General features: G+C 45.1%; 4 protein-coding genes, 1 long non-coding RNA gene and 4 other non-coding genes across 16 annotated transcripts in view; 8 read left to right on the top strand and 1 right to left on the bottom strand.

Annotated features, from left to right (window-relative positions):
• CSE1L (chromosome segregation 1 like) overlaps window positions 1-24,107 on the top strand; it is a 26,666-nt gene extending 2,559 nt beyond the window's left edge. For both annotated transcript variants that reach the window (XM_063350449.1, XM_063350448.1), the window contains exons 2-25: window positions 403-498; window positions 1,056-1,198; window positions 3,785-3,886; window positions 4,332-4,477; window positions 4,783-4,873; window positions 5,150-5,257; window positions 6,145-6,237; window positions 7,546-7,713; window positions 7,810-7,939; window positions 8,646-8,711; window positions 10,561-10,763; window positions 12,108-12,192; window positions 12,957-13,018; window positions 13,767-13,903; window positions 14,066-14,169; window positions 14,750-14,847; window positions 15,485-15,635; window positions 16,162-16,370; window positions 17,122-17,219; window positions 17,427-17,512; window positions 18,589-18,670; window positions 19,114-19,260; window positions 20,051-20,282; window positions 20,958-24,107. In XM_063350449.1, coding sequence (XP_063206519.1) covers window positions 414-498; window positions 1,056-1,198; window positions 3,785-3,886; window positions 4,332-4,477; window positions 4,783-4,873; window positions 5,150-5,257; window positions 6,145-6,237; window positions 7,546-7,713; window positions 7,810-7,939; window positions 8,646-8,711; window positions 10,561-10,763; window positions 12,108-12,192; window positions 12,957-13,018; window positions 13,767-13,903; window positions 14,066-14,169; window positions 14,750-14,847; window positions 15,485-15,635; window positions 16,162-16,370; window positions 17,122-17,219; window positions 17,427-17,512; window positions 18,589-18,670; window positions 19,114-19,260; window positions 20,051-20,282; window positions 20,958-21,047 — 2,916 coding nt within the window. In that variant the 5' untranslated portion in view covers window positions 403-413 and the 3' untranslated portion in view covers window positions 21,048-24,107. The remainder of the gene's footprint in view (window positions 1-402; window positions 499-1,055; window positions 1,199-3,784; window positions 3,887-4,331; window positions 4,478-4,782; window positions 4,874-5,149; window positions 5,258-6,144; window positions 6,238-7,545; window positions 7,714-7,809; window positions 7,940-8,645; window positions 8,712-10,560; window positions 10,764-12,107; window positions 12,193-12,956; window positions 13,019-13,766; window positions 13,904-14,065; window positions 14,170-14,749; window positions 14,848-15,484; window positions 15,636-16,161; window positions 16,371-17,121; window positions 17,220-17,426; window positions 17,513-18,588; window positions 18,671-19,113; window positions 19,261-20,050; window positions 20,283-20,957) is intronic.
• Window positions 24,108-28,628: 4,521 nt separating this feature from the next.
• STAU1 (staufen double-stranded RNA binding protein 1) lies at window positions 28,629-65,661 on the top strand. 3 transcript variants are annotated; one of them, XM_063349750.1, is made up of 15 exons: window positions 28,630-28,809; window positions 39,339-39,615; window positions 40,455-40,579; window positions 42,395-42,551; window positions 43,937-44,078; window positions 44,811-44,976; window positions 50,675-50,773; window positions 52,126-52,338; window positions 52,894-53,037; window positions 53,882-54,028; window positions 54,825-54,897; window positions 56,925-57,244; window positions 57,994-58,116; window positions 59,634-59,719; window positions 60,353-65,660. In XM_063349750.1, the coding sequence occupies exons 2-15, from the start codon at window positions 39,423-39,425 to the stop codon at window positions 60,438-60,440; spliced, it is 2,076 nt and encodes a 691-aa protein (XP_063205820.1). In that variant the 5' UTR covers window positions 28,630-28,809; window positions 39,339-39,422; the 3' UTR covers window positions 60,441-65,660. The 3 variants fall into 3 exon arrangements, with proteins under 3 accessions (XP_063205821.1, XP_063205820.1, XP_063205819.1); XM_063349749.1 differs by having other exon boundaries at window positions 52,108-52,338; XM_063349751.1 differs by lacking the exon at window positions 50,675-50,773 and having other exon boundaries at window positions 28,629-28,809; window positions 60,353-65,661.
• Window positions 65,662-71,601: 5,940 nt separating this feature from the next.
• On the top strand, window positions 71,602-107,115 carry LOC134522451 (somatomedin-B and thrombospondin type-1 domain-containing protein-like). Of its 5 annotated transcripts, none has more exons than XM_063350132.1 (10): window positions 71,602-71,887; window positions 72,321-72,427; window positions 73,419-73,555; window positions 74,326-74,462; window positions 75,028-75,164; window positions 93,639-95,035; window positions 98,451-98,645; window positions 99,513-99,591; window positions 101,266-101,442; window positions 106,199-107,115. In XM_063350132.1, the coding sequence occupies exons 6-10, from the start codon at window positions 94,816-94,818 to the stop codon at window positions 106,314-106,316; spliced, it is 789 nt and encodes a 262-aa protein (XP_063206202.1). In that variant the 5' UTR covers window positions 71,602-71,887; window positions 72,321-72,427; window positions 73,419-73,555; window positions 74,326-74,462; window positions 75,028-75,164; window positions 93,639-94,815; the 3' UTR covers window positions 106,317-107,115. The 5 variants fall into 5 exon arrangements, with proteins under 5 accessions (XP_063206202.1, XP_063206201.1, XP_063206203.1 ...); XM_063350131.1 differs by adding an exon at window positions 75,408-75,453 and having other exon boundaries at window positions 71,880-72,427; XM_063350133.1 differs by lacking the exon at window positions 73,419-73,555 and having other exon boundaries at window positions 71,880-72,427.
• On the top strand, window positions 72,161-72,246 carry LOC134522668 (small nucleolar SNORD12/SNORD106). The gene has a single exon (XR_010073096.1). It is a non-coding gene; the product is annotated as a small nucleolar SNORD12/SNORD106 (small nucleolar RNA).
• LOC134522670 (small nucleolar SNORD12/SNORD106) lies at window positions 73,256-73,346 on the top strand. Its single transcript, XR_010073098.1, has one exon. It is a non-coding gene; the product is annotated as a small nucleolar SNORD12/SNORD106 (small nucleolar RNA).
• LOC134522669 (small nucleolar SNORD12/SNORD106) lies at window positions 74,163-74,253 on the top strand. Its single transcript, XR_010073097.1, has one exon. It is a non-coding gene; the product is annotated as a small nucleolar SNORD12/SNORD106 (small nucleolar RNA).
• LOC134522667 (small nucleolar SNORD12/SNORD106) lies at window positions 74,865-74,955 on the top strand. Its single transcript, XR_010073095.1, has one exon. It is a non-coding gene; the product is annotated as a small nucleolar SNORD12/SNORD106 (small nucleolar RNA).
• Window positions 107,116-109,617: 2,502 nt separating the features above from the next.
• On the top strand, window positions 109,618-113,204 carry LOC134522420 (uncharacterized). Its single transcript, XR_010073053.1, has 3 exons — window positions 109,618-110,425; window positions 111,684-112,049; window positions 112,840-113,204. It is a non-coding gene; the product is annotated as an uncharacterized LOC134522420 (long non-coding RNA).
• A 19,534-nt stretch (window positions 113,205-132,738) lies between these two features.
• On the bottom strand, window positions 132,739-262,783 carry KCNB1 (potassium voltage-gated channel subfamily B member 1). Its single transcript, XM_063350221.1, has 3 exons — window positions 262,400-262,783; window positions 260,584-261,250; window positions 132,739-139,524 (listed from the first exon to the last, which is right to left on the bottom strand). The coding sequence occupies exons 2-3, from the start codon at window positions 261,148-261,150 to the stop codon at window positions 137,503-137,505; spliced, it is 2,589 nt and encodes an 862-aa protein (XP_063206291.1). The 5' UTR covers window positions 261,151-261,250; window positions 262,400-262,783; the 3' UTR covers window positions 132,739-137,502.
• Window positions 262,784-286,427: the final 23,644 nt, after the last annotated feature.

Here is a 286,427-nt window from a genome sequence, read left to right as displayed (position 1 = left end):
AGAACTATTCAGCTTTTTCAACCAGGAGCAGATTTCTGGGTCTGACACTAGTTCTTGAAGGCAAAATCAAACTCCTATTGTCCTGAAAGGGCAAGAGACCATCTTTTGGCTATACCTGGTTCATGATTTGCTGGATGTGTGATCCTGTTCTAAAAGTTTGGATTCAATAAACTGGACAATAGTGGTTACATGTAGTTGAAGAAATTGAATGTTCTCTGTTTTGTGCTTGGTGCATGCTACCTGTTGTTTTATTGGATCAGACTTATGATAAGACCATGATTTATGAGGTATAGTCAAAAAGAGCTGATATGTGTCTTCTGTGGAATCTAATTTCACATGTGTGTAGCTTATAGGATAGATTTTCTGATCTGTATTTATAACAAAACTACTTGTGGCTTTTAGGTTCTGCCAAAATGGAGCTGAGTGATGCCAATTTACAGACTTTAACTGAGTATCTAAAGAAAACACTAGATCCAGATCCTGCTATAAGGCGTCCTGGTAAGTGAATCTTAGGAGTGACCAAAAAAGTTTAGTTTCTTTTTGGCCCTTCTGTCTATATATAGCAAACTCCAGTGGATGTTTCTGCAAAGAGGTTATTGCATAAGTTCTCAGTATCCTTTTAAAACAAAAAAAAGCCCAAAAAACTAATGAGGGATGGATGTAAATATAAATTTAATTTAGTTGCTTTTTGTAATTTTATTTTCCTGTATTATTCTTTTTTTTTTTTTTTTGTACTGTTGTTATTTACGACAGTGCTGCTGCTCACAATAAACCAGGATTTACTTCTGTCATGTTATGGCTTTTCAAAATGGTGAAGAGGCAATATTTCTACATCCTGCTTTGAATCGAGAGCTTTTGTTAATAGCAGAAGCATTAAAGAGCTTAGTTGTAAAGAAGCTACAGTACCTTTTGTCAGACTTCTGTGTTTCTGTTCTTGTGAAATTCTGGGGAAATGTTCAAGTGTTGATTATTTTAGACAGACACTTGAAGAATCATAGGACTCCCATTAGAAAAATCAGTTCAGCTTTTGCTAACCTTAGTATATTCTCTTACAGCGGAAAAGTTTCTTGAGTCAGTGGAAGGAAGCCAGAATTATCCGTTGTTACTCTTAACGCTATTGGAGAAATCACAGGAAAACGTCATCAAAGTTTGCGCATCTGTAACGTTCAAGAATTATATTAAAAGGAACTGGAGAATTGTAGGTATCCTAGTGAGTAGTTATGCTAAGATTTGATAATCCTTTTGAGGTACAATAAGATATTTTGCAGTAACCTTGAAGAATGCGTGTATGTCTGTGAAAGAAAGTAGATCATTCAGAGAAGAAACACAAGGTGTAACTTACTGCTGAGGGACTGATACCTGGACCATTGGAGTCCGTTCTATTAAAAAAAAGCCAGAGCTGGGTGATAAAATGATGAACGAATAATTTTCTGTAATATTATACACATATTTTGCAGAAGCACAATATTTTAAAGCTCATTTAACTAATAGTAACATTATTTAAACAAAAGTAATTGTGAATTACTTTTCTTTAAATAATGTTACTATTAGTTAAGCATGAGCTGGCCAATTTCACCAGTATCTATTATCATAGTGTTACAAACATTTCAAGCCAACACTGCAGCTGAAAGTGATGACGCTAACTTCCCTTTCATGTCAGTGCTTCTGGGGCAAAGAATAGTGTGGGACAGTTTATTTTGGTGGTCTTGCCAGTTTAGCACTTAAAAAGTATTTGTAGGCATAAAATAGAAGTATTGCCATTTAATCCCATTTTATCTTTGTTTTGAAGAGGTCAGAAACATTTCAGAGCTTTCAGCATTCATGAAATTTAATTTATGGTATAAAATACTTGAAAGCTCAACTCCTTCAGCAATTTTCATTTATACTGTTTATACTTTGTCTGGCTGATAGTACTGTTTGTATCTGAAAATTATCAATTATATAATGTTGCTTTACTACAGGGAAACTGGTCAGTATTTCACATTGTATCTTAGCTGGTACCTATTTACAAATTTGCATGTGATTTTTTCCCCCCTCCCCCCCCAATACTAATATTAAGAAACTATAGCAGTCCTGTATGTTTAATCAGATTGGTGCATTCAGTCTGGCGTGAAATTTCTCAAACTTTGTTTCTGTAATACTGTATTCTCAATCACTTCTCCCAAATTGCATCTTTATTGTAAGTAGAAATAATGTTCTGTTATGGAAAAAATTCTAAGTAGCTTCCTTTTTATGGATTGCTGATGTAATTCAGGATGAGATTTTGTTTTGGAGTAGGTGGAGATGCTATGCAGTAAGTGCATCCAGAGGACTGTTATGATTGCTGTGTGGCTTCAAGCACATTGTTTTGTCCAAAATGGAAACTTTCATTTCAAGAGCAGCTCTATGAACATAAAATGCAGCCTTAAGGCTAGTTTACCTAGGTCACATGGTTTAATTTAGCAACCTTGGGTTTGCCTGATACTAGGCTAGTGGAAGTAAAAGGGTTTTGCCTGTTCAAGGACTTGGATTTGGTAGAGCTTGGAGAGCCAGGTGTACAGGGCACTTCTAGACAGAGGGAAGAGTCTGCTTTTTAAATTTATTTTTAAAGTATGTACAAAGTACTCATCTATGTGCTGCCTCTCATGTCTTGCCTTGTAAAAAGGTCTCATTTCTTTGAAAAAACTTAAAAATAACTCCATAGTAGGAGTTGCTGTTGCTGATCTCTCCTCCACCTCTGTCCTCATCTATCTAAATGTGTAGCGGTAAGTCTTGCCTCCCTACTTGGAACTTGCTTAGTACAGTTATTGCTGCCTTTCACATCATATGAACTTGTAAAGCTCAGGTTTTAGAGGTCATCTTCTTTTTGTTTGTTTTTAATATAAATATAATGATTCTATACATTCTTCTGATTCAGTGCAATGTGATAGAAGTGGAAAAGTTCTTTGTGACTTATTTTTAGCTATAAACAAGCAGTTACAAAAATAAGTCTTGAAATTTTGAAATTAATAAACCTTTTTTTAAGTTTATGTGAAGATGATGAAAGGGAGGTAAGAGGGAGGGTAGTAATGCCATCTGGCTTAAGTATTTTAAGATCATTGAATTACTTTCTGGAGGTGCTTGCCTCTTCTGAATTGCTGGATGATTTCTAGGTTTCTTAACTTTGGTGCTGTCATCACAGATAATGTGACTATCACTGCCGTGGCTAATTGGTGACAAGCCTCCTTATTTTTTTTATTTCTTTACTAGAAATTTCGTAATTTACTACCACTTGGCACTATTGACTGACTGGACTTTGAACTGATTGATATTTTGAACTGATTAGATAACTCTTAAAGTCAATGTTATGGTTTTGCTGGTGTAACCTGCACCCATCTTCATGTACGGTTTCTAGAAAGTATGGCCTGAGGCAGCTTGCACAAAACAAATCTTTGACGTTGGCAGAAGTGAGGACAGAGATGTGGTTTGGTGTGGTGGAAGAGGACGCTATTGGTTAAACTTAGGTTTGCTATTGGCATATGCACCCACCCTTTTTATGGCTGAATTGCTGATTTGGAAAGTCACTGAGAAGGAGAAAACTAGTTCAAGGTTTTACAGAAAGACGGAATTTCTTTCAGCTTTTTTCAGGTACTACTGTCACAGTTTCGTTGTAGGCAATATCTTTAACAGATCTCTTTCTTAGTTTCTTTAACTATGTAATAGTTACATAAATCAGCATAAGCAATTGGTTTCTGAAATGCTGGTACTTGCTTGTTGCCTAGTGTATACTGATACGTCTGTGACTTAATTATTGTTTTAATTTTAGGTTGAGGATGAACCGAACAAAATATGTGAATCAGACAGGATAGCCATTAAAGCCAACATAGTGCCCTTGATGCTTAGCAGCCCAGAACAAATTCAAAAGCAGGTAATATGTCAATTCCTGGTTATGTCCATGAGACTTTTGGAATATTCTAAGTGTGTCTAGAAGCTTTGATTATTGGCAGAGCTCACTTTCCTTACCAATGCGGTCATCCCAATGCAAGTAACTTGGAGTATATTGTCACAGCTACTTCTGCCTACTTTATTTTTTTTTTTAAAGGCGCTTATTGTATAATCTTATAGCTAAGTTCTAGCATTAGACAGTTAAATATAGTAATTCCAGAAAGTGAGACTCCGTGTACACATTGGATTTAAAGTGAGATTTATTTATTTGTGGTGAAAACTAGTTGATATTTAACCTGATGATTTTTGAATCTGACAAGAATAATAAGCATTTTTCTTAGATATTTGCAACATCTGGTGTGACTGATGTGTTTTTTGTAGTGAGGAGCCTGCTATTATATTATGTAATGGTTACGTTTCCTTTACAGTTAAGTGATGCTATTAGTATTATTGGTCGGGAAGACTTTCCTCAGAAATGGCCAGACTTACTGACAGAAATGGTGAATCGTTTTCAAAGTGGAGATTTCCATGTCATTAATGGGGTTCTTCGCACTGCTCACTCTTTATTTAAAAGGTATTGGAGATAAGGGCGTTAGTATATGTATTGTAAAGTTCTGTTCAACTCTAAATTTTTACTGTTAGACTTATTTTGTAGATTTACAAAGTCTACAGTTGTGGCTTATACTTACGCTTACTGATTTTTTACTAAGAACTTAAGTGTTTGTCAAGTTGTACACCTTGCATGGTATTATGTTAATATATATTAGTATGAACTATTTTGTTTATCGTTTACTTGACAGTATTTGTTTCAAGGTTGAGCACAAAAAAACAATTATATGGAAGACTGTATTTTATTTTTTTTTGTATTTCACTTGTCAGGTACCGCCATGAATTTAAGTCAAATGAATTATGGACAGAGATCAAACTTGTCCTTGATGCCTTTGCTTTGCCCTTGACAAATCTCTTTAAGGTATTTCTTTTTGAATCATTTCTAAAACGAGTTTAGCATTCTGAAATGCTTGTTGTGAAAGCCTGCAAAATGAAAACTTAAGAATGGTTGCTTTGAAACTGTTAATGAGGTTCAAACTGAAGTCATGAAGCGAGACTTGAGAGGATTGATGAGGAGAAAAAAAGAACTGTTTTCTGTTTGTTTGGTTTTGGTTTTTGTTGTTGTTTTTTTTAAAATACCTCTTGTCAATGTGGTTTGTGTGTGTGCTACTTGACTGAATCTTATGTCTTTTTCTAGGCAACTATTGAACTTTGCAGCACTCATGCAAATGATGCTAGTGCTTTGAAGGTTCTCTTTTCTTCTCTCATTCTAATTGCGAAGCTGTTCTACAGTTTAAATTTTCAGGTGAACCTCCTTGTTCTTCTAATAGTTTTGCTTTGATCTCCCAAAGCTGTTATGCTCTTATTTATAGGATCCATTTGAGGCAGCCTTTAAGGCCATGCTTTATCAGAAAAATAAAAGTTGACAGTCTGCATCAACACTGGAGTAAAGGAACAGTGAGGATGGGGTTAACTAACATGTTAGCTTGGCCCTATCTAAACAAAAGTTCAAGAGAGTCTAACCTCTTGTCATAGCAAGGAGGCTTGTATGGGTAGCTCTCTAAGCATGAGCTGTGAAAGACAGAAGTCAAATGCCTGAGTTTGTGCTCACTGTGCACGAACTCAGTCACATAGAAAAAAGTCAGTTAAAACTAGTAGCTCTGTAGCACTACGGTGGCAAGTAATTCTGGTAGCAGTATGGAGTATTTTTATTCTGAAATCAGATCTAAATTTCTAACACTATTAAATAAATGCACTATCTGAAAAATGGTAAAAAGATACTTTGCTGAGGTGACATATGTTTTGTGTCTCCACACGAACATAAGTCTGAAGTGTGATGATCATGTCTCGATTGCTTGGGCTGTTCTTCCATACTGGGAAAAAGGTCAAGCTGGAGTTAAAAGGGAGGCTTATGCTGTCTTATTCTGAGAGTAAGAGGCAATAAGGTTCTTTCTTTATAAAACTCTATAGGTTGTAACTAACTAGTATGTTTGGAAATAGTGTATTCCAAAGCCTTTGGCAGGTTTTCGTTTGGGAGGAGGAGGGGGTAGTGTTTAATTTTGAAGATTGTTTTCCACACTTTATTGTCCCTCAGTAGATTATAAGGTGCATACATACTACTTACAATGTAGATATGTTATCTAAGCATTGCAATCAGAAATTAAAATGTAGATTTATGCTTTTCCTTCACAGGATCTTCCCGAGTTTTTTGAAGATAACATGGAAACATGGATGACAAATTTTCATAGTCTTTTAACTTTAGATAATAAACTTTTGCAGACTGATGTAAGTACTGCATAAACCTCCTGGTTTGCCTCTGTAGTGGAGAGGGTTGGCTGAGAACTTAGGTCTAACTCTGAACAATGCAGTCTTTTCTTTGTTGGCTAAACAAAGGAATAGAACGACTGTAAGGAAATGGGGTTTAAGAGAAGTTGCCCTGTTGCCTAAGAAATTTGAGGTCCAGTTCTTAAGTTGTATCTCGGATACAGGTATACCCTGTGCACAGCTGTGCACACAAATGGAATTACAGCTAATCATCAATGAGCAGATTCTTTCGAGGACACCTGCTGAAGTAACCAGACTGTTAGAGTCACAGTGCTGTTTTCTGTACCTTTCAGCAGGTTCATGCACTATATTTTAGGAAACAGGATATCTTAAAGAACTTGAAACAGTTGAACAAAAAAGGAATAACCCCCCTAAGTACTTTAGTTTAGCGTTTGCTATCTTTCTCTGATTATAAGAATTAGTAGTTTCACAGGTGAAAGAAGATACCACGTCACCAGAGCTCAAATTAATTTTGTGCATGCTTTCTGCACGTCAAATGCTGATGTCCTCCAGATACAATACAATAGTTTGCCACATGATGGAGCCAAAGCAACTCTATAAATTTCTTTACAATACATAAGGAGGCATATTCAGTTTATCCCGTGCTATAGTTTCACGGTTGTTTTAAGCTAACACTACTGCTAAAAGAAGCTTTGATGCTCTTTTCTCTTCTCTTGCATTTGTGGGCTATTGCCCAGTACAGACCTTTATGCAGCTGTGTGTCAGGTACTGACATGCGTTAAAACTGAAAGGTGGGGATTGGCAGAGGGAGACAGAACTGGGGTGGTGTTTGGTGGTTGGTTTTTTTTTTTTTTTTTTAAGTGCAGCTCAATTTCCCAATTCACTTTGCTTTGTGGCTCCACAAGCGTCTGTGCTGGTATGGGGAAGGGGAGGGAACTACTTTTACAACTATTCCAATTTAAAGTAGCAAGATACGATGTCTCTTAAGCATATTTTTTCAACGCCTTATATTGTCTTTTTCCTATGATGTTTGTAAATTAATTTCATGTCAAACTTTATTGGGTCTAAATGGTTTAAAGTGCATAGTACTTTCAATTGAAATGTAGGTGTGATTTATGAATTGCAGTGCAGTTCCAGTTCAAATCAGCAAAATACAGTAATACTAAGGATGTGAGAGGGATTTCTTTCACCACTTTAGAACATGGTAAAATAAAAGTGTAAATATTTCCTTCAAATATGTTGATACTTTTAATATTTAAGTGGTGTTGAAGTTTGGATGTTTAAGTTATTAGTTTTCTTTTATGTGAGGATGAAGAGGAAGCTGGATTACTGGAGCTCTTAAAATCACAAATTTGTGATAATGCTGCTTTATATGCTCAAAAGTATGATGAAGAATTCCAGCCCTACCTGCCACGTTTTGTAACGGCAATCTGGAATTTGTTAGTCACAACAGGCCAGGAAGTGAAATATGACTTGGTAAGTTGTTATAAACTGATCTTGTCACATTTAATAATGAATTAGAAATTGGTCAATCATGCTAAAAATGTGTGTGTTCTGTTTGTGTTGTTCTAGCTGGTTAGTAATGCAATCCAGTTTCTCGCCTCAGTTTGTGAGAGACCACATTACAAGCATCTGTTTGAAGACCAGAATACGTTGACAAGCATCTGTGAAAAAGTTATTGTTCCCAATATGGAATTTAGAGGTAACTTCTTGAGACTTACATTTTCAAAGACACAATAAAATCTAACTAATTATAATGGTACGTGGCTTTGCAGGACTAAGAATTGCGGATTACCTCTTGTATATTTTAGTACTAGATTCAAAACCAAGTTTCTACAACAGACTGCTGCCCTATGGGCTTTGTAGAATTGTATGAATATATCTAATAATTTTTCTGTCTTACTGGGATCTCAAATTGAAAAGTATAGGAAGTCTAGGTCATGTGCCACCAATAACTTCATGATTAAAGTGAGTTTCAGAATAATTGAGGGAGTCTAAATAGGCATGGATATCAGGCCTATTCAATTGTAATTGTCTATTTCTCCATGTTTTGATGGGCTTGTATTGATCTTACTATCTAAAACGCAGTGAAGATGTATTGCAGTGATGAGAAGCCTCCAGGTGACTCTGGAAGCCTCTTTAAATACACTTAGATGAGTATGTCCTATCTTTTTTTCTTTCTTTTTTTTTTTTTAAATCAAGAATACATCAGCTCATGAATATTAAAGATTAATTTGTGGGTCAGCAGTAAGCTAAACAAGCTAGTCTGGCTGGATATTTCTGATTAATTTATATGAATGTTATAGACAGTACTTGGAAAAAATAGCAAGTTGATAATAACACACCTTTTTAGCATAAAAACCGCAGACCCCTCAGTATTTAAAGTTCTGTGTATTTCATATTTTCAGCGGCTGATGAAGAAGCATTTGAAGATAATTCTGAAGAATATATAAGAAGGGATTTGGAAGGATCTGGTAATCCACAGATTTATACTAAGAATACTTGGTCTTTAAATATAGCTCTAAAGAGCTGAAGCAATTTACTGAAGCTTTCATAACTTTATTTTTAAATTGGGAAGGCTCCCCCCCAAGAGAGTTTATGCAGTTTTTGATCAAGTTTACTGTCATGATGTGCCCATCGCAATGTCTTTTTGTTTTGAACAATGTTTTTAATAGGGTTTTTTCCTTAATTGGATTGGTATGTCTCCTGCACGGCACATGCTCTCATTTCAGCAAATATAGCCTGTAAGTCAATGCTGAATAGTGGCCACAGTCGTGTATTTAGTTCCTATGTGTAGAGTTTTAAATAACATGGAGAGACTGTGCCTGTATTTAGTAGTCTGTCGTGTTAAAACTGAAATTCTGACCGGTGTTGCATACAAATCTGTGATGAAGCCAGCTGGACACCAGCCAGCCCTTGTACGCTGGCACTGTGTTCAGGCCAATACAGTAACCGTCCTGAAAACACAGTGCTGTGCTAACAGAGATACTTGATTTTTCTGGTTGTAGCTCTCTGGTCTTCAGCTGGGTCAGAGCACAGATGAGCCAAATCTAGATCTGTAGGACAATTCTGTATATGCTGTTCCATGCCACTAACAGTTTGCTCGCTGACACTTTTAGATTAATGACACTTCATAATAGATTTAAGAAATTACTGTACACTTGCAGTGGAGGACAAAAATTGGAGGAAAGTGTTTTTGAACTTTTTTCAAGCAAATGTTTTATCATTCTTACCCAGGATTGGCTGCATTCTAGGTATTTGTGAAGCTTTTATTTGTTAGCTACTCCTGCTTTTAAGAGAATTGAGGCAAGAAGTATTTGTGTTCTTCAGAGATTATTTCCTCTATTGCATTTAAATTGACTTGCTTTATTTTCCTTCCTTTACTTCTGTTAGTATATTGTATTAAAGGCCAGCTGACTTTTTTTTTCCTTTCTTGAAACAATGAATTTTTATAGATTATTTTTTTTTTTTCCAAAAATGTATTGATGCAGTGTGGCGGGCCAGCAGCTTCACACAACACATCATCTTGCTCTCTCTCTCCACCCTACTGCAATGGTATGAGGGAGAGTAAAAGTGAGAAGACTTGTAGATAGAGATAAAAACAGCTTAAGTGAAAGAAAGAGGAGGGGAAAAAAGAAGGGAGGGGGGCAGGGGGGAGTACTCGATGACTCACCATCTCCCACGAGTAGACTGATGCCCAGCCTGTCCATGAGCAATGGCTACCTCCCGAAAGCCCTCTGCCTTCAGTTTTTTTTGCCAAGCATGATGTCACATGGCATGGAATATCCCTTTGGTTGGTTTGGATCAGCTGTGCAGGTTGTGTCCCCTCCCAGCTTCTTGCCCACCCCTAGCCTACTTGCTCTGAAGAAAAAAGAGAAAGCCATGACACTGTGCAAGCACTCTTAAGCAACAGCCAAAACACTGGGGTGTTATCAACAGTTTTAGTCACCAGTACAAAATACAGCACCATATGGGCTGCTGTGAAGAAAATTAACTCCATCCCAGCCAGATTCAGGTGCATAATTGTCAACATAGTGAAAAGCCTCCCCCTGCGTGTTTGCTGAAACTTTCTTTAGATGGCAGTAAAACCTGTGAATGCTCCTGCAGTATTGGTAGCTGTCCACTCCTCTTTTTATTGTACAAATAGTCCCTATTATGACAGTAAGTAAAAGACTTAAACACGTTCGTACACATCAGTGTGGAAGAGTGAAGGTGTGGCTGTAACTTGAGAAGCTGTATACTATTAGGATATTAATTTGATGTTTATTAATATGAAAAACTGTATACTTTCTCATATCCAAAGAATCTTTGGTTCTTGTGCAGATATTGACACCAGGCGCAGAGCAGCTTGTGATCTAGTCAGAGGCTTGTGCAAATTTTTTGAAGGACCTGTGACAGGGATTTTTTCTGGATATGTTAATTCTATGCTGCAAGAATATGCAAAGAATCCATCTGTTAACTGGAAGCACAAGGATGCAGCTATTTACCTTGTTACGTCTTTGGCATCCAAAGCTCAAACACAGAAGGTACTTTTACATCCTATTCACTTTAATCCATATGCATTCAAACATTATAGTGTATATGAGGACTGCAGTTCATTTTATGCTGTTTCAGAATGGGAGTAACTGTATTTGTAGTAGTTTAATGTTGTCCATTACATAATCCTATCACAGTTGGTAATTTGGTGGTATTTGATCTTCAGGTAGATTGGGCAAAGTCGAACAACATTTTGCGACCATTTGTCAAGTCTTACTAGCATGTGTGAAGCAGCCATACAAAGAAACAAAATCCGCTTGGGTCTAGAACCTCTGGGCTTTTAAATGGTACTGACCCAGAGTTTGTAAGCCATGGAAGGCCAAATTTAGTTGCACGGATCAGAAGTGTTTTAAGCAGACTAGGAGGAATCTTAAGTGACTGTTGCAGTTCTTGTAATTATATTTCCCAATGTTTCCTGTTATTTGTGTGTTTATGATTTGGAAATGGTATGTGAATGATGGCTGGAAATGGATACCCTTACTTGTTTGGGAGAAAGCAACTAATAGGCTGGATACATTGAAAAGCCACACCTGAGCTGAACTGTATTTGGAAACAGTAGCGTCGTATCAAATGTCCTATAGAACAGATTTTAATATACTAATACATACTTTAAATGCTATTACAGTTCAAATCTCAGTGGCTTTACAAGACAGATTTGAGGTCAACACAGTAAAACATGTTGTACAACATCTTTATGCACTTTTGTTGAAGGTTCTGAGTCTTTTCCTAAAAGTCTAGTTATATACTACTGCACAGCAATTGCCAACAGTAGTGAACCACAGTCTTCTAGCAGTTAGAAAACTGTTAAGTTGTACATGTTTCTTCTGTGCTATTTAGTGGCAAATATAGGATAATATCACTTAGAACACTTCACTGAAAAATACCCATCTGAAAATCCTGGTTTAAAAATTAGTTGCATTTTTCGTAAGAGAAAACTAAGTAGTCATTATTTTGCTGCTCTAATTCAGAATTGGAGTTTGAGTCCTAAACTTTTCCTTTTTAAAAGGCTTATCACAAAAAAAGTATCAAGTTAGTAAGATGCTGATATTTTCTATCTGAAATTTTTGTTGATTATTACTGTGTTATGTGCTATTATTCCTCAACTCAGAGCCGGTAACTTTGAACCTCAGTAGTGCTACAGCTGAAACCTACATGCTAAAAATATTAAGAAAAAGAAATTGGATGGTTCTCTACTGAAGATGCAGTTTCAACAATCTCATCACGTTCATGAACGCTTTAGATTCCTTTTATTAAAAGCACATAAAAATGAGTAAGAAAACTAGCTGAATGTCAGCATCTAAAAATAGAGTTGGTTTGGTTTTTGTTTTTTCTAGCATGGAATAACACAAGCCAATGAACTCGTTAATCTGACAGAATTCTTTGTGAATCACATTCAACCTGACTTAAAGTCTGCCAGTGGTAAGTTAAGTTAATGTTAATTTTGTTATGGCATTTTCTGTCATATATCTACAACCTTGACAGTGGCTATTGTTTCTTAAGGCTCAAGCACTCATGTATCAGCATAGTCTCTGAGACAGAAGATTGTTAACGCCTGGCACACAGGAATTCAAATTTGTTTGGCTGGCAATGAGTGAGCTTTTAAAGAAAGGTGGATTACCAGATGCTATCTGCAAGATCAGAGCATGTACACACATGGTTACTATCAGCTACGTGCTTAAACTTGTTGAATCAAAGTAATTTGATTTCTGTATTTGAGACCTTATGGCAAACTTCCATGCTGTAGAAAACCCTGAGAAGTTAAAATACTAAAGGCTAGGTCATAGCCTGTATCAGCCCATATTGATGAGATTACGGCTGTCTAGATTTAAGCCACACAATTTATGTTATGCTTCGGCAGTTATCTCAGTATGTTTGGAATGTAGTGGGTTGTCTTGGAATATGTAGTAGAGGCTGTTAAAATCAGAGCCAAAAGGGGAAATTTCATGTGAAAGAGTTGGACTGTATACTTAATAGTACTGGGGTGTGATTTGTACCCAAAACTGATATTCTGTCTAGCAGTGCCCATACAGAAATGCAGAAACTAAGCAATGTAGAAAAACACTGTATGTATTATTTTTGAGGGGAAAAATCATGACTTAATGTCACCTCTAAATATAGTATATGTTCAGTAATTACATTTATATGAAAATTATCGATAAAATTTGCGTATTTTTCTATTGCAGTGAATGAATTCCCTGTGCTAAAAGCAGATGGTATCAAATATATCATGATTTTTAGAAACCAAGTAAGTTTTTTCTTTTGTGGTAAAAACATATTGTAGTTTGTTACTTTATACTTGCCAAGCCTAATTTATCTTACTTGGCCATATGTTAACTCAACAGGTGTTTGATAGTCATGTATGACACTTCATGCTGAATTTTTAGTTTTGAAATAAGTGATATTGTTATAAATATCCAATTAACATGTAGTCTATATGCTATCCATATGCTGTTGGAGCACTGAATGTCTTAGCGTGCTTAATTCTGTGACATACTCAGACTTTTTCAAGTGAATGTTAGTCTAAATAAACTTGATTGCTCGTATTGTTGAAGTGGTTGTTAAGAGTACAGCAACTTTGTCCTTTGCCTCTTCTGATTTGAGATGCAATAAGAAAATATTTGAGTGCTATTTCTAAATTTTAGATTACCTTTATTAATCTCTTATGAAATACTTCTGATTTAATTTTTGAAGCTTGATTTTTTTTTTTTTTAGTTGCCAGTTAAGACAAAGTAAAATGGAAAAATAAATATACATTGGGAATATATGCACTTACTGATAATGAAACGTAACGTTGATGTATGGGGGAAGCAATGACAGAAATAATATCTCTTGGTTGTCAAGGTGTGATATAGCAACTGGAGGAGCCTTCTAAGATTTCTTCCTCTGCCAAGCTCTCATTTTGTAGCTGATGAGCTTAAAGTGGTTATGCTCTAGTGTTGAACCATCTGTATTTTTATGTAACATATGTATAATTTGTTGCTATATTTTTGTAGGTACCTAAAGAACAACTGTTGGTATCTATTCCTCTCTTAATCAATCATCTTCAAGCAGAAAGTATTGTAGTCCATACTTACGCAGCCCATGCTCTTGAAAGACTGTTTACCATGAGGGGGACAAATAATACTACCCTGTAAGTTTTCAGGCAGAAATAAATGCATTGCTACATAGATTTTGTCCATTAAGGATGAGAAATATATGTAGGGGATCTTTTATTTTTTTAGTATTACAATATTGTAAAATGCTTGAAGTTTGACTGTCTTTCATCATTAAAGAGCTGTGTTTTACTTAACAGCATTACAGCTGCAGAAATGGCACCATTTGTAGAAGTGCTATTAACAAACCTTTTTAAAGCACTGACACTTCCTGGCTCATCTGAAAATGAATACATCATGAAAGGTAAATGCTTTATGAGTTCTGTAATATATGAGTAACTTTGTTGACTTGAGAGAAAGGCTTATAGGTACAGGCTACTGACATTTTTATCTGAAAAAACTCATTTATGCAAACATGCTAAAGAGGTATGCTCAGCCTGCAGTTATTTACCAGGCTGTATTAAGGCATCTTTGACTAAATGTATGGTACCAAAGAGAAACACTAAACATAATGGTATTATGACAAATTATTTCTTAAATGGTAGTTCATGTAGTCAGGACAGCTACTTGAGCAGTGTCAGTAGGAGATCTGAGTGGGTTATGGCTAATAGTTTGCCAAGATTTGAGACTGGCCCAAGATAAACGGTGGTCTTTGCAAAGTTGTTTAATCTGCTGTGCTCCATCTATAGAATGGGGATAACGAGGCTTTGCTTTATCCTTTGTCATGATTATAGATTGATTGCTCTTGCAGCAGGTGCTCTTTCTTACTGTACCTAATTCCTTGGGATCCGATTTAATAGTGAAAGGTAAAGGATTTAGGCATATGATGGGTGACAGAAGTGTATGTTTTTCTCCAGAAGATAATACTTTCAATTTATTTGCAGCCATCATGAGGAGTTTTTCTCTGCTACAGGAATCCATAATTCCATACATCCCTTCTGTCATCACACAGCTTACACAGAAACTGCTGGCTGTCAGTAAGGTAAAGACTATCTGAGCAAAATGTTCACTTTTTACCTTTTAGAGCAGTCTCTAAAGATTTTTTTATCCCTTGTTCTTTGTATTCTGTTAGAATATTGTAAATTATTCAATATTTTCTGAGTAACATAAGTTAAAAGAGCCTTCGAGTGAAGTACTGTCTTCCTTAAAATTCTTGTAGATTTTTGTTCAGGCTGGGCTAATATTCTTGAACATTAACATTAGAGAATCCTTTAGAATAACTTCATCAACTATACAAAAAACTTCTACTATGTATAGTTTAAACTTAGCTGCGGAATATAAGAAGTGTTCAATAAAGAATTGACTAGGCACTTAGAGGATCGAAAAATAACTTTTTTCCAGCTTTTGTTTTGTCATACTTTAACTACTTACCAGTTTATGTAGAGATTCGGAAAAACACTCATCTTTAACATATTCATAAAAAACACACGTCCTTTATGCTTTAAAGGTTTTTATGTTTGCTTTTATCAATGGAATTATTTTCATTAGCGTATTAATAAGTCATAAGTATCCTTATTCCTAATTGCTACTTTAGACTTCAGTTGAAATAAAAATATATCTGTGTTGCTACATAAGTTGCTTGGCTGCAAGTTTGGGTTGATTTATCTGTTTGTTTTTAGAATCCAAGCAAACCTCACTTTAACCATTACATGTTCGAATCAATATGCTTGTCGATAAGGATAACATGCAAAGCAAACCCTGATGCAGTTGGAAGCTTTGAAGAGGCTTTGTTTATGGTGTTCACTGAGATACTACAGAACGATGTGCAAGGTAAATTAATATCAGTAAGTGCTTGTGCTCCCTCTCTGCTATAATTGGTTGCTATGATTTACCTCATGGCAGTTTTTCTGTGACACAGGAAATCCAAGTGAGAACACAGCGTGTTCACAGTCCTTATAAACACTTTTAGGAAGCATCTGGATTGTTCCATAGGGTACATCGACTGTATTAACTTTTAAAACAAAATGTATTTTAAAATACCTAACAATCACTACCCCAAAGCCTCTTATTATTCTTCTTCATTATATTGCATTGTTTCTAGTAGTTTGTTTTCCATGTTCTGAAACCTTAACAAATAGAGGAAATAGATTTTTTAAATTTTTTTTAATATATACAGTGCTTGCAAATTTTTGGAATAATTGAATTTGGGAAGTGATACATTTCTCCATGGTTTTATTTGTTGAAATCCTTGTGTTAATATCATAAAATTAAAGGTTCAATCAATAGATATATAGTTCTTATGAATTGACAGTGACCATATTTGCTGCATTTGTAAATGTCATCGTTTCTTTTCCAGAGTTCATTCCATATGTGTTTCAAGTGATGTCCCTACTTCTGGAAATGCATAAAAATGAAATCCCATCATCCTATATGGCATTGTTTCCTCATCTACTTCAGCCAGTATTATGGGAAAGGACAGGAAACATTCCTCCTTTGGTCCGACTCCTGCAGGCTTATTTAGAGCGGGGTGCCAATACGATAGCAAGTGCTGCTGCTGACAAAATTGTAAGTTGGATTGCTTTAGTCACAGTGTATGACTCTAGACATGTTGATTTAAGATTAAAATTATAAGGAACTTTTTCCTGTAGCGAATAGTTGGATTTGTGCTGAATTTGTGTTTGTACTTGAAATTAATGGTGTTTACGCAGAAAGACAAAAAAATACTGTGAAGGGCAGGCTTTTTGGATGCTTTTCCATTATGTGGATAAGAGAAATCCTAGACTGTCATGCTTTTGTCAATTAAGATGTAAAATTCCCGTGCTTAGTTTTTTGCAGACAGGTAAGTTTCCACAGTTTCCCTGGCTCATTTGCCTCATGTTGAACACTGTGAATCAGGAAAACTCAAAGGTTCTATTCAGAACAGTCTTCAGATGAGTGAGGAGAAACCAAAATGTGGGGGGATCTGAGGATTAGTGAGTTCAGTGGGAGATTTATTCTGCATACTTAGCTTTTGTTATTTCTGCTGCGTGATCTGCTAGAGTCAGACTTGATTAGACAGTGCCATTGATGAAGCAGACATGCATGTTCAAATTGGATTTGGTGTTCATTTGATCAAGGTTAATCTTAATGCTCAAAGGAGCATCACTTGGGCCCGACAGAAATCTGTCTTCCTTGTCCTTAACTGCGGAAACAGAATCCCGTTTTAGGTTCTGAAAGCTTTTTCTTTGGTGTACGTCTTAGATGGTAAGGGCCAACTTTCTGGTAGGTCACATATAGAGAACTGTTGTATAGAGTTTTATATTTGCTTTGCTTACAGCCCGGATTGTTAGGTGTGTTCCAGAAGTTGATTGCCTCTAAAGCTAATGACCATCAAGGATTCTATCTTCTGAACAGTATTATAGAGCATATGCCTCCGTGAGTATGACTTGAAATTACATTAAAAACTATTTTCTGTAGATTTTAATATTTGGTGTGTTTGTACATTTCATAGTTATTGTTTAAAAACTGAAAATGTCACGTTTATCATTAAAATAGATTTGAACAATTTTATACATGTTTTCTGTGAAGTGACATTAATAAAATCCCAGTATGGATTGAATAACTATTCTTTTAAATTTCCAGTGAGTCAGTTGACCAGTACAGGAAACAGATCTTCATTCTACTATTCCAAAGACTTCAAAATTCCAAAACAACTAAATTTATTAAAAGTAAGTTCCTTGCTATATAAAAAGCTTCAGCAGTGGTGGTGCCAACGGTTAGAACATGCGGCTATGCTGAATAAGCATCCTGCCATGTCCTGTGATTAGGCGGATGAAGGGATACTAGTGACTCTTAACACTAGTGACTTGCTTTGAATTATTTGTGTAATCAAGGTTGTCGCAGCAGGTGACACTTATTTCATGAAAACTGAAGGAATGGAACTAAAATAAGGGAAGAGACTTGTGTATTCCTCTTTCTTACTCTGTGTGATATCATTAATTATCTGAAAGTGTCTCCATTTAATCCTCAACTAATACCAGCAAATTCATATGCTCACAGAACACAGTAATACTGACCACAGTTTCTTTTGTTACATACAGTTGTGTGTTATTACTCTTAAATATTCCATGCATTTGTGTCATTCTGCCTTGATATCACTTACGTTATTGATAAGGTTTTATGTTAAACAAGCAAAGCTGTGACAAATTATTGAAATACATATTCTGGTTATTCCTTCTGTAACAGGAAGATTATTGTCATACTGATTAAATTAATGATACTAAAACTACACAAAGTATGCAATGTGTATTACTTAATCCTATAAAGTCTGATTAATGACACCCGATAGGAGCAAGAATGATAGGATTTCTTATAATGGTGGTGTTTTTAATGCATTGCGTCTGTGCTCTGGGGCAAAGGCCATGCAAATGGGTTCCCAACTGATCTGAAAAACTGCATTGCATGAAGTTTTCGGCTAAAAGCATTGAAGAGTTATTTTGGTCCTTGATCTGAAAAATTTGCAAATAGTTCTTCTAATGCTTTATAACTGCTATAAGGGGGGAAAAGGGCCAAACCTTTACTTGGTGGTTTTATCACCATGTTTTAGTGTGCTGCGGGACATGAAAAGATCAGCAGTTTTTAGTCAAACTTCAAGGCAGCAAAATGATGTACTTCACTAAAACTGAACCTTTATAAAGATTGCCTTCTCTGTCCCCTTGAAAATCTTGTTAGACTGCATTTTGCTGCTGACTCTAAAGCTATTCTTTTTCATTCATGTTGAGTTTTGACTTTTTTCTTGTTACAGGTTTCCTAGTCTTCATTAACTTGTACTGCATAAAATATGGTGCATTAGGTCTGCAGGAAATATTTGACAGCATACAGCCAAAGTTAGTATGATTAATTTTTTTTATTTAAGACTGCTGTGTAATTGTTGCCTTTTAAAATAGGAAATAGTTGTCGTCTTTACCTAAAATTGCAAGCTGCATTTGTCACTAATTTGACTAGCAGAATGTTTCTTCTATTGTGGTTAATTTATCTGTCTAGCAATTTTTTTTTTTTTTCTGATTTGCTGCCTACAGTTCCTTGTTGATAGTTCAAGATACTAATCTCCTAAGCAGATCATAAAAAGGAAAGAGTGATGTTTTTATTCTCCCGTTGTGGAAAGCTCGTACACTTAAATTTCTACCAGGCATCTACGGCAATGGGGCAGCATCATGAGAAATTTTCTGTTTTTTTCTTTTTCTGAGTGCTTCATATTGTTTCTGGTTTTCTTTTGTTACCGCGAGGCTGATAAGGCTTTCTAATACTTTTTCTTTAAATGTCATAATAGGATGTTTGGAATGGTTTTGGAGAAAATTATAATTCCTGAAATCCAGAAAGTGTCTGGACAAGTTGAAAAGAAAATCTGTGCTGTTGGCATTACGAAAATATTAACAGAATGTCCTCCTATGATGGACACTGAGTACACCAAGCTGTGGTATGTAGAACACTTCTTCAAAGTTCTGCTAGTGAGGCTATTTGATTTTTTTGAAAATGTGAGCTATCATCAAAATATATTCTTCAAATAAACTTTGTTGGGATTTCTTTGGGCCTGCTATTGTTATGAGGCTGAGTTTCAGGCTTTTCATACCACGTTCTCTTCTCAACAAATAAAATTGTATTTTTCAAAGCAGATGCCAGAACTGGTTTGAGATTTTTGTGATGGAGATAGCATTGACTGGGCTAGCTAGGACTGCATTTAAGAAAATATAGGCCTTTCTTGTTGCTTGTAGTCTTTCTGAAAAGCTAGGCCCAGTTTTGACTTTTAAATGTTCAGGACATTTAAAAGTCAGTACACCTGAGCATGACAGTAGAATTTTGGGGGAAGCTATCTGGGAAGACGGTAAGCCAGTCTAGGATGTCAGGCAGCCTGATTTTAATGACAATAACTGGATCCCTGAACTAGAACTTTTCCTTTTTTCTTTTTTTTTTTAACATACTTAGCAAAAAGGTATAATCTGGAAAAGAGTTGCTTTTCTTAGGTATGATTCATTAAGAATTTGACCTGATAAAAAATAAACACATTGTTCATGCTTTTAATATGAGCATCTACTACACAGACCCACAATTCTTCAGCTTAGATTGGCCACTTACATTTCAGTAGCTAAGCAAGTACCTGCAAGGGCTAAATTGTAAGGGTTCTGAGTAATTTGAACATTCTTGTGAAATACACCCTGTTCTACTGTATTTTAAGCACTCCAATTTTATCCTCCCCTCTTTCCATGCAGGACGCCTTTGTTGCAGGCCCTCATTGGCCTCTTTGAACTGCCTGAGGATGACACTATCCCTGATGAAGAACACTTCATTGACATAGAAGATACTCCAGGATATCAGACTGCATTCTCTCAGCTGGCCTTTGCTGGAAAAAAAGAACACGATCCTGTAGGTCAAATGGTGAACAATCCTAGAATCCATCTGGCACAGTCTCTTCACAAACTGTCTACAGCGTGCCCAGGCCGGGTAGGTGGCTCTTATACATGGCATGCCAATGCGAAATTCTGCAGAGAAGAAATGCTTTTTTGGTAATGGGTCTCTTTTGCTAATGTTTGATAATCAGCAAAATTAAGTACGTCATAACCAGAATGCTAGGTATTGCTCTCTTTTATTCTTTAATGGAATATAGCTTTTATAAGGTTTTTTCCCTAGTAACCTTAGAAAGGCTGTATTTTCACATTATTTAGTTTAGCAATAAGCTCAAGTATTCCAGTTCTTAAATGAAAATTTATCCACTTGTAGGTATATAACTAATACTTTTCTCCGTTTCAATTGTATGTACTCAGGAAATTACAGGCAACTCATGTTAAATATAAACAAGTTAATTTTACAGTTAACTCTTTTAACCCACAGCATCTTTGTTTTGTTCCAGATTTTGGTAAGTAAAGATTGCCTGAGAGATCTGATGATTGCTGCATTCAAATTTCTGCTTTAATAACTCAAGTTTTTCTTTCTTCTTTCATATTTGATTCAGATAAGTAGAACGTAAAACTGTCAGCGTCAGAAATTGTAATTCCAGCAACTGCTGCTCTCAGGATGTCATTTGACTTTGTACCATATGTTGACACAGTGATTAACAGGATATAACAGTAGCTTAATGTATACACACATTGACACTTCTGCTCTGTCGTGTGTTTTAAGGTTCCGTCAATGCTGAGTACTAGTCTGAATGCAGAAGCGTTGCAGTATCTCCAAGGATACCTCCAAGCTGCAAGTGTGACGCTGCTCTGAATTGCATATATTCCACAAGCAAGATCAAAAAGTCAAAAGCGGTTTTGTTATACAGAAGGTTGACAGTGACTTTCTTTATAGCAGAGCTCAGACAAAATTAAAAATGCTACTTGAAAACTTATTGCAGAATCCATCTTGTAAAAGATAAATGTGGCTTTAAGCAGAAACTGAAAGAATTTGGTGGTTTGTGTACTCATAGATAAAAGGTGGCTAACTTCCATTCCCAGTTCAATTTCAAAGGGAATAGTCATAGCAGTTTGTTATGGGATTTATTTGAGATCTGCATCTGCAGTGTTTGGATAACATTTTGAAATGTACGGAGAGCACTGGCTGTAGAAACTCACTTCCGTCACTAAAATTCCTTTTCATTTTGATGTTGTCCTTTGTATTTCTTTTGTCTTTCCTTAAACTTTATCTAAATTGTGAATAAATAAGAAGTACTTGTTTAAAATGCCTGTCACTGTGCGCTTACTGTTTTAGAAGAATGTAGTTGGTTTAAAAAAAATATAATGTTTTAAACTTAGGATAGAATATAAAATAGTGGGACTGTGAGGATTTTTCTTTATCTTAAGTAACAGTTTAAATATATTGTAGGAACATACAGAGCAAATCTAAAACTTTGGCAGAAGATCCAAAGCTATTATCACTCTTGATATTCATCAACAGGTGCACCCCTTCTCTTTGTACAAGATATGTCAGTATATTGCAGTAAAAGCAATTAATATACCCTCTTAGAGTGGGTATCGGTCTCCCAGTGGATTTTTAGTGATGTACTAAAACTAAAGGAGTCATCTTAGAGTTAAACTTAACTCGGATGTTCTCCCTGTCTCCTCATAAATATACTGATTAGGTTTGGTAGCCTTGAATTCTAAGTGCATCAGTTTACGTTGCAGTTAAGGCTGTTTAAGTGACTAGTGGAATGCCTGGGCCTTACTGTGTTCTCAAATGGCCTGGGCACCAAAATACTAGACCATAGGCTTTTAGAGCACTGGTACTTCAGGGATATAAATAAATCTAATTATAGAGACTGGAAAACTCCTGAGCAAGAGTGAAGTCTCAGACTTATGTGATACTAAGCAATGTCATACATGACAGATCTATTTTTTTTTTAGTTACTTGTCCACAGAAATTCTGCAGATGACTTGAATCAGGACTGGTTTTTTGTAGTTAGAATACCTGTTGAAGCTGGGCCTTGTATCAAGAAAGTTACTGAATTTACTGAGGGTGAAACATAGGGCAGAATCAAATGTCTTTCAGTTCTTTCTTAGTGTCTGTGGCTGCCATGTGAGAGTGCGTGCTGGCCATTTCTCTGAAAATATAAAGAAATGAGTTGCTTGTTAGACAATGGATTTAAACTAAGTGCCTAAAAATGTATTAAATGAGTCAGCATCAACAGGTTTTCTTGAATCTGGTTTGCAGTGCAGTGTCAGACCTTCTGTTCATAGGTATGAGGTGAAAGCAGTTCTCAAGAGTGAAATAATACAGTGTTGATAATGCAAAGCATCTGCCTTAATGCTGATGAGAGAGACTGATGTGTGTTACAAGTTTGCCGAAGCGCCTTGCAGAACGAATTTCAATAGACAGGCTGAAACCACATGGGAGATGTGACGTTTGCAAGGAACTGAATGCCTACCTCGAATGTCAATGTTAATTGAGCCGTGGTCATTCAAAACCTGCAAGCCCAAAGGATCCTCTGAGCTCTGTCCGCTCTGCAGCTTTGTCTTTTTTCCTTGGGTAATAGGGAGAACAAATCTACAGAGAACTTGCAGACCTTCTTACCCTGTCAGCCTCAAAGAACAAAAATTAAATCGGTACTGGTGGTCATGTTCAGTATTTTGACATGCTCCCTTTGCATCTCTTGGAGTAGACAGGCTGTGCATGTATGCTACATAACCTTGTGCCGAAGTGGGGCTCTCCAGCACTATGCAATATTAAGGGGCTCGTTGTATTAGACTGTCGTAGTTCTACAGTTCTAAGCAAGATTTCTTTAGGTTGCTGCGATGCGTAAGTGAACAGACATTTCTTATCTTGCCAGTACCAACCCTAGGTGGAACTGGACAGAATGTACAGCAACAAGCCAGAAACTTTTTGAGAGGTAGCCAAAGAAAAATTGGCTCTTCTGAATGGAAAATTATCAGTGAATCTTAATGTTCACTATCTTGCACTTCCCCCAACGTGTGACCTTTTGTTGTTGGACAGATGTTCCGTGTGAATAAGTGCCTAAGTGACTTCAACAAATACTAGTGGCATACTTGTCCTTTAGTTCACTCTGAGTTGAGTAACTCAGACTTTGTAGACATGGCTGTGCCTGTGGCACTGTTAGTGACATGTTATTTAGCGCTGATGTATTCTGCAGACTTCGTAAGGCATGCAAGTGTTTATAGACAGCACTTACCCTTTCAGGGAAATGAACTTTTCAAGTGTAGTGCAGGCAAGTGGATGCATCTCTGCTTCCCGGTACAGGCAAATGTTATTGGCAATGCCCTCGACCTTCACTCAGGTGGAGACCTGGTTGCTACTTCTGACACCTCCCATTCTCAAGACTTGGGAGGCAACACAATGTTCCAACTACATTTGTCTGTTAAGTTTAGTGGAAACTGATGCAAGCAATGTCGTAACAGTTTTTGCAAGATTGTTAAACTTCTCTGGGCCGCCCTTGGGTGTATTCCTTGTTAAACAGTTGGGCAAATACCAGTTTCTTCAGAAGCCCAGGCTGGAAACAGCTGGTATCAATGGAGCTTCTGAGGACTTGGGAGCATCTAATTCAATGTTAGACAATTAACTCCTGGTCCTCTTCCGAAACACTTCTGAAAATAAGTAGCCAGTTCTCCCTTGCAATTGACAATGGGAGAAGATTATTCAAGTTCAAGGGGCAAAAGATTACTTGCTCCATTTTCAGTATGAAATAGGTAAAGGGACACCTGTTTGGGGATCTTTTGACACCACAGAACTCTAATCTGTCCTTTTTTGGAGCCCACTGACTTGTAGTTTTCAACTTCCAAATAATGTTCTGAGGCTTTTGTAGGAGAAGAAATACCTTTTGTTGGTTTAAGGGGGGGGGGGGGGGAAAGAAAAAATTAAAAAAGCAAAATCAACCCACCCTCAAGACCGATACGTGTTCTTGTTTTCTTGGGTAGCGAACAGGCCGTGATACTACCAGCATTCCTGCAATGTTGGCAGCACATACTAAAGCAAAGTTCTAACTCCCTTTTCTTGATATAAGTATGTGCTAAGATAAGAGTCATCCTCTCAGTGAGCCAGACGTTTCATTCCAAAATTCTCTGGTGAGGCCAGAGCATATTCTTTCTCTCAGCTGACTTCTGCTTTCAGAAAACTTGTTTTTCCTCAGGCTCTCGGTAGCTTGCTTGAATGGCCTTCCATCAGGCTGCGTTCCTTTGATTGTTGCATGGACTTTTTACTCGTTCCATGACCTTAACATTGTCCAGAAAGGGTAGGCCAGAGCAGAGCTGTCACAGCGTGTCTGCACTGTCGCCAGCACCAGTTTTAACCATAAGGCATTGTGTGAGATTCCGGCTCGAAGCTGGTCACAGCCATCTATTTGTTTACAGTTCTTCACCCTTTTCTGAAGTTCGCTCATTCTTGTACAGAAAAGGTTTTTCATTCAGTGAGCTTCTCTTCATCAGTCCTGAGACGGCGTGCTTCAAGCTGTCAAAAATGCTGGCGAATCTCTTCGAAAACATTTTGACAAAATGTTGGAAGAAGTTTGCAGCGCGGCATCTATGTACCTCGCTCGAGTAGATAGCAGAAGCAGCTGGGCTGCAGCAGTGTGGAGGTTCAGGCATCCAGCTCCATTTGGTGGAGTAAATTGTCTCGTCTGACAAAGAGCTGCCTCCGCCGGGCTGCCTGCGGCCGGTCCCGCAGGGTGAGTTTGGATGCAGCTCCAGAATGGCTTGGTGGTTTCCTTGTCCCAAAGCTCCCCATATCAAACTGATTTTTGTCTTAAAACGGCTTAATCCTTTCTTCACAGGAGCAATAGTATCTCTTAATACCTGCTACCTGCTTTGTGGATTCCATCAACAAAAAAAAAAGCCAAGAGAAGGGTCATGCACATTCTTTTAGCCCTCAGCAGAAGTATTACAAAGGCATTTTCTCCTGTTTTAAGCATTTGCTTTTAAAATTATGAGGATGTTAACTGATAAAGGTACGCTCCAGGCATGACTTCTCTCTGAAAATTTAAATCCAGCTAGCTAGCTATCAGAAAGCAGGATAAATGCTTTATTTCCTCTTAGCTTTCTACCCTTACTTATTTAAATGCAGTCATTATTGCCATTAGTATAATGTAGAGGAAAGGCGAGGTGTTCTGGGGGAATATGGGCTATAATAGCAGGTACCGGCCAGCACGTGAAAAGCTCAGTGGCTTCTGTTGACAGCTGGTTGCAAAATGACTGTAGGCTTTAAAATTTTTATCTCAAAGTAATAATCTTCTAATTCGCACAAGGTCAAAGCTTATGCTGGACTTACTGTATTGTATTCAAGATGAGAATAGAACAAAATACTTTATTATTAAGGTAATAAATCTTAAGGGAAAGTAAAAGATATTTTGTTACAAATGAGTAACATGTCAGAAAAGCAGCATAAAGGGGTTTTAGCACAGCTAGTTCGTATATTTAGCTTCCTAGTAAAAAGTTTTCATTTTCTAAAGCTGTGAAGAGAAATTCACACTCTGTTTTTGTGCCTGATGTAAAGGGGTATTTTGAAGTAGGTATTTAACAAAGAAAATATATTAATAACAAATATCAGATTTCTACATGAACATCTGAAAATACTGTAATTACAGTACTGCTTTCTTCATGAAAGAGAATGAAAGTTTCAAATATTTTGCAAATCATTAGCTAGAAATATGTCTCTGTCCTTGTTTGAACTGATGCATAAAGAAGAGTGGAATCGTCTTTTGTAATGTTTTTGAACAATTATTAATCATACACATACTAGAGGAGTAAATATCCTTCAGCTGAAAGGACAAACGTGTTGGATGTTTGAGGTGGGGCGCCAAGTGTTCCTCGGACTTTCGAATTACGTATGGATTTGCTTAAATTAGGTTCAACTTCATAATCTGGCTGCAGATACTTTTTGTCCCAATCGTGCAGATTTTACACTTATCCAGGCATTCACAATTTTCTGGGAAAAGGTACCATAAAACTGAATCTTTAATGTAACTCAATCTGGGGAAAATAAAAAAAAAAGCTAGCTTTTAATTCCTTGTCTCCACCTCACTCTCTACAGGAAACCTGCACAGATGTTGTTTCTGTTCTAGAGGGTATGAAGCCTTAGAGTAATGATTACACAACAGTTGGAATTTCATTTCCTTCTGAAATATAACTGTTGCTGGCTTGGAATGATTAAAGCATCTAACAGCACATATTATTATGCAACAGACCACAAGAACATATGAATAGGTGTTTAAGTGTGATATGGGATATATATCTATCTATACTTATATACTGGAGAATGTCTTTTAAATGCTATATTGTCGATTGATTTTAAGTGTATGATGTATTTTCTTTATGGTATCTTTGGAATCCATATCAGTATTAAATACAGCAATGGATATGGAGCTTTAGGTATACTGGGTTTTATTTCTAATTTGTTTTTGCTGAAACGTTGTAGTTGTGATTCTCCCGACTAAATATGAAGGCTTTTGCATTTACTGTAGAATTAAGTTCCATGTATTTGGTTAGTAAATGTTGTGGGCTGGATGCCACGTTTTTTTGCTGAACAATGGCAGTAATTACTGACTTGCAATTTAATGATGCCGTTGGGTTTAAATGCAATCTTGTAACTTAAAGTGTATTTTTACCTATTAAGAAAGATAAAATATTTCTAAAACAAAATGTTCTCATAGTATCTTTTTCTGGCAGAATGGATTGACCTATTCTAGCGCAACTGAGGACTGTTTAATACTGGACTGCAATTCTTGCTGGCTTCTTTGCTAGTGCAGATTTGTTAGAAAAAGCAGTCATATTGCTTTAAGAAATCATACAGGTTAGGAAAAGCGTCTTTAAAATACTTAATGATACTTAACTTTAAAAAAAATTAATGATGGCATTTATTTAAACCTTGTAGGGCATTTTGATTGCTACAGTGACCCGGGCAGGAAAGCTTGTGCTGTGTCAGAAGTTGACCGGACAGCTGCGTGCTACTGCTAACCTCGTTAGCACTCTTCTTTCAAGAGCTACAGTATCTGAAGCAACAGAACAGTATTTAAAGGCTCAATTTGTCTGACAAATCTAAAATTATTAGAAATCATAGACTTTAGTAGTGGCATGCTGGAATTTTTGCTTTCTTAATGCAAAATAAATACATTCCCATCTTGGTTTTGACTTAGCTAATGTACATGGATTCACTCCAGGCAGTAATTTCAAGAGTCCAGCAGAAACAATCACAAAGTGAGAGCCATGGGTAAGGTAGCGGCAGTTAATTATTGACAGTTGTGGAGGAGGCTTTGGGAAATGGGGGGATGGCTGCAAAGAGGGCAAATTAAAGCTGTGCATAGGAACTAAACAGATTTAGCTTACACGCCTTTTACATATACTCTTTAGATTCCAACGCAGAGCTTGAATTTAAGCGTACCCCAGTTAGCTGCCACGTTAAATAACGGCAGTTGTGTGCAGCTCTACACACAAATTGTGCAATTTTTTCCTGGGCAGTATCTGTTCAAAGGATTTTGCATGTATGTAGTTACTGGTTTATCTTAGGTTCAGCATGACTTTTCCTTCCCATCCACATGTTTTGAAATTTGAGATTATTTTTTTTTAAATACTTGTCCCTAGATGTGTTGGCTGACACTACCTGTTCTTTTCTTATTTGAAAACACCTTTACGCTGATGTTTAACCTGAATGCAGATTCGCCCTCGTTTCCTTTCTCTAAAGGCAGACCAGGCTTCCCCAGGCAACTTCTCTGTTTCTTTCCTTTCAGATTTTTCTCTTTCCCAGAAGTGCAGGGAGCAAAGTAAAAAAAGGGTATTTTATGCGCGTGTCTTTGCTTTATCCGAACAGCAACGAAGCACAAAGCGGGGCGGGCGGCCGCCGGGAGGGGCTCCATCCCCGCGGCCGCTTGGGCACCCACCCTCTGCCCGGGGGCTGCGGCCTGGCCGGTCCCGCCGGCCCCTCGCCGCGCTGCAGCCGCCTCGTACGTGGCCGCTGTCCCCGGCCCGGCCCGCGGGCCCTCACGACGCCCCTCCGCCAGGGCCCTCGGATCGCCCTCGCCCGCTGAGCGAACGGGGCTGCCGGGCCCCGGAGCGGGAGGGGGCCGGGCCCCGGGGGAAGGCGGCCGGGAGCGACCCCGGTGGCGGCGGCAGCCCGGCCCGCTCCTCCCTCCTCCGGTGCCGCCATGTTGTCCGGCTCCGCCGCGCGGAGCACGCCGGGAGCTGTAGTCCCCCGGCCCCGAGGAGGCAGCGGCTCTTTCCCTGGGCACGCCGGGACTCGTAGTCGCCGACAAGAAGGAGGTGCTCCCAGCCGGTCCTCGCGCCCATTGGCTGACAGCGCGGAGGGGGGCGGTGTCCGCGGGGGCTCGGCCGCTCTCGATTGGTTACACGCCTGCCCCGCCTCCCGGCGCGGTGCCGTCACTTCCTCCCCGGCCGGAGCTGGCCCCGCTCATTCTCTTTAGTGTTTGCCCTGTGCCCGCCGCCTCCCTCCGCCGCCGCGGTCGCCCCCCGGCCCCCCCCGAGACCCGGCCCATGGACTGAGCCGCCCGCTGGCCCGCACCACCAGCCGGCCCGGGAGCCGCAGCCCAGGCAGCCAGGTGAGGGGGGAGGCGGCCCGGGCTCCCCCCGGCGCCGAGGCAGCGGGGCGGGGGGTGGCGGCGGCGGCGGGGCCTAGCGGGGGCCGCGCCGGCGGGGCCGTGGGGAGGGGGCAGCCCCCGCGGCGGGCGGGCCCGCCCCCCCCCCGCTCCTCTCTGCTCCCGCCCCCCGCTCCGCCGCGTCCCCTCCGCCCCGCCCGGGGCTTTGCCCGGCTGCCGGGGGCGGCCGCGGGCCGGGTGGGCAGCCCCCGGCCCCACCGCGGGGGGGCGTGGGGCAGGGGGCGGCGGGCGAGCCGCGGGGCCGGCCCCGCTGAGCCCGGATGGGGCCCGCTGGCGGGGTCAGCGCCGGCCCCCGCCCGGCCGCGGCGGCCCCGAGCCCGTGGGGCGAGCGGTGGGGGCGGCAGGCGGCTCGGCCGGTCCCTGGGAGGGCAGTGACAGCGGCGGGGCTGGGGTCCCTGCGCGCTGCGAGACGGGGCAGCGGCAGCGCCGGGCACCCCCAGCGCGCCGGGCGGGTGATGTTGGCGATCCTTCTCCCAAAATCCCCCTTTCGGCTTGGAGGGTGACAGTGGTGACTCCGGGCCCCCCCCAGGAGCAGGGGCTGGCGGCAGCAGATCTGGCTTAGGCTCTCCGAAGCCCTTGGAGAAAGTGGCTGCGGCCATCCCACTGCTCCAGGTTGCCCAGAGCCGGTGACAACAGTCACGGACTTCTGCAAAGTCTCAGGGGCGAATGATCTTGGTATCAAAACTCCCGAGACTGAGCTAGACTTGTCTGACTGTTCAGATAAAAGGTGTAGATATGGTGACAACAGCAGGAGACGCCCCCAGCCTTCCCCGCGTACGGATTACAGTGCAAACACCGAGACAGCTGGCATTAGCAGCATTAGCTTTCCTTCTGAACACGGGCATCATCACACTTTCTCCTCGTTGCCCACTGCGTTTGGGAGCCATCGCTGCCCCAGCCTCACTTCCTTTCACTGTGTCTTGATCACAACACTAAGTTTTTCAGGAGATGTAACAGCAACAAGTTCCTTTTGAGTCTTTACACCACTTCTAGAGGTTCTACAGGGTTTGAATTATTTGGGTTGTCCATCGAGGTCGTACTACAGCCAGTAATGTTGATGGCCATTTTTCTGATTTATTCATCTGCTGGGTATTTTTGCCATTCCTTTTCTGGCAAGTTTAAGGCAAACCTGGGAGGAAGATCATTTGGAATGTAAATGGAGGCTAGGTGTAAATATAGCAGTGAAATAAAATATCTGAATGAAGTCCTTTGTCTGCTTCTGGAACAGTATGTTTATAAAATGTTCTTCCTTCTAACTAGAACGTGCAAGGGTACTACATAGTTCCCTTGTGCAAACTGGCAGAAATGTATTTTTTTTAAATACTAGTGAACATTAAAACTTGAGTTTTAATGGTGCAGCTCTAGGTATGATGTAATAAACTGGTCTCAGATTTTTCTGTTGATCATCTCAGGTGTGCAATGAATTTGTATGTTCAAATTTTTACAGAGATATTAACTGGATGTCTGTCACATCTTGATGAAAATTTAAAGAGCAGATGAGATGAATTTTTTACTGTATTTTCTATTTTCTGATGTTGTATCAGAATCTCATTTTAAAATTCTCCTTAAAGGATGTATGCAAGATACAATTCTTTTTTTTTTATTATAATTTTAAGCAGCCACTCTTTCTTTCTTTGAGATTTTTCATAACATTAATAATTTTTTCACTATCAGTACCATCAGTGAAAGTATTAAGTATTTTGTGGCACGATTGAAGTATTCATGGGTTGACATAAATTTAGGGTGATGTAACTGTACAAAGTCCAAACAAAATTGAAAACTGTTCTGTGCCTTTCAGATCTGACTGAAAAGCAGCAGCTTTATTCTGAGGACATATGAAATTTCAAAAAAAAATTTTTTTTAATGGCTTTGTCTAGGATCCTTGCTGAGGGGTTGATTGTTTTATTAGAGTTCTTGAAGATGCAACTGGAACAATAGAGGAGACCTGTGCATTGATTACTGTGTTAACTAATCAGTATCAGTGGGCGGTTTTGACCTGTTCTACTGCAGGAAAAAAAAAATTCATTAAATATTTTGTCACAGTACTAACTAATTCAGCTAGAAGTAAGTGTTTAAGCATTTATCTTTATTCATGATTGACTTCCCACTTGCTGGTTTATTATTTTGCATTATGTTTGGAACGGTCTGGTTTATGTGTGCATCTGCTGGTTCCCTCTTTTCCTTCAGATTTTACTTTCAAATTTTAGCTTTTCATCACCTGTTCTCTTATTAATAATCCATGTCTTAGCTCCCGAACTAATTTGCTTAATATTTAGCGTTTCTGCCCTTGAAAATTCATCTTACCCATACTCAAAAAGAGCATCATTTCCTACAGTGAATGTTGCCTTTGAGCTGTACCTCATCTTGCCCAGATATTATAAAGATTTATCTAAGGAGGAAACATTGTTCAGCTAGCATTTTACATTTTGTGTAAATAGCCTGAAGTCTGTAAAATTTGTAGTCTTTTTTTTTAATCTTGATAGTAAATATTGAATATTTCCAATTGTAAAGAGTTAGGTGTTGTTATTAAACACTGTTTCACTGTTGCTTTAGAATTTTATGTTATATATTATAAAGCTACCACTGATGCAGGTTTTTCAAAGGTATATTGGGAAGCAACCATCTCAACAAACCTAGAACTTGTGGGAATTTGTCCTTCATGCTCCAAAATGGTCGGGTGTTGGACAAAAGAGACTCAACCACCACATTTGAGTTATTTAAAACTCCTTTTAAAAGAGGGAGGAGAGGGGGAATCTTTCTAACCAGTATTTTATGTAGGTAATGAATGCACCGTAATATTCCCCAGTCCGCAAACAAGAGGCGAAAGTGGTGGTGTTCAGTGGCGGTGTTGTCTGTCTTGGATGTGAGGGTGACTTCTGCCTTGAGCAGGGCAGGGTTCCTGCTGCTCGGGAGGAGCTCAGCAGACGGCTCCTGCCCGTTGGATCAGCGCTGCTGCATGCAATGCCGCGGTTTTGCCCAGGTGCGGGTTGGGTGACATTGAGCAGCAATAGAGCTACGGGCATGTAAAAATACAGGTGACAAAGGAGTTTGTGGGTAAATGGTGCGCTTTCTGCAGTTCATTTGGTTGTTTCAGTTCTGCCTAACCCCCAGCTCGGATACCCGCGTCCGTTTGCAGGGATAGGACGTGGGGTTTGTGTTCTAGTTGCCCATCTGTGAAATGGGGATAAATGAACTTTCCTGCTTCGAGAACAGGGTTCGGTGTTGATAAGGAACAATGAATCTTCCTTGCTGTCTGACTGAAGTGTCGGTAACTGTTCAGGTGCACGATGTTATGAAGCATCCGCTTTTCAGGAAGAAATTAATGCTTAATTTAAAATTTCATTTCCTATACCTAAAACTTTTTCTTGGATATTGATTATGACATGATTTTTAGTTGGTGATGTCAAGAAGTCCTTGTAATTTGAATCGTGATGGGTTTATCTGCTATCTGTTCTGTTTCTCATTCTCCTCTGTTCTCGTTCCATACAAAGCCCTCCCTGCCCGGTGCTGGGTCGTGAATGAATGCACAGGAAGTTTTAACGGGGTACACATGCAAGTTCCTAACAATTAGCATAATGAGAATGTCATAATTTCCAGCCTTCTGACTGTGTGTGTCCTAAGGAATAGGACACCTTTCCATATTCTGGTCCTGGCAACGAATAAAACCTATTTCTTTGAGGATTTAGTCTCTCTTGTGGTTCATTGTCAGAGTTCAGAGCAAGTCTGCAGTAGGACCCACGTGAGATCCCCCTTTTTGCCAAACCTGTTGTTTAACAACAAGGCCGTTGTCTTCCTCTGATAAGATAGTTACAGTCAGGTACGCCGAAGTGTTGGCTATCATGGGAATGCGGGCTGGGGGGGACTCGAGGGGGTGAAGTAGTCCGTCCCTCCGTGGTGTCAGCTATGCTACTCTCATTCTCAATGGGTGTTTATCAATTACTTGAAGTTTGCCAACGGTGAAGTCGCCTCTGTCACCCAAAGCAGTATAGTTCATTGCAGCCATTACTATCAGAAAGCATTTTCTTGATACACTTTTAAGCCTCTTGCCTCTAGTTCTGTCACTTTTAGCACGAAGGACAGATTATTCTTTTCCACTCCAAAAACCTTTGATGACTTGAAGACTGCTGGTTGCCAGGCCTCAGCCAACCCTCTCCTCTTCAGCAAGACCAAATCCTTTAGTGTTTTTCTTACAGGTTACAGTTTTCTAAAGCGAGTGTTTTGTGCTTTTCCTACTTTGTTTTTTGCTGACTGGGTCCACATCTGTCTTGAAGCGTGGTACCTGTGTGTGGATGCAGGGCACCCGCTGAGGGCTCGGTAACACTGAATCCAGAGCAGAAGGACCACTGCCAATATCTCTCAGGCTATTTTTCCATTTTCCCTCTCAGTGTGGTGATTGCTTTTTCTAAAAGAGCCTGTCAGCATTGGCTTGTGTTGGGTAATGATGTTGTGTTGGTTGTAACTCTTCTCTCGCTCTGCCGGTGTCAGTTGGTGGTTTTTCTGTCCTGTGTTTGGTCGGCAGACGGTGGCTGCCCAGAACCTCGCACTTGTTCCTGCTGAGATCAACTGATTCGTTTTTGAGCCGGGTTAGAAAACCAGAGATGGCTGGAGAAAACTCAGTTGCCTTTGTACAACTTGGTTTTGATCCCGCTTGGGAATATTATCCATTTCCTTGGTTTTCAGGTGCTTAGTTAAGCCTCCTGAAAAACTTCTAGATGAAAAGTTGAACTGATAGGACCGTAATCCTCTCATCTCCCTCCTTCACTCTCCAGTGAAAAAAATAGGCACGATATCTGCCTTTTTCAGGCTCTGTGTCCTCGTCTGTTCCGCAGGACTCTTTCAGGATAACTGGTTATGGTTCTAAGATTCGTTGTAGGGTTTTGAAATGGCTGGCTGAAGTAAATTCAAGAGCTTGTTTATCTACATCCTCTTCTAACCTCAATCAAGATTGAGATCTTACCCGTTTTGTTGCTGGTAGTAAAGTTGCTAGCATCTGCGCACAGTTGGCTTTAGTCATGGAAAAGAAGGATTAAACACTTTGCGCTATATTTGTAAGCAGAATAAAATACGTTTGGATTTCCATTTAGAGCAGCCCATGCAGTGACAGGTTTCATATTCAGTACCAAAACAATTTTATTCTAAAATGGTTTTAGCTAGGCTGATATTTTTATATGCCTATTTATGAGTGAAATCATTAGACTGGAGATGTAGCCAAAAGGTAAAATCTGTATCAGATTTTTGCAGTTAATAGCTGCCAGAGATTCTCGGGTTAGTGGCTTGCTTTTGCTTTGGCTTTGTGAATTAAAGCCTGGGTCTAATTTCAGTAGCTGATCTCCAGGGCTGTTAGGAAGAAGGTTAACTTCTACGCAACTGGAAGCCTTACTACACAAAGCAAATTTGCAAGTGGCTCTGATAATCCTGCAAAGAAGCACTGTTGCGAGATTCCACTGCTCCTGTATGAAAAGTCACTTGGGTTTGGGGAAGGAGCAAGGAAAGACGACTGTTGGATCAGGTTGGAATTTCTGCTTGGAAAAACGTAGCTCTGTTGAGCAGTCTGTCAGTGAGAACGTCATGGTCATGCAAATTCTTGTCACCCAAACGCACGAGGCAAACTCAACGTAGTGGTGAGACATTTACTACAGGAGATCTTTTTGTAGCTTTAGGAAGCAAAATGCTAACTCTCTGCTTTTCGTTTTAGGCATTTTCCATCATAAATGTCCTATTCAGAACTAAATCCAAACCTTCGTTTTCTGGATCTCCTAAAGGTACAGGAAACTTACTTAAAACATTGACGTTTCTTGCCTTTTATTTGCATCATATTAAAGAAACCACAAGTTGTGGTAAAACGTGATTATCCACAGGAAGTGTCTGTTTTTTGTTTGATCCTCTGGCTTCTATCTGCAACGCCTTTGAGAATTACAACACAAAAAAGCCCCAAGAGAACTTTTATCTGAAAATGCTACATTCTTTCTTTTATATAGGAAGATTTTAATTTATTTTTGGCTGAGTGGACTGAGACTATGTTCACATCTTTGTGCATTTCTTTGCTTGCCTTTTCATTACCTTAGTGACTTCTGAACTTTGTGGTTTAATGTATTCAAAATTTCTGGGAATATTCCAAGCGCTGATGCGCCAAAAGAAGATAAAAATCTAAAAACTGGAGTGGGGAGCGGTGCTCTGTCATCTGAAAATCCATCTCTCTAAGTTTCTTATTGTCCGTAGGTCATTGAATTGTTTGATGGCGGCCATTACCATCATAAGGATAATATTCCAGCGCAACACTGTCTCAATGAAATTTAAAATATTGATGTCTGAGTTAGCAAAAAGTAAGCGTGGAAGGGTGGGAAAGGAGCAAGCTGTGTGATCAGCTGCTGGCTGAGATGGTATGAGCAAGACATTTGTTTGTTCACCTATTTTTTGATGTTTGAGTGGTTTTAAGTTCTGGTAATGCCTAGAGTATTGTATAGGGGTCAGTTATTTGTGCTTGTATTTGTCTTGAAAAGTTTGAAGTAGCTAACCCCTGATTATGTGGAAAAATCCCCTGAAATACTGGCATCTCTGGTTCTCTATCCACTGAAACAGCCTTTATAAGTCATTAGCCTCAACTTTCTGGATTAGGGTGCTTTTTCTTGTTAGGATTTTGTAAGGCAGTTGTAGGGTAAGGGCAGATTGCTTTGTAAAAGCACTGTAAACCCTTTTATGGGCCCCAAATAACCTATAATTAAATGTGCAATGATGGACAGTGAGTTCTTATACCCTAGTGAAATACTTCACACAAATCAACTACAGTATCATAAACTTCACAGGTAGCTGAAAAAAATACAAACAAAATACCAGTTTGTTTTGTCAGGCTGTTCTTTGAAGTCGCTTGCCAAAGTGCGAGGTAAATGTTTTTAAAAAGAAAATACAATATATATTTGCATATATAAACTTGTAACATATAATCTTGTAAGTTACTATGTAGTGCCTAAAATTGTCAGAAATTTGTAAAGTGGAATTTCAACAATTCAGAAGATGTTTTTAATGCCTGCTTTGCTTCAGTTCTGCCTGAATTCAATCTAATGAACTCTGCAATAGTCCTGAATTGGTGATAACTCACAGGACGTAGATTCAAGTTTTGATCTGAATGTAAAAACATATGAGATTGGTGTACTGGTGAAGGAGAGAGAAACATGATGATGATGACATAGCGATTTATGTAGAAATGACATAGTAATTTATGTAGAAACAAGCATTGTATTCACTTAGGTTAAAAATGATATATTTAATTGGAAAAGTTTTATTTCCATTGCAGTTCAGTTCTCTCCTTGATAATAAATTTCAGTTCAGCTGTGGTGCAAGACTGGCGTGCCCAGGTACTCAGCTGCTTGAATGTCTTTGGGATGAACCTTGAGCAGCGGTGTGTTCTACAGGTTTCACATTTCTATTTCAAGTAAAAATATAGCTTATTAATTCCTTCACATTTCTTTTTGGTTAAGCATTGCAGCTTTTCATTCCTTCCCCTTTAGAAACAGTCCTGGAAAGGAGCACTCACACCATCCTGTTGAGTACATCTTTCTTGCTAAATTAATGGCTCCAGAGGCCATTTGTATGGTAATTTTGGTCATCAAATCACTGCTACCTTATAATCGCAAAGCGTTTCTCCAAAGAAGGGTGTGTGGGATTGTTACCACCTTACATAAGCATAAAGTGAGCTGTGCTTAAACTCTGAATCCTTGGTTTCTTGTGAGGCTGGAAGTCTTTTGCATTCCCAGAAGGTCCAGGGGGGGCTGAACTCTTCTGTTTGCTGAAAGGCTGGGGGAGTGCGCGTGGTGAATTCCAGCCAGGTGTGCTTCACACACTTTCCTAGGTCCTTGCGAGTCGGTTTAGATGGGTCTGAGCAGCCAGACCTCCAAAGAAGCTGGGCAACTGGGCTCCGTGCTGAGAATAAGCAGGTTATAAGCTGTGGATGTGCCTGCAGCAATTTTTTTGTCTGGTTGTCGAACGTGCACAGCCGAAGTCTATTCGAAATTGGATCAGTTTCCAAAACCTTATTGTTTCAAGCACTAGGATGTGACCTCAGGTCTCCACAGATTTTTGTGAATAATGGCTGAATTGTCTGTCCTGAATATTATTCTAAGCAGAGGTGTTTGAAGAAAAGCTTTTTCAGGCTGAAGACTGATGGCTGTAACTCTTGGTGGAGAGAGAGCTGGGTAGAGAGCAGTCTGAGCTGCTCCGCTGGGAGGTTCTCTAGTAATCTGCCGTAAATATAGAAAGTGAACTAATTATATCCTTGTCAGGGACTTCCCTTCTTGGGGAAAAAAAAAATTACTAGGGATTGGTATACTGTTCTTCTCTGTGTTGTATGACTAGAAAACCACTTTAACGTATGTAATTTGGAGCTGAAATTCCCTGTTCCCTGAAACCAGGTGACGGCAAATCAATGAAGGATAGTGCCTTGCTTTCAGAGCAAAGTACGTGTAGGTGGAGTTCTCTGAAAAGGATTTCAGACTTCCTTTCCAGCATGAATCTGAAAGATCCTGATGTTACTGACTTAAAATTAAAAACTTTTGTTGGTGTCGTCTTCTCAAAATGTGTGGATTAGAAACTGTTTAACTTCAATTACTTTGAAGGGCATTGCACTTCAGCAGGAAAGGAGAATTAGCTTTTTTTATTGCACTGCAAGACTTCATAGTCTCTTCCAGGCAATTATTATTGCTGTATTATGTTTGAAAATTTTCAGTGTTTCTGGTGATGCTCCTGGGAATGAAACTTAGTGGTTATAAAATTATTACCCTGGAGTCTTATTCTACATACTTTTCATCTTTGTCTTAGAACTTCATGGAGTTCCTTTAGATAGACTCCCTAATAGCATTTTCACGGTTACAGTGCACCCAATGTGTAACTTCTGCAAATTTAGTAGTCAAATATAGGATTTGTTTTGAGAGTATAACCTACATATAGGTCATCTGAACTAGTTTTGCTCTCTAGTAAAAAGCGAAGTTATTCAACCGGTAGTATGATAAGCCTGACATGTTTATGATGTTTTTTCAAAGTGAGAATATTCCAGATGGTGGATTTGTTGGTGTATCTGTTGTTTCCCAGTAGCTTCTTTCCTCTTATGTAATAAATAAATAAGTAAATAGATCTTTGTATCCATTAACATATTCACCTAGGTTCTCCTCTTAGGCTTGTTTTGTCAGTAACTAGCTAAAAACTTCACTCTGACTCATTGCTGCTCCTCCTACATTTGGAAGTCCATTCACAGGTTCAGAATTTGAAGCTTACAGAGCACTAGTGGAGTTGTGTTGCTACTAATAGCTCCCTGGTGGTATCTGGAGCAGTGATTTCTCCTTGTCATCCGTAAATTATGAAAGAATAAACCTTTGTTTGCTGCCCTAATAAAAGCTATAGGTGCCCCGTGTATGTGTGCATGTGTGTGTGCCTTTGTGTGTAAAATGTATTTACTTGGCTGTAAATTTTATTTTTAATAAATAAATTGATACGTGGATCGTAAGCAGATATGGGCAGCTGAGCTCTGGCAGCAATGATAGCCTTCAAACTGGCAACCTGTTAGTATATATTTAGGTTTAACTGTCTGAGCATGAAGATAGTGTTGCATCCACGTGTAAGAGAAATCTAATATTAATTTGTCGGTGGAGGAAAGACCTGTCAGAGTGTTTCACATGGACTGGTGCAAGTTCATCACTTGGAGGTGTTTTTGCTTAAATGAGCATGGGTGCCTGTGAGCACTTTCAACACTTGTTTACAGTGTTGCAAGGCCAAATAGCTCTAAATTGATGCTTGAACTCTGACTGAGACACGTTCTGACATAAATAGAGGTAACCTTCAAAATATATGTCGCTTATGAAGTTTATGAACTCTTACACCTTCACTTCTCCCAGTCACAGCTACTTCGGCATTTTCTGCTGGACACTAGTTGTGACACTCATAAATGGCTGGGCGTTCTCCTCGCTGGCCTGGGGGACAAAGTATATGATTATAATAAAGGATGCATGCTCTGAATAGCTGTTTTGTAAAGACTGCATTTATTGCTTGCCCTTCCAAGTTAAAAACTTTAACTTCAAATGGTAGAATGCATGAAATGTAATCTGTTCATGAAAGTTGCTCTTTGTTTAGTATATAAGCAGTGGCTATCAGTTTCAGTAACTGGATTTGCATTGTAAGTGGATTCAGTGATGGGGAAAACAGATGGATAGTTATCTTAAATGAACAAGCATAAATAAAGCTTCTGTACTACTCTTTTATAAGTGAAAGAAATGTGAAATTTAGATGTTAGGGCTTATAGATTGAAATATGTTGTTAAAACTGGATGTGTAAGTGATTTATTGCATACAGAATGGAAACAATGGATGCTTGATTGAACGCTTTTTCCCCTTTTCCCCTTTTTGTTGATGAAGAAATAATGTCAATAGATTGTTAGTTAGAGAATGCTAAATATTTACTATAATTCTTTTTTCATCTTTACCTTTTAGGTCAGCAATTTGGCTTCATCACACTGAGTTTGCCTGCATTCAGAGCTGTTTACCTACAGTAATTCGCTCTGGTTGGAAGTGAACATGTCTCAAGTTCAAATTCAGAATCCTTCTGCTGCCCTTGCAGGGAGCCAAATATTGAATAAAAACCCATCTCTCTCACAGCCTTTGAGTATTCCTTCTACTACTAGTTCTTTACCCTCTGAAAATGCAGGTAGACCTATCCAAAACTCTGCTTTACCCTCTGCGTCAGTTACATCCACCAATGCAGCTGCAGGTAAGATTGAGTGTCTGTTAATAAGTGTATATATTCTTAGTATTTATAGTTTGGCATGATACATTTCTGATGTCTTGCACCTACAAATGCTTTAAAAGTACCGTTTTTCCAACTACAGTGGCTTGTAATGCTTTCTTCCTATTGAATGAAATCCGAGACAGACAGAAGCGTACTTCTCCTTGAAGTTCTAATAATGAATTGAAATGTTTGTAATAGTAAAGAATATTTAAAATTGTATAACATTGAGGTTTTGAAACATTGCTATCCATCTTTTCTACAAGTAGCTTGTTTTAAATACAAAAAAATTATGTTGTTTGGAATAGTTGGTTTAGTTCTATTATCATCAGTTCTTTCATGACCAGTTTAGTGATAAATATATTGTGCTAATAAAATATAATAGAACAAATAAAAGGTAATAAATAAAAAATAGATAATAGGGAAACATAGGAGAAGAAAAAAGAAATGAACCGACTTTTTGAAATTATTCAAAGCAGGTGACCATGATGAATACGTAGAAGATTTGTTCCTTGAAATGTACTACGTAAGATGTAAGCTAAATGTGGGAGTCTCCTAACTTCATACTTCTGGCTTACGTTAAAGCATTAAATTTAATAATGCTGTCTTTTCGGCACACACATTGCTTGGAAATCCCAAAGTTCAGTAATTTGTTGCCTGTTTTGCTAATGACCAGAACTGTCTATTCCAGCAAATCTTTTCTGAGAACTGGTGTATTGCAGACAACTAAATGCTAAGACAATGAGATTATTTTTTTTTTATTAAAAATTGTAGTAGGGTTCGTGGCTATCTGTTCATTTATCTGATTTTATGTAATCTTTCAGCTCCTTCAAACATGGCAAACCCCAAAGAGAAGACTCCAATGTGTCTTGTGAATGAGTTAGCCCGTTTCAACAAGATTCAGCCTGAGTATAAGCTTTTGAGTGAGCAAGGTCCAGCTCATTCTAAGGTAAATATTCATAGAACTTTCTTGTTGCTGCTATTCATGCTCTTTCACTTTCATAAGTGGAAAGGCAAAGTATATGCTTTCGGTGCAAGATAATACAGAATAATGGTGAGGGATGGGAAGCTCACAAAGTACTGACGGTAAGGAGTTGTGAAGCTGTTACCTAAAACTGCTTAGCTTTTTGGAAGAGTTCTTTATGTTAGCTCCATTATGAGATGCTTGACTTTAACTTTCGTTTAGCAAACCAAGGTTTGTCCCTTGCAGTCTTTGCTAAAAAATTTTGTATTAAATATGGATGATCTTTATACAGTCATTTTCTAGTATGATGTTAAGCTTTTGTTCTACATCTTGCCTGTTCTCCAGATTTTCTGTGTTCTTCTTGTGGTACATTTTGAGATAATCCCACAAACTTTAAAAGATCAAATTAGTTTCTTAGTCCAAATCATTGCGTGAGATGCAGGAAGATTTATGGCAATTATTTTTGTTTAGGAAAAATACTACATAAGTAGCTGTAACGCTTTTGTGTCTATGTAGTTGGTGAGGTACAAATCTGTATTTGTCGATATGCCTGGAATAAGTTTTACTACTTAATTTTAAGAGTTGTTCTCTCTTGTGCGGATCATAACTGAATGTTACTTTGCTGTTGCTCTGTTTTAGTTGTAAATAAAATGAACTTTTTTGTCCTAATTGCCCGATATTTGGAAAACAAGGATCTCGGTTTATGTTCTTTAATGCCTGAAGTACGGTATGATTGAACATCACTGAACATTTATCTGTTGTGGAACAGTTATTGCAGCAAAAGAATCTTTAGTTCTTCACAGTGGGAATATAGGAATGTCAAGGGTAGAGCAGCATGTGGGGTGCATCCCATGGCACGGCATATCTTAAATTTTTTCATCCTCACTGAAGATCTGTATTGTATGAGGACTGAGGTCAAGGCATACGAGGAAAATCTGCCTGAGATGTGTCTATTTAATCTGACATCATCTCCTTAGGGTGTTTCCTGGAAAAGCATTTGTTGTATGTTAGAGAAATTGCCTTGGAATTAAATAATATTAAGAACTAAAATCGTTTGTCCAAAATATGTGTAACGTCAGCTTCAATGTGCAAAGGAAGCAAGGTTTGCATTTACAAAAAGTATTGGAATAGCATCCAGAGCATGTGTTCACTTGTGTTTTCATTCTGATTGAAATTAAACTTCCTCTAATTACCAGGGAGATCTTAGCTTGCCATTGTATGATTAATTTGTGAAAATTTAGGACAATAAATATCCTTCCTTATTCCACATACTTAAAAAGAAGTGTCACAGAGCTTTGCTCTTTAATCAAATAGGCTTGTGCTCACCTGTGGGCATGTAGAAGCTTTTAAGGTGCAATGTGAACTTACATTTCTTCAAACTGCTGAAAAATATCGTTGAAGAAAACCCACAGTATTAAAGCAAGGATTGAGCTATGTGGAATAAAAGTCTGAATTTCAAGGCTGCTGTTCAGAGTAATGATGGCATACCAGCTATGCGTGTAGCTGTCACCTCTGTACACGTGGTGTCTTTTGTTTTTTAGCCTATCCAATCTCGTGCAGTATGCAGGATAGCTGCTAGCTACAATTACTGTGAAATTCTTAGGTCAGTAATCAGGGCAATCCTATCGATGTCCAAAGCGTTTAAAATCTAGAGATGACATGGTAGTTGAGGAAAGCTTTGATTACAATATTCTCAACTTCTGCATCACTAAAAGACTCATCGTTTTGTGGAAGAGGGTCTAATAAATTACGTGAATTGTGAAGCAGCTCATAATAAAATTAACGTTTTCTATTTTTGAGGTGTTTACAGTTCAGCTGACTCTTGGGGACCAGCACTGGGAAGCTGAAGGAACTAGTATTAAAAAAGCGCAACATGCAGCAGCTGCCAAAGCTTTGGAAGGGACAAAATTCCCTAAGCCTACGGCTCGTCCATCTCGTAGTGAAGGCAAAAATCCAGGTATTATGTCACAGCAAACTGATTTAAAAAAAAAAAAATAGAACACAGCTTTCTGGTTTTGTATGTATTTTAAAGTTGCATAAGGATGAATAAAAATAGTGATTCTGCATATTTAACAATGGCAAAACCAAACAGGAATTTGGTCAAAGCAAAGAATAATCTTTTGTGTGGGCAGATGAATGTGGTTGATTATGGCGATGGGATAATTCAAAAGCTTGCCAATACAGATTTCTTTGGAAATGTAAGTAAAAACAAAAACAAACAACAACAAAAGTCCTGTTAAACTTGTGTTGAGGGATTGGATCAGAACTTTGTAATTTCCATCATTTATACTTCTTTAAAAAGAAACGAATGTTGGTGTGTATAAAAGCATTTAAGTTGTAGCTAGCTATGTTTAGGGTACTTATTACTTTACTAAGATTGCTCTTAAGATATATTTAAAATGTAAAATTAAGTATGAACTAGCTGCACATGTGATTGTTTTGTATTTACTCTTAGTCACTTGAATCCAAAGCTATTGGGGCAGCATCAGTATGTTCAGCAAAGGTTAAAACTCATCTTTTGTGCCAGTTGTATACTCATATCACCTAAATTCTTTCTTTAAAAACACTTTCTACAGTCAACAGTGAAACTGTTAGAAGCTAGCAATTACTTATTTTGTCTGTGAATCTGTTCCATAATTTCATTTTCTTTTGGCAATTGCCTTATAACAAGATCCTGTTGTACTAGAGTACACACTGATTTTTGAGCCAGTGAGGCCTGTGATAGGAGAAATGACCACTTACGTGAGTGTTCTTTCTCAAATGAGAGTACTCAGAGTCAGTTCTTCATCCACAGGATATCTGCATTGAGGGAAATGTTTGTAGCCCTCAGTAGTGATATAGCTTCCCTTTGAAAAAGCAAATTGCAATTTGAAAGTTGAAGAGTCATAAACCCCCTTCTTAGGTCATTGAGTACAAAGAGAAACATTTGATCGTTATCAGTAAACAACAGAAACAGTAGGTATGTAGCATGTTCGTTAATTTAATTTAAAAGTGTTTTGGGGGGAAGAGAAATTTCTGTTCTGCAGATCGCATTGTTAGATACACTGTAAAAATACATAGGTAGCTTTGCAAGTTTAAAAAAGAATTAAATAAACCCAAACAAATTCACTTTTTTGTAACAGGATTTGTCACAGCTGTACTAGGCTGCTAATTTAATATGCATCATATAGACTTATTTTCTTTGTGTTCATTAGCATTTCTATTAAGAACTCATTCATTTAAGATATTGCATATGGCAAAACTTGAGCTTATTTTTCCCTGCTTTGAGACAGCACAAGAGTTTAGATTGTTTCAGTTCCTTGTGACAGTTGGACAACTCTCTTTACATTCCTTTTTATTTAGACAGTGTAACCCCCACAGTGGAGTTAAATGCACTTTGCATGAAGCTGGGAAAGAAACCTATGTACAAACCTATCGATCCTTACACGGGGATGAGATCAACTTACAGCTATACTATGAGAGGTGGCACTTATCCTCCTCCACGGTACGTATCATTTAACTTTTTTTTTGGTTTTGCAGTCTTATATCTTTGAACTTCTGCTCTCTTTGTCCAGTGCTTTGATGCTATCTTCAGAAAACTGGCTAAAAATGCAACAGCCCTTAAAGGGGTATTCAGCTTGGAACAGAGCCAGCTCATGAAGGAAAAGGTTTTGATAAGTACACCCCATTAGTATCTAGTATCTCTAATTTGTCTTGTGTAAGGTTTTCTTTTTTCTTTAGGGGGGAGGGGGAAGGGGAGGAAAAAGGGAACTGAACCAAATGATGAGGCGTTTTTGAGGGCATTCGGATATAGCCAGCTTCACGACGTGAATAGCTAAATATTAGCTACATTTCCTTTCTGTGTAAAAGCAAAAGTGAAGAAAACAGATTGATGCTTTTTTGAAAGCTGTTTAAATTAAAGCTTCAGTTTGAAGAATTTTATATGGGCATAAGAAGTGAGAATTCAAAACTTAAGTCTATAAAAGTGCAGTAACATTGCCTTTCTCTGTTCTAATTGGTTAGATCTGTGTTCATATTGTAAAACAGAAATGTTGATACTCTGTTTCTAAGGTCTCCCCCTAAAATCTTTTAGACTTTAAATCAAAAATTTGCTTAATACTAGTGCTTGAGTGCTAAGTTGTGGTTACTGATATCCAAGAGATTCATCTATGTGTAACTTATGTTTCTGTTTACTTTGTAAGACAAACCATTTCCTTATGTAAATCTCTCTTTGCAGGTACTTTTACCCATTTCCTGTTGGGCCCTTACTTTATCAAGTTGAGCTTTCGATTGGAGGGCAGCAGTTTCATGGGAAAGGAAGAACAAGACAAGCTGCTAAGCATGATGCAGCTGCTAAAGCACTGAAAGTTCTGCAGAATGAGCCCTTGCCTGAGAAACCAGAGGTGGGAATTAATCTTGGTATTGTAAGCATAAATTGCTAAGATAAACTGAGATATTGTTGTAGATTTTTCCATTATTGAGAGGAATATGACAGTTGTGGAGTTTAATTCGGTGTAGCAGTGTTGACCTACTTGTGTCAGTAGAAACAATTTGATTTAAAAATATAAATTTCTATGGAACTAGAGTTTTCCCAAATGAAGAAATTAATTCTTTTGCTGTCGTATTTTTCCACAGCAATGCTATAGACCTCTGTCAGATATGAGCACTGGAGGCATAGATAGGAACTAATATCTTATCAGGTACAGATCATATACAAACTTCTGAAGAAGTGTGTAAATGGGGTACTTGCATTCTAGTATGGGCAACATAGAAATTAGACATGGGTTTGCTTCCTGGGCAAAATTCCTACATGATTTCAGAAAGAGCCACAGAAGTTCTAGAAGAGCAGTTCATGGAAATAGTAAACTCATTCGCACATTTTGATATGAATATTAGAAGCAAATTTTTATCCCTCTATATATTTATGGCTGCCCAGCACTTTCTATTGCAAGACCCTGTTGGGTTTTTTCGTGCTTTTTTGTTAAGTTGCTTTAGGCAGAAGGTCTCATTGTGTGCACAGGAGTTACTCGTAGCTTCTGGGGCTGGTTGACTGCATACACCCTCTCCACGTGTGTTGGCTGACTGCTTTGGCCAAAGACTACTACAAAGAGTGTATTTAGCCTTTCCTATATGGGCTCATTATGCCTGTCTGAGTTATGAGGGCTTGATGTTAGAACTAAGAGCAAGAGATCTATTGATGTACTCCATGCTGGCATCTAGATCATGTTGAGGAGGAGGTCATGCAATACAAACCTAGAAGAAGAGTGAGTAGAACATTGCCAGAGAAGTGAGGAACGGGAAGTGGAGGTTAGACTGATAACTTACAGTCTGGGGAGCATAAGAACTTGCTGGATACGGAGTCTGGCTACGTGCAGAGAAAGGAGGGAAATGAAGAATTGGGCAAGAAGGTAACAAGGGGTCTCAGACTGGGGGGAAAAAAAACCAGCTGGGAACTACCAGGAACGGCAGAGCAAGAGGACTGAGGAAATGTGTTGTGAAGCCAAGGGACATTGAGTTAAAACTTCTGAGTGTGCTTGTGGGAGAAAGCATTGCTTGGATAATTAGGCAAAACCACAGGATCTGATGGTTCAGGGAAGAGGCTGAGGAGGCACTGATGGGAGCGGTTCAGGTAACAAAGCTCTCCTGGAGGAACGCAGGTTATTGAATGGTAGAGGCAACTAAGAGTCAAGGGATTACAAATGCTATTGGGGAGAAGAGAGTGACACTGGGAATAGAAGCAGAAAGAGTGGAGATGAGTTCTGCACTGGAATCTAGAACCGGTGATAGGCAGAGTGTGGTCAGGGACAAGCTGGAGGCCATGCAGGAGAGGTCAAGCCTGAGGGAGATGTTCTCCTTCAGTGCAGGGGAACCCCAGATTCCTGAGTATTGTCGTTCTGTGTCAGTGATATATAACATCTTCTTTTTGCACTCACTCTCGTAAAAGATAACCTACTCTCATCAGCCATTTCTCCACCTCAGGTAGCAAAGTTGTGTGTACTGGACCCAAGGAGTCCGACTCTGCAGAAAATAACAGGATCACATGTAACTGACTTCTTTTCTGTTCACTTTTTCAGAAATGCTTCTGAACAAGTGACTTTCTGAATATTTGTAGAGTTGTGTTTACAGTTGAGTAACATGAGGTCTTCAGAACAAACACTGCAATTGTCTTTACGTGACCACATATCCTTTTCTATAGGATGTCTCATTCAGTGTAAGGAGTGTAAAGCAAGAGGTAAAGGAAGTAAACCTACAGAGTCTTTTTTTTTTTTTTTAGGACATGATAAGGGACATACTATTGTGAATGATGCCAGAGATTGCAAGAAGGAGAATTATTTTATGAGTAAAACAGTTGCAAGCTCGGTGGGAGCTGAATGCTGTCTTGACCCTGCTATACATATGCTGGACAAGTCACTTAAACTTTCACAAGAAAAATGCATTTGTCATTTTATTTTTCTATTTATGTTTGACTTGTCTACAAAATGAACAGTAGGGAATGCAGCTATGCTTAAGGAGAGCAATCCTTTGAACACTGATACTGTTTTATAATAAGTAGTCGGATAAATGAGTCCTTAATTTAAAGTTTGGTACTTAAATACTACGTTCATTAACATTTGTGACTTTCAAATGTAGTTTTAGGAATGTCTGAGGGAATTGCTGTTTTTGTAACAGTGTTTTGCACTAGACAAGAGGAAGACGCCCAGAGAAGCTGTGGCTGCCCCATCCCCGGAGGTGTTCAAGGCCAGGCTGGATGGGGCTTGGAGCAACCTGGTCTGGTGGGAGGTGTCCCTGCCCAGGGCAGGGGGGTTGGAACTGAATGAGCTTTAAGGTCCCTTCCAACTCCCGACCATTCTATGATTCTATAAGATAAAATAAGGAATATTTTACCACTAAGTGAGCACTGTTCATTCTTGCATTCAGTGAGGCAAGGCCCTTGAAGGATACGGCAGTGTAAGATCATAAGAGATGCTATTATAATGCGTGTATACAATGGAGGCAAATTAAGATTTCACAAGCAGACATAATGCTGATAATTCCTACATGTCACTTGATGTTGCCAGTAATTTTCCTTTTAAATGTAGTTATTTTTGTGTGTCCCATTCATGTGTGTGTAAACAGAATACGCTTAACCTCGAACTCTCGTATTTCTTGGAGAGGGGGGTGATTTTGTAATTATTTTTTTTTTTCATTTTACAAATTTTTGTATTTATGGGATTTTACTCTTGTACTTTTAAATTAGAAAATATTCAGTGCTTAAGAAGAAATTGTAGAATAAAATGATTAGACTTTAAGGGTAAGAATGACTATTTCCCACACCTTCTCAGACCACAAATCTAGAAGCAAGTGGCACGAAAAAAAAATTAATAGTATTAGCTTTCAACTGGACAAGGCCCTGCCTGAACAACCCAATTTAATTTTAAAATCCGCTCTGCTTTGAGTGGGAGGCTGTAGGAGGAGACCTCCAAAGGCCCCTTCCAACCTAAATAAGTTTGATTGAAGACACACTGACAAAGTTGCGGTACTTTGCATACTTTGCATATTCAAAGACAGAGGTGATAAAGCATCAACTTAAAACATAGAAAGTTATGCTTTCTAGCAGAAATTCTAACTTTTGCCTGAAAATACTAAAACCAGAATTGCTTCTACATATTTTGCCATCTTACTTGGTAAATATCAGCTGTTTTTTATACCCTTAACATGGAAGAAAATAGACTGATAGCTGTGTTGAAATCAGTGCAGTTCTAATCAGCAGCTCCACCGGTTTTCATAATTTGCTTAAAGCAGTCTTTGAGGAAGTGCATGTTGAAAGAGTTCCTAGAGAAGGGTGAATCCCTCTTAAAGGAGTATATTACTTTTGCAATTTGCTTGGGAGTTTTTTAATCTATCACTTCTGTTTCCTTTTGTGACTCTTTTTCACTTGTTAGAGGCAGATTTGAACAATTTGATGAGAGCTAAGTGGTAAATGCTTATATTCCCAGTCTCATTCTGATTGAGAGGCATAAATTCCTTGGAGAGTTCAGTCTATGCACACATGCAAACTCCTTTAAAAGCAGACTTTATAGATCATCTGCCTTGAGCTGTGCAGGGAAAGAGAAAGAGGGAGAGCGTGTGTTTATGATTAATTTTTATTTATCAAATAAACTAATCCAGAACTCAAGCAGAAGTAAAATAGCTATAGTCTGTTAATTGTTATTTTGCTATTGATTTACTCTTTTTAGATTAAGGTATTGGAGAAAAGTATCTGTGTTTTTTACCATGTGAACAGATTTGGAATATGTCAAGAATATACACTGTAATATAGCAAACAATTACATGCTATTTATTTGTATTCTCTTGAAAGGATATTAAATAGGAAAAATCTAACCCAATAAAGACAAGTCACGTCTCCTTCGCAAGGAAAAATGTTGTAATTTGAAAAACTAGAATATATCTGAAATTACAAGGAGGGGAAAAATATTTGTAATTCAAGTGATTGTGCTAATGTTTTGACAGTAAGGGTTGTGACAGATCGTTCGTAGAGATGCTGGTAGTAAACTTGCTGCAATACCTAGACCGTAAATAAGATCTTAGTAGTTCATTTTTCTGGGTATATAATGCTATTCCTTTTGGACTTACCAACTGCATTTGAAATAGGTTTTAGAATATGGTGATCAAGACTTTTGGCTCCTGTATTCAGTCTTGGTTTTGCCAGTTTTTACCTGCCTTGTTCCTTCTGCTGAGGTATAGTATGGCTCCTCTAGCGCAGGTGTTGAGGTGTTGCCTCCACGATGGTCATGCAGTCGATGGCCATGCAGTCTGAGGCGCAGCACAGCTACCTGGCTCCTTGTGGGAGTGGTGCCATCATGTGGTCTCAGTTTTCGCAGACCTGAAAGTTGCTCAGTGTACACCTCCACGTAGAGGTTGAAGACTGGATGTAGTAGTGGGATCAGAAGTATCAGATGTTAGCATTCTACAAGGATGTTGGGCTATGTGTGCTCTTCTGAAACGTTTGCAACTCGAACCTGAAATACAAAGTCAACCCATAAGAACAGCGTGAAATCTGATGAGACAGTGAGAAGAGTGAAAACCACAGATTAATTTTACTAGTATTTTTTTTCTGGAATGGGAAGAGGCTGCTTTAAGTTGGTGGTAAAAAATTCCTTCATGTTTTTATCTAACGGACTTTGGGGATGCTTGCTACCATAAAAACTAGTTTTAACCAATGAGAGCTCTCTAGCATATTTCTGCTGCTCCAATAAAATATTTAAATCATTTTTGTTACCTGGTTGCATAACTAGTATTGTGGCATGATATAATTGGTGAAATTGTTGCTGTTCATCTTTATCATAATCTTTCCAATATCACTGTTGGACACTTAGTCTTAAAATTTCTCTGTTGCTGTTACCATGCCTCTTAGTTCATGTTGATCCCAACATCAGTGAAGACATTTTTGGAATCACAATCAAAATTTTACCTGGAGATACGTAGAAGTGCCTGTAGGTAAGCTTCACCTGGCACTGCTGTCCTCCTAGCAGGTGTAAGATCTCAGAGATGTACAACATTTGATTTAAGGCAAGTTCCTGATAGTATGTTCTTCAGCTGAGAAGATCTGTAGACAAAGTGCTTACAAGGGAGCATGTTAAAAGACAGGACTGTGGCAGGGTCTAATTAGCCATACTTTATTCACATCGGTCCCGCTCTCAGAATCTTTATTTTTCCTGCCCTTTCTCTTATCTGATACTGTCTTAGTGCTTTTGGTACGAATGTCCAATCAGTATATGAAAACTGTATTTCATAAAGGTACTTCCATTTGGAAATCAGTTCATTTAACACTTCAGTTTGTTTTTCTATAAATAGATTTTTAAACCTATTGGCCCTTATTCCATTTGTTCTTTCCTGTAATGAGCAGATGAAAATATGAAGGTTTGCTAGCTTTTACACGTACACCTTAAATGACCTTCTTAAATTTCAGTTCTGTAATATATGTGCTGCATTTCTACACATTCACGTAAAATGGCAGGAAAGGTTAGACTACTTAAAATTTTGAGAGTTCAGTAAACTGGTTGGATGGATAAAATTAAATTTAATAGGATCTTTATTTTAAATAGAGTATGCTTTTTTTAGGTTAACGGAAAAGAACCAGATGATGAAAATCTCAATAAATCTGAAATAAGCCAAGTTTTTGAGATTGCACTTAAAAGGAACTTGCCTGTGAATTTTGAGGTATGTTTATTTTACAAGCTCTAGATTTGTTTTTCGTAGAATATTAAGGTTACACATTAAGTTGAGTTTCTTCTAGATAACCCAAACAACTGACTTTTAACATGTCTTGTTAGTTGTGAATACACTTTTACCTTTGACAGTCGCCCTGATTGTCTCGGGAGTTTATATGGTAAAGTGAAGAAAAAAGAAAAATCCACCTGTTCACGAATTCATGCACTAAAATCATCACATGAGTGAACAGCTACGCTGTGGTTGTCTGTGCAATCTTTTTTCAAGCTTTTTGAAAAATCAGTATTACAGTGAAGAAACAAAACACAACCCCACATTAATGGTTAGAACATTGAAGTGCAGAATTGAGGCAAAAGAGCATAGCTCACTCTGAAAGACATTTATGGAAGTATTTGCGTAATTACGCACTGATGTGGACTACCCGCAAGTTGCAGAATCTCACAAATAGGTTTCTTTTCTTGCCATGAGGTGACCTCATGTGCATCTTACTTTCCTTTCCCTTTGGCCTGGCTGCTTGCTGCCTCTTTGCCCCTCCTTGATCATTTTAGTTATCTTAAATCCATAGCCTCCACAGGAGCATCTCTGTTTCACTAAAATATTAATTTATCGTGCTGCTTTCCTGAGCTGGCAGAGCAACATTTAAGTCAACTATCTGAATTATAATAGTAAGAAAATGCAATTGTGTGTAACTAAATTGCTTCTAAAACCATTCTATGAAATTTTACAGGAAGCTTTCAATTATTGCAGATTAGCCTGAGCGTCACTGGTAAAAACATATCGTCACACAAAGCCAGTTGTGGGTGGAAGTGCTTAATTCATTCTTACTTTTCGACTTTATGTATATTATGAAGTATGATGTATTATGAATGGAGTTAAAAGACTAAATCTGCAGTGGACAGCTGTCTCTTAGATGTCTGTAGAATTCTTGATTTCTGAACTAAAATTCTGGATCCTAAAGAATTGCTTTTTCTGTAATGTTCTAGTACCACAACATGATGCATTTAATGAGGTGATAACTGTGTGGAAATACACACTGATGAAATAAAAACAGTCATATTTTAATATTGGAAGAGTAAATCAGTAAATTGAATAAGATGTGTTAATGACTTATATGTAAATACTGTTTACTGCTTGCTGCATCTAATCTTTTTAAAGTATATGTTTATTTGGGTGGGATTATATTATTAGAGTGAGTATGATTTACATCTCTACTTTCTGGATTGTATAAGAATCTAAAATCTCTTTATCCGTAGTTCTTGAGAGATGTTTGCTATAAACAATGTGCCCTACCATTTTTAATAAGTGTTTATCACGCTTTCACTCAGTTTTTCCCTCTGAAACAGGTGACCAAGGAAAGTGGTCCTCCCCATATGAAGAGCTTTGTAACCAAGGTGTCAGTTGGAGAATTCATGGGTGAAGGTGAAGGAAAGAGCAAGAAGATCTCCAAGAAAAACGCTGCAATAGCAGTCCTAGAAGAACTGAAAAAATTGCCACCCCTTCCTACGGTTGAGAAAATGAAGCCACGAATCAAAAAGAAAACAAAATCAATAGTGAAGGTAAGAGACAAACAGATTGGAAATCTGACTGTTATAAATAATCATCAGATCAGAAACCTGAGTTAATTATAAACACTTTTCAACTACTCAACCTTTATCATCGGTCTGATACTACCAATCAAATGATATTTTGCTCCCACTCTAAATGGGGTTCTGGCACCACTTTTACAACAGTTATCAGTAAATTCGGGGCGAAAGAGAAACCTTATAGAAGAATGAGTGGCACATAAAAATCAAGCTCTGACTTTCAGGCTTTGGGTTTTGCATGCTGTTGCTTGTGCAGCTTCTCCTGCGAGCCTGTCCCTCCTAATATAGCAGGATTAGAACTTGTAAAACTATTACCAGTGGTAGGTTACCTGTGGTCAACTGTGACAGCGGAGTCGAATAAACCAAGTGTTTCTCTGGCTGTGACAGTGTTTCATTAAGCAACTTTTGTTTCAGTATTTTTAAATTCCTGAATTTTTAAATGCATGAATTCACTGACATGATGCATTTTGTCTGTTAAACCAAATATTCTTAAATTTTGCCTTATTTCCTAAACATTGTTCTACCTAGCTGCAGACGAGTCCAGAATATGGTCAAGGAATGAATCCCATCAGCAGACTTGCCCAGATACAGCAGGCCAAGAAAGAAAAGGAACCAGAGTACATGCTCATCACAGAACGTGGCCTTCCAAGGCGCAGGGAGTTTGTTATGCAGGTTTGTATGTTAATTTGAGAAATCCAGTTGCATGGTTTTAATGTCTGTCTTTTTTTGTTGTTGTTGTTGGCTTATGGTAATCAAGTTGTCATGATGATATACAAAGTTAACAGGATTACGTCCAAATGTCCGTGAAATTTATTAAGAAAACATCTAGTGGGCTACATTCATGGAAGATAAAGGTTCAAGAGAAGTGATCTGAATCATGTTTAAAAAAAATTGCATAGGGCACCAGCAGTCTATGTTGTTATTGCCTAATGTTTTAATTAACAGGAATATTAATATTCTGCTAAGAGGTACTGAGCTGCTTACATTTTGTAATGTAGGATTTATTAACAGGAACCCGGGCATCCTTCACTTCCTCCTTCCCCTGAGTTTTTGTGTGCTGCTTTAGAGTGCAGCACTTTCTGCACTCTGCATTGCAAATCCCAATAGCACAGTAGTATTTTTCAGTACTACTAGCCTCTGATACTTAAGCACGTTCTCCAGACCTCTCTCCTCTTCTGGCCAAGACAGGAAAGTGAGTTGCTTTCTTTCCATTACATTAGTAAATCTGCTAAACCCGTAGTTTCAGCTTGGAAAATTTTTGTCTGCTGTGATACCAGTTTTGAGCATTTAGGCTGTTGCCAAGGTGAGATGATGAAATGTAGTTGTTTTTGTGACTTCTGTTTGGGTTTTTTGTGCTTGGAGGCCAATGATCATTGATAATAAACAACTTGCGTAGAATAATGATCACTTGAACTATTTTGTGACTCATGGCGTGCTTGAGACACAGATCACTAGTAAGTGTATTCTCATACTTCTGTTTAAGAATTGATTTGGTTTTTTGTCCTCTCTTGTCCAGGTGAAAGTTGGTGTACACACAGCCGAAGGAATGGGCACGAACAAAAAAGTTGCTAAACGCAATGCAGCTGAAAATATGTTGGAAATTTTAGGTTTCAAAGTCCCTCAACCTCAACCTCCAAAGCCAGCATTAAAGACAGAAGAGAAGGTAAGAGTTTTTAACAATCAGTCGCGGTTTAATACTACAGCAAAAGTTGAATTGAAACAGTAGCAGCTTTTCAAGGCAGTAAGTCTGTAGTAAATTCATGCTTTCTGCACTAGCCAGGAAGCAGTTGTATTGAGGTGACTGTTCTCTAAAAAATAGTTAATTTTGGAAACATTAAGGATTCAATTTTGCAAATAAATCAAAGTCTCATCAGAAGGCTAAATGAATGTATTTCTTCTTTATAGAATGGCTCAGAACCTGTGATAATTGATGTATTGGTCTTAGAAACTTGCAGACATGTAGTTTATAGGACTTTGTGGTAGCAATAGTGGTCTGTCACCTTATCACCAACTCCAGTGGAAAGTTTGTTATGGGTCTCTTTCTTTGGTGGGTCCTTAGCAGGGAAAGAGCATTGTGTTCTCCTCTTAATTCAGCAGATGTTACCAGAGAGTTAAAATAGCAAGTGTGGGTTTAGTTTTCTCCTATTCGTGTGCATGCTCATTTGTGTCCGGTGTGTTGTCCTCAGCAATACCCATAACTAATGTTAGTTTAACTGGCTTTATTATGGTATCTAGTTCTCAAAATCTGTGTTCTTAGTACCACTTCACTGGTCTGTAGATAGTTTTAGTCATTCAGTAAGAATCACTGAACTTGTGTCTTCTTGGTAGCTATGTAATAATTGAGGTTTTTGAATAATAAATTTTTCAGTAAAATTTTGACTAGTTGACCTTGAAGACTTGGGGACAAAAGAATTTTAAAGGAATATGCTGTGTTTGGCTTTTTTCCTTTTATTTTTAAGACACCAGTAAAGAAACCAGCCGATGGAAGAAAAGTAACCTTCTTTGAGCCAGGCTCTGAAGAGACTTCAACTAGTAAGTAACCTTACTGAGAGAAGCGTGGCCCTGTTAGCGTGTGTTTGTGTCTAAGATGTGTTTCTCAGTCCCTTCAATAGTGTCGTTTAACAGTCCGTAATGAGTAGAGGTGTGTAACTGCTGGCTTGCAAACTCCGTCTACCCCTTGGGAAGGTTTTGTTCAAATCCCAAAGAGCTTATTCCTCCCAAGTCATACAGTATTCAGCTTGCTTGGCCACTGACTTGGGGCCGAGCTAAAAGCGCGTGTGTGCTAATGGGTCAGTCGAGCAGTTAGTGGAGGTGCAGCTGCTGCTACCTGCAGCCTTTGGGCTTGTCTTACCTCGATCTGAGGGATCTTGGGACAGGTTTCAACCTGTGTCTAGGGCTTTCTAGGACAAGAAAGGACCGAGCTTGGTTCTGATCCAGGGACCAGGCTCCTTCAGCGAACAGCAGGAGTGAAGTGGGTGCAATTTCCATGGGGAAAAAGGTTAAGGGGAGGAGGAGAGATCAGCCTCTCTGGCTCAGCAGAACGTTTCTGTTATAGGGTCCAAAGGGGGATGGGAGCAGATTTCCTGGGAAAAGGTTTGGGGTTTCTGGCACCTAGGAACAGCCTTCTAGATTTGGAAGAATGGTTGCAGGTTGAAAGACTGCCCCAGAAATGTCACTCTCAGCCTGAGGTGGAGTAGCAATGGGAGGGTGGTGCTGAATTTGTTGAGGCAGAGTTAGCTGTGGTAAGTTTGGCCATATCAACCTACAGATGTTGAGGGAATAACTGCAGTATGTTGAAGACTGTTACTGGGGTGAAGACGAGAAAGGATGTCAGTACTAACTGAAATTGGTCTTCCTAAAGCAGAATTGGAGAAGGAAGGAATGGCCTTGTAGTACAGAACAACCTCTTCATCTGTGCTTGCTCTCTAATGACTGAGAGCAAGGAACTGTGCCTGCATTTATTTCAGACAGATGATGGTTATAGTGGTCACCCACAGATGACTGGCTGGAACAAAAAAACCCCAAACCTGGCCACCAAGTACACAGCTGTTGGCTTTCTCTAATGTCAACTGTTGGGAGGAGTCATTATGGAAAGTTTGTCTGTCGCAACATATCTGTTCTGGATAGTATGTTTCAGGTGCTTTTTAAGTATAATTTTGTTGCTTAAATCATGAATAGTTGGAATTGACTTGGATTTTAGTAACGTTGCACTGCATCCATAAGATCCTAGGTAAACTTCCTGATTTCTTATTCGAACTTTGCCATCCTTGCATTCTTCCATCTACAGATTTTGGCTTTCATCCTTAGATTTGAAATAGCTCAGTCCTGCTGAACGCTGTTCTGCCGTAAGACTCACTCCTCAGTTTATTTCAGTGGCACTCTCTTCTCTGCCTTTCTTGAGCACACCTCTGTAATTTTCCTCCATAGTTCTGTGTACGTGAGTTCCTGGTAAAAAGCTGTTCTTATCCCTCTTAAATCTAACTTATGCCATAGTGGCAATAATTGCTGTCAGCTTGACCATGGTTGGATATTTGCTGGAAATAGTCATTCTTTCTTCTTCATACTGTGCTAACATTACATTTAACCTTACCTACCTGTTTACACTTTCACAATATACAGTTTAAACTTTGTGGACTATCTGTCACTGTCTTTACAATATTTAACAGTGGCTCTGGCCATTCTATGGTTTCATTATTTGCTCCTACAGTTTAAATGATCAAATAAAAAATTCTGAAACCAAAAGATATATCTGAAATGTGGTTGCAATTGTCTGAGGCATCTGTAAGCTTGACTGACCCGGAGAAACTGCTCCCAGAGGTAAAGGTGCTTCTTTTGGCAGAAGCAGGTGTTTCACTTAATTGTTTATTCAGTAAGGAAACTCTGTCTTGGTGATGATGAATCTCTGACCCACCAAAGGTGAATCAAGCCTTTCAAAGTAATTTGAAACTTTTTTTTTTTTCCAGAAGTGGCTTTTGATGCCTATATATGCCTTCATGTGCCCGCAGAAGGCATCATAGGAATAGCTAGCATCTGTTTAGTATGTACCTCTCTCTTCTCAGGTAATAAAGAAGATGAATTTAGGATGCCTTATCTCAGCCATCAGCAGCTTCCTGCTGGAATTCTTCCCATGGTCCCTGAGGTTGCACAGGCTGTAGGAGCCAACCAAGGACACCACACCAAAGAGTTCAGTAGGGCAGCCCCAAATCCTGCCAAGGCTACCGTAACAGCAATGATTGCTAGAGAGCTTTTGTATGGTGGTACTTCTCCTACTGCTGAGACCATATTAAAGAATAACAACTCATCAGGCTACGTACCCCACGGACCACTTACTAGGCCCTCTGAGCAGCTGGACTATCTTTCCAACGTTCAAGGAATCCAGGTAAACTTTCAGCTTTGCAAGATTTCTTCCTAAGCTATCCAAACCGGTCCAACCTGTTGCTTGTTCTAAAGCTTTTTAGTTCTGCTGGTGACTGATGTATTCGGAGGCTGCTTGTTAAGCTGAAATTCATGTAAATGTTTTACTTTACCTATGAAGTGTACTGAATTTTACAGCTTTTTTTTTTTATTTAGTTTTCAAATGTACATTTCTGTACTGCAGCCTCAGCTTTAATTCAGTGCTACTCTGAATTCTTGGAAGAATAAAATTGAAATTAACGTTTTCTGAAAATTGCCAGATGTATGAACATAATATGAACTTGAAGTTGGCTGATCTGAAATTTTTTTTTTTTTAATAATCATTCATACATTAACATTTGCTGTAAGCTGTACATTTTCTTGTGTTTGGTCCCTTTAATCAGAATTGCATATAAGTTCCTATATAAATATGTTAAAGGAGCTCAGTGGATTAAAAAGTATAATAGGGAAAATTTTAAATGCAGATAGCTCTGATCAGAGTAAAGGTCCTGGCAACAACCATTATTACGTAGCCACTTTTATTCAGAAGGCTTGCAGAGCTCTCATGATTACTAAAGAACATTGCAAGTGAAGTCAAACTTCAAAGTAAATGGTTCTGCTGGCTGACAATGATTAAAGTTCAGCTTCATAGATGGGCAAGTAATCTGTAGCAGTTGTGATCTATTTCCTGTACTTGGTTAACTGAAAATAAATAAATCCTTCTCTTTTCTTCAGGTTGAATATAAAGACTTTCCAAAAAATAACAAGAATGAGTTTGTATCTCTTATAAACTGTTCCTCTCAGCCACCACTGATCAGTCATGGAATTGGAAAGGATGTAGAATCTTGCCACGATATGGTATGATGGCTGTTGCTGAAATGCTTTCTCTTTGGCCTTCAGTGAGCTAAGGGATGCAGCAGACAGACCAAGGTTTCACGTTACTACTGGATAGCAGGGAATGAAATGCTGTACAATTCCCGGGCTAATTTTTGTCTAATATTTCACAGATTGCTGAAATAATTGATTAATAATGTCAGAATCTAATCTAAATAACCTTCAAAGTGGTTAATATATGCTCACAATTTTGGTCTGCAAAAGCACTTTATCTTGATGTTATTTGCATGAGTGTATATTAAAGAAAATGTATGAAAAGGAACTTTTAAAACATAAGAGCATATCAGCTTATTTTCTGTACCAGAATGGGCTGCTATTTCATTGGGAACCATCATACTTGGGTTCACGTTACCAGACTTTCTGCGGGAACAGAATCCAAAATGGAAGAAAGGCAATTCACCATTAGATAGCTGGAGACACTCTCAATCTGTTAAGCTCCCTTTATAAAAAACAATCTTTTATTCACAGGAGCTGAAATATTTCTTTGTGAAAGAATGAGTCTTATAGACTGTCAACTGTAAGGGACTTTGTCTATAAAAGACATTAGATACTGCTAACAGTATCTACAGAGTCTACTATAATTTGAAAAGAGTTTAGTTCTTTTGGTAACCAATGGCGACCTGAGTCCTGACTGCCGGCTAAAGTAATAGTTTGCAATATGTCAATGCACTTAGGAAAACCTGATTTTTTTTTTATACTAAAAAATTTTGCAGTAATTTTCTAATGGCTATAATTTCATACAGATTCCTTTTATCTTTGTCACTTGATATTGACATTTTCATAGCTATCTCTACATCTTGTTGCAAAGAGCTCCTGTAAGACTAAGTACACAAGTCAGGGCAGGAGGTAGAAGGGAAAAGCACAGACAGAGCTTAAGCGTTGCGACTGGGCCAACGTGAGAACAGTTTCAGCTTTCAGGAATGCATGTGCCATAACTAATCAGGGATATTCTGAAAAGGTGCACCTGAAATTAATCTGAATAAAGTTGAAAAAAATTTTCAGTTCTCAAAGAAGGTGACTGACTTTTGCATTAGCCCTGTCGCGTTGACTCTTCTTTTAAACAGTCACATGTGCCCTATCTGTGTTGTATTTTTGATTCTTGTGTAAGTGGCTTTCTTTTTCTGCAAAGGACTTTTTGGTTCTGTGTATTTTAATGTTCTTTGTCTTAAGCTCTGTACAGTTTGAGACATTACTGATTTTGTGTCTTTTTCCTTGATATTAATAGTACTCCTGATTTAAATTTCCCCCATTGCTAAAACAATTGCGATGGGAATCCCCTAGCCGCAGCACCATTCTGTTGTTTAACGTAGCAAGATGAAATTCTACACCATTGCATTTTTTCCATCATAATTATATATCTTAAAAAACATGTTACCAAAATTAGAACATTTACTTTGTTTCAAGTGAGCCCTGGTCCTGCTTTCGCTAAATGAATGAAGTGGACTTAGGTTGAATTGCTGAATGCTCTCTCTTTTTTTCAGGCTGCACTGAATATTTTAAAGTTGCTGTCTGAGTTGGACCAACAAACCACAGAGATGCCACGAACAGGAAATGGACCAATGTCTGTGTGAGTGTGACCCATTGCCTTTCCCTTGAATTAACGGAAACTTCTAACCCTAGGATGTTCTCTAAACAAATAAAATGTGAGGGTTTTTTCTTTGCCAGAAAAGTTAAAATGCCAAGGGCTGTTGTCTTCTTCAGAAGGATGAGAGGGTAGGTTTTATGATCAAGCTTGTAATTTTCATGTGTCAAATGCAAATTACTAAGCAGGAGCAAGTGGATAAAATGTAATGACTGTGATACAGCGCGATTCTGACTGTGATCCCTCTGCTTATATTACTTATTTACATATATTTGTAAATAGTGTGACTTTTCGGTATGTTTAAGCGTTGCAGCTGCTCCTCTCTTTCGAAAAATTTTCTGTTTGTAAAATGTAAGCAATGTATAGGTTTCACAGCTTGAAACATGGAGGGCTTGCCAATAACTCCCTTTGAGTTTGGGGGGAGTTTGGCCTCTCATTTAGATAATAAGCTCTCAAAGTGCTGGAATTAACAAAGTGACAATTGATTTAAAAGGGAGGCCAATTATATGGAAACAAATCATTGTATGCACCTCAAATTCTTTGTATCCAATTTAGAAGTTTCTTGTTCATGGAAATAGTGTTTTATCTCCTAAGTAACAGGTGTGTTCTCATTTGTAGATGTGTGAAACAAGAAATGGAAAGTGACCCTCTTCTCAAACCGGCTAACTCAAACACTTTGGGACAAACACTGGACAGCACTGCCTAAAAAAGGCTTTTGACTGGACCCAAACCTGAAAGCACCAGAGAAAATCAAATGCTTCCTATTAATGTAACCTAACTGTTTTAGAGTGCTACAGTCTTTACAACCTACTGTAGTGTCTAAATCATAACCGTTGCTTTTTCTTCAAACAGTGATAAATTTTTAGTTTCATTATGTTGTTTTGATTGAAATGACACTATAAATTTTTCATTTAAAAGTTTCTTAATTGTATCTAGAACAATAGCACAGTTTAGAAACTTTGTCTTCTGAGACTGACATGTTATCTGTGAACTAACTTGGGAAGATCATATCCATGTATGTGGTTATTTTGTTTTTATTGAAATAGCAACGTTTCACTGGAAACAAATTGTGTGCCCACCGTTTTTAAAAGTCCAATATTTTCACAAACCTTAGCTTAATTATCCAACGGTTGAATTAATTAAAACTCTTTAGGAATTTTAAACTTTGTTTGATCACTTTTGGTTAATTTCTAGTTTTCTTTGAGTGGGGGGTAGGGGAACTCGAATGCAACGTGACTTTAAATGATCTCTGATCGATGTTTTAAGGATTGTGTGTATAGATGGCACACAGCTCACTACATTACAGGATATGATCTCAATGTAGTGCATATAAAACTGCAGATTGATTTTCCTTGAGTGCTTTATACTGTTTAATTACATCTCCATGTAGGGCTGAAAAAAATTACCTATGTTTATATATAAACTGTGTTGCTTTTGATGTTGTGTTATTGCGCACTGAACCGTGCGCAATAAAGTTTTTTGCATATGGTCCAGGTAAAGCACGATAGCCTTGCAAGTTAAGTACTGCTTCAGTTCATTGTTTACGCTGGAATTTTTTCTCCCCATGGAATGTAAGTAAAACGTAGTGTTTGTCACCAATAAATGGTAATACTAAATTTTTTTGGTTAATTTATTCTTGTATGCCACTACAGGGGCTGCTTTTTTTATAGGATTTGTAATGCTTGTGATATAGTACGGGCAGTATTGTAAAGCTATGGAGTAACTGTACAATGGTTATCAATTACATATAAATAACTACTATTTAGTAATGTTGAGGATGTGAAAACCTGGCAAGGTCAAGGAAATTCAAAAGTAACGTGGGTACATTTTGTTATTTGTGCCACAGTGTGTTAGTGCAACTGTATTAATGGGAGCTTAAACTAAAGTTAAGATTATGACAAGAAACCTGGCACAACAGGTTGGTATGATTTCAAAGTTTAAGTCTCTACTTTTAAGTTTCCTTGTTTGCTTGTAATTTGAGTCATAACCTTGCCTTGCACTTAGTAATTTTGCGGGGGTGGTACTTTCAAAGCAAAACTTTCCCTCTAGCAACAAAATCTGGCACGGTAGACTGACACATGAAAGTGTATCGTTTGGATGTGAACTACGTTCAGTGTGTACTTTACTGGTGATCTGTAGCAGCACTTCCTAAACACATGTTTGCAGCGCGTGTAGTAACTCTCATCACAGAAAGCAGTTACTGCATTTGCTGTGTCTCAAAGCTAAATGTCTCGGCCATTTTATTTGCATTATCAAAAGCAATCAGGCCACATTAACTGCATACCAAACTTTATTGAATCAAGTTGGTTTTGAGCATTATAAGCGGAAAAAAAAAAAACATTGTAAAGTTTTTTTGGGTTTTGTTTTCTTTTTTTTTTTTTTACATTTGTAGAACTAAAATGCTGTACATTTAAAAATTAAAAGAAACTTGCTAGGCTGAGGCTTTGTATTGCAAATTCTTACAACTTAGAAACTGCTTACCAAACAATTTATAGTGCAAAAAAAAAAATACCACATTGATAGCAATGTAAGTGGTCTGCCTACCTTTATCCGCTGTTACTTAGGAGTTCTCTCTCTGGATGGGACTGGAGCCTTTTCTTCTGTTTTGCAGCGTTCATTTGTTGATAATGCTGTGTTTCATATGAACCTGAATGAAGGTACTTTGCCATAGATACCTCTGTTCCAATAGTCTTAAATGCATCTGTCATCTTAGAGGTGCAATGTAAGAGAAGGTTCTTCTGTCAAAGAGCTTGTAATCACAGCCCCATGATGGAAGACTTCAGGTCACTATGCGGATTCTGGGTAAGCCAAAGGGAGTTCTAGATAAAAGTCTGGTTTTTTTTCTAGAGCACTACAATCACTTGCTTTTTCTGTTGTCTGCTCTGTGCTTGGTACAGCAAAGCTAGGAAGAATGATTACGTATTACATGTAATCACCTGAAGGCTTTATATGACACTTTGATTCAACAGATAATAAAATGTTCTATGAAGAACAGAAATATAAGAAAACTGAGGAGAAGGTGAAATTCTCTGGCTGCAGTAGACTAGCAAGCTGGTACTGGTATAAAGCATACATTTCTGAGTACTAGCAAAGTGCTGTCTGCAAGAGACCTCACCTTCTTGGATTCTTTCTTTGAACTTTTTACTTTTGTTTTTGATCTTAAGAAACCTTTTGACTGCAAGTGAATGAGCTGGAGCTTCCAAATATGAGTGTCAGTGTACATTAACTCAGGCTTTGTGCCGTTCAGTAATGATCCCATTATAGAAAATGTAAGTATAGGGTCTGTTCCAAAATTACTTTCTTGTATTCAGATCTCAATTGGTTAGGGTTGTTCTCCCACAAGCGGATTTTACCAAGCATTTTTCTCCCCATTATCTTATTTGACTCTGCTTAAATTGCCACATTTTAGTAAATTAATGCATTTTTTTCTGTTTCTCCATAAGTATTTGGCAATATGGCACCACTAATCTGAGTGTTCCAGAATCTGCCGTACATTTAACAAATTGTGACATTTTGCACTCAAAATATTTAGTTTAGTTCAGCTGCAGACAACTTCCCTTTAATCGCTTTCAAATGGGAGTAAGAAAAACAAAGTATTTAATGCGATCTGTCAGGCTTGTAACTATTGTGCTAACAGCTGCAACACTGATCTTGTTTCTTTTCAGAATTTACCATGTTATTATTCCAGCCCCTTAAATCATAGGGCCAGTGTTCTGCAAGTAGGGATGCCCTCAAGCCACAGCTTCAAAGTGGAGAGGAAGGAGGTCTGATCCTAAGGGATCTGCTTTAGTGTAACTCGTAATGGAGGGTGATTCCCGAGGAGGCTGGTCTGGTCACTGGGGGACAGGAGATGTGATGTGGCAAAACGAGTCACTGAATTCCAGTGCATTTCAGTCTTGTTCATTTGGACCTTTTTTAACGCCTGCCCATCCCGCTTCCAAATGCAGAGCATACGGGCTCAAAGGAAGTATCTGAGGAGTTTGGAAACCAGATTCTGGAAATATTTATGTTCATTTTCCAGTAGTTCAGCTTGTAAATAAGATCAGCAGAGACCAGACAGTGTAGGCAATACATTTTTCTTCACCAAAGAAAATGTCCTGTCTGCCTGTCCTTCCTCCCATGTCTGGAGTCTGCCAGTCTCCAGTCTTCATGTTGTTTTTTTCTGCTGTTGGAAAGAAAGCACTCATTACTGTTCTCTGAAATTTCAAAGCCTTAATTAAGCCAACTTCTAAATTCTAGCAGCTTTTGCATTGCTTTTCTTCAAGCTTTTTCTTATTCTTACAAGTATGCAGCTGCACTTAATAGAAGCTCTTGTCAAAATAACAACACTGGAGAGGTGCAGTCAAATGTCTCTTGTTTCAATGCCCTGTGGAAGAACCTGAAGAGAAGAGTGGCTTTGTGATGTGCTGCATATCAAACCTGACAAATGAAGCCTGTTCCGGTGCTGTGTTCTCAAGCTTAAAGTCTGCTGCTCGAGTCTCCTATTTTGAGTAACAAGTTGCACTCTGAAGTTGGTGTACAAGAAGGAAGGTAGTCCATGATCATCCAGGGCTTTTTGCTTTCTTGGATGGGTCAGTTTGCTATGCTCAAGACAAAAAAGTGCATCACGTAAAAGTTAAAGGGGAATAATGACATTAGTCAGGGAACTTTTTTAAGGCAGAATATTTTGTCTGTTAGTAGGAAGTCCTGACTCCCCGAAGGAAGAAACATGACTTTTCATGATCCATCATTCTTGGTTTCAGGATGGAGATCTTAAAGAAAAGAAGGATTTGTGCAAAATTTATTTTTGGGAATGCTGACCTGTAGGATACCTAAAATGTGCCTACAGAATGAGAAGCAGCCTGGATTCACTGCAATACCTGTTTCTTCCACAATATTAAAATACATTCCCATAACTTGGACATAGACAGCTGTTATTTCCTTAGGAACAATCCTATCTGAAAGGACTCAGGTGGGGAATCTGGAGTCTGCAAGCCAGTTATTCTTGTTCTCAATTCTCTGGCCAAATTTTAGTACCATATATCAGAGTTAAATGTAGCTGTACTTGGAGTTCCACTGAAATTATTATGTTACCTAAGGATCAAACCAAAATTCTGTTCTAACCCACTGATCAAAGTTAAAAATAGTTTTATTCTGTCCAAATGTATATGGTGGAGTTTCCAAAAGTGCCTAACTGCAGGAAGGGATAGGATGTCTGTATACCACTTCACTAATCTTGTTCTGTGAAGCAACCATATAATTGTTTGCTGCGTTTATTTTGAAAATCTGCAGACAGAAACCAAGAAAATGTGTGATTCAATGTAATATCTTCCTTAAGGGCTTCTATAGTTAAGTGAGTTTACTTTGACTACTCCTCTGTTTAAACTCAGACAAAGAAATGCTGCTCCAGAGGTGGTTACAAATCTGAAAATACTCAAGTTCATCTCTGTGGCTGTGACACGATGTATTGCCTCCCTTTACCTGCTGATTGGATACGTACACTTAACACCCAGGAACTTCTCAGCAAGAACCTGAACATCCCATGGAAGGAGGCCGGGGAAAAAAATTAAGTTGTTAGAGCAGATTAAAATCTCAAGGGTATTCATTTAATCTCTGGATTAGAACTGAATAAAAGCATACAGATTGTGAATAATACTTATCCAAGAGTGTATTTTATTCTCTGACAAATTATTTTGTATACATCTAGCAGTATCCTAATGCAACAGAATTGTATTTGATTAGAAATGAAAAAAATCATAGTCCTTTTAAACTTTACTCATTCTCTGCCTTCCAATTTCACAGTATTTTTTCGTAACCTGCTAGTAGAGGATGTTTTAGGTCTTAAATGTCCCATATTAACAATGCAGAAAATGTCCTTCACAGAGTATGCTTTCAATACTTTAATCCTCTACTACCATTCTTTCATTATCTTTACCATTTCCAACCAAAAGATAGTCTTTTATGTTTAAATTACTCTTTTTTTTTTTTTTTTTTTCTTTAGCAGAATGGAGATTAGTGCTTCCCAGAGAAGGCAATCCCAACCCTGTGTTAAGGGACAAAACCTCTGATAGGTTTCATGTCAAAGTCCACATGCAAAATCTGTCTGGGGACAACTGGGCATCTCTACAGACACTAATCCCTATTCCCTGTTTTATCATGGGTGCAATCTCCCAAATTGCTGTTCTTACAGTTTTAAAGCTACAGACAAGTACGTCACAGTAGGGATATACCTTCGTGGTTGGATTCCTAAGTATTGCTTACATTGTTTTTTTCATACAGTAGCTTGGTTTTAACCAAGACGATTGTTTAGCTCTTGCCTAGAAAAAACAATTGGGAAAGGAAGGCATCACTGGAAAAATAAATTAATCAGTAGTTTATTGTAAATAAGATTCAGTATAACTATTCTACAAACTGCCACTACATTTGCATAAAAAGTTTGTAAATTCCCTTTAAAGCTTGTTAAGTAGATACGGAAGAGCTTCTGTATTAAAATGTTAAGCCACCAAGTTATTTTAATTACTAAAGTGGATAATAATGTGAAGAAAATGTGCTACTTCAAACTCACAAAGGCTAAACGCATTTAAATAATTGTCACTTCTAAGCATTCCTAGCAATAACTGTTGTGCTTTCTCTTGTACTGTACTAATTTCAAAGGTAACTGTTGTTTTCAGTGAGCGTTTTAACTTCTATTTCCATGTGCTAAAGGGCTGATGTAGAAATCCAATGCTGGTTTTTATTTAAAAGAAAAAAGGTTATTTAAGAGCTTTTACTATCTAACCCCTCCCCATTCTGCCGGTCCATAATTGTATGCAGATAGGAAAGATGTACCTAGATTAAAGTGATACTTAAACTGGGTCAAATGCAGACCTCTTGTCGTTCATCAGTCAGCTGGATACAGCTTCATTGATTTTAACGGCCTTTTGCCCCATGCTGATTGTGGTGCATTTTTATGTAGGCTGGACGGTAAACAAAGCGAGTCCCACTTCCACCAAGCACACGGCAAGTGTTCAAACCAGGAACGTGCACAAGCTTACACACACTGCATCTGCAAGCACTTGAGCCCGTGGTCCTCTGGGCTACCCAGGGAAGGAATGGACCTTGTGGTTCACAGAGGGATATTTCCAAATTCCCTGTGAATCCTGCCATTACTTCCCCTTTTCTTGTCTGTCAGAATTTTTTGTTGGCACTTTCTTTTGGGAAGCTGGTTTAGCCTTTAGCTATGTGGCATGCTCACCCCTCCTTCCTACTGGTGGTTTTGCTTCATAAAGATGCTTACTCTCTTCCCCTCCCCTTCTCTCCATGAACTCCTCTCCTAGAAGAGTAACGTCTCTTAAAGCAGGCTTTAAGATTATCTGGCTTGTGATGGACAGATCCCTGCATCTATGAGGGATGTGAAGTATTTTTCCTTTCCTTAGAAAAATATTTCAACAAAATGTTCCATGAGGTGTTCTTCCAAACTCAGGAAGAAGTCAGAGAGTGAGCTGTAGTTGCAGTCAGGGCTACGTGGGGTCTGTGCTCTTCACCTAGCTACCGTGGAGGGTTGTCATCCTCAGGGAAAAAAACAGTGCTGTTGGAAACAGCAGGTTTTGCTCTGAAAACAGGTCAGCTTCTAGGAGATGCATTTTCTCTTCATCCTGTGCTACCTATACCTGATCCCAAGAAGCCACTAGCAGGCCTGTGGTGCCTTCCTGACTGTAGCTAATAATACACTGTTCAGATGAACTAAACTACTGTTTATCGGTTGAACCACAGCATTTCCATCTGAGTTAAACTGAAAAGCCCTGTAATGTGTTTGAGTTCTTTTTTGAGTTCTTTCAACACTGCAGTTGAAAAGCTTATCCCATGTAAATAGACTAAAACCACTTGGTTATTTTTGCAAGATAAAGAAGGATGTAAACTTTTAAATTAACACCATATTGGTCTACAATTTCCTTTGTCTTTTTGCTCAGTCTCTTTGTGACAGAGCAGTGTCTTTCATCAATGCCTGTGTAAAATTCGTTTGCTAATAATCAAAAAGAGTAATCTGTAAGCCATCAAAGCTCCCTTCTCCCTCCAAAAATGTTTTCTGTAGTCTAGCCAATAATTTTGCAAAATTTTACTGCTGTCGTGCAGCATCAGAAACTGCTGTATCCTCAGTACAAAGCTGTTAACAAGGCTGTTGCTCATCTAACAGGCATTTATTGTTTCCACGTTTTAAGTGGTTTATCTGAGCTTGGAAATACTGTTAAAACATTTTGATCAATTTTAAGGATAACCCTGAACAGACGCATAAAATCAGGAAAGGACCCAGTCGTGCAAGGTGGAGTGCTCTGGCTCACCCCAAGACTCGCTGCAACAGTCATACCCTAATAATCTGCAGCATCCCTAGGGAAGATTTGTGTTCATCAGAAAATGAATGTTGGGATCGCTCTGTAACAGTGCTTTGTGTCCCTGGTGATCCACAGCTACTGACCTCTAAACCTGCTGCTGCAAATAGGCCTGACGTTCCCGCTACAGTCACTCTGTAGCCGTGATCCACTTCTACCATTTTTGAAAAGAAACTCTTGACAGTCTGTAGGAAGGAAAAAAAAATAGCATGTCATTTATGTGCAAATAGGCCTATTAAACTGGTAAATCTGAATACATCTCCCTGCTGGGTCTCTTTTGCTGAAACTCAGCTGGGTCATTCACAGTCGTAGTTAGTTTCCAGTTTTAGCTGCAGGCTAGAAAAATTCTGGCTCCACAAATAAACTATGGCAGTTTCTTCCTTACTGCCCTTTAATCCATTCCCCGAATTTTGCATTTGGAATTTTTCATATTTCAAAAGACCAGTGTGTATGATTTGGCAGAAGGCAGATGCTCACAAAGATTTTTTTCAATGCCCTGTCAGTGTGCTGTTTTATTTTGATTGTCATAGTGCTCCACAGTGAAGTTGCTGACCCAACAGTTCAGAGAGATCTTTTCATGGCTTTCTTGATACATACCCTTTAAAAAAAAAAAAAATTATTACAAAATGTTATGCTGGAAAATTACAGTCTGTATTAGAAATTCCCTGAATATTGGAGGCATCTGGTGCTGGGTTTTTAGTTTTGGTTATTACGTCGGGAAGTCAGAGGCTGCATCCCAATTAAAGTCTGGATTTCTTCATATTCAGTTCTCATTTAAAAATAACCCTGAATGTAACAATGTAGCAGTTGGATGCTGGCATGTGAAATATTTAATTATCCCATGAGATTAACAAGGTCTTGTTTAGCAATTCAGAAGCATTTCTTCTTTCATCAGATTTCCCCTTCCTAGAGCAAAGAATGATTCTGTGCTTCCAATGAGGTGGAAGAAGCTAAAAGCAAGTCCCTGTGAAGGCTGGCATATAGTACAAAAGCGTTCTTCAGAAGTCACGGTACTTTTTAAAAAATGCACGTAACTGCCTTTTAACCTTTTACCTTCACTTTGGCCACCAGACAGAGTAACTGCTCCTGCGTGACTCACACAAGAGCACACAGAGGGACACGGCACCGGAGGGGCTCAGCCCAGCACGCTCTTGCCTGCGGCTGCAGCGAATAACCACCCTGTGCAAGAAACGGGCACAGCCGTCCTGCGGACAAAAGTCCTGCTGATCAGCTGTGAAGCAGAGCTTTCACAGGCTGGCTGTTCTGACAGCAGTGCCCCACAGAAGAGGTCCCTCCGCAAGTAAATAACAAGGAGAATTGGGACTTCAGTACGTTGTGACTTCTGCCGCCTCTTGAGGAACATCCTGAGTTCAGTGAGTCTTGCTACAGTGAGCCCTGACTGAGCTGAAGAACTCATCTAGCTAAAGAGATTTTTCAACGTGGTTCTGCCAAGGAGAATAAAACGCAGTGAAGTCAAATAAATTTGATACTAAACTCTGCTGCAGCTGTTTAACATCCCAGACCTTCCCATTTTTCCTTCCTTGCCAAGCTAGGCAACACAAATTACATTTGCAGTTCCTTTCACGTTGTGCATGTGACATGGGCTTGCAGCGTAACAAGATTAGTTTTCCCTGTAATCCTCTTAAAATGTCCTTCCTTTGATTGTCTTTTCATCTTTTGGTGTTCTGGAACTTGGATTAATGGGATTGAGATTTATTCCACAAGTCCTGTTTGATAAGCTGCTTTCAAGATTTAGTTGCCTACAAACACATTTAATTTGGAAAAAGCATTTTAATGGTAGCTGAATTATGCAGTGTTATGCCAAACGTGCTATAAGGCCTATATATGTACTTGCAGGGTGTATGTCTATAGATACTAGACAAGGAGGTGAATAAAACAAGATAGACTTACTCATTTCAGAGTGTCTAAAATATCTCAAGAAATGCTTCTCTAGGCAGATTTGCAGAGTCTTGGCTGTATGTTTGCAAACTAGCCAACAAATCGACCATGTGCCTTTTCTTGTTCTGATCACATGTCAAGCCCCATCCTTGAGCTACCCCTTCCATTGGTCCCACGGGACGTATTCCCCTCGCGATCAGCTTGATCTGGTCCCCCTGTCACTGAATCCCTATTTAGTTTGTAGAAGCTCAATACCAAAGTGAAAGCTGGCTTGTTGAAGCACTGATGTGACAAGTCACACAACGCTAACACTTCATACAGCTCAGAGCGAGGGACTGAACAGCTATGCCTGGTGCCTTGGCATAATCACTGTGTATTTTACAAATGTAAAAACCCAAAGCATGGAGCAATTACATGATTTTGAGCCAGTCTAGACCAGAGCTGCTTTATTGCAGAACTCATTGTTGTTCAACTCCTGTGTTTAGCCCAAAAGACCACCCTGACAATGTAAAACTAGCATATGGCTTTGTGCCTTCCCCTACCTGTCCCCCTGCCTCTTAAACTTTTACTCCATTTCAACCTCATCTCTTTAGTTGGCCTTCTCCTAGTGACAAAAGTTCTTACTTTTCCCCCTGGAAGGGGGGGTCATGGCTGCAGAACATTATGAATCATACAGAGGCACCCCCTGCTATAGAGTGACCACCGGTGAGGGGTGAAACGCTGTGCTTGGCTGACCTTTCTGAACATGAACAGACGCACGCACTCTGCCTGAGTGCAGGACACTGAAAATACCTTCAATGTGTACTCGAGGATGTTATGTGGCAGGTCTCCACTAGATACGGATGACTGGATTCACACCTATTTGCAAGGTGAATTTATAGCTATAAAATCACCGCGCGTGGCAGGGCACAGGTTACAAAGCCAGGCTGTTCTCATTCAGGGCACATCCTATGCTCGCTATTTATCCTCACGTCACTCAGTGGCAAACTATTTAACGCAATGCAATTTTCCTGTCTATGGACACCTAAAAGCAAAATAACTGCTGCTGTGATGTGTTCCCCAAACTGTGCGAGGTATCCCCCCCAGAGCTTGTGAAACACCGAAGTAACCGCTGGGCGACAGCCGGCCCAAACCTGGTGACACAAACTTGAGCTAAAACCACATCCACAGAGCCTGAGCTGGGAGAAACGCAGCGGTGGAAGCGGGCAGGCCTTGAACTGGGCTCCTGCTCCGGGTTAAGGTTGATGACAGGCTTGATGCTGCCACTGCATTTGCACACGCCTTTGGACAAGTCACTAAACAGCTCTGAACCCGTTTTTTTTTCCTTGTAAGAAGGAAAAGAAGAGAAAATTAAGATTTCCAAAGCCACACGCGCCCATCCAAATAAAACACGTTAGAAGTGCCGATGCCCCAAGCCGGGGGCACCCGCAGCATTTGCTGGGTGTCACTGTCCCCTCACACAAAGCCCGGGCACAGCAGCCGCCCTGGGGTGGGCTGCAGGCCGCCATGAGGGGAGCGGGGCCAGAGAGCAGCAGGCCGCCATGAGGGGAGCGGGGCCAGGGAGCAGCGCCCCATCCTGCCCGCCCCCGCGAAATGGCGGCCCCGGCCGCCCCCGCTGCCGGGCTGCATTTCACGCCACCCCCCCCACCGGCTTCGAGCCCGCCCGAGCGGGAAGGGGACGACTCGACTCAACGCACTGCCTCCCGGGGAGTAGCATCCCCTCCGCCGGGCGGGGGAGAGAGGCGGGCAGGGCAGCTCCCGCGGGCGGCCCGAACGGCACCGCCCGACATAGCGGCGCCGGCGGCTCCCGCCCTCCCGCCTCAGCGCGGGCGGGGCCGGGGCGGGCCCCGCCGCCCCTATAAAGAACCTCGCGCGGCGCCTGCCGCCCTCTTGCTCAGGCCTGGCCGAGGTAGGTGCGGGTGCGGGCGGCGGACTGGGCTCCTGGGGGCTGGCGGCTCCGCGCTTCCCCCCATTCCCGGGGGCTCTCCGTGCCTGAGCCGGCTGTCGGTGGCCGCCGGCGTCGCCTCCCTCCCCGCCCGCTGGGGGAGCGGCCGGGCCGCGTGGGCTGGCGGCATGGCCGCCTCCTCCGCTCGGCCTCGTGGCCCCCGTCCCCATGTGCTCTCCCTCGGGTTCCTGCGGCCCTTCCCGGGAAGGTCTAACAGCCGTGGGGGAGCGGGGACTCGCTGGTGCAGGTGATGACACTTTCCCCGTCAGAGCGACAGTGTTGATCTCTCGCTGTTAAAGCCAGATCACATCTGATGCGCCAGCGGGAAGCGCCGCTGTGTCCCGCACCCTTGCGGGATCCGGTGCTGACTGTTCCCTGTGGCTTTTGCCTCCCAAAGCGGAGGGTGCAGGGCGCCGGGAGACCCGATGCCGCGGGATGAGGCCTGGGAGGAGGGCGGTTGCCGGTTTTACTCCGCCATGCCCGAGCCTCCGGCAGGTGGGAATGGTAAGTCCTTAAAGTGACTGTTCCTCACTGGTTTAAAAATACGTTTATATAATTTTTAGTTTTTCAAGAGTTACTGAACTGCTTCTGCAATGCTTTGCCAGTCTGGTCTCTCTGGGGGCTGGAGAGCTGCGTGGGTTTGGCCATTAGCCTAGACGCGGTGGAGGGCCTCCTCCCGCAGGACCCTGCAGCCAGGCCCTTTGCGCCGCGTCCCGCTCCCCATGTGTCCAGCCGGGCGAGAAACCCGCAGCCCTGGAAGGGCGGTGGGTTGGCAGTTCCGCCGCTGGCAGTGCCTTGTGGCCGGGGACACGGCCAGGCTGCGGGCAGGCGGGCGCGCTGCTGCCGCTCCGGCATGGCTGCGCCCTGGGAGAGGGGGGTCCTGCCCTGGCCCTGCCGCTGGGTGAGCAGCAGCCATCGCCACGCGTGTTCCTGGCCGAGCTGTTCCTGGGGCCTGGCGGCCGCACGGCATTTTGCTGCTACGTGTGCGACCTTCTGCCTTCGCGTTGGGAAGGCAGCAGCCTCGCATGGCCATAAAGGCTGGGCCTGCAACTGGGCCTGCAAAAGCGATAACCTCTTATCTCTGCCTGCCTCCTCTTTTTGTGTTACGTCTGGCTTAGCCGTCTTATGCTCTGCTCTGGAAGCCCCATACATCAGTGTTTTTTTGTCTGGACTTCTGCAGTATTCCCCCTGCCCCATGTGCCTGTTGAGCATGTGGCCATCTCTTTTTGAGGAAGGATTTGCATAAATTCACTCATTGCTCGTGGGTCTGCTGGGGGAAGTGGGAGTGTGGCAGCTGCCGTGGGTGTGCAGCCACTGAACTCCTGGGGACTCGCTGGTGTCAGTGATGACTGTATTCTTTCCCCTTCAGAGCGACAGTGTTGATTTCTCACTGTTCAAGCCAAATCATGTCTGATGCACCAGTGGGGAAGTGGCTGCTGTGTCCCACACCCAGGGAGGGCCTGGTGCTAATTGTTCCCTTTGGTTTTACTTGTAGGGTGCTGCAAAATCAGTGGGGATGTTGAGGCTCTTGGAGACCTGGTGTGATGGCTGTAGCTGGCAGTGATGATCTGCGTGATGAAGGCAGTTGCCTGGTTTGCTCCACCATGCCTGAACCTCTAGCCAGTAAGAATGGTAAGTCCCTTGAAGTAACTGTTGATCATTGGTTTAAATTAAAAAAAAAAAAAAAGGCGGGGGAAGGGGAACACAAGGTTTTCCTCATGCAGAAACCGTGCAACAAGGTCCTTTGTGCCTCATGTTGCTCCTGTTCCAGCATGTCCAAAGTGGTAGGTGTGGCTCATGACCAGGAGCTATCAGGGCAGGGATCTGCAAGCTGCACCAGTGTGGGCTAAGCTGGAGCAGGATGGTGGTTTACAGCTCTGTGCTGTTTTTATTTCCCTGATGCATTGTGTTCAGAGAGCTCATTTTAAGAAATGCCCTGCATGGAGACGTGTGTCATCTGCTCAAAGCAGCTGCCCCAGTAAGGGACAGGAACCATCCTGGGTGAAATGTGTCCTTTGGAAGAGAAGTGCGGTTGTGTCTTTTCTGCCCTGCCCTTGCTGGCCAACTTGAGGGAGTGTGAGGGGACAGCAGGTGTTCAGCGTTTGCTGGTGGCCATATGTGTGCATGGCTCTGCCACTTCCTCTGCTGTTAGTTCACTCGGTCCCTGCAGATCTGCTGGGGGAAGTGGGAGTGTGGCACAGCTGCCGTGGGTGTGCAGCCACCGAACTCCTGGGGACTCGCTGGTGTCAGTGATGACTGTATTCTTTCCCCTTCAGAGCGACAGTGTTGATTTCTCACTGTTCAAGCCAAATCATGTCTGATGCACCAGTGGGGAAGTGGCTGCTGTGTCCCACACCCAGGGAGGGCCTGGTGCTAATTGTTTCCTTTGGTTTTACTTGTAGGGTGCTGCAAAATCAGTGGGGATGTTGAGGCTCTTGGAGACCTGATGTGATGGCTGTAGCTGGCAGTGATGATCTGCGTGATGAAGGCAGTTGCCTGGTTTGCTCCACCATGCCTGAACCTCTAGCCAGTAAGAATGGTAAGTCCTTGAAGTAACTGTTGATCATTGGTTTAAATTAAATTAAAAAAAAAAAAAAAAGGCGGGGGAAGGGGAACACCTTTCTGGAAGGGAGTTCCTCCAAAAAGTCTTTGTCCCTGGAGACTTGACTGACCTATAAATTTGAGCATTAGCCTGAGCATTGTAGAGGTGAAAGCACATAAGTTCCTCATGTGGAAGCATTGCAACAAGGTCCTTGTTCCCCTTGCTGGTCAACTCAAAGGAGTGTGAGGGGACAACAGATGTTCAGCATCTGGTGGTAGCCATATGTGTGCATGGCGTTTCCTCTGCCATTAGTTTATTCAGTCCCTGCAGATCTGCCGGGGGAGGTGGGAGTGTGGCACAGCTGCCGTGGGTGTGCAGCCACCTAACTCCTGGGGACTTGCTGGTGTCAGTGATGACTGCATTCTTTCCCCTTCAGAGCGACAGTGTTGATTTCTCACTGTTCAAGCCAAATCATGTCTGATGCACCAGCGGGGAAGTGGCTGCTGTGTCCCGCACCCAGGGAGGGCCTGGTGCTAATTGTTCCCTTTGGTTTTACTTGTAGGGTGCTGCAAAATCAGTGGGGATGTTGAGGCTCTTGGAGACCTGATGTGATGGTTGTAGCTGGCAGCAATTAATTGTGTCGTGAGGGCAGTTGCCTGGTTTGCTCCACTATGTGTGCCACTCTGGCAGGGGAGAATGGTAAGTCTTTGATCCAGCAATGTTCACTGGTTTAAATTAAATGAAAAGAAAACAAAAAACGGAGGGGGTCAGAAACCACCTTTCTGTAGTGGAGTTGGTTCTGCAGTGCTTTGACAGGTCAGTGTCCCTGGAGATTTGACAGATGTGTAGATTTGAGCATTGCAGCAGGAGCCCTTTAAGTCTTGGACCAGAGTATCAACACCTGTTGAAAACTCAAGTTTTCTATTACCATCTTTCCTGCAGGGATTAATAGCTTGTCAGTTGTTGTGGACCTGAAGATTTTTCAAATGTAAGTGGTTGACTTTTAATGTTCAGCAGAACAGCATCTGTCATGATGGCTTCAGACTTTTTTGCCCACCAGATTGGCAATGCTGATGGAAACTTCTGTTTTATCCAGATTGACTGATTCCACAGATGCAAGATGCTTTGATTCCTCATGTGGCTGTATATTGAGGCTACATGTCTGTTGCAGGGGAAACTACATGTATGCTGCATGCTTTGAGGGCGGGCAGCACTGGAGGGTGCTGTCTGCACATACTGTAGTAACACTGATCATGTAATGCAATCTGACATGCGTATAAGACCTGAGGATCAGAAGTGAAAGAATTATTGCTTTCAGAAGATCTCAAGTAAATGGCAGAGAGCTCTGACAGGTTTCAATTTAAGGGCATAAGCATATCTTTTATTTTGCCCCATTTAAGCAGTGTTAAAACGAGATGCTTCTTACAGAGTCTGGCAGCTTTTGTTCTTGATCTTATTTTTCTTTTTTTCTCTCTCTGAATGGGAGGTTCCCAATGCCTTGGAGATGTGTGGGTGAAAGTCGACTTCCAGCAATATGTCTATTTGCAAGAGAGGGATTGGTTTTGTGTTCTTTTTCTTACTTTGTTTTTTTTATAGAAGATTGGCGATGACATATTCTGAAAACTTGGCTGTCAGGATTTCACTAATGCTCTAGAAAATGTGCTTAATATAGGACCTTACTTCATTGGATAAACACCTATTGTCACTGGCTTCATTCAGTTACAGCCTTGTGTTGTTCAGGTGCCGGTTGTGCAGCTATTGTATCTCCAAGGAGGCTAAAGTCTCCTTGGTAGCCTGTATGTATGAATTCAAAAGGAGTGTGAGTGTTCTGCGTCAGATGGTAAAGCTGGTAGAATTGACTGAATATATTACCCTGTCACTCTGCTCAGTCAGCTTCCCCAGGTTCTACCAAGCACAGCTCTAAAAGCTCACATAATACACACAATACAGTTGGAGTGCTCCTGTTTGGAGTGCTTGGCAGTGGAGTTTTTGCTGTTGCAGAGCAACCCTCGTTGTCAAATAGTTTGGGGGGGATTTGGAAGGTATATATTTGCGATGTGAGGTGGAGTGGACTGACAAAATGTTGGCTGTTTTTTTGACAGGTTGAGATTTGTCAGAAGTTGTCCTGGGACCTGCTGTGATTTCGGTGTACTAGCAGAAAGCTGTCTTCTGCTAATGATGTCCCTCTCCATGCTGCTGCGTGTGATCCCTTGTCCAAGCTACAGCATTCACATCACCCTGCAACAGCTCTGGTCTTTCTCAGAGCTAGTGGGAGTGATCAGTTGCTGTCCCGCCATCTTACAGAGGGTTTTTCTTTCCCTTGGTATGAGGCATTTAAGTATAATGGATTCTGGAACTTGCTGCATGTTTAGTGTAATTGGATGCTTTTGTCTGCAAGGGCTGCATTCACCACCTGACAGCTCGTGTTATCCTACTACAATCATTAAAACTAAGGAAGCCTTTCCTTGGAGGGCAATCGTCGAGTGTGGGAGGATGGCCTGCTGTGTAAGGGGTGGGTGGACTCCTGTTTTGGCTTTCCCCTCTCATCCAGAAAGCTTTACTAATGTATCATTGGCAGCCTGTAAAGTGGGGAAGGGGCTTCTTGGATGCTGTGGCACAGTGTGTGTTTCTGTACTGTGTAGAGCTTATTTTTAATAAAATCTGAATACTGCGTGAATTCAGCTGGTGGCTAAAATTCTCTTTACACACCTACATCCCCTAATTGTTTTGGGGAGTTAGATGGCAACAGTGCTTCTGTAGTGATGGCTTACATGGAGCTGCCTGCTGCCTCAAGCTAGGGGAAAGGGACATGATCTTATGGCAATACAGCTTCACATACCCTGAAGAAAAAGTGCCTATCTGAGGTTTGTGGCTGCTGCTGTGCTGCCGGAAGCATCACTAGGGCAGTTTTGTGTATGTAATAGTTGGGTGCTAAAGGTCGACAACAGGCCTGTCTTCTGGAGTTAAACATACGTAGTCTGCACTTTACCTCTATTTGAACAAGGGCTCTGCCTTTGCTTCTCCCTTAGATCCTGTGGGGAGCAGCTCGTGTAAAACATAAATCAGTGGGGACTTGAGCTGCCCTGGTAAAAGGTGTAGATTAGCACATTGCCAAGTAAGACACTGGCTTTGCAAATTCTTCCATACATGAGTCTTACAGAAAAGTGACAGCAGTCTGGGGAGGAAGGGAAGCTGATGTCAGCTTCTGTGAGGATTTGGACATTTTCCTCACGCAGTGTCTTCAGCTAGTGGGAATTGAGTGTGCTTCTGGCTGAAGAGACTTAGTGGCAGATGTTCATTCAGATCCTGCAGTCTTCCCCTGGATTCTGTTTGGCAAACTTCCAGGTTTGCAGAGCAGGAGAATCAAATATGGATTGTACATAAATGCTGAAGTAGGGAACCACTAAACAATAGGAAGCTAAAGGTTTTCTTAACACCTAATTTCCTAATACCAGAGAGGTAGTCGAGAGTCCTAAGATGTACTGCTTTCTGTACCTCTGATTTTCATATCCCAGGTCAATTGGCCGTACACATCTGGCCTCCTGAGGGGTGAGAATATCAATGCACCTGTGGTGTGTAATGTAGAGGGCTTGAACGGTGGTGAGTCTGTTCTGCCGGGAGGGCGAAGGCATTCTCCATCTGCTGTGCCCATTAGCCTGGCAGTCGGGAGTGGTGTCTGCACAGTCAGATGGGCCTTGGCAGATGTCTCATGCAGGTCCTGGTCTAGTAGCACTTGTATACCCCACTGGCAATGCAAATTAAGTTAATAGCCCCTTCACATCAAGCTGATGTGAAGAATTGGGTTATATATTAACCTGCAGTGTCTCAGACAGCAGGTTCACATTCAAACCCCAGGGCTAATGATGGAAGTAGCTGTTCTCCATGTGCTGCGGTTGGGAAGTAGTGCAGCAGGTATGTGCATTAGGGATGGGGTTAAGAACCAATCTCCCTGCAGCCTCATTAAGTTCCTGAGGAGCAGGGCCACCTGGCAGCTGTTGAAGGTTCTTGCATTGGTAGTTCTGGGCCTGTGGAAGCCTGTAACTGATGGGTCATACATGCTGAGTACCAACTGAGGGACTGCTGCCTGAAAGCAGCTGGGTGCACAGGCAGGGGTTGCAGTGAGCTAGCTAGCCCAAGGGTGACAATTCTGCTTGAAGTAGCTGAAGGGCAAAAGTGACGCGTGGATAACAGGCTGAGGAAATGTTTAAGGAATAATTTCCTGCAGCATTTGAAGTATTGCTGTGTTATTTTTACTGCCTGGTAGCAATAGCCTAATTAATACTCTAATGGATTGGAAGTTGTTTACAGCAAATACAAGTCTAGAAGGTATTTCTGCTACTTAAAAGCATAAATAACAGTTTCAGTGGTTATGGGAAGGGATTTGGTGTCTGAGCCGATAGTGGCATTCGGCATATATGTTTAGTAGGAAACAGCAAAGATGAAAAATTAGCGATTAATCAGCATCCAAAGCAGTCTTCCATTAAACTGGGTAGAGATTTTTCTCATTCAATTAACGTAAGCAGCATAATCTCTTGAAACAACATATTGATAAGGGATCAGAACTGCTGCTAATATAATTACTTTCATAATCTAGTGAGCATACCTACCAGCAAGTGTACTTTAGGGAATGGAGAGTGGTGGTTGTCCAGTGGGAGCTGTAAGGACAGAGGCAGCTGGAACATGTTCTTTGCATGTTTTATTACCTCTCCAAGAAAAGTTGCTCAGGTCAGGATTCAAGCACTGCTGCTAGTGCACATGTGCATAGGGATGGAAGACAAAACTGAAGAGAACTGACCCACTGCAGGCAACCTGTGCATGCTCTCTAGTCCGGATACAGGGGCTAGTTGTATGGAGGAACTGAACTGCAGGGGATGAACTGAGCCTGGAGATCTCTGACCTGGCAGCTGTAGGGGGTGCTGTGTGCATGCGTTCCCCAAAGCTTAGTAAGGGCCAGATGGAGTTTCTGCATCGAACTGTCCGTTTGTTTGAGTTGTTCTGTGTGTGTATGTAGTCAGGATGCTTTCACCTTGTCACTATAGCAGTGCACTGTAATAAACCTCTGGACCAGTGGTCATTAGCTTATCTGTAAGAGCAAGAGTGTGACAAAGTGGGGGCAAACCCTGAAAGTAACATCTGAACTTGTCAGAGGCTTTTATTTAGAGGAGCAGAGGTGGAGGAATTCTGTATGGATAGTTTTTTGCTTCAAAGCTTTCATCTGCCGGAGTTTCTGATATGCCTGCAAGCAGCTGGGTACCTTAGGTGTGGCTTCATTTTACATCTGGGTAGATGTTTTTGGTCTTTATGTTGTTTTTGCTGGAACTAGTTTGGGTCTAGAGATCATCCCCTGGTATTCCTTCCACACCTTTGCTCCAAATTCCCACGTACCATGCTCAAAAATGTGATTATGGCTGCATTTACCAAAAGTCTGTCTGGTCAGAGTTTCAGGAAAATGAAGATATATGGTAGGTGCAGCTGGTAAACGCAGACTAGGGGTCATGTTATTTAGTACCATAACAACTTTTTTTCTGTTACACAGAATATCCTACCTTCTGCTGCTTCTCCAAACACCCTTGGTAATGGAGAGCTGGCTGAACTTGACTGTGGGCAGCTGTGGGCTCAGCAGTGTGGTATGCTATGAGATCAGATAATTTTCCTGTGTGTAACCATGAGCTATTAAAAACTTGAGCTGCAGTGGACTTCCTAGAACAACTGCGTTACAGCCAAGTAATGAAGTAGGCCTCCCAGTTAATAGAGAAACCATCAAACAAACTTTATTGTCTATACCAAGCATGGAGGTAAGATTACACTATTTGAAAATCTCGTGATATAGCCCTATGATAAAAGATGAGGGGGAGGGAGGTTGAGTCCTGAGTTTAAAGCAATTTGCAGCTCTCCTCCTCAGCTGTCCTTGGCATTTGTTGCCCCGTTGCTTACCTGACTTCTGCAGGCACTGGTCGACTCCTGAGTGTGTCTGCTGGGTGGTTTGAATGAGGAGATGAAGGCCAAGATGTATGTTTTGGACAAAGGCTGACTTACAGCTTTTTCTCTGCACAGAGAGCTCCTTACTAGCTCTCGGAGGCCAGCAAAGGATAATTGCAGCATGTCCAGAGCTCATATTCTGCTGCTGTGAAGTGGCTGAAGGAAGGCAGAATTGTCAGTTCTGTCAGTTATAGCAGGAATAGACAATGCTGTATGTACTTGTGTAACTTTCTGAAACTGAAATCTGGAGTCACTCCCTGGGCTGGTATGTTGAAGCAAATGTTTACTTTTCTCAAACAGCTCTGTTTCTTGGTGCCACGAGCATTTGAGAGGAAAATAGCACAGATTATTTCTCTGTCTGATTAATAGACGTGTTTTCATACACAGTGAGAGGTTTAACATTTATATTCCCAAAGACTCAGGCATCTTTTTGACTGCATGGTGATTATTATATTCTTTTTAGACCCATCTGTTAAGCGGCTGCATTAGCTTATGGAATAGCACAGTCCATTTACAAATTGCTGCTTCTACTCTCCGCCTTATTTCCTCTGCCTCCATCTCTGCTCAGTGATAGATTAAGTATTCCGATACATCAGCTGTGTTGACAGGCTAGATATTATCATAGAATTGTTTAGGTTGGAAGGGACCTTTAAGATCATCGCGTCCAACCATAACACTGTCAAAACCACCACTAAGTCGTGTCCCTCAGCACCATGTCTACCCGTCTTTTAAATACCTCCAGGGATATAGGGTGAATAATGGACAGCAATGAAGCGAAACTTGGTTTTGTGATCACCCTAGGAAGATCCAGATTTCAGGAGACTCAGACTGCCCCACAGGCAGTAAGGGGAAGACTTTTTTTGAAGCAGTGTTTCTTTCTCCCACAGCATCCCGTCTTTTACAGAGATGTTTTGCAGCTACAGACTTCTCTTCCTCTTCCACCCTTTTTGCCAGATCCCTTGCAGTGGAGGGGTGAAGCCAAGTGTCTTAGTTCAGCCTGAGTCTGTTTTGGCGCTGTGGGAACTGCTGGTTTGTGTTACAGCACAAGCAGTGGGTTCCCAGGCACTTCCCATCCAAGCGCTGGGCACAGGGTGCAGATAGGGCCAAGGCCCTTTGGCGCTGCACCGTCTGTCTTCTGGCAGCCTTTATCTTGCAGAAAACTGCAGTTTATGTCCCTCTGCCCCGTGCCGTGACTTTTCTCGCTCAGACCTGGCTGATGCTCAGGTTCAGCTCACTGTGTAGAGGGAGGACTTGTGCTCTCTCAGCAGGGTGAAGGGAGAGGGGACAGTGAGAGCTCTGGCTTTCTGCTGCATACACCATCAAAATCTCCCCTTTGCCCCATGATACCTACCTGAGACTGATGCGAAAGCCTTCTAGATCATTCCACAGTAAATTAAACTCTGGAGAAAAGTGCTGGGAATGGTTCTCTTCACGTTTACACAAATAGGTACTCTGGGGTCTGAAGAAATTCTGTTAATCTGTTTCTCTGCTCAGTGCCAACATGAGGCTGGCGAGGGCTGGATGCAGCACCTGCCATAGGCCTTCTAGTGGCTGAAATTGGCTCAAGTCTCTTATAATGTGGATGGGGAACACCTGGCAGCTTGCAGGTAGTAACAGAGTTGTCTTGGTGATGGGTAAAATTATTCTTCGTGCTAGACCATATTCATGGTGTAAAGTGAAGCAATTCCATTATATTCCCTAAGATTGATTTGGGTTCATGAAAACAAGTTCAGGACAATTTTTGTCTGTGTTACCTGAGAATCTGCCTGATTTCTTTAGTGTTATATTTAGAAAAATGCCCACTGGATACTCTGCACTTCACTGTGCCTGTCGCTTTCTCTGTTCAGTTTCGAATGCTGTGGCTAGGTCACCTTGAAGTCTTCCCTCTAGTGTTGAGAATAAGCTTGACTTCCTTAGTCTTTTCTCAAAGCAAATATTAAAGCCAGGGGCTGTCCTAATTTATCTACTTTGCGCAGACTCCCTTGGGTTCATGTAACCTTCCTCAGCAAGGATGTCCAGGCCCAGAAAGGCTTCTCGAGCTGTTGTCTCAACATTGACTGCGTGAAGCAGCAAAGCATGTTTTCCATCTCAACAGGGCAGCAGGTGTTCTTCCAGCGGGCTGAGGAGGCTCAGCTGGTGCATGAGGGTGGTAGGTAAGCAGATGCAGCCCCACGTGGTGCTGCTTGCCCAGATGGATTCCCTGAAGCCCGTTCCTGAAAGCTGCTGTCTGAAGGTGGGGTGGTCTGTCAGCACCCAGGGGCTGGCCCGCAGTAGCACACATGCTCTCTGCTCTGCCCATGCTCGCATTTCCCGCTGTGGGTGGCCGTAATGTCTTCAACAGCCTACTGCTGCTGGTTCAGGGTTGCTCTTTAATTGAAAGGGTGAGGCTTATGCTTTTGATCCTCCCACAGATACTGGAATGCTTGCACATCAGTCCAGGATACAGCCTGGCCTGTAGGCAGCAGCTAACTTCTGGGTAGCATTTCTTAGTGAAAAGAAATACTAAACTCTACCTCTGCCCTTGTTTAGCAGCTTGGAGCATGTGCGCTTTCTTTGTGCTGCACAAGTGCAGCAATGGTAGACGTTGCCTTACCCCCACCAATTTTCCCAAATCCATCTGGAGAATTTAATGGCCTGCTGATGAAGAAAGATGGTTGCTATCTCATGCAAATGGTTGCAAACCATCTGCAGGCTCACAAGAGTGTTACTGTAATTGTTACACGTTACACTGGCTTAGTCTCCATTCATGTTTGCAAGGATTTTGTCTACCAAGAGGAGATAAAAACTTATTTTTTCCCTGAGATATAGCACTCATGGGGGCAGGTCTGTCTTGAGAGTGAATCCATTTTTCAGCAGATGTGGATCAAGCCCTTGACACCAGCAACTGAAAACAGACTTTCCCTTTGAGTATTCACTGTCACTTTTTTACAGCAGGGTATTTATAGGTGCAATTTTCTTGGAAATCTACAGAGGAGGACTGGAAGCGTCTGAGAAATTTTGTTAGTCAGCAATTTATGTTGCTGTGGAAACACCTTGGTAGGGCTTGGGAAAACTGCCTGGAAAAAAAGGTGGTTGCCAAAGGTGCTAACAGCAATGTGCATCTCTTGTTAATTCCTAGCTTACTGAAACCTGTGCATAAGGAATATGCTTCACAACAGCTACTGTTGTGTCATGAGGGTGACACATATTTTGTGCTGCTGGTCATGATTTCCTTCTGTAAACCGTCTCTGTCACTCCTCTGAACTATGACACACGCTCCTTGCCAGTCTTTCCTCTGATCCTGGATGATATTTACCTGGACCTGAGCAAAGCCTTTGACACTGTCCCGCATGACATTCTGGTCTCCAAACTGATAAAATATGGGTTTGATGGACTGACAATTCAGTGGATAAAGAACTGGCTTGACGGCCGCACCCAAAGAGTGGCTGTCAATGGGTCCATGTCCAAGTGGAGGCCAGTGACAAGTGGAATCCCTCAAGGATCAGTACTGGGACCGATCTTGTTTAACACCTTCGTCAGCGACATGGACAGTGGCATGGAGTGCACCCTCAGCAAGTTTGCCGACGACACCAAGCTGTGTGGGGCGGCTGACACGCCGGAGGGAAGGGATGCCATCCAGAGGGACCTTGACAGGCTGGAGAGGTGGGCCCATGCCAACCTCATGAAGTTCAACAAGACCAAGTGCAAGGTCCTCCACCTGGGTCGGGGCAATCCCAAGCACCGATATAGGCTGGGCAGTGACTGGCTTGAGAGCAGCCCTGAAGAAAAGGACTTGGGGGTGCTGGTAGACGAGAGGCTCAACATGAGCCGTCAGTGTGCACTAGCAGCCCAGAAAGCCAATTGTATCCTGGGCTGCATCAGGAGAAGTGTGGCCAGCAGGTCGAGGGAGGTGATTCTCCCCCTCTACTCCACTCTCGTGAGACCCCACCTGGAGTACTGCATCCAATTCTGGAGCCCCTACTACAAGAGAGATATGGACGTGCTGGAATGTGTCCAGAGAAGGGCCACAAGGATGATCAGAGGGCTGGAGCACCTCTCCTATGAGGACAGACTGAGAGAGTTGGGGTTGTTCAGTCTGGAGAAAAGAAGGCTCCGAGGAGACCTCAGAGTGGCCTACCAGTATCTTCAGGGGGCCTACAAGAAAGCTGGGGAGGGACTTTTTAGGATGTCGGATAATGGTAGGACTAGAGGGAATGGATTAAAACTAGAGATGAGTCGATTCAGACTGGACGTTAGGAAGAAGTTCTTCACCATGAGGGTGGTGAGACACTGGAACAGGTGGCCCAGAGAGGTGGTGGAAGCCCCATCCCTGGAATTTTTTAAGGCCAGGCTGGATGGGTCTCTGAGCAACCTGATCTAGTGGGAGGTGTCCCTGCCCATGGCAGGGGGCTTGGAACTAGATGATCTTTAAGGTCCCTTCCAACCCTAACAATTCTGTGATTCTATGATTCTATGCTGGGTACCAAAGTGGTGTTGAAATCCTCGTGATTGAGGTTGCTGGCTGTAAAGGTAAGTTAGCAACATCAGTGGGGGCGAGAGGGATGCTGATGAGGTCTCACATCTCAAAATGAGTTACAGTGACTTGGTGAATGTATTTGCACACAAACCTGGCTTCTTTTTTCTAGCAGTGCTAACCAGGTAGACCTGCTGTTACACTTTGGCAAGTGGAAGGCTTGGTGAGGAAGTGTCAGCTTCCAAGTCATCTTGTTAGTTTGTAAAGCAGATACAAATGTGCCCCTTGGAGTTCTTTTACAAGAATAAATAAATAAATACCAAGGTATTAAACATAAACATACACATGGAAACTGGTAATAGCTGAAGTGAATTAGGTATTTGATTGTCCGTGTATTTCTTCATGAACAGTGAACACACATGTGAAAGACCTACCAGGAAAGGGCATGTATAAGGGTGATTTTGAGGTTGACCAGGAAGTAGTTGAAGCCAATTGTATGTCTTGGTGTCACCGATTGACCCGCTTGTTGGAGATCTGAGATACAGATAGGGAAACAAAAGAACACAGTTAATTTCCAAAAATATATTCCAGATTCATTGACAGGAATGGGAGTGAATGGACCCTGAATGCCAGATGTAGCACTGACATACGCTTCGTCAGGCTCTGTGTCACAGGGGTATATGGAGGTGGAAGGAGCTGTGCAGTTGTTATGAACTGAGTTGAAGTCACTGATTCAGTTCATCAGGGCTGGCAGAAAGAGTCAGATTTTTTTTCCATAAATATGGATTCCTCAATGTCTTGGCCACAGCGTTTAAAACCACCATGCCCAGCCCCTTCAGCGAGGGGATGGCAGATGACCAATGTCCAGTGGCTACAAGCTGGCTGCATGGATGGGGCCAGGCATCAGAAAAGCCTTTATGGATAATTTTTCTTGCATCTCCTTTTCCAAACCACTGAGTATCACTATGGGTTCAAGACGTGATTATCGACGTGATTATAATTTTTAAAATCTGAATTTCACACATAGAAGTTTCCTCGAGATTTAGATTTGTGGTGCTTGTGAGCTGCTTTTGTGGCTCCCCTTTCTTTGGCAATGTTGAATACTATTAAGCATTATTGTCATTATCGGCAGAGATACAAAAGGAATATTCAGAGATAGTATTAAGATGATTTGCGCTTATAATGCCAATTTCTTGGACTTATTAGGAATATTATTAAAAGTCCTTTCAGAATGTCATTATATAAAATCTAGTGACCTCTTCTGTCATCCAGATGTCTACTCCTGACTGCTTTCTTTAAGGCTGTGAGTCAGACAGTGTTGATAGCAATGCTATGCTGCAGATGGAACAGAAATGTACAGCACTTCTATTAATTTTTAAAGCGGCTTGTCAGGGTCACGTAGGTCCATGGAAATATAGTTTTGGGAAAGGAAACTAAAAAAGCTCTTAACTTGTTTCTCTGTGACATGTTAGGATAAAATCCTGGTCCAGCTACTGAGTAATAGCTGCAAGGTCTGTGGGCAGCTCTGGTCATTCAGCAAAATGCATTCCTTTACCATCTATAGCACAATTAATCTAACTTGTCAAAAGTTGCTAGTGATCTCCACACCATAGAAAATAGGTAGGGACTCATGGCAATAGACTAAAGGGCAGACTCTACCAGAAGACCCGGAGAGTTGGACTTGGTAGTCAGCCTGTGTAAACTGGTGAGGTCCCAGGGCAAAAACAGTTCAGAAAAAAACAAGAAGAAGGGGCAGTTAACCCGTTTCTCCCCAGATCTTAGCATCCTCTGCTTGTATCGTTGTATCACTGTTAAAACTTCATGGTGACTAATTGTGATTTTTATCAACAAAAGAATGTGCCTTCTGATAACAAAATAACAGGAAACTCCTGTTTTCATGCAATTATCCTTACTGATAAGAAATAAAGGACTGCCACACTGCAGTCTAGAAACATCTGCGTCTGCTGAATTGTTTTAGATCAAACTTTTTCTACCCCTTATCTTTCCACAAGCCACTAGGGGGTCTTTAATATGCTACTTCCTACAGGTACTATAAGAAAAATATAGCAAATTTCTTAGCAATGAAAACTAAATTCCATTGGAAATACCTTGGTGGAGTTTTACAGTTTGTTTATATAAAACACGCTTTAACAGTGAAGGGGGAAAAAGTGTTTTCCACACACACTTTATTTATTGTGTGATCTAGAAGATTTTTCTTCATGTTGTAATTTATGGCATCATTTTTCACAGATCTGAGTAGGAGCCTGGGTATTGAAAAGAGGAATGTGCTTTGAGGAGCACATTAAGTTTCTCCTAGAATTCTATAATTCAAACCTGGGTATAGCTGAAATAGCGTTGAAATAGTAAAAATGTTAATTTCTAGAGGAGAGAAAAAAAATAAATCAGTGCATCTTTCCAAATAAAGCAAAACCTTTTTCTCTTTGCACTTACTAAATAGCAAAGTGCGGAGCACCATGTACCTTGGTGACTTGGTTTTGCCCAAGGAACATGAATGCTTGAATGGTCAATGCCTTCCCCATGGCCATGGCAGCTTCTGCTCCCATTTAAGAAAATAAATGTGACCATTTCTGTCATGTAAATTGTATCAATTGAATAAAGTTGCAGGAGAGGCGTTGCTGGAGGAGGATGCAAAGGTGCAAGGTCTGGAGGAGGAGGCAGTTGTCTGTGGAGGCAGCTAGTGAAAGCATGAGACTAGTTTTGGAGGAATCTGAAAAGTGAGGTACTACTTTTGATTTAACGTGGGAGAGGGTCAGTCATGTAGCTTGCAGAGTTGTTAGAGGATTTTAGGCATTGTGTTCTTTCTGCTAGTGAGTGTGGTTATTCTGGATGTAAAAGATTCCCAGTAATGCTTTGTGGAGTCAGGTGTCACCCTGGCCTTTCACAGACCAGGGCAAAATTCCAGGTTTGACTTGAATACAAACCTGTTCAAGGCTTTTCTTCTGCCTAGGGGAAGGAATATGGGTTACCTTGTTCATAGGGTCCCCCCTCATGGCCCAAACTGTCACAAATTGTTCCTTTATTTTCTCTTAGGAAAAGAAAAAGAAAACTGGTCCAAACACTGAAAGTACCAGGTTCAGCAAAGTTGGCTGGGTTCCTTTCCTTTTCTTTGGGAAAGCAGATAGACCAGAGAGAAAACCACTAAAAGCTTTTTATTAAAGTGTTTATCTTTCCTGTTTTCTAAATAAGACTTCTGGTCACTTTGAACCTTCTCCAGCTTTCATTAAAGATAATAGCTTTTTAATGACAACGAGTTTGTTTCCTTTCTGCCCTGGGGTGACTCATAGCCCTGCTCTCTATGGAGAGGTGGTATGTGATGGGGTTGTGTAGTGGCTTTTGGCAGAAGAGAGAAGGCGAACACCCATGTTCTCTGTGCCTATGGCTGCATCTGGATGAGAGAAGTGGGACTTCCACACTTCTCTTCTAGCCTGACTTCCCCACATGGTCTTATAATGCAGCATTATACAGGAGAGAGAAGGCAGAATAAGCAGACCACATTTCCCATGTGTTGGAGTCTGCTGGAGACACTAGTTTTGCCGTGTTGAGGTGAAGCCTTTATCAAAGGTGAATGGTTTTGGGGTTTAAATCCAAGAAGGTGTTTGCTCAGCCATATCTGCTCTGCTGTGGGGTAGATCCTCTTGTCAGTACTGCACGAGGCTGCGTTTTGGGGACAAAACCGGTGAGCTGAAAAACAGCAGATGCTTTGGACCTAGTTGGTCATACAGTAGGGCTCTGGAGAAGGCTGCTGCTCTCTGCTAGTGCCCTCTGTGCGCTCTGTCTGGGAAGCCGATGTGGTTCTCCTCTTAGCAGCCAGCTGAGGATAAGTTTTACAAGGGTGGCAAAGGCATGTCTGGAGAGGTGTGCAGCAGTTACTGGCCTGCTGAGCACGTACAGAAAAGTCCAGGTCTAACAAGAAGGGATTTTTTTTTTCTGGATGAGATGCTCTTTGGTCCCTGGGCCACGATAGTCCAGTTCAGGTGTGCTGGCCAAAACTCCCTTCGGTGCTAATGAGATCCCATCTCTTTGTCAGAGTATAGGACTGTTTCTGAGTGGGCTTTGTTTGCAGGTGGAGTTTAGAACTATTTGGTTCGGTGTTCTCCTCTACTTTGGCAAAAGACAGAAGAATCAAATGCATGGGCTTGTAATCTGATTTTTCTTCAGGTAAATCTCTGAACGTTGCTTGGTATCAACTCTTCTCCCATGTCTCTGTGTGCTAAAAACAAACAGATGTGCACAGGAGGGGAATGCTGTTTAAAGGTTCTTTCACTTCTAAGATCTCAAAGGACACTGCAAAGGAGAGAATTGTGGTACAGAGTTTGAAACTCCTCCAAGTAAAGTGGCATTAGGATCCCTGCAGATGTATTCTTTGCTTACTGGTCTTGATAAAAGAAAATTCCACCTGAATCTTTTCTCAAATAAGTCTCTTTTAAGACTGAATGCTTGGTCCTTCTCCCTTTCCTGACCCCCCAACACCTTTTTAATTACGGCTTTCTGCACAGGGTGCCTGGGGTAAGCAGGCAGACAGGTGTTTTAAGAAAGCAGGAGCAGGTGTGAGAGAAAATCAGACAGCTCTTCCAGTTCTTACTATTATTATTTTGAGTTTGTGAAAAGAAAGAAAAAAGTCGATCCTTGCATTAGGATATTTTGACATGTAAGACTCTTGTCTCTTTCTCAGCAGTAAGACCTTGTTATCTGCCTGTGTGAATATGTTTTCATCTTGGCCTTAAGCGTGTGAATTCGTACGGTGAGAGAGGTGCATGGGAAAGCAAGGCCACATCCACAGCAGCGATTTCTTTTGTTGTCGATGGTTAGCTAACCTAAAGAAGGACTTGAGAGAGGCAGGACCTGTGAGGTGAGCAAAAGAGGAATTGGATGTTAGAAATGTGACTATGGCAAAGTCTGGGACGGTGGCACGTCTCCCCAGCTCAAGCTGCTGGCAGCCCTGGCCCCAGCCCCCCGACCCAGCAGGGTGGTTCTTCAGCCTGCAGGAGAGATGATTAAGGGACAATTCAATGGAGATCTATAAAATCCTGAGTGGCTTTTAGAAAGTAAATGAGAATGGATTGTTCCCTGTCTTTTTCAATACAAGAACTAGGGATTCAAATTTAATTAGCTGATGGTAGGTTCAAAACAACCCCGTGCCCTGTCTAGCGTGGCATAGTGCTATGAGAGACTGTGGGTGTGGGTTGACTGAAAACTTATTATATGGGCTCAAAATGAGATGGGAGAGAATTGGTCTAAGACGTGGACTGAGGCATAGGCACCACCTATTAGGAAATCCTGGAGGTGAAATTACCAGAAAGTGAGAGACCATTCTGGGGAAATACCACTATACATTCAACCTATCTTATGTTCCCTCCTAGGCGTCTGCTAGTAGCCACTGTTGAAGACAGATACTGGGGGGATACGGGTCTTTATTTTGTCCCAGTGCAGCTTTTCTAGTGGATGAGTAAACACTCAGCTTTTTACCAGCAGCAGTCTGAGCTCAAAACCCAGTTTCTGCTCTCTGTTCTGCTATGGTTAGGTCAGCTCTGAGAAGGCTTGTACAAAGGAGGTTTTTGACCTGTCTGCAGAAAGCACTGTGTGTGCTGAGCTCATCTGTGGAGAGCTGGGGCTGGCAGGACTAGGACAGCAGCATCCTTAGGGCCTAGGATGGGATGAAGGGGCTGAGACACTTCAAAGATTTCCTACTGCCAGGGCCTGGGGAAGGGAGTTAAGCAATTGAATGAAAGAAACAGTAAAACCTCAGGTGAATGGCTTCAATGAACTGGCCAGGCAGGGTAAATCCTTGGAGACAGAGAGGTGTTTCTTGCATGTGTTCTCTGCTTTTCCGGAGCTGGAGGCTTTTTTTCCTATCTGTCATACACTAAGGGAAGGATCTGGGATGGGAAAGCATTCAGCAAACTACGGAATCAGATAAATGCTGTGAGTACAAAACCACGGCAGTTGCTTTGGCCTTGGCGTGAGGCCAACTTGCCCCTATTCTGCCTGATCAGTCAGGCACAAGCATAATGGACAGTTTGAAAGGGAGAGTCAGTTAAGAATAGCGTGGGGCAGTTCAGTCTCTCGTTGGATTCATGTTGGTGGTCCTCTCCTCTGCTGCACTTTATCTCCAGTTCAGGCACGCAGGGCGTAAGAGCAAATGCTGCCAGAGCAGCAGCCCGAGAGGAGTAAGTGGAAATGTAGGGCTTGTGTCTGAGTTATAAATACTGTTGAAAATGAAACAGCCCACTTCAGAGCATGCTGAAGCATCATTTCATGAAGGGGAAAATCCCCAGAAACAGAATGATGGGATAGGAAGAAAGGAATGGAAGGTTTTTACATAATTACAACTTGGGAGCTCAGCTTCCAAAGTGTGGAGGGGTGACATGAGTTGGCATCTAGTTTTGATTCATACAAGTGCTATCTGTGGTTAGAGCAAAGTCCCCGGTAATCAACTATCCCAAAAGGTCTCTGCCTCTTGGTGGGTTTCCTGGTTTGGGAGGTTTGCTGCTTCTATCTGATTAGTTAGGTGTAGAAAGCTTGATCATTTCACCCAGCTTTTTCTTTGAAAACATTAAAATTTCTGAGGGTTTCTCTTGCTTCCCTGCTGATATTTAAAAGCTGAGAACAAAGTTGCTATGTGCCGCTGGAATTCCTCCTGTGCTCCTCTATGCCCAGCAGGATATAGTCTGTCTAGGACCACGTGTGCTAAAACTCTCACCAGCAAAGCCTGGAAAAGTGTGCCCTTGCATGCCCTGGGCATTAGATAGGAAAGGCAGCAGACCACAGAAGAAATTGATTTTAAAGTTAGTACCTGTTCACAGCAGCAAAAGTGTAGGTGGAAGCAGTGAGCTTTGCTTTCTTTTGGACAAGCGTTGTTGCTGTTGATTTGCGGCACATTCTGGAAAACTTGTGTGAACTGGTGGTGCTTCTTGCTGAAATATAATGAACAAGCAGAGCATCCCTTGTGATAGCCTTGGAGAAGGGTTTGAATGAGCTGGCAATCAGATCTCCTGTGGCCTTCACTTATCTGTAGAAATCAGCTCCAAGAAATCAGATCACTTGGTTGGCTACTTTCCTTCTATGCTTTTACAGACTTGGCTGTGACAATAGAAAGTAAAATCAGACGCTCTAAACCAGAACACTTTTTTTTGATCCTGCATACTGATAGCTCTGCTAGTTTCCTTATTGCTGGAATGTACAAGAACCCAAGTCCCGCACGAGGGACATAAAGTGCAAGGGGCTGTACAAGCACAGAACAAAGAAAATACTGCTATCCTAATGCATTTGCAATGTACATATAAATTATCAGGTGATAGGGGCATAGAGGCAAAAGGGTGAACACTTGGGAATAGGGTAAATCCTATTAAAAAACCTGGTAAATCCTATCCAGGCTATATAGTTTTTGTGTGTGTGTGTGTGTGAAAGTTATGGCAAAACAAAGCTTAAGAAGGGGCTGCTATTGGACAGTGTTCCCCATTCCACAGATGGGTGGATCACTGTGGTGCAGGCAAGGACACTGATTAACTACCAGAGTGAAAGTGAGAGTAGGCTTCCCTTTGTCCGCTGGAAGGGACATTCCATTTGCAACATCCTCCCACCCCTCAGAGTTAACGAAGGGAGCAGGAGGGCCTCTGGGAACTGGGTCAGTGGCAACTCCAGCACAGTGCAACTTAATTAAGCCAAGGAAAATGAGCGAGAGGGCAGGAACCCCGCATGGCCAGCCAGGAAAGCAGCTGGCTTTGAACAAGCAGATAAAGCTGCTTTTCCACCTGCCTTAGTGAGCTGCCTCTTGATGCTCCCCGCAGGCTGGAAGGCACAATCTCCCGTGCCAAGGACAGCCCTGCAGGCTGTTTTGCTCCTGAACCTCTCTTTGTAAGATGGACTAGCCACATTTCCTTTCTGTAAAGCACACTTGTGTGGCTCCAATATTCCTCATAGGGCCAACAGTCCCACTTTTGGACTCGGCAACTGCCTTGCAAGAAAACTGTTGCTGGGCTGATATGGTCCAGCATGGCTTAGACCATGTTTTCCTTGGCTTCTTTAACATTACAATCTTTGGAGCCTGTCGGGGGAACAAAAAAACCCCAGACCCTAAAAAAACCCTATAGGTCTGTGTCGAACCAGAACAAGGGAGAACTTCTGCTTTCAGACCAGGAATGGGAGATGAGCAACAAAGCTTGCTCCCAAGAACTCTGGGTGGAGGTGGATTGCATATAAACCCTACTGAGATGTCTGGATCCAGATCCAATTTTCGTAACAGCACAGGGTCAGTCAAAATTGCAGTCTTTATGTGGATGCATTGCTTTCTAAAGCTAATTTTCATTCAGTCAGTTTTCTGTGTCTCAGAATAATGTGAATGTGTTCCTCCTACCCCAACAATTGTTGGCAGGAGGACTTGGAACATGGCAGCATCAGTGCTGGAAACAGAAATACCTGGGAAATGTTCTCTGTTACTGCCCCTCAGTTAATTGTGCAAGAGCTGCACAGGCCTCTGGTTTGTGTTGACTAATTAGCTGAGTAATGCAATCTTTTTTTGAACGTTCTTCCTGTTCTAGATCAAGAATGAGACATACATTGATTAAATGACTTACCCGTGGTCACATAGTGAGTGACTCATAGGCAGAGGCAAGAATTAACACCTGGTATTGTTAAATTTCTTCTTCCTAGACCCCATGGCCTCTTATTTCTAGGGCTCATCTCTTTTCTCTCCTGGCCTTTTTGCCTTTTGCCCACTGCAGGATTTGTTACATGTGCGATTTCCAAGGTGTCAATATCTGACCACTGCCAAGAAAATGAGACGGCTGTCCTTTGCTACAGACATCTATAGATGTACAAAAAAGCTAAAGTTCCTTTAATTTCTTATCTTTTTGGAACATTTTACTATGTTGTGCCTGGGTTGGTGCGGTGCCAGGTCCCTCTGCTCCCGTGCCTCCAGCATTGCACATTATGAAGGTGTTAGCCTGTCCTATAATATTATTTTCTGTTTTTTCTAGAGTTATCTTTGCTGCAGTCTCCCTGAAGTGGGAACACTCTGCCCAACAATAGCATAATCAGTTGCAAAAAATCAGTGGGTGGGTTTTATAAATCCCAGTTCAGTATTCAGCAAGGTATAACATCTGTTGTGATCAATATTTTAGAACAAGTCTGTTTGATAAAAAGTTACAGTAAAGCCTTTAGCTTCCTACTGAATAGCTAAATAATTCACAGGAGTAGCTCTAATCACTTTAAGCTTCTTGCATTTGAAAGTAAGCAGAAAATTCAGAGTAATTCTGTAGAGAGGCAATATAGCCAGCTGGATCGTGTTTCTTAACAAGCTGCTGAACTGGGAATGAAGTAGTTTCAGGTTTTTAATGGCTCCTGAAATATGCTGGAATCTAATCTGGCAAAAAATTGGTCTCTTTTATCATTTGGTTTTGATGATATTCTTTACGATAATTTGGCTGGTAAGTGCTAGCAGCCAGTGCAGAAATTAGAGCCTGTAGTTTTAAAAGTCTGCAGAACGGGAACTGTCAGATGCACGGGCATCATGAGATGCCACAAAGGTTAAGGCGAAGAAAAGTTACGGTGAGCGTCGGGGAAACGACGGATATTTGTGTAAAGACGGACCGTTGCCCTAAGCCCGTCGTTGGACGCTGGCCACAGCCTGGCTCCGGGGCCAGCAGCCCGGTCAAAGCCGTGGGGGGGGGCGGTGTCTGTCCAGGATGGGGACGCCGGTGACACCGAGCGGCCCGGGGAGGAGGCGGCCGCCGCGGGGCTCTCCCCGCCGTCCGTGCCGGTGGCACCGGGGCTCCGCCCGGCCGCCTTCCCCCGTTCGGCGGCGGGGCCAGGGCGCGGGGGAGGCGGGCCGGCTCCTTCCCCCCCGCCCCCCCTCCCTTTAAGCCGGCAAAGCGGGGAGTGAAGGTCGGAGGCGCTGCCATGGCGGGCCGGGCCGCGCTGCTGGCGCTGCTGGTGCTGCCGGCCCTGCCCCGCCGCGCCGCCGCCGGCTGTGCCGCCCGCCGGCTCTGCTGCCCCGGCCGCCGCCCGGCCTGCCTCAGCACCGGCTGGCGGCCCGACGGCTCCCACGGGCCCTGCTACTGCGACCAGGCGTGTGCCCGCACCCTCGACTGCTGCCACGACTACGCCGAGGCTTGCCCAGGTGAGTGGCCGGCGGGGCTGCCCCCGGGGCCGACTGTCCCTGCCGCCTCCCGGGCTGACCGGCACCTGCCCGCCCTCGGGGCTTAAAAAGCGCCGCCGGGGTCTGCTTTGCTCGTGGGAAGAGGGAGGGAGGGAAGGTGGCCAGCAGGGATGCGGGTGGCCGAAGGAGGGATGCTGTCGATGCTTGGCTCCCCACCTAGGCTGTGGTTCTCAGAGATGCTGGGGTCCCCCCCGGGAGCAGAGCGTTGGCAGGGTGCGTCAGGGTGCTGCGTGTTTGTACAGGACAGAAATGTGAAATGGAAAGTTTCCTGACTGAATCAGAATCCCCCGATCCCTTTCCCTCGTGTGGGTCGAAGTACTATGGATGGGATCAGATCTGCTGCTCCTGCTATCCCACGCTTCCCTGCAAAAGGCATTGACAGCTCCAGCATCTGGTCTGGTGAGACCCTGGACCACAGTGCCTGTGCCACTGAGTGCTGGGGTCCCCGTAAACGCTGCCTTCCTGGGGGGCACAGCAGCACTCCCTCCATGAATGTCTCCCCCCAAAGGGCAGATGTGAATTAAGGAGATAAGTTATTCTAGTGAGTGGTGCAATCTCATATTCACTTCCTACAAACAGCATCCTCAAGGAGTCTTACCCGCCCATGTAATGCCTTTTTATTTTTTTTTTGAAACCTGCATAGCAGTGCCTTAGCAGAATTTTGCTCTAGGCAGATGGGCAGGTATTCCTGTGATTTCATTGCCTTTTTCCTTTCAAGAAAGAGCTGGAAAATGGGTGGGAAATAAGTTCATTCCGAAGTGATTTAAGCAAGCTGTGTCTGTGAATGAGGACGGACTGGTGGGTCTGCACACCAATAACTCCCCAGCGCAGCAGAGAGCAGCGAGCATAAAAGCTCTGCCCCCGCGATCCCCAAAACCTGCCTCACCTCTGCCCTGGGGCAGGGGGGTCTGCAGGGGGGTGCGTGTCCTGGTGCCGGGGGAGGGACCCGTTGGTGCTGGGTGCCCCAGTGCCTTTGGTGTCTGAGCACGGCTGGGCTGTTGAGTGCTCCTCCAGCACCGCCGCGTCTCCATCCTGCTGCTCCTGGCAGTCATCAGGGTTAGCTGGGATATACAGGAACCCTTTGTGTCTGTTCTTCGTATTTCAGAAGAATAATAAGAAAACTGTGTTTGCAGGCCCTCGTCGCGCATCGTGGGGGGGTAGCAGGGGGCAGTCGCTGGTCCCTCTGTCTGCTGGGCAGCTTGATGCCAGCGCTCTCTCAGCCCGGGGCCATCCTGTGGCTACCGGAGGAATAACAGCATCCTGCTTACGGGGAGCTGTCGGGAAAGCTGGTTTTGTGCAGGATGAGGTATTTCTGCATTATTTCTTGTGATTCGTTTGTACTGGATGCAAGAGACGCAGTTCTACTTTGGGTTGTATTGCCTTTGTAGCCTGGCCTTTTTTCAGTAGTTTTCTTTTTCCCATCACTAAAGAGCTACTTTATCAAACTGACACGTAAAGCAAAATATTAAGGCAAAGGCATTAGTATCTGACAAAACTGAAGGGAGTAGAATACTCTGAATAAATCAGATGCACCAAAGGATTATAATGTTGGGTAGCCTACAATCCAGTGCACAAGCTTTTTTGTGGTGCATTGCTTCATATATGAAATGTCTCAATTACTTAGATAATTGATTTAATTCCTAATCTTTGAATGGGTTTAAAAAGCTGTTTGTGGTGACTTTAGACTAAGAAGAATTGCTTTTTGAAAGATCTTCCTAAAGTTTCTGAAGACAACGTCAGTTTCAAATGAGGCTAATACAGTAATTAGGGGTTATCTATGTTCCGTGGGAGAATAAATTGAAGTATCAAGCTTGAGCTGCTCAGAAAGGCTGGAATTTGCAACAGCATTTAGCAGCTTATGTCCCAATAAAGTCAGTGGGACTCAGGCTTTTGAGTGCCTTTGTAAATCAGAGTGCAAATGGCTGAGCATAGTGTCTCTTAATGGATTTGAATGAGTTCATCCGCATCTTAAAACTGAGGAATAGATTAGTAGTGGAGCTGGACTCAGAACCGAGGAATTCCTTGTGCCTGAGCTCAGCGTCATGGGTCAAGTGTTGCTGTCCTTGGATAGATTGCCTCTGAGAGACTCACAGGGTCTTTGATAGAAGGTAGCTTGCAAGTGAAGCCCTTCTCTTAGTGTCTGAAAGGTGGTGTGTGCTGGCCTGTAGCTGGTCACCGTGTGTGAGGCACCCAGTGGCTGAACCAGCAAGGCAGGAAACCTGGTAAGACACCTGTTCCCTGGTACGACTGAAGTTTGATGTCCCTAGAAGTGCTGTTGTGGTGTATTGTCATACACTGGTCCAGCTCAGTCACAAAATACTGAAATGCAAGGAGAGGGGCTGTAGCCAACTGAATATGTGGGGGAAAAATAATATATGAGTCTATGCTGACCTGCAAGTATTTTTCTCCAAAGGTATTGTTCCTGATGGTTAGACTATGTTGGGTAAGTACAACCGATCAAGTATATCATGGGCTGTGGTTCCAGGTTGCCTTTGAGAGAGACCAGCAGATGAATGGTCTTGTGCTTGAGTGATTCCTGTGTTATTCTTGATAGTTCTCTCTAAAGATTCAATCCTATGAAACTCAACTATGGGAATGCTCATGGGGAAGAGATCACAAAATGGGACATGTGACACAGGGAATGGTACCAGTGTGTTTCAGACTGAACAGATGGAATGTTGAATGCTGAAAGAAGACATTTCTTTAGCTGCACGGAGGCCAAAGCTTAGGAGTTTAGCAGCATGGATACTATGTGGGAGCAAGTAGGGATGCTCAATGATGTGAAGATTTTTGAAGCATTACTTAGTGCAGGTTCCCAAAATTTAGAGTCATGAGTCACATCCTCAAAACATTTTGGGATTGGTTCCAACATGTACAAAGTGGAAGCCATTGTATTTCATTTTGATCTTTGAACTCAACTCCAGCCTGCCATGTGGTGGTCCAGACTCCGTGGCTGGTCATCATTTGTTGTGTGACATCTCACAAGAGAAGTCAGTAAGATTTCAGGACTTATCTGCATGAAGGGTCTACAACACCCTCCCCTTCCTCCTGCTCTTTATCCAGCTCTTCCCGTACCACTCAATTTGACCTCGTCTAATTTTAAAACTTTTCTCAGTTCATCCAGTGCAGGTCCCAGCTTGCAGGGGAGGCTTGCAGTGGTGTAGGAGAGGGAGATGACTGGCCCCATGTAGACTAGTCTGGATGGCTGGAGCTTCTGGGCAGGTAGTTTCCTGGGAGCAGAGCTACTGGGAACTGCCCCACACAACTGTGGGACAGGTGTGAAATAAGGAAGGTTGTACTGAGCTTTTCTGGAGAAGGCATGTCACTGGCATCCTTTCTGTAACTTACACATCCCTGTTTGTTCCTCTTCCTCCAGTTATCCCCTGTGTCGTATCCGAGTGGAGTGTCTGGAGTGGCTGCGCAGAGCCGTGCAAGACAACGTACCGCGTTCGGAGGAGGCACGTCATCCAGGAGCCCAGGAACGGAGGAGAAGCATGCCCTCCTCTGGAGGAGAGGGCTGGCTGTGTGGAGTACTGGACTCAGCAAGGAACAGAGTGCAAACAGTCCCTGAGTAAGTCCCCTGAAAACGTTAAGTGTCTGGGTAATCGGGGGGAGGACTCTTGTTTGAGTCAGCAGAGCTGATTTTTCATTACTGTATTTGGAGAGGGTTGTTTTCAGACACCAGCATGTTTGCTCTGGGCCTGGCTGGTGTAACTGAGAACTGAGCTCTTCACAGAGCGGCTTAGAGATATCCTTCCCGGGACAGTATTTGAAAGCAGCGCCTGCCGTTTGCTGTGATCTGCTGTGTTTCAAAAGTGAAATATTAGAGGCCTGTTGTGATCTCACTTATACGAGTGTAAATCTCTGGGAATTTTGATAGAGTTGGTAGATTTATGCCTGTTTAAAACTTCTGTAAGTGCGTGTTGAGCACTTTTTTTTTATCTTACGTATTTTTTTATTATTTTATGAATCATCTGCAAAAAGTCACGAAGGTGCAATACCCGTCATAGGCAACGTATGAGTTCTCTGCAGTAGAGCAGAGTGCAGGCAGAGGAGACCTCCAACTAGTTTCTGGAGAAAAAACCTGATTTCAGTTTGTTCAAATCAGCTTTTCATGGCATACCTTTACTGATTTTTAGAAGAACTGCTTGTCATTTTTGCTGGTATTTTGGGGTCAAAATCTGTCCAGTCTGGATGTTGGCTACAACTGGCTTCTTCAAACCTGTTGAAAGTTAGCATTAAGTGAATATTGCCTCTGCATTCTGTCTTTTGGGTGTGCTTGATAAGTAGGCGTACTCAGCTCAGGCAAAACATCTGTCAACAATACAGATTCCCTTGTATTACATTAAAGGCCCATCTTTACTGTTTTGCAGACATAAACAGCCTTAGTGCAGTATTGCTACTTACGCTATGTACTCTTTCTCTTTGATATACACAGTCCCAGCGTTAATTACAACAGGAGGGTTTGGAAAAGCGAGGAAAAAAAGATCTGCGACTGATGGCAATGAAAAAGCAGGGTAAGTTGGAGGCTCAGCATGGGGCCTCAGTCATACTCCACCTTCAGTGTCTCCCTGGGTGCAGTTTCGGGCCCAGCCTTTTGCTGATCGGAGTCTGCATTTCCCAGCTTCACTAGAGCGGGGTGCTGCTCTCCCTCCGCGGCAGCAGTATCTCAGTGCATCTGCAGGTTGTGGGTCTGCCTTGATGTTAAGGCCAGTACAAGACTGAGATTCAGCTCTTCGTTCATGGCATTGCTGCTGTTTAAGGTTGTGTGATAAAAAAGCCAAAGACCATTCACTTCAGCTCTTCCCAGTGTGGAATCTGGTGCAGTTTGTACTTTTTTACAGAAATGGTGTAAATTCTCAGGGGGTGGAGTTTGCTATCTTGTTGCGTGGGAAGTACATCCCTCTCCCATTTCAGCCCCCCTTGGCTGTAACATTGCCTGTTTTTCCCTGCAGCACCATTGCATGGCACATGTACAGGCAGGGTTGTGCAGAAAGCTCTGTTGCATTTTAACTTCTGAGATGTCAGCCATCTCTGTGTGTGCTCTGCTGCCTCAAACGAAGGGGAGCTGTCATCAGCCTTCCCAGTCCTCCTCTTTCACAGTTGGGGTCATCACTAGCAGCGACACAGTGCTGATGGGAAAGGTTGTCTTCACCCTGTAACCCCTCGTACGCAGCTTTGCAAGCTGGTTATTCCCCAGGGGTTCTTGTTGCAGTCCCTGGTAGTTTGCCTGTTTCTTGTTGGGAGCTGCCATTCTTGTAAACACTGTGTGGAGTTTCCCAGAGCTGCTCTTGCAGTATGAGGCAGCTATGTACTTGTTGATTTATTTCTCCACGTGCTGTTGTACATGTAAGTATTTCCATAGTGCGTGGGTGCATCCATCCCACTTAAGTGTCTGAAGGAAAGAGCATCTGTTCACCCTGAGCCTCCGTTGGACTCCTCATTACTTGAGCCTTCTCCCTGTAAAATGAAAAAATGTGAGCACAGCTCTATTGCACGTGTATTTACCCTTGCTCTTTCCCTCAGATAAGATGAGGAAGCAAACTGCTCACATGGTTTGGTGTGCTACTTAAAGGTGTTTGGAAATCCCCATGATGACGGATACAGAACCAGTCTAGACTAGAACCCAATTCTCTTCTGTGTTTATAAATGGTTACTGAGCTTCTTTGGTTTTCCTGTCCAAACAAGGCCAGTTCTTTCGGGCTTTCCTCTTCAGATTCGGTTAAAACCGGAAGCACAGAAAAATCTGAGCAGGGCAGAAGTGCTGTGTCAATCTGGTAGCTGTTCCACTAAGATACGACAACCTCACTCTGTCTCTTAAGAGGGAGATCATCAAAAAGAAAACCATTACAGACCAAATCTCAGCTCCTGTCACAAGTTGCTCTACAAAACCCATTATAAGTAATTGAGAGTAGGTGATTGAGAAAGTGTGGTTCATCAAATGGATGCCAGACTTGAAATCTGTTGGGTTTTTCATCTCTAGTCAAATGCTTGACCAATCTGTGTCTCTGTTTTTAAAGACAGTTGCCAGGTTTTATTGACCTTAGGTGTAGATGGGTTTGTTTGTTGTTTTTTTTTTTTTTTTTCTTAATTAGTGATCTGTGGTCACCCAGTTTAGTCTGGCTCTTTCAGTCCTGTGGAGGGCTTCAATCTGGTTATTGAGCTAATCTACTCACTTATTTTGGTTGCAGGTACTGTGTTGAATTCCAGCTTGTGGCCATCACACCGGGCTGCTTGCAGAGCCAGCACTCGTACACTCACTGGATGCAGTATTTAAGGGAGGGCCACACCGTCTGTGTGGAGTGTCAGCACCCGGCTTTAGACTCCAGAAGTCTACATTGTTATGGGGATGGCAGTGGAAGCAAGAAGTAAGAGTTTTAACTTTTGTTTCTGTGTTGAATTTTTAATTCTTCTCCCTTGATCTGCTTGTCCCAATTTCATAATGCGCTGCATGCAGCTCTCTGGAGTGCTCTACATCTAATAACTGGTCTTCGTTGCATACCATGAGTTTCTTGCAGAGGTGAAATGACCTGGTGAAGCTCATGTATTAAACCAGTGGCAGAGCCAGGACTGAAGTATGGGAGTACCTGCACTTAGTCTGCTAAATCTCACTGACTTTGAAGTGGCACAGTTGTGGAGTTTTTTTGTTTTATGGACACTCCATTCATCCTTCTAAGGTTAACAGTCCTGTCAGATGTCTCTGATTTTTAAGCACTAGGGATTTTATTTCTACAAGTGACCCTTTATGAGTATTTCTGGTGTGTGGCAGCTGGCGTGGGAACCTGGGGTATGTGCTGGCACCTGAGGTTGGATGGAAGTGCTGTTAAATCTTTGCACTTCCAGCATCCTTTCCCTGGAAAGCTGAAGAAGCTTTGGGGCAATTGATGGGGACCACCCAGGTTGTACAAATTGGGCAGACTCCAGCAAAGATGAAGGGAATGGCTTGAAGCTGCAAAACACATTTGTGGCAGAGACAGCAACAGAGGGATTCTGGCTCCCATGCCTCTGCTGTGGTCACTGGAGGCACAGCTTCTGCATCGCTTTGATCCTGATACTCTTAACCCCGTTGCTAGTTGTTAGTATCCTCTGAAACTGGTTAGCAGCCCTGCCTGAGAAAAACATTGCCTATCAGTGCCAGGCAGGGGTATTTTTAAAATTTACACAAATGTTGCAGTAAGCATGTTCATTTGAATTAGAAACTCTAAACTAGGATTGTCAGGCCTCAAGCGCACAATGTATTGCACTACCAAGACTGCCAATAATGGCCTTTTTAGGCAGAGTTTTTCTCAGGCTTTTAGTAAGAGGAAGTCACGTTTGAGTCTTTTCCTTTCCTTCCTCAGCTTGTTATGTACATAGGTTCCAAAAGCTTTTAGATAAAGAAAAAAATCTTAACTGGTGTGGCCAGGAGTAGCTCTTACCTGCATTCAACATGTAAATGGTTATAAAAGCTTACAATAGCGTTATTTTACCAAAACCTTGGAGCCAGACAGTAACATCAGATTAAGCAAAATATATTCAGGAATTCATTTCCTCATAGGGCTCCAAAAGGAGGGGGGCATTTTCATTCACCTGATCTGGTGAACAGCACGGTACGTAGAATGGAAGCACAGAGAAAATGGGACTGTGTCCTTTAGGAATGATGATCTGATTGTCAGGTGTTGGCAGGCTGATAAGGCTGGAAAGGGGTAACGATAACGGAGTTGGGGCGAATGGTGACTGGTTCACTGAAGTCAGAACTCAGCCCACATCTCAGCAGGTGGTTTAAATCCATTCCAGTTGAGCAGAGCCTAGAAATTGTTCCCAGAGCCTTGCTGGAGGTAAGATGAACTGGTGGGTCCATTTCATTATAGGCATGTGAGAGCCAGCAGGGGAAACAACTTTTAACACGGTGAACTTTTACCCCTCCAGCGTTACTGCCTATAATGTCCAATGACGTAATGTCTGTGGTATTTTCTAGGCGGGTATGAGCTCTTGGTGTGTGTGCCAAGCTGAGATACTGTGTGTGTGCTCTTGGGTTTATTGCCGGGGTAGTAGCGTAGGCTTGGAGGACAAGGCAGGGCTGGCCTGAGCAGAGGACAAAGCTCCTATCTACAAAAGGCAATGGAGGTGCACTGGAAGCCTCCTCGAACCAGCAGTGCTGGGCAGCTTTGTCAGAGATGAATGAGTGACTGGCAGGTGGAACGTGAATGATGTCTCTGGTCTGCAGCTTGCTCGTTCTCTGTGTGTGTGAAGCCTCCCTTACACTTTGCATGGATCTTTTAGATAACTCCCACATATCCCCTAGATAGGGATCCATCCCCAACCTTCAGGGCATGGTCTGGTGTTCTTTATCACTATTTGACCTTACAGTGGTGGGTCAAGGAGGTTGTTGTCCATGGCTGGGGATCTTGCTTGATTTTCTTGATATCAGCATCTCAAGTGCAAGTATTTACTATAGGTATTCTTCATACGAACAGAGCTGTCCCTTATTTTGTTTCCAGAAATAATATACATTTTTTACCAGGTTGCATGGAGGAAACTGACCTCTCTGATCTCTGAGAAGAAGTTGGATTGTTGGTGGGGACAGCCATTGAGTGAGATGAGGGAAATGTCTGTGAAAAGGCTTCTGCCTTCTGTTAGAGTAAGTGGCCATATCTGAGCATGCCGTCCTGCAAGGGAGCAGTGCTGTGAGGGGGTCGCATGGTGAGGTCCTCAGGTTGGGATTCACTGGCCAGGTGTGGAGGACATAAGTGTGAAGCTTGTAAAGAAAGGTGGAAGAAGATGGGGAAGCAGCGGCTGCCCCGAGAAAGAGGATGGTGGGAGGCCCAAGCTGATGCCAGAGCCTAGGATGCAGCATGTGTTGAGTTTGCCGAGATCTGCTCACGAGTCTCTGGCTGTATGCTCAGTTCACCCTCAGTTTGAAATCTTTGCTGGTGTAACTCTGCCAGGAGAGGTGGGCAGTTTGTGGTAACTCCGAGGGGTGGTTATGCCGGCTGGCGTGTGCCATCGCGCACTGGACGGGTCTGTGGGGCTGCTGGCCGGGGCTGTGGGGGGAAGCATGCACAGCTGCTGCTGTCCCTCCCACGCCGTGCCTGCGCTTTGCTTCTCGCCCTGTCAGTTCGGCAGCTTGTGCCAGCGTTTAGTTCCCCGAGATATTGTTCCAAGAGTGACTCTCAGGAAGGAAAACATCTGACAGAGTTTAAAATAAACTCGGCAGTGCTGGTATATTTTGATGAGTATTTCCTAATTATCTTCTTGTGTCTAAGTGGAGTCTGGCTTATAAATGCTTCAAGTTAGAGAGAGATGCTTGTTATCTGTGCCTTCCACCTGTCTCCCACTCTGTAGAAGATGCTAGTTCATTTTAACCCCTGTTATGCAAGCTCAGGAGGTTTCCCAAAGTCCTTGATTTATGGCCAGATCTGTGGCCATCAGGTGAGGATAGCTAGGATAACCTAGCTTGCATTGGCTTCTTTCTTCTAGAAGGATATAAATTGTCTTATTCTGAGATAAACAAGGCAGAGCATCGAGCTGGGAAATTGATCTGTTAATTTTGGATCGTCTTCTGAAAGATCTACAAACAAAGCACAGACTTGACATCTGTGAAATTGTTACTCCACCTGTGTCTAGGAGGATCAGCTGCTTTTCATCATCTGGAGCAAGATGTGGTGGCTGTAGCACGTAAATGTCCAGACCGCAGCAGTTTACGCCCATGCTTGTGGGGCGGGGAGAGAGAGAGGATGGATGGACTTGATTTATAGCAAAGCCAGCATTTGCCTTCCCTACCAGCAGGATGACAGTAAGCAAGTTTAGCTTATGTGTTTAAGGAGTAAAGCCTTTTAAAGGTAAAGCCACAGCCCAGAATTTTGAAGGGTATGGGACTGTTCCATGCACAGCGTGCTTTATCTGGGATCTTAATCCTCCCTGTGCAGATCCTGATATTTTGAAATGACCCCAAGCCAGAAGAAAAATACAGTGAGCCTTTTCCAACCATGTGTGATGTATAAAACCCTGCTCTGGAGCATGACATCTCATTAAACCAAGGGCAGGGTTATCTTTGTGGCGCTAGAGTAATAATTCCAGTTTCTACAGAACTATAAACCAATCAGAAGTTAGGGGTCTGTTGAGCTATTCTGTGGGCAGCTCTTTGCACAGGGCAAGAGTTGATCCAGTTGTGGTATTTGTGCTTCTCCAAAGGTCAGGGCTGGGAAACACTGATGTGAGGAATTCCCTTAAACCGCTAAATGCTAAAATCTGGGAGGGGCACAGTGCTATAGCAAAATTTCAGTTTCTGTGGCAATCAGGCCAGCATTGCTTGTGCAGCTGCTGATTGTGAAAAACGGCCTGTGCGTCTGCTTGGTTGTTTTAATAGGATACTTCTGGTCAATGTGTTGATGGGAGTGCCTGGGAGAAAAGGGTTGGTTGGGTTGGTTGGTTGGTTTTTTGTCCTCTACTTAAGAGGCATGTGAGTAACCTTGTTCCAACACTTGTGGGTCTGGTACCTCCAGCCAGCTGCCACCCAGAAACTGTGTCAGTGTGTAGCTGCTAGCAAGGCAGAAAAGCTTAAGCAGGTGTTCCACTAACATGGTTATCTGGAGATGCTCATGTCCCTGCGCCTCTCACACAGACGTGTATGTGCTGTGTATTGCGTGCTAGGTACTTATTCAGCATCTTGATGGCTATGGGTGACAACAGAGCTCTGCCTGCTGAAAGGGAGCATGGTGTTATAAAGAAAAATGGAGAAAGAGGTAGTTTGCCCACTGTGCAACCTGTCAAGGGTTTCAGCCCAGGAGTTACGGGGGTGTCAGTGTGCTTTGCGAGTTGTTGCATGCAACGCTGGGCACTCCGAGGGAATGTTTCTGGGAATCCTTTTGGACTTAACATCTACAGTATGAGCTGCTTTGGGTTCTTCCAGTTGCAGTGTTCCCACCTGACTGTGGCTTTACTTCACGCTATTGTAATCCTATGGGGGTCACTGTGGTTGCTGCTTCTTTACAATGGTAGAAAGGCATATTTGTGTCCATGGAGTGAAAATCGATGTTAGGAAACTAAATGGAATTTCCTGGGTGATTTAAGCCCGGTACAAGTGACTGTCCTGCAGCAGAGGTGCAGCACATGAACTTTTTCCCTCTTATGATTGTGTTTCAGGAATCAGCTGTTGCACTGGCAGGCGGTAGGGAACCCTCGCTGCAAGGGAACCTGGAAGAGAATTCGCCAGCTGGACGCTTGCTCCTGTCCTTCTGTTCACAGCTTCTTGTTCATCTAACTTCTCCTGACAGTCCCAGCAAGTGAGTGCTGTGATGGCTTGTCTGGCACCAACGTGTGGCAGCTGTAGGAACCACAAGCAGAACAATGACTTCTCCATGTCAGAGGCTGCTGTCTGTACTGGGGCATCCTGAATCCTCTCTGTCCCTGTGTACTCCCCAGTTTCCAAAGAAATCAGGCTGGCTGTGAAGTGCCAGTCTCTTTCTGCCCATCCATCCCTGAGAGAGGTCTGTCTGACCCTGATGACTTCTTGCAAATTCCCCCTTTCTTGAAATAAGAAATCGGACAAAAAAGGCCATATGAACCCAGATTTAGTTATTATTTTTCCAAAGTCTCAATGAAGAACCTACAATGCAAGATAAATTGACTCAAGTGCCTTCTTTTCATGGCAATGGCACTTCTCTGTGGATGCTTCCTGCTTGTGCTTGACCATCTTTTCCTTTTGTTTTCACCCTCCCTGGTCTCATCATTTCATATTGATCCTCAGTCTTACAGAGGGTTAATCTTGTGCTGCTGAGATAATGGCAAAACTTAGATGTGAGTCTGTTCAAATCTGTGAGAGTAGAAGGTACCGGGGATCAAAGAGCCCTTAGACTTCAAGTTTCAAGGAGCATCTCTGAGTTGCCCAAAAATGCAGTGCAGTCCTGGGGCTCTAAATAGGAAGTGACCCCAGCTGTACCAGGAGGGCTAGCTATAGTCTTGTCTTTTTGACTGGGAAATATTTGAAATATTTTTTTATATTCTGCTGATTTATATTCGTACTTTTCTATAAATGAAAATAAAGGCGACTGGAGACATTCTCCCAGTGTGTGTCCGTTGATTAATCTGTGTAGTGCCATCTCTTTAGCGCCTGAACCTGCCTAATTTATTCCAGCCAATCTTGCCACCGACTCATCTGCTCCAGCAGGTAAGATTGGAGGAAAAGTCGCTGCCGTCCAGTTCTACTCAGGATTTACAGGTGGAAATCCGGCACCGTGACCTACCACTATGCAGAAATAGATGGGATATTTCCTTTAACATACACACACTTCTGAATCTGCTGAAACAAAATTACGGAACGGACTTGTGCTTTGTGGCAGAGTGCTGCAGTGATGAGCATCTGGGTAATTAGATTTGTCAAAACCCAGGTGAGTGGCTGGGGGTGGCTCCAGAAGACAGTTTTAATGCTTGAGTCTGACTCTAGACTAGGTTTGGATCATGACACCCATCTAGTGACCACGTTGAGGGCCTTTCATGAAAATATGAAAGGGCACTGAGGATGCGTGCTTGAGATGCTTAGAGGAATATGTGTAGTCCGGCGCTGAGAGGCCTGAAAGCGCGTGATGCCTCTTGGCCAGTACAGTAGGGATTTGAGAGCAAGGCTCTGCTTTTTATTGTATGTTACAAGCTGTCTCTGTGGATTAATGACTCACAGTGGGGTGATCTCATCCCAGAGTAGCAAGATTTAAAAAAAAAAAAGGCTTGTGCTTCACTGTCTGGTAAAATCTGTAACTAACTTGTGGCCTGCTCAGGGGTCCTCGCTGGTTTGTGAGCAGAGGGGTGCGATGCTCTGAGGCGTGGCTTGGGAATAAATAACTGGAGTACATCGTTTCGGTTCTTGCAGTGAGGATTTCTGTCAAGCTGGAAGCCAGTTTCATTTTCTTGGTGGAGATACGTAATCATAGTAGCATTTAGTCATTGGAAGGTTTCCTTTGTCCTGCAGAAGCCCTGTATTGGGCCACAGGACCGTAAAGATGCAGCTGTTCATTTCAGGAGGAGAATGGAGCCAGGTACTGGAAACATTTTTTGCTTTCAAAATCTACCCAAATTTTTGACAAGATGAATCCATGCTCTTATCAGATGCTTTCAGAATTAAGTACTGAAGCTATAAAGGGTGGAATTTTTGCTTAATAACGCTTAAAAAACTTAGTCTTCCAAATGTTGCGTTCACCCCAATGCCCCTCTGCTACAACATCAGAGCCGGCTGGGTAGCAGAAGAATGTATTGCAATGTTACAAATGATAGTGTCAAGTGGTAAAAGCTTTTATTCTAATCGGTGAAACAATGTGGCACCTTAAAGCACCTTAATCACAATCCCTTTAATTTATTGAGTACTTAAGCGTTAGCTGTACTATATTTGTGTGTGAGACTTTTATTAGATCGTCGCAGTACTTGCTGTCAAATATTTGGTCCTACAGGAACTGTAGGAAACTCCAGTCAGTTTCGATGTAAATTTGATGTGTAGAAATTTGCAGACTCAGTCTCTTAAGTGAGTGAAGGTAGCTGTGGAAAGTTGAGAAGCTTGAAGTTAGGCTGCCCAGAAATAAAATTCTGGGTCAGATTGCTACAGAATCTGAGCTTGATGATTTATTTTTTCGGAGACTGACAGTAAATTTCCTAAAATGCATTTTAGGTTGACTGTAACCACTTGTGAATTCATGCCACATTTGATGATTAGTCCTCATAGATGCACACAGAGGAAAGACAGGGATTTAGAAGTGGTAAAATGTTTTTATACCTCCTAAGTGAAGTGTTTTGATCTTTGATTTTGGAATTCTACTGCAAGATTGAAATATAGAGTCAAAATATTTCATTCAACCCCCTCATTGTTTTCAAGTTTCTGTTTCGAGGAAGATATTGCAGAAAAAACCTCTCATTTTTGAATTGACCATAATGATTTATCTATTGATAGTGTTCCGTTCTGGGTCCTGCTTGTGAGACAGCTGTGATACAAAATCAGTAAGCACAAAATAGTCTGCTCCTGCGGCAAATGACTTGTTGGTCAGGGTTTTCTTTGCTGCTGCCTGGTCCCTGAGAGCTGATAACATGAGGTCCTAAGAAGAGCCGCTGACAGTGGCATGGTGGGACTTCCAGTCTTTTGCTCCTCTCACCGTAGCCTGGGGATGCAGGAGCATGAAGGAACTATCCCATGAGGGACCCTCGTAGCAGCTATAGTTCTACACGGGCTGTATCACTTGATGAAACAAGACATTGCAAATGTCTCGGTGCATCTGCACATCCTCAAAAGGGCTGTGCAGTGTGCTGGCTTCACCTCCTCACCTTGGGTAACTGTACAAACAAATCCTGTTGGCAAATTCCTGGGGGAAGGAAGGAGAAATGCAAGTGCATGTGAGAGAGAGAGAGCGCGCAAGAGTCAGCCTTTTAAGTAGAAGATAATGAAGCCGTCAGATCACTTTTCCTGCAAATGAAGATTAGCTCATGGTGTAGACACATACTGGGTCCTGCCTGTTTTCCTCCAGGGGTTTTATCATCATCCATCACAATAATCTCCATATTTTCTACAGCCTGTTTTTTGGGGAAGATAAGACTATTGGAAATCCAAGGCAAAATACTCCTGAAAAGTGGCTGTGTACAGTAAACAAGCAAGGCAGCTTCACGTTGAGGAGAGGCTGTTCACCGAAGATGACAGCCGTTCCCATGACAACGCTAAAAACCTTTCACCATTGGGCATCAACAGGAGAACATCTCCCACGGCAAGTACACGAAGCCAGGAGTTTAGTCCTCATCTTCCATAAATCACCCTGTTGGGCACTGATAAAGAGGAACCGCCAGTTGCGCACGTGCAGCTCCACCTTCTAGGCACCAGCCTGGCTCCAGATGAGAGGAAGAGCAAATAAAGCTAAAGTGCCAGTGAGTTGGATTTACGTAAAAGGAAAATTAAGCTTGACTGATGTTCCTACCCTTCCCTCTGCTCTCCATCTGAGGATCACCATTTTTAATGATGAAAAGCCTAGCAAAAATCCAGGCTGTTTTGCAAACTGCTGAAGAAGCCAAGTGATTTTCACTGTTATAGAGAAATCATTCACTGTCATGAGATGGAGGGAGAGGGAGGCCTTGGGAGAATTCTGCTTTTTTTCACCCTAACCTTGTAGTGTCCAGCCTGTGATTCAACAGTTTTCTTCTCCATTTGAAACAGAAGTTGGTAAAAGACCATTTTTCACCACTGGATCTTCATCGGGCCTGTCAGCTCCCAGAGTGTCATGACACGTGGGTCTGAGCTTCTGCAGTCACCTGAATGTATGAGGATCTGCTTCCTTTTTTAAGGAAAAAGCCCTTATGCATTTGGAAAAAAAAGACTTGAAATGTGCCCAGAAAGCTCAGGAGCCAAAGGTAAAGAAAAAGAACAACAAAAAAATGTCATTTTCTTCAATATCCTTTTTGCTCTAAAGACAAACTTTTGTTTCTTTTGCTCTGCGGCCAGAGGAGTTGAGTACGTTCTGTTTGAAAGGTAGGAGTTAGCAATACTTCTCCATAAATAAAACTATTCTGTTATCTTTAGCTTTTCAAACCTTTTTTTTTTTATTCTTAATTTTGGATGTTTTGAGTATTTAAATACTAAGATCACTGACGCTTTTTTTTTTTCTTTTAGTGAAGTTTTTTTCTGAAGTCCTTTCCAGTTATAAAATTAGTTGCTTGGTGATAGTTGTGATACTGCGAGTGGAGGTGAGAAAGGGGAGTCTGAACCAGCAGAGATTATTCTGTTCTCTCAATATGTCTCTTGCAGCTTAAAACTGCAAAACAAAATTACTAGCAAGGGACCTCTTTTTTCTTTTTAAACACTGGTTCTCCCATTCTCAAGCTGGGAGAAATGCATCCAGTTATAAGGGCTGTTCTATGTATTCTGCGAATCGCCACCTTTTCAAATCCCCCGGGAAGTGCAGGGTCTGCAGGCTGCTGGGCTGTGGGACCCCAGTTGCTCTCGTCCCGTGACACGTGTACACAACTCGCTGTGACACTAGTGGGACTCAGACACGCATTCAGGACAGGACGTGCTTGGCTGCATCTTGTAAACATCTTAAATTGATACTGGAAAGGCAGAAATATGGAACCATGGTGCAGTTTATGTATCACGATATTACCCTCTTTTCATGAGTTCAGGCACAGTGTGTGACCCCACTCTCCCCCAAAACCATGAGTTCCACACCCTGGTCCATGCTGGAAATGAGATGCAAGGTTCCTTTTTATCACATTCCCTAATCCTCAGGGCTGAAGAGCTGATCCCTGCACAGAGCTCAGCATCACCTTGGTCCTGTGCATTGGTTTTTTGCTGTTACTTGCTGTGCTCGGTGCTTGTTTTGCTTGAGCTCTGTCGTGGCCTTTCTGTGCTACTAATTGTGTGCTTTTGAATTACTGGAAGGGTGTTGCAGGGTGATGCCAGCAATTAATGGGCTTTCACCTTCCTCCACTTTCATAACAATCCTCAGACCAATTAACCAATTCTTGATTTATTCCTTGCATCGTATTTCAGCCATTAGCAGGCGGAGCAGAGGCCGTCTGAAAAATGGGAGTTGCTCGGCCCCTTCTGCTGGGGGTGAAAGCTGGTGCTGCTCTGGCTTGCCTAATCTTGTGCCTTTCTGCTCACCCACAGGCGAACGCTCGGAGCTGCTGTTGGAGAGCACAAAGTGCAGTTGGACGCCTTCCCCCCGCGCACGAGTGTGTCTGTAGCCATGGTGGGCTCCCCTGAAGCAGCGCCCATCACCCAGTTCTGTGTCCTGGCTGCTGGGACAAATGGCGGGATGCAGGAGAGCATCTCCAGGAAACAGTCCTCGATTGCGTTAGAAGGGTGGTAGCTGGAGAACCTGGGTTTCTCCAATGTGACAACAGGGTGCTGTTATTTTTCCTCTCTCTGTTTTAACTCCGTCTAGCAGCTGCATGTGATGTGGAAACAGATCCCTGAAATGCTTTAACAGTGAGGGTGGCTTCAAGCTCGGTTCCGAGGCAAGGGGATAAATGAGTGAGTAGTTTCACAAACTCACAGGCTCACGTGAGTTCCTCACCCACCTCTCTCCCTTGGGCATTGACTGTGCTCCTTTGGGCACAGCGATGCAAAAATGGCCTGTAATCACTGGTGGAAAGAGCTGATCATGGGTAGTTATGAAATCCCATGGCCGTGGAGCTTGTGTTCTCCCTGGCTTTTTCCCCTTGGTTTGCCTGTTTAGGGTGAATCCTGACAGGTACATGGGCTCATGCGCTGAGCTCCTCTGCATGCTGCACTCTGAATATTAATGTCATCTGCCCAATTTAGGAACAAAGTCATAAGTCACTCATTTTTCTAAGGCAGGAAAAAAGCTTAAATACTTCCAAGAAAAGCACCACTGTTTATTATGCTGGCTAGGCTGGAGAGTCTTAGTTACAGCGTGTACTGAGGACTGAGAGCCAACCCCGAAAGGCATCAGCACACGAGCCCCCAGGGCACAACCGCCACCCAGGGCTTGTATGCGGGGGGCGGGACAGATGCAGGGTAAAGCTGCCTCTCCTTGCCTTTAACAACTAAACAAACAGAAAAGGAGCTCTGTTGTGAGAAAGGGAGAACGCTCTGGGCAGTGGGGGGAATATTGGGGCTTTATTCAGGAATAGGTTCCCCTAAAAATGAAATTCTCATCAGCTGGGAAGTTGCCAAAATGAGCTGCAGTCTTCTCTGCACAAAACGACCCTTTATACCCATAAGCCTGCTAGTAGCACGGGTCTATGAAATATTAACGTTTCCGATGTAAGACACAGTTTCTTCTTCTTCTTGTCTTTAGAGCTGCCTGGCTGCTGGGAGAGACACACGAGACCACCCCTCTGCCCTGCCAGGGGCAGGGTGTCAGCAGCTGGCCACGGAAAACCTCCCTGGCAGCTACCGCCCTGTGAGACACGCTTTGATAAGAAAAAGGCAGGGGGAAAAAAAAAAATAGTGGAAAAGAATCTGCAAAATTTCCACCTTCTGCCCCAGAAGAGTGGAGTGTGAACTGCAGGACCTGGTGAACATAAACATCTCGGCTTCCAAAAACTGGTTAAGCTTTTGCCGTCAAACAGCAAACGTCAAAACAGAGAAGTAAGTATATATGCTAGCCCAGCCAGCCCTAGCAGTGCCCCTGTCTGCATCACTGTGTCTTCGTTACCCACTTACACTGCTTCCTTATATGAGCATTTTCTTTGAAAATAATATATACTTGGAGAATAGAGAGGCAGGTCCTATCAAGCAATGTTCACGCTTCCTTTTTTCCTCCAGTCTCCTTGTTTTAATAAGCCAATAGATCTTCGCCTCCTTTTAGTTTTTGAAGGTCTCAATTTTAATGAGGAAAGCCTTGAACCTAACGTGAGTCTCTAAGTACTCTGAAGAGCAATTCCCTTGAATTTAGCGGGGCTGTTTACATTGGTCGAGTTAACCATATAGCAAGGTACCAACCGGAGCGCAGCTCCTTTGACAGCCGGGTATCTCCCGTGCGAGCAGCCCTGGCTGGTGACGGCTCAGAGGACGAGGCAGATGCCTGCTCTTTTGTGCCTGCACACAGAGCTCCCCCTTCCCGAGGGGCCAGAGGCAGTTCACTCTGAGCTGGTTTGATTTTGAATTGAAGTAGTTTCTGTTTGCCAGCGGTAGTTCAATATTTATGTTACCCTAATCCATAAAGCACTGGGCAGAACTTACTGCGCGCTTCTCGTGTCACATAAGGAGCTGCTGGCCAGCAAGTCAGTAGTAAACTCGACCGAAGGAGGATCCAGCAGACAGACCGCACTGTTGGAGATGCTGAATGTGGGAGAAGAAAGGCTGTATGTGAGCCTGGGCCACGGGCTGGTGGCCTAGGACGTCTCCCTGGTCCATCCCAGCCTGGCTGGGCAGTTGCATTTGTATCTCGTGTGGCTCCTGTCGTAGTATCAGCGTTTCAGGAATAGCTGTGATTTTGGTTTGTTTATTATGTGTATGGGCTTTTCTTTCTTTTTTCCTTCAAGTGCAAATAATCCCCTGGGATTGATACTATTCCTTGCAAATGGTGGCCCTACCTGTGTATAATCATGAACACCTAACCATCAAACCTTGGTCGTGGGCTCACAGGGCACGTGTGGAGATTTCTCTATCATACCGGCTGTGTGGCTTAATGTCTGTGTTAAAACACGGACAGACTGATGGCAGGTGGGAGCTTTGGGTTTGCGAATTCATTCAGCTCCATTAAGTGTTTCTTTGTTTTTTTTTTTTTTTTACATTTAGATTTGCAATATTAATGGTGGTTAACAGAAGTTTCCTGGAAACAGAGATGACAATTAAAAACCCAAGTACAATAAAATTGATGTTGGTTGTGGGTGTGGGAGAGAGGGGAGCGTTTACCATAACTGAAATCAGTAATTGGTGTCCCTGAAGTAAAGAGGATTGCACACTGGCGTGTCACCATGGATCGCAGCTGCCCTGAGTCGGAGTTTGAAGAAAAGCGGTGCACTCGCAGCAGACCTGCGTGTCTCTTGTATCCCTGGAGGAGAAGGGAGCACAGCACGGGGGGAAACAGGGCAGCACATCTGCTGGCTGCCTGGGACAGCTGGGAACAGCAAATACGTGTCAGGGTTCCCCACCACACAACTGCCAGATGAGCTTCACTGAGCACCACCGAGCCATAAGTAGGCAAGTCCCTGCCCATGGCAGGGAGGTTGGACTAGATGATCTTTATGATCTTCCAACCCAAACCATTCTACGATTCTGCGGGACTAAGTTCATTCAGTGAGTCCTAAGTGTCCCAGGGAGTGCTGGGCGGTGCCCTCTGCCTGCTGGGTGAGGGGGAGGAAGGATGCCAGGTGGGAAGAGGCTGGCAGGGAAGGGCAGGAGCAGGGCGAGGACCTGCCCTGCTAATAGGGAGCATGAGAAGTGCTCTGTCATGTTCTGGATCTCCAAATGTGCTTCAATCTGGCATTTCAAGCACCCAGAAATGGCTTCCAATGCAACAACGCAGGAGTGGTTGCTACATCTATGTATTGGGAGTGGTTTATTAAACAGCTGTAATTGTGCAAATGCAATGGCAAATATGTTTGCTTTATGGTAGTACATTTCAGTAAAAATGGCTTAATGACTGTATTGAAGTAATTTATTGGGAAATGTGGAAGCTGTGCAATTGAGTAAATGCATTTTCCAGGATTATGATCATCCAGTTTTCTATATATCCTGTACGCCTGCGGAGGATTTATTCATTCCTGTGCATCTTTGGTAAGAATTGGGTAGATGTAGCATAAATAAAGAGTTTTCCTTCTAGCTCATGGATATGCAAAAGCACTTTTCTCTTACTTCCACGGAAGAGTGTGTGGCAGACTGAGATGTCTTTTAAACCAAAGAAATCCTTTAACCCTCTCCACAAATGCACAGCCTGGGGCCAAACTAAAAGACAATGCACGTGAAGAGGTCTCTCCTTCCTCTGTCTCTGGGGCTGTCTTCTCGCTTGCTGTTTGCAGGATTTGATTAAAAAGCCCATCACTTCAGTGTGTTTGGGGTCTCAGAGAGGAGCTTGAGATGATTAGAAGCAGCCCTTTACTTGAAATCGTGGGGAAAATGTCTTATGTGGAATGAGTATGACAAGTAGATGGTCAAACTCTGTTAATTGCAGAGGTTTCAAGAGCGGGGCAGAATTTCTTCTTTAATATTCTGCTTCGTGTTGCTGTCTTATACCAAACCCTGCCATTCTCAGAAGAATCTCAATGGCTCAGACCAGAGGCTTTCCACAAAACTGGGTGGGAGTAGATTTTCCAAGGGCTCTGAGGCAAGTCAGGTAAAGCTGAAAAATTTGCCTTCCGTGCTTTGAGCAGCCAGCATCGTGTGGGCAGGAACCCAGTAGAGGTCAGTGGTCTCCAAGGGGGCTGCAGACGGCTACATGGTGGGGCCAGTAGTGTCCACCCTGGACTCACAAGGGGTCTGGAAGGGTGTAAAATGGCCAGACCTGCAAAAGGCTTTAGGTGCCTAGGGTAAGAGAGAATGTCAATTATGGAAGGTTTTTGTCAGCGTGACTCCATCGCCTCCTGATCAAAGGCGAGAGGGAAGCGAGGTCAGATATGATTTAAGCTCCCAAACGACAATCCCACCTGCTTGCTCTCAGATCTCTGTCCTTCAAGTACAAACAGAGGGAAATCAAAACCAGTTCTCAAATCATCTCGTGTTCAGTCTCCTCCTTGACCTCTGTCATGGTGGGGAGAAGGTAGAGCTTAATAAGGAAATTCATTTTACACAAGATCCCGGGTCTGTAGATAGCTACGTTATAATTAACTGTGTTAATTTGTGTGCCTATTTTGCTCTTTTTTAAAATCTTTGCATCTATTAATTATTGCAGAACAGTTCTTACTGATAACTCCCCGGCAGTTTGCACTGCTGTTCTGAAATTATAAAATGATATAGTTGGCAGAATGGGTACAGACTTGTACAGTTAATTGGGTTTTCACAGAAGGAAATTACATAGTATAATAATATGCCCAGGGTGCCATGGGAAGTGCAATTTCTTATTGCTTTAGTAAATAGGATTGGGAGAATATGAGCTCTGGATTATAAATTGGCTCAGAATTTATCCCAAAGTTGCAGAGGGTTTCAAACCCCTGTCACTGAGCCCTGGCGTCACAAACTCCTTGCTGTGAGGGCCCCCGTTTTTGTGGTGTCGTTCCCCCCAGCTCATTCACTTTGGTAACAAGTTTAGCTGCAGAGGCCCAGGGTCACTGATGTGGTTGGGTGAAGTCACAGGAATCGCACAATTACAAAACAAGTGGTGGGTCATGGTGGCTAACAAGAGGTGAGCTGTGAAAACCGAGAGCTTTGGTGGGGGGGGACAGGGCATTTCTGTTTCTCACCTCTTTTTTTAGGAAGCAGAATTGGATAGGAGCCATTGAGGACATTTTTCTAAGTGAGAAAGGTTGGTGAGAATGAATGTTTTTCATTTCATGCTAAATTCAAGTCTCAAAAGCAAGGCTTTTTTTTTTTTTTAAGGCTTTTTTTTTTTTTTTAGTTTTTTTCCAACCCGAATGCACAATCTTGGGTCAGCCTGAAAGGTGTTACAAACTGGGTAGCTTTGGTGTCTGTGAAGACTTTCTTAAATAAAAGCATGAACAACTTGAAGGAGATTTGGAGGATAAGTAGAGATTGAAAGTTTATTTCTAGCAAGAAGCCATTTCCTTTGAAAAGAACAACTCCTCCCCAAAAAAAGTTTGAGTAGCAAGTCTTGATTATTGCTACCTGCTGCCTTAGCTGGAAATGTCAATAATTTGATATCAGCCTCAGCACTTTGATGTCTCACAAGTGCTGCCAGCCGCAGCACGGCGCAGAGACCTGGACCCTGGTTCTGGGGTGAGCTCCTGGCCTCCTGCATGCCCCTGAGACTGCAGCTCTTCTCTCCGTTTCATCTTCTCAGCTGCCAAAGCGGGGGTTGTAAACTTTACCACTTTTGTGAAGGGCTCGGAGTCCCTCAGCAGGATGCTCTGGATGCAGGCAGCATGCTCGTTTCTTCCTGCGTGTATAGGCAGTGTGCAACCTCCTCCAGCCATCTCCGCTAATCTCATTAAAGCTCTGTTTTTACGAGTTGGGGATTTGTAATTTTTTTCTGTTGTTGTTGCTGCTACTGATGGTTTTCTGCATCAGCACTCATTGTTCTAATTAAAGCGACAGCTCTTGAACTAGTATGTCAAAACAGCACGGTTGAGGCAGAAAAGTACTGGGGAGATCATCTTTAATCAGACAACAATGATTCATGTCTAACTGGGTAGATGGTAAGTCCTAGATCTAGCTGGCTCGCAGTGAAGTTTCCCCAAGGGCAGGGTGTTGTTAAGAGTCTTGCACAACCGTCTAGGCCCCACCGCTTGGGGTTTTTGATGGAAGCTATTTAACATGCAGTTTCTGTCATCGTGTCAGAGCTGTAGCTGGGGAGCTCTGAACCCTAGCAAATCCTTTCAGACTTATTTTCTAGAAGCTGTGCAAAAAAAGAAACGTAAAGCAGATGACTTTGGTTTGAAGACCTGTTGAGCCCTCCAGCTTGGTTGGAAATTCATTGTTTCCAGGAGTCCCAGCTCTTTGTTCTCCAGTCTCTCGGCACCACAAAGCCAGGTACACTGATCGCAAGAGTGTCTCAGTGGAGAAATCCCAAGTGTGGGTAACGTTTGCAGCCATAGAACTGTGCCTCTCCCCTGCAGCGCGTCGGGTAAGAGGGGCTCTGCGGGCAGAGCAGCACAGGGCTGTGCAAGCACCCCAGGAGCCCCTGACTTGTTGATTGCTCCCACTCCTAAACTTAGGGCTTGATCTAGTTCTTGCTTTTCCTCCTGTTTTCGCTTCTCTGTGCTCCCCTAGCATCATCCCACGTGGGTGTAGATACCATGGTATATGTATTTGTGTATTTATGTATACCACATATAAACCGGTCTGCATTCCTTTGAAGGTCCCATTGCCCAGCGTAGCTGCTTTCCTAGCAGGGTTTCTTTTTCCTCTATGTGCCCGACACAGGGCCATTCAATCTGCTGTAACCAGGCGGCTGCCACCCTTAATATTTCAATATATCCCAGCTCCAAAGCAGCTGGTAGCATCCAACCAGCAAGTACTTCTTTTCCCTTTTGTACGCTTGGGCTGCTGTCCCCACCATTAGGGAGGTGCTGTAAAACCTTGGGAACAGCTGGGGATACGTCAGGGTTATGTTAAAATGTCTCAAGGGCTTGTTTGGCCTTTGGAAACCCTGGGACTAAGGAAAGGGGCTCAGCCTTTGGGCTAACAGAAGGAAGACCCTGATCAGCTCTTGCTCTTTGTTGTTCTTATGTCTGTTATTACAGATTTGCACCTGAAACTCTCCTCCTCTGAATTTCTCCAACTTTCTGCAAAGGCTTCCTGAATACATATGGGAAGGACACACGCCCTCCATGCATTCAGCTGGGCCTCATTAACTGGGATCTTTGTGGTAGACCCATGGGAAGTTGGAGTATCTTCATTGGTCATTTAAGATGCCCTGTGACTTTGCAAAGAGATATCATGGCAGCCTGCATGTGGGGAGGCCTTTAAATTCATGCGCTTACAATGGCTGCTCTCCAGCATCTCGGTTCGTAGGGTACAAGAACCATGGATTAATGGCAATATGTTTATATTGCCTTAAATAAACTTTCATTCTTTATTAGAGCTTTGTACTTCATTACGTTGGTATGTTAAATGCAGTATTTATTTGCGGTGCTATGCAATCTTACAATAATAACATTTGATGCTGCTTATGATTACAAGGCTCAGGTTTCAAAAGCTGAAAGGATTCCCAGCCGGAAGGAATCAGCCCTCCAGAGCTAAGGTACCATATAGCACGGACCTGAGCTAACAGTTCATTTTCCAACAGCATCTCTAGTGCTGAGGCTACTGACCTTTGTGAAAAGACCACCGGAGCAGATAGCCCAGCGTTGGTCCTATATGGCATCTTCTGTGTTCCTGCGGTATTTTACTTCCGAGACGATATTCTCTCTCCCTCTCTCTCTCTCCACATATGAATGAAATCTTTGATTTCAACACTCCTGATTGGTAAATATATATACTTTAGGTGAAAAAGAGGAGTGAGTAGGTGGGGTTTGGCTGCTCTTTACATGTGTGCTGCCCTCTGAAGGTCACTGAAACGGGGAGTTTGGTCCTCAAGTGCAACAGCTGGAGTAGTGCAATGGCTACCTGAGGACGCTTTGGGCAATCTAAGTGCTCCTAGGATCTCTGCCAGAATGGAGATGAATATACATGACACACTTGAGAATTGCTCAAAGAAATTAGTGGGTGGGAGGGGAAAGAGAAGAGGGGAGGTGGGGCTGCCTTTTTCTCCTGTGCTCTCATACAGTGGAAGGCTGATGACTGGGAGCTGTTGAAATGCTTATAATTGTCTCATTATGGACAGAAAATGTAATTAAAAGGGACAGCAATCTTTCTCCAAATTCAAAACACTGCAGTCTGTCTTTGAAAGCAATTTTGGCTATTAGCACAGGTGGTAATGTCCCAGCAATTGAACCCAATCTAATTTCAGTGTCAAACCGCTAAGGAATAAAAATGAGTTCCCTCCCAGATGCCACCTGACACAGCCGCCGCGTCTGGAGGGAGAAATGGGAGCGTGAAGGAGTGTGCAGAGCTCGGATGGGATGGGGTGGACAGGCAGCCCGAATGCGGGAGCACGTGAGCATGAGGGTGGGCTCCCACGGAAGAAGAGCAGAGGCTGTCGTCTTTGCCAGATCTGCTCCCCCGGTGCTGCCTTGCCTGGAGATGGAGGTGTGATGGGTGCACAAAGCAGCACACGATGCTGTCTGCAGATGGCATCGAGTGTATTTGGTTTGCTGGAGATGAGCAGTTCAGCCAAGTGCTCTCCAGGACAATAAGCAAATCACTCACATCTTTGTCTTGTTTTACTTAGATGTTAAGGCAACTCCATGCCCTGGGAGAAAGGAAGTTCCTTGAATTTGTTGGCAAAGCTGAGATGTGTATGAGAGAGTCAGCAGGGTGAAAACAGCCCTCTTGGACTCAGTGTGGCTGTTTCTGTCTCTTGCTGGGACAGGGATGGCTTCAGACAGCTGTGTCACTTCTGTGCAGAAAGAGGGAGGTTCATCCAGGTTTGCAGCGAGCAGCCTGGGTAGGTGCAGAGCTAGCCCAGCACAGAGCTCTTTGGTGCTCTTCAAGGCTTTCAGAAAGACCTTCAATCCTTCAGAGCCCTGAAATTGCAGGAAATTTAGTTTCACATTCCTCAGGTGTTATGAGGTTGAATAAAACATCTACAGAACTCTCCTCCTTCCCTTTATTGTTCATTTACGTGTGTTGCTTTTCTTCTGGGATCAAAAGCAGAGGAGGTAAAGTGGAGAGAGAAAATAATCTTCCTGGGTCTTCCTCACGCCATGAAAAATGGAGTTGTTAGAGTTACTGCAGGTAAAAGAAGTCCCTCTGCCTCGGTCCCCTGTGGCTTAGTGCTATGTGTCAGTTCAAGAAACCCTGCTCAGAAAAGCCTATGCACAAGTAAAGTATTACTAGGGGAACTAGAAGAAGGTACCATCTTATGGTACCTGGCCGAGAGCTCATCTGAAATGCGTCTCCATGGTCTCTATCTTTAAGACTTCATATCTCAACTTCACAACCTGGAAAGGGGAAGGTGCTGAAGGAGACTGAAAGGAAGGAATTAACAAGAAAAGTAAAATAGCTAATTTTTTGTTTCATCTCCTGAGACATGAAAGAAGGTTTTTGCAGCTAATGAATTATTTCTGAAAACACTAGTAATAGCTGCAGGCAACATTAACTTCAAGTTTCCCAATGAGCAAGCATCGCTTGTGTACTGATTTAAATTTCTAATCTATTTTCATTTGCAGTATCTCAACTCTAACATGACTGGGGGTCTGGAAAGAGGCCAGAAGAAGTAGCCCTGTTTCCAACAGTTTAGTAATCTCCTTAGATGCAGCAGTGGAAAACAGTGGCCGGATCCTATTGAAGCCTGGGGCAACCAATTATCTCAGCAGAGAGGCTCCAGAGCCCTTCGTTAGCGCCGAGGATGTGGTGAGTTTCTGGTTTCTGCAAGCAGGGCGGTGATTTCAAGCTAAGCAGAAAAATCAGTTGTGTCATAGGTTAAACAGCTCTGCTGCTGTTTAAAAACGCAGGGTGGGTCCCTGGCCTTGCTGAGAGCAACGCAAGTTCTGCTCTGGACTTCAGAGACGCTGGGGTTTCTGCATCCTTTTCAAAGAAACCCTAGGGCCAAGCTGGAGTTAAAACCCAGCCAGGAACGTGGACTGGAATACAGCAATCCGCCGGTGTCTGATCCTTTCCCTGTCCCCAGATGGGAGGGTGGGGATCTGAAGTCCCACCTCACACCTGGAGCTGAGGCTGGTGGCCACTGGGGGGGTGGGGAAGACAGAAGGTGCTGCTCTGGCTGAGTCTCCAGGGTTGGGTTGGCATCCCAGTGGCACTGCTCAGTGACTGAGGGATGTGTCATCCGAGAGAAAAAGAGAAACAGATGGTAGAGGGAGTTACAGTGGGAGGAAAACCCAATTAGAAGTCCCAGCATGGTTTGTGGTAGGGATATGGATCTTATACCTTGAGTAACAGCCAGGAAAAGAGAGGCACCCAGCTTTTTCACCCATGGTGGAGAAAATGCTTGTTTCAGGCAGAGAATGATATTGAAAAAAGAGCTTTTGTAAAGCTTTTGAGAGATTCTTCTCTGAAGGGAGAGCGAATAAGGGAGATACAACAGGTGAGATGGACTTAATATGTCCAGAATGTGGACTCATCATTCCAATATAGGTTTTTTTAGGTTCCCCCTCCTGGAAGGATGCTTAATATTTATGACAGTAGCCTGGGAGTTGGAAGTCTGTAATCCTACCCCTAGGAATACCCCCAGCCCCTCCTGGCATAAACACCCGGTGTCTTTGGGGGTCACTCGCACTCCTGTTTTGGCCATTCAGAAGTTAATTTTCAGCAACAGTGAGTGTTAGCATGAACTGAAGTTGGGCAGCCGGCACCTCTCGGCCTCAGTTGCTGTAAAATTCCTCATCTGTGGAACAGAGTTTGTAACTTTTCACCGTGCCCAGGGACTGGGCATCAGCTCGGAGGGGTGGGTGTGCCGGGAGGCTGCAGTGGTGTGATCCACGGCCTCTGATGTGGGCTGGGCTGGGGTGAGGAGAGCCACGCGTGGGGTGACAAGCGTGGCAGGGCTCTGCTTGCTCCCGGCGAGGGGAAGACCACAGGGTGTTGCTGGCACGCAGGGCACTGCTCCTCCCTGCCAAGTGGCAAAGCAAATGCAGTGTCTTTCGGAGTCCAGAGACCATGAAAAGGCTAAAGGAAGCACATTTCATGCTCTCAGCAAGCACCTGGGGGACGCTGGACTCAAAGCCAGCTGGGACAGTGGCTGTGGAAGGGAAACTGTTCTGAGTAGGGGCTTGTGGGCAGCTCTATGTGCCCAGAGTGGGGAAAAAACCCACCCCACCCCTACAAACTTGTGCATCTGGGTGTTATTTAACCTGCAAAATACAAACCTTGAATTTCAGAAAATATCCGACCCGTGTTTTCCTGTGCGATTCTTGCAGTGTCATCGCTTTGCTCATGCATGACGCCCAAGCGGGGCAGCTGCAGCCTGTCCCCAGCCATGCCCCGCCGCCGGGAGAGCAGCCGAAGGCACGACTGCTGTGCTGGGGCTTTCTAACTTTCACATGCTTGATTTGCTGTCAGAGCAATCCTTTCTTCCATTCCAGCGCTGCAGTCGGTGGTGGTGTTGCTTTGCAGGTGAACTGCACAGCGTGTACTGAGGCATGCTATTTATAGGAGGGCAAGGTGTCTGTTTAAGGAACGGGGTGCATGTTCTGGGAGCAGGATGAGAAAGAGCGATTGAGCAAGAAAGAGTGAGAGGTTTCTGATTTTATTCCCTGACAAAAAGGGCTAGGGAATAAAATCAGAAAAATAATTCCTGAATAATACAAGATGTGGCAAAACTAGCATATTTTTGTTTATTCTTTCTCACCATATTTTTTTTCCATTAAACTATATTCCTACCCGGTACTGCACTCTTCATTATCTTGCTGAATGCATTATATGTTTCTCAGATCATTAACTAATGTTAATAAATTACTCTTATGAAGGTGCTCGTTGAAGGTGCTCAGGATCAAAGGATCAGAGTTAAATAAAGGACCAGAGCTCAGGCATTCTCAGGCCTCACCATTATGCTAAAGCCATCAAGTCATCCTAGAAGCTTGTAATAGCAACATGGGTGGAAACGGCTGCCCATCCTTAAACCTTCTTGCTTTACATATAAAAAATCCAAGAAATGCCGTTTGGTGAATTTATTCTGGAACTCTACAGGCGTATCAACTGCACAAACTATTCATGATGTGGGCATACATTAAGAAAACTGCAACACAGTATGGGATGCCTGGTGCCCTGGGAATCCTCTTTAAGTACCCCAGGATGTCTGTAAAATCTTCCTACTTCTCTGGGTATGGTCCAGTCAGCAGAGTATCCCATCTCAGCTTCCATTCATCCACCCTGACACCAGAATGCCAAAAGCATTTAGTCAGGAAACAGGCACTTGCAAAATCCTTCCTTCACTTTCTCTTAATTTTCGTTACGTAAATTCTATATTTCCTGGAATAGAGGCTCTGAACTGCTGAACTCCGGCTGAAGGCAGCCCAGCTAACAAGCTCATTTATATTAATAGGAAATCAGCTGTTCCTTTTTGCTGGATTCCCAGTGGAGCAGCTGGTGGTCTGCTTTTTTCATGCAGCCATCCTACTCCATACTGAAATGCCTCAAAAATATTTGTTTGCTAGAAAAATGTTAGTGGAAACCAATATTGCTGATGTGAAAAACAAATAAATAGAGAAAACCACGGATTCTTCGGGTCAATTAGACATTGAGAAAGAGGTCAAATTTTTTTGTATACTATTAGATAGCACTTAATAGTTGTCTTCCAAACATCTTCATGGCTTTTAATGACTAATCATCAAAAAAAAAAACCAAAACAAACCCAAAGAGAGCAAAACAGAGTTAGAGCTATGGTCACATTATTTGCCAGGAGCTTATATTTATGAGTTTGGATGTAGTTGCCGTAACATATCAGACTAAGACTTCTTTCCCTTACCTAGCCCAGCTGGTCAGCACTGGCTGTTTGGGGAAGATGTGTAAGAAAAGCAACGTGGGACAATTTATGTGTAGTTCTATTCGTGGAGGAGAAAACGAATAATTTTTACTTTGTATCACTAGCTTTCTAATTTATTGATTCTTTGTCTTATACTGCGATTTTCTGTTCCATTTAGTTGCCATTTAGAGTGTTTAAACTCTTTGGAGCTGCTGGGACACCCAGACCTTTTCCCGTTAGCGGGGTGGGCAGCGCACAGCTTGTCTGAGCCTGGAGAGCCACCCTCGTCTTGAAGCTGGAACGGGGCTTTATGGATGGCAGAGGTTAGCGTTTGGGTCCTAACGACAAGCAGATTGCACATTTGCATAATGATGCAAATGAGTGACCTGACCACAGCAGGAGTGGCATGTCTTTCCCAGCCTCTCATTACCATTGTACAAGACTGGACATTAGCCATGAAGGTTAGAGAAGAGGTCATCTTCCCATGCTTTAACTAAGGCGAGAGAGAGAGAGCGAGAGAGAGAGAGAGACAGAGAGAGAGAGAGACTGTCTTGGGATTTGTTTCCTGCATGATGTTGCCTGAGGCGCCGTGCTGGGGGTGTGGGGGCCCTGGGCTCACAGGCTGGGGGGTAACCCCTGTGGTTCGCTCTCCTCCTCGGCATGGCTGCAATGGCTTTCCTCTATGGCTCAGCTAGCCACCTGGTGTCACCCACACCGTGTTGGCTGTGATGGGGTCACAGCAATGAAAGGTGGTAGTTTCTGCACAGCCACGCAAGCACTAAGTGGCACCAGCGGCTGGGAAGGTAAGTGCACGCTTGTGTAGCATCATAGGTATTTGATAAGCTCTGTCTCAGACTCCTGCACTTTGAGGACTTAATTTTTTAAGGCTTTTTTTGACTTTGCCAGTCTCTCATGATTCAGAAAATATTGTCTCCAATTTATTGTATCACCTGGCTATTAAATCTGCCTGTAAAGAGGGGTAAAACTAGACCATGAACATCGGTGGGAATTCATTCTTGTTAAATAATTTAAATTTACGCTTTCTCATGCCTGGATCAATCTTCATCTCACTGTCCCCTAGTGGTCGCCTCTCCACCATTCAGGAGAGTGCTAGAAGCTGCATCACTGTCCAGTTCATTTTAAGACTAATTATCCTCAAGACGCGAAAACAACATTTTATATTATTTTTTTTCTGTTCAGCACATAGACCTGTTCATTTTCATTTCAATTATTGTTAACCACATATGTCTGCCAACATTATAAAAATGGCACTGGCTATAGCAAAACATAAGCCTACCTTTAGACTAGAGATGTGGGTTCATTGTTTAATTATATAGGGATTAAATCCTATGATGCAATCTTGCGCAAATTTGCTCTTATTTTCCGAAGCTAAGGTTAGTGCTCAGTGCTTGTGTTTCTAACCAGAAACCACAAACCTTCGTTGCCGTGACACATTAGTCTCAGCTTCTGCCTGGATGGTTGCAAATGATACTCTGGGGCAAAGTTACCTCTAAATGCTCTTGCTTGCTGAATAGTAATGATGTCGTGTCTCTTAGTAGCTCAATTTCCTTACGGAAAGAAGGAAGGTAAGTAAGTGGAAAGGGACAGTATGGAGGAATCTAATCCATATTTTATAAGCAGAGATTTTTCTACAAAAGAACCTTGTAAGATACTTAAGTTGTTACTGACTCTTCTGAAATGATCAAAATATATTAAAAAGCTGAACCTTTCCTCATGTTCATCTATGCTGAAATGTCTAAACATCCTTCTTGGTTTTGGTGCTACAACATGATGTTACCGGGGAGCAGAACAGTCCCTGGAGAAGGCAGTGACACCTCTAGGAGAGAGGGCCGTGCTGCACCATCTGTACTTTGCTCAGCCCAACTTCCAGCACTGCACACCACGTTAAACGCTGGAAAAACTCCACTGGGTTATTGAAGAGAGAATGAAAAGTAACACAATAAAGTGCCCAAGGCCAAACAAAGCACAGCACTTACTTGCCAGATCGTTCCATAGTACGTATTTAATAGTTGTGTTCAATTGTATGATGTGAAGTGCTACACAGTGCCGTGATATCAGGCCGTGGAGGCAGCTGGTGCTGACACAGCAGGGAGCGTCGAGGCACCGGTGAGGTGCCCCCGCAGCCGTGCTGCTCTTCTGGGGTCCATCTGCCCTGTGGGGTGATGGGCAAGGGCTGGACGAGCCCCACCAGTGCTCAAGGGGCTCTTGTGCCCTGACCTGGGTGTGCGCTCCCTCGCCAGATGGTTTTGTTTGATTAACCTTTGGGATTATTGGCTGTTGCCTGGCTCGGTGCGAGGGGGACATTGGCTTGCTCTGGGTGTTAGGAAAACAGATAACGGTGGTTTTGTAGGTGGTTTAGAGGATGTTGCGTAAACAACGAAAGAAGCAGAAAGGTGCCTGCTTTAGTCTAAATAAGAAGAATCACAGGAAAATCCATCCAGATGGGAAGGAAGGAATGGTGAGGTTATTGCTGATGGAGCCAGAGAGGAGAGATCGCCTGAGAACGGGGGCTGGAGGAGATGAAGGAGCGGAGACTAGAAAAGTGGAAAAGCTGCTGCATTTCATTAATCTGTTTAAAGTCTGGAAAATGCTTTACGTTGTCGGTAGAAAAGTAAATCTACTGATGTTGGCCCGTTTGGCAGCGGGTGCCTGAAGTGATGCTGAGCAGGCAGTGACCGCTCTGGGGCCACTGAGCGGCCACTGGTGACGTGGGCTGGGAGGGATCCCGCTTTCCGCAGGGTGCTTCTGCCTCTGGTGGTTTAATTTAACCTGCTGGTTAGTGCAGTGGCTTGGCATAAAGCACGTGCAAGTAACAGGGCTGAGGGGACGTGGGGTGAAGGGTCTAGGCAAAGCGAAGAAAAGTTTCTGTTGTGTATATTAACTTGGGCAAAAATATTTCATATCTATAGATTTGGCACGCAATAATGAACCACAACGCCTCAGGAGATAGGCATTATTTTAATTGACTTGATAAAGTAAATCAATTCATAGAGAAAACCTCCTTGGACAGTATAATTACAGATAGTGGATTATAACTCAGGAGCTTGCATGCTCAGGCTGGCAGGCAAATAACAAGAAAAGTCATTAGCAGAAAGTGGAATAGGAAGACATATGTTATAGGAATTTTTCCACTTTCTAATTCTTCATTTGTAAACTTCCCTTCAAGTTCAGTGCCTTAATCTCATTAGATGTCATTGTCACTGCTTGTTATGAAATACTCAACTGATCATTTAGATTTTTCTTAAAAAGATCTTACTAAAAAGATAAACACAAGTAAATGCAGAAACAAGCCATTAAAATGCTGTGCATGGACTTCTGTGAGATTTGTCCACATGTGCATTTAACTATCTGGTTTCCATTTGCAAATGCGGCGGCTGTATAAAATAAGGTGTAGAAGTCTGCGCTTACTCTTTTTCATTTGATTTGTATGTGCAGGAACCTGTAAAGGTGTGTGGACTGCAGAACCGCACAAACAAGCGGTTGGTCTGGGTAGAAATATGTGTTTATTTGTTCTTTTTACATTTTTAAGTGGCCATAAATTAACATCTGCATAAATCAGGGGGCTCAGATTAGAGCTTAGAGGCTCTTGCAGAAACTGCATTCCAGTATAAAACAATTGGGGCGTAATCAACTCAAAGAAAATATTCCTGAGCAGTTTGAATTACCTTTGCTCTGATGACTTGCACAATTTAACCAACCCAGTGCTTAATCTAATGGAGAATCAAACCACAGTGGCTCTAGCAGAAAGCCCAAGTTTTTGCCTCAAAAGCAGCCTGTTTGTCTCTTTTTCACACCCAAAGCTCTTCGTCTCCAAACCTCGGCTGTTCTCCCGTCTGCGTCTGGTTCTGCATCTGCACAATCATCGCACGATGAAGATGCCAATTTCCAGGCGCTGTGTGTGTGTGTGACAGGGATGTCCCCGTGTGCCGCACGTCCCAGCACTGCGCACACAGAAGCTGGGAGATGCCCCGGTCCCTGCGCCCGGCCGTGGCTACGGAGACGCGGGTAGATTTTGTCCATGTAGGGTGAGGACTGAAGCCCACAGGTTTGTGCACTGGATCCGTCAGACTTAAAACAGGAGGTGTCAAGCTCGGCACTGCTTTCCTGAATCACGGCCTTATCCGTGAGCAAATAACATATGTCTAAACCTGCTGTCAACTACAATGAGCTAAAGCAGAAACTCAGTGCCAGCTGATGGTAGTTATATTTTTGGCCAGAATATATGACCATGAAACAGAGCAAATAAAGGCTTTGTTTTTATCCATACCTTTTTATTTATTTCTGTAGTCTGTAGTAAGGGACCATTGCTTTAAAATCCTTAGACATTTGGACATATTTTACAAGACAGTACAGTTTCTGAATGTCACACATTGATCACAGTTTCATACTACTACATGCATATAAAGACACTGATTTTTTTTTTTTAAATAATTTTTTTACGGAAACAACTGGAGAGGTCAATAAACTTCAACAAAGAATGACTAAATCAAAGTTACAAAAAAATGTAAGACTCTAAGTACACTAGTATATGGCTAATGTTGCTGTAATCACCCCCAAGTGCCAGGGTATTGAAACATTGCTTAAAAGGGGAGAAAACATCTGCTGACACATTGCCGCTTGGGTCGGTCCAATATAACCCAATGAAGAGGTTGTGCAAGACGTGCAGGACCTGCTGGGCTGTCGGGCAGTGGCAGGAAGCACTGCCCTTCGTTACGGACACGCTGAACTGGGTTCCCCATTGCTGACCCATTGCGCAGGTTAAAAAATAGCTGAAGTGCAAGGCAATGGAGAAACCTGTCAAATTCTGCCCTTTCTCAAGCTGGGTCACAGTCGGATTCAATTTCCAGGTACAAAAGCAATTCGATCTACATGTACTAGCAGAGCCACAGGCAACTCACATTTTTCCAGTTTTTATTTGTTGGTAAATATCACTTTTTTTTCTTTTAAAAGGAATCCCACAGCTTGCTTATCCTTCACCAACTATGGATGCTCACCGCTGCCTGGGGCTCGTGGGCCACGGTGCAGGTCCAGCAGCCGTCCTGTGCTTTTGGAGAAGGAAGACCTGAGGCTGTTCCCCAGCCCTGCGAAACGCGGAGGAGCCATCACGTGCAGCACAGCGACAGACCACCCCGGCATCCTTCCATCGGCAGGGAGTCGTTATTAAACAGCACTTGCAACAGTGCCTCATGAAGTGTTTTCTCCCCATTCAGGAACTGCTTCACTGGCCTGATTAGAAAGCAGGATTCTGCTGCAGTAAGTCGGGGTAGATATTTTTAATGCTAATCTAGTTGGAAAGCGAGTTTGGTTGGTAGCTGTGGCTGGCCTTTCTGATTGCAGTATCATGGCTTCAAAGTTCAAAGTAACACGGAGATGCTGCTTACCCCACCCTCCCCTCCCCTCAAAACACACCACCGGGGAATGTTTCAATGCAAAAGCAACTTTCTGCACCCACCACCAAAAAGCCAGAAAGAATGGGGGGAAAAAAGTGTTCTCCATCTTTGCCACAAGCCAAGAAAACTGATCTAAACAAAATAAATCCCAATGGTCGCATGAGCCAACGTGTGGCTAATGTTACTTAGAGGCAGTGAAACATAACAGGAGGAAGAGGCATAAAGGGCAGAGCTCCTAAATGAAATATGGAGAGTAGAGAAGAACTGATGAATCCTAGAATGGTCTTAAATGTAGATTACCAATGGGACCAGAGATTGTGACACAATCAAAGGTTTACGATGGCCCATCTGCTGGTAGTGTCCTCCCAGCATCAGTAAGTCCCTGGACCAAGGGCTGAGAGTGTTGAACCATGTGGCTGAGCTTGTGGTCCAGCCGTAGGGACAGTCATCTGTGAGTTTGGGATGCAGCTGGTGGCATGAAGCCCATGAAGAGTGAGCTGATATGGAGGGATGCTCAGTCAAGGTTGGGATGACGTGTTTATCATCCTCTTGCCTGAAGGATTCCCTCCTTTCCCAGGCTTTCACTGACCTGTCTCTGTTTCCCATTCCCTCACTTCACTGGATACCTCATAGGTGCTGTGGACAGACACCTCCATCCCTGAGGTCGTGCAAAGCTTTTAGTTTTCTGTTAGCTTTTAGAGCTACGGGTCCAAATCCTTTACTGGGCTAAATGGGGCACAGCACCATTGACCTCAATGGGCTTTTACAGCAGCAAAGAATTTGGCATTTCATGCAAATTTGGCTCCCTGGCTTCCACAAGGCTCTAGTTTCGGTGGGTCTTTGGACTGAGCCCAGCCTGATTGTTAGTTTTTGAAGGTAGTGTCACTACAGTCTTGAAAAGACCCCTTTAAAAATGTCAAAGGTTAATCCTTGTTCAGTCCTACAGAATATCAATAGCATTATTTCTAGTTAAAAAGAAAAATGAAGCTTTCTCTTCTAAGCCTCTAGACTGAAAACTTCTTGTGCGATAAAGCCAGAATCAAGCAAAGCAAAATTCTGAGTAGTATTTACAGATATGAACACTTGTGGCACCCTACCATTGGTGTCAAAGGACACTTATTTGTGGCTTAGGTAACACCAGCAACAAAGGGGATAAACACCCTGAATGCAGACTTTCAGTTTTCCTAAGGTTTCCTTTGTCTGGCCAAGACAAAGTTTCAGTGCAAGAGCCTAAATCTGATCAGCATGGGGTGCAAAACACGTGCTGGAAATTAAACATCTCTTCTTTGAAGGGCTGGTTGGTATTTGGGTCGCTTTTGTCCTGGTGCGGGAGGGCTACCAGCAGGGCTGAATTTAAGACTGGTCTGACTAGAAGCTTTCTATGGTTTTGTTGACTGTGCTCAAACAAACTAACTGATACGGAAGGTGCCTTTTGAAGGGATTTATGTGATCGTTGATGATAGATATGGCAGGCTATTGCATTAATTTCTTTCAAAAAAAAAATCCCACCCATTTTTAATACCTTCATGTGTAAATGGTTTTGCTGATACATAATCGCAGGCAAAACTGACTGCTGGTCATTCTGTTCTTTCTGGTGGTATCTGGACTCTCTGAAACACATGTTTTCCCAAATTAATTCTGTTTTGGGTTTATTGGCTAGTGTGGTGGGCGTAGAAGAAAATAACACAAGCGAACAAAAGGAAATGGGACCAAAACACCATCTTTGGAAAAAACATGGTCACTGACCAGACTGCTGGGCAGATTCAGAAGGAAAAGTTTGTGCAGGGCTACAGAGCTGGCCCGAAGCTCTTTGTCGTGCTGAACTTCAACAGGCCATGAGATAGCTTCAGGATGCACATTTATCTCATGGACTTTTTATTCAATTTATGTGGTGGTACAGCTATAAAGGAGCAAGGAAGATCATTAAGTAAGCAGGTACATGGACAGACTTTACCATAACCAAATCCAAATCTGGTCCCTTTCTGAACAATTTTCCAATAATTTTTTCTCATTTCTTGATTTTGTCTGGGACTGAAAATAGAAATGCCAAAACCCAGTGGGAAATTAAAGTCTCGACCCTTTTGTTTTAACCCAGGAAAAACTCTCCTGAAGGCGGGAGCTTTGCCTGAGCATCGTCAGGTCACTGCCTAAAAATACGAGCCTGAATTTTGACGCATATCCCAACTCCATCATAATTATTAGGACAGTCAGATTCAAATCCTGTCTCTTCTTTATGCTCTCAGCTTATTGAACGTAAATCTGGAAAAACGCGGAAGTCCAGGCTGTGGCTAACACTGAAGCCAGTGGCATTCGCTGACATTTACACTCTCATAACCGAGGCAGAGTCTGGCCCGCTCTGTTTCTCAGAAGGAATATCTCAGTTTCCAGAGCCAGTCCCTGGTTATTTTTAAGTATCACAAACAGGAAAATACGAAAACATGACAACATCGGACAAACTCAGTGACCTTTTGCAGACATAATTCCAGGAGGGATGTTGCAGGTGTTTTTCAGAACAAAAGAAAATAACGACAACAAAAAGGTTAGGGGATCAGCTGTGTAAATGAACACAAGAAAGCATCTAATATATTATTCTGTAATACAAAAAGAAGAAATCTGACTCAATTGCCCTATTATAAATTTGCTAAAAATACAGATATATATTTATATTTTTATATATATATAATTTTTTTTTTTAAATCTGAACAGAAAAATAGACTACTCTGGAATGCATGAAAGTCACATGACTTTTCCATACATCAGATACTTATAAAGCCAACACAATGGCAAACAGGAGGTACAGAGGTAACGAGAACATCTGTACTTTATTCAAGAACTATTTAAAGCCATATTCTCCCCAAGCGGGTGATCCTAAAGCAACCTAAGGTAACACTTGTTCAGTCTGATTACCATAAGCAGAAGTGACTGACCAAACATGGTGAAGTTGGAGCTAATTTGGGGTCGCCGGGGCAGCCCACCTCCCCATCTCGCTCCCGCCTGAGCTGCACAGGAGGGCGTCGGGGCCACACCGTCTCCATCGCTTGGCTACTTTATTCAGTAATTCTACCGTTCCCTTGAAAATGAGGCGTCAAAAAACTATTGGAGATCATGTTATGTGGAGCTTACCGACAGAAAGAGAACTTGGCTTTAGAAACCTTGTCTTCGCGATGAGTTTTAAATACCCTTGTTATTTACTATAAACTGTACCAGTCATAATTCTGTCAAGACATAAATATACAATAGGTACAAATATTAACAATACATTACAATTTTACAGAAGAGAATACTGTTTTCCTTAGAAATGTGTATCTTATTAGCTGCAAGGGAAGAAAAGGCTACAGTTTATCACAGCCATAGTTGCCAAAGAAACCGACCGCCTCGGATGTGTTTCTGCGTGACTTGCACAGACAGATACTCCCCGGCACTTGACACACGGCATGTTCGGGAAGGGAATGTGCGTTCCACGGGTTTTCTTTTCCTCTTTTTTTTTTTTCTTCCCCTTCTTCTACCTTTATTGACTCTCGAACCTTTCAGACAAATGTGGATTTCACAGGAGACTGTTTTGTTTCATTTTTTTTTTTTTTCCCGTAAGTGTGCTTAGGTGAAGTTTCTAAGAAAAGGCACTGAGAAATCTACTGCAAGGTGACTGCTGTTTTCCTCTGTTCAAGGCTAAAACTCAAAGGAACTTTGCCTCCTGGTTAAGAAAACTGCACCCATTCCTTCCGTGCATATATATATATATAAAATATATATATATATTTATATATATGTATTAAAAACGATGTTGATGGCATAAGATACAAGCAAGCGCAGACATCACACGTACATAGTCCTTTCAGATATGATGTCTTCTGCAGCAGCAGGTGAAAATCCGTCAGCTTGCTTGGTACATGATACACAGTAAATTCGCAGACCTGAATGCCAAATATCGGTGATTAAACCGCACGCTTTAGCTCAATGCAAGAGATATTGCATATTTTCACCAACTGCTATGAGCTTTGGGAAACATGTATCAAACAAACTATAAAATGAAATTGTCTTTCTAATGTCTATAAGATTTGGTGAGCATTATATTTTCAAAGCACTGCCTTTCCTTTTGTAATGAGTACAGATTTAGTCTACCATAGCTTTACGTGAGAGTAGATTTCCCAGTGCTTACATTATATATATGTGTATTATGCACACACACACATATATAGATACATACTTCATATTCAGACTTTATTTCATTAAAATAAATTAAACATACTTCCTTTTTAACTGGGCACAAAATGAGAGCTACATCTTCATACACAAATAAGAAAGAAATGCTCTTCAAGCATATTATATGCTTAATTTTAAATTATTTGCTTTCTATAAGAAATCTATAGGACTTTGGCTATTCAGACTTAAAAGGTAGATTTTTAATGATACTTTTGAATTTGGCTTTCAAAAGTGACTCAATAAAATGCTACTTTAACGGTAGGACTAAATAGATGATATAAGGTGTGTGTCGTGAGTGATCACACAAGGCAGACAGAGGGCCTTTGGTTACAAGGAGAGTTGCACCAGTTGATTATCAGTTAAAAAATGATAGAATCGTTGATCTATACATTTTTGTCAGTGCCATCTATAAACCAAATACATCAATTTGGATGAGAGTGTGGTAAATACTACACTATATGGCTATATTTAAATACGTTCACTTTCGTGATATGTAAAATATGACTTTTTTTCCCACATGAAAGCATCAGCTCTAAAAATATTTAACTTGGAAATCACTATTACTTACTTTATCAAAAAAATTTTCCCTGATTTTTCTTCTTTTTACATTTGTGCTGATGGCAGACATGAATGATCACTGAAACATAGAGATTATGTTAAGACTGTTCTCTTTAAGATTTCTCGTTGCCGCTCTGTGGCCTCGGAAAGCCACAGAATAAATCAGTATTTAAAGCTTATTTGCTGGAAAGTCACTTTACTTTTTCGTGACGACTCAATCTTAACTAGTATCTCAGCAATACATCGGTTCCTCTAAGTACACTTGTATTTACTATGGCCAAATCCTAACGTCCTTCACCAGGCAAAGAGCCCACTCAGAGGAACGGTGGTTTTGGCTGAGCGAAGGCAGAGTAAAAGCTTAACGAACCTCAGGAACTGGCCCTGCGTAAATACTCCGGGCAGTATCGTTTGCAGGCATAGGCGCCTTGAACTTAGGTTGAGTACCTCCCGCCTCACTCTTTGCATGGCTGGTGGCCCCTCTCGTGGCTAATTCCTGAGGTGGTGGCTCAGGTCTTACTCGCGCCTCCCCCAGGGTCTGGCCTTGCTGGGACACAAGGATGACTTCTGAGCGGGTACCTCGGGCCGCGTCTCACTGCCCGGGGACAGGCTCGGCTGAGCAGAGCAGAGCAAACTCCAACGTGCGTACAGGTTTGTGCCAAGGAGAGACCTAACAAAGCTGTCATCGTAACCCATAATAGTTCCTAAAACATATATGTGCTTATTGCTTTTGTCCGTACATGCTGCATTCACTATTACAGATTACAGACAGAAGTACTGTACAGCTTGGACGGACAGACATTTACATTCAGGACTAACCAACGGCTTCTTTTTTTGCCTTTTTTTTTTTTTTTTTTAACATTAGGAAGGAACACAACGCAGCGGACTGGGGCAGCTCGGGGTCCTCCTCCCACCTGTCCGCCTCCGCGTCCCGGCTCCCAGCACGTCCCCGGACCTGCTAACGCAGCTCCTTACACGCCCCGGCAGGTACTCAGAAATAGGTCAGGAAACGCTCATCGACAAGAGTTATTTACAATTGAGTTTTACAGTAGAAACAGAGAACAACATAAAAGGTTACCATCACAGTTATCACAGGACAGGTTGTGACTTGCTACAGGTGTGTAACAAATCACGGTCACGACAGGAGGCACAAATTAAAATAGTGCTTGGTTAAAGTGCTTGATTGTTACACTCTGCTATCCTACTCCAGCATCGCAACAACAACAACAAAAAGTCAACGTAAAGTGCTTTCCCCCCCCCAAGATTAAAAACCAAAGACAAATTATTTCCTACACAATTTGACATAACTTTATTGAAACAATAATATTTTAAAAACCTAGGCTGGTGGCTGCTAGTTCTGTTCACTTAAAATGGTCAGATCTTTTTTTTTTTTCTTTTCTTTTTTTTTTTCTTGTTTCGTTTAAAAATTACTGGATGTTACTAAAACAACGGGCCTGATTCTCCTGTCTCTCGCAGCTGCTTCTCGCCGCGGCTCTGTGGGAGCCGCTCCTGCCTGACCTCCTTGCGAGAGAGAGCACAGCCAGGCCCGGGGCGGGTCGCTAACGAATCCCTCTTTTTGCATATTTATGTAACGCTTGCATATCTTTCGCCGCGCCGCTGGGGCACGAAAAGCTTCAGACCAACCGGTTCCTCTCCTACGCCAAGGGCGAGACTTTGGCTGACGCCTGGAGTGGGCGTGCGGGCAGGAAGGGGAGGCCCGGAGAGCCGTCCCGGTAGCCCCGGCACGTGCCACGGGGGCCAGCCACAGCGTCAGCGCCGTCGCCGCCGCGCCCGGCCGTCCCCGCGGGACAGGGCAGCGAGCATCTCCCTTCCGCAGAGGGGTAGGGCGAGAGCTGAGCTCTCCTTCCAGCCCTACGCTCCCCGGCACCGGGAAGGGGGTCTGGCTGCGATGCCTCCGGAGATTCCTGCTTCTGCATGGCTCCTTCACACCTTCCCAACGTGGGTCCCCTGAGGGCCACGCGCTGGCCCTGGGGCAGGTATCGATTTTTAGCAGAGGGTAAGTGCAAGTTTCACTATGTCCTAGGGGATGTTTGGAATTAGATACAAGTGGTGCAACTCACCCTGCTGATATTTCAAAAGAAAACGTCAGGTCCTACGGGATATTGTATTGTTAAACACACACAGAGCATTTTAATAATTGGTTTCTCTAGACCGTTATTTGTTTTAAATGGTTTTCACTTGGATTTTCCAATAATGCAAGTGTTCCCTGTTACCTTTAGACATAATATCCATCAGAGAAAGCTGTAGATGGGGAACAGCTGCCCTGAAGCAGTGAGCATTGTGTTTTTGATAGCTTTATACCAACCCCAGCAATTTATTCCAGAGTTCAAATCTGGCTGCCTTGGCATCCTTTATGGAACTAATGGAAATCAGATGTTAACATTTCCAAAAGGAGCTCTAGCGTTCAAGGGGAATGGATGGATATTTGGTCACATTGGCTTCACTGGACAACATGAAAGGAGATCAATGTGTGATCATGATTTGCAATCCTTATTTTTGACTGATGTGGGCAACGTCTTTAGAGTTGTTTCAGAGAAGGACATTTTCACAAACCCACACCGGACCTCCCCCAGACTTTTAGAAACAGGTGGCTTGTTTCAGCCAAGTTCATGCCATGCAGAAGCTCTTTTTTTTTTGTGTTGACTGTAAAGACATTCCTTTAAACTTTCAGTAAGTTCTTTTGGAGCCCATCTCAGATGCTTTGATCATGTGTGTTAGCATGTCCTCCGCTGCCTGGTAATACATGGACTTCTGGGGAAATGTGATTTTCTAGTCTGACAGTCTCCTGATTGCCCTGGGTTCTTCCAGTGATACCTTCCATAGAGTAAATGCAGTTTTGCCCTATCAGCTTAGGGGAGGTGGGTAAAGCAGCAGCTTCTAGATGGTTCTTCTCTGTTCTATAAACATTGTCCTTTTGCTTTAGATAGCCACTGTTTGTAACATTGTACTTGGGACTCACATTTCCGGGCGGACTTGAATCATAAAGCAGCTGACCTTCATCATCAGTGTCAGCATCTATGTATTTGTGTATACCAGCATCATGGAAGTTGAAAGCTATGGCTGTCTGCGTCTCTGGTGACTTTGGGGGTGTTCTCGCACTCGCGGTTGTGTAGATCGAAGTTTCTGGGCTCATGAGAGATCTGTCAGAGAGTAAGGAAGTATCTGTGGCAGCAGCAGCAGCTCCCCGGCTCTTGAGAGGGTCTGGATATATTCTCAGTACATTTGATGCTGGTACTAATGTGCTGGTGTCCTCTTCCATGAAGTTGACTTTCAGAGATCTTAGTTTTAAAGGGTTACTGGCCTTTATGGAGCTTTTGGGACTTTCTATGAAAAAAGCAGAACGGTGACTGCCTTCGGAGCTTGGATTCGTTTCCACAAATCTGGAACTGCTCCCCTCCGGCCTGCTCTGCTCCTGAATCACATTAATGCCACCTTTGCAGGGAAGGGTAGCGAGCGGGCTGTGGGAAAACCTCCCGGAGTCAGGGAACTCCGCTGCACAACTAATGAAGCTGTCGATGCTGGACATGCTCCTCATGTCAACGATCCCATCAGTACGAGTCGTCAGCAAGGGCACCATAGGGCCGGGAAGGGTTTCCATTTCTAGCTCTTCCTTTTGCTTTCCAGGCTGACTTGACTCTTTAGTATTAAGGTTTGGCTGGGACTGAGTCTTTGCCATTTTGTTATACATGTCCTCTAGCTGTTGGACATTCAGGTGCTGGGGACTTGAAGACGACCTGGCTTTTTCCGGAGATCCTTGCTCCTTAGTTTCAAAAGATTTACTAGAGCTAGTTTCAGAGAGCGTTCTCTTGGTCCATTTCCATTTGCTGGGAGATAAATGATTGTCCTGAACTTTATCCTTTTTGGCTATGCTTTCTCCGTTCTTTTCAACCACAATGTCCATGAGTTCTATACTACGGGCAAATGCATCCTTCATGTTCATGGAGACAATACTGCCATTCCTTTTTGCTCTTTCAAGAGCTTCCCTGCGCTTAATGGCTTTCTCCTGCCTCTTCTGCTCTTTGTAGAACTCAGAGAAGTTATTGACAATAATTGGGATGGGAAGAGCAATCACCAGCACTCCAGCAATGCAGCACAGTCCTCCTACTATTTTACCTAAAAGTGTTTTGGGGTAGATGTCTCCATAGCCTACTGTTGTCATGGTGATGGTTGCCCACCAGAAAGAAGCTGGGATGCTCTTGAATTTTGTATCATCCTCGTCCTTTTCTGCAAAAAACACTAAACTGGAAAAGATCATAATGCCCATGGCCAAAAACAAGATGAGTAATCCAAGCTCATTGTAACTCCTCCTCAGTGTAAACCCCAAGGACTGTAAACCCGTTGAGTGCCGGGCAAGCTTTAGAATCCGGAGTATCCTCATAATCCGAAATATTTGGACCACTCGTCGTACATTTTGGAACTGAAGTACACTTTTATTGGATTCTGTGAGGAAGATAGTGACATAGTACGGTAAGATAGCTAGCAAATCAATAGCATTCAGCGGGCCTTTGAAAAACTTCCATTTCTTAGGCGAGGACAGGAACCGCAAGAGGTATTCCATTGTAAACCATGCAATGCACACCGCTTCCACGTGGGCAAGTTGGGGATTATCTGTGGTCTGCCCAAATTCATCCACGCCTTGTAGTTCAGGAAGTGTGTTAAGGGACAAGGCAATTGTAGATAGTACAATAAACATGATGGAAATGATTGCCAAAATCTGGAAAGGAAAGAGAAAACAGTGAGTTCATCTCAGACTATATTACGGTATCATTCTCATTAACTCGTGGCTGTATTTCCACTTACACATCTCAAGACTAATTTTGCCCTTAGTACACAGAAGTCAGATAACCAGGGCATCCTGAGGCGATTTTATTTTGGAGGCTTCTTTAGCTATGTCAGATGCATAAAGGAGATAAAGCATCTACTTCAACTCCTGCACCTTCCTCTATGCGTAGTCAAGGAACACGTACCAAGCAGCTAGGATGCCAGGAGGGCTGTGAAGCAGTTCACAGCAGGAGCTTTTGATTAACTACTAATTAGACGCCCAACAAAGCCCATCTGGACAAGAGGCTCTGAAATCTAAGCAAGAAGAAATGCAATTGTGAATACAGGATTCAATCAGGGCAATGTCCTCCATTTAATGCACAGTTACATCTGCAATTTTGGGTGCTTATGGCTAATTACAGAGACGTGTGTACAATTCTACTACATATAAGTGTACAAGTAATACATTCTTTTTTAATGACTCATCTCTAATTTGAAACGTGATGGTTGTGAAATACATGAAAACTTTGCCAAGCTTTCTAAAACATTGTGAGCTCTGAGCTACTCTGCATGTGACCGACCGGCCATCCTAGCTCCTCGTGACAACCAGGGGAAAGAGCAAATTCATCCAGGCGAACCAAACCGCACAACACTGAGACAGTCAAGACAGGGCAGGTCCGACCACCAGAGAGCTCATCCATCATCAGAAACCAGCTCCTGGGCTAAAGCGTCCAACGAAAGGAGAAGGGTCTGAGGTGAGCAGCCCCTCAAAAAACCCACATAAATCTGATCAGATCCCGGGCCACCGACTCTATGCAGAGCTGGAAAGTATGAAGTGCTAGATCAGTGTATTTGCAGCTTTCAGACCATGTAGGCAGGCTGTCCTTCCATACCTGTTTTATACAGACATTAATGCTATGCCTTCCAGTTTTCCCTAATCACATCTTCTTTTAAAGCCATTTTAGGGAGGTTTTAGAGCTGAGATACAATTTGAGGAGTGTTTTTTTTCTACTAGTGAATTCTTTCTCTAGTTTGTTAATTGGGCGGGATTATATCTAGTTTCTTAGGTTACTGCAAAAATACAGCAATGATTTCAAAACACACGTATATGTGACTAATGTTTTATGTATTCATTTCAGTGGAAGCTGGTCCCTTATGCTCGTTTTTCTCCTGCTTGATAGAAAAGCAGCATGAAATCAATTGCAACGTATGTGCATGATGATTGGATGCACAATATTGAGCCATGAATTATAAAACGTATGACAAGAGTTCTGCATCATGAATTGCAGATCTGACACACTCCTTCCTTGCCCATATAACCAGATTTTAGGTTTTCTCATAGTGACCTTTCTCAGCCAGCCTCACAGCACCAGAATATCCACAGTTACCACCTGGGGCACTGGAGAAAGAAAACCTTTCGCAGGATTTCTCTTCAGCCAAGCCCAGCACAGACATCCTGACAGTCAGAAAATATCAGGCTTCTGAACATTTATCCCTAAACGGACAGTCACTACGGTGGAAGAAGCCTTCCTGCTGTAGGAGAAACATGCAAACGCGATATAGTTCAGAAACACCTTGTTCTTCTCAAGAAGAGCCTCACCTTGTCTCCAAAGCTGAAAGGCAGAAACGGTCTACAAAGGCTGGAAGCTTCACTTGAATTAAATTCATGTAGCAAGCTTAAACTATGGCTTTAGGAGAAAGGTTCACATACCTTAAAAAAAATCCCAATTTAAGTCAAGAGTTTCAACTTAGAAACTTTGATTTCCACGAGTGTTTTAAAATCCACTTCCTGTTAAGAAAATTCCTTCCAAATCAATATAATAAAATAATTTATTGTTTAACTCACTAAAATGTACTATATAACTTTGATTTGTACATGACACTGCAGACCTAGTAATTTAATCTAAAGACTGATATTTGACTGGAAACAAAAATTAGCTCCATTAAACACTCTGGTTGCATTGTCTAAATTGGATGAAGTGGAAGAAGTGAATGGTGTAAATAGCCTCCCGTGCAATGCTCTTGTACTGGGAATTAGCCACGCTTTCAGTTACTGAATTGTTGCCAGGAAAAATGCTGGGAATATTCCTTTTCCTTTTTAAACAGGTTGCCTAAAAGAATGTTTGTTGTTAGCTGTGCCATGCTGTGCACCCTCATGGTGCTAGCGAACCTTTCACCTCCTCCTTGCTGCCTTCCTCTTCCATAAATTTGCTGCTGAAATACAAACAACCCCACAACAACTTGTGCAATGGGGGGGGGGGTTGCCTTGTTGCGAGACTTCTCAGGTCAACGAGCTAAAGAAGCTGTGGGAAGGACTTGAGGGGGTGCAAAAAAGTAAAAAGAACCATGGGATGAAGAGAAGCAGAGAGAGACGCAGGGAAAAGTGCTTGAACCGATGGCTTCAAACTCAAGAGAATAAAATGGAAGTCAAGCATCTCATGGTGAAGTGAGGAGAAATTTAGATGTTAACTACTTCTGCGTGGTTGTTTGTTTCAAAAGACCGTCTCCTGGAGACCAGGTAATACCCCTGAGAAGCAGGGAGACGGATCTGCTTTCCTAGAAGGCTCTTTTAGTGGTTTTGCTGTTATTTCTTTGCTTACAACCCAACATTTCTGAAGGTGTTTGGGATGTTTTCAATGGTAATTTCAAATTTTTTGCTTAGTTTTATCTCTGCCCACTATACACAGAAGGGCTTATTTGTAGACTTAGATGTACCTGGTGTGTTTTATCTCCTTCATTTTCAGTGTAAATATTAACACTCCATCTTTATTCAGTGGATGGCATCCAGCAGCAGTAATTGGTGTCAAACCTTCTGTTTCCTTTGATATACCTTCCTGCTTTGAAGATCAAGGCAATGCCCGATGAACATAAATTTGAAAGCTAGGAGATCTGAGGGTAAAATTTGTTTTTGGTTTAGCAGATTTAGCCATGGAGCTAAGCAATAAACAATGAGAGACATTCATCATTTCTCCTGCAAGTTGCAGCAAGATGTCACCTGTGCTCCTAAGATACAGATTTTCCCCCTTATTGATCTACTGCAATCATACATCTTTGGGAATCTTGTCAGGCTAAGAAAAACTTCTAGGTGTGAGCTGACTGTCCTTACATATTCAAAGCACTTTTCAGTTGGAAAGTACAAAAAAATGGGAGATGAAATATCTCCAGTGAGGTTTAGACAATGCTTCTCCTCTAAAGCATACCTTGTCCTGTTATCATCCACCATCCAACAAAAACCACCCAAGGAGCAGTTGTCTACAGAAAACTGGATCCAGCTGCTGCTGACAGGCATTATCACTGCGTTCAGTGGCACAGGGTCCATCCCAATGTATTTACAGTCTGGGATTTCAGATTACAGAAATCACCGTCTGTCTGTCTAGTAAGGTTTCCTATCTTGGCCATACTGAACCTCTAGCTTGGCAGCTTTTGTATTTTCCACTGTCAGTAATGAGACAGAAAGCTGAAGGAAAGACATTTATACCACCAAGAATGCCTCTAGAGAAGCTCTGTGTGGCAGGCAGCCTTTTCATTCTATTTCTGGCCTTTCCTCCTTCCTTTACTCTTCCAGATTCATTTCTCTTTAACAGGAAAAGCCAATGGGACAAATTTGGACTTGAGCAGGAACGATCCCTCTGCATTGAATGAGGTTCCAGCTGCTTAGGCAAGCGGTTACTGGAAAAATGTGCCCGTTGTCCCTGCTCAAGAGCACTGACCCAAAACCGCTCTGCTGAGTCTGTGGATAACTGCTGCTTGGAATGGAAGCAAGCAAGGGGAGAAGGCCTCCTGCTGTGGCACTGGTTTTCACGACTTGTTAAAAAACGTGCAACGTGGCCTTGTGCTGGTGAAAAGTTCTGGGCTGGCAACAAAAGAGCTGAGGTTGAACAGTCTCAAGCACAGAAAGGTCCCTAGCAGAGCGCAGGCTTGGACTTGCAGGAGGAAAAGGGGTGGGAAAGTTAAGCTTCGGGGGCCTGTTAGATTTTGTGGGTACTGCTGAAACATGCATAGTCCTAGACATGGAGATAGCTGTACCCCTCCTAGGTCTTGCTGCTGGCTTATCTGGCATATGTTGACTTGTTACAGGGGCTGGGAAAGACACGTCCAATATCACTACAGGCACATCCAGAGCTTCTGGGTTGGATGCCCCGTGTCTGCAGTAGGTCCTACAAAATGCATAGTTAAACCAAACGAAAAGCTTGCAGCCTAAAATTTGGAAATATGGGAAAAATATTTGGAGGCACAAAAGGGTGAAGTGACTGGCCTGAGAACAGGCCACATCGGTGGCAGAGACAGGTGAGGGAATCCGTGTGCTTCTGGTGCCACAGTCCTCACACGGGGTCCAACAGAGCTAATGACAGGAGCCTGGACAGGCCAGGTCTTACTAGTCAGGTATCCACAACAGAGCACCACAGACACTCCTTACACCCCTCATAAAGCTGATCGGGTTTAAGAATAGTTTCTCCATGCACACCTTTCAGACCATTTCCTCCAACAGCTTGCAAGAGAGAAGCTGTGTAGTTCCCATCCTCTTTGTTTCTGTATTTAATCTTTACATTTCACCTGTAGCAGCACACCATAAATTGTGAAATTCCCCATCAGGTACTTTTCTAGATGTCTTGCAAAGGGTATTGGATGGGCTCCTAATGACAGCGCTGGCTTGTAGTGCAAGTCTCAGTATGTATGGGCAGGATTCCAGAAAAAACTTCTCTTCCACTAAATTGACTGTTTCGGATAGATTTTTATTGAGTGAATCTCTGGACTGCTGCTATGGTTCCTTTGTGAAAGCTAAATAACCCAAGGACAGGCAGGGCAAGGTTTTGAATGAATTTAAAGCAGTTGCCTTGAAGTGATTAGTCTGATTGTACATACATGCTGATTATTACACATGCAAATGAGACAAGCAAGCTGATTATGCGGGTAAGTGTAGCCAGTTTGTGTGCAACTGCTGCTTCCTGAGGCAGGATGGATGTGCCATGCTTGCAAGCCATTAATCCCCACCTCCTCCAAAATCTGCCCCCTGCCAAAACTCAGCAGGCAACGTCCACCAGACGCCTTTCAGGAGACATCCACCTGCACTGGGCCTGATCCTGCTCGCTGGGTGAGAGTGGCCCCAGGGATTCTTCCTCTGTGTTAGCAAGGTCTGTGCTCATCCCTGGGGGATATGAGGGCGCCCGCAAAGAAGCCAGTCTGCTCAGAAATTTCCCGTCTCTCTCTCTCTCTCGTGCTTGTGGTAGCAGAAGTTTGTGGGCAGCAAAATTGTGCATGCCACCCCTCAAGACAGCACAGAGAGGGGTAAGTTTTAGGCAGCAGGGAATAACCCAACATTTAGGTTTGGTGATACTTATTGCTTCCTCATCTGCTCTTTGCACTGCTAAAGACCCTAACTAAGGTCAAGGCTTAAGACCGGAGACTTTCAAGGCCCTTAAAATCAATGAGAATTGGCTGTCCAAATCCCATAGAGGGCTCTAAAATCTCAGTGTAAGCACCAGAGCGCTATCTGCTCATGGCAACATGCCCTATACTTTTTCTGTCTTTATACTCGGTAATGAAGCTGATATAGCAAGGAGAAGGGGTGGTGTGTGGGAGAGAGTAGGAGGGTGTTTGAATATAGATTCAATATTCTTGGAAATACGATGAGGAAATTGTTATGTAATCAAGAAGTTCAATAATGGTTTTGTCTAATGTGCTTTTTTAGCTCTATCAAGGCCTGCAGAATAAACTTGGCATCAGGACCAGGTTTCATTCATATGCTCCATTTACTAAGGGATTTTTCCTGCAGCCCTCCTGCTTCCCCAAGCAAACAATGTATTTTGAGTCAGACTGTCCAGCTCCATCCTGCCATGCCTATGCCAGCCTCTGTCTCCCCAGGCTCTCAGAAACAGAGCGCACAGTGTATTTTGAGCAATATCCCACGTGCTGCACAGTACAGAAACAGATGGAGAGTTCCTCAATCTCCTCCCCACCTCTTTCTGCACGGGAATAACATCTCCTGCTCACGGCAGCTATACATGTCTATGGTATTTATTGTCAGGGACTTGTTTTAGGAAACTTCTGTTCACTAGAAAATGCCTATTTATTTATTGACTGAAAGGGTTTGCAGAACTTAGTCACTTCTGGTGTCACGATTCTGACCGCTGGGCTTGCAGGATGTTTTTTTCTAGAAAACACTAAGGCCATAAAGAAAGGTAACGCTTGCCTCTTGTATCAGGACAAGAAGCTGAGGTCAAACTTGGGGATAGGGCTGCAAGGACAATACAGAGAACCTTTAATCTGCTTTTTCACGTGGAAGGATGTTAAGATGCATTATAAGACCTTGAATCTCCAAAACACTCAGTCACACTGATTCCTGTGGAGTATAAACCCAAGCTTAGGAGTTTTTCCTTGTCTGGCACTTCACATGCCACTTCTGCATCCTGCCCCAAGGGGGTCCTTGAGACCCGTTTGCAGCAGGAGTTCTGTGCTCTGGAGGGGTAGGACCCTGCACACGCCTGCTCACCCCCGTCCCTGCGGCATCCCCAGTGACTGCATCCACAGCCTGTGGGAATGTGAACTCCTCTGCTCTTCTGTAAGCATTACTGTATAGTATAAAATCCATAAAAAGAAAATCAAGATAAAAACATTTATATTTTTCTTCGGAAATATATGACATCTTAATTTTGACATTGCCTGGAAAAGCCCAGTCTGAATGATGGTTAATTATTTGATTTCAGTTACAGCCGTAATAATTTTATCTGTTGAGAGGGTAAGTCTATTTGATTTAAAGGGGGATACAATACTTCTGATGATTATATGTCAATGCTTCGTTCGCCTACAGGCACCCAGAGAGCTGCAGCTACAACTGCTGCTGACTAAGCTACAGTGGGCAGAAAAGTAGCCTTCAGGCACGGCTGCCTGTAAATTCCTTAATGCTGTTAAGAACATGTTCAGTTGTCAGAGAGCTATCAAGCCCCATTAAATGATAAATGGTGTCAGTCTTCCTTCTGAGCAAAGCCCAGATGCAAATGGTGCGCTGGAGAAGAAAATGATAAATGAATGAAAATACTGAAAAGGCAAACTTCAAAGGCATACACTGCCTTTAGACATCAGCACAGTGACAGTGCTCAAGAGAGGATGAGAGGGGAGCATCTGTCCTATTTCTGCTGCTGCTAGCATGGGGAAAATAAAAAAGAGAAAACAAACGCATGGCACACAGAAGCTCAAGTTTCCCATTTTTCTCCCAGCCTTGCCTTCTGCCTGGGAAGACTGCAACCCAGCAAGGAGCGTTACTGCAAGATATACAGCCCTGACAGCGCCAGACAGACCCAAACTCCTCCCTGCACATCCATGCAGACACACTACTGCCATCTTCGAGCCGTGGCACCATCCTCTGCTCAGGCCTGGCACATCATCGTGCTCCCACCGATGGCTTCAGCCGTGCCAGCCCCTGCTCTCCCCAGCCCGACCTGGGGGTCTCCCTCCCTCCCGAGCATTCCTACCATCACTCTTCCCAGCCCTCTTGCCTGACCCACTACGTCTTCATCTTGCTCCCACATTCCCACCCTTTCTGCTGTGCAAAATGCTGGTCTTGGAGCACAGAAGTTGGCATGGCAGTGCGGTGTGGCACAGACTGGTCTTTCCCTGGAAGACAACTAAAGAAACAGATACTAATGGTGAAACCCCTGCCCGCCACCCACACGTCATCCCACCTGCTCTGCAACCCTCTGCACCACAGCACGTCTTTAGCTTTTATCAGGGTCAGGCTCCAGACCTCCTACCCGCACAAACCCTTCCCTCCAGGCACATTTCAGGTACCTCTCCTGTTTCCGCTTTCTACCTTGCATTCAAGTAGACAACGGCTTGTATTCAGAAAAATAAGAAAAAATAAAAAAAAAAAAGAATGCCTTAACCCTCAGCACTGGTGAACGCCTGGGAACTGCTCTTCAAGATGCTTTTGCGATTTTACTCTGCACCAGGGAGAGAAAATGCTCGTGATCGACTCCCACTGTCCCAAGCAGTCTGCTCAGCCTCAGACACTGTTTCCAGGAGATGCGGAGCTTAAAGTGTTGGTGTTTGCTGAGGTAGTTGTGGGAGGTTTGTTTTTTTTTTTTTTTAAAATGGTTACATTCAATCAGGAATGTGCCAAGATAGCATGAAATCAACTAAATGTAATTAAGCAAAAACTATTAGCTTGATTGCTAAACCAGTCTTCCTCTCATGAATATGCATGAGAATAATTGATATTAATTCTTTTCAAACCTGAGGCACATTAGTCCTGCATATTATAGTGTGGAATTTTTTGGGAGACTAAACCAGTTCCCCTGCCGTTTTCCTCACCAAAAGGTATAATTAGTTTTGCTGCAGGGAGATTTACCTAGTCATTGCTACCATACTGGGTTGCCACATAGCGAGGAAATGAGAACAGAGCTCAAGTGATGTTTTGTCTGTAAAAATGGTGACCTCTTTAACATTTTTTTCCAGAAATGCGTTAGGAGAAGTGGCAAATCCGGTTACCAGCATCAGTCACGCTAAGGACATTATGAAGAGATGGGGAAGCCTGCAGGAACAGTAAATCCCTGTGGACAGAAAGGCAGTGGCAATACCTTCTACCCGTTTCATACCTTTGGTGCTAGCATGGGCCTGTTACCCAAGTGCCTGAGTATTTCAGGAGGCTGTTCCTAAGGGCTGACTTTAATTTGTTGGGGCCACTGCACCTGGGCTCCTTCTGCAGGTCACGGGACGATTCTCTGGTGTGGTTCGGAGTTGTTTTTTTTTTTCCCCCATTCACGTTTGGAAAAAGGGCTCAAACTTTATGCTGAGGCACTTTTCTGCCTCACAGGCTGGGGGAGATATACTCCTGCAGGGAGCCGAGTCCTCCTGTACCATGGGTGCAGCCTTTGCCCGGGCTGCAGAGCCCCAGCGTTTGCCCATACACTTACAGCCTGGTGTCGGAGGAGCTTTGGTGGCATATTTTGCACCCAGGAGAAAGCCTTGTGCTCACACAAGGGATCGCAGCTATTAATTGCTTATTCCTTGCAAGTAGCGTGTAAAGAAACAGAATATGAGCACCCCTCTTTTTGCAAAAGAGACATACGAAGCCCACAGGTGGTGGGAAACATCTCTGCAAGCTCTCAGCACCTTCCTCATTCTTAGTCCTTTATTCTGCTAAAACCTCTTGTTTTCCTGGTCAGCTTCTCTGCTCTCCATCACATCGGCGCTTATCTTTGTGTTGGGCAGGCAGACCTTCTATCAGACAGAAGGGCTTTGATGCAGGGACACGTCCACACGTGGGTCCACCCCTCCCAACCCCAGGGGTTTTCTCTAACTACAGCGGAGCACCGAGCCCCAGGGAAGGGATTTGGCACAAAGCGAATGAAGCGTTTTAATCTTAAACACAGATGGTTCTTCCCTTTGTAAGCACTAAACGCTGGATTAGATATCACATATTTAATGAATGGCAACTACTGTATACAAACTGCGTATAAAAGCAGCTAAAAGCTAATCCTTGGCAATTAAGCATTCATTTTAGTATGAGGCCTTAGCAAGGGGTAAGTAGGGATGGTAGATATGGAATCTGTTAGAACACAAAAGAAAAGGCAGCTATACATCAGCATTTCAAGAAGAGAATTTGATCTCAGCTCAGTAAGACAATTTTGATGCATTCTCGTTATAAATATAGAGGATGAAACTGAAGCGTGGAGACACATACTTGCTTTTTTTTTCCTTTTGGCAGATTTTTTTTTGTTTATTTTTATTTCTAAAAATCTCTATTGAACTCAGAAAAAGCTCCAACTCTTTGATGCGTCGGCTGGCAATCTGGGAATGCTCATTCCCATGCTCACCGACCTCTCGACATTGACACAACAGTAAGCCTTTCCAAACCACAACGAAATAAACACCTACTCCGGATAGCCCTGGGCTTTCTGAGAGCTCTCAAATCCCCTTTGATAGCCTTTCCTATGTCCCTGCATCCCAGCTGGCTCACAACAGACACCGCACAGGCAGGCCAGCAATAAGATGCACATCACACAGTGCAGTCCCTTCCTCCTCTCAGCCCCTCCCCAGCACCGACCCCCGAGATCGCCCCGCTACTGTCACCCTCCCGGGGTGGTCACCGGCAGCAGAGACTCCTTTATGCTACCGCGCTACCCAAGAAGTACATTTACGACAAGAACTTACTTTTTCTTTACCGCACATTTTTCAATGCTCAGGGGACTGCAGAAAACCAGAGCCGAACAGAAAGAAGAAACAAAAAAGGAAACAAAAAAAAAAAAAGAAAAAAAAAAGGTACACTGTCCATTTGGACAGGGAGCAGAGCTAGTTTTTATACTGTTCCTTGGGGTTTTTGGTTGGCTTTTTTTTTAGTGGCTGTTTTACTGATTTTTTTGCCCTTTACCCTAATGAAAGTCACCTGAAACTGTTTGAAAAATGCAGGTGTACTGCCTTTTAGTGAATGGTTATTGAAGAGAAGGGAGGAGGCAAGATTTCCTGTAAATGGCAGCTGAAGAGCGCCAGGTGGCACATCGCATTTTAACCCATGTGCAGAATAGCAAAGACCAGCATTGAAGATTAAGGGAAATGACACACTTCACCGGGTTTCAGTGCATTTTTCATTTCCCTTTTTTTTTTTGTTTAGGGTTTCTAAGTTAATATAGGATGATACCACGCTATATACTGGCTGGCAGAAATTAATCTTGTCATGAATGTACTTCTTTGAAAGGCTGAGCCTTCCTAAGCTTTTAATTTGAGCTGATTTGACTGTCTCATTATCATAGCAGCAGATTTTGGAATAGCAAAGTTGAACCTTACTTGAACTTGTTGGCTACATTAGTACTGTTTTTCTTTCTCCTCCCCACCTCCATCCATGAATAATAATACCCAGTATCGCTTTTTTTTTTTTATCCTACCGAGGCTCCTAGTAACTGTTTGCTAAACAAACACACGCTAACATGGCGCGTTGGGGGAGAAGCATATTAAAGAGCCTGAGTTTTGTTTGCCAAAGATAGAACTTGTCATTCCAGGGAAACGCGCGGTTTGATGTCCTGGGAAACTCGGGATTTTCTGTCAGGCACGTGGTCCCGTTATCTCGCACATCGAGCAGACTGTGAGCACGACAGCTTTGGGGTTTGCAAAACACATACCGCACGTGGACTGGGGCCAGGTCACTTCTTTTTTGTGGTTCTGCTCTGAAATCTCACTGCAGTTCAGCTGAACCGTCCTTGCCCGGGCCCACTGTTTTCCTCTCGGAGCCTGGCTCTGCCCGACTCATCCTGCCGTGGCTCCCGAGTCACTGCGGGGAAGCAGCTCTAGCATCGTTTGGCCCTTTCAGAAAGTAGCCCGTCCCTCTAAACACACACGGGCTGTGACACGTCTCACTCCCGAGTGCCATGGTCCCTGCAGCGGAGCCATCCATCCCTTCCATCTGCAAGAACTTTCTTCGGAAAGAGAGAGCGGGTCTGCAGAGGCCGTGCCCCGGGGACAGACCGTGCAATCCAGTGCAAGGTCAGACAAAAGCCACCCTCTGGGTTCCTTTAGCTGCTGGATAAAGCTCTGTCTCCGATCAGCTTGCATTATCCCTAACGAGCTCTGGCAGACGCCTCAGCTCTCTGCTCTTCCATCAGGACGAACCGGTAAGACCCACTTTCCCAAGGGCAGCGCTTAACCCTTTCCACATACACTGGCTTGCCCATGGGGAAGCCCAGGGAGCAACTGGGTCCTGAACAAGGCACACAAATCGCTCACGCTACCGCAAAATGCTGATCCGGGGGATTTACCCTCTGTCCTCCCAGCTGGAAGAGGCGATCCTGGGGTCTCCTGGTGCTCCGCATGTCTGCAGGAATGGGCACCTATTTCTGTGCTGCCATTTGGCCTCATCGCGAGTCCAGCACAAAAAGCCAAAAATCCCTCCACAGTGCAAGATTTGCAAAAGTTCACAGCTCCTCTGCAGGTATTAAAATGTGGCTTTTTAAGGCACACAACATCCAGCATCTCTCATTGACAGCGCTTGCGACAATCGTCTGCTGCCTGATGCGAGCTGCTGGACCTGGTCTGGCGAGAAGCTGCTCAGCGCATTTGGGAAGGAGACACAGAGGAAGCCCAGCACAGGCAGAAACCCACTGCCGAGTGGGAAAAAACAAATCCAGTCTAAACTGGGAGTCATTTAAAGAAGGCAAATCACTGAGGGGAAAAAACCCTCAGCATGCCAGGGAAAAAAGTTTATAGGAATTATCTGGGGATCTAGGAATAACCTTGCAATGGTTGAAATCTGGCATAGACAGATGTGAATGAAAGTCGCCGGCAGCTGAGGGCTCTCCGTGCGTTATGGGGAATGAGCTGGCAATTCCTAAGGCAGTCCCAAACGGCCAGGCTCATCAGAGGAGCTAATATTGGCTTATTATTTTCTTTTCTTTCTTAGGGAGGAAAAAACATTCTAAGGGATACTGGAGCCGTGTGTCCCAATTAACCCGCTGCAGGTAGGGTCAAACTGCTCTCTCCTGCATCCCCTTCAGAGGGCACAAAGCGTGTCTGTTCCCATGGCCACTCTCCCCTGGGAAAGACAGAGGAAGGAAGAAAGGTGCCGCTCTATTTATGAGATAGTCCTGCTTCGTGGCGCTGCCCTTCCTGCAGCCTGGCTGAACGGTCTTTTTTTTTTTTTTTCGCTCTCTCTCATTTCTCTGTCAATTGATTGCTCGCTGCCAGAGGGTATTATTGGCTTCAAAAGCTTCATTTTCTGGTTCCTGAACCGCTCGTCTTCTCCTGGCTCATTGCTGCTACTGGAGGTCAGATCTGAGTCTACGAGTCATTAGGCTGTTTTGGGTTTGACCTTGAGAGTTTCCTTTGCTCACCCCATCGCATGAAAAGCCCCTTTGATCGTCTCAGACATACACTTTAAAAAAACCCAACAATCCAATGGCGAGAGATGACTTGATTATTTCAGTGATAGGTAGAAATAAGCTGGAACCAAAATATTCCCAGCTGGGTTTAAAGAATCCCCATGCCTGGGGGCATTGCTGCTCACTGCGGAGCTGTGGCTGTGGCCCCGGCATCCCTGCACACTCCAAAATCTTGCCTTCAGTTCTGTAAACCAGCAGCAATCGTGCTCTGGTCACAACTTTTGCTGTGGATGAATTCATGGGTTGCAAGATGCAGTTGTGTAATTTGCATGAAAACTACAGCCTGTTCCTGAAGGGTTTCTGCCTGGGTTGGGAATTCCCAAACTGTGACTTTCGGTGAGCGGCCACTGAAAAAACAAGGGAAAAAACCGAAGTGGCAGATCCTGAGCTGCTGCACTGCGCTGTTCAACTTCACCCTGCCCAGCTGGGTAACCATGGAGAAGACGTTGCAGTGGTAAAATTGCTTTACAGAAAACAATTATTTTCTTAATTTAACACCTTATATATTGTTCCCTGCAATATTCCAGAGAATTTGCTTGTTCTCTGCAGTTTTGCTAGCAAGGTCTCATGAGATTCAAATCTTTGACGTGAGATTTCTACTATCTTCTGGGCAGAAATATCTCTATCAGACTATTGAGTAATCAGTGGACTTGTTTGGGAAACGGTTCCTTAGAACCTAAGATCATCAGGGCAAGGAGCAGAGACTTTCCCTGGGCAGGCAGGGAGATGGGCATGGGCTCTCCTTATTTCTGGGGTGAACAAGCCGGACGTGGAGCCGCTAGTACTGCGGCTAAGCTTGACTGAAGACGTGTGGTTTGGGTCTGTCGGTGGGTTAACTCATTTCCTCTAAGGCTTTGTACCTTTGCAGAAAGAATAAATAATGCTCAGTTCTGGACGGCCTCATCCTGTGCTGCTGCGAGTGTGCCAGCCCAGGCTCGCAGCCAGAAGCTGTTAACAGGAACCCCAGACAAGCCAGGCCTGTGCTGACCGTGTCCCCGTCCCCACGGAAGACGTAGGTGAGATACACACGCTGTGGACATCAGCCTCCCCAGTTTAGGACCAGAGGTTACAGGTGCCAACTCCGGAAAAACACTGAGCAGGAACTAAAGCAAGGAGAGAGGTTGTCCACGCGTGGGACACAGCCAGGGACGGCCGGCGTGAGAAGGTGTTCTGAGGAAGGGCTGACTTCTTCAGAATCGTTCTCATTTATCAGCTTTTTCTGGGAAGATTTTGAAACTCTTCACTTACTGAACGTGCAATTCAAGGCAAAAAAATAACAACAGTTCAGGGTTAAAGAGGTCAAAAGGAAAAGTTTTGATAAAAATAACACAAATTTAAAATGACAATATAATGGAAACATGAAAATAATTAAAAAGTAGCTTTGTTTCACGTGCTTCTATAATGCAAGCAGCTTCTGCGTGTTTTGCAGTGCTCATGTGGTGAGTCCCCACTCATCATCTATTTATCTCCATGTACAGTGACGTGTCTGGAGGAGAGACGCAGTTCCAGGATCCTGCTCCTGACCCGGCTGAGCTCGGTGCCAGAAATCCCTCGCTTTGGTAGGGCACTGTTTCACCAAGGGTCTTTCCTTCCATCCTATTTGCCGAAATACAATACAGGGTGGAGGGACAAAGCCTTTTTGTTACCAAAAAGGATGCAAACTCTGGGACCTGCACTTGCCACCCGAGTGCCCTGCTGCCCTGCTCTCGCCACCAGCCCCGCGAAGGGAGGCTTGAAATCTTCCCATTTATAGTCTGGCTTTGGGGAAGTTGGATGCCAAACCAGACAAAAATGGGGCATTCTGGCTGAAACCCTGCTCTTGGAAATGTGAAGAGCTACTCAGGCTGTATTAAAGCTGCATGTAAGAGATGACACTATTGGAAACCAAATAAAAAATCACGAATACTTTGTCAGCAGGGCAGGAGGGGAAGGCATGGCTCATATTTAAAGATGTCTTTATCAAATCCAGCCCCATCTACACCTCTAGATTTTGCTCCAAAATCCAGTTAAATCCCTAAGCTAACAAAGACCCCAGTTACCAAAGGGAGAGATAATGAAGATACAAAGGAAGACTATTAGCTGGCAAAGCCATGCTCCTGGGTTATTTCACCGCTCCATGGGGGAGCACTGAAATGCTGACAGTTTACCTTTCAAACCTCTCGAAGAAAACAACTCTTGAAAATTGCTAAAATATTATTAACACACACAGCAACATAGCAGCAGGGTCGTTTTGTCAAAGTGACAGCAAAGGCCGGGTGCGTCTCCCCGCGCTGCCAGCAGCAGCGTCTGACGGCCAGGCCGGGGGGGGTTTGCTCCGTGCAGGATGCGGGATCCCCCTCCCTGCGCCGCCACATTCCCGTGGGTGGGAGATGGTCAGCCTCGCTCATACACCGAGCATGCTACCATTGCAACCTGAGCAAAACTCACTTAAACAGAGGATTTTCGAAGACTGTAGTATGTGATGTAATGGACCTCCACACCTCAGTTCTGTCTTTTGCAAAACCTCCTCTCTCTGCACCAAAAAATAATTCCCAAATAAATGAGTTTGAGACTAGTGTGGGACCATGCTTAGTCCCTGTGAAAGGCAGCCTGGAAGGAGGGGTTTGGAGTGCCTTTTGCAGGGCTCACTCACCTCTTCCAAGACTTCTCCTTCCAGGGTTAGATGCTCAGAGGAATCCAGGTTGGACCCTGTATCCCCCTCCAAAGTTGCTGTTTTCAGACAGCAATTGCAGCCAATCTCCCTCTATGTGAAGATCGTGAAAAATGTAGAAGAAATGGGAAATTTGGAGGGAACTATACAGTTACTCAAATGAAAATGTCAAGTATTATTTTTAAAGAAAATTCTATTGAAGAAAAAAATAACATTCATCAACTCCCTGCATTTGCAGCGCGGTGTCTGCTGCTTTGAAATCAGGCTCTAGCTGAAGTTATTTTGGGGAATTTAAGCCAGACTCTTGCTGTCACCATCTCAATGTTCTTGGCTTTGTTGCTGTTTCTCTGTTTTATTATTCTGAAGGAAATAAGTCTATTAGTGTTCTTTTTTTGGCAGAGGAACGGCTGTGTGAGCACCGAGTGGACGGACTCCAGGTGGCACAGTGGCTCAATGCACGAGTCCCTTCTGCTACAGTCAGGTGCAATGTCACAGGGATTTCCCTCCCGCAGCACAGGGGTTTGATGGGCTCGCAGGGTGCATCCCCGCATTAAGCACCTGAGCTGAGCTCCGGTCCTGTGGCCAAATCCTGCCAAACGGGTTGCGGAGCCTGGATGTGACTCTGGGGCCAGGGGGAAGGGGTGCACAGGAGCGGGCGCCTGCGTGCACATCCCGGCTGGCCCTGGTCTGCCCCATCCCCGCCTCCACGAGGGTCTGCGGCACGAGACCTGGACTTCACCAAAAAAACCCCAACCCTCGTTATGCTGCCAAAGTTAAAATCCTCCGTAAGGGTCACTCCGTGTATGTGCACAGTGTCAGCGAGCCTTTCCCCTGCCTCCACGCGCAGCGGGCACCGCTGCTCTCTGGGCACAGATGTGCCTGGTGTAAACAGAGCCCAGCAGCAGATGTGACCATCCCGAGCAGAGGCTATGAACCGACCTGGCTTCGAAGAGCTGTTCTTAAGATCACCTGGTAATAGCCCAACAGGGAGCCAGGCAGATCTCCTCCCTCTCCATCGCTTTCCTTTAAGAGTTTATTAGTTGCCTGCTGTTATAGTAAAGACTGGTGCTGTTACAGGCTCTTGCCTCTGAGCGCTTCTTAATTGCCCCCTGAAAACCCCACACCCAACAGGTACCCAGATAATTTACCAGCCACGTTTTGATGCCTATATTTAAAAGGGTGACCCTAGTTTGAGAAAGCATTTTTTTTTGGGCCAATCTGTAATTTGAAACGGCTGAAACATATTTTTAAGTAACCCTGTAAAATAACGTGCTGCCAAGCAAGAGCTTTGGGTTAAATTATACCCCCACAGAAATCACAGCATGTAAAGGCGGCTGCTGGAAGTTGACAGAGCCTTAATTATGGCAGCCCCAGTGGGCGATATTGCAGCAGTACAATCAAGCCTCGGAAAACCTGTGCTTTAAGGTCACCGGTTAATCCTGTGTGCCTTGTGCACGTCCTGCTTTGGAGCTGTGCTGCCGGCGTGGGTCGCGAGCCCTGAACCGCGTTTTCAAGGGAAACGGCTTCAGAATAGCCAAGCGCGTCTGCTTGCTGGGGAAGGTTTCTGAGCTTTGTCTTTTCCTAGTTCAGGCTGCTCCAAAAAATAAACACAGAAACTGCTCTGCACAGTGTTTCTTGACACAAAGCCACCGCTCTGCTGTGTTGCTTTGCGACAGCGGCACCATAAAATATATGTGCCTTGTGCTGCTCTGTTCTGACATCCCCAGCTTGTGACTTAAAAGTCAACATATTCCCCCTCCTCAGCCCTCTCCCACATCAGCTCCTGTGGAGCCACGAGTATAAAAACACTAAACCTTGTTGCTAATGGCCTAAGCAAATGATTTAATCACAATGATGTAAAAGGAGTGAAGAGCCTGTAGGATGGAAAAAATGCTGGATAGACAGTCAGACTAATGAGGTAATGTGTAAACCCAGGCATTTTCTAACAGACGGGACGTGGCAGAGCTGACATGTATATTGAAAGGGACATAAAAACATAGGCAAAACAATAGCCTGGGTTGGCCATAGCTGGATTTACGCAGTGGAAACGTTTTTTCCTCTGAAGGCAAAGGCAAGCAGCACAGAAGGCTCTATGCTTGGTAGCACTGTCACAACATCGCGACTGGAGATGCAAAATGCCCATACCCTGTGGTGCGAGGCTGTCTCATCGGCACTCATGCAACAAGTTTCCCAGGGGTCTGTGAGAGAAGCCAACATCGCTGTACCCACAAGGAAGGGGCAGCCCAGGCAATTTGTTAGACATCTCTGTTGGGGAGAGTGCGGGTGCCATCACCAAAGCAGCAGGCTTGGTGCACAGGAGCCAGTCTGCATTGCTCCTCCTGGCTGCTACTTGCAAGGTATCTCCAACAGCCAACTCAGCTGCTCCACAAGCTGAGAGTCTCCCTGTGCCATCCGTGCAAAGCAAAAGGTGCCCCTAATTCACACCTCCGGCAGCCACGGGGTGACATCTGTGTGCAGACAAGCTCCCCATTCCCACCACGGTGGAGTTCGGGTGGCATGAATAAGCGAGCGCCCGGCGATGCCTATGGGCACGGTGGTTCCACGCCGGTCCCGAGGCTGGGATGAGACAGCTGCTTCCTGAGCCAGGCCGGGCGCCGTTCAGCGAGAGAGCCAAGTGACACAGCTCCTGGGGCTGCCAAACATATGGTGTGCTCCACGTGCGAGCACTGTACACGCTGCTTAAAAACACCAGCTGCTCGAGGTGAGAGCACGAGTGGTGGGGAGGAGAGGACAGCGCAGGGACACAAGCACGTGTGCCCAGTTTCACGATGGGATGGCTAATGGGGAAAGTCTGTATTTTTGCCTGCCTGCTCTTACTGGAGAAACCTCTTGGAAATTCCCGGTGGTATGTGCAGAAAACCATGAAGCAAAAAACCCGAGTCATCTGTTTCAAACTGTCATAGCAGCTTCCCCTGTCAATCTGCATGACCCACTCAATTCTTATCCATTTTCTCCATTTTGGGGGAGTTGTGAAAAATAAATACAATCATTCCAGTTGATTGGTTGTAATGTGTGCTTGAACTGCAGCTATTTGGCCAAATTCTCCTATGGCTGCACCACAATTTGGGCTTTATGTATTTATATCCAGGCAATAACACCAGACACGATCAGAGAACCTGGTCTGACTGCATCGCTTCTCTGCCCTGGACAGATTTATCACAGTTCAGTGCTCTGCAGTAGCTTAGCCAGGGCTAAAAAAAAATAAGAATTTAGTTATTAATGTCATTTTCCATTGAGATAGTGCATGAAATCAATCTATCATGCTAAATCTACAAGTTCCAAACTGTATACCTAAGGTATATTAAGGGATTTGGAAAGATTAAGAATAGCTCCTAAGCGTCTGTGTGTGTGTATAAGGACTGATTGTTTTATCTATGAATTACCTGCTGCTGTGCAGAAAAGGCAAAGATAAGGAAACCAGCCTGAATCGGCCTTGTTGGGAACAGCATTAGCGGGATTATTTGCTCGCAGCTGAGCTCTGCCTCTGCTTCTCCGGGCCATGTGAAAGTATCGCAGAGGGGTGCTGCTCTCCAGACCCAGGGGAGTCGGAGAAATACCTGCTGCCCCTAAACCAGCTGGCGTTTCTCCGTGCGCTCAGCATTGTGCCCCTCAGGTCAGTGCCCATGGGATGTCCCCGCACCGTGGCCGGAGCCGGGCTGCGTTCCTGCAGTGCTCCCACGCCGCAGACCTGCCCCAGAGCCCTGCTCCCTGCCCTGCTGCTGATGTCCCCTGGCAATCACGGTGTTCCTGACCCCTCTGTCAACTGCCACCTCCTCTAATAACTCATCGAAACACTGATCAACTCTGCATTTAAAAAAAAATACATTAAAAAAGGCAGCATTGAAATGCTGTGGTGATTAGAGCCAACGGCACAACTCCTTCAGTCTGGGGCTGCCAGGGAGTTTCGGTGCAGGGGAAGAGCCCCCCTGCGCGCATCAGCTCCACGGGCACGGCAGCTCCTGAGCGGGATGGGCGGCTGGACCGTGGCATGGGGCTGCAGAGCCACGGGAGGCTCTTGGTGTGCAGAGCCCACTGGGGTCGCCGAGCCGAGCCTGCGTGGACGAGCAGGGGGGTTTCCCGAGTGGCAGTTCTTTTAAGAGCAATTGGGACAGCCCGAGTGAGAGGTCAGGACTGGGCGCTTCTAAAAAATCCGTCTTGTTTTCAGCACAGCTCGCTCCTCCAGGATAACTACCAGGGTTTGCAGCTCTTCCCGATTAGCGACAAAGCGTCAGACTCAGCCTGGCTCCACTCCCGAAGGACCAGCAGGGCTCTGGCTCTCGTAGGCAGTAGCCCAGGAGTCTTGTCTCTGCTCCTAGTAAGACATGCTGATGAATTAGCCATTCACACACGAACGCAACCTGGCTCTCGCCTTGTGACTTGCTGGATCTCGTAATTCCGGCAGGAAGGCAGACGTCTGTTGGGCAGCTGCGCTCAGCGGTACCGTGTGAGCCCGGGCAGGCCAGCTTCGCCGGGGCTCACCTGGCTGAAGGCACCTGGGCTTTAGTCCCGGGATTAGTGTCAGGGGAAGCGCTTACAAGGAAAGACCGTTCCACGGGACGGCAAATACATGACTCGCACTCTCAGTGGCACGCCTCAGGCGAAACATGCGTTGTTCCAAAGTGGTTACCTGGGCTGGTCCAGCAAACCTACGTAAGGAAGGATACCTTTCCCCAAAACACTCATTGCGTGCGTAACTGCGCAGTTTATAAAAAGCATCCTCTGAAAAGATTTTCCTACTGGGTAAAGGCCCATTATGAGGACTTCCTGGCTTACGTGGCTGTATATAGCAGCGGTAATCCTATTATGTTTATCTTAAACTGTCCTCCACCGAACAGCGAAACGAACTTTACAGAACACTAGAAGCTTAATTAAGCCCCCAAGCCTGCTGTGAGCAGCACAATTCTGCCTCTCTGCAGCCGCACGGTCGTGTTATCACAAAACCCACAAACAGCACATCTGTACCATACACACACCGAAGGCTGCTTCCCTGTCTTCATTCAGCTTGTTCTCAGTAAATTCAAGGGAAGTTCTTTGTAGCAAGAGTTGTCCTACTAATTCTTTATCACCAAGAACCCAAATCCACAACCCTGTAAGTACGGCGATAACTCTGCTGTTGCAAATACCTGTGCTGAGGCTGAAGACCAGTTGCTCGTGCACTTCTGTATTCTCATCGCACAGCTGTGAGGACAAATAAAAACGGTGCTGATCAGCCAGGCCCTGAGCCTGGCCTTTCTGGAGGGGCTTTGCAAGTCTCTGAAGAAGAAATATTATACCTACAGCTGGCGAAAAACACCTGGGTTGCAGCAGTCCCGGTGCCTCTATGGAGCGTTTTTGCTGAACATCAGCGTGAACCTTCGGAGCACCCACCCAGACAGGAGAGCTCAACAGCTGTGTCAGGCTGCACCATGGGTGTCAAGGCAGATTTGAATGGCCTAGACATTTTGTTTCAGCTGCATAAGGCTGGATGACAACATTCATGTTTCTCCCCTAACACTTTTTCACACTATTCACACTTGACAGTCTTTGAATTGCTCCAGAAAAAGCTGAATGTCAATGAAACTCCTGGGCAGAAACCAAAGGGAAGAGCAAGAGCGTACAAGCTGCAGCCGGAAAGGGCTGTATTGCTACCTGATATCTTAAATGTTGCTTTAAAAACCATAACAGAACTCCCAGTCCTGCAAACAGCACATCCCTGACCTGACCCAAGGATGTCACAGCTCACTCACAGCATAGCAAGAGGTGCTGGTATCACCCTGTGCGTGGCCAGTGTGGCTTCACTGCTAACCATCGCTAAACACAGATTCCAGTGACCTTTTCAGACCTTCCTCGTGCCTTTTCCTAATGGAGGGCACCTCTGAGGTTTAGCTTTAGAAATTAATATCTCCAAATTCTTCCTTTTTTTGTGTAACAGACTGAGACAGGCTAAATATTTTGTGTTCTTGTCTCGCCTGCCTGGTAACCCAGATACTATTAGTGAAGCACAACTGGGTCATGTGAATTAATATTAGCATCTGCGTTAGCTGCTTTATTTACATCACTGTAGCTGTCAAAAGTTGTAGGTAGCTTAAAAGTAATATGGTTTATTCATTTTGACACTAGCAGCAAAAAAACTAGATGAAGGAAGGCTGGTTCTTCAGGACCAAGAGGCCAGGCGGAGCCCGTGGCAAGCACAGGGCCAAGGGGGGCAAATGCCCAGTGAATGGTCTGGTCAGTGCTGGGTGAGGACAGCAGCTTGTCCCTTCACATGGGCCAGCAAAAGACTTGGCCAGCAACACAGCCTAGCAACGTCCACTGGTTTTCTGTGCTGCCCAAAACCAGACTAAGTGTTGTTGAGGTAACAGGATGGAAGGATCCTGATTTTCCAAAGGTCCCTGCTCCAGGCGAGTCCCATCAGCACCATTCTGGCTGCTGGATGCAAACAGACGGAATGCGTGTGTCCTTATGGCTAAGCAACAGGGATAGAGGTCGATACTGATTGTTACAAAGGAAACTCTCATGTTTCCTAAGCTAACTTCATGTATTCTGGGTGGAGATCTCTGTTGCTTCAAGATGTGGACCTGGCAGGTCTTCATCAAGGTTCAAGATGAAACTTTTCTTGATGGCTGGTCCACGGCTCTGGTTGCTGCAAACTTCCCCACATGGTGCTGCTGTCACATCAAGGCTAAGCAGCACAGGCCCTGCTATTCCCGGCTCCTGCTGTGGTGTGTGCCCGTAGTGGGGAAGGGGGAAACTGCCCTGCAGCCCCCAAGGCACCCCCCACCACCGATGTCCTGCCCTGTGAGCTCGGGTCCTCCCTTAGCATCTCACTATGCTTCAGCAGGGCTCTGCCAGGGCCAGGGCTGGGTTTGAGGCATCAGGTAGAAGAGGTTAATTTCTAAAAGCTCTGATCACTGTTTCAATATAATTAAGGAATTAATTAACTTTCCAGATCAGTAATTATGGAAGCTTCAACCATATGAAGTAGTGCCTCTTTCCGTAGGTCCCTGCGGTTCCCAGGGTGGTCAGTGTGTACCTGAGACCTGCAGGTCCTGCGTGGGGTGGAGGGAGGTGGGCTGTGGGGTCGGTGTTCGGAAGGGGACTGGTGTGAGTGCAGCCAGACTGGCATCTGGGAACAACAACATTATTATTATTTTTAGCCAAAGTCCAGAAGATGCCATGAAGCGCAGGGTCAGTTACACCTCTCTCCACTGATGGCTGCAGCCAGAAGCTCTCCGACACGCAGGCGCTCAACCACCTCTCTGTGAATGGATTCAAGATCCAGGGCTTTGTCTCCACCTTAGAGCCTACTGCTGTGAGAAACTGTCAGCTGGTGCATCTCCTGGTGGTTTCATTCCTGATAGGTAGCCACTACCATCCTGAGGAGATGCTGTGTCCCTGCTGCGTTCTAACCCCTTTCCAAAATTCCCCCGTGACCACGAGCCAACTGTCCAGTAAACAAAGCCGAGGCTCTGCTTACGAGCAATGCTTGTACAAGCATTTGTTTACATAGGAACGGAGGTAATACAAATTTCTGATTAATAGAAATCTCAGCAAGGTGGTATTTAAGTAACTGCTGGCCGGGTGCTTTTTATCGGCAGAATTCTTAGAAATGCTTTTTCTTATGAGTAGAAATCGTATCAACTTATTCTTCCAGTCTGCTCAAAAAAACCCCTTGAACAAAGAAAACTAGCAAACAGTTTCACAAAACAACTTTTCTCAGCAACAACATTGTTAACTCCCTGGGTGCCTAAAACTTGTTTTAAAACAGCATAAAAAAGCAGAGCAAACTTTGAGTGTGTCTGCAGGGCACAGACATTCCAGACAGGCGAGGAGCTTGGGTCAGGCTCTGCTGGTGCCCAATGGAGCTGCCTTTGCCTTGGGTTCAGGCAAGGGATGGAAAGGGCTTGGGAGCTACCAGAGTGGTGCAACAATGGAAGAAATATCTCCCTGGATTCCCTTAACCCTCGTAGCTGGATGGCTTCTCATTTCACTGCGTGAGTGAGACAGATCCCCATCTATTCCAGCAACCTGCACCGGGAATGCAATCGCCTCCCTGCTGAAGGCCAGCTAACAGTGAACTAACCAAAGCAGAAAAGACATACTCCCACATGGGCCAGAGAAATTATTATAATCCTCTTATATTCCTGTATTAGTTGTTATATGGATAAATTCTTAAGCCATTATATCACAACAAAGGCAACTTATGTTTTTTTAAGTGAGCTGGTAAAAGCAGATCTCCCGGAACCAGGTGGTGCCGGAGCCAGAGGTGTTGTTCTCTGTTGGATTTTGATACTACCGGCTGCTGAGTTTCTCTTTGCCTTCAGGAAACATGGGTAGCCATCTGTAAGCTTCATCAACACACCAAAACTGCAGCTAAAATTGTACTTATTAAATGAGAGTCTAAATCTGTCCCAGAGAAAGCAAAACTTTCCCCAGGACCAAGCACAGGACCTGGACCCATGGCAAGTCTGACCTCCGGGCAACCAGCAGTATACTGGTGAGAAGAGGAATTGTGGCCAAAGCACAGACTTTAGAATAAGAGGGACAAGCCTTACGGCACTCAGCTTTGATGGGTGTTGTCTGGCCCATGCACTGGCCTTCTTCCTCCAGCATCCAGCTTCAGTATAAATATTCCCAGACTACAAAAATGAGTGAAAGATGGTGGCTTTCTCTAAGTGCATTTAACATGGTGAAGTGCTGCCAGTCCTTGGGATTATACTGGTCTACTTACATTGAGGATGAGCAGAGAAGGGGCAGAAGCAGTTAGATCTCCCCCACTACTTGCCCCAACGTGTGATTGTGTTTTTAGGAGCAGTGTTTGCCCGTCAGTACAAGGCCAGCACAGCGCACTCTGCATTTCGCTTAGGAAACCGCCCAGTCCCAACCAGGTGGTGCCTGCTCCACCATCTCATCCCTGCTCAGACATTCCCCAAACCTGGATCCAGAAGGGCCTGATGTGCACATCCAGTGGCAGGAATTTGTCCCTAGAGGCTCCGAGCACCAAGACACACGATAGAGGGGAACGGCTATTTGCATACAATCAAGAGTGATTAACCTTGAGAATACATTATGCCCTTAAACCTGTGCGGGTGATTTTTCACCCAGTTACACGACAGTGTATTTTCAGATCGACCTCAGCTCCGGTCTAAGTTTTGAGACTTCCATTCCTACTATCCTTCCCCGCCGTACAAAACTCAGTTCCTTCTGCCTCATCAATCAGCGTGATTGCTCTGAACTTGACCAGGTCAAAAATATTACAGCAACATTTACGACAATAAAATCATTTATCAAAACAGAAACATTCTGTGAACAAGCACTGGGTTCCTATGGTCTGTTAAAGTAATATATGCATATCTTTGCATGTTCAAAATATTCCCTTCCAACATTTAATGAAAGCAACGTTTTGAGCTCAAAATGTCTTCTTTCCTTTGCTTGGATAATTGATTTTAAATAACTTAAGGCCTTTTTTCAAATCTCCTGGTCTGAAATAAAGTATCTTGAATACTCAGACCCAAAATGTAGGATTTGGAGGGGGAAAACGGTTGCACAATTTGGGGAGGGAAAATTTTCAAAGTATTAAAAATTATTTCAGACAAGAAAAGTATTTCCTGCACCTCCCCACTCTGCCACCTATGCCTTAAGGAAATCTGGCCCATTCCCTGCTTGGACCTCCTCTGCCTTTGGGTGGTTTGATATCTTCCCCAAAGGGACAAGACACGATCATGAACATGTCTAGAGATGCAGCTCCTGGGATGACACCCAGGGTGTACCAGCGTTTCTTACTGTATTTGCTGATGAAAAGTTACGTTTTAACAAGCAGCCTTCAGGGGAATGTAGGAATTTCAATGAAATTTTCAAGTTTCACTCAACTGAGCATCTCCCCCATCAAACTCATCAGCCTTATACCCAGATGTGTGACGCTGCACTGTGACAGACCTGCTGGGTTCGTGCTAGAGCTCCACACTCATCCCTGCCGTAGCACTGCCATGAAACCCTGCTGTCCGGGCCAGCCTGTGTCTCCTTTTACTTCAGTAATAGGAAAAGGCAAGGTATTTTTTCCCTTAATCAGCTGCTGGCTCCATAGGTGTTCCCCCATCGGTCATTTCCAGCAGTAATCGCAGCGTTAGCCTCTTCGTGCCTTGCACTAAATCTAGACAATTCCCTACCAGGCCTGTGTCAGCTTTGCTCTTTGATCTCCAAGGGAAGCCTGAAATAATTATGAAATTGTGCTTTTTTTTTTGCTGGCAGGTTTAACAACCCTCCGACCGTCTCTTTGGACGCCGTCCTGCCAGCTGTCAGTCATACTTTGTAGAGGCAAATCCGTAAATATTACCTCACCTTGTCTAAAAATCTCACAGAGGACTTTTTAGGGGATGATTTGTTGGTGTTGGCTGCACAGCCATTGCCAGCAAAGCTCTTTGAGCTGACTCTTTTACAGATGACTATAAAGACAGCTTTTGAGTTACCGCCTTCATCTCTTACGGTAGCACTGAGCCCAGCCATTGCCCCGGGAAAGGAGAGAGCAGTGATTCTGGAGTTAGTATAGCTTGTGTTTTTTATACAGATACATCAGTTTAAGACATCTTGTATATGACTTGCTCCTCCTCATCTTTCCAGAAATCCCACCCTGGTCTCCCAATCCTCTTCACAGAAAACTGAATTTCTTTGAACAAGAAAAGCTTCCAGAGACTGAGAGGTGATGCTTCACTGCGTCCCCTCTCCCAGACACTTGCAAATCCCACCTCATGATTGCACAGACACTTCTCCCAGCATTAAAATCTCCCAGGAGTACAAAGTAAATGAATTTGGAAGACTTGGGAATACCAGCAAATGCTGCTCCTAGTTTGAGGAATGAGTTGGAACTGTTTTGTTGCTCTCTGCATTGCTGTTGTGGGGCCAAGAGGTTGGTCTCGGTGCTGCTCTCCTCATCCTGAGGGGAAGTGCAGGGAGAACAGAAAATACATGAAGAACTGCTGGAAAAAAGAGGTTATTTTTGACCGAGAGCTCTGAGCATCCGCTGGCTTGAGTTTTGCTAACTGTACTTTTTAATTTTGGCAAGGATGCCTGGAGCCCAGGAAAGGAATGTACTGTATATATAATTATAAATCAAAATATAATATAATAAGTAAAATGAGCACTGAAAAATACCACTCACTAACTGCATATGCCATCTACCTAATAGTTCCAGGTTGTGAGTCACCACTTGAATTAAAGAGGTGCAGTGAAGCGGCGGAGGGCCAGCTCTGAAAAGGTAGTCGGGCTCTAACGCCTGCCTTGGCCCCTTCCTCTTGTTGAAGTCAACAGCTCCCAAATCCGACCAAACCCCCTGCAGGGACCCTGAGCTCAGCAGTCTCCTACACAGCTGCCCTCGCAGAAACCTCAGCACTGGGCTGTACATCTCCTGCGTTATATAGGCAAAGAGTTAAATGCCTGAGAAATGGGATCACAGACCTGACTAGAGACCAGCCTAAAGGAGCAAAAGAAATCCTGGGCTGGGGCAGAGCTAAACATCACCGTAAAAGGCAGACGGGAGCTTTCAGGAGATGGACACCTACACCGGGGCAGTCCTTTCCCATAGGAAAAACTGGAGAAAGAGAAAGCGTTGCTGTACCCTGAGGGCTGGAGCACATATTTGGGACTAGAGGAGACAGTCCAAAGCTCTAATCCCTGCTCTGCCGGGCTGGAGCAAGCCTTGCAGTGAGGGAAACAATCTAACAGCGCTGCTGAGCTTTAGTCCTGGGGCATGGGAGGCTGTGAGGAGCAGGGTGGCTCTTCAGAAAAAGTCTGTGTAACTAGGGTCTTGTAAGTGACCACTTAAGGCACTAGGGAATGGAAATGTGAGGGGGAGAGGGACAAGGATGCAGATAGAAGAGGTTTCTGCTGCTAACCTTAATGCCTTGGACACAGCTTCAAATTTGCATGAAGATAATGATCATGAGAGTGTGTGCAATGGTCTTTCACAGGTACAGAAGCAAACGTTACCCCGTCTGCAGTAAAGCTCTCCCCTAATCCATCCGCACACACACACTTCCACACCAAGCTGCAATGCCCAAGCAAAGCCACCAGCCAAGGGCTAGACCTTCTCTGAGACCCCCTTGTCCCTGGCGCTCCTGCAATAGGTACTTATGAACTTAGAAAAAACAGCAGTGCAAAATTATTTAGTGCTGCCTCGCTGCGAGATGTCAGGATCCCATAATAATAACTCATGATGATTTCACAGCAACTTTAAGCCAGACAGTTTCTGTCCTGCTGTCAAGGCCATGTGTCCTTGGCTTTGAACGGCTTTCTCCCCACTGGAATTCAGCCACCTCTGCACCGGGACACACTGGGATTTTAATCCTGTAAATGACGGCATCAATCCTGCCCTCAGGGTCTTCCCTGGGAGCGAGGGACTTGCTGCAGGATCCTTCAGTTCTGTTTCCAGGCAATTAAATATTCCCAGCAAGCTGTGAGTCTTTCAGAAATGAGCTGGGCTTTGGTCATCATTACTTAAATGGAGCGGATGGCAGCAGGTAGGCACCTGAAACCCTAATAAAAACCCCAGCCAAAAGGTGTGAGTATTTCATTCCTCCATTAGAGCAGCAGCTATGGTGTATGACAACACCGTCTTGCTGCTCTGACTGGCCAGAAACAGAAAAAAAACCATTTTGTGATGCATTTTTCTTTACAGGCCTTCCAGAAAAGCTCTAGGTCTTTTTGAAACATCAGCAACAACCTGAGAAGACTTAAAGTATTTCCTTCATAGTGGTCTTTGTTTCTAAAGTGCTTTACATTTCTTATGTGTGGGAATGGCAATAACAACGATTAAAGCTCATAAATCTAGGAGCGAGTCTCCTAACCACCTTGTGTGCAGTTTAAACGAAGCAGATTTGTTTACGGTATATTAAGGGCGCTGGGAGGTTTGAGCATTTTTACCAGCTGTTCCTTGTGATTTTTTGGCAGCTCTCAGGATGTCATTGTCATTCCCAACATATCTCGAGATGGCTCTCAGAAGCCCAAGGAATGGCAGCCAGGCACTTTGGCACCCTCCCGGGAGGTTTAGCGTGCCTTGCACGCTCCGTTGTGTTTGCTAAAGGAAAATCCCCCACTGTGCTGTGCCTTGGAGCGTGAGAGGTCAAGAAGCTCCTCTCACTGAAAGCAAGATGCAAAGATAGGGAGAAAGTGCACTTTTAAAACATTATTTTAGTCATTTTTTTAATTGCTGAGAGAAAGGTATTAACTGTGACGTTGGAAACACAGCCCTTGCCCTTGGGCTGAACCTGGACAGGGACTTTCCAGAAGATCTCACAGCATACCTGGTTCATGCTGATTGCCCCTTACAGTCACTCTTTCTGATATTTTTATCCACATTTGTTTTCCTCTACAGGAAATTAACTGCTAAGCTTGGTGGTTGCTCCTTTATCTGTTGGGGGATGGTTCTCATAAGACCTCCAAGATATCCAGGTTGTAATTTGGGTGTTCCCTTTCTTATACATTAAATTCACTTCTGATTTGCTTCTGTAAAAAATGCTAGAGAGTTTTTCGTGGTTTGTTAATGTACTTTCTTTCTTGATGGATAACGCTTCAAGGGAATGCGATACATTTACCTGCAAGCTCTGGCAACGTACCACACATTTTGCCCTGTGACAAGCCTCATCCAATTAACGCACCAAGGAGTTAAAATGAACTCAGATACTGCTGATGATGTTGATGCAGTACCTGCTCTGGACACTTTCAAACTTGATTAAAGGCAAAAGGCCCCTTCGCAAGGCCGTCGGGATAATCGGAGTTATCCCCACATTGACCGGGGGACCGGGAGTGCACGAGATTGAAAGACTTTAGCGTGTCCATAGACCAAACTTATCTCAGCCACAATTTAGGTTGATGAAACAATCAGTTCCACTACTTTACAGAACAAGCTTTTAAAACCCTGTCATTATTAAAGGTTATAAAAAGCCGTAGTCTCTCAGGTGGGTCTTACCAAAGCAAAACAGAGCACAAATTAGTATAAATCGGTGCCTGGACACAAGCGTGTAATTTGCATTTGGACTTATAAAGTGTCAAATGCAAATCTTACTTTGCCAGACATGATGCTACATTGAGACCGGCTCGTTCGGTGTGTACTGTGACACTGCTGAGTCAGAAATGAAGAAGTAGGATCGGTACCAAATGAGAAAGGGATCGGGAGGGGAGGGGGGATGGATGATGGAGTGCCCACGGGAGAGTAGGTCACAGCGAGAAGGAAAAATGACACTTGCTGTTAAAGCACAGGAAGGGGAATTAGGCAATATGGGTCCTTTTCCTAATTGTGGCATTTTGGATTTGTTCTGTGACCTTGGGTAAATAATTTATTCTCTTTGTGCACAGTTTCCTCATCTGTAAAAGGAGGATAATAGCTACTGCTCAAAAAGGCTGGCTTTTCTTGGCTTAGGTGAAGGTATGAGTCAGGGCAGACTTTGGCACGCGGCAAGTCTGTGATGTGCTAAGAGACATGGAAGTAAAGAGTACAAATAATTACTAATTCTTTTATCTGAGATAGGTATAAACCACAGCTGTATCAATGGTGCAAAGCAGGAGGAGCTGCCAGGGGTCTGCAGGTCCCATGGGGGGTGCGTTTGGACCAGCTTTGGTCACCTCTGCTGTGGATTTGCCTTTTTGTTTACCAGAGCAGCAATGTAAAGTGGAGCAAAATGAGCTCTGCCTGCCTGAAAATCCATACTGCTATTTTGGAAGCCAAAGAGGGAGAATAAGACAACATTGTACTCCCTTTAGGTTTTTTTCAACCTAGCTATAATGCACAATAGATGTATTTGTCTTGGAACCTTGCTAGCTGGCTGAGGGCGCTGCAAAACCCCATCAAATACAGGAGTTTGGGTCTGTCCACATTTTCAGTCCCTTTTCTACTGAAGCTGCCATTCCCCACGTGCACCACTCCTCCCCACTCTGCGCAACACAGCTCCCTACAGAGCCTTCCTGGCTGGTTTTGAGCGCCTTGGAAGACCAGTACCTAAAATGGATTCAGGGGATCCATAAGCAACCATTTTTCTGCGCTCCATCCCAGAGTGACTGCTCATCTCGGTAACACGAGCATCACGCAGTGGGATGTGGAGTATTCGTATAAAATTCACTGACTTGATCAACACAACAGCTGATGAAGTTGATTGTATGGCTTGACCAAATTACTGAGTTTCTATGAATACTCAGCACTTGCACTAAAACACCTGAGAAGAGTATTTATCTCCCAATAATAAGAAACCCTTTTATATCAAGCTACAAATGTTGACATTCTGTGTAATTTATATTCACTTCTTGCCTCCCATAGTATTGGTAGTGTACAGAGTCTCCTTCATGGTAGGACCCAGCAGAACACTAACCACAAATTCACTATGCTGCTTACCCTAATATTTCTTAGTGGCATGAAAATGCAGAGCCCAACTCATTCATAGTTTATTAGTGCTGTCCCGAATCCCCGCAAAGTCACTTATTTTAATTTCACTACACAATCAAAAGAAAATCCAAGAGCACTACTGCTCTTGTGGCAGAGGGGCGTCAGCCTCCGGCATCCTCCGTCTCACCAAATGGAGAAGTGGGAGCCGCACGCGCGGGAGCAGAGCTGGTGGGGTCTGGCAGCGGCAAGTGACCCCTCTCTGGTGACACGCTCGGTGCTGCTCTGTGCCCTGCTTGCGGAGGGTGATGAAATAACTGCTCTGTTTCCCTGCAGAGCATAGTTTTATGCACTGCTAAGGTGAATAATAAACCAGCCCAGACAGCAGATAGGTTCTCCTTGCCATATAACAATGGACAGCATCCATATATTTTTAGTAAATGGCTTAGATTTCTATATTTTTTACAAAAAAGAATCTATGTGCACTTATAAGGCAGCTCACACTTTAGGAGTTTCCTATAATAGATGTCATTCCCAATGGTTAATAACTCATCCAACTGTGACTTGAGTAGCCCACATCATCAATATTAAATGTGACATTTACTATCAAGAGCAAAGTTTTGGGGCTGCTGCCAGCCCCACTCACTGAGCCGTAAATATTTTGATCATCGAACAGGAAGGAGAAGGAGCTGATCAGCCTGTGCTCACGACCGATACCAGCGGGGAGTAAATGGGTGTTTTCGCAGAGCCCCAAGTGGCTCAGCAATTGCAGCCTTGGCAGGAGCATTTTGGGGCTGGTGGAGCCAAGGCGGTGAGTAACGCGCTTGTGACCCTCTGCCCAGGCTGGTGCCCTGCGCCGTGGAGACTGTGCTGCTGCTGAACGTGCCGATGGGCACACGGGGGAGAGATGGAGACATTGCTCCTGAGTTTTAACTGCGCTGCAACTGGGAACACTCTGGAGCAACAGTTCAATCAGTCCTGGAAATGTTTGCACTAAACTGAGCACTCGGCACAGCCTTGGAAGAGAGGACCCCCGCTGCCCTGGGGAAGACCGCCTGGTCCCCCACAGCACCCAGCTCCCAACAGGTCCCTTGAATGGGGTTAGCAACACGTCACCTTCCCGCCTGGGGACCAGCAAAACTCTGGCAGGTGATTCATGCAATGATTTGGCCCTCTGGTGATGTTCTACATACACAGTTCGCTCATGGCTGTGTCCAACCTGGAGCTGCAGTTGTCTGGCATGTCTAAAACTTAATTAAATCACGTGCTTTCATTTACGTCCATAAATATTTTGGTGCCTACGTCTGTTTACTATGCAATATTGTTGCTATAGCTACTTTACGATTGGAGCTGTTTGTTGCAGTGTGATCCCTGCTAAATGTTACACAAAAGGTACAAAACCAAGAAGCTGCTGCTGTTTAAAATATGTGTTATCACTCTGTGATTGTACTCGTCCCACAGCAATGACACTGAACTATTCCCCACGGCTGCAAGCTGTGCAATGACCCCTCTCCTCCTGAAAAGGAATATTTTGGCAACTACATGATTTGCTAAAAAATATGTCACTCAGCCATGGCAGTAAGGAAACGCCAAAAAAATACTCGTAAATAGTTATTTTGATTATTCTTTTTTCAGAGTCCATTATTTTAAGGGGAATTTTTTTTGGAAAAGTACCAAGCGTGTTTTCACGAATGTGACCCTATAACTAGGCACGATAAATGAGTCTGGAAGGTCTCATTACTACGGACTGGCACTGTATAATAAAGACTGCAAACACCAAATAGCTTCATTACTCCCATTATCATCTTTTATCATCGTTTAATTGTGTGTATCAATTTTTAATAAAGAAACTTCATGTGCCTGTGAATGAGGTCATACTGCGAGGGGCTTTCATTGATTGCAGAAACATAGCCAGGCTAGCTGGGTCACCCAGATAGAGAGGGAAGGTGGAGCAGGACTGGGCATCTTAGTTATTCTGGTCTGCATGATGAACAGAAACACTTGTTAAACTTTACTCGGTGTCACTTAATGTTATTAGCCCTCCTGGACCAGAGTGATTTTACTGCTCCTCCAAATAATGACAAATGGTGCAGCTGGACGGAGCTGAGCTATTCACTCCAGTGATAATTGCTGCACAATGATATTAAAGAAGCATTCACCAAAAACTTCCCTGGTTAATGATGTTTAATTCATTATTAAATGCGGCTCATTACTGTTGGAAAGAAGGCCATTTAGCAGCCATCAGCTTTGCTAATACCGAACGTCTTGCAGTGGCCGGACAGCAGGGGGGAAGGCATGTTTTAAAAATGTATTTTCACTTCAGAATAAAAATGGAAAATTTTCCAGCAGTGTTTTGAAAAGAAATAATGTCTAATACTGTATGAATCTCTTGTTTCCCTGTAAAATCAGAGCAGTCGGTCGTTTGCTCCTGAAACTAACATTTCCGTCACATGGGATTTTAAAGGTGTAATTTCTTTGCAAGAAAATCTCCTTATTCAGCGCTTTTCCCCCTCCTGCTTCCCACTGGCTTTGCTGCCCCACAGGTACAGGCATTTCAACCTTGGCCTGTCTCTAAGTGCTTTCCTCGCTGCCACCGAGCCGCCAGATTTCTCCCAGCGGGTACTGATGCTCCTGCTCCTGCAGTTGCCCTCCCCAAGCAGCAGACCCCCGGGACCGTGCCGTCCCCGCGCCAGGGGAGGTTTAAGCAGTTACACAAGGCAGCCTCCCCGCTGCACCCTCAACACGCAGCTGAAGGATGTTCCTCTATAATCGAGGTGCTGAAGGTGAGGCCAGATGGCGCTCCAGTTTTGAAGCTCATTAGGGAAAGGTGTTTGGTGACTCATGTCTAATACCACATTAATGATCCTCCAAGCCCTCAGGTACATTCCTAACTTCTCTCCCAGGCTGGAGTTCCTGGGCTACCCCGCTTCTGGTCTACCCTACATCACCCAGAGCCAGAGCTGTGCTGGTGGGTCAGCCAGGTCGGTCCAAATAAGACCTGAAACTGGAGCATAAAACCCACCAACACGAGGAGAGCAAAGCTGAAAACTCTCTGAGTAATCTGTTCTGGAGTGTCCATTATCTCAATGCCCAGGTAGTTCCCTTGGCCATCCTGATACCACAAAATGTCACTTCTCCTTACACAGACAAATGACCCAGGGGTTGAGATGGCAGGAGCCACAAGCCGCCTTCCTGGGGTGGCCCTCAGGGGCTCTCTGGGGCTGGGTAAATCCTATGATTTTTCTGAAAAACAGATGTGCTGACAGTGCTACCTCCCTTCTTCCATAGCTCATCTGGAGACGTGCGCAGGCGAAGCACAGCACGGCATCAGCTACTGCTGTACGAAATAAACAGCAGCTTCCCCACCAATGCACTCCGAGCCGCCCGCCATATGCTTACAACAGAGCCTTTCCTAGATGTTGTACAAACATTGCTCAATTAAACAGCAGACAATTCTCCTGAAAGAACTGAATAGCACTGTTATCATCAACATTTATACACGCAGAACTGACATGTAATGACTGGCCCATATTTACAGCGAGTTGCCCATGTCAATCGGGGTGCCCATCCCCGGGGATGGTACCTGGCTCCCAGCACCCTCTCCTGGCCGCATGCACCTCTACACCCTCTTCATTTCATTTCCCCATCCTGAAATTGGAAGCATTACCCAAGGACCTCCAGCATGACAAGACGAGACACCTGAGTAAATGGATACAAATGCTCTTACTCCTGGTGGCATACAGGAACAAGAGGGCCATGGCCCCTAAACATCATAAAAAAAAATGTATGCTTAAATTGTTTTCTCCCCTTTTTTTCCTTCTGATCCTCCCAGGCACTAGAGTCTGGAAAGGACTAGTGTGAGAAAACATCTCGCTCCAGTACAGAAAAGCTAAAGCACCTTTATCCAGATAATAACATTACCAGGTCAGCAGCAAATTTGTACTGAAAACATGAGAGCAGGAATATGCCAGTCCTGTTCCCTGTAATGGGCCTCAGATGCCACATCACATAAAATACTATTTTACTCAGAGGGGAGACAGGTGGAGGATTAATTAGTTCAAGGGACATTGTTTGGGACCTGCAATGGGACTGAGAAGCCTCCCTGTGCCCATTGTGCCCATGGCGTGGAGGGGGCACGAGCTGTTCCCGGAGCATCGCCTGCAAACACTGCTCTTGCAAAGGCTGGAGTAAAAGCCACCATGAACCACCCCAGCAGCCCACTCCACCTCCCACCACTCGCTGAGAATGGCTCTCGGCTTTCTCGCCCAGCTCCTGGGTGCTGCAGTTGACTTGGCAGATAGCAGCTTGGGATGTAGAAACACAGCAAAACCCAACCAAACAGCCATCAGCCAGTATATAGTGAGCAGCGAACAGATCAGGAGGTAGATCATAGAATCATAGAATGGTTCGGGTTGGAAGGGACCTTTAAGATCACTTAGTTCCAACACCCCTGCCATGGGCAGGGACACCTCCCACTAGACCAGGCTGCTCAAAGCCTCATCCAGCCTGGCCTTGAACACTTCCAGGGATGGGGCATCCACAACTTCCCTGGGAAACCTGTTCCAGTACCTCACCACCCTCACAGTACAGAATTTCTTCCTAATACCCAATCTAAACCTACCCTCCTTCAGTTTGAAACCGTCACCCTTTGCCCTATCACCCTGATCAAGAGTCCCTCCCCATCCTTCCTGTAGGCCCTCTTCAGGTACTGGAAGGGGCTCTAAGGTCTCCTTGGAGCCTTCTCTTCTCCAGGCTGAACAACCCCAACTCTCTCAGCCTGTCCTCATAGCAGAGGTGCTCCAGCCCTCTCATCATCTTCGTGGCCCTCCGCTGGACCTGTTCCAACAGGTCCGTGTCCTTCTTGTGCTGAGGACTCCAGAGCTGAGTGGTTTGCAATACAATTACCCAAAGCAGCCATACAAGAGCACCAGAGACAGTGGGAAAGAACTGGGCTGCTACAGAAAAGATTGGTTTTACCTGGTGTGATGGGGCACAGCAGAGCGCTCAGCTCAGTTTGTTACTCAGCCCTCCTCAGACAGCCACGGTACTGAAAACTGAGAGAACTGAGGTACCAGTTTCCTTCGGGGAGATATCTCAGCGCTAATTCACATCTTTTGAGCTAAAAAATCGTACAGGGTAATGTCAAGTTATAAAACAGGCCCTTGATTTGCCCTGGTTTAATTAAGATAATGAGAAGTGTAGGATGATGAGCTATGGTCCCAGACAGCAGGAAAAAAAGGAAAAAAAAAAAGGCTGAAGAGCAATTACATTTGGAACGGAGAAGAGCCTACGGAGTTAGGGGCTGGGGAACAGGCTGTGACAAAGGGGATGTCTACAGGAGATTTATTGGCACCAAAAATAGAGCAGGGCAGGACTGGGCGACTGGAGAAGTTCGGTGAAGCAGAGCCTTCTGCATCTGGAAGGCAGGTGCGAATCCAGCCTGTGGGTCCTCTCCAGTGGTGCCTGATGGGCGGAGAAAAAACAAGCCGGCAAATCTCGGCACAGTTCCTAACAGACAGCATCGCAAGCTCGACTGACCCGGCAGCCAGGTGTGTGCAGAAGGGCTGCTCCCTGGTTTGCTAGCACCACGACACCACTGACTGATCGTAAACCTTTCCCAGTTTTATGTGTAGTTTCCAGCGGTGAGGTTGCCAGCCGAAGGAAACCCCAGTGCACACGCTGCGTGCTGAGCGGTCCCATCAGTCTCTGACGTAGCTCAAGCTTGTGTTTAAGTCTCACAGATTTCAGTGGGACTTGTGCGGACCAAGCTTGAAGCATCTGTTCAAGTGCTTTGCTGAGTTGAGCTCAGCCACTCCCAGCACCCAGACACACACGAGAACATTCCTTCCTTAATGCAAAATGCTGGGAAATCATGGATAAAAGTCGGTCTTACTGTGAGGCATTATTAGCTCTGCTAGCTTTCGATCAAACCCAGAAGTAGTTCAGTATTTCCTAGTTTAAATATAGTCTCTCCTTCCCTGAGTCTACCACTGTGTCTTATTTCTGTCCCAGCTAGGAGCCCACCATGAAATAATTTGGATGAAAGTGTCTGTTAGAGAGACCACTGAGTTCATTACTGATGCTTTCTTAATAGCAATAACGATAATAATGATAGTAACAATAACGATAATAATGATAGTAACAATAACATCACCACCTCCACCCCGGCACCAGAACCGATATGCCTGAATTTACCATTTTGTAGCAAACTGCTTCTCCTACACTGTCCTTTCAACTCGTTGCTTTGGAGAACCTAAGCCACAGACCTGCCCTGTCCCTGCAGCATCGTTTTGACAGCAGTTGAGAACTGTATTCTAGGAAACCCAGATCCCGTGCTGCACTGGGAAAGAGGGGAAACTCCAAAAGGGTCTCTATGTATGTGCTACATAATTCACCAGCACCATAAGTAATTCAGATCACTTAGTTTTACAAGAAGTCCTTCAGCAGTGTAATTAAGCTGATCAGTGATCAAGTTGGGTCCGATTTCAGCATTAGAAGAGCAGACAGAGACAGAATCGGGAACAACAGGAGTGAGGAGGAGAGCTCAGGCTAGAGACAGTTGGTCAATACTTGGGTGGCATGAGACTCATTATATACCTCCTTAATAAATATGCATTTAATTTCTGTTCCACTGTGTCTAACCCACTTGTCTGATGTTGTATTATATTGCGTTTCTATGCAGTTTTTATAGGTTGAGTCCCAAGAGCCATAATTTATTGACATTACTTCATAAATCTTTAAAAGGGCAAGAGAGACTGACTTAATCAGAACGAATCATTTCCCCTTTGTTTGGACTTGTTTAAAATCAGTTGCTTGCTACTTGATACAATTTAAGTGACTAATTATGACTTGATTTTTCTCCCCTCCCTATCATTTTGATTCATAATCAGTGCTTTCAGCTAATGAATTTACCATTCTCAGAGTACCATTAAAGACTCGGTCTTCTCCATGAATAGTCTTATTTATGCAAGTACCCCATCAACTTCAGAGATCACCAGAGTGATTAATTCACAAATAATTTATCTGACAAATGTTGCCTCCCCTGTCCCCCCTCCCCACTCTTGCAAACTGCCTGTGGGCGAATTAGAAATTTCCCAATTATTCATTATTCAGAATTACTTGTGAATTTTTCTCAGTAAATAATTTTTGCCCTAAGCACCGAGTAGCTGCAATCTATGCGAGCACGCTTTGTGTTCTCTTGGTCAGCTTCCGAAGGCACGTGGCCTCTTTTCAGCCCACAAATGGGGTGATTTCGATACCTAACCGGCGCAGAAGCAATGGAGAATTTTACTTTCTGACATACAAAATGACAGCTAATTCTGTATTATCTTCAATTATTTATCCACGAGCCCACTTTCAAGTATTTTAGGCAAGAGTTACATAAGAGGAAAGTATTGTTATTGCTTCACGTGCCCTCCTTTTCCCCGGGACAGTGTTCCTCGCTCCCGCCTGCTCAGCGACGGCAGGCGTAGGCAGCTATTTTAACTTCTGCTCGGCGGGGCTCGGGGAGGGGATCTGCACTGTGGGAGCAGCCTCCAACGCTGGTGGCGAAGGAGGATTCAGTTGATTTCTCAGAGCTGCTCTCCCCTTATCCCCTGCCTTTTCCCCCTCTCACCGGGATGACCAGGACAGGGAAATTCCCAGTGTTCCCTTGCTCCGACACCTCAACACGCCAGATAATCACAGAATCACAGAATGGTCAGGGTTGGAAGGGACCTCTGGAGATCATCTAGTCCAACCCCCTGCCAGAGCAGGGTCACCCAGAACAGGTCGCACAGGAACGTGTCCAGGTGGGTTTGGAATGTCTCCAGAGACGGAGACTCCACCACCTCTCTGGGCAGCCTGTGCCAGGGCTCTGCCACCCTCAAAGTAAAGAAGTTCCTCACCATGTTTAGGTGGAACTTCCTATGTTCAAGTTTGTGCCCGTTACCTCTTGTCCTGCCACTGGGCACCACTGAAAAGAGCCTGGCCCCATCATCCTGACACCCACTCTTGAAGTATTTATAACCAATGATATGATCCCCCCTCAGTCTTCTTTTTTCACATGCTGAGCTGCTCCGAGCCCTGGTTTCAAATGGCGATGAATTGAGCTTGTGAAGGTGTGTGACTCCCAGCCCCGGGCAGGGACGGGGCTGTGCAGCCCCTGGGAGCGGTGGTGCTCAGCCATGCACCAAGGACCTGGTGCTGCAGATGGGCTGCCAACAGCACCCAGAGCTGCACCAGCAAAGGCGGGGTCCCAGTGGTCCCCTAGAGACGTGCCCAGCAAAGGCGTGTGGTGCTGGGCTCACAGAGACTTGCGGGCAGGCGATGGCGCGACTGCCGTCACGACTGCCCGGTGTCACACTTAGCGTTACAACATCTGGGGAATGTGAACCCCGGCTTTGTTGGAGGCAGGCGGCCGCAAGCACCTGCGAGGCCAAGTGAGGTGGTGTGAGTGAGCTTGTGAAGAGATGCTTTTCTTTTGTCGTGAGACTGGATCATTATCTGACAATGAATTCTGGGCAGCCACTTACTCTCCCCTTTCTGTGGAGGGTTTTTCCACTCTTTGGACTCAATATTACATGTAAATAGAATTGATTTAGATCCCGAGAAGAAACTCCTTGGCGAAGGAAAACAACAAAGCTCTGCAGAGGGAGGTTTGCCAGGACACATGCTACCTCTCTCCTCAATCAAGGGGCCCTTTTCATAGAAAACCTGTCATATGCAAAGCACTCTGATGGCTAGCAGAGCTTCGTCTAATTTAAATGAAATGACTCCCTCTCTTTCCCTCTCTGACCTCTGGTCCTTGCTGGTTGCCATGGAAAATGGAAAGAATTTAAAGGAGAACTTAACTAAATTGAAAATGTAGCCCTAGAACCTTGTTCATCAGCCTGGGTCTGACAATCGGGATGTTGATGTTTCTTTGGTGGCCTGGCTATTAAATAATTGAACGGCGGTATTGATAAAGCATACATTACAAATCGAGTTAAGTAAAGGGTCAGGTGAACGAAAGCAGCTTGGCAAATGGCGCTTTGATTTGTGACAGGGTCTGCTCTGCGCGGAGACCAGCGCGTCTCAGCCCGTGTTGAAAGGGATGTCGGCATCTTCTGGTTGTATCTCCACATGCCCTTCTGCTGTCCCTTGTTCCTGCCAGAGGAAGGGCTGGACTGAGGGCAGTCACAGGGACTTGAACCAGGTTAGCCAGGTGCCAGAGAAGAGGAAGGGGGTCTGAAGGGTTTATTAACGTGTGTATGGGGCTGGGAGTTTCCCACTCCATTTTACAGCCCCTCTGACCCTATCTGCACTTAGCAATATTGAAAAAAAAAAAAAGAAAAGTATGTATCTATTATGCATAAATAACCTTGTTGCCATGACAGCAGCAGTATCTGCAAGCACTAAGAGTATCGGGAGCTTTTAGGTAAATGAGAACTGACACCCTGCTCACAAAACGAATCTCCCGGGTTAACCAGGTGAAGAAGAGCTCAAGTCACCTGCCAGAGGGCAAAGGGCTGGATAGATGTGTTTTCTTTTTCGAACAGATTTCTGAGTGCAATAGATATTTCATCACCGTGCCTCCGGAAAGAAACCAACCTCTGAGGCGCAGGCTCCGCCGTGGAGCACGCAGGACGCACAGCCCGGTGACAGAGCAGATGCAGCACCGTGTCATCCGTCACAGCACCTGGGCTGTCTGCAGCTCACTGCAGCGCCCGTCGTACATCCGCCCTGTCCCCGAATCGACTGCAAAACTGGTCAGTAGTCGAGGAGATAATATTCCTAAAAGATTTGGCACCTTTCCCAAGTGCCATTTTTGCCTTTCATGAATGAACAGTGACTCACCCACCGCAGGGAGAGCCAAACTGTAAGCACGGACATGGGGGGGGTCAGGTTTGGCCCATGCCTACAGAGACGGGCTACAGAACAGATCATCCCAGTGGTTTAACTCATCATCATCTCTTAGAGCAAGCAAGAAAAGATGGGAACAGATGAGGCCTCTAAATTTCTCCCTCGTGTTTGCAGATAGCTGCACTTTGCTTTTCAACGTCTCGTGGAAGGAGAGAAAGGGAGTGCTGTGAGAAGGCAGGAGGTTACTGACATTTTGTGGTGGGAGAACTGGCCTTTTGCAGCGCATTCATCTTTGAGAGATAAAGGAATTGCAAGGCGGATGCTGTGGCTAGGTTTTGTGTGTGCTTTATCAAACTGTACACCTCCAAAAGGCAAGCCAGAACAGGAGAGCTCAGAAACACTGCTCTGCCCGGTGCCCAGCCTTGCTGAATCCTGAGGTCTGGATGCTTTCTTTGCCCTGGTGATCCTGTATGTTTAAAGTCTAACGAGCAACAATTTTGGATCAGGCCTTTCCAGCAAGTGGAGGTCCTCTGCCCGCTCAGGTGACAATTCGGCACCCAAACACCTCTTGGGTCAGATTTCCCTTTACTGCCTTACACAGCCGCTGTCTCCAGACACATGCTTAATAAGCTTAATGTCCCTGGTGATTACTTCAGGAGAGCTATTCCACGCTGGCAGCAACAGGCCTGGTATCAACCAAAACCTGGGAGAAATGTCTCTCACACGTAACACGCAAGCAAGCAAGGACGAAAGCACACCAGAGGCTCCCCCTCATCTTTTAAGCATTGTTTCAGGGACTTTTTCTCCAAAGCATTTTTTTGAATAGGAGCTGCAAGTATTCAGTACAACAAAGATTAATGGCTTTGGTTTTATCCCAAAAATGTATTGCTCAATCTCAGGGTTGTGCTTCTGGAAAACGATTTCTGTATTAACAGGATCTCTGTGACATGCCTTCCCCGCGCCCCTGCTCCCTGTTCCCGTGACTGTTTCCATGACCATCATGTCCAGCACTGGTGAACTGGGCCAGTGCCTGGTGCCTGCTTCCAAATTTATTTTTAAGAACCGTTTCACGCCGCACGATCACTGGTGCCAATGCAAATCTCTGCTGGTGCCAGACGGCGGAGAGAGGCCAATAGGTCATTCCTGCCCCAGATCTGCCCCAGCGCCTTCCTGCGCTCGCCTCACTGGCACTGCTGTGTCTCAAAAAAAGCCTTTGCTGCAGGGGAGCCTACACATAAGCTGAGCCCTGAAAGTGACCCCTCTTGTGCGAACTAATGACTCCAATTTTTCCATGCAGAATACTGGAAGAGAAAATTTCCCTCGCTGGCTGCTCCTGCCCTCCAAGGAACAACTCCAAAAACGTCCCACAGACACTCTGCAGATCCCTCTTTGGGAATTAGTAGTGTAACTAGGATATATTTTCTCCAGGGAAAAAACAGGCTTTTTGCTAAAACAATTTCTCCTTACAGAAAAATGCTTTGCTACTGAAGTTTTAAAAACAAGGTCCAAATCTTTCTTTTAAACCATTAAACTCTTCCTTGACTCTTCTTAGTTTTTCAATTGTCTCTTAAAAACTTGGGCACTGATAGAAAGTTACCCCTTGTCTGAAAAACCTCTGGACTCAGAATTGCTGTCACTGCGCACCTCGGGAGCCGCAATGGGGATGTGCCTCCCACCCTGCCCTGCCCGGGCTCCCTGCCTGCGGGCTCCGTGCTGGAGATGTGCAAGAGGGACCCTCTGTAAGGAGCTCGTAGGGAGAACAGGAGCATGCCGAGGCCTCTGATGGCCTTTTAGGCTATTTTTTGAAAGGAAGGGGGATCCAGATGTAATGTCAATCTATGATTCCTAGCTGGTACCTTTGTGTTAAATTTTACTGAAAATCAGCCTTTGCCATTACTCCAACAGCACCGAGACATACCTCACACGCACCTCTCTGTCAGACAGCACGGTCTTTTAATGCTACAGCTGGTTCTACAAGACTTGTTTAGAGAAGACAGAGTTAACAGTATCACCCCAGCTCTATAAGTCACTCAGAATTATACATCTCACGAGGATGTCCTACTCATTCCTTTTCCCTTCTGGAGGGCAGATACTCACTCATGAACCTCTGAGGAAACCTTCCACGTTCACCTATTTAAGACAGAAATAACTACACTGACTTCAACGTGAAATCTCCAGCATGCTTTTCCCAACATTAATATCTCCTTGTATAGTAACCTTATTATAGGCAGAGATAAGTGACCCCACCACAGTACTGGCCTTGTTTAGGTTTCTCAGTAAGTATAAGAAGATTACTATATACATCTTATTTCTGTTGTGATAATCAGCTTAGACAATATGACTAAGGGTCACTCCATACAATAGCTCTATGTAATTATATATAATTTCCTGGTGCGCAATGAAGTGAGCTGAAGGTTTCCAATATGCAACTTCAGATCTTTGCCATTAATCAAACAACTCCACGCTCAGACTAGAGCTTGTCAAGAAACAGATTTTTTTGTTTCCCATGGGAAATAAGGACATGTTGACATCTACAGCACAACAATATTTCTGAAAATATAGTATGTTTCAGATAAATAAAAAACGTTTTGAGAATACCGAAAAATTTTTTTACAATGATGGCGTTAAGAAACACTGCGTGCGTGACAGAAAATAAGAGGCATCTCAAAAAGAAAAGTCATTCCAAGACTGAATCAAAGTTGTACCATCTCAACTTCATCAAACGCTGTATCCCCCTTACTGTTTTCTTCCACAGCACACATGTCCACTGATACCCCCACCCCAGAACAGGCAGGTAAAACATCTCCTCACCATCTCACTTGGTGCTCATGCAGGGAGCAGACTCCAGCGCGGGCTGGCCTCTCGTGCAAGCCCCCGTTTCCCAGCAGAGATGGCCAAACTCAATTTGGGCTAGCACACAGTCAGCACACTGCGACTGCAGAGCCAAAATGCCATGGAAATCAAGAATTTTAACAAAAGACAAGCTTCTGGAGGAAAAGTGCTCTAGTGGAAACTACCTGGGCAGCTCCGAGAGTTCAGCTGCCAATAGGAAACTGATGATTTCCTGGTGAGTAGCAGCCAGTATGACTGAACCCACCTTGCCGCCAGTAATCCCACTCCAGGGGATCCCGGGAGCTGCTGTGCTGGCTGGGATACCTGGCAGCCCCAGCACGGAGATGCAGGGGGTGCAAAGCCATGTCTCCATGGACTCAGACTCAGCTCAGGCTCTGCATAGACCTGAGACCTGCTTCTTTACGAGTTACATCAGCCCAAACTAATTCCCAAGCGGGGAATCACAAGACTTCAGAAAAACAGCGCAAACCCTGCTTTTAACATGAACTCCACAGGGCTGGGCAGAGGCTGGCGTTAGCTGTCCACGGGAGCAGGAGCAGGTCTGGGCAGCAAGCACTCTCCTCCTCCCTGGTTTCCAGAGTTGTATAATTCCTTCACTCAAAACAGGCGGAGCCACTAACTACTGCATTTCACCTCTGCTCCTCAAGTGTGTTGTTATTCTGCAGGTTTAAGAGTCTTGAGAGCTACGCTTGTACCATCCAGTAACGTTTCCAGTCCGCAGTAAGATGCATTAGCAAACAGGTCAAAATGCCATTTACTGAATTCACCAAGGGAGAAAACAGTACAACATTAAGGAATTCAATAGATCACGCAGCTCAGGGCTCAAGCAAAGTTAACTGACCCATGGTCTGATTCTGTGAACAATTGCAAATGTTAGGTTATGAGTTGCAAAAGGAGAACCTGGGTTATTATTACTTTATCAGCAATTGTCCTAATTGAAGGATTCCCCCAGGTCCCTTAACTGAGGTAGAAGAACCACAGAATTGGTCTTGGTTTTAATGAATGTAAGTGCCGTGCTCCTTACCACACACCGTTTCTGACCCCTGAGAGCCGCTGATCACCCACATCCAGGCAAGTGCAGGCACAAAGAACAACACAGGTGCTCAGTGAACAGCCTCATTTACAAGCCAGGCGACACCTACTTAATATGTAACCAGTTAAAAATGCACCCTAGATCACGTACAAACAGACACTTATCAGCAAAACTGCGTCTCCAGAAGCAGAGAAGGAGAATTTTCACTTCTCACTCACTGGATGCACGAAGGCTGCACCAGGAGCATTGAGCACTTAAGACCCAGTGGGTTTGGTTATGGGGAGAGCAGCTTGTGGGCCATCTGGTAGGAGCCCTGTAGAGATGCCTCCAAAATAACCTTTCCCTGTGCTGCCTTAGGCTGGGTGGTGAGCCCAGGGCCATGCCCTGCCGACATGCAGTGCTTCCACCGTTCTGCTTGGGACCCAAAATCTCTCCCACCTGGAAATCCCTCCTTTAGAGAATGGAACATGACAGAACACTTCAGGACCCTGTGTTTGTGCTTCTCGCTTGCCATGGCCAGAGCAGACAGTGAACAAGCTACCAAGACAGGCAGTACTCCATAGGCGGAGAAAACCCAGAGGAAGAAATGCAGAAACATGTTAACAGAGACAAAGTGGTGTCAGAGGCGGCCACTTCAGCACTATTACTGTAAGACACTGTAAGACTCCTGCCCATGCTAACCTGCTGAAATTCCTACAGAGAAAAGCCCTCCTTAGCTGGGTCCACCAGCAGATTCTGCCTCTAGTACATGGATTACCTGATCCTCCAAAATGATGATGGCCTACAGGAATTTTTGCCTCCAAGAAAATGGCATGGTATTTTTCAGTGAGGCGGAGGGGAGGTCTCCATCTGACGTCCTTGCGACCTATTTCACACAAACCGCTATTACCATTTGCTCTAACCAGTTCCCATTAGCCTGCAGTTTTTGCAAGGAGGAGATGTTGCCCAAACAACAAGGTCTGAGTGGATCAGACTAAACTCCCTGTTCAGCCCCGTGGCTGCTGTCAGCAGGATCTGGAAGTGCCGAGAAAGGGCAAGGGAAGGTGCCCTGGTCCCTGCCATGGGGTGCTGGGTGCGAGCCGCAGGTACAGCCTTTGCAAAGCACGTAACACCTTCGGTGTCTTTCCCGATGAATAGCTCTGCAGCTCAGTCAATCCCCGGTATAATTACACACATCATGTATCATTCCAAGCAGATTCCTTTTAAAGCCGAGAGTTTAATTGTGACCTACTTTTTTGTTACTGACTTATGGAAGTTTTTGAAAGGCCTTTGAAATCCAGGATGCTAAATGGCTCTGTGCAGGAGAAGGAAACCCATTTTTTTTCTACCTTCTTCTACCCTGCCCCTGTCCGAAGGACAACTTTTATTCTAAGCACAGTGTATGTCAACATCCCCTTCCATAAATCAATTATTAATACAGGGCTGATTAGGCCTAACTCACCCTGGCCCTTTGCAGCCTCATTGAGTTAGATGGGAATTAGAGAGAGGTGGGAGCATTAGTACATGTATATATGTCAAGTGGAGATCCACCTAAAATCACATGGCTTTGATTCTTAATCAGAAGAGGCTGAGGGAGGTGAAGGGTCCACAGCTCTCCCTTACTGCCCATCTCCCTTCTGCACACTCGTCTGTAACAACACCTCATTATTTGCCTCAAATTCTTCCAACCCATTTCTATCGATCACCTTGGCAGGACATCCATGGGCTGAGGAACATGGGCCAGGTTCACCTCTGCAGCGAGTGGCTCGCACAGGACCCACATCTCTTACAGCCTTTACCCTGCAGCAGCAGGCAAGCACCGGTGGCTCCCCCCGCCTCTCCTCTCCCCGGGCTGGCTCCTGGGGTGCCTGCTCAGCCTCCGGCCCTGCGTGAAGTCAGGGATACCTGGCTTCATCTGGCCTGGGAGAAAACCATGTATTTATGGAGCAGCTCCCCTTTCCCCCCACCACATCACCCTAATGAAAGCCCCCCCATGTCTGGCTCCACGAGGTCTCCCCTGAGCCCCGCTGCACCCCAGGATGCTGAGGATCTGGGGGGTGATGGAGGTCTGGCGGGGGCGAGCAGTCTGTGCCATAGCTGGAGGGCAGAGAGGATTAGGCAGGGAGGAAGGAGAGGTAGCGTGGGGTCAGCACCATGCCTGGGTTTGGGGAGGGAGAGCCCAGCGCACACAGTGGATTTGGATTTACAGGCAGCCCTTTCTCACTGGGAAGGGGACGGTGTCATTGAGAGGGAGCAAGAAAGGGGAAAGGAGATCATGTTTTCTCAATGCTCTTATCTGAAGCAAACCCTTAATAAGGATTGGGATGAGCCTGGATAGAAGGGAGGGTTACCTGTGATACGGTGAAAAGCTGGTGGCAGGCGGTGGGCTGCTGGGGAAGGGGGCGAGATGCGCGGAGCAGGGGGCTCAGCTGGCCCTGGGCAGTGCTGACATGGGCCATCGCCCTCCGGACCGGAGGAGCACACACACGCGCATGCTGCCATGCCAGGCTGCCACTGCCAGCGGGCGTCTGCCTGGACAGACAGCGCTAATCGCCATCATTTAACCTTGTAGAAAAGGTTGGATAATTTACTTGGCTAATAACGATGAATATTGCCTTGGGCAAGCGGGGTCAGCGGTTCAAATAAACCCAAACCCCAAAGACAAGGACAAGATGTAGCAGTACTCATCTGACACCTTCCTTTTCTCTTTGCCAGGACCCTCACTTCTCAATACTGCTTATCCTCTTGTATTTGAGTTTTTGTGGCTCTAAGGTTTTTGGGGGAAAAGGTGAACATTCAGTCTTTTTTTGATGAAAAATTGTCCTCCCTCCATTCTCCAACCAAAGCAAAGCCAGAGGGCACTCTGGTGTACACTATAGGAGAGCCCATGAAATACAGGAGTCCTGGAAGACACCTCCACTTGCAAAGGGTTTCCCTTACAAACTCTGTGTGGATGGGAGCAGGGACATGGGAAATTTGCAGGCTGCACCTCAATGTACCAGCCACGCTGGACCAAATGCAACCCTGAGACCTGGATGCATCCTCCCACGGGTGTCAGGAGAAGACACTGGGATGAGGTTTGTGCCCAGCACAACACAGTCAGTTTTTTCCCCTACCACTACTGCAGTACAAATAATTATTATTAACCTCAGTAACATCAGAACTAACACTTTCAAAGTCTCCCAGGAAAAGCCAAGTCTGGGACTTCCAAAAAGAAAAGTCTGACCCAAGGAAGAGAGTGTTAGTGAGGCACAAATGGGAACTGTTATCCTCGTCCCTCACCCATTAGTGGCTGCTCTCAAAGGAGCATAGAAATGTGGATTAGAGGATTGAAAACTCACTGGGTATTAGAGCTACAAAAATACTCATGGTGTGTGTTGGTCGCCGCAGGCTAGGTGAGAGTGGTCGGCGTAGGGCAGCGGCAGAGCCTGGCAGCTGCGGCAGCACGGTGTGGGTCTCCATCCCACATCTTCATCCCGTGGGCTTGGGGTCTAACAGCAATTCCGTCTCCCCCGGTGTTTCCATCCATCTGGGAGAAGCTGCTATACTGACTGGAGCCCTAATATACTGGGAACCATCAGTCGCGGTAGAAATTCCTCTCTGAGGGCTTGGAGAACTCAGAAGTGCCATTATTTCCTGCACTTAAAATGACTGGTAATCAAAAGCCTTGTTTGGAAAGGCCCATTTGTGCCTCACACAACCCTAGGCTCTGATGTATGCTAAAATCTCGCTTTAATTATGCATGAAATGTACGTCTTTGGCTTTTAGGGACAGAGGAAACAGTTTTGTCTTGGGAATAACTGAGAATTATTTTGGCCTGGAGTCAAGAACACACAGCCCAGTTTTTTGTTCATTTGAGTTGGTTTTGGGTTACTTTCTAAGTGCAGGCAGCTGTTTGACGAGGGCCCATTTCCTACAGAAAGGAAAGTTATTGTGTTCTCTGTAAATTCTCTCAACGCACCATTTCAAACCCAGAGCAGGCAGTGTAATGCCTGTTTCCCCAGCTCCAGGGCTGCTGCCTCACAGATCTTGGGTGACTCTAGAGGACATGTAACCCAGTTCTGGGTTGTCTTCCGTTCCTCTACACCTGAAAACCCAACTGTGAATCCTCCAACACTCCTGGGCACCTAAGTAAGTTTTAAACAGTGGGCTAAGGAGCCTGAAAAAGGATTGAAAATCATGTAATTATCTTGGAAAAATGTAGTTTCTCATTTTCTGCTCATGTGTGTGCCCTCTGCACCAATCTGCAAGCCCTGACTGCCAGTCTGCCACAGCACTTGCATATAGTTGCAGACCCTTCGTTTGATCTCGGCTGGCCAGGGCATCTGGGGACCCAGGAGCTGCCTGTGGTCACAGCTAAAATTCAGACGATGCTGAGCTCTCTCCTTGCTCCAAGCTCTCTGCACGCATGGAGTCCATGGACATCAGATGCACCTCTGAGCCGCTGCCTCAGAGATACCCACCACCCAGCAAGGAGATGCTGGAGCTCTTCATCCAGGAACAGGTTCAACAGGTGAACGTGAAAAATCATAACGATTATTATAGCCCCAGGTCCTTGCAGCCACACGGCTGAACTGTCATCCCCCTGTCCACTCCCCCGTCCGCCCCAGCATCTAGGCAATTCCCGTGGATTTCGGTGGGATGCAACACAGAGTGGGGTGGTTTTTCCTCAAAACCTGGCCCTGGGCGAGCGGGCAGCCATTCCGCACAGGACCATCTCCTGCCCTCAGCACAGGCTGAACAAAATCCAAGTGCCACCGCGCTCTGCTGCAGGCATCTTGCTCACGATCTCTCTGTTGACTTCAGGAGCATCCCAAGAGCTGCCTATTTCCAGATTATGCTTCCAAGGAAGAGCAAACAATGCAGAGCTGCCATGATATATTTAACGATGAATCATTCTCTTAAAAATTATCAGCTGTGAAAGGCTTTCACCACTCTGGGGATAATGCAATGATGTATTTCATGTGAATCAGTGCGGAGCGTATCCATGGCAACCCCATCCTAGCAGTTTGCCAACAGTTGGGGTAACCATCCTGGAAGAGTTGCAGAAAATAAACCCGCATATTATAGGTTTTTAAAGGAAAAATCGGGCCTGTTTTGAATTACAAGTGGCTTGTCTGTATGCTCAGCTTAGTTTGGTTGGCATATTGTGAGACCTTCAGCAGGTGTCATTACCAGGGGACGTAATTCATCATCTCTGTGCAGCATCTGTCCCCACCGGGCGGGCGCAGGCACCTCAGGGGTCTGTCTCCCGCAGCACCCTGCTTGTCACATGCGTGGCCAAGTGGCCATGGGCTGGTCCCGGGGACCTGCAGCAGCCACTGGCCATGGAAGCTCGTGGGTACAGGCACAGGCGCGTAAGCCGGGTGCGATGCTCAGAAGCGAGTGCTGGATTTAGCAGTCTGCCTCCTACTCTCAAAAGAGGCGTAGGCACCGCGGGACAGATCGTCATAAGGCTACGGGCAGCCGAGCAGGCAAACAGATCCCAAGCCCACCCCGAGGGCACTGATGAAGGCAATGCAGATCCCACCATAGGTGAAGCATTTCTGCCTGTCGGTAATTTTAAAGCAGCTGAAATGTTTGTGATGTTCTCAGAGCCCTGTTTCCAGCAGGTGCTCCAGAGCCTGCAATATTTGGGAAGAGGGCAGGAAGCCACTTGCATCACCATGGGGGCTTGATCCCCAGGACACGTTTTTCAGCAGGCTTGGAGAACTCCTTGTCGTGTTCCCCAGGCTGGTGTGAACTCCAGGAGGGTGGTTTGTGGAAAACTGCTGTCCCTGCCTCCCAGAAACTTCAGGGCAAGATGCAGAAATTCCCTGGGTGAAAGTGAAGTTGTACCCAGCAGCCTCTTGCATTACTCAGGAGCTGTATTTTGAAGACCACAAAGCGTTCGGGAGTGTCATGAAGGCAAAACATATTCCAGTTTGCTCTTTGGCTCTAGCACAGGTGTTATACCCTCCCTGGTTCAGTAACGTGAATCCTATAGAAAGGGAAAAAATGCAGTTCTTCGGGGTGATAGCAGGATTTTCATGAAGTTGCTTAAAATAGCATCCTGCAAAAGAGTGCCATGGCTTGTTTAACACTCATCAGGTCAGTCTGGGGTCAGTGCCTGCCTCAAGGAAAGAAACGGTAGAGAAGGGCAAGTTCCTCTAGAGAATGAAACGGCTGTTTTGATGGAGATCGCTGGGTGTTAGTGGGTCACATTGGAGGTGTCTCTCTGTGAATTCAGATCAGGAATGCTCAGGAATGGGGAGAGCAGCAGAGCCGGACCGTCCCTCCGGAGCTCTCAGCCCAGCTTCCAAGCCCCAGCCCCTTCCTGGTGCTCCGGAGCCCTGGGTGATGTGAGCTCTGCTGAGCTTTGCTCCATGTGGATACCCAGTGAGTTTTTTGCCTGGTGTTTGGAGCTTGAAAGCCCGGCCTGAGGCAGCGTAAAACATGATTTTCCCCTCAGTATTATGTGGTGAGTGACTCCAGCCCATCTTTATTTTCTCTAAAGCATTATGAAAGACTAAACACTCCAAGAAAATGGCATCCATTCACAGCACGCCAAGGGCCACCGGCAGTGCTAATAAAAATTCTAATTGCAAGAGGATAACTATCAATCTCTCTGACTCATGCTATGGAAGATGCTGAAATGGCACTCTTGTTTTCATCTCTCCAGCTCTCTGTTGCAACAATAGTGTCTTTATGATAACATCTATAAAGCACATGCAGTTCTTGATATGTTTTCTAATTTCACTGAACGTATCCCTTATATTTCCCCTAAAAAATAAGGACAAAACAAAGGGGGAAAGGATGAACGGATGAAAAATTGCAGAGATAACAAAAGAGAGGGAGAAAATTGGGCAAGGGAGGGTCTGGAAGAGAAACAGTTTGGCTTCTGCCAGCCTAAGATTTTTCAATCTTCTGAAATGTTAGAACCAACTATTTATCCATTTCTCCACGTTACACCTCTCCAAAACTTCACCTTCCCACATGCCGCTAGGTCAGCCCAGTTGTCGTGCCCAGGCCCTGTACTGGCAGCCACCTCCTCTCCCAGCCAGCAGACACACGCCAGTTGACTACAAGCATTGCTCAGGAGAACCAGTCCTTCTGCCACGTGGAGAATTTCCAGGGTGCTGGGATATATCCCAAAAAACCACCAAACCCAGCTCAGTGAAGTAAATTTAAGGATGTATCCATTATCATATTAATCCTCCTACTAACTTCCAGCCAAAAGAACTGTGTCTTGGCACAGCCCCAGCGCTCATGAGCCCATTCCACGTTGTCAGCAGCCCTACCTTGGTCTCGGCCAGGACCAGACAGTACAGCCTCAGGGAACAAATGTGAGCAAAATCTAATTTTCTGCTGGATCAACCTTAATTGTAAATCAATAGTTGAGTTTTTTATTGGTTTGAAGGGTGCTTCGGCACTGACTAGGATGCAAGTTACGCACAAGTCCTGGTGCCGAGCCTGGCACAGGTGATAGAGCCTGCTGGGCCAGGAAGGCTGAACGGGTACAAGTACTCAAAGTTATGAAACTCTTCCTATAGGCAGCTTTGCCTGCCCTCGGTAGCTCACCCAGTGAATGGCTCCTGGTTAGTTTTCAGCAGTGCCTGGACTAGCAGTGACTGTCTAGAGAAGGGAGAGAATGAAAATATCCAGGCTAAGCTGGGTGATGCTTGTTCTGTTGTTAATATGGAAAAAACCTGGAGCCGGATTCTGCGAGGTGGCTGCAATATTTGATTTTACTGCATTATATGAGTAGTTGCAAAAGCTCATGTATGAAGAAGGCTGAAAGCCATTTATATACACGTGTTCAGGTATATTCTGGTTTTGGAAGAATGGAACCCAGGTCATAAGGGAGCTACAGGTGCTCCGTCCATGCTCTCAGGTTGGACAATGGCCAAACCAGTATTTCTGGCTTTTTTGTCTATACCCTTTCTATGTATGACATATCCTAGATATAGTGAAATTAATGTGGCAATGCTAGTGTCAGAGCCCAGATATGCCAACTCTCAACATCCTGCCTTCAGACAAGACCATTCTGGTCCAAATCATCCATTCATGAGGTCTCTTCTACCAAAGACAAGTGGCAATAGTGCAGAGTGACCAAGACTCGCAGTCCATGCGTATGTCCAGGTAAGAGATTTCTGCTTTCATTGAATGAAGAGGACAGAACCTAGAAATCCATGCTGTGACTGTCTCTCCATCTTAGCCTCTACTTTAATAGAGACCTCATGTTGGACCCATCCATACCTTGCTGTCCAAGGACAGCAATATGGAACCAAGCTGACATGTCTGGACCCTCCTGTACCAAGCGCGGCCCAAGGAACCTGCCTCTAGACAGGCTGCAGAGAGGCTCCCTCCCACACACTGCCCGCCTCGCGCTGGGCAGGGCTGTGTGCTCCTCTTCCTCACAGCTGCTGCAGCCTGCCACTTCCCATCTGTTCCCCCTCCCAGTAACACTTGAGTACCGGCGCCTGTCTGCTGTTGCCCATGTTCTATTGACAAAAACTTTATCACTCCCTTTGGCAGATGACTCAAGAAGTTTGACTTACAAAGAAGCGTCTCGCCCTTCTCTATTTCATTCCTACCTGGTTTCTGTCCATGTTCTCTCTATGCAAGCCTATTGCAGCCTGAGCTGGACTATGCCTGCCAGCTGGGCTTCGTTATGCTAATGGCCACCAGATAAACTGAAATCGCTCTAATTAACAGGCTCTGCAAAGCACTGCCTGTAGTTAGCACCCTGCAAACGTGCAATGCCCATCATGTCCAAAAGGACATGTTTTCCTTACCCACATCTGCCAAGAACCATTTCACAGACTTCTTTGAAGCAAAAATAAATCTTGGTGGAAAAAGTAGGCTCAGACACATGAACTCAGAGAGAGCAATAAGATTTTGCTGTCCTCCCCTCAAAGCAGCAGTCCTTTTCTGTAGAGGCAGCATCACACTGCTGGCAATGCACGTGTGCATAACAGGAATAAGATCAATGGATCTCTACCACGTATGGTAGAATGAACAGAGACTTTTCTTACAGGGAAAGACAAATGTGTATTTTCTGAGGCCTCAGTCTACTGTGAGGTTGGCAAGTACAGCTGATATCAGCAATAAAATAAGATCTGACTGATTTTAAGGAGATTTGGCAAAGCACATCGTGGTGCAGGATTGGGACCTGCAATGCTATTTTCAGTGCTGTGTTCTTTTCATATTCATGCCATTGGTGAACCTGCAGCGTGCAAGCAGGCAAGCCACAGAGGGGAGGTTAAAAATACTTTTTCTAAATACATAGCTCTAAACAGTGGAGACTGAATTTCATCCTATTCAGATAAGCAAATTGAATATGCCATTCTGATAACACTATTTTCAGGAGGCGAGTTTTCCTCTGGAAGCTGCCACCCTGTTATACCCTGTGTCCAGGTCTTACCTTTCATCGCTTGCATTTTGCATCACCAATGGACATCTGTCGCAGAGATAAATTGACCATTGCCCCAGTTCTATTGATAACACTGTGTCTTCCAGAGGTTAAATGACTTTATCAATGTCCTATTAATAAAGAATCCATTACTCTTGTTTGCCGACTTCCTTCTAGGTACCCTGAAATCTGTATTTCCACCTTGGCTGAGAGCAGAGTCCTCATGTTCTCCATTCTCAGCTGCCTCGTCAAGCCCTGAAGACCCCCTGGCCTCCCATTAGGGCAGGTGTAACAAAGTTTAACAGAAAAGCTCAACAATATCCTCTTACTGTGTTGCTTTAGTGCTCTGCATTGACGGCTACAAAAGATGGTCATGGCTAAATCCCAATTACTCATTTTTTTTTAAATCTCTCTGATTTTATTTGTTTCCTGGACTGTGTATGCAGCAGCATACACTTGTGTGTTTTTTAAGATGGTTTTTGCAATCATTTTTTGCAGCCAATTTCTCCTATGGACTAGTTGGGAATGGCTGACCAGAGCCTCAGGATGCTTTGGAGGAATACAACCTGGGGGGCTTCGCCCTGGTCCTTGCTGTCACCAAAAGTCAAAACTCTCACGACTTTTCTAAACCCTTCTACTGCTCAAGGTCTGCCAGCTAGAGAATTATCCATTTCCTCGAAAACCAACTTATGAAATGAATCATTTTGATAGGTGGCAGGATAACATTGTCCTGTTTTGCAGGAATTTATGTTCTGAAGCGATAGGAGTTGAGTTACAAACAAAGTAAGTAGAAAACCAGAAAGATATGCAAACACAAATTTACATGGTTGGTATGACAACAGGGATGTTTTGTTTAGATAAGACTGAAAGGCCTTGAGGGGAAAATGAAAGAATACGTACACTCTAAAAAAATGCAAACCTGGAATGGCTTCCCCAAGATAGACCAGAACTTATTAATAATTTCCTCCAGAGAGAAGATAAGGTTGGCACACAAGAGAATTAACGTGAGAATCATCAGTTCGCAATGAGCTGAAACCAAGTGGTAAACACACAGAATGATTACATTACAGCTGCAACTGGGAGGGATATTTAATTATTAATTGTTAATCGTATGAACAAGTAAATTTACCCTGCCTTCGTTAACAATGCTCTGTGTGTTTGAGAGATGAAGGTCTACAGCCCCTCAGCACTTTCAGTGGCTTTCAAGCCACTCAGGCTTGAAAGATGTTCCCAGCTGCAGCTTTGAGTTTGTATGTGCCAGGAACCTCCAGGAATCTCCATTTTTGTAGGTGAAACCCTGGAGATCTTCTGCCTTTCGCAGAAAGGCACAAACTGGCGAAAGTTGGAGGCCCACCCTGGTACTGTAAGACAAATATTGGCCACTGTTTTTGTAACTTCTGGTGATTTTCATTTGAAAGCTCCTACAGGGACAAAGCAGCAGGTCTCCCCAGGAGCAGCTGCCATTTTCCAACATGGTACTCGCATGGTGGAGAAAACCCCATTCCCTCCCCAAGATACACGGTACTGAGCCTGTGAGGACGGCGAGTGGTGGAGAAAGGTACGAGAGCAAAGCCAGCCTGGCACGGCAGTGCTATGCCATCCCCAGCCACAATAAAACAGACATGGAATCGAATACTCCTTTTTCTTCCCAAATTGCCTTCAAACTTGTTTCTTTCTCTAATAGCCAAGACTGTTATTAGGTCGCTGTACACTCAGCCTTTTAATGTGTGATATGAACTGCTTTAAACAGTGCTGGGTTTGTTATCCTCTTTTTTCACTGCAGATATAAAGTCAGACGGAACAGTCATTGCGGGGGTGGCCCTTGGTCCCATGAGCCGGGTTGTCCCAGAGCAGCCCAGCTGGGAACCCGCGCAACGGCAATGGAGCTGTACAGACAAGGCAGCAGCTGGGGAAAGTTAATAGCAGAGAACTGTGGAGCATGTGAAGTGGAAACAATGGCACATATTGGTTCAACTTGAACCAAGAGCCAGCCAATGGTAGCTTTGAAAATACATTTCCAAGATCAGTCAGTTTTTCTATGCACAGCAAAGGGAAAAAATCCCCAGGTATATGTTGGTAAGCCCTACCAGGACTCCTCCCAAAGGCACTTCTGATGGCGGAAAGAGGGACAAACAGCAATGGAGAAAGCCTGCGCATTTCCCATTCTGATATTCTCTGAGTTTAGGCACAACAGAGAGCTTTCGATTCTCCAAACTCAACAAGTATGATGCTGTATTTATCTTTACTTTAGCAAAGCTAATCAGAAAAGTCTGTTTTGTGGAAACTTGTAATAGTCTGGAGAGACATCATTTTTTTGTTTTCTTTGGAGTAAGCAAAGAGAACATGAGATAACGTGCTTTGTTAATGTTGAATTGTTTCAGCTTGATGAGTTATGATGTTGCGTGCTAAAACTGCAAAGTCATAATCCACTATAAAATACTAACCAGCATATACACCTTAGACTCTTACACATTCACACTTTAAAGCTTGTACTTTCGTCTAAGTCAGAAGCCAAAATGACACAAATTGAAATGATCAAATCAAAGGGAAACATTTTTACCTTAGCAAAATGAAACACCTTTGATGTTATTGAAACTAAACAAGGAAGTCAAAATGATTTGACATTTCCCAAGAAACACAGTTGGTACTGACACGCTTCTGTGAAACATTTCTCATCTGAGGACGATTCAGGGAAGCCTCGTGCCATCACAACTGGAGCCTCCCTGTCCCTCTCGCACCATCTCCTGCCTCCCGCTCCCTTCCCAGATGCCGGCTCTGCACTGGCTCATTGGAAAACCATTAAGCTGGTGCAAAATCACTCGGGTTTCCCACCAGAACTGATTCTGGAGGTCGTGTAGAGCTGGCTGTCATTCCTCCAAAGGTGCTTTATCCTCCGAAGCTTTCCCCCATGCCCCCAGCCCCTGCAGAGGAGGAGGGCGGGTGGCCAGCGCTGTGCGGGGAACGCCACAGAGCTGAAACACCACTGCGGGAAGTCAGCACGTGGGTTGGGGAGGCCGGAGACTGCACAGCTCTGGCGTTGGGCTTCCAAGCTCCCTTGAGGAGCAGGATGTCTCTGTGCACGTCTCCGCTCTTTCCCTTGGCGTGAAGAGCCACTCAAGAGGTGGACGAGCCTCAGCACTTTCCCATTTCTTGCGAATCAGTTCCTCTGATCCTCTGCCTCATCTCCCCCCCTACAGAAGTCTCTTAGATACTTGTAGGGACAAAGCGGGTAGAAATCAGTTCCATTGCTACAGGCATTATCTTAAGAACCTGCAGACATTAATAAAAAGTTTATGGAGAAATTTATGTAGCAACTTACACGATTCAACTGAGAATTATACTTCATCTATATCATCTCATACTGTGGTTTAAGAAAGAACATCATCCTTTGTAAAATCCTACAGGAGTTTTTATGAGAGACTTAGGAAAGGAAACAAGAACTGCGTATTCCATCTGATTGATTCAGTACCCGAGAAGTATCTTAATAAAATTAGAAAACAAGATAATGTAGTCCAAAGCGGTAAATACTAAAAGTCTTTCAGTACATGACTTTCCCAGTACAGGTGGAATAAAAAGAGGAACGGATTAAATTAGTATGTGATTTTATTCCAAAACACTTGATATTTCTAGGTCTGCCCTTTAATATTTTAGGGAGGAGAAATCTTAAACCCTGATTTTTCTGTTTTGACTTCAGGGAACACGTGTTTACCACCTGTTTACAGAGCAGTGTCTGAGCCAGACAATTATTTAAATATCAAAGCAGAGACAGCACCTGCGACTCAATTAAGCTGTTTCTCTACCTTTGCAACCTGAGACAATCTCTCTCTTGCTCTGGGGCTACTTCATGATCTGGCTGCTAAAGAAACAGCCTAGCCAAAAGTAATTCACTGCGTCCCTTCCAGCCAATTCACCCACAGGAGAGGAGAGGAAAATTCATTTAAGCATGATCCTTTCACACTGCCTAAGGCGTCTGTCTGGAGCCACCCCAGGCTCCAGCTGTGGCCATGCTTGGGTGTTGGAGGACAACGGTAGAGACGGAGCAGACCTCAAGGCCAGCCTGTGACAGACAGCCTCTGCATCCCGGTGGGAAACAGCAAGGTCTAAGCTCCATTTTCCGTTCCTGCCAGCTGCTTGCTGCATGGAGAGGGCAAGCGATGGAGGCCACAGCTCTCCTCCTCGCAGATGACAGGAGCTCCTTGTCTCCCTCCTTTCCTGGACAGGATACGGCATTAAAAATGTATCTTGTTCCATAGATAGAAGCAGACAGACCCAGAAACGTCACCCAGCTGAGTGCGCAGCCTTTGCGAACTTGGCCCGCAGCTTCCAGGTTTATCAGAGCTCTCATTCCCGCTGACCTTACAGCAATTAAATAGGCTAAAACCAAAGGGCCTTAACTATTAGACCAGAGAGCTTGTTTACGTAGCAAGGGTCAGAAGCGAAGGACAGCAGCTCTAGCAGCACGGGAAGTGAAGCAGTGGTGGTGCGAGAAGGGAAGATCTGAGTGCTTTCTCAACGAAGGTGGTTAGGTCTGACGCAGAGAGGCCCGGAACCCTGGGTGCTTCACTCCAGATGGCGGGAGGAGCCCCCCGCTGCCTGAAGCAGAATTGCAAGTTTGTGCTGAGGTGGGGTTTTAGACCCAAGCAGGAATAAACTTTGAAAAGTCCCATGCAAAATAAATTCCTGATGCGAACAGGCAAATACTCCAGTGACGGGTCCTGACCTGTGCTCATGTGTCACAGGCTTCACGGGGCAGACGTGGAGAAGAGGCAGAGAGGAGGCTCCCCATTCTCCCTCTCGTTCCAGCAGTTTCCAAGAGGACTAATGAAGCCTCAGGCAACTCAAAGCAACCATGATATGTTAAATAAGTACCCGTCCCATTGTTCACTTAAAAAATGAGTTTTCAGAGTACTGCCTTGGCATGGTAATGATACTTCAATATTACAGTGCTGTTTGTTTGATGATACACGAGACGATATGATCTCTGGAGCTAACAGCAGCTTCTAATAGGTGCTAACCTGAAGCTACGAAAACATATGACAAAACAATGCCTTAAAATAAAATAGAAGACCTTTATGAAAACAAACAAAGTTTGAAAGGTAGGATTGTGGTGTCCCACAGAAGCACAGTTAGCACATGAAAAGGTTCAGCTGCTGGAGGGACACAGGACAAACCACCCACATAGAGTTTCTTAAGTACAAGTGAAACTTTTGCACTTTATTGGCCTCTCCCACATGCCATCAGCCCCTGAAAAGACAACCCATCTGCCATCCCCGCATCAAACTGGGTGCACCAGGAGCAAAGTTCAAGGAGTAGAAGGAGACAGATAGACTCTTCCCTGCAGAGAAGCATTGTTCATCTGCGTTCACTAAAAATGTTGAGTGAGAGACAAAAACACATCAACGGTCGCCATATAACACCATTTGCCGGACTGTGGCAGGAACACCTGACCCAAGAGTACTGAATATTTACGACACGGTTCTATTTAGCATTCAGGCTCAAATGAACAACCTTCAGCTTAGTACCTCCTGCGCACTCATTTTTACTGTGTTTGTTCAGATTGTTTCCTCACTGCAAAATTTTTGCCAGGGAGTCCCAAATCTCACTATTTAACAATAGTTATTTATTCCTCTTTACTGCCACCAAAACTTAATCCTATAGACCAGCAGTGTCCTCCCAGCTTTTGTAACAAGAGATGCATCTCAGCCTGTGAGATCCTCGGGTTTGACTTGGTTTGCAAGCACCTCAACGGGTTGGCAACTCAGTTTCTTCTAGATTTACTGCTTTGAAGAAAGCAGAGCATTTTGTGCCTGGCAGATTCATTTGAGTTTTTACTTCAAACATTTTGCAGGATAAACTCAGAGAAAAGGGTTGAGTTATACAACTGGAAACACACTCATGGAAAGTGCCTACAAGCATAAAATACGTCTGGAGCTAATCTCTTCCTTAGGGCTCTATTTTGGGCTCTGAGACAGCCTTTGGAATGACCTGAAGAGGGTCCAATCCTTCCCCACGCCCTCACTTACTCCGGTTACACCCGCGGGTCAGAGCTGCCCTCCTGCGCACACCGCGCTCCCTCGGCTGAACAACTCAAGGAAACTCATCACATTTGTGATTTGACTTCGCAGCGGGCATTTGTGAGACTGCCAGGGTTTGGCATGCCCGGGGCCTTCGCGGTACATTGACTTCTCCCATCAGACTGGCTCTCCTGCCAAGGACGTTGACTGAATGATGATTTTTCTGACTTCTTTCTCAGAGAGCATGACTTGCATTTTGAATGTATTCACGGGTCCAGAGGAGCTTACCATACACATATTTTTCAAGTCTTTATTTTTTCATATCTGTACAACATGCCGATAGTCATCCTGTCTGGCAGCTTGATGGAATTCCCTGGAGGACGCATGTGCAGGACTAACACGCGTTGGGGTCCTCAATCCTCTCCCCAAAATGTATCCACCAGAATTAGAAGAACAAACTGCCGTAGTGCTCCTACTTAGATGACAACTAATGACTTATTTAGCACTTCTTATTTCTAATCCCAAAACACTGCAGAAAGGAAGGGCACTAGCAAAATCCCAGTTTGACAGAAAGAGAATTTTAAACTCCTGTAGCACAGTAATCAGGACAGAGGGGAAAAACCCCACAACTTTCACAGCTTGAATCCTAGGGCCTTTGGCACTGTCCCATATTTCTTGTCCATGGATCAAGTAATTTGGCAACAAATCTGTCCCTTCTAACTAAATCAAAAGCGTGCTGATGTTTGGAAAAAGTTCAAGGGGAAGGGAGCGGGATAGCAACGACGACTATTATTTGTTAAATCTCTTTGTCCTGTAGAACTGGCTGATCTGAGCTGAATCACCATAGTTAATACATGTTGTTCTCAAAGCTTTTCAGAACTGTGTTTGAAATACAGGAACACTGGAAACCTTGCAGGAAAAATCATATTCCCAATTTTAAGGGATCATTTTGCAGATTTACACACACACAAAAAAGCGGTGATCTATCAGACAACTTACTAAAATGAACTATTACATGCTGGAACCGACTAAGGGCTTGGCTCCAAAACATTCAAGGTAGCTGAAAGCAAATTAATTACGTAGCTCGGGATACGGTCTGAAATGGCACTCTCATCATTTCCATGAGACCAATTGGGACCGACTGCACTGCAATCAACAGAAAAAGGGTAGAGCAAAATGGGTGTAAGAGTGAGGTCAGAGTCAGCCCTGAAATCATCATTGGATAACAAGCCATGCTGGCTTCATTATTTCATTTAATGACACATGAACTATGGAGGTGTGGGAGTAGAAAATGAATATCTTAAAAAGCCAAGATTCAAATGAAAACATTTTACACAGATAAAGATTCTTTTCCTTTCTTTGAGAAAGCTAAAAAAAGGAGAGGGAAATATCCAGAATAATTAGCCCAAATAACACCATCAATCCTAAGCAGAAAAAGACATTTATTCTGCTTGGATCCCTGGAGTAGGATGGTAATATTTTATCCTATGGAGGATAGTGATTTTCCTTCTTTACTTGTTGCACATTGTCTGCTCCTCTCCTAACAAGCAGCAGCCATTGCCAGTCCTTCAGCAGACCCTAGCCTAAGTGTTCATATTATATTCATCACCGTTTCAGAGCCAAAATGCTGTAAATAACCCACCACTCGAACTTATTATTATCTTGACCGCCAAAGCCAGCTGCTCTTGCTGCTTAGCATCCCTTTTCAAACGAAACACATTGTTTCTTCCAGCTTTGGGTCTCCTCTCACATACTGGTGGAAGCAGGAATAGCTCTTCTGAAGCCAGTGGAGTTGTAGAGATGTAAGCTTGGGGCATGTGGGAAGGAATTTATTGCTGTCATGTTGTCTCTGTTTCCATAACTCCCCTAGCCCCTCAATCAAATATGTGCTTCAGTTGTGCTGGGAGCTGTACAACATGTAATCCTTGCAGCATCCTGACTCAAAACAAGCCTGTTTTGTTTTCTCTCTGTTTTATTCTGCTTATGTGGGAGCTCCTGTGAAGCCAGGGGCATGCATACATTGCATGATGCTACTCAGACCTTGAGGAATGAGTTGATCTTGGAAAAGTTGATGAAGAGCCAGGCTGTCTGAAATAGGATGCTTTTTATTATCTTGTTAGCTGCTGGCATGATCAACTCCCCCTCAAGACAGAAGGTGAGACAATGAGATTTACCTCTTTAGAAGAAGATTTGGGTCTTATCCAAAGGTCTTCAGTGCAATATATGTTGTATACAACAGCTATATATTTTGTGCACCTTGCAAAAGAGATGTGGAAATAAGATATGGAGAGTGGAGAACACGGGACTTCTACAATGCAAACTCCTTGTCACAAAGTTTTTTTCATCTGTTAGCTTTGCCTGTTCTTCACACATGACAACTGTTCACAAAACAACAGGGTCCTGGATAACAGGATTAGAAACTGGAAGCCGTGAGCTGAGCTGAGCTTCAGCCTTGCTGCATGAAAACAGCCTCTGAGCTCCGAACAAGGCAGGCTGGAGTAGGAGGAAGAGACAACTTTTGGAGAAATGCAGGGGAAGTCCTGGAGTGCCTCCACGCTGAGGAGACACGAGTTGGGGCTTTGTTTCCTGCAGGCTTTGGAGACAGGTTGAATGGCCCTCTATTGCTGGCATTTTCACTTTAATTGAGGGACCTCACTGAACATGCTGCTGGGTGACAGGACACAATCAGGCTGGTTGTCACTGACAGCAACGCTGTGCTTGCCCGTCCCCCTGAGAAGTGACCGTGGTATCAGTTTGTGCCACACAGGCAATGTGACAGGTGAGGGCAATCAGTTGTGACCGTTGTGAAGAGTGGACCTGCTGAAGTGGCATGAAAAGCCCTGCTGGGACCAGGGTGGAGAGCGAGTGTGGTGCCTGAGCAAACCCTGCCGAGGCTTGCCGGGCTCTGGCCAGGCAGTCGCTTGCCTGCACTGTGTGACTGGTCAGCACGCAACCGCCCCCCCGCTACACCCAGAGCACATTCCGTTTGGGAGGCTCGCAGAGCTCCAGCAGCTTTTGCACTGAGTGATGAGATATTAAATTTATCAAAAGAAAGAGAGGAACACGCTGGCATTCTTTGAGTCTGCCTGCCTCTTTCTCTACTGCAGTGACGGTCTCTCGCAGAACCTGAGCAGCCTCTCACACCTACTGCTTACTGCACTTTCCACATGTGTTCATCATGCAGATTGCCATTTATATGCTTGAAATGCAATAATTGTTTCTTTCGCAACTATTTGCCTCACTTCAGAATGCCTGGAGGTGGTCCCCTGGGCACATAGACAGCACTGTTCACGTGTTACATCAGCTGGACATTCAAAAGATCATGGACAGAAAGATCAGTCAGACCGGGAGAGGAAATTTTTTCTGTAGCACCAGCTCATCTCTTCAAGCAGGGAATGAAACAAGGGGATTAATGCTTGACCATCTCAGATCACCTGCCTTCTGACTAGAAGGGGCACTATAAGATAAGAAACCGGATGTGACACCCTATATCGTTCCAAGAAATGAATGGAAGTTAACTTATAGACGGTAGACAAAGAGAATTTTTCATTCTGCCTACAAAACCACACCTGGAATACACAGATACAGCGCCAGAACCCAGAGGGTTTGTAGCAATGGCTGTTAATTGCACTCATTGCTTCTCACCTCCGTTAAAAACTACTTCTGCTCATTTGATGGCTTTTCAACCGTAACAGAACTCTTCAGCTGAGAACACAATTTCAGGCATTAAGTACGGCCTTAGCAGAGGTTTTAAGTGACAATTCCTGAATATCTTCCTGTTTTCCGAAAATTTTCTTGTGAGCTGGCAAATCATTTCAGCCCTGAAGCACCTCGGCCAATGCATCTCAGACGCATCTGGAGTGCTAAGACAGAGCTTGGAGCCTCTTGGTCCAGATTAGCTGTGAAAGCAATCACAGCACAGCATCAGCAGCTGAATAACTTCGCTCCCCAGTGACCTTTTGCCACTGCTGCCTGTTCATTGCATCCTTCACATGATGACCCTTCCATCATTTGTGACCGTGCTGGCCCTCCTGTGGTTTTGGAAATACATCCTCAGAGCGTGCTGCCAGGGATCCCTCTCCAGCTCCAGACCTGCCCTTCACATAAGCAACAGCAACAGGGAGGGAAACAGCCCCGACATGGTGCACCCACCCACGGAGGCACAGGTTGGAAGTCTGCTCTGCAGCATCTTCATTGCTTTTATTATCCACATTAACGACACTGAAGATAAGTCTAAGCCATGCTGCGGTCCCCATGGAAACAGGTCCAAAGAGCTTTGGTTGATTATTAATCAAGGTATATGAACATACTTTCTCCTCCAAAGGTTCTGAGGAAATTACTCCCATTAGGAGCCCCAGGAGCAGATGGACATGCAGCAGGACACATACCCGGGAGGGCGTAGCCTGGGTCTGGCATGTGATTTTACTTGCTTTTCCCACATGGGATGGAAGGGAAGAAACCTGTCTCAGTCTTCAGTAAGTCCGTACCCTTTTTATCCCGCAATATGCCACAACGTGGTTGTTTAGAGACATAAGTCACGCTTTGTCTCCTTGGTCTCAGCACTTGGAGACCAGCAGTGGCATTTCCAGGGCTGGCATTTGGGATGACAATGTGTTTGCAAGCAGGGGTGAATCATTTCCCTAAGGACACCCTCAGACTTGCTGCAACGTATTCAGGAAGAGAAAATGTTCTGCCTTTGGCCTTGACAGTCTTTTAGCAACTCTGAAGTCCACCCGTCAGACACGCAGACACACAAGGTGGTTGCACCTGCGTCCTTAGCTGTAGCAATTACTGATGCTCCCAGTACAAACCAAACACAACTCCCAGTGCCAAACCACCTACATACCAAGAGTCACAGGGCCCGTGTGAGAGATTACAAGCAGTAGAGTGAGGAAGGGGCTTTAGAAGACTCAGACCCCTTTTTCTATGGAGCAGATGACAGCCGCCAAGGAACTGCACTGGTGGGAAGTGGGTGCCCCATTCTCCACCCCCAGTCCTAGACATAATTTGCACTGGAGAGCGATGGAAAATTTATGTCCGAATTAGAACATAAAATAAAAAATTAAAAAGTTCATATAAGTAGGATAATCTAAATTATTTATGCCTATAATTTCAAAATATTTTTGTAATCTAAAAAACTTTTCACTTTTAATATTAATTTTTAGCATAAATTAGCTGAAGTTTCATTATAGAAGCTGTTTTGAATCAAACATCAGAAAAACCCATTTCAAAGCTTCTCTTAAACTCTTGTTTTAAACTTGTTTCAGAGAAGAGCGTCCTGAAAACTGACACTTTCCTGTACACAGCTTCAGCTTCAACAGTCATCTTCTAAAAGAAATATTTTGCCAGAAAGTTCCCAAAAAGCATTTCTACAGCATCAAATTGTTCCCAGGTGTTAAAACAGGAGACTTGGGGTTATCAATCTTAAAGCCTTTCTTGGCCATAAACTCTTATTTTCTTAAAAGAAAAAGGAGATTGGCATTTGTGCTTTAGGTAATCCTGCTCTAGCAGGGGAGTTGGACTAGATGATCTCTAGAGGTCCCTTCCAACTCTGAAGATTCTGTGTGATTCTGTGATTTCCATGAGGACCTGCCATCCCATCAATGCCATGAGCACTTCCCTCCAGTGGTGACCTAGCCCTGAGCTCACATTCAGCTGTGGGAGTCCTTCTCCCTTTCCAGGAGTTTTGGCGTTGGACTCTGTTTCATGGGAACAGAGAAAAGCAGGCTGGGGAATGTTGCCCACCGAGATCCACCAACCACCACAGAGCGAGATCCTGCAGCCAAGAGGTCACAGCTACCCCCAGGACAGCCAGACATGTCACCACACAGTCACACTGCTCCCTGCATTGGATCACTACAGCAGCTCAGCACCCACAGGACTCTCCAGTCTTAAGAACCTACAGTTCCTGGCAAGCCACTTCTAGACCCCCTTGGGAAGCCTCCACCTTCACCAATGGGCAGGACCAGCAAGCGCGCAGCAGCCTCGGTGCTGCGGGGAAACCTGCTGCTTCCCAGCTGGCCCCATTTGCCACTTCGTGTCTGCTCTATGGGAGGTTCTCCAGGATGGGAACTGGAAAATGGCAGGGACCAACACCAGTAGAGCTGGAACTGGAAATTCTTTGCCCTTTCTGCCCATTTAAAAATGATGTCTCGGCAGAGTAGATATTCTTCTCTGGGCATTGCAGCACCCATGTCTGAAACCCCTGATTCCCCAAGGAGAGCGCTTTTCATTTCTTCCATGCTTGTAAGCCAGGGGATTGTATGGTCTCTCTAACCTGCTCTTCTAAAAATGAAAGCGGTAGATTTGCCTTCTCCATTGCCCCGTATTTTTTCTCTCCCAACACAAAGGGTGCCCTGAGGAGTGATAAGATAGATTTCTTCTTCCCTCTGCCACTTTCATGACTAGCTACAGTCCAGTTTGCTCATGAGATGCCACAAGCCATATACACAAGCTGCCACAGAAATATGCAATTAGAGTAGATCTATACCATACACAGTTACAAGCCCTGGGAGTTATAGGGCAAGGAAGCTTTTGTGCTCAGACCTGGGCTATGGGCAGAGGAACACAGACCAGCCGGGCAGCCACCGAAATACCAGTTTGCTGTTCCCAAAGCTGCGGCTGTGTGCTCTCTGCCGTTACAGCAGAAGGGGACATTGAATTGCTTGGAAACTCAGTGGGATCTCATTGTTAGCTTGTAATTCAGTTCTTTTGCGGCTCTTGGGACAGCCAAAATGTTACAAGATGGCAAAGTCACTGATCACATTCCTCTCCTGGGAGTTTAACAAGCTTTAAATGTCTAAAGCAAAGAACACAAATAGAGAAACAATTATGGACTAGAAGCTTCCTTTCCTGTCTTGAATTAAACAAAGCCTTTTTTTCTTTCCATGTGTTCTGGAAGATTCAGGATCTCCAGGCTGCACCAGGGAGAGCTGCATCCCTCCACCCACAGCCGCATCATTGCCGCTTAGTGATGTAATCATGGTGTCACAGGGCGCCTGCGAGCCAGACGCTGTGAGGTTGCACAAAGAACAACAGGATTGAGACTTAGTGCCTAAAACTTCTCCGCAAAGTCTTCCCAGCTATGAGAATGTCTTCTCTGAGCCATTATATGTTCTATAAGCAATGACACTGAAAATAACACCACAACAGGAGACTCAAAGGAAAACTATCAGTTAATTCTAAGGAGTTACACGTTCTCTCACTGGAGTTCAGAAATGCCTGCCCAGAAGACACACACAGTTCCTGGATCTATCCGCCACCCCGACTCAAACAGAAATTTCTTGACTTCTGAAGACTGACTTTCTTTTGCACAGTTCTTAGATAAAGTCCAAGTTAGAGGCATTTTGACAAAGAAAAGAAAAGGCCCATCATCTTCTTCTGGGCCAGAAATGGAAACCTGAGTGGTTTTGTGTGCATGCGAAGATCAGGGTCAGAACACATCTATCTGAATTTTCTATTTCTAGTCAAAAGCTTTACAAAATAACTCTGTGCCAGCAACTCCCATAACCTTCTTCGCATGGAAAGGGCAATGACCTCTTGGCCTGCTCAAAAATGAAAATATCCAGGGTCCTTCTGACCTCATTCCTTCCTCGCAGAAGAAAAAAGGCTGGGGAGAGGAGACGGAGATCACAGCGACCGAGGGGTGTTCGGGATGCCCTGTTTCAAGCAGCACTGTGCTCTTTCTGAACGACTCCTGACTTCAGCCAGGCTCCAGCTTTTCACAGCAGCTTCAGCACAAAGTGCAATACAGGGGTTAATCCTCAGAGGCAGCAACTGAAATAACCGGAGGTCAGACAGCTAGATCCTGCCTCGTATGTTTTAGTCTTTTGGAGGATTATGAAGTTTTCCATAGAAAGAAAAGGTTATGCATGAGCTCCTGGTCTCTGCCCAAAACTAAGGTGCCCTCGTCCGTCCTTACCATCCTCTGCTCTACCCTGCAGGGAGCCACAGCCAAATATGCGTGCCAAGAAACAACAAAACATTTAGATACTAAATTCCTAGTTGGACTAACAGACGTGGGCTGTTAGGCATTTGCATCGGAGTTAGAAGCCTTAGAGCTTTTTGAAACTGGACTTAAATTTTGTTTTATCCTTAATGAACCAGAAAGCCTGTGGCATCATCATGAGAACAAATCACATGGGGGCTGGCTATTTTCCACATCACTGCCTTATCCCTTGGGCAATAACAAGTTTGAAAATTCACGGGAAAACACACACATAAGACCACTTTGGGTAAAAATCTCTGGCCTTAAAGAAAATACAGTGGTGAATGATGATCTCAACATGAAATTAATGACCTAAGAATATTTTTGACTTTTCTTGCCAAGATGATGAATTTGTAGAACCAATAAAGATAGTGGATAAATGGTTAACGTACCCCTGCAGATGGTCACAGTTTATTACTATTATTACTATATTATTATCATAATGATTCAGACCGAGACTGGCAGAGAGAACCTGATTAGTAGCCCAAAATCTCTTGGAGGTGAATGTCATTTTTACGTTCCTCCAGAATTGGCTCTTCTTTAGAGTCCTCCAACAGTAACTGCTGCCCAAGAGCCTCTCCAGAAATATACCCCTATCATTTGCCTGTGTTGCCTTGAGGAAACAAAAGTAGGAATTTCTGTGCACAACTTCCCTTCTGAGCAGGCCCAGGCCCACAGGCTCTTGGAAAGACATGGTGGTGCTTTTCAGTCCTATGCAACTGGGAGGAAGAGACTATTCACGCCTATCGGGATTTTACATGGGAAGAACTAAAACGTTTTGTAGCAGCAAAGTTTCCTGAATTTGACTTCTATCTCAGCAGCCTTCCTGAGCACAGCTCAGCTCTCCTCCCCAAAATACAATGTGTACCAAGCACACTGTGCTGTGTCTGAACAGCTTTATTGCCCTATTTTTCCTTTTTAAAGCCTACATATTCTAAGGTTGTTTTTCTTTAAATGCCTTGGTCTGGTCTGAAAGGCAAACACAGAGGAACAGGCCAGTTCTCTGCTCATCCTTTTGCTGTGCATAACCTATGGATGTGGTCCAATCTCTGTTTGAGTGAGCGGGAATGTTTCAGGTTAGGCAATAACAGTGCCAGTATCTGAGTTTTACACATGAAGGAACCGATGTGCAGGGTGATTAAATTTTGTGCAGAATTACATAAGAAGTTTGTTGAATCAAACCTTGATCTTGAGTCTCTTAGATCAATGCCTTGGCTGACACTTCTCCTTCCCTGGCTTTTCCCATTCCTCCCACAGTATCTCCACCAGCTTTGGTTACCCAGCTTTGAGCAAGGTGAAAGACCCATTCAACCAAGTGAGATGCATCAGGAAGCCCCTATACATTCACATGGGTACTCCAACAGCCAGGGCAGCCAGGAGTTATTTTCATTGCTGCCAACAGCCAGAAGAGAACTGAGAGCTACAGACAGCTGAAAGCCACGGGGTCCCCAGGGGAGGTATAAGCACCCTCTGACTATACAGCTGCCAGTGTTGGATGGGACAGACCACCGATGTGAAGCACATCAAAGCAAAGGCTCTTTGACACTGCAGCCTTAATTTCTCCTGCTCCATTACCCTCCCATTAAACCCAGATTTTGTCTGATACATCTCTCCACTAGAGACGGGTAGCCTGCGTCTCCAAACAGCTGGCCAGCCTGTCTTACGTGAGCCAGCAGATGGACTGCTGGTTTGTACTGCATGACCTGGTCATTGACAGCGGATGTACTGGCTACATTGTCCCCAGGACTCCATTTGTTATATTAAGAATAAGTAAGAAATAACATCCTAAACAAAATAAAGCCGATTTTTAGTGCTCCAGAGATTTTAACTTGGTGGGACTATCTACAGCAACTGACCATAAAATGTTACATTAAAATCAGACGGTATTACAAGAGCGTATGCTACAGGATAAGAGTAAGAGATAAAAAGCCTGTAATTTTAGCAATCTTGTCCATAACATTAAAGCACACACCAGCGCTCCTGAGACTCTTGGATGAGCATGATGCATATTTTACAGCCACGTTTTTATTGACTATAATTTATACCCTGAAGCGTTATTGCGTCTGTATGAAAAGAGAAATTTTGTTTTTCAGCGAGCAAACAGCTATCCAGAAGGCACCCAAGCCCTCCAGAGAGAAGTACATGCAACAAAATGTTTAAGGCAGAATAAAGAATTTACTGCTGAACCAACACAGACTATAACCTCTTTTGCCAGTGACCTTTACTGAACAACATAAATGAGATATTCCAGTCTGACAACGAGATATAACAATCTGATAATCTGCTGCTTGAAAGTACAGTGTCTGAGGGGACAGAAAATTCACTTTCCATGTAAAATGGGATGCGTCCTCTGCAAAACACCAGTTGCGCACTGCTGCTGGCTGCCGGGTAGGACTGCAGAACTGTGAACAGTTGTACTCACTGTCCTTACCCAGCTGAGAAAGCCCCTGGCACGCCAGGAGTGTGGCTCCCCTCTTCTTCTTCCTCCCCTTTCCCACCCAGGACATCCTTCAGCCCCACGGAGAGCTCAGTCTCCATGTTGCTTCCTTTAAGAGTCTTGTGGGGCAAGGTGGAAACCAAGCTCTCACCACACATAATGGCCATGGGGTGACAGAACAGCCATACAGGGATCCTCGCCACGTTTCTAAATGATAACACTGATCGGCAGCACTGAAAGATAACAGGATTTTGCAGAACCGAAACCAACCATTTTTTCCCCCTAAGGCCCCCAGTAAAACTGGATTTGTTGCACATCAGTTGTCCAGCCCTAATAAGCCACCTGAGCTTTTACCAATGAAGAGGTGAAAAACTTTCATTTTGAACACTCCTGTTTCACAAAAGGGTACCTAATTTATGCACATTTAATTACTGCACTTGTAGAACAAAATAGCCTTTGCCTGTGCATTCCCAGTAATTGCATATGAACACTAGCATAGTCTATGCATTGAAGAACATCTTAATATTTAGTGGTAAAAATAGTATCAGTTCTGTAGCTGGTATAAATGAATGGCTATAAAGCTCTCACAGTTTACTTCCAGTAAGATTTGGTCTGTAATTTTTAACCAATCAACCATCTTTTCAGTGGACAAAAGTGAGCCGATATGTATCACGTTGCCTTGCGAGGCTGAAAATAGATTTTGCAAATATGTTTCTGGGTGCGGAGGTGGCTCGTACAAGAGAAGTAAAAGATGAAGAGAGAAAAGATGGACGCGTTTTGGTTCCCGGGGCTGGATTTGAGCCTCTCTCATCTGCCTATGGTCATTAATCAGTCCAGAAAGGAAACTCTGATCCTATTCACAGAGTGCACAATTTGTACTCAGAACAGAGAACGGAGCCTGGGAGTGACAGTGCTTCAAAGCCATACAAAAGGATACAGCAGAAACACCACCTAATGTGTCCTACCATGTCACACCATCAGCTAAAAAAGCAGACGCTTGTACTCAGATTCGTATTTCTAATGGAGCCTATGGGATTTTCCAAGTTGCATTGACTATTTTTTTAAATCTAGAGGCTAAGAGGGGGAAATAGATAGAAAAAAAATTTGATACAAAATAGATAGAAAAACAGCAATCCATTTTGTTTACGCTTATGTTCTGTACGTATGAAAAAAGGAGAAGAGCACTGCTTAGGTTTCCCACACACTCAAAAACTAGGCTTAGTCAGACTTCTCGCAGTCTGGGTAACCGCGATCCTTCGCCTGTCAGTCTGGCTCAGGGCATTGGGTCCTGGAGAGCCAGAGGCTGCAATGTCTGTGTGCGGGTGGTCGGGGAGGAGGCTTTACCTCCTGCGGTGTCTGACCCCTGAACCAGCACCACAGCAGAGGTTGTCACCGCAAGACCAATGTCCTTGGCTGGAGGAGCTAGGGAGGCTGAGGCTGGAGAGCCCAAAGGCAGGCCACAGCCAAAACACAATTCAGTGTCCAGCTCCACCCTTAAATACCAGATTTTATGAGTACTTAAGGCATACATATCTCAAACCTGCTGCTCTTAAACCTTAAGATTCAAGGTAGCCCTATTGTTCACCTAACACAACTGAAAACTGGGGGTTTGATTGGGTTTTCAGTTGGAAGAGGGTTTTAGGATGTAAATCTCTATCTACTACCACTTAATATTTTTGTCATAGTCAGTCTTTTCAATTCTTCCAAAGGAAAAGAGACGCTTCATTGAGCTGCTCGTTCATTGCAGGAAGAACAATATTTGAAATCTCTGAAAAATGTTCAAGAGCATCTTATACGAAGAGCTGTAACAGCTGGAGTGGAACCATTACTTGTCCAAAACTAGAATTTTCTACAACTGTATGATTTTTACGTCTGGCAAAATATAGTAAAATCATCGCTTAATAAATTACTTACAACTGACCTATTTTTATTTAGAACAGGCAGAGAAAGAGTGTCTGCAGATGAGCTGGAGGAGGAGGAGGGGCTCGGAGGATGTCTGTTAGAGCTACAGGAAGCTGAACCTGTTGAGGAAGAGATACAACGAAAAGGATGGTCAGCCTGTCTCGGGGCGGAGATGGCCTTCACTCTCAGAAGAAAGATGATGGGGATACCTGAGGATCTAATTTCACAAACATGGGCATGAAAAGTACGTAACTGAGTGAAATTTGCATGGAAGAATTTGGTTGTCCTCCTACCCATGGCTTTGATTTGGTAAAATCTCAGTGGGTGGCTTCCATCTCTCTGGTCTCTGGACCGGACCCATGAGGGAAAGGGTGATTTCGTGGGTCTGCAAGTCCTGTATACCGTGCACAAAAAACTTCCAAAAGGGTCTGTCCCCTTGGCAGGAAACATGATGAAAACCATTGGCTGAACAAGGCAGGAAGGTGTTGGTGAAGCAAACACCTGATGCCTGTGACCTGTGCCAGTCTCCAGACTCTCCAGGGATGGCTCACACATTGTGCAGGGAGAGCGCCGGGGCAGCAGCTCGGCCTGGGAGCTACTCATATCCCGACTTCAGCATTGCCCTGGTGGGGGTGGTGGGCAGCTCTCCCTCCAGCCTGTGCCTCAGTTTCCCCCAGCTGGGGATGAGCAGTGCCAGTGCCCTCCGAACACACGGTGGAGGTCAGCGGAGGAGAGGACGGCATGTGTGCTACATGTTACAGACAGCCACGCACAAGCCAAGGTCTAGGTGAATCAGGGCCAGAGGGAGACACTGCTAACATTAAATATTCACATCATGAAACTGGCACAAATACAGTTGTTTCAGGCTTTTCATCTGCCTTCTGCTTTTTTAACCTTTAGATTTTATATCTTTAGGCCTTTTTCGGCATTCATGAAGACCTGACACTGTCGTTTCTTCTTTTAAGTGAAGTTGACACCACTATGTACTCCCAGTTTGGGCACGGGAGGCTTTAAAGAAAGCACGACCAAGAGACCAGACAACTTGCACTGAAGTCCTTAGTCCGTTTGTACGCAGCCACTACAGTGTAATGTGCTTGCTTTGCTATAGTTCCATAGATTATTCCTTAGCTGTAAAGTACCCACCTACCTGCTGCTGGAATTATGTAGACAGAACTGAGCTGAAATAGGTTCTGGAGTTATCTGCCAGGGACATCCATGCATGTTTCTAAGTTTTATGATCTTAAACGACCACAAACTGTTCTGTCCCTAAAGGACATCTCCACAGTGAATCACAGTGTATGTTCTCAAAGAAAGCAGCAATTTTCTGCCTTTCTCCTGTTACTCAAACTAATATAGAACCTAAATGAACTTTTGTCAAATATCTTAAAGTTGCTGTGTTATGCACCAGCATCCACTGCTGCCTTTTAGCTTGGCTTTCCTCAAAATCAAAGTTATAGCCTTAATCCCATTAAAGTAAAGGCAAAATTCCCATTTCAAAGACCGGCATTACATCCTTTGCACTCCATCTGCCAATGTGATAGGAGCAAATATAATAGGAGAGGAATGGAGATATTCTCCTCCAAGAAATATATCCTAATGGGAAAGACCCTTTTTCAAGTACTGAAATTGTCCAAGATGTTAAAATTTTATCCAAACGTTGTCCATTGAAAAAAAATCCTGTCTATTTTATGGTTGCAGCTGGTTACTTCCCATGCCCCCAGTTCTATTTGCATTTTTTTCATAATGAAAGTTTTCTGGAAAACCCTTTTCCCGCTAAAGCTTTGTAGTTTCGAATTTTTCTCTGACCGATGATGGAAATGCTTCAAGGGAGAAAGAGGGAGAGTAGGGAAATGCATTTCCATTTCCATACAGCCATGTGCTCCCGTGCACTAGGGCTGCTGCGCGGAGTCACACCACGTTATACGAAGTGATAAACTCACGCAAGAAGCAGCAGCAACGCAACGCAAGCTGCTGTATCTGACATAAGATGACACAGGTTGTCACAAGAGGGCCGTATCAAACAGCTGGGGAAAGGAAATAACAAGAGACGCTTCACAGATGTCTGGACCGAGATTTGGAGGCATAGCTGTTTGTGCACCGCAGGGGCAAAAGCTCTTCATCAGGTCTTGTATAGAGTGTGTATCCTTCTATTAACGGCAATAACGCACCAGAATTAGGCGTGTTCTTCTCTGAAGCTTCTTTCTGCTCCTGTGTATTTATAGCCTCTTTCAATCCAGATAACGTGGCTGACAAAGCAGGATTGATTTGATTAGCATGTAAATAAAGCCTCATTGCTGCTCCTGGCTTGTCTGTCACGGTTATGTTTTGATGAGATTTCTGTCTGCCTTCCCTATTTACATCTCCTTCTTGTTTGCTGAGTTTCTAAGCCCGTGTGTTGGGATGGGCTCAGGTCTCCGGGAGCTGCTGGATGGAGCCTCCTCAGGCAGCGGCATCACAAGGCACATGTGGAGCCGTCTGAGCGGAGATCCAGGACCAATTTCCCATTGGGACACAAGCAGCACCAAGAGCGTGGTGGTGCTCAGCATATCCCTATGTTGGTCTTCACTGGTCTGGTGGGGAATGAGCAGGGATCGGTCAAGCTGAAAGAACTGCATGGGAAAGTAAGCGCTCCAGGACACAGCCAAGTTTGGGAATCTCCTAGAAGGATGCTAAACCCCTTGGTTTGTTTTACCCACATACCTGTGGAAACCTGGGCACCACGGGGGCAGAAGAAATGTACAGACATATCTGACTAAGCTGGTCTCAGGCAGCAAGGAGTGACTGAGGAAATGTCTTACTGACACGGAGGTATGCCTCAGCTTTCAGACCACAAAAAATTGAATTATTTCTCGCCCGCTAGCTGTGAGGCTGATTTAATAGTATCTGTGTGCTGCAGCTGATGTGGAAACTGCCTGAAAACCAGCTGTGCCCCAGCTCAGCCAGTCCTGTCTCCCTGGTATCCCCGCAAAAGGCTGGTGAGCAGCTCTGGCTGGCCACGCACAGCTCACGTTGTGGACACACAGTGACTTCTGGCCATGCTTTGCCTTGCACTGCCAGGCAGGATCCCTCTCTTCTTCTGTGGGGCTGCTCGGCCTCGGTTCTGAGCAGAAGTCCCCAGCAAAGAGCAACAGGTCCCATCCTGAGCACGTGGCACTTGCTCCTGATCTGGCTGCAAGGCGCAGGATCCCATCAAAGCCGTTCTGCATCTCCCTCCACAGCAGGGAGCAGCAAATACTGGTATATTCATACCTCATTTTTCAAGCAAAACAGTTCTGAACAGCTTATGGGAGAAAGAAAGAATTCCAGCACGTTCCACTGAATGCTGGCCACATAACTGCATGTATCTCTGGAAACAGAGTAAACGGAGCCACAGATGGAGAGGTTCCATATTGAACGGTTCAAGTAATGGTTAAATATGTGTTCCCCAGAATTAAACAAACAAATCCCCTTTCCAAATAAACTCTACCACTCCCCTGTCACTTACAGAGATGGGGCTGTTTTCAGTCACTCTCGCAAGCAAGCATAAATCTGCAGAATTTTGCTCTAAAGGTAACAGCTACAGGACTGAATCCTGACAGTGAAAGATGGTTCGCAATAACACATTAACAGGAGACATAATCCCAATAAATGAAAGTGGCAGAAATCCACAATACAAAGTAACAGACTGCAAGCTAAAATTGATCATCGGATAAATCACTACCATCAAAATAGGACATAAATATAAACATAGAAATGCCTTGCAAAACTAACAAAAGAGTTGCTAAGTGAAGGATCGGGTTTGTAGAAGTAGCCAAGTATATGTACACTCACACACGCACAAAAGCCTGTGCGCAGACATGTTCACGTGTGCAAGAGCATGGATGTGCATACGTGTATTCATGGATTAGAGATCTTTTGCCTTCCTCAGAGTAACCATATCCCCTGGGATGCTCACCCACACCTCCAGCAGCAAAGAGCCTCTAAGGGAGCGCCAGGCCCAGCCCTGGACTGGACAGAAGGTGTCACGTCATGTCCCCAGGAGGACAGGCAGCGTTGCCCTCTGCCAGGAGAAGCCCTGCTTTTCCCAGAGAGGACGGAGGAAATGCAATGGAGATTGTTTTTCTTTCCTCTGCTCAGAGCAGACCAGATTTTTGCCATGCCAGGAGGCTGCTCGTAGGATGTTCCCTTTGCTCCTCGAGATGAAAATCTCTCTGTTCCACATCTAAAAAGCCCAGGGAATGCAGACGGCTGGTTTGAGGCCAGAGCTGCTTCTCAGACCGTGTGCGTGGAAGGCTCAGCCCTGGCAAAGCGGCCGTGCCCCGCTGATCTCCCCGGGCTGCCTTCAGACGGGGACGGGCTTATTGACATTCAGATTTTGATCTTGTGACAGTCCTAAAGCACTGCAAGTACATTCAGTGGTTCATGCCAGCCAAAGAGAATAATTACAGTTGTGCGCTGTTATCTAAGACAGGTCTCTCTCTCTCAGGCCCAGATACCACGCTGATGGGCGCCCTGGAATTAGATGTGCAGTCAGCCATTAAAGCAACAAGGCGGATTAGGAAAAACACAACTTCTGATCCCAATTGAAAGGAGGAAACTACGTTTTTGAAGCTTACCACAGAACAGAAATGCAGAAAGGTTTTGTTAGAGCAAAGCCAAATCAGTTTGTTTCACTGTGTTGAAGCAGCCAAGGGAATAAGCTACACCTTCACACCGCTCACCTCTGAAAACGCAGTGGAAAGGGTTCATCCTTACGTGAAGAAGAAAGATAAGTGCAAAAATTAACTGATGCCTCACTAAAACAAATCCAACAAAGCTGTGCTTTCAGATGGAAGAATATTCTGCATTTAAAAATTACTCCTTTGCCATCCCCGAGAAAGCACGGGGGGGAGCCAGCACCTGGGGCACCCCGGCCCTTCTGGGTGTTGCCAGATTCCTCAGGTGGCTTTGGCAAAGCAGTCATGGGTGCCAGTCATCCCCCCTGATTTGGGATAATGGCATTTCTGCAGATAAAGCGGTTCCATCATGGACAGCAGGCAGGAACCGCGCTGATGGCCAGGGACCAGGGGCAGAGGAGCCACCTTGCCCTGCCTTCCCCTGCTGCTGAAGGTCTCCTGTGGCTGCACTTGCTTTTTAATACCCTCGGATAACTACTTCTTTATTATTATTGCCAGCCCAGCAAAGACGGCACCTCGGAGGCACTCGCTTTTGCCCGCGCTCTGGGGCTGTGGGAATTAATGGGATTTTTATCTCCGACTGAAGGGAAGCAGTGGAAAGCCAGCAAGCGTCGGGATTGCTCCCTGCCCAGGTGCAGGATCGGGGCCGTGCCTTGCACCCCTGCCACGGGATTAATGCTGCTGCTACGGCAGATTGCAGCACGGAGGCCCTGCAGCATGAGCCCTTAGAAACTCTGGATGTTGACAAATTTTATTATGAGATAAATGCCAATACATCTGATGAATCCCTCCGCTCGTGGCAGTGGGGTTAGACTGCAGGCTGACAGCCTGCATGCTTGGATTATATTATCCAAAGGAAGCACCATCCAAAGACCGCCTAATGTCATTTACCCTCATTAGGAGGTTATTAGTAATTCCACTCATACGGCTGTACTGCGCGCTGCATCCTGACACTCAGCAGCATTTCAGGGGATGGTATTTTCTACTCTCATTTATAGGAAAAGGGAAAAGATCAAGTTCACCATCACGAATGCAACCTGTGGTCTGGGTAGGGAAGTCTCCACCCATGCCTTTTTCGTGTGGTCCTTGCATCAAGGTTTCACGGGCATCTGGTGGCATGACTTTATCAACAGGTATGTCCCGAGTTTGGGGATGGATGTAGAGAGGCGAGGGACCAAACCGCACACATACCTATATCTGGCAATAACCGCCCCTACACAGCACGCTGCCAGGCAGCTCAGTGTGATTAGATGCGAACCCACCAAACCACAAGCTCGGATAAATACACAGCACCGGGGCCGCCGAAACAGCCCCGGCAAAGCAACAGGGGCACGGCTGCAGCTGGGGACCGATGGAGCCATGTGGGCAAGCACCAGAATTGCCAGCCGCAGGAAATCCTGATTATTATAGGTTTAGATAATAAAATCCTTCTGCCTCAGAAGGAAAAAAAAAAAAAAAGCCCCAAATCTTGAAATTTCCTATAGAATGAAGTTCAAGAAAAAGTTGACTCACTGAAACGCTGTGCTTTAACAAGATTGATACGCATGATATGAATATTAACTATAATAAGGGAATTATAGTTAAATATAATATCTGTATTTAACATGAAATTAAACAAAACAAGACCATCAGTTCATTTGGGCTGTTCCAGTGGGGAATTCAGACAAAATTAACACGGCCCACAAAGCATCTTAATTTGAACATGACTGAGATGTTGTGGTTCTGCTGGCAGATTTTGGAACAAAACCGAAGTTTTTAGCTATGTTACGTGGCTTCAACAGTAAAACCATTTTTCCTGGGGCACAGTCCTACGCTAACAAAACCCTGGACAAGATCTGAACATCTCCAAAGCCCGTGGCTCTTGCTGGCTGGTGGAAGCATGGTCCCTGCTCCCGTTTTGCTGCCCCACAACCTCCCGCTTACTTGAAAATACTTAGCAAATCACCATTTTTAGCAAATGCTATCCAGTTTCTCTCCATAATCTTTTCTGCGCTTTTCTCAAGGGACCAGCACTGCTAATAACTTTGGTGTTTTGAAACCCTCCTCTTAAAAACCAGCTCTTCCTCCCCTCAACAGACATCTGACAGAGCTGCTGCAATCAAACATCGCAGGACACAAACCAGGACAGCGATTCTTCGGGCAGGCACGCCTCTGTCTCTCTTATAACATATTAGCTATTTTTATCCATTACAGAGAGCTAAAAAAAGACGATTTTTTTTTTTCTTTAAGCAGTACTTCAGGGAAAAAGAGACTCTGCACTGAATCCTTCAGTAATTTCTGAGCAGCTCATCCCCCACAAACGCTCGACATCCCCCCCAGCCCCTTCCCCTTGCCTGCCCCCTCCCACTATTAGCAGGGACTCGATGAGGGGAACGGCTGGTGGGTGCCTGTTTGCCTATCCCCCGCTGGGGCTGCTCCTGCAGCCACCGCACTATCAGTGTGCCCCACTGCTGCTTGCCATTTTTGGCAGTCAAGCCCAGAAATATGCAGGAGACATAAATAATTCCTTTTTCGAATTTGGTCAAGAGGACAGAGCGCTGGCTGCTGCCAGCGGCGCGGTGCTGGGCGGGCTGACAACCATCCCCGGGCTGCGGGGGACACCGAGTACCCCGCTGCCCTGCCCCCCAAAACGCAGGGGGGCTTCTCCTAAGCTGTCAACTATCCACCCTTTCAAGGACGACGGAAAGGAGAGGAGACCAGAGATCCGGTGGCAGCCCAGAGACAGGACGTGTTTTTAATACCAATGATTGCCATCAGCACAGCAGAGGCTGACCCAAAGGGCACCAAACCGCAGATGGTCCCTGCCCTGAAGTGCTCCCAGCCCGGGTTTTGGGGTAACGGTGCCCTCCTCCCGCGTGCCCCTGCCCTTTGGGGGAGAGGCGAGGCAGGACCTGGCTGTAGCTCATGCTGGGGAAGTTTTTAACAGAGGCCGAGGGACCCTGAAACACCGGGTGTCTGTCTCAGGGTGGCAGCTGAGGGGGAGGCTCAGCGCTGCAGGGGCTCCCCATGTGCTGGCAGCTCCCTGCTCTGGGCACTTGAGCAGCCGAGAGCACAGCCTTGGGCAGCAAGGTCCCCGCTTCTCCTCAGCCTTTTCCTGAGCGCGAACATTCAGTGTAAAATGCACAATCTGACCTGTTAATTCCATACAGAAAGCCAGGTGAAGACTTGGACTGGGTGGTCTGGGGCAGAGCAGCATCCCCTGGTGCAGGACAGGAGCCACTGACAGTTTTGCCTGTCTCCTGTGCTCTGCCCAGGCTGCCACATCTCACCACAGCTGCTCAAAGGGGTTTTGTGCTGGAAAGGTGCCCTCAGAGAGTGGATTCCTCTTGCCCCAATCCAGCACATGTTATGTACCTGGATGCTGGCATCCACTTGGTCCTTGGCTTCTCCACTCCTGCTCCCTGCCAAAAGTCTGAAGATCACAGGCAGGGATGCACTTATTAGGAAAATAACCATTCCTCACACATGTTATGAGAGGGCTGAGTCTTGGAGTGACATTCAAAAGTGCTGTCAGGCTCTGAGCTTCTGCGAGATGCATTCTCCCTTTTCCAAGGCTCCCCAGAACAGCTCCAAAACCTCTGAGCTTGGTCCTCCTTGGCCCCTTACACCTCCCAATGCCCATCAGAAATGCCAACGCATGATGAAGACCCCATCTCCCAGGGCGCTCAGCATCCTAACCCAGCAGCACAGCACCAGCACAAGATGGTAACGCGTGGATGGAACTGCATTTCATAACTCATAACGGTGTTACGGCGATGGCTCATTGCAATACATCTGACTGGCTGCCTTCAGCGTGTTTCAGTTGGGCTGACTTTCCTCTGACCAGGACCTACCTTGTCCAGCAACAGGAACCCCAAACCAATCATGCTCTGAAAAATTCCCATCATGTGTCTGTGTGTCTGGTGTCAAAATCCACAGCAACATTTCTGCTCTTGCCAGCTAGACCAGCTCAGTATGAGAGCAGCTGCTCACGTAGATGGATGGCAACTGTGTCTGACATAGCGCTGATTCTTACCCCAAGACCTGTCACATCCAGGCTGAACAGACGAATCAAAGAATAGAGAAAAAACAAGCAGGAGTTGTGCTCTCAGGTCGGGATGCCTGTTCTCATCATCAGTGGACACAACCCCACTTGGTGCATCAGGGCACCAGCGTGAAGAAGGAGGCGATGGGAAGAGCTATCACCAGGTAACAAAATGGACCAGTGCTGGTCCTCGCTCAGTTAAGGACCACACTTAAATTTGGTGAGCTCCTCCCTCTCTGCTCACTCTACTTCTCTAGACTCTTGCAGACAGTGGTCTCACCAGGTCTGACAGTCCCATGCACTTTCTCCCCACCCCATTTCAAATCCACTGGGAACAGCTCCACGCCCAGACTGTGACCAGCCATCCATCCCAAATGACCACCTCTTATGGTAGAGGAAAAGGACAGAAAAACTCAGAGCTCAGGGTAATTTCATCCCCAATTAAACAGATCCCTGTCGTGAGTCAAGGTAACTTCATTCCGCACATCTACTTCCTTATCTGTGCAAAGCAAAACCATGCACAGGGCAATCCATTAAAAGTGAGGAAAACCGCAGGCTGGGCAAAACTGATGATGTACGAGCAGGGGTGAGGAAAGTGTTTATGACATACAGGGCGCTCTGCCTCCCCAGCTGGGACAAGGGGGACCTGGCACCCTTGGCAGAGGGCAGCTTTGGCAGGAGGTCCTCTCCCCACTGCCGGGGGTCCTCAGCCCAGCAGGGCTGTGCCCACCATTAAAGAGAGCCTACAGAAACCTGCAGTGGCATCAGACCTGGTCTTGCATCAGAAAGGTCTCAACCTGAATATCTGAACAGGGTCTTTAAAACTGGCCTGCAACCATATCTCATATCGAGAAATAACCTGCCCCCTTGAAACACCCTCGGATTTCATTAGCTGACAAAAAGCTGTCCAGCAGAGCCCTTAGTCCCAAGACAGCTGCTTTATGCCACTATTTACTTAAGCTCTCCAATTGCGAGAAAAAAAAAAAAAAAAGCTGAAATATTCTCCTGGTGCCCTAAAAACAAAACACTCCAGAGTTTTGGCACCACAGGCTGAGCCTTAGTAGGTGGAGATTTGCATTGACTCCAGCTGAGCTTTGGTCTTTGACATCAGAGCAAGAACTCGCCTGCGTCTGCAAATACCATGCTTATGCAATGCTACTAAATACATTCGCTTGCTGCTACTCACACCAGCTTGTAAATAGAACCCACTCCACACCACGGGGCTTGCACGAGCGCTCAGTGCTGCAGCTCGCTGCAAGGGAACGTGGACATGCTGGAAAAGAGGGATTTGCTCTCTTTGGTCCGACGGCACCGTGGGTATTGACAGGTGGGAGCTGCCTGAAAGGTTGCTACTTAATAAAAACGTGGCCTATTCTCTGTAAAAGGTGTTGAGAGGGTTTTTTACCCCTCAGCCAGCAGCGCATGGCGAGCTGCAGGTCTCCTCTGCCTGCCGAGGCGCTGAGCTTCCCCTGAACCAGCCGCCAAGGGCCCATCAAGCTGCAAAGAGGGGAAAAAAAAAATCTCAAGTTTACTCACTGTGTGTGTAAAAATACTTGCCAGAGGGCCCAGTTTAACAAATAATGAGGAGATAAAAAGGCTCCAGCAACCCCAGTAAGTCTGTTTCATGCTCGGCGCTTCCTTTTTCCATGGTAATCTCTGCTCGCGCTGGATGCCAGTGGCACTGACAAACTGCTTTGCCTTCCTTGGAAAGCGCACGTGACGTGTGTGCTGCCCGTGCAATAAACAGCGGATAATTCAGAGGCGCCGGAGGGGAGGGATGCTCACAGTCCCCTTCACCCCCATGCAGACAGGGGTTCCCCCCGGCTGTGGGGTCCAGCCCGGCCCCTCTCCAAAGGGGAGCGATGGCCCCGCATCACCCGGCGTGACACCTGTGTCCCCAGCCCTTCCCAGCTGCCTGCCTGTTGGCAGCTCTGAAAGCTGAAGCTGGCAGATAGCCACGAACGAAATAGGGTCCGCTAACTGCCCTGCAGGCTTTGCAGGCTCCAAATGAGCGGGGTGTCTGGATTTTACTTCTTGTGCTTTTAAAGTGTCCCCAGTCACAGCTTGCAGCTCCAGCAGTGGGAATCAGCTGCCATGGAAACCTTGCAAATGCCCTTTTCTAACAGCGGCTGCCGAACACACAGCTGAAGAGCATTCCCTCCCTGAGACACACAACTCTGAAATTACCCCTGCTATCCCTTGCGGGGTCCTCTGTGCGCCTGCAATGTTAAGATAAACGGTTTGGAAACCCGTTGTGGAGCAAATTCACTGCAAATGAGGCTGGACACAAAAGGATCATAAGCCAGAAATTCAAAGAAATCCAGATATACACCACTATATTTCATTCTTGTCCCAGGCTAACGATTTTCTTTCAATGACATTTGCTGCCACAAAGGTATTTCCTGGCGCTATGAGACTTGCAAGGAAAAAAGAAATATTTCCATCTCTTGCACGTAGACCATGATTCAAATCATCTCCCACCCACCTCTCTCTTTCATTAGGGCACTGCAAAGCACGGTCAATAAGCCACAAGTCCTCAGCTGAATAAGGCCGAGGGGCAAAGGGAGGCATGAGACTGTGCTCAGAAAGTGCTGAGCTGCACCAAGGCAGTGGGAGGCAGGAGCCCTCCAAGCCTAAAACTTCTTTGGTGCTGGTGACAGCGTGGGCTTGAAAGAGTTTGGTGAGCATCCTGAAACACGAGCGCAACAGAAACCCCACACGCTACCCAGACTTGCTGAAAATTCAGGTGTTAATGATGCAGCTTGAAATCTACTGGCTAATAAATGTTATTTAAGTAAAATCAGCAGATATTTAGCCTACCTGAGGTCCTAAGCAAAGCCACCATCAATGCACATCTTTTGGTACCCAGGAGCCTTTCAGCACCTGGCCAAGGCTGAGGGGCTCAGACTCACGGGAGGCTGCCGATGGCAGAGGTGCCATCCTGGCTCCTCATCTCCTGCTCCAGGCACCAAAAATGGTCCCCGGAGGTTTGGGAATGAGAATCAGAAATGCAAACACCCAAACCTTCCCTCGAGTCCTGGAAGAGCCTCTTCATGGAGCCCCTGCTGTCAGAGCCTTGCTCTCACACCAGCCACCCTGACGTGTAAGCTGAATTTCCCAGCTTATCTGCTGTTTTAATAAGTTTCGCAGGGACACGAAGTAAGAACCGCAGATAAGATCTGTGCAAGTTAACTGAAACAGCCATCAAGGGAAATTTTGACAGACTGATAAGAAACTAAACGCAATTCTTGCGATGAGAGTTATCAGACAGCTTAAAGATTAATCAGCAGTACCAGCCCCTGGGAACAAGGCCTCCATAGCAGTAGGACTCTCCCGGAAGACAGCGTGCCACGTCCAAGACATGCCCAGCAGCAGAGACAGGGACAGAGGTGGGGAAGGAGTTACAAAAATACTGCACAAGTCATTCACCGCACGGCTTAGCTTTAGGTTTCTTCTGCTTGGTATTCAGGTCATTTGACTCGCCCGCTTCCTTGCTGAGAGGAGGGAGGATTTCACAAGCCAGCTAGAAATTATTTTGACCAAACAAAGCATGAGTGTTGCCAAAGTACATTGCAGGCAAAGCTGAGAGGGCTGGAAGGGAGAGGAAAGGAACAAATTTAGTTTGTTTGATGGTAGATGATCGATATGGATTTTAGCATTTAACCATCGGGCCACAGAGCCCCTCAGCCTTCTCCATTTACCTTCATCCCATTACCTTCAGCCCAAGAGGGCTCAAGCCTGGTGTTCAAACACCAGTCCAGCCCCAACTATCAAAAGAAAGGGTCCTGCAGCAGTAATGGAGCAACTCTGGGTACACACTTGCCATCCATCGCTTTGTTCACTTGTTGTGCTTGGCTAATCTGTCTTTAATTACTTCAAATTATCTAGTATTCAAGGGAGATGCCATTTATAGGCCCTAATTGCCAAGCTCCTACCAGTTTTTGTTGCTGCAAAGCTCTATACTGTCAATCAGAGATGGTCCCTTGCTGCAAGATAACACGAAATTTCACTATTCAGAAAGCGCGACCTTGTGTAAGATTGGCATCTAATTATCAACAAAAAACCAAGAAGTTGCTAATATCTTTATCAAAATGCAGTACAACAGGTTTGACATACAGAATAACCAAGGCGCAGTGCCCAGGTTTGCCCCAGCGCACCGTGGCATTTCACCTAATTATCACAGCACGGCCCGAGTTTGCATGTCCTGGAAACCTGCTCAGCTACAAGTAAGCATTTCCCATCCCGTACCCAAGAAAAACAATTAGCAGCATCTTCCCTCCCACCTCCTGCAGCTGCCACTCAACCCAAACGCTCTTGACGGTCTCTCAGAGCAGAGCACGTCCATGCATGTCCTCTGCTTTCTACTCCTTTCCCATGCAGATTCTTTCTAGGCAGACCCAAAGCGAAGCAGAGCGCAGGCAGCAGCACCCTCCTGCTCCGTCTCCCCGGCCGCCGAGGTGCTGAAGGCTGGCTCAGGGCTCAGCTCCTCTCGCTGTTAGGAGAGGGAGGTCCCTGCTCTGCTGCAGATCCTATGTGCTCCTGGGTCCCTTTGGCCTCTCAGCTCGCATCCCAAACACCCTCGAGTGCCAAGTCATTTGGGGCGCCTGCCTGAGCACCTGGAAATGTCAGGAATTCAGGTGAGCTTGCTTTTCTGCCTCTTTCTAACCTTCAAACCTTCCCGTTAAATCGGATTTCACTCCAGCTCTGCAGCACCAGCAGAGCCGGGTCACCGTTGCTTGCAGCTGGAAACGGCCTCGGTGCTCACCTTCCACCTTCCAGCCAGCTGTGTGCTCAGGGATCTTGAACTGAGCAAATAAGCCCCCTCAGGAACTTTTTTCTCTCAAGGACTGCTTGAATGGAGATAGTTTGACCTCTCCTCAAGGCCTCTGTGGGTTGGTGGTAAAGGAAATTGCAACAAATTCCTGGCCTGGAATTAGACCTCTACTGGGCTCAGTTTCAGCCAGGGACTGATTTCTACTTGCCTGTTTCCTTTCTCTTTTGTAGGTGCTTTTTCAGCTCCTTCACTTCAGGCTGTAGCTCCTCTTGGTTAGCAAGCTCTACGACGGCCAAAGGTCTCTCGACTCTCCAGTCCCTGGAGAGGGCTGGCACAACTACATCTCTGCTCAGCCGCCAGCCAGGATGCTTTGTGCCCCCCTCTCCAGCACAAGCTTCATCTCTGCCTGCAAAACATCTGTCAGTCTCTCTGAGAAGCTTCCAGATGCTCCTTTAACTCCTTTTTTTGAAGCCTATGGCTCTTTATTAGAATTTGCTCTAATCTTATTTTAATTCCTTTTGCAAAGTCTCTAGCTGCCTTAGATCTACTTTAATTCCTCTTGCAAGATCTCCACCTCTTGTTTTAAGCCTTCATTTAAAGTCTTTTGGCCTAAGGTCCCGGGCTCTGCGCACGGCTTGGTTATTTGCTCCATCAGATTCAGCAGCGATACCAGCTCACAGCTTGTTCCTTTGAAACTTGCTCCTACTTCTGATAGCCAGACTTATCCCTGTTTGATCTGGATCAAAGTTTGGGGCCCCACTCAATGACCCAATTAATAGGAAAAATTGACAAAGGACTTAGGCGTTTCTCTGATGAAATCCTACTTATTTATGCAGAATGAACAGCTCGGGTTCCCTGAAAAGAAACAGGAGCAAAGTTTCCTTTCTTATAGCTCCAGGCATGTGTCAGCCAAGATTTAATCCCCCTAACTCCTCCTTTTAAGCTCTTCTGGGATAGCGCCCTCCAAGATGCCCCTCCTGATTTCTTCCCCTCCCTGACTCTGTTTCTCCAGCCATTATTCTCCTCTTGCCCAGATTGATGAAAATTCATCAGACAGCTGCCTGGAGGTCCTTTCTTCAAGCTATATCAGATACAGCAAGCAGATGTGTACAGCAGGAAAGGAGCACGTTTTATAGGCAGAAAACCAAGGGGTCAGCTCCTACTGACCCCGCAGCTCCCACTAGCGCAGCCACGGGTGAGTCACTTCTTCCCTTTGAATTCCATTTGCCCATTTCAAAAACGAGGGCATGACAAAACCTTCAAGAAAATTTTGCTTCCGTTTGGATGGAAATCACACACTTTGTAAAGAAATGACCCACTTTGCAAGCCCAGCCAGCCGCGCCGGAGCACGGATCGTCCAGGTGGGCAGCACACACCCAGACCATTCCCAGCTCCTCTGAGGATCTTGGTGTCTCTCTCTAAAACCAGTATTTCCAATAAAAGCCTGGATTGCCTTTGCCCCCTCACCTTGGAAGCGGCTGCAGGGGGAATTTGGCCATCCTGCCACTGCCTGAATTTATGGAGGGGAAAGAGGGAGTGGAGGAAGGGAGCTTGTTTTTCTGCTTGTCGACTTTTGGAAGTAAACCCAGCAGTAATAAGACTTGCATTGGCAGACAGAAAGACAAGTTTTCACTGTTGGTAAGACCTTAAAAGACAATTGTTTATTTAAACTAACTCAAGGTCACAGAGATGTCCAGCTTGAGAGAACTAATTTTTTTTTCCCCTTCAAAATCCTGCATCTGAAGTTGCTCAAAAGATGAAGCAGGACGGTATGTGCATGTGGCTCCTGCTGATAGTGGGAGGGCAAAGGAGGGCTGGGGAAGGTACTGGAGTCTGAAGAAAAGCAGAAGCTTTCTGTGAAAGAGTACAGATTTGGGCAGTGGGGAAAGGTCAGCCCTCCCTCCCAGCAAGAGCAAACCTCAGAGGCAGCCAGAGGATTTCACGGTCTCTTCTAGTTTTGGAAAAAAAATTCAATCTCTACCTTTTGAGTAGTGAAGATTCAAATGCTGGGTTTTCCAAAATACCACAGCTTATTTGCCAGGTTCCTTCCAGTGGCAGGTGGCTGGGCACTGCTATCGCTGTCAGGGCTGTAGCATGGCTGGAGCGAGCTGGGAATGCAGTATGGCCCTCGGAAGAATTTCCGAGTAGCCAGGGACATACCCTTCTTCCCATGTTTCACCCAAACCTAGGGAAGGCCACCATATCCCTGCGTGGTGCATTCTTCTCCAGTCGGTGCACTTGAACGTGGGGTCTCTGGGGAGTCATGCTATCAGTAGACTTGGCTGGTTGGGTCACAGGCAAGTTACTAGCACCTGACTGCTGGATAAAAGGGAAAATACAACCACCCCAACCTCATCCTGTTTCAATAATACCAGGACCGAAACAAAAAGGTGGTGCCCATTTGCATCTGGGACATGACTACCCAGGTGGATTCCTTGCGCAAGCTGCTCCACTCGTCTTTCACAATTTGCTGCTCTTTTAGAAGATGCAGACCATTCCTCCCGTCCCTGCTGAGGCCACACAGGCAGCTCCATCCCGGCTTGCCCTGGTTGGATCGCTGGCACCAAGCGCTGCTCTGCCAGGTCATTTATGCTGACAGCTCCAAACCGGGTCCCGGATCCCGTTTGATGCAGGAGGCTTTTGAAGGTCTGTAAAAGTCCCACATCTACAAAGCCGGCATCTCCACGGGAGGAGGGAGAAAAGTTGGAGAAGTCATGTGGCAGAAAGAAGGTTTGAGCCTTTGTTTGATCAGACTCTGCCTGAAGCGTTGGAATGAGAAGGTGCCTGGAGAGAGCTTTGAAATTCAGATCTTGATTGTAAGCACAACCAAAGCGAAGTCTCATGTTGTAATTGAAAAGACAAAACTGTCAAAACTCTGTGGATTTATGGTTACTGGAAACCACCTCCCAACTATTTTCTAAATTGGTTGTCTCTAAAGTAAAAAAAAAAAAAAAAGCGCTTTCTCTGCAGAGATTTTGCCGAAGAAGAAAAGCACCGTACTTGGAATTTACTTTTGCTTTTGTTTTTTCAGGGATTGTGTGATTATTATTTTTCATGTGGTCCAGTACAACAGAAATTGATTGAAATCAGTACAATGAGAAATGGAAAAGTCTGGTTTGTAAGGGTTAACTTACATTTTCCTAAGCTCTTTCCTTCACGGATTTATATGCTTGTGATCATGTGCTCAACAGACCCATGACTTAGTCACTTCTTAGAGTCGTCTTTGCAGATAAAACACCTTTTCAGTTCAGCCTTTCCATGATGCAGAAAGAAAAAGTCTGGAAAACCTGTCATAAACCAAGCAGCCTGATACAGCGAACAGATGCAATTCCCAACTCCCCTCGGACACCTCCATCCAAAGGCAGCATGTGCTGCCCACGGTGCCTCCCGGTCCCACAGCAGCCTGCAGAGCCCAGGGATGAGCCTCTGGGAATATAGCCTTGGCTTTGAGACTTTTTGTCTCTGCTTTTTCGAGTGTATAGGTTCCATTGCACAACGCGTGTTGATTTTCCTTGGGAAGGAAATGATCGTTCCTCCCAGCACAGAGCTGTTACTCCAAGCACGCCAGTCAAAGGCAGAAAAGAACCATCCCGTGACAGGTTCCCAGCCATTAGATGGTGATTAGGAGTGATAATTAAAAATTACGGAGCAACGCAGTCTCCCAGAGGTGTTGCGTACGCTTTCAGGAGAAAGCTGAATGACTCCAAGCTGGAAACAGTGCTGTATTCTCTTGTCAAAAAACATTTGCAATTTTGGACCCAGCTTTTACCCGTGTCCCATCAAATATCCATAAACATATAAATCTGCATTACGCAGTAGCTCTACACATACAATGGAGGAACAGACTATAACAATCTGTAACTACCAGGTAGGTTTAGTGAGAGAAGAGAGCCCATATGCTACTGGTTGGTCAGCAGCATGTATACACACACCATAAATATATATACGCACTATGTTTTTCCTACGCTAGGAGCCACCTCAAAATAAGCCTCTTTGTAAAATGTTTAGAAGATGATCAAGACAACCCAAATACAAATGAATTGAAATTTAAGGATGGCAGAATTGCACAGACGGGAACGCGCAAACATTTCCTTCTGAATTCATGGTGCTTCTTAGCCTGGAGTCCCAGGGTGGCAGGGTCTTGTGGAGAGGGACCTCTGTTGTCACATATGTGACCAAGGGGAGGTATATATAACATCAAGGGCATTAGAGAGTGAGACCACCCACTCTCAGCCAGAGCATCTTACTCATCCTAACACACGCTCCGCACACACTGCATGCTACCCACGGCCCCAGGAGCACAGCTCATCCCCGTGTGAGCTTTTCTGGAGGAGGCTGGGGACCTGGACCGTGGCTGGTGCCAGCCATACAGTGCACGCCTGTGCCAGGATTGCGTCCTGCCACCTCCAGGCAGCTTCAGACCAGGGCTGCCTCCACGGCTGCCAGCACAGCCCAATGATATGAAAAATGAGCCTCAGCTACAACCGTCCATTTTGATGCATGAATGGGGATTTGGAAATCTTGCAGAGGACACGGGTGTGGTTTGCATCCCCACTCTGTCCTATCCAGTGCTGCCTGGAGACATTAAAAACTTGTACGTGCCACATCCTAGCCTGGAAACCACAACTGCTTCGTTTTCCAGCTATGACAGCCTTGACCTCTCCCAGCCTTTCATGCACTCCTGAGACTCATACTTTTCTCGAGATCACAGCGGGTTTGTGTTTTTCATCCTCATGTGATTAATAAATTATGCTCTACAGATATTTAAGCAGCTCATGTTTATTTTTCCATCAATAGAAAGAGAATGTTTATTTGATCTGGGAGCCCTATTTTCCATTGTCTGAATTTAAAGTTCAAAACAAAAACTTTAGATATTAGGTGATTTATGAGCCTCTGCTATAAATAGCTCAGCCTTTACTCACCAGTGAATCTCTCATTTTGCTCTTAGCAGTATCCCAGCAAAGCAATGGGTGAAACAGGAACCAAAGTCAACGGCTACTGGTAAACACTGAAACTCGTGAGTACTTCGACACCGTGACATTACACCCAACTCTGCTCTGACAAGGCACTGCAAACGCTTGGGGACCTCCCATTCCCCAAGCAAGTCTCTACCATAGAATCCCTCAAGAAAAACGAACAATTTTTTGTTCAAGTTATAACAACTTAGAGCTTTAGCTCTGGGGTTGTTATTTTCTCAGTCTGTGGCATCTAACCCCAGCTACTGCTGAGTCTGGTGCGAATACTTCTTAATTTAATCTTAATTTCTGGACTACAACTACTGAACAAACTTACTGCATGGTTTCCTGCCTTCACAAACCTATTCGGTGCATCATGGAAAGTATATTCTGTCGTAGGAGCCCAGAGCAGAGGGAAGAACAGGGATGCAAGGCGCTGGACTACAACTCCCATAAATCCCTGCAAAAGCATTTCCAGATAATTTCAGGTTTTTGGCAAAAAAAACCCTAAATGGCCTATAGGGGAAAAAAAAAAAACACAAACCAACCCACTCCCAATGTTTCATTTTCCTGAAATACAGTTTTCATTTAGAAAACAGCTTTGCTGGAATTTTTTCCAGCAGCTGTAGCTATAGCAGCAATGCTTCCAGGGGCCCTGGGAAAGGACAGGGCTGGAATAGCTGAAGAGCTGGTCTGCTGCCAGCGGGAGGGAACCGCAGGCGAAAGGCCCCTTTGCCATGCGAGGAGGCTCCCGTACGCGGGTCCTGCTCTCCTTTAGGCTGAGGGAAGCGGCCCTGCAAAGGGGACCATTTGTCCAGGCTCTCCGTGAGCCGGAGCAAGGAGCCTGGTGTTCCTCCTCCCTCGGAAGGTGCTGCGAGCACATGTGCGAGGCAACCCCTTCGCGTCGGGGTGGTTCGGGAGTGTGGTTCCCACCTCTATATAAAGCCTCCAATTTCCTGTGATGCCGAGCGTGTGGGTGTCAGCGAAATGGATGTTTTCTGTCAGGGATGACAGTACTGGGGTGAGCGTCTGCTTCCCGCAGCGTGGCAGCGCCGGGAAGGCAGGCACGAGCCGCGGGTGATGTAGCTGCCCGCGCTGCCGTGCGGATAGGAGCAGCCCTTGGGAGAGGATTTTCTTTCTGCTGTCCTTTTGCTGCTTTAATCCCCCTCTTTCCCCCAGAGATGCTGGAGCTGTGTTCACAGCTCAACGGAACGACCGAAATCACACCGTGCCCTGCAAGGCTCTTTGGCAGGGGCAGAGTGGTAGCTGAGTACACAGCCCGCAGCTCCCCAGCCCCAGAGGAGCGCAATGTAAATAGCAACATCTGCCCGGCACCCATCTGGGCCCACCCCATATCCCCATACCATTTGTCTGGATAAAGAGCAAAAGACAACTGGTATTTACAGGGCGAGGAAAGTCTCTAAGGTTACAGCTCAGAGGATAAATCTTGAAAAGCAAATAAGTCAGTCTGTTGGCAGACTGGGCAGAGCCAAAAGCAAGAACGAACCTCATCCGTACTGCAAAACAGGTTCAAATTCAACAGGAGGGTCCAAAAAACAAAATAAACACTTTGCTTAGGTGTCTAGTTGAGGGGAAACAGGTCACCGTTTCCTCCACAGGGGTGCTCACCTCTCTGGGGGACAGGTAACAGCTCCGACCCTGCTACCTCCAAAAAATCCACCTCCACCAACACTGGCTCCGTTTGCCTGTTGGATGCCAACCGTACTGGTGGCAGGGTTTCCTTCCCACAGAGGATGGGGCAGGATCTGTTCCCGTCCTGTCATGCTGTGGCACGGCAAGTCAGACCCTGCATAGGGAGGGGGCTACAGGCCAGGGCTGGGCAGATCAGCCCCCAGCATCGACCCACCAGGGTGGGCAACCTGATCTCACAGACTCTCTCAATCCCTAATTTCCGGAATACGTCAGAAAAGTATAATTAAGGAACCCTCCCCTTCTGGTGGAAGTCTGCTTGTGTCAACAGAGAGACGGGAGTATTTAGCAGACTTCTTTTTCCATCCTGCTAATTTTAGCCCCTTATATAACGTTTCTTTTCAATACAACCCAGTTTCTGTAGCCCACTGAAGGAACGGCACTTCTTATTTGTCTTACACCAGTGCCTAAAATATTCCCAGAGCCCGAGGGCTGGCTCTGTGCTCCCCACCGCACACGGGGCCAGCTCTGCCCACAGCAGCCCGAGGCTTAAACAGACCAGCGTGCAGGGGGGCACGGAGGCAAAAGGGGCGATGCCCTAAAGCAGCAGCAGCGGGGGAAGGAATAAAAGCCAGTTCCCCCATCGTGCGACCGCAGGATCCCAGTTCCAGGTCCCCCCACGCGAATACCAGCGGAGAAGGGGGCTGCTGGTGTGACACCTCCCCAGCCTCCACACGCTGATGCCTGAACCTCCTGGTGAGCCCTGAAGCTCCTCGCATGGACACCTCAAGCTTTCAGCCCTTACTGCAAATTCTGCCAACCCCTTTCCCGCTCTGCCTTCGGCTGTCATCTCTGGCGGGGAGCGGTTCTTACCTTCCTAAGTAAACCTCAAAGTTTGATTGTGAAGCTCCAGAGCGCATCAAAAATACATAAAAATAACTCAAACTCCCTTTGACGGACCACATGAAGTTTGCAATTAGCATTTCAAAGCCACGATCAGGCACAGAAGGCAAAAGCAAACAAGGCGGCAGCAGACACCCAAACCTGTCAATTATCCAGCTGATATTTTTGCTCAAGGCTGGGAGAGCTGCAGAAATAACCGCCTGAGGCCAAGTTCATCCCTGCCGTGGCACTGCTGAACTCAGAGACTTTACGCATGTGATGACTTTTGACTTTTCAACATGCTTTTTCATGTAAAAAGGTTGGTTATCCAGCATCACACCACTGGGCAGCCTCAGAACACATTGGTGTAACACAGCTGCCAGGTCGGTGGTGGTCGAGCCAGTTAGCTGGTTTAAAAGTAAGGAGTTTTCACTACTACTAAGGGGAAAAAAAAAAAAAAGGAGTTGCCTGCAAGCACAGAGAACTCTATGGAGAAGCCACTGAAATGACATGTGTAAAAAACAGTGTCAGCAGTGGGAGCAGAGGGAAGCACGGTGATTCCCCGCTAGAATGGGCTCTTCCCACGCTGCGAGTGTGGATCCATTCCGTGGCCGACCCGCTTTCCGTATGGGGACGCTGCTCCGTTCCCTTTCCCTCTTGCTCCTCACTGATGCAGAGACTTAACGGGGTTATTTACACGCCACCTTGGTGACTTTGTCCTTTCCTCTGTATCAAATCAGGCCTCTGAGCCCAGTATCCACCATGGATTTCTAGTGAAGCCTTGAATAAATAATGAGCACCTTATTTCACTTTACAGTAATTAATCTAGGGGATAATGCACTAATTTGCCAATGCTGGGAGCATTCTTCTTTTCCTCAAAAAGAAGTTTTGCCATGAAAGTTTCACTCTAAGCCAATAAAACCAAACCCGTCTGCTCATCCTATACTAATAGCTGGTTTTAGCACCAGTCTCAAGGGGAAATACTTTCTCTGCAGCAGGGTGGTGCGGTCCCCTCCCCTACCTAGGAAAATAAAATATTTCTCTCATTCCCAGCATCTCCTACAAACACTTAGTAGGAAGACAAATGGTGTTCTCCAGTCTTCATGGGGTGACCCCTGCTTTCACCTGCGTTCCCTTCTCTTTTCTCTTAAAAGCAGTAGTAAAGCCTTTGGACCATGGTGCCTGCGCAGCACCTAGTGCAGCAGGATCCCAGCCCAGGACTAGACCTCCCAAGCCTACTGTAATATAAAGAAATACAATTCATAAAGTCTAACTTCGAATTTGGCAACTCATCCTCTGAACAAAGCTGGTGAGTAAAGCCCTGAAGAGGTGGAACCAACCACAGTCTTCATGATCGTATTAGTCAGCACGAAGGAAATCATTGCAATTGCTCCAACGTGTGAATTCAGTACAGCTGATCTAAGTGTTGGCAGAAAATCATTTCCATCATAATCTTGAACTGTTTGACCTTCTCATTGAAAATGATACCGAAGAACTTTTTTTTTTTTTTTCCAGCTACCCAAGTGTCAGCAATACAGCACCAGATCCTGAGCTGGCAGCAGCATAAATCCACCCTGCGCAACAGGGATGGAACCAGTTACATCAACTGAGAAGCGGCACAACAGGAAAACAACAAAAAAGAAAGCGGGATTAAATGTTAACATCTCTAACACCTTGCAGGCCACAATTAGAATATGCGACAAAGTAGTCTTTTTCTTTTGCAGTAGCCTACAGTTTTGGATTAAAGTTATGGATAGCCTGTTACATATTGCTGTTAATAGTTGTAATATAAGCACATAAAACCAGTGATCCCTGGGTCATCAGTTAGTGACGGCCAGTGCATCCCGGCTGGCTTGAGGGGAGCTGGGATGGTTTAAACCATCTTGGGATGGCAACCGAACTCCTCCTGCTCCTGTGCTCCACCTGCATGGGCACACTCCAGGAGGGGCCTGAGCGGGGTGATGATATAGGGATACAGGCAGTAAATTGGTGAGGGGGAGCTGAGGCTCTTTCGCTGCACGTCCAGCAAGGCAGGGACCTCTGGGCAGCAGCAGAGCTGGTGGACGAGGCAGATCCTCCAAGTGGGGTCTCCTCACCCGCTCCCCCTGCCCATCTCCGGGTTATTGGGGGTGCACAGTGTAACGAGGGCTCGGGCCGGTCTCTGCTCATACAGCTGCGTGCCTAACGAGCTGCTGCAGCACTGCCTGCAATCCCTCTTTCTAAGGCTGTCCCAAAGGCAATAGAAATATTAATTAGAAGTATATCATGCCGGCGTTTGTAAGTTTGTCAGCAAGGCCCATTAATGGGGCTGTTGAGAACCATAAAATATTTGTAAGGCAAGAATCTACAAAAAGGGAAAATTAAACTAGAGAGTTGCTCTGCTGGTGTGTGGCCATCCTCCCCACCTTCTGGGCAGTGTGGGGGCTGTCACGCTCAGGACTGGTCCCCAGGCCATGGGTGCCGCACAGAGAGAAGGTGTTGTGACAGCCTGAGGTGTGCTGAGGCTGTCGCACCCCAGGGACGGGGTGACAGCCTGGGCGGGAATCACACCTGACCCTGTGAGCCCCTTGCTACTCCAAAAGTACCAACTCTCACCAGTTTTTCCTGCTCCATCCCCCTGGGGCACGTCTGTGCTGCATTTTTGTGTTAAAACCTGAGTGAAGGTGAGGGGCTGGGGAAAGGTTTGCCCAGGCTTTTTGGGCTAGGTCCCCTCGAATTTCAAAAACCAGCCCCCATGGTCACCTGTCAGTGTCCATACCACTCCGCTTTCTGCAAATCTCTTCCCAGCCGCATTCACCTGTATCATCACCTCTGGCCGGACGGGGTCGGTCTGTCTCTCCCCATAATGACAATAGCTGTCCTGGCTGCACAGCTCTCACAAAACCCTTCAGGCATCGAAGCCTAGGCCCTGCCATCACAAGCTACCTGAGCTTGGTTAGAGATGGAAAAATTCAGTTACAGAAAATATGGTGAGAAGCACTGTCTGAGGGACATCTCTCAGGGAGCATAAATCTGAAAAGTAAGGGTCTTGCCTCTTCGCAGACCCTGCCGCCCCTCCCTCCTGCTCCTGAGTTTAGATAGCGAGGATTTGGGCTGGAGTAAATGCCTGCAGGGCAGCTTTCCTCAAAACATCTGCTCCTAGGCAACATCAGAAATATCCCTTGGTCTCTGGTACCACAGTCTCTATATTCCTTAAAATCTATGTCCTTATTTCTTTAAGTCAGAAGAACCGAAATCTCACTGGGTTGTTTGCTCTTTTAAAACCAAAGGAAGACGCATCCCTAATGACAGTCCTTCACAGGGAAAACCATCCCTGTACGGGGCACGCTCGGGTTTTGTTGTTCCTGCAGGCTGCCAGGCGGCTGTGGGGCTCCTTCACCCCAGGGCTCCCTCCAGCACCCTGGGGACAGGGAGCATGGGGGGCAGCACTGCTGGCGATGGGGCACCTCTCCTCACAGACTTTGAGGAGAGAGGAGCAAAGAATGGGGAGAAATTAAAACCAGGACAGAAAGCTCAACTCGCAGCAAGAAAAAGAAACAGCTCTTGCATTGCAGCCTGAACAGCACAAAGGATTTTGTTGAGACATTTCTCACCTTACATTGATCCACCTCAACCTTGAACACAATCCAGTTATATTTATGTCCCCAAAAGAATATCCCCAACCCCACAAGCAGCTCAGACCAAAGCAGTAGGGAAAGCTTTCCCCTTACCAGGACTCACAACTGGAAGAAGGGAGGGAACCCCTATATAAATTTGCATTTTCTGCATTTTATATAGCAACAAAGAAAGGAATGAAAGATATATAGTAATGGAATATTTATATATCAATAGGAAAGGAAGATGGGGTTATAGGAGTATGTATTGGCGGAAATGCAGTGCAATTTTAGCAACACCATTTTGAACAGCCCTGTGAGGGTGGTACCGAAAGGAGGTGGGACCAGCCAGGGGTTAACATGGCTAAGTGGGAGGATCACACGTGTGAGCAGGGAGTGAGCAGCCCTGCCTGGCACAAACCCCTCACTCTGGTGGTGGGAAAGTGGCCTGGGCTTGGGCAGACTGAAATAAAGGAGATGCAGGCACGGGAGGACGGAGAGGAGTGTCAAGGGAAAACAAACGTGAGAGCACAGACAGAGGAGTTGTCAGTGCAAATACAAGGGGGACACCATAACTGCCATCACACGCTATCACGTAATTTAATGCCTTAACCCCCCTGGGTTTTGGGTAACTGACACCTAAATCTTCTACTTGTGCCAGGCCAATGAAGTTGTTGCTGCACAGAGAGCCTTCCCTCTCTAAGGGCAATTACCCCTCACCACCATCATCAGCAACGCGGTCAATCAGGTGGCGGAGAGGAGGGAAAACAGCGTTTGCTCTCACTCCTCATTGCAGAGCTGGAATCCACGTGTGCTCAAACAGCGATCCAAAGTGGATTGCCTTCGTGATGAGGAGCCTCCAGGAGGTCACGGGTGGCTCACCACGCGTCCCAGGACAGTTTGCCCAGGTTACACTGGATGTTGCAGCCATTGCCACAGAAACTTCTGCTGGGTGCCCCAGCGCCGGTGTGCTGGCAAGTGGCAGAGTGACGAGCGGCGGAGAAGCCACGGTGGTTTCTTTCTCAGCTGAGGTTCTTATTGTGACAAGTGAATCATCAGGAATGAATCTAACAAAGATAGTGTCGTAAACTTAACAGAAAAATTATATCCCTCTGGATATGCGTTATATTTTGAGAATAAACGAAAGAACAAGGCATTCCTTGGTTTAATCCATCTCCTGTGCTCGCCTGGGGAAAAAAATACAAATCCTACAAGCCTTGTTTTCTCATTTCCACGTAACCTGCCTTTATAAAAGTTGAGAGCAAGACAGCCCTTGTTAACCTTGCTCCCTTAGACGTTTTCAGAAGTACAGACTGTCTGTGGAGTTTTTATTCTCTGCCTCTTCAAAGAGCTCTCTTGGGAGGGATGAAAGGTGCCAGACTGATGCCAGCAAGCTCTTACTGCCGCAAGTCCCCCCTCATCTGAGGTTCATTTGCCATGCCGTGACCAATGCACTTGGTTTGCAGATCCTGAATTTTTGAATAAGGATAATATGAAGTTGACCCCCGTTCTGATACTGTTGCTGAAGGATGGAGAGTTAAGGTCCTCCTTCCAATCTTGAGGGCATTTCTGGTGCTCAGCGAGTCTGCTGACATTTTTCTGATGCTGTGCGTACCTCTGTCAAATGAAGGCACCATCTATGCCTTAAAGGCATGATGAAATCCAAAACGCATGTGAGGAAGCCTGAGGTGCTGTGAAAAATCTATAGACAGTCCTTCCAAAACCAGAACTCCACCCTTGCAAGGACACTGCTGAACAAGGGTGTCCTACCCATAATTACACTCATTTCTGACTAAAACATCAAAAAATGATGCAGACCAAAGTAAACCCTTTTGCCAAAATGCCTGTTTCAGCTATTTTCTAACAGAAATTAATCTTGGGTCCGTTGGTCCCTTCTGGTCAGTGCACAAAGAGAACCAAATCTGCTCTCCCTTGAGGAACTAGGTTTAAACTCAACCAGAGCCGGAAGGAAAGCAAACCTCCAGTTTTGTCCCCAGTTTTGAGTGAACATCGTCATGTTCTCCCTTTCCCACCGACAAGGAGCTGTGAAATCCAAGGCCATGCATGCCAGAATCCCACAAGTTCCCAGTGGGAAAACAGCCCGTTAACTGAAGAACAGGATTGCAGTGGAGCAGAACAGAAAGGGGCCAATTTCAGAGCAAACGTTTCCAATTTCACAGTTGTAGCCGCACCTTTTGGGGGGCGCGTGTGTGCCGTGTGTCAGACATCCTTTGCACTTCCCCTGGCTGAGGGAGACAAAAGCAATGCCAGATACGGCGTTTCAGCATTATGGGAGCTGACTTCCAGCCTCACGGCTCCTTTGGCCTAATATTTATAAAGCTCAATATTTGTGCAGTGCTGTGCAAGGGGAGGAATATCAAGCTGAAAGTCCAGAGGGGGGGGTCCAGGAGAGCAGATCTTACTCCAGGCGAGGCGCTGGCTGCCTCCCCGGCTGCAATGGGGCACCTGATATAACAGAGGAGCTGGGGGAATCAGAGGCAAAGTTTTAGCCCTGAGCATTTAATTGGGACAAGTGTGTCTGCAGAGATAAAGGACAGCCGGGATAAATCCCTGGGCACAGTGGCTGAACTGCCAAAATAGAGTTAAACACTGCCATGTTCTTAGTACTGAAATACATGGAAATCAAGCCAAGAAACTGGACTTTAGGGAAAGATCAAAGGATAAGTACATCTCACCGACTTGTTTCCTTTTTTTTTTTTTTTTTTCCCTCCAAACTCTGATCAGGTTTGCAGGAGGGAAAATGTGTTTTAAAGAGGCGAGAACAGGCTGCCCCTCCAGAGGACTCTCCCCTGCTCTGCCTGGAGCTGTATTAACTCTGTCTAAAAGAAGTAGCCGTGTCATGACTCATACTTTCCACTCCCCATAATCCCTCTCAGTAGGGTGCAGACTTAAGAGTTTTCCTCCGACTTCAGTTTTGTTATAATTTATGCACCTGCTTTGAAAGAGCCTTTGAAAAATCTGACACCGGAAAAAAGAGAAGCCTGTTTTATCTGTCTGATGGACAGGCTGAAAAAAAAAACCCCATCGCAGTGGAATTCTGCATTACCAGGAAAAGAATGTCTGCGTCTATAACTTCCTACCAGGCTGTTAGTAATCAAAAATATACTACTAGAAATCCTTTGTCAGAACAAGGGCAGAGCTTAAGTGAAAGAAGCAGCAGTTCAACAAAGTCAGAAGTGTGTGGCTGACACAAGACAGAGCAAATGTCTTTTTAAAAAACATGCCCATGAATTATGTACGAGCACATGCTTAAGGGCCCGGATCTCACGTCCAGCTCCCAGTGACACCAGCAGCAGCCGTGTTGGGTTCCACACTTCTGATCTTCCAGAACCAAGCACTAGGCAGAAGGTACTTTTATAAAGGAATTTTAATGGAGTTTTGGAAAGGTCAATAAATAAAAATCTAAGTTTTGACGTGCCCATTACTTTAGTGACTTTTTTTGCATTATCCCTGAGTCTGAAACAGTGAATACCACCTATTCAAAGGCACTTCAGAGTTGCAGTTTTATACATAACGACAGACCGCGTCACCGTTACGTCTAAAAATCTGCAGTTGATCATCCATGAGACCTTCCCCATCCAGCCCAGATGGCTTCTCAGGTCCACAGTCAATGTGGTTCATGCCCTACAGCCTCTCTGCAGCCTGTCCTCAACACAGCTAATTCCACCTGATTCCCCCCTGCCAGTCACCTGCTTTCAGCCGAGTGCTTCCTCTGCCTGTTCTTTGTTGGCATCGGCCGCTGACACTTTCCCAAGGTAAAAAACTCTTCCTGGGCTCAAACGTCCCTCTTGCTCTATTTCCAGCTCTCTGTTCTGCACTACACGTTATTGCAGAAGGGAAAATACAAATTTTTGCATCTCCTCGCTGGTTCCTATGAAAGCGGAGTTTATCTCGAAGGACACATTTCGTTGCTCCCATCCCACAACAAAGAGCTTCCGGTGGGAGCTATCTCGGTGCGTTCCCACCTGCCTGGCAAACTGGTGTCCTGTCTGCAAAGAAGCAGCCAGACCTCAGTGCAACACTGCCCAACGCGCCCCCTCAAGTAAGATCCTGCCCTACAACTTTTTCTGCCTCACACAGAAGATACAGCTGTAAACTAGGAAGTTTTCCTTGGGTCACTGTTCATTTAGCATCATTTTACAGCTCCGTTGGTCCGAGTTGTGTATTTTTATCATCTCATAGATCACTCCCTCCATCAAGAGAAATAGCAGCGAGTGCAGGGCATATACTGGAAAAACAAACAGTTTTACTGCTGGCTTTCTGGAAGCTTTTGGTAGATAGCTGTGCCTGGTTCTAAGTGTACTTTGTGCTAAAGTGGTGATAGTATCTACCTGCCTGATGTGGTGCTTTCTGAGGTTGTTAATTAAGAAAATGTTGAGTTTTATTGGTGTTTGCGTTTGGGGCTGTGTTTTGAACATACGAATGAATGGTGCCCCTGGGGAAAATCATTATTTCTACTGGAATGCAAAACTAAGAAATATATAACAAATAGAGACAGACCCTCTGAAAACAGGTTAATTTATCCAATCCATTTCTAGAAAGTCATATTACCCAGCTGAGAGTATATAAATGATGCAAAATTGCCAAGGTGTTGAGCTATTTTGGGATATTCCAAACCCAAGTGATAATATCTTGGTACTCCTGTGATGGATTTATCAAGTGCTAATCCTTCTGCATACCCTCTTCTTCTGCAGTCAATGAGTATCTCTCCTCAGAAAAGCTCAGGAGCCTTTACCATCCGTCATCTGGATGACTGCAAATATCTCTTTAATGGTGCGAGCCCCAGGAGTGATTTGCACCTATATAAGAACATGAAATTTTAAGAATCCTCCTTTCCCTGGAGCTTCCCTGAATGTTAATAATGGGAAGAAGACACGAGGGTGGCGGGAAGAGATTGAGAAGTTTGCTGGTGTACATTAAAGATGGATCCCATAGGTAACATCTCCAGGTTACCTGTGACCTTCACCATTCTTAGTGCCGCTAACACAGACACCATACTCCACACAAATCTTCTTGAATCATTAAACAAACTTAAAAGGAGCAAATTTGATAGTTTCTGCACTTTTATACCCTTCCCCCAGCAGTGGGGGAAGCATTCACTTGGAAACCTCAATTATAACACAGCTGTCAGCTCTATAATTAGACCAGTCAGGTCATTTTGAATGTAGTGTGTGTTATTCACCTCAAATAACAAATAACCTGCCATTCCACCCACACTTTGTGCACCTTTGCCAAGGGCTTATAAATACACATACAGTCCAGTTGCCTGTGTGGTACCATAAAATGAACCTCTGCTGCTTTGAAAATCCCAGTGTGGACACCTAGGTGCAGCCCTAGCTTGGATAGATGCAGCTCGTACCTTCTACCAGAGGCAGAATGCTCTCATTGCTTTTCCTGCAACACAGAGCTCAAATTAAAGACTTTGATCAAATGCTGCCAGAAACGCTGGCAATGCTGGGAAGGGGCTCTGTGGGGATGAAGATATGACGGCAGCCATCAGAACAGAGTTTCCTCAGGCCTTTGCTAGTGCATAAAACGCTATTCATCATCCCGGCAGCCTGGAGCACCCCAATGCACACTTGCCACTTACCGTCTTACATGAAATCTCATAAACCACCAGAGATCTCTGTAAATAGCAGGGGAAATATAAACAAGAGCAAATCATATGCCTTAGCCTTAATGCTGGTCTACCATCGACTTCTGAACCCAAAGAAACTCTCTTTATTTTGGAGGGATCAGACAATCCCATGGCAACCAGCCCTCCAGAATGCTTGTCGTTTGACCAAAACAGCTTAAATCATCAATCAGAAAACCAGGTCCTCTTACCTAACCTACACTCTTTAAAAAGAGGTAATCCGGCCCATACATATGGTGTAAAACTGCCACATAACGGAGTTATTTTGGGATAATGTGCAGTAGGGTCACAGAGCACCTGTGATGGAATCACTTGCTTCATTTGCTGCAGAATGCTTTTATTCAACCCGCAGTGACTAACTCAATCACAAACACAAGGTAGCCTTTGCCGTCCCACAGTCTCCATGGCTTCAAATACGCAATCGAGGAGTAAACTGTCTTACACATAGCGCGCACGAAAACATCACCGTGGGGAGTTAGTGCAAAGCTGGTGTATGGTAAACCCAAGCCCTGGCTTCCAGCAGCCCGATGTCCGCACCCAGGCAAGCCTCAGCAAGCTCCCGGCTGAGCCCTTCTCCCTGCCTGAGCTGATATATTTTCTCAATGCTTGCTGTTGCTGTTGAGAAAATAACATAATTGTACACCAAACGCTAAGTCTAATGAAACCATATTGATTTTGTTGTTAAGGCCTGTGTTTCTAGGATTTCTGGCCTACAAAGATGAGTTTTCCAAACTGTCCAGATACAGAAAAGTGCAGAAAAATCTCATTAACGGCGAAACAAGTAACACAGCAACGCAACAGTGCTTGTTTCAAATTCAAATCCTAATGGTGACAGGTTTTAACATGCTCAGCTTTTTGCCTCCTACTTGATGATGGATATTTTTGAATGGCACTAGATCACTGGTCATTAGACACATCTTTTATATTGTACCTCTATCAACAGAGGAGGGAGGGGGCTCAGAATGCCCAAACTCCTCTGTACACGAGCACTGTGAATGAATGCCTACAGAAAATCGGAAGGATAGTGAAGAGAGAACAGCTGGTGTGTGAGAAGGAAAATTACATTATTGCAAGTGGTTTCTGGCTACAGAGCTGGATGATGCTGAGCAGAGATTTCATACATGAGGGACTGTGCAACTTGAAAATCCATGCCCAAATCCGGTGCTGGGATCGTGGCCCCCGGAATAGCACAGGATAAAGTTTCTCTCCCCTCCCTGCCTTTTTCCTAAATTCCTTCATTATTTTCCAAAGTTTTTGAAGTGCAGAGTTGCAAAGGAATGCCTAAGAGATGAACTGAGGGTGAATGATGAAAAATGGCAAGTCTGGGCAGCTCAGAGGGTGGTAACTCTTGCTGTCTCCTCTGGGTGTGAACACCTGGAAGAGGAGGGCAACAAGGGACACTGATGTCACTCCAAGAAAAGCCATCAAGAGGAAAAAATAAAATGGTGGCATCACCCAGAATTTGAGGACAGGAGGTAAATACTGAGGCAACATGATCTAACCTTATCAGGTCTCCTGCCCCTTTGTGGGCCAGATGGGACCCTGCGGCCACCCCTGTTGCTAGGAGGGTTTGCTGGTGATAAATCTCTCCTTGCCCTGACGTCCTTGCCTCTCTGTGTCACCACAGGGCTCCAGATTGCCTCAATAGACACCCATCCCTTCCATGGCACTGATCCGCTTCAGGAGAGCATGAGCACACCTTTAGTCAGCTTTGGTGGGCTGTACACACATTATGAAAGCACACACTGCAAGCCCAGCCTACACATACACGCTTTGCTGAATTAGACTGGAATAAATCCACAGCAGAAAAATTGCTTTCAAAGATTTGGTGTGGGTATTTGCACCTAGACACTAGTGGTTTTTCCCATAAATATCCCCCAGGCAGGGCAGAGATCACCGGCCAATGCCAACAGACAAAACACGGTTTCTCCAGCAACCTCTTCACCTCAGTGCAGGCAGCAACCATGGCAAACATAACTGTCTTTACAATAATCACTGCGCAAAGACTCAGCGCCAGCTACCTGGTGACTTTAAGCACGCTGGGGAAGCGCTACTCTCTGAAATTTGGCCATTCGCTGTCTTTCACTTCCATACAATCTGCAGGGCAATAGCTTTCCAGCACTGCCTCCCCAGGGAAGTCTCTTTCTCAAAAGACGGCAGACTTTCATGCTTACTGTTTAAAACACAAGCATGCAAGAGTACACTGTCCAGAAGGAAAACAGAGCCCGGGATGCATATTAATTACCGGTGGCATAAAGCCCAGGCAAGGTTGCTGCTCCATAGTCAGGCTATAAATCTGCCCAAATAGGATTCTGACCACGTCTGCCTTGTTTATATTACAAAGTTTTATGGCCATGTGATTCTTCACCTGGAGAGAAATAGTATCCCTGTGCAGCCAGTTAAGGACTGAGATTTATTATCTGGCAAAAAAGACCTCGATGTTCTCTGCAGGCTGGAGAGCATCTGCGTGTGCTGGCTGCTGGCTGGCTGCAGTGCTCCCAGGGGTGAGGGTTTTCCCGGGGGAACCGCTCGGCTGCTGCCCCTACAGCAGGACCCCCGCTCCAGAGCTGGTTAAAAGTTCCTGTAAGAGTTCTATGCCTTTGTTTTGCCAAGCAAAAAAGCTTCAGAATAACAGAAAGGTTTAAGCTGCTCAGCAAAGAGCTGCTGCTGCATGGATTTCTGCTTTGAGAGGGTTTTTGCTATGCAGTTTGGGAGGATATTTCCAAATGAGGTCAAAAAGAGGTGCTCCCCACTTTATCCTGCTCTCTTGCCCTGAGACTGGCTCTGCAACGCTGGCAGGAGAGAGAAACCAAGTGTTGCTTTCACCAGGGAGGTGAAAGGACTTGATCTCAACGTGCAATGGGAGACAGATGGCTGAATTCGGAAAAACACAGATTCCCTTACCCATTTCAGGTACACCTTGCATCTCCTGGGCCCAGCAGTGTCACAATTCCAGCCACAAAAAGCAGATGAGAACTTAATGGTCATATAGGATGCTAGGGCCAGGGCTCCGGCTCATGAGATGCTTCGCTGTGGCTTACGAGCATCGCACGCCAGCACAAGAGGTAAGTGCTGGCACTCCGGCTCCAAGGGGAACAGAGCACCAGCCCAGCTGGCTGCTTTGGCACTGCCTGCATGGCCGAATTGGTGTGGGAAACACTTGCTTGTGGTTCAGGCCTGACCTGCGATTTGGGAAAGTCTCAGTGTGCCTCAGTTTCCCTGCCTGCAAAGTGGGCTTAAGCAGACTCCTGCAGAGAACTCTGTGATCCCCTCCGGAGGAACACTACAGACACTGCCCAGAGCAGAGAACAGCCTTCTCTGTAAATGTGAAAGATCCAATTTCTGCAAGCAGAAGTGTCCAAACTATCAAAATAAAGCAGACTATTGAACATCTGTTCCACAGAAACAATCTTTCCAGGCCTCTTGGATGTTGCAGATGACATGTTAACCTTAAGCACTGAAGAATTTTAATTGGAGGAGGAAAATGTCCTTATTTTCATAGAAACTGAGCCAGCACACGCGCCTGGCCTCCTCAGTGAAATGGGTCCTTCAGTTGCGCCATAAGTCACTCTCTCTTTGCAACGTGCTTAACGTTAAGCAGATGCTTAAGACTTGTTGACTTCAAGGAGACTACTCGCATGCTGAAAGCTATGTGTGTGCTGAAGTTTTCCACTCTTAGCAAGGTTTTTGTTTTGCCTCTAGCCAGATCCAGCTGGAGGGTCAGCTGGATCTGAGCATCACGTGTGCCCCAGGCAGAGCGGGAGGATCGGCTGCCTGCTTTGATACTCGCTCTTAGGAGATAACTTTGAAAAAGGGCAGGGGAAGGCAACTTCCATCCTTTGTTATTATGTGAACATATAGCTCTGAAATTCTCCATTCTGTCCTGGGTCTCAAAGGAAAATATTTGAAATAATCCATATTCATTAGAGTTTTTAATCCCTCACACACCAGAATTCAGCAGGCTACTAATGAAGAAGACAATTATACAGCACTTCACACAAAAAGCAAAGCAGAACAGGTGCAAAGGCTGGAGCTTTGCCATACATGCTCTCTGTTCTTTGGCACAAGGTGTCATCACTTTACTTAAATTATATTGAAACATCCCAACAGTTTAAGGAGTCAGTCCGAAAGGAAAAGAGGTGACATTCAACATTAATCATTAGCTGTTGACCACCTAAGATACTAAATCAAAAAGATGACAGCTGGCCAAGCTAAGTTTTATCTGTATTCCTTCTGAAGAACACGAGCAGAAATGATGCTGTACCAGCAGGGCAGTGAAAAGGCGGACTGTGTTTGTTTTACCCCTTGAAGTAGTGCTCCGATATATGAGTAGAGAGCACAGAAGTGGTACGCAAAGGATTTATGTCCTACCAAGGCAAGCACGGGTAAAGCAAAGAAAGGTTTTCTGTCTTTTGCAGACGTTTGTCAGAGGTGTTAGAGAGAAAATCACCTTTTGGAGTTTGTGCAGAAAACTCATAGCAAAGCCATGACCCCGATACACCAATATCGGCCACATCTCTGCCCAACAGACCATTTAGCTCTCTCAGTTTGGGGTTTCATTCCTCCCACATGGAGGGAAGACACACCAGAGCAGTACAACACCATAGGGCTGAATTCAAGAACATCAGACTAAATTTTGACTCACTGGACTCACCAGAAACACTTTGGGAAAGACTACAGCAAGGAGGTCAATAGTGAAGGACTTCTAGTGAAAGAAACAAGCTTTTAAAGAGGGGGTTGCAATGTATTTTTGGTGCAAAAGATCATTCTGTGGGCAGGAAAAGGGAGCCCGTTACCAGTGTTATTCCCCCCCAAAAATGCTAAGGAAAATAAATACTCCAGCAGGTATGTGATAAGGCAGGGAACAAGAGATGGAATGACCGCAGAGATTTGAACTGTTTAAGGACCTGGTGGAAAAGGAAAAAAAAAAAAAAAAGGATAAAATTAGGAAGAGACTCAGTTTCTCTTAGGATATGAAGTCATTAATTACTGGTTGAAAGGATCTGATTTGCTGACCATTCAGACACACAACTGCACTCTATGCAACGATTCGTCTTTTTGCACACAGTTACCCTGTTCTTCCACAGGCAGATTGAGTAATTGCTTGTGTAAATCACAAGATACATTTGCGTATTCCAGCTGTTTGATCTGCATGCTAAATCACAGCAACTGTGTGTACAGCCTAGCTCTTCATCCTTCCTGTGCACACACGTGCCTGCCTAAGTCTGCTCAAATCAAGACCACAGATTACATCTGTGTGGAAAGTATCGGTAATGCATTCATGTACTGAAACTGGCACGGAGTGCCCGAGGGAACGCTTCCCAGTTGCTTTAGGATTACTTTATAGCAACAAAACCTGTGATGCAACCAGCTTAGGTGAATTAAGCTGGGACAGCCAAAGCAATAACTTTCTCTCCATATCTGCTCTGCTCACTATTTTGGAGATCTGTGCAAGAGGAGGAAGACCAAACAGGTCCTTTAACCCCTCCCTGCTTTGTGTGTCACAGAGTCCTACTGGGAACTAGGATCCCAGTTTAAGTGAGCGGGTGGTGGTGAGGTCAGTAGCACAGTTGAAGAGCACACATAGGCAAGCCATCCTTCCGCCACTCATCCTCACGAAACAGGCTAGTTTGGTTATGGGAACAGTAAATATGGAAACTAAACCCTGTACCTTTCCACAGCAGTTTTTGCTTACACTGTAAAATGTATTTATGACTTGTTTTGGGGTAACACAGATGAGCTGTGAGTCAGGACAGTGTTGCACTTCGTCCTATATAAGCACGGAACAAAAAGATGGAACTTCCTACAAAGGGTTCATGAATTAAATAAATTACATCTATAACTCCTGGAAATGGCATTGCCATGCCCAAGTTCTCTGGACCATGAAGCAAGTTTTCCAGAAGATAGTGCAAACTAAGAAGTAATTCACAGCCACTTTACAAGAAGCTCTTACGAGCATCTTTAAAAATAATTACTAAATCAGGTGGGTTTTGTTCACGGCCATTCATTCATAGCCAGAACTTTCAGCAAATTTGTTCTTTAGCTTTACAGACATGCACAAATAATGAAATTATACCTGCCCCAGTTTTCAACAGAGAAGAAAGAGAGGTCTGATGCATTTGCCTAGCACAATGAAAGTCTCATATTTCAGTAAGTAGATTGCCTATGCTAAAGCTGGCTTTGGCTGGGACTGCAGGTGTTAAATGAAACCATTCCCCAGGATTGCTGGAAGTCTAAAATTACTCCTATAGAATAACACTGTGTGTAAACACAGACCGAGAGGGCACAAACACGTCAATTAGCAAAATGAACTCTGATACCTGACATGATCTAGAATACAGCACATCTTGTGTTCGGTAGAAATATCTCCTTACCAGGACAGCCCAAAAATGCCCTGTCCCGTCATGCTGAGCCACATACAGGAACTTGGAGTCAGGAAGGGGTTAAAACACATAGAATGAGTGTTGAGTCAGTTGGTACCTTGGGTGGCATGAAGGATGTATGAGGTTTTGCTCCTGAAAAGCTCCCTTTGATAAGATCTGCTTCAGTCAAGACAGGGCTAGTAGGCCCTAGATCAGTTGGAATTAATCAGACTTCACACACTATACCTCATCTGCTTCAAGTTTACCTTGAATGATCAAAATAACAATAAGTAGGACCCAACATACCTAGAGTCAGCTACCAAGCCTACAACTTTGTCAAAATAAACCAAAAGTACATGCCAGTCATGCCATTTAGCATCTCCTCCAGAAAGCAAAACTAGAAGTTGACATATCTAAGAGCTCTCATGGTACCAGAGGGTCTTCAGCACTCATGGGAAACCGGGTCCACACGAAGTTCTCATAGCCCCTCCCAACACTGACACAATCTATCTTAATACATTGCAGAAACTGGCAGGTAGTTAACACTGAAAGCCAAAACCACTGTTGTGTGAGCCTGCCTTCCTCGTAGTAACAGGTCACACATTTAAAAGCCATGGCTTTTTGCAGCTAAATGCTGCAAAACCCGCTGAGATCAATCAGACTCTTACCTGGAGAAGATTAGAGGCTAAGAATGACTGTATGTTGACTAACCTAATTTTAATTCAGCTCACTGGCAATAAGATGAGGCACAGCTGTAAAGCGAGGGGGCATTTGCTGCCAGAACACTGGTATTTATTTATTTTTCATCTCTCTTCTACCCTAACAAAAACTATTCTTTCTCAGAACAAACCCAGCCCTAAGTGACCTCAGTCAAGATAGTAAGATGCAGATGCTCGTGTAACTCTTAGCCCAAGGGCTGAGGGGAAAGATTAAGGCGAGCTTCGCAGTCCACCCTGCACAGGGCTTCCTAAAGCATTGTGCATAGAAAGGCAAGAGCTACGCTGGCTGGGGACACCACAAAAGCTCCTTCCCCTGCAAAGGCAGACTGAGCCTGGGAGCAGCTCTGCAGCAGCTCCCTGTGGAAGGGAAGAAGTGACCCCTTGGTGGGACCAGCTGCACTGGGCTGACAGCTTTGGGTTCCTTGCACCTGTCTGGTGCGGGCACTGCTTCCAGACCCCATTGCTGTGACAGCCTTGATGGTATGCTGAGGGTTAGAGACCCTTCATGGGACACTACGTACAGTCGATGGGCTGCATCTTGGGGACCTGTCCTGCAAGGGATGACAAACAAAGGCTCTCTTGGAGTGAGAATGAGTGAATCCTATCGCAGAGGCTGCTTGAGAGAATGCCCTCTGCCACCAGCTCTGCTGCTTTCAACCAGGAACACGAGTTCTGCTGCCAATAGCAATTTTCCTCTTGCCAGCAGAGATAATACCGCATTTGTCTAGAAAATCTCCTAACTGCTGTCTTCAACCTGTGTCCAACAGCAACCAGCTTCAGATGTAACGGCACCGATACATTGACAGGCAGACCGGTCAATTCACTTACACAAAATACAGTCACAAAATGATGATATCTGCTCCAGCTTGCTTTACCTTCCTAGACCAGGTTTGCTCTTGCCTGTATCTGGGAGATTTTCTCATTTACTATTTCTTCTACATTGTCATATTTAAGTGTAGATTGATAATAATAGTTACTGCAGCAGACAGTCGTGAGGATTACTTAATTAGTGTTTGTGAAGCACTTTAAGATCCTCAGATGAAAGGAGCTAAGAAATGCAATGTATAATTATTATGTATTATTAATAAACTTCTGGCACATTGACAGGAGAGGAGACAACGCTTTTTTCCGCCCCCCCTTTTCTTTTTAGAAAAGATTTAACTTTTATGCTATGAAGGACAGATTTACCAAAAATTCACAAACAAACAAGGAATGAAAGCACCCTATTCCATCACGCAGGCTGGGTCTTTCTCACAGCAGACAGCAAACATTGCCTCAGAAAGTGAGTTACATTCATTTTTCTATCCAGACAATTGATGAACCCATAGTTTTGAGAATGGACAGATATGGAGAAGTGCAAGGATGTTACAGTAATCACTAATAGTGGAGGTGGTCAAATGCACCAGTTACGAGAAGTAAAGAGAGCGTTTAATGTGTCATCACCATGGTTAATAAAAGCATGCGATGCAAAAGGAATTAAGCGTTCAGAGCAATAGATGGATATATTGTAACAAACAGAAAAGTTGCAGCCGTGTGAATGAAGTTTTTCAGAGCTAAGAATGTGCCAGATACAAATGAGATTCCCAGAAATATGAAGAAACCCAATCTGGGATGGATTCGTAGGCAGTTTCATGGAAGCGTTAAACTCATATGTATTACATCTGCCTCTTGAATGCTTACAGCTAGAATCCAGCTACGCCAGAGAAAAAAAGCGGCCCAGGGATTAGGGGTGGATTATGATTCCGTTCCTCACTCCATCACAGACCCTGAGAAGCCAGTTAGTCCCTCTGAACCCGCTCCAAGTAAACGGGGATAATCACGCTGCTCTCCTTCACAAGACAACTGGGAGGACAAACACACTACAGCGCGCTCAGGTGCCAGAGTAGGGAAAGCTAGGGATCGGCAGGCACCGAATCGCTGCAGAAAAGGATAAGAAAAGACTGGACATAGTCATATAAAACAGTCCTCGGGGAGCCAAGGAACTGCTCCTGGTGCTTAGTCCCACAACACATTTCCTTTCCTGGTTTATGCTGCCATCACATACCATTGAAACCAGGCAAGCAAAGCATACGTGGCGTGTGGAAGAGCTTTCTTGTGTCTTGGAAAGTGTGCTTACTACAGTTCCAGCCCCTTACAAAAGATTTTAAGCAGTGAGACTGAGACAGACCTCTTTGCTCACATCTTCAACTTACTCTTTTAGCAAAATGAGTGCTTTTTAAGAGATACCCACAAGGAATCTTAAGTCTGAAATAAAATTTGCTAAGTATAATCATGTTTTAGAAACATTTTGTCCATCAGTACCAACGAGAGAGCATTTCTGGTGTTTATGTACTGCAAATGAGATTTACAGCTCCATTTTGTTCAAAAATGAGCAAGAGCAAATGGACTTAAATAAAATAAAACAAAACTAATCTGTGCTTTTGGCGAGAGACTCTGCACGAATCCTAGTCCAAACAGCATTGAATAAGTTCAGCTCATAATAACTGGAACTGATTATGTACCACAGAAAAAATGAACTTTAAAATAAATTGTTCCTTCCATTTGTTTTGACTGTTCATCCAACTTCTGTTCGTGACACAAGGTTTTTTTTGTCAGATTGGATGGATGCCTGATGGATGACGTTTTTCACATGAGATTTGACAATACAAGATTCAGGTAACAAGTGCTTCGGTTTTTGCTTTGCTATTGATCTCTCTTGTCCAAACCCTGGGTTCAGACACAGGACCAAGCAGCAGAGCGCTGAACTAAGGCCACCTTCCCCACACTGCAGTGCCAGCGCCTCAGGGGAAGTCACAAAACATCCACAGCCGTTGGACCAATGGTCCACATCATTGGACCAGAATAGCTGCAAACTTCAACAAAAAAACTCACAGGAATCACAACAGGTCTGGGAGAAATTTGTGAATGGGCAAAGGGAAACATTCCTAAAAATGTCAAAACATCTTTGAAGCCAAACTGAAGGAAACTCCCAAACCACCAAAAAGCCCATGCTCTGACCCTCACGTTCACACAGATACTGTTACTGTCAAAGGTGGCAATTGTTTTGTCTGAGGAGAAACTACTCCTGTTGAGTAACATTTGAGTTGTTCATTACGTTTACTGTGCTCAAAGAGGAGCTGGTTGCCAGGATTCATTCTGAATTGAAAATAAATACCTTCCATGTAGAGGTTAATTTTGATATAAATGAATTTCCATGCAGATGGGCAATTTTAATATAATATGTGTGCACACATATCAATATATACTGTATTAAATATGTATTATGATTTATTATATCATTTCATCATACAATTATATAGAATCTAACATACTTTCTCTCTTGCTATTCAATACAGTTTAACAGCATCCTCTCCCTACAGCCAGACTTGCATCAGAGTGCTGAAAATGCCCCAGTACAGGCCTTTGAGATCTACCAAAGAAAACCTTTCCATTTTTCTGTAACTACTTGTTCCTCAAACACGACAAAGTTTTCCAGGCTGGGCTCATTTAGGTAGGAATACCTATGCTGAAACAAAGAGGGGTTTGATTTCTCACTCCATCCCCTCAGATAAACTGTCAGAGTGCCACCAGCACCTTTCCCTCTGTAATAACGCACTGTAGGCAGCAGGCGAGGGCCACGGGAAGCTCGCCTATACCGTGAAAACATACTGGTGATGTGGGACAGAGGGAAGCCAGCCCCCACTTCCCCCCCAGCTCCGCCCTGGCCTTCCTCACTGACCTTGGGCAATGATCACCTCTTCACTTTAAGATGGGGATAATACATATATCACAGGTTTGTCCTGGCCTTAAGTAATCCATCTTTTCAAAGTACTTTGAGAGCTTTGCTTGATGAGTACAGACATTATAATACTCATCTGTTCCCATTACATTCAATGGGAATTTTACCCTCCACAGAAGCAGGGCTGGAGCTGCTGGTGTTATTGGGGGACCTAGAAAATAAACGTGCTTGGGATATTTAAATGCTAGCATTTTGGGGTGTGCTATAGTAAGTACAAAGGCACAGTGCTTGCCTAGGGATGCTCAGCACTCTTCCAGGCTTGCTCTAGAATAAAAAGTAGAATTTTCTCATTAAAAATCAGAATGAGACCTCACCGACTCCTGCTGGTAAACATGTCCAGCTAGTGCCAGGTTGTAAAGGAGACAGGAGAGGCCAAGAAAAGCTAGGAGAGCAGACAGAAACCAGCCAAACTCAGGGGGGAAGGAAACTGACTACAAGGTTCACTTTTGCTGTACTGAGTAATTGAGAACGCCAGGAGATGAGCATGGGGCTATTGCCCCAGGGACTAAACTTAGGGCAAGGTCATCCTAAGCCTAACCAGTGCCAAGGCTAAAGCAGCTCAGGCGCAACAGTTAAGTGTGGGGCAAGGATCCCTGAGCTGTTGCCAGCTCACAGGTCCATGGCACAGAGCAACACAGAGCCGATTTACCCACTCAGCCCTTGAAGTGGTTTTGCCCCACAAGGACAGTGGCCTCCAAACCCCCAGGCTATTGCCATACTGCAGTGCCAGTGCTCCCAGTCCTAGTGCAACACATAGGAAGCCTGTGATGGAGCTGAGCCTCTAGATCTAGGAAACAAACTGGGCAACTCTCATAACAGCAAGGGGCTGATCCTTGTCCGCCTTAATGTAGTAGAAGCAGTAAAAACATGTAGCTTCTATGTATAGCTTCTCAAGAGAAGGCTAATATTAATGCCTTGCTCACATGCACTGGCCCCATTGCGCCTCTTCTGTTGCTGACACGTATCTCCATGGACTAAATCATATTGACTGTGTTTATTATAAGAACTAAGTGATCAGCTGTGAACTTTCTTTGACATAAATATTTTGCCATTAGCAATGACAAATAGCAACGCTCATGTTGTAAAAGTAACATTGGATTATTCCTCTCCATGGAGGCATTTATGTCGAGAGAAATCAGAGGGAAATTGTGATCTTCAGGATCAAGAGCAACAGGCAAAAGCAGGAATGCGTTGGCAATGGTATTTATCCTGCTGTGTAAAAAAATAAAATTAAAAATTAAGGAAGTGTTTTAAGAAATGAATTGATTTTTCCACCCAGCTGCAGAGTACCTCTGCATAGCTTGCTCTGAGCGCCGCTGCAGTCAGCGCACACCCGTCAGGCAGGGCATGCTTGACTCGGTAGCGTATGCAAGTGCTTTGCATAGGTACCAGCTGACATTGCACCCACACTTTGTGTGCATTACCCCATGTGGCATTTCCCCAGTGAATCAGGCCCAGCACTTTTCTGAATCCATTACTAAACCTCTGCAGTTACAGCTGAGCAAAATAGGGATTTTCCATTCTTGCAAGATTTCCTATATTTTTGACTGGTGATGTTGGCACTTTAAACCATGCCTGCTTGCGGGCTGAGCAGGAAGGGAGAACACCAAGAAGCGAGGGGGAATTAATTTCTCAGAGAGATTTTTCAAAGGTACAAATGAGAGCTGTTGCTTTAAAAATAGCATTGACTATATTTCTATAGCACACATCCTCTAAGGAATTCAGCCTGAGCATGTAAGCTGTCGCTTCCCTCCTGAGGCAGGCAGTCTCACACAGATGTGGATGCTTAGGCTCAGGGAAGACCACAGACTTGCTCCAGGCTCTCCTAGCAGAAAGTTACAGAGAAGTTAAAAAGCCAGGAGGATGCCTACATGCATACTATATACTTCATGGACTGTATGGCAAGCACATCAAAATAACTACTAGGTGTAACAATTTCCCTTTCCCTGTATAAGATTCTTTAGAGACTGCAGATTTGCAGGTTTGTGTTGTAAACTGCCGAACCCAAACCATTTTCAGGCAGGAAATGCCAGGCAGCTGCCTGCCTGGATCCAAGGGACCTTCAGGGCTGCAGTACCAGGTCTGGAGAAAGAGTCACTTTTGAAGGGTGAGGATCCCACCTGGAGAGCTTAGTTCAAGCTTGTTGGCAGATGTGACATGAGATGTTGCATTAGGGATACGGGAGACTAACACACATGTCATGGCCAGGGTGTCTCCTGTGTTACAGGGACTGCTGGCAAGGTTCTTTAGAGCCAGGAAAGAATGACAGGACACAGTCACCAGGCTGGCAACATCACTGGGTTTTGCCCCAAAGTGAGAGTTTAGTGAGACTGTAAGGCAAAGGAGTTCTGGGAACTGGCAGCACATCAATACATTGTGGGAAGGTCGTTGGCGAGACAGAAGCAGAGGACACATTGCAGGGAGCTGGACATAGGAATTAGGGCTCCCCAGACAAAAGATTTAAGCACCCAGAAAGGAGCTGTGGGATGAAAAGATATGGATACAGAGCAGCAATTGTTTGTGTGTCCACAGGACAGTGCTGTGCTAGAAGCCCAGCGATAAACTATGGACCAAAGTGGCAAATCCCTAAACCCAGGGGAAAGGCTTTGGAATGAGGCTCTGCTTTAGAGGATCTCCAAAGGCAGGAGTTTACTTTGGATGAAGGGAAAAGTCTCCTATATATAGCAGAAAAACCAAGGCAGTAGCTGCATCAAAAAAAAAAAATTAAAGTCACAGATGTAAGCAAAATATGGGCAATCTGGCTTTAACAGGCAAAATCAACACCTGCCCGGTGATGGCAGTCTCAGAGACAGACAGGACATGGCTAAGATGTGACCCCAGCAATTAGGGAGAGGGGTTTCCTCCGCTGAATGCTAAATTCAGGCAGGTTTAGAGATGAATGAAAACTGCATGCCATAAGGGAGGGCCAGGAATAGAAAGCCCATGTGGGGGAAGAACACTCTAGATGTAGCAAATGCATCTCCAAGAGGCTTTATCATTCTTATTTTGTCACTACTATCAACAATAATAAGAAAAGAGCTTACAGAGCAACCTCCCCAATCCCTAAGCAATGCATCCAGAGATTAGCAGCAGAGAGCAGTGGGCAGCTCAAGAAAAGCTGTTCAACAAATGTAGAGGCATGCATAATAAGATTACTGAATTGGAGTTGAATGTTTTCAAGGATAAACGTGATATTATTGCACTGGCAAAGACAGAGTAGGAACAGGGGAAAGGATGAGAAATAGCCTGCCAGAACAGAGGGATTGCTGCAGCTGAGCTCCCAACAGGACAGGGACAAGTGGGAAGTGGAGGCAGCGAGGAGGAGAGGAAGTGCACATCCTACTTGACATGCAGATATGCAGAGAAGCTTTTTGCAAAGTGGGTGATGTCATCGTGTTTTTCTCAGCCTTCAGGACAGCAAGGGAAAAATAGATGAAACCAGCACATGCAGAGGAGTCTGTAAGACGAGCAGGCTCCCCCCCACCCCCGTAATACTAATTGCTCAAATATTGATCGGGGGAAATAATTTGCAAGGACTAAAAGAAAAAAGGATTCCCCCCCCCCCCCCTTAAGAGGCAAAAAGGGCAAGGTTCTTGCAGAGTTGATGGAAAGGTCCAGGTGATCAGAGTATTTCCAAGACCATGTAAGTTAATTAAGATGTTGAGTTGGTCAGATTTGTTACTTGTTTATACTGGAAGGCATGGGACAACTGTGGTCAGTGATTTTTCAAGATTCCATGAAGTCTAACTGGAATTGCAGCTAGGCTGGTTCTCCCAAGGGACACCAATGTCTCACTGGGCAGGTGAGACACCCACAGATGCTAACTAGCTTCATAAAAAACAAGCTACAGGAGGGACTTCTGCTTTGGAAAGCCAGGGCTGCTAGCTGGGCTGTGGGCAACAGAAGCCCAGGCTTAGCCTTGGTGAGGGAAAAAGCAATTAAGGTTAAAAACCCAAACCAGAGTGGTGGAGAACTGCTAACCACTACTGCCCTGACATGGACACTAAGTGCCAAGAAAAAGCAACAATTCTGCTTGGCTTCTGGAGAGCTGCTTTTCTTGCCTGAGGAAAAGAAACTACTATAATATCTACGCCAGAAAATATCTGCACCTCATCATCTAGAGTAAATCCAGACAGAAGTGAGCACCAGAGTCTCCTTCATGGTTAAAAATGGATGTTGTGAGTACACCAAAGTACAGGAATAATACTATTTAGAAAAACAAAAACAAACTAAAAAAAACACAAAAGCCAACCACCAAACTATTAAGGGAGACTGGGAGAATGATAAAAATAAGCAGGAACATGCAAAAACAGAGATTGCATGAAGAGGAGGAAGCATTCACAAAGACAGCAGTATTTCTCAGGGATATACAGACAAATAAAGCCCCAGAAAGCAGCAGAAGCAGATCTTTTAAAGTATCTTGTAAGGCTAGGGAGAGAGAGAGAAATGAAGACTTTTATTTAATAACTGTCTGTTAAATATTTTTTCATTTGGTAGAGTCCCTCAGTTCTCAGTTTTGTGCATAGGAGTTTTCCCACTGGGCAAGGTGGGTGCAGGGAAGTACAGCACAGCAAGAGCCTCCAAGTTAAATGGACCAGTGGGTGAAATGGTCCGGGTGCCAGGGTGTCTGACCCTGGAGAAGGGCTGGAGGGCTGCCCCATGACTCTACAGCACCTCGCACAAGGATGGTGCTGCTTCAGTTACAGCTGTGAGGGACTGCAGCATTATAGGAAAGGCACAAACACCCTTCTGCTAGTGGTGGGGGGTAACGAGGCAGTGAGCCTGAGGCTTCAACAGCTGCCTGATGCCTCATCATAGAAATCTGGATGCTCTCAAGCAGTGGGTATTATAAAATCTAACAGAGTGTTCTTTCCAGTCACGTACAGGGTAAAGCATTGCACATAAATAAGACACTGTTTGCCATGAGGTGGTTAGTTTAAAAGCCAGACAGATTAGTTAAAAGATACGGGTAAATCCCCAGTGGATAGAAAAGCACAAAAATTAAGGTCTGGGGGATTCTTCTCCTCTTATTTGAATGCTGTTTACATCACATATAGTTCCTTTTAAAAAAAAACAAAAACAAAAACACAAAACAAAATACCCAACACAAATAGAAAACAACTCACTCTCTCAGTATTTAACCTGTCCCAGTATAACCATGAGAAGTTCTGCAGTAAGCTGGTACGGAAGAGTCAGGTTAGGTGTTGTGCAGAAAATGTTAAAATGCAAACAATACAGACAGCCAGCAAGGAAGCCCACGTTGCTGGAGCTCGGCGACGGGGCATGGCTTACAGAGGGATTGCATCGGATCTGGGGGAGAACCTGCATTGTAGCCATTTCCTAGGCTTCTTGAAGAGAACATGAATGAAGACTGTATTTCTTACATTTAAATGGAAAAACCTTTTCATTGAGTGGTACAAGTCTGAAGAAAAAGAATAAACAAGAGTAGTGCAGTGATTTTAGGTCTTTCAGTGACAATCATTAAACCTCAAAATAGTTTACTTCATCCTCTTTCTGTAGGAACAGTTTGAGCTCCCAGACCTGGCAAAACAGATGGAGTCTGGCTTTAGTAAAGGCAACAGAAGTTCCTGGAGGTCTGTGGCCTCAGCAAAAGTGCTTCACTGAGCAGATAGCTGAGGAAAGCTGGCCAGAAGCTATCAGGCAGAGGCTCAGATTTAGAAAATGCAGCCTGAAACAGAGCCTGGGCACAGCTGGTTAGGTCAGATAACAGGTCAGGCTGCCAAGTCCTTCTCCCCGTGTCTTTCCATTAGAAGTTGAAGATTGGGACCAGCCGATTCAATATGTGGAATGAATTCTCATGAAGGTGATCAAAGCAAAGGGCATACTCTGGCATGAGAGAAAAGCGATTCACCAGCAGGGAGAAAATCGGATAAAGAATAGGCTTAGCAGCTCTTCTGTCCCTGCCTGGTAAGCTAATTGTTCGTCATACCCATTTTCCTTGCTATACTTGAAACGAGTAGAAATCTGTGTTCGGGAAACCCTGGAATATTTGAGGTCTGAGAACATACAGCACCATTTTCATTGCAGTAATGAAGTCACAGAATGGTAGCTTTAAATGGGAAGGATAATAATGCATTACCATTCACACTCAATTAATCCAGAGCCTGCAATGCTGAATGCACTTACTCTGAGACTTTTCTCAGAAAATGAAGCTAGAGTGTATTTCATTTATAAATCACAAAAGACACTTATTTGGCAAGAATGACCCCTGCTCATATACAATAACTCAGGAGCATCAACAGTCTCTAATGGATTTTGAGTCAGTGCCACAGACAGCAAAGCCCGGGGCCTGTGTTTCAGGATTCCAGGACTGTGCCAGAGGAGCCTTATAAATGATTAACGCGTTCAGCAGAGTCATCCATGCCACTGGAGAAAGAAAAAAAAAAAAAAAAAAAAAGACATTCTGGGGCTCTGTTTGTCATTAAAAAAGTGACAACTGGTTCAGCAGCTGACCGTGCTTCTCCCTTCCCCTGCCAGAATGAGCCATTTGGCTCCACAGTTCATAAAATCCCTTCCCCAAACTTTCGTACATACTCTTGGTTCACAATGTGCAACATTTTGATAAGAGAACAGAGCGGGAAAGAAGTAGTCAGTTTTCCTAAGTAGCCTACCAAAGCCAGACTTCCTATGGGATGGAACTAAGGTTTGCATCTGCAAATGCACATACAACAGGAGGGTGAGATTAAAGAGGTAGCTGAGGCCTCTTTCTACTTCTTCGCCATACTGTGAGGACGCCAATACATAGAAAAGTCAAGTTTTGGTCCCTACTGCTCAGTTGCTTATGCTTTTCAGTTATTCATCCCACAGTTTTCAACCTCTCCCCCTTCACTTTTGTCCCCATGGTTACTGAATCACCATGTTCGCAGAGATTTTCCTCACTAAAGAATATGTGACTAACATGAGACAGCTAAATTATCAGAGCCAACTCTGACATTGGTTTCTCCTAACATGGATCTTATCTTCCAAATACCTTCAAATAGATCTGTTGCACTGGCCCCAACTTCGGAGTTGACTACTGAGAGAGACAGAGCTGCAGCAGTATTGCACAGGGAGACTTAAGATAGGCTGGAATCAGGTAAAGGATTAAACTCAAACACTAGCTTTAGCAGACCTGCAGCCTAGGAGTGCATGGTAAAAATAACTAGATGTATTTCACCACAAAATTTTAAGTTAAGCCCTAGAAGGGAAGGCATTATTTCCCGGCTGGACCTGGGTCTAAGAATTCAGGTAGATTTCCTCTCCTTAAAAGCCAGTTTGGTTAAGTAGCAGGAGACATGCATGGTTGAGGCCCAAAGAAATCTCTACTACAAAGTGCACCAAGACAGGCCACTGGATAACAAGTCAACTAACGTTCAGCCACAGCAATCAGAGTATGCTGGCCCATGGGTCAGTGGAGCTGCTCCCACACTGAGCTGCCTAGACTGGCCCAGGGAAGCTCAAACCAAATCCCTTCCAAATTAACCAAAAAAGATACATCAAACCTGGTTCACATCTGGGAGGCCTTTCTCCCCTTCACTCACAGCATCCAGCCAGCCACAAGTGCCCAGATGCTAAAGCAAGAGTAGCAGGGCAATACCTCATGCAAGCATCACCACAGTCATCAGCGAACACAGAGAATACTTGAGAAGAAATGTAGAGATCTTACCTTGGCCGCTACGGAAGAGTTGGGCTTCTCCAGGAGGTCCCAGAGCTTTTTCCTTTTGTCAGCACAGCAAGTGTTATCAAATTCCTCCCCTTCCCTTTCCCTCAGTGTCTCGGCTTCTCTCTTCAACTCCTCATTCATCTGCTCCTTCTTCTGGTGGTAGCGGGCCTGGCAACAGGACTCCAGGTAGATCTCATCCACCCCCCAGTAGTCCAGCTCCTGGCTGAAGGACAAGGCGCACATCTCCTCCATCATGTGCAGCTTGCCAGTACGGTAGAAGTTCAAGATTGAGGTGAATGCCCCGGGATGCCTGTCGAAGAAGTACTCATTCTCCTCCAGGTTGTAGTCATCACAGATCTCCATGAGGGAGTCGTGTGTGTTGCAGTCTCTGAGCTTACCCAGCCTGGTCCGCGGCAACCTGTCCAAGGTCCGCCAGAGAACCTCGTGGGCCAGCCCCCCCACATTGAGCTTGACCCTTCGGGAGCAGGCCTTGCTCCTGACGATCTCCGTGGGGTCTGGAGGCAAAGAGGTAGTAGAGCGAGATCCATGCTTATTCATCCCCAGAGGCATCGCTGGTCCCCCTCAGGCTGGACGCTCCAAGGTGCGGCGTGGGGCAGGGCGTGCGGGGGGCCGGCTCTCCTCACCTCTCCTTCCCCTCCATGCCCCAGAGCTGCAAGAGAGGCCAACCATGGGTCCCCGCCCGCTGACCTCCGCGCCCGCCGCCGCCCGGCCGCGGCCTTATCCCGGCGCGGGGGAGCGCCCGGCCCCGCTAATCTGCTGAAGGGGCGGCGGCGCTGTCCGCCCCGGCGGTGCTGAACCGCGCTCCGGCGGCGGGCAGGCGCTGTCCGCGCCCGCCGTGCTGAAGGCCGCCCGCTCCCACGTGTCGGCCCCGACGCTGCCGCCGAGCTCCCCCGGGCGGCGGTCCGGTGTGTCCCCCGCGAGCTTCCTCTCTCCGGGAGGGTTGCCCGCACACCCCGGCCAGGGGAGCTGGGGAGGCTGGGCATGGCCCCGGAGCCTCTGAGAGCGGAGGGCTGGGAACTGCTGACAGATAGGGCAGGGCACAGAGCCCTCCCGAGAGCCCCAAAAAGCGCCGGGCCGCTAGCCAGGGGTGCTCTGGTACGTTGTCCCCCATGACGGGGCGGCTCGCCGGGAGCGCACCGGCCCCGCCGCCGCCGCCACCGTCCCCCGAGCACCCGGCCCCGCCGCTCGCTCCCGCAGAGGGACCCTGTCGGACCGCAGACTTCGGACCCCGGGTGCCCTTACGACCCACCCGGGGCAGCCCCGCTCCTCGGAGACGGTGGTGCCCACCGCCCTGCCCAGCCGTGGAGGCTGCAGGGAGACTGGAGGCTTTTTTTAACTCCAGCCTTGCAAATTTGCACGAGGAAAGGGCTGGAGAAGGGGAAAGGGGCTATTTCCAGTCACTCCAACGACCCACTCTACCTCTGTGGGCTGTACAGGGACGCCTCCACACACACCCCACGCCGACCTCTGCATAACAGGGAAATCAACGAAAATCGGAATAAGGAAGAAAACCCGAGCCTTCCTTGCAAAGCCGGGTGGCTTATGACAGCCCAGAGCACTGTTGCTTACACAAGATGGCACGAAGAGAAACCCAGGCGCAGAAAGGAACAGCTCCTCCATGCCCAGCCGGCACAGCTCCGGTGGCTCGGCCCCTCTCCCCGCCGATCCGGGTCCCCCCAGCCTCAAAACCGAAATACCACCCCTGCTTCTAGGCCGCCCCCGGGGCTGCTCCACGGCCGCCGCCGCCGCACACGGGGAAAGGCTCCCCTCCCTCGGCCCGAGCACGGCCCGCACCTACCTCCTCCTGCGGGCTCCCAGCGAGACGGTGCGGGGCTGTGCGGGGCCGAGGGCGGCTACATCCTGCGGCGGGGCGGGCAGCAGGGGCGGCCCCGCTCGCATCCCCCCGCGGGCAGCCTCAAGGCGGAGGGATGGCGGCCGCGCTCCCGGCTGTCCACGGAGCCCGGGGGGAGGGGAAGGGAAACGAGGTAAATCGGATCCCTCGGCAGGAAGCTTTCCAAGGCCTTCCCTCGGCTGCGGTTCCTCACTCCTGCCTCCAGTCAACGCCGAAGCCGCATCTGCCCCCGCCCCCCCGGCCCTCTCTCCGTGCAGACACAAAGGAAAGCTCCGGTACTTCCTTCTGCTGCCTCGGAACGGAGATCAACAAGTCTAGTCTGAACCTCCAGCTTTTCCCTGTAATTCTGTCCCGGAGTTGTTTGGAGGGAATTGGAAGTTGGGGGTGGAAGAGAGGAAGGCAGCTCCACCGTGAGCTGGGATGCAGCATTGCAGGGAAGGTTAACGCTTTCCTGGCCCGGCCCCGCCGCCCTAGGGCTGATTTACCGCGGGGGAGGCGCCTGGAACAGACCCAGCACCGCGGGGAGAGCCGCAGCTTCCCTCCCTAGGGGGACGGGGCTATTCCCACCATCCTCCAGCTCCCGGTGGTATCACCCGTGAAAATAGGAGCAGGGATTGGTGCCAGGAGAAAAATGATGAGCAGAGAGAGCTGATAAGCCCATCAGGGCCCCTACTGCTTCCGAGGCCCTGCTTGCTGAGCCAGGAGCAGCTGAGCTCAATGAGGCTGAGCATCACTCTGAGTGCAAGGAATGAACTGGGCACTTGCCCACACCTCGGTAGCCCCTCATCAAAGGAAAGGGCCTGTTCTCAGGGTGATTGCTCATATTTGCAGATACACATGGAAGGAATAACAGTGTATCTCTGGTGCTGATTAGAGACATAAATGTAATAAAAAGGAGCATTTACTAACCTGAAAACACAGCAGAAATGGAGTAAAGGGTAACTTTCCAGGCAACAGCACAGCATTCAAAGTATCCCTCTGCTGCTCTGTCCTTCTTGCCTTCCTCCTTCACTCCCAACAGGGGAAATGGACCTCACCGGGAACCTAGAGGTCCATTAGCACCATTTAATGGGTACATTAGCACCACTTAATGCAGTTCACCTGCCTAAGCTGGTGTAGCAGAGGTAAACAGCCATGCTCGTTAGCCCTTTTCTCCTCTTGCATTGATTGATCATGGCTCTTGGACTCTAGTGATAATTCCTACTACAAGGTTTTTAAAATAGGAGACTGGTGTCTGATTTTATGTGATTAACTGGAAAAAAAAGACTCTTAGTGCTGCTTTTCCCCATTTTCTATGCTTCCCTCCCACCTGGCTCCCATTGCCCAGCACACACAATGACAGTGTTATGCTACTATCTTTGGAGTTTGAACATCCACATCTTCCTTAGAGGTGGCTTTCTGAAATCCCAAGCAGTATTTGTGTGGCCAGGTCTTTTTCTCCAGTACCTTCAACAATTGTGTATCTTCTGCATTCAGAAGTTTTTATAAGGAGAAATGAGTCACTACCTTCCTTTTGCAGATAGGGAAATTAAGATATAGAAAAGCAAGATCAGCCAGAGGGGAGGTGGAAGGAAGAATTGGGAATAAAATCTGTTGATCAGCTTAATCTCAGCCCAGTGCCCCTCCACTGCAGTAGATCCCCTGACTTCATGAAAACCTACGATCAGCACCCAGAGTACTTCAGTTCCCTTCTTGCTTTCTCATCATTTCACCACCAGACCCTACTTTACTCCTCTTACACAGAGAGGAAAACCCGTGATCAGGGCTTCGAAGCTAAATCTGTTAATGATTATAAAGTGCTTCGAAACTTCCAGCTGCCAGGTGCTGTAGGAGAGCAAGTTATTTGTTTGTTAGCACTGGCATCCAGGGCACATTATCTCCCGTTGTGACAAATACAGGCTGCTCGTCTGCGGGAAGAGGATGGTGGGAGGGAAAATGACAAGTAGCCTAATGCAGGGAGATGCATCAGCTTCAATGCAGTTAAATCACTGGGAGAGTGACTGAACTGGCAACTCAGGTTTATTAGCAGGGCATTTGTATCTTCCTGCATCACTCTTGCCACCCTGCCAATGTCACTAATGTGTTCTGCCAAGAGGCTGGAGAACCAGCCGTGGAGGGGGCATGTGAAGGGGCAGCATGGAAGCACAGACTCCTTCACTGCTGTGTGCTCACCCTTCCACCCACGCCATCCCGCCAGTGCTGAAAAATCATACTGGAATCTCAGGTAGAAGCTGTGAGAGGGAGCCCTGCTGAGGGCAGACTCTCCAGCTGGCTGTGCCTGGGGTGATGCAGGACTCTGGGGAGAGGAGAGGATGTTTCGACCCCCAGGAGGTCTGTTCCCTGAGGCATTTCTTGTCCCACGATGGAGAGTTTGTCAGCAAGGGGCAGTGCAGGCCTAAGGATGCAGAAATGAGCAGCCTGCTCACTCTTCTCCAAGGTTATCTAACCCATTCTTGGTTTGGATATTCTTTTTCAGTTGATATTTTTGTACCCTGAGCTTCTGAAAACTTAATTTATGGTTTGTTATTTCCACAGCTTATGGAGCCAGCCAAATGCTTGAACGTAGTCTGTGGCAAACCCTGTTCCTTTCCAGGTATTACAGCAGTTATAGATGAGGAAACAGCTTAAACCTCAAGTACTTGAAAGGAAATGTGCCGAGTATGGCAAATATATGTTCTCCTGGCTTGCAGTCAGTGGTATATACATATCTGGATTTCACCTGCCTGTCAGGCAGAAAAGCTCTGTAAGACAGTGTTTGCTGAGCTACAACATGCCAGGGAAATAGGCTGAGCCTAAACGCGGAAATATCCCTCTGCTGATCTGCAGTGACTCCTCTGCCTGCATAAGGAAAAGTATCACATCTTCACAAACACCCACGCCTATGCAACAGTCTGGCATCTTCCTGTCCATCCTGCGAAGCAAGAGGGGAGGCTGATTTACATCATTTTACTGGTCACAGAAAAACAAAGGGCTGTGAGAAAAGGAAGGGTCCTTGCCTGTAAACAAGCGCGCAGCCCCATCACAGCCATGGTATGTGGAACAATGGGTTTCCAGCAGAGATGGGCACAGCAGCTTTGGTGGCCCACGAGTTTTGGCTGGTTCCTGATGCTGAGGGGATGCTGGGTTTCGTATTCTAAAATGAGCTATAGATGTAACAATAACCTGTATTGTTCTTGCAGCCCAAGGGCCTTGTACTTGTGAGTGGGAAATACAGTCACACACAATAAACTGTCTCAGTTACAGAGTGTTTCCTATTATGTCCCTTTAAGGATTCCCTTAGTTTCCAGGGATTTTTCTTTCCAGCCTAGAAACACTTTAGGTACAGTGGAGATTTTCTTTTATAGTCCAAAATCCTTTCCCTTAAATGGGAAAAAAAATTATCAGGTTTCTTGGCAGTGGTCTGTAAAAAGTGTTGAAAAGTGCAAAAAGAACTAAGATACATAATGTGGAGTGGCTTGTGCTACTGAGAGCCCAGAAGCATGGAAATACTGGAATACCAAGGAAAAATACTGGAAGCAGACAGTGAAATACAGTCCAAAAATGAACCTTAAAGAGACAAGGCTCTCCTCGAAAAACCCAGGCAGAGCTTGGAAGGCAACGTCAGCAGCAGCTGGGCTCCATCATCACATTCTCCCTTGCTGAAAGCCCCTTTTGGAGGAGTTCAGCTGTAGCTGCCAACCTCCTCTGCCGCGGGGGAGCAGGCTCTGTGTGTAAGGGGGAAGCCTTGGTAGCCACATCTTTCCTGGCCCCTGGCCTGTCCCCTCAGCATGCTCCACCATTCACTCTTGCCCTCTACCAGCTCCTCCTCGCACCTTGGTAAAAAAAAAGCCTTTCACAAACTGTTTCTGGATATTTTTAAGTCCATAATATCTCGTTGATCCAGAGAGCGGGGCCTGACTTCTGCCACACTCTCTGGGTCCTCAGCAAAGCGCAGAAGGATCTGGGATGGCTGAGCTGCTGGACTGGATATCTGCAAAAGTGGGAGATGAAGGGAGGAAGGGCAGAGGGATCTCACCAGTGACCAGAGAGCAAATGCCCCCTGGCAGAGGCCAAAGCCTCCAAGGACTGTCTCAGCTGTGGAAAAGAGGTGTGATGGCAGCCCTCTCTCTTCTTTGGGAGGACAGCAGCCCCATGGGGGCCCTGTCCTGTAACAAGTCAAAGCTTTCAGCTTACCTAAACTTTTCGGATGTATTTTGAAGTCCCAGAAGTGCCCAAATTCCCCCCCACTGTAGGCAGGCTTCCCTCCCTCCTGCCGCCTTGAGAAGGGGCAGACCAGAGCTGCATCACCGCTCGCCTGGCACCGCTCTGCAAACGGCTCTCGGTGCTTAGTCAGCCTTGGGCTCCTTTTGCCTTCGGGAAGAGGGCAGGAAACGCGCCAGTGCAAATTGGTTATCAGAGAGGTTTCTGGTTCAGGTTCCCACAAACACATTCAGAGCCATCCCCCTTGGCTCCAGATTTCTGCCCTTTGCAGGATGTGCATTTCCTCCCGCTCATCTATTAAGCCTCCGGTCTGTGATCACTGACCACAAGCACACACCCTGCGGCTCCTCTTCCCAGGGATGGCTCCATCAAACCCACATTTCCTTTCCTTTTGATGAGGATGAGTCTGGGAGACTGCCTGAAAACTGTGGAAGCACCAGCCTATTCCCTAAGGTGGCTGGGTGTGTGAAACATCACCTCCTGGATGCATCTGTCTCGTTCACATTGACTTTGACATCAAATACTATCACTTCTGGGAGGAAAAATACATGAACTTTTCTGCTCGTTGAGGAATAAAAAGCCCCTAATGGGGAAATTTGTCCCTGTAACCCATCTGCTAGAGAATTTGCAAAATGACCTGAGAAATTAATTTTCTCCTACCTGTCAATACCATAGGCCAAATCCTTGGGGCCCCAGGTCCCTGTCCTGACCAGGAGGGGCTGGCTGGCAGCAGTGGCACTCTGCCAGCCCCTGCACCCCGTGGAGGGGGCAGGGGGACATTTCATCCTCCCGGCGTGTGCTTTTCAGGCAAGGCTGCTACTGAGGGTAAAACAGCCGCCTATAACATGTTATCTAACACTTAGCTTTAAGCACAGAGCTCTGTAAAGCAATTTGTCTATGCTATGTTTTTCAGCACCTGCAGATTTATTAGCCCCTGAAGGGTTGAAGGCTCCTGTTAGTCACCTCGCCATCAGGAGGGAGGGAGGGCAGCAGAGCCAGAGAGGTCAACCAGGCTTTGCAGCAGTGGAGATGTGACCTCCCTCACGCAGGGGTGACTAAGTGCCTGTCCATCTGGGCGGCTTTCCACCCAGCCGCTGAAGACTGCGGATGGCCCTGCAGCTGTTCACAGAATCACAGAATGGTAGGGGTTGGAAGGGACCTCTGGAGATCATCTAGTCCAACTTCCCTGCCAGAGCAGGGTCACCCAGAGCAGGTTGCACAGGAATGTGTCCAGGCAGGTTTTGAATGTCTCCAGAGAAGGAGACTCCACCACTTCTCTGGGCAGCCTCTTCCAGTGCTCTGCCACCCTCAAAGTAAGAAGTTTAGATGGATCTTCCTGTGTTCCTGTGCCCGTTACCTCTTGCCCTGTCACTGGGCACCACTGAGAAAAGCCTGGCCCCATCCTCCTGACACCCACCCTCGAAGTATTTATAAGCTTTGATAAAATCTGCCCTCACTCTTCTTTTTTTCCAGACTGAAAAGACCCAAGTCCCTCAGCCTTTCTTCATAGAAGAGATGTCATAGTCCCCTAATCATCTTTGTAGGCCTTTGGGGTCTGCGCCCCATGCTGACTGCCGGCAGACTGGTCAGTTTTTTGGGGAGATGCAGGGTCCGGGACCTGGATACGGTGTCATTCCCAGGAATTCCTGGGCAGGAGGCCCTGCCTGCCCTCCCTAAGCTCCCTCCATGGCTGGGATCCTTCTGGCAGCTGGGGGAAGGCAGCTGCCTTCCCCCAGCTGCCAGAAGGATTCCAGCCATGGATGGAGCTTGCATTTGGGCAAAACACCTTGCACAACCAGTTGAGGGGCTGCAGATGTGGTGGGGTGGCTGCTGAGGCAGGCAGCAAGGTGAAGCCCCACCTCTGAAGAGAAAACATAAATAGGGGTGTAACAGGGAACTAGATAAATACATTTGACCCTGCTGTGTTTGCCACCAGCCCTGCGCGTTACGCACGAGTCTCTCTGGTTCGGAGGTGGTGGGTGCCGTTTCTCTCCCTGGGTTGGAGGAAACCTGACTGCTTTAACCAGCATTTGGAGAACCAGCCTGCTCAGAACATGTTGCAACAGGCGGTGGGGAGCCCCCGCCTGCTACGGAGGGCAGGAGTGCCGAGAAAGAGCAGCGAGGGGAACGACGAACCCACCTTCCCCTAGCAGAGACTATGCCGGCTCGACTGTTTCAGGAAAGGCTTTTGGCACCAAGACTCCAAGCAGTATAGCTCTCAGTTGGGTCTGCTAAAGAGCTTCCCCATTCCAGCCCCTGGCAGCATCTTCCCCTCACGCCTGAAGCAGAGACAAGTGTTGTTGCAAAGGAGCTGGGGCTTTGAAGGGCACCCCAGGATGTGGCTGCTCACAATGTTCCTCACAACAGGGGAGGGAAAGTCCCTAAACAGCTTCCACTTGAGCTTGGGAAAACTATTCCCTGATACGGGGAGGTGGCAACAGGTAGCCGTGACCTGAACATGTTCCTGCTAGGATTCACTCCCGCCCCACAGTTGCCCTGTTCCCATCCCTGGTTTCTCTTGCCCAGCTCCTCTTTAACAAACACAGGCTGAGGGCCCAGCCTCAGAGGCAAAGCAAACACGTAACTCAGCCAACAGATACGGCCTACTTCAGGGTCTAGTGCTGGAAGAATGCCATTGCTTGAATGTCCTGAAGCGTGGCGAATTTCCTCAGGATAATGAGAGTAAGAATTGCTCTGCTCTTGCATACGCGGATCCTAAAAGGACTCTGCAGTCAGAGAGCAATTTCAGATAGTTCCTGGGAGGAAAGTACCATAATATCCCCTTTCAGACTGAGGGAAATTGAGACAGAGAAGGATTAAAGCAATCTGCCAAGAGCTGCATGGGGTGGGGGATGAATGAGCAGCTAAATGTACTTTAAATCTGAGGACATATCCTTCAGTGATTCCTACCAAGATTGTTTGCCTTGTTCCCGTTATTGTAGCTAACGGGGAGTGCATTTTTCAGAGCCTCATGCCATCAGAGGCAGAAGCTTTTACGAGAGTTGCACATCTCAGTGAGAACAAGGCTGATGGGGGTACCCGGCAGTTTAAGCTTTCTGTTGCTCATCTTTATGAGGAACTGGCAGAAAATAGGCAGGATTTGAAAAACTTGCATGAACCCAGCCCTTTTTGGCCATTCCCTGATCTCAATTGCCTTAAGCCTTGAGTAAACACACCCTTCTTTTTCCCCTTCTTTGTGCCGTTCAACAACACTAAAAGCTGGAGCTGCTTCAGGATCAGGAAGCCTCATGCCAATGGCTACAAAGAGATGTGTGGGGAGGTGTTAAAGATAATTTCAAGCAACTATTTGTTGTTATTTATAACACTGAGGGGGCCTAGCTCCCCTGAGGGCAGGTCCTGCAGGAAAGGCTGTGCCATCAATGGGGCTGGCTCCTTGGAGGGGGGAGAGCTTTGATTTCAGTGCCACCCCATCACAGCTGCAGCAATAGCATCAATTGTGTCTGGGAAGGGTCACTTCCAGACTGACTTGGGTTATTTTGCGTCTGTAACTTGTCTTTAATGAAACACATTTTAATTTGCAGGATTATGAAGATCATTTCAAAGCAGCTTATCTAACACTCTGTTCTCCTTCCCTGTTTTTCCCCACAGTGTTTGTGGGTGATGCGGAAGGCTGCAATAAGCCATTCTTGAAGGCTGTCTCAGATTAAACTTCTTCACATGGGACAGCACTACTCCTCCTGCATTTTAATGAGTTCTTCTAAACATACCCTCTTTTGCTCTACACATGAGTTCTGCAGGGGAATAATACCCAGCACCAGCTAACCAAAAAGAACAAATTGGATGTAATCAAATTTGTAACAAAATGAAAAGGCTGCAATAACCTACCGAAACTGCAGCTCTGCTTCCTTAATCTCAGCAGGAGCAGAGGAGGCGGAGAGCAGAGCGGGTATCGCTGCAGTGCCCAGCTCAGAGGGTGCTGCAGGTCTGGATTTCAACACCAGCCTACTGCAGAGTGCCCATGGGAAGTGCAGAACAGTGGAGCAGGATTGGGAAGAGCCAGCAATGGAGCAAGGAGTTATCTTAAGATCACATTTTTGGATGCTTGGGTGACCCCTCTCTGAGGGTGTCAGGGACATTTCTCCTTCCCTTTGGGATTTGCAGCCTGAGGCTCTCTCCTAAAGGCAGTTTTGTGTGATGCTTCTTTCAGTGCATTGCTCACTGGTCACTTTGTTTTTTAAAGATGCGGCTGGAAAGGGCAGATTTTTAATTGCAATGAGCTCTTATTCAGAGAGCAGAGACCTTTGCTCAAGTCCTTCAGCACAGAGGCTTGAACCCACCCCCTGCCCCAAATTTGCTTTAGATTTAGGCACCAAAATTCCCAACAGCCTTGCAGCAAAACCTTTACCTCAATGTCTGACCCAACCGTCCCTGCCCCAGTGAGACTCATTTTCCACTGTGACTAAACATCTAAAAAGGTCAATGGCTCAGAAAAGGAGATTTACGGTCATCTCTGAACTCCTAGCATTGGAGTGCTCTAAAAACCATTTTGCTGTCCAAACCCCTCATGGTAACACAGAATTAAGAGTTTTGGTGAATGGTTTATTTTCTGCAAAAAGCAGTTGCAATGCAGCTTTTCTGTAAGGCACATTAGGCTGCTTCTGTGGAAAGGGCAGAGAATCTGGCAGGGAGTTCTTTGAAATCCCTACCCGTGCTCCTGCCAGCTCTGGTGGGGGATTCAGCAGAACTCAGACCCACTGCGGAAGGCAGAAATTGTTGTCACCTGGTTTTAAGCAGATGAAGAGACACAGTCTGGCTAAACTCCTGCAGCTCTGCAGGTGGCAAGTGCTTTCGGGGAGCCCCAGTCCTGGGCACTGCCACCCACCTGCTCTCCAAACCTCTGCTGGCTGGGAAGGGCAAGGGTCCGGAGGGAAGGGGAGAAAAGACCGCAGGTTAAAAAGCAGCAGCTTGACCCCAAACTCATGAAGCTTTCCTGCTCCGGGCAGCAGCAGGGAGGTCACAGGTGGCCTGCAGAAGGTGTTGCACCCACGGGCAGGAGCACCCAGCCTAGCTCAGGACTGCGAGTCCTCAGCGCAGCGAGTCACATCACAGAGGGCTGGTGTAAGCACAGTGATGAGACGTGAGGACTTGACATGGTCACAGACTCCTGCCCCCATGTCCTCCCTGTCTTTCAGGCTGCAAGCTTCGAACCACCCACCCCACAACTCGCTTTCACATGGTCCCTGGCTAAGGGAGGTTTCACCCCCTGCTCCTGGCATTTATGTTCTGCCATTCCGGTAACCAAAGCAATAACAACAGCAAAGATTCCTCAGAATTGTCATAATAGAAGTTTTCATTTTAAGAGAGTTGTGAGCTACCTACCTTTGTCTTTTTCCATACATTAAATATTAACAACCCAGCCAATGTAATGCAAAATTTAAAAGGCCCTCTGTTCAAGCAGTTACGCCCCAGTAAATCAGGAAATCCCAGCAAACTCCCAAATTTCTCATCCACCACCATGCTTGAAGAGCAAGCAGTCATTTCAATATTTCACAATTGTTCTCCAGAATCCTTTGATGGCCTTTCAAGTTCAAGCTTAGCCCACGTACCACAGCTGGATATACTGCCATCCTCTGTCCTGGCAGCTGATGCTAGGGCATGTCCACCTTCCCTCTTCCCTTCGATCCCAGTGCAGAGCAGGTTCTCTGCACATGCTCTCTCTGCTTGGAGGCCATCGCTCACTTGCTGGAAGGAGAGGAGTTTCCCTACCCCTCTCGCACCTCTTGCGTCACCCTGTGAGCTGAGGGGACATAAGGCACATGGAGATGTTGTCTCCAGTTTTCTTCAACTCCCTCCCCTGTCTCTATTTTCTGGCACATTCTCAAAGGTCAACCATGGTCTTGCACTGGAAAACCAGAGGTGCGTGAACCGAGCCCATCCCAGCTTGGCCGCCTTACAGACGGCTGCTCTTCAGACAGTCTCTTTTTCTCTCACACATAAAAAGTGAAGGTGGCTCTCCATCAAAATCAATAGAGGAGGTTAATTAAGTACCTCTGCTCAGCAACATATCAAAGCCTTCTCCTCAAGCTCAGTGTGTGCGCAGGTATTTTTGCCTGCCTTGCCCCGACCAATCCCTTTGATAGGGGAAGGGCTGCACAGGGGAGGCTTAGGGAAGCCAAGCAGCAATTCGTCTCTTCTGATTACCAAGGGCAACACCAGTATCATTTCAATAGACCTTAAGCTCTGTGAAGCAGCTATGATTTATTCCTAGCCCAAAGCTATTTGTCCTGCATGGGTGTTCTTCTTCTTTCTGCAGAAAAACTCCTGGTAAAATGTGAAATGACTTTTGGGGTGCCACGTGTAGCTGCACGAGCCCTTCCTGCCACGGTCTTTGCTCTCCTGAATCCTGTTCTCAAAGGAAAAGGGGAAGGGAGATGGATGCCAGCAGTTCAGAGGCTGATGTGGGCTATGTTAATCCCGGGGGCTGGGGGCTGCAGGGAACATGCTGCCTCTGAGAGCAAATGCCCAGGGTCCCAGCAGCTGCTTTTCCAGTTAAAGCAGCTAATAGCCCCTAGGAACACTGCAGACAAGGGAATTCAATAAAGATGCATTGTCAAAAGCACAATTTTTGAATTTACGTAGTTTCTTCTGGGTAATAAATGTAAGTATTTTATTCTGTAATAAAAATCAGATTTGCTTCAAGCTTCCATAACAATAACTTGAGGATAGCTCAGCTGTTCGCTGGGTCCGCTTCCCCAGCGCTGGGTGCCAGCAGCTCTTTTCCACCTCTTCTCTATGGCTGCTGAGATGACATCGGGCACTGATGGGTCCCTGCAGAAGGGCCCATCAGTGGGTCTTTTAAGTTAAGAAAGCTACTGCAGCCATGCTAAGACCTGAAAAAAAGTTGCACAGGTACGACTCGCCCCGGCAGTCCCAGACTGCTGAGCGTGTGACATTAGAAACACTGTCCCTCGGTGTCTCTTTCTTGCTTACTGAAGATCCTGGCTTCATCTTGTAGCGATGTGCGTGCAGAGAGGACGTGCACCAGCTGTCTTGCTGTAAAGTCAGAATCAACAATGTGAATAACAGGTCTCAAAGTATCTATTCTTAAAGCATCCCTCTTCATGGATTTTAATTTAGTAAACCAAGAAAGACCAGTTCAATGTCACAAGAAATTGACTAAAACAAAAGGTTTACCTGTGGAAAAAAGATTAATTAAAATCATAGAATTATAGATTAGTTTGTGTCGGAAGGCACCTTAAGAGGTCATCTAGTCCAACCCCCCTGCCATAAGCAGGGACATCTTCCACTAGATCAGGTTGCTCAGAGTCCCGTCCAACCTGACCTTGAACATTTCCAGGGATGGGGCATCTACCACCTCTCTGGGCAACCTAGGCCAGTGTTTCACCACCCTCATTATAAAAAATTTCTTCCTTATATCTAGTCTAAATCTACCCTCTTTTAGTTTAAAGCCATTACCTCTTGTCCTGTCACAACACGGCCTGAAAAACGTTTGTCCCGTCTTTCCTACAGCCCCCTTTAAGTACTGCAATAAGGTCTCCCCGGAACCTCCTCTTCTCCAAGCTAACAACCCCGACTCTCTCAGCCTGTCCTCATAGCAGAGGTGCTCCACCCCTCTGATCATTTTTGTGTCCCGCCTCTGGACTCGCTCCAACAGGTCCATGTCTTTCCTGTGCCGAGGACTCCAGAGCTGGACGCAGTACTCCAGGTAGGCTCTCACCACAGCAGAGCAGAGAGGCAGAATCACCTCCCTCGACCTACTGGCCATGCTTCTTTTGATGCGGCCCAGTATGCAGTTGTCTTTCTGGTCTGTGAACGCACATTGTCGGCTCGTGTCCAGCTTTTCATCCACCAATACTCCCAAGTCCTTCTCAGCAGGGCTGCTCTCCATCCCTTCATCCCCCAGCCTATATTGATACCGGGGGGCTACTCCGCCCCCGCTGCAGGACCCTGCAATTAAGACAGTAACAAGCACAAACAAGCAGCAGTGTCCGGGGAACCATCTCAGGAACTTCAGTGGTTTGTTTTACAAGTCTTTGCAGTGCAATCTGAGACCAAATGTCCCAACCATTTGCTTGATCAGGAGAAATGTGATGCTCCGGCCCTAATATGGACTAAAGCACATTTTAGGGGGGGTGACTTTGTAGATACAAGCAAATCCTTTGGCCTGCTTGCAGTTTCCAGGTTTATATGCAGTCTTTCCAGACCTTGAAGGAGCACCCCCAAAAGAGAGTAGGAGACTGTCTCGGCACTGAGCAGGTGGAAAGCTGCAGCCTGGGAGGAGATGTGTTTTCCCGTCAGTGCCTTGCAGGAGGGCACGTATGAACATCAGCAGTTACAGGCAAAGCAAGCCCTTGTCCTTCAGTTCCTTCTCACTAGGTACCACCATGCTTACCAAAGGTACTGGAAAATCCTGCTTGTCCTTCTCAGAGAGAAATAGGTTTACCTAGGTGCGGAATAAAGGGGCATAAAATCACCTACCTCCTCCTCCTCACCCTGCTTCAAACACGACTGGTCTGTCAGGGGACAGCTGCACAGGACAGCACCTCCTTGGTGCCGTGAGAAGGTGCCATAGCTGCTCTGAGCCAGGCAGAGCACAGCAGCTCCAACCCTTGGGTGATGCCAATACAAACACAGCATCCCATAAACACCCATCTGAGCATCTCCCTGCCCAGCCGTGCTGTGTGCAGGTCTTCTGGGACACTGCTGCTTGGGTTGGGAGCCTAGACTCCATCAGAACATTTTTCCAGCAGCTAAATATTGCACTAATGCACTTTATACGTACAGTCACGATGCTGAGTCACTCCCGAGCATCTCCCCTCCAGTTCTCACTTGTTACGTTGCCATCAAGGAACACCAACCCTCTGCCCAGACCCTGGGGCTCACTCTGTAGAAATAAAAGCACAGTGTTGTGTGTACTTGAGCTCATGAGTCCTTCAGCTATATTTAGTTCCCATCTACCCAAGGATTTGCAAGAAAATGGATGAATGTGCAAACTTAATTGCAAGTTACATCCTATAGATTCTGACAGTTATGGTTTCCCTTGAAATATGCCTCCAGGATGCAGTTCTCTCTGAGTGTATCTAGTGTTTAGTTACTCAAAATGACTGTACAGCATGCTGGAGCCCCCCCAGACACTCAGCATCAAAGCTGCAGTCTCATAGCTACACAGCTGATGTACAGCAATGGTATTTTTTAAGTTCAATTTTTCTACCAGTTCTTCATCCCAAGGGACTAGTCAATATACTAGTTGGGTTAAAAAGCAGCACACTACCAATTCTTGACAAACAGAGAGAAGTGGAAGATGACGACCAGCTGATGGAAGGCAAGCCCTTGCTGTTTTACTCAATTTTCAATTTATATTGAACCTTGATGTCCTTTTCTGGCTGTACATCCCAAAGCAGTATCCTTCCTTGTTAAACCCTGGGATTTGTGACCTGGTGCCTTTCAACTCAAACTCAGAAGAGGTCAATAGGAGGGAAATAAATCTAAAATGATTAAACAGTCAGTTCAGAAGAGCCTCCTCCTATTTCTGCATTTGTAAGATACCTGCTTAACCCACCCAAGTTATTACCTGTATTCAGTTACTTGTAACTTGGCCAAAATTCAAACTGTTCAGGTTGGAATTTTCCGTGTCATTTGTTGCCCTCTAATAGGAACAAAAGGCCATTTCAGGAAAGTTAGCTATTTTTAATGACCAGATCAGGGGAAAAGTACACAACATGAACAGGAATGAGATTGTTGCTGGAGGGGAAAAAAAAAAAAAAAAAAAAAAAAAAAAAAAAAAAGAGGGATTCATCTGATATTTACAGGTTGCACCTCTCTGAGGATTAACAAGGGAGAAGAATTAGGATTTTATGGGAAAATCTTAATTTTAGCATTTCATATCAATCAGCTGCTTGATTTTGCAATCCAAGTATCCTTCTATTATAACAAACTAAGAGAATGAAATTACTCTAACTACGCTACCAGAATGAAACCAACACTACAGTAGAGTCAGGATCCTGGGAGCTCTCCCACTATATTACACCAGTAAATAATTCCCACAGCTTGGGACTGTTCCTGATCTACAGTATAAAACCCGGTATTTAATTAAAAAGATAAGTATGAATTTCTGAAAGCATCTATATGGTTCACTGAGGAATAAACATAAATTTGACAGATGGTTTTGCTGTGTAATCATACACTGGAGATACCAAAGGCATCCAGTGAATTTTCTACATGATGATCTTTTTTGCGAGGTAAGGGGCTGCAGCTGGGTCCGTTAGCATCACCATCACCAGGAGCGTGCTGGGGAGGAGCGCCGCACTCTGCGGCTTCACTGCACGATTGCTGCTTGATGCTACTGTCTGCACGCGGCTGCCCAACACACTTGCTCGCTCCTGCTCCCCGCGGCACACTGCAGCACTGAGCCTCCCTCCTCCCTTATAGAAATCTTTCTTGGCGTTGTCTGCATTGAGGAATCTGCTGTATTTCAGTTCCTGAAAGACAGTAATGCCACATCCCATCTGTCCCTGGTGCAGCCAGCTCGTGCTTGACAAGGTGCACAGCCATTGACCCTTTGCAGGCTCCTAGTGCTCAAGCGAATGGGACAGCAGGAGGGGGAAGGAAGACCCCAGGGGGGACAGTCCTTTGGACAGTATTTGTGAAGGAAAAAAACCAAAACACCACAGGGTAGCTCCTTCAGTGAAGCTTTTCTTCAGAAAATGACAAGTCCCTGCGCAGCGTAAACTTGATGTGATGTTCTCACATAGTTTGTCCCCATCCCCAAGCCCAAAATGGTACCAGTCCCCTCCTGCCCGCCATGGCCAAAGCTGCAGCAGGGAAGCAGCTGCTTCAGCAGTTAAGTGTTTTCCACTCTTGCTAGGGGATTTTTCATTCAGTCCAACCTGCCTGAGGATTTTCACTGAGCTAAACCAGTATTTGGAGCCCACACACTGAAGCTCTGAATGGAGCAGAACCACCAAAACTCATTATATAGTGGGCCTCTTGACCTCACACTTCCTGGGGTTTCTGTTGCTATAGAGTTGGCCCCATTTCTGACCTTTCGGACTCTAACAGGTTGCAGCAAGAAGGAAGCAAAGCCCGTTCACTCCTGTGTTACAGAAGAAAGGACAGAGGGGAGCTATGGGGTAGAACCGGTTCTATATTTAAGGTCTGCATTGGGTTGTTATGGCAACAGGAATTCCAGCCATCACCGCGGGCTCCTCCAAACGCCTTCCTGCCATCCTCTGCAGAGCCCAACTTTGCATCACCCACCAGCCTCCTGCCTAACGCTTGGGCTGAAGGGGAGGAAAAAAAAAAATATGCAACTCATCTTTTCAGAGAGCTTTTTCCTCCAGAAATGAAAAGCAAATGAGAACAGCAGCTTAAATAAATATGCCTACAGATACCAGCACTGAGAGCCAAGTCTAGCAGCAGAAAGGCTCCGACCCTCTCAGCTCATGGAGCACACAGGGACTGGGAGCCACCAGCATGATGAAATCCCCCTTGTGTGTCTCCAGGGGGACAACCAGATGGGTCCTGGTGTGGGTGAGGTGCTCACAGGGTGCACCCTGGTGGGATGGGAGTGAGCCCCTCCTTCCACACCCGCCACTGGTCCTCCCCGGGTCCTCACGGTGCCACTTCCCCAAGCGCAGTTCCTTTTGTCTGACTGGTGAAAATCTGCATTTCATCCATGCATCCATCTATGTACTTATATGGTCCTCCTCTCCACCATGCCCAAATCTCAAGGGCCACCAGGACATTGTTTGCTTTTTTTTGCAGCTATCATGCTGGAATTCATAAACAGAAAAGCTGTATGTGAGACATATGAAGTAAACCTTCCCTTCCCCATTACTAAAGCCTCAGCTGGAGTCCTGCATCCAATTTTGGGCACTGTTCATCAAGAAAGACAGGCCTGAACTGGCAAGAACCCAGAGGACAGCGATGGGAGTGACCAGAGATGTAGAAAACAGCCTCTAAGGAGAGATGGATGGAAATGGGTCAATTAGCTTATGAAAACGGAAGGCAGAGCAGAGATGGCATAACAGTTCTTTGTTCGCGGAAGGTTCCCATAGAGGAGAGCAATGACTTGCTTTCCATATCTGCTGGGAATCAGACAAAACATAATAGGATGGGAGAATTAGGATGGCTGTTGGGAAAAACTTTCAAAGCAGAAGTGCTGTAAAGCCTTGGGATAGATTGCCCAAGGAGGCTGGAGACATCATTAAGACTTTCAAGAAAAAGGTGCTTAAGCATCTCTCAGGGATGGTCTAGACATATTGATCTTGGCTTGGTACAGGAGGATGGATTCGGGTACGTCTCCATGTCCCTCCCACATAGCTGTGATTTTTCTATGAGAACCTCACACGTGCATTACAATTACACACTGGCCTTACACACACCTCAGCAGCCATTTGCGGCAGAGTCTTCTTGATTTCAGTGACCAGAATCAGGTCCGGCATTTCAGAAGGCAGCTAAAGTTTTCAGCATCACCCCTGGAACCACCTCAGCGATTTTCAGCTTGCCTTTTCATGGTCACACCAGCCTGGAAGCTCAGTGTCCCCAACAGCAACATTCACAGCTTTCTCTGCTTCATTTCCTCCCAGCTGATGTTCTTGTACCTTAAACTAGCAAAACCTGCTGTTAATCTATCAAACACGACCCAGCACTTAGAAACAGCTGTAAGGCAGTAACATTTTTCCTGCAGCCCATCAATTCCTGGCTTTCTAAGCTGCTTCTCCTGAACAGTCTTGGCTGTTCTGAAATTAACAGCAGCTCATTGCATCTTAACAGGAGTCAAAACTCCTTTTCTTGCTAAGAGCCCGTGGAAGGGGAGTCAGGACATTACACACAGCATCCCTGTGTCTGAACAGTGCGCAATTACTAACGGGATGCAATACCACGTTAACACCAACACAGCAATCCCAATGTGGAGGGGGGACTGCTGAGCCACAGGGCAGCTTGAATCTCAACTAATTTGAATTGCAAATATAAAAAAAACCCCCAACAATAGATAGTTGAAACAGAGAGAAAATAAAGGCGGGGATCAAAGTTGAAATTAAATATTTTTAAGTTATCACAAGAAAGTAGCGACTGACCTTATCTGAAATAACTTTGGTATCTTTGCAGTCTAATTCCAAATGGGAAGGAAAAATAAATTAAATCAAAGTCCCAAATTTTGCTTCTACCCAGCTCTGTCAAAAACCTGCTTTGTATCAAAGTCAGATCCAAACTGCCCTCAACACACAGCCAGGGCTTCGAGGTCTGTGACCCAGCTGGGGGAGACGGCAGCTCAGCGGGCACAGCCTCTGGCAAAAAACACTGATTAAATCTGTGCAGTGATGCCACAAAACCAGGGCCGACTGGTCCCAGCAGCACCACGTGCTCACGCTGGGCAGCGAGTGCGGACGGATAGCTATATACCGAATAGGACAGTTTATGGGTTAGATAAACTCTGGAAGGGGCAAGCTGCACCCGAGGAAGACCTCCACAGCCTCTGCGGGGAAAACGGGGCATGAGTTACGCTTCCCAGGAGCTGGTGACTCTTTTCTCTCACTTTTTTCCTTGAAAACTGTTGTACAAACCTCTCGACCTTGCTCCCCACGACAGCTCTGAGCGCGGCGACACTAGTGTGTGTGCAGTATGATGGCTGCAAACCATGGGCGCAGGGCAGCACATCCATTCGAGGCACCCAGTCCCCTGGGGCACAGTCTCCCAAGTTATCCAAAAGTGGTTTTTTTTTTTCTGGCAAATTCAATTCTAGGAAAGTAAAGCTCAGAGTTACTGGTAACCAAAATAGGCAGAAGTGCACCAGCCCAGGACAGCCACGTCGTCCAGCATCCCCTGGCCACATCCACGTATCTGCTTTGCAGCTTGTCCTCTGCTTCTAGATACTTTTTGTAATTCACCTTGAATTGCTGCCCACAACTACGGGATACTTTAGGAGAAAAAGGAGAAGCCAAAAAACTGCAGGGCCTACATTACCCTAAAAATAAACACCCGAGAGGAGTCAGTTATTAAAACAGTGATTAGACGAACTGGAACCAGCAGAACCCCCATAAAGTGCAAACAGGAAAACACAAATCAGCATTCACTGGTGACAAACACCACCATCCTGGTTCACACGCGGCACTAAGTACTACAGCAGGCTGTGAAACAGCCTCTTTACAGCAAAAACACGATTATTGCAACATAAGACTGAGAGGAAACAGCAGCCCGGCAGCGGCGCAGCAAAGTATCAGATGGGCCAGCGTTGGGTATTTTTGTTCTTGTTAATAAATAAATAAATAAAATTGTGATGATTAAGTGGAAGCAAAATAGCACTGTTATCAATACAGAGTGCCTATGCAGTACATTAAACCCAAGTAATTTAAAGAGCAGAGCATACCATATAAATAATTCATTCTCTTTTGGTAAGCACAATGCTACTTTAGCTGCCTGAATTTTCAAGGAGGGGGTTGCTTTTTAATTAAAATATAGGCATTTACAAATGCATGTGGGCCTTTAATTATTCATGCTTGAAGCAAGCTGACTTGGTCATGCATTAGAAAAAATAAAGCAGCGTTCGTCTTTCTGTAGATTACGCCCAGGAAACTGCCAGGGCTGTGAATGAGTCGAGCAAGTCTGTCTTGTGATGAGAGTGGGTTTCCGTCCCCCTTTGCAGCACAAAGTCATGGGGGAAGATGCATTTGCTAGGTCATACTTGTGAGATAGGAGGGAAAAAAAAAAACCACACACCAAAAAAACCAAGAACAAAATGCTGGAGAGCCAACACGATGCAGAATCACTCTGCCTCAGTGCCTGTCTTAAGGCAAGCTCTCCCCCACAATTAGGGGTATTACAGAGGCAGATACCCAGAGTGCGGATGATTTCCAGGTGTTTAATTGGTTTCTTCCTAATGACACTGCAGGCAACAGCCCTGTCCTTCCTTCCCCAGGTCTCTGCCTCAGTGGAACCTTCTCAGCTGGTTTGTGGGGGCTGGGTCTGTCCCAGGCACCGGCAGCGCAGTGGGAACCTCAGCCCTGGTGTGAGCAGCGACTTCCACAAAAACAGATCCCAGCCCAAAATAAAGCTCTACCGCTTGCCACCCTCAGGAAGTAAATCAAAAGCACCCAACACTCATTATTTCGAAATCCCTGGATTTTTACCCTAAACTGCTGAGTCTTGAGAGCCCGGCTGAGCACTGTGGAACCAGCGTTTGCCTGCACGGTCTGCTGCGAGGCACAGGCCTGCGCACACACGCTGGGCTGCTCCGCCACAACCTGCCTCAACAGCTAGCAGCAGCCGAGAACCCCTTCCATGGGTTTTGTGTGCCTCCAAGCACATAAATTACAGTTTTTCAATGAAAATTAGAGGAATATTTGGGTTAAAACAGCGAGGTGAAAGCTAAGGAGGGGTTCGCAGCCGAGATGCTGTGCTGACCACCAGCAGCTGCAGTGAACTGCAGCTGAACCTGGTGGCACGGATCATCAAGAGAGGACTCAGGTGCACCTCTGCCCTGCTGAGCAGATCTACCTGCACGGACCAGAGCTGTGGCACCACCGCTCTGCCCCACAGCTCCCCTCCTGCTCCCAGCTCCGCCGGGCAGCTCCCGGCTGCTTTGCTGCTCTGGCTTTTCACAGACAGAATTTTCCAGAGATGCTCTTTGGTGCTGGCAACCTCCTCCACTGCACGGAAACAGAAGCAGAAATTCAGGTGCTAACACAGAGTCTTGCTGCAAAGGAAGTTTGGCTAGGAATGCAAGGTCTTCCTGCAGCCAATTTGCAGCAGATTTGCCCAATTTCTGTATATGCAGCATGGACACCAAGCCTGGACTGACGTGGCCGTGCATGCCGGGAGCAGATCGATCCCCTTCGGGCCACGGCACCGGGCAGCAGCTCCAGCCCGTCCCAGCAGTGCCATCTATTGCCACACTCGGCTCCTTCCCAGAGGGACAGGTCCCAGCAGAGAGAGGAAAGAGAAAAAGGCAAATTCCCACCAGTGCGAATAAGGGAGACTTCCCTGTTCACACGCACACTGCTCTGCCTTAGCAAAGCTGCTAAAGTTTAAAATTTCTGCATGTGTTAGACCTCACTAATCCCACAAACAGTGACAGCTGAGAGCTCTGTTCCCCATGAGAGCCTTGGGTTAGAGGTTCCCTCATCCTGCCTGGGGCGCAGCTCTACTCTGACCTCGGTGGTACACGCAAAGCCACTTGGGATTTATCTCCAGCATTGTCTGGGCCACCTGCCTGCAGCCCCAGCTCAGGGGGAGGGCAGGAGAGGAGCTAGCACAGCCCCCCCCAGCCCCAGCACCGACCGGTGGTCAGCATGGACCAGGCACAGCACCAAAACTCGCTCCACTTCCCTGACCTCCTCATAGATATGTCTGGTCTTCAGCTTGAAGAAGTAGACCACTGCAGTTTTCTCCATCATTGCCAGACACCATCAGGTACCCAGCTCTACTTGAGACAAAGATGGAAAACATATTGACGCTCATGTTGTTTTAAATGCAGGATGTGAAGCCTTGACTCTATAGATGTCTCCATCTGATACATCAACATTTTGATATTCAGCGGCTCCATTGACTCTCACTTCTACTCGCTTTTTGATTCCTGGTTAAAAACAACAACAACAAAAACAACCAAACAAAACCAAGCACACCAGGTTGGTTAAGAAAACCTAATAAACACCCCCAAAATTTCCAGCAACGTCCCTCCTCTCCTCACAGAGAAGCAGCAATGAGCATCGTTGCTCTCTGTCAACCTGCTTTGTGGGACTGGGCTGCAGCAGGCTGCTACAAAGGGCACACGGGCCACCTGGCGTGCACCGGTGCATGGCCACCACAGGAGGATGAACACAGCCCAAACCACCCCCCTCAGCATCTCCACGGGACTTCCTTGTTTGGGTTTCAAGGAGGGATGGCTTCTGGGTGTTGTTCTGAACAAAGAACAACGTTGCAGTTTTTAACTTGACTTTAGTCAAACATTTCAGCAGATTGTCTTTTCCCTGACACATCTAGCAATGTTTTGCCATCATAAATTGATTATGGTTTATATTAACTAAAAACCTCATCATGCAATCTCTAGTTTGAAAAATCTTGGCAATGAACATTAATTCAAAGTGGATTTATATCCACAGACCATACTAGAACACTGGAGTGACAGTCCCAAAACATGAACCTAAGTTTACCAAATAAGAACATGAAAAACAAAAAGAACTGATTCACATAATCTAACTTACACAAGATAGATACACGAGAGCAGCGGGAATCCACCAACATAAACCACTGTCAGACTTTGCGATATTCGTGTATACTTAATAAAAACATGAACTGCAGCATCTCAAGAGGAGACAGTACTTGAAAGGAGTCCAGCATGGGGTTTAAAAATTCACCGCATCCTAAACTGCACCTGGTGAGACCCAGTGCTCCTGGAGCTGGGGCAGGAGACGCTTCCAGGGGAGTGGCCACTGCTGCTGGTGGCTTCCACAGGATTTCAGAGCAGGGATGCACGAGTTAAGCCTTCAAGACAGAACCACAGAATGGCAGGGGTTGGAAGGGACTCTGGAGATCACCCAGTCCAACCCCCTGCCAGAGCAGGGTCACCCAGAGCAGGTGGCACAGGAACGCGTCCAGGCGGGTTTTGAATGTCTCCAGAGACGGAGACTCCACCACCTCTCTGGGCAGCCTGTACCAGGGCTCTGCCACCCTCAGGGTAAAGAAAGTCCTCCTCATGTTTAGATGGATTTTCCTATGTTCAAGTTCATGCCCGTTACCTCTTGTCCTGTCACTGGGCACCGCTGCAAAAAGCCTGGCCCCATCCTCCTGACACCCACCCTTGAAGTATTTATAAGCTTTGATAAAATCCCCCCTCACTCTTCTTTTTTCCAGACTGAAAAGACCCTCAGCCTTTCTTCATAAGAGAGGTGTTCTAGTCCCCTAATCATCGCCTTGGTTTTCCGAGGGACACTTTGTTCCCTGCAAACTTTCCACAGGCGAAAAGAAGTCTCAAGATAGACTCGTGGGATGTGCAGATGCCCCTGCCTCCTTTTCCAAATGCCTTCCCAAATTGTCCCAACTGACATGCCAGTCTCCTCCTGTGCAGACAGCCGGACCGTCACAAACCTGCTCACACCATCTGCAGAGACCCTACGGCTGCAGAGGACCCAGCTCCCTGCTCTCTCCCTCCAAAAGACAAATGGTTTATCCAAACAAAGTGTCAGAGAACAAGGAACTTTGGCTCCCTTCTAGGCTTGGCCAGATCTCTGCTGGGGGGCCAAGGGCCAGGAGTTCCTGGAGGCACCCAGGAGGATGCTGCACTTCTCCAAAAGTCAGAGGAAGGAGCACTCCTGTGCCGGCAGCAGAGGAAAGGACACAAAAGCTGCAAAATGTTGGTGTGATGAGCAGGGCAAGGGGATCCAGCCCCGGTGAGAGAGCAGGGATGCTGGGAGAGGGGCCTCACTGCAAAAGCAGCTGTGAGAACACTTCGGTTTCTAAGCCCATCCCTGTGAAGGAGAAGCGACTTCACCTCCCTGTGTCCATCTCCTGGCATGATGAAGACCCTGCAGCTCTCCATTTCAGGAGGTTGACAGTGTTAGAGCTAGGCACGTCTGTCTGACGTTTCTACAGAATAACATATTTCATTAAAATCAGACTGCCGTTTGGGCCAAAACAAGCAGGGAGGGAGGAAAGGGGGGAGCTGAAAAGTGTCCAAGCTTTAAAGAATTTTATTCTACTTTTTTTTTTTCTTTAAACCAAAGCTTTGACATTGTTTAAAAGCAGAAAAATGTTATGTTGATAAATATTACTAGAGAAAAGGATTAAACAGAAGGGTAAAATAACACGAATATGAAACATCATATCAAAGTTTGAGGACAAATGTTTCTCTTCAGCTCAGAACTTTCCCTGGTTTTGGTCATGGGACAAGAAAATCCACAGCATATCCACCAGTTCTGCTCGGTGGAGGGGCAGGGGAAAGGGACATCCTTACTGGACAGTCGCATGGCTACACATAATGCATAAGAAAGAAATCAAGCAACTGAAAAACAATTACAATTTCTTCTTGGTAGTAAGTGACAGCTGCAAGAGCAGGAGTAACTCACCCAGAGAAATCAGGGAAGTATCATAAGGACGCCCAGGAGCATCTTCAAGGCCAGACTTTATCTCACACCAAGGAAGCAAAAAGCCAACAGCTGCTTACCCACCGTCGGCTTGGCTTCCTCGGGCACTTTGAGGCTCACACTTTGCTTTCAATCTGTAGTTTTAAATATCCCCAAAAGACTGTGATTTCTTGCCCTTTTGCAGGAACTGGACCCATTTTTTCCCCAGGCTATTTTTTATTTTGTCCACTTCGCGTCATTGCCATAACCAGCAAATATCGGGGGCGCTGGGCTGAAAACTTTTGCTCCTGGGAATAGAAGAATACCCCATGGTGCCTTCCTTTCGCCTTCCCCAGGCTGCCTGCAGACCCGTCCCATCCCCTCACACCCCTGAAGGCCTTTCTCCACGGTCTCTCTCTCCTTTCCAGCTCACTCTTTCCCACCACCCAGCTCCAGCCCGGTGCCGCGGAGACCGGCAAAGCCTCGGTACGAGCCCACGGCGGCACCCAGCCAGCCCCCCGGGGACGGCACCGGGCGCGCTTGGCACGGCTGCTGTGGATAACGCAGGGTGGACGCTGCAGCCAGCCTTGCTCTTGGGGCTTCGGGGAAAAGGACCCTGCGGGGGCAAGCACAGGGTGGGCTGCCGGCAGCTTCCCTCCCGTGCGCCGGTGGGGAAACACGCGTGGGTGCTCCCAGTAGCCGCCGGCCCCGCAGCCCCGCCTAAGGAGAAGGGG

The sequence above is a fragment of the Chroicocephalus ridibundus genome, chromosome 12, assembly GCF_963924245.1.
Source record: "Chroicocephalus ridibundus chromosome 12, bChrRid1.1, whole genome shotgun sequence".
In the NCBI taxonomy this organism is placed as follows: Eukaryota; Metazoa; Chordata; class Aves; order Charadriiformes; family Laridae; genus Chroicocephalus; species Chroicocephalus ridibundus.
This window is presented reverse-complemented; position numbering and strand designations above follow the sequence as displayed.

Coding starts and splice junctions, on each gene's coding strand:
- STAU1 (XM_063349749.1), top strand. CDS start 39,423: ATGTCTCAAGTTCAAATTCAGAATCCTTCTGCTGCCCTTGCAGGGAGC. Junction 42,552..43,936: donor TAGTGAAGGCAAAAATCCAG/GTATTATGTCAC, acceptor CTTTTTATTTAG/ACAGTGTAACCCCCACAGTG. Junction 53,038..53,881: donor GCAGGGAGTTTGTTATGCAG/GTTTGTATGTTA, acceptor TCTCTTGTCCAG/GTGAAAGTTGGTGTACACAC.
- LOC134522451 (XM_063350132.1), top strand. CDS start 94,816: ATGGCGGGCCGGGCCGCGCTGCTGGCGCTGCTGGTGCTGCCGGCCCTG. Junction 98,646..99,512: donor AGAGTGCAAACAGTCCCTGA/GTAAGTCCCCTG, acceptor TGATATACACAG/TCCCAGCGTTAATTACAACA. Junction 101,443..106,198: donor GATGGCAGTGGAAGCAAGAA/GTAAGAGTTTTA, acceptor ATTGTGTTTCAG/GAATCAGCTGTTGCACTGGC.
- KCNB1 (XM_063350221.1), bottom strand. CDS start 261,150: ATGCCTCTGGGGATGAATAAGCATGGATCTCGCTCTACTACCTCTTTG. Junction 139,525..260,583: donor ACTCTTCCGTAGCGGCCAAG/GTAAGATCTCTA, acceptor TTTCCTTTCCAG/ATTTTGGCAATCATTTCCAT.